Source organism: Diadema setosum, chromosome 9 (genome assembly GCF_964275005.1).
Source record: "Diadema setosum chromosome 9, eeDiaSeto1, whole genome shotgun sequence".
NCBI classification, from domain to species: Eukaryota; Metazoa; Echinodermata; class Echinoidea; order Diadematoida; family Diadematidae; genus Diadema; species Diadema setosum.
In genome coordinates this window covers 27698843-27987200 of record NC_092693.1, presented here as the reverse complement: position 1 = coordinate 27987200, position 288358 = coordinate 27698843, and the positions used below count along the sequence as shown (strand labels likewise).

The following is a 288358-nucleotide window of genomic DNA, read 5'->3' as shown; positions in this document are numbered from 1 at the left end:
ATAAAATCCATTTGCATTTTGACAGACTTTGTTTATATATTTTGTGTACTCCATATAGGACTTGTCATTACACCTGTGCAAACTGATCCGATACACAAATTGACTGAGGGCTGTGGTGAGTATGCATTTTTATCAACCTTTTAAAATTTGAATTTCCTCGTCTGCCTGACTGAACTTGATTATGATTGAAAAGGTCATTGCTTTTCAGGATGAGTTTTGACTTCTTGTCGGATGTTTAGCATGGAAATTTTGACCGCCATTACCTTCCAAAGATACACCAGATGTTATCCGTATGAACATTCTCTCTATGTTTCTATATGTTCTTATGACGTTACACTGCTTCTCTTTGTATTATCTGTCATCTGCCATCCTAATGCACTACACCGCCTGTGCTGCTTACTATTCTGTTACACGGTACTCTGTATTCCTTGTAAGCTGATAAATGTGTAGTGAAGGATAGCGAGTGATATTTGTTGTTGTTGTTGTTGTTTAGTTAAAATAAACTTGTTCAGGTCACCGTGGTTACTGCTTGTTCGTGTCATGTGTAGGGATATGTCATTTTTACAGAGCCTCCTGCAGGCAGCTTAGGCATTATATTTGCCCCTCTTTGTTCCAAAAATATCTCCTGTATAAATTATTGAGTGGCTCTTGACTATCTGCCATCAAACAAACCCAGTGCTCTCTTTCTATAAAGTTCTCTCTCTTCCTCTCTTACTCTCTGTCTCCAGTTTTGCCTTCCCCTTAAAGTTTAGCGAAGTCATTGACATTTTGGCTCTGAAAGAAAACTCCTCGGCGTAGACATTACAGCTCACTTCTAAGGCGTGGAGGGAGTTAAGTGCAAGTGTAGACATTTACAGGTGTTTTGACATATCCTGTTTGGCGTATCTGTGACACGTCGTGTGGTGTTTGGTTTGCACCATCTGCGGTGTGAGGAGCCCGAAGAGGTCCCTGCCTCCGCCTGTGATGAGGTGGCAGTGTTGATATTTTCCCTATTTCTGGTGTGCATGTTGTGATACGGCAACCAGGGAGAGCCTAAAATAAACAAGTGTGCCATCCGTTGTGGAGATATGAGCATCACCGGTGCACTCGGGTGGAAAACCTAGTCAGTTCATATCTCAGGTAGATAGGAAAGAAAAAGAGATCATCAAATATTTTGCTTTTGATTCAAATTTAAGATGTTGCCAATTTTAGAAAAAAAATTCTCCACTTGTCATTACATATGGTGAATGAGAAACTCCCATTTCTAGCCTAGTTTGGGAAAATACTTTTTTTTTTCTCTCTCTCCTGATAAGAAAGATATTCTGCAGCTGCACTTACGTGAATTAAATTTGTGCTTCAAGTATCAGTTTCGACCATGTGTGTGTGACTGAAGTGGTGTTTGCCCAATGTCGACCTGCATGTGACTCCAAGAAGGAAGAAACATTCAGGTGGAATATGATCCATCATGTGTCTGCTGCAATAGAGTTTTGTTTGCTTGTTTGTTTGTTTTATTTAATCACAGGTTTAAAAGCCCTCAATCAGCCAAGAGGCTGTTGTTCAGAGAGGCTTTTTTCAGAGAGGCCGTGAAACAATATTTCAAACATAGAGGTTATACAGATATCAACAAAGAAACAAAACACAACATAACAAAACAAAGAATAAACATACTATAAAAAGAAAAATGCAATGAAATAATAGCAATCATCTGAGGTGTTTATCTTCTTCAGGTTAAACAAACACTTTGATATGTACTCTGAACGCATGTATGAAAAAATAGAGTGCAGCATCATCAACGTGCTTGGTGTTGGGTAGCTGTATTGTTACAAGCAGAACCAGAGGAGAGCAAGACCCCGTTTACAATGCGGGGCTGGGCCGAGCCGCGGCCGAGCCCAGCCTCAATTGTGGGGCTTGGCCCCGCAATTTTGTCCATTTACACTGCCGGGCTCGGCCGCGCTTTTAATTCAAACCTTTCAATATTTTGTCGTAGTGGCGCTCTGCTTGTAAGCAAACGCAATTTGGTATAGCCTGGTTTTCAGACCCTTTGCCAACTGGATTCCGTGGCGACGAAGTTGCCGTTCGGGCAAAGGCCTTTGCCGAAGGAAAAATCCTTTGCAGGACAAAACCACCTTAAGCTATACTAGTTTTCGACATTGAGGGGGTTAATATCGTGAATAGCGAAATAGTACGGGCAGAGGGCCTGGAAGCCAGACTAAAATTGGCCGTGCATTTGGCCCAGTTTGCGTTTACACCAAGAAGAGGCCTGGCTCGGCCGCAGCCAAGACTACCTCCAGAGCATGGCCAAATGCGCGGCCAATTTTGGCCTCGCATTTGGCCTTTTGCGCGTTTACACTGAAATGAAGGAGGGTTCGGCAGCGGCCGAGCCGCGGCCGAGCCTCGCACTGTAAACGGGGTCCAAGACACGCTGGTCCAATCATGATGTTGTCTTCCTCAGTTAATTGCTTTCACTTTTATCTGTAAGTAAAATTGGATTTATGTGCTTGACTTCTGGATGGACATTGTATTCATACAAAGAGTTTTGTTTTTGCAAGTGATTCTTGTCGTCAGATACTGACTGTCAGTGGACTGAAAAATAAATGAACTGGGTTAAATTCCACCAGCAATGCAGCTCAACAGGATATTTTCAGACAGCTTAAAATGTATTATGTCTTTATTGGATATTTACAGACGATTGAGTTTCTGGGGCTCTGTTCAGTCAGCCAGCAGCATAGACATGACTGAATGAAAGGTATCTCGAGGATGCAGAATAGAACCTCACTTCAGAAGAAGGAAAAAAAATAGTATCCAATACTGGAGCGATTCATAGGCATGAGTGCATTAGTAGGAATCATACAGACAGCATTACTCTCAAAACTTTGATGAATTCATACACGAGAGGCTTGTATGGCTTCATGTAATTTAGACAATGCAGTGTTACTCTAGATGCTTTATGCATATGACAGAGTAAAGGCCCACACATTTTTCTCTTGTTTATCAGATTATGACATTTCAAGCTAACGTGTTGGAACTTGCCAGCTTCCATTGTGCTCATATACCACACACACAGTGCAGAAATATGCCAGAGTGCCCAGTATGTGTGAGTGAATCGTTTGCTGCGGAAAGTAAAGTTCCGGCGAAAAGTGTGCATGATGCAAAGCACAAACATGCACATATCATAAACTTCCCATACAGGCGGATTTCTTTAGTTGCCTGTGATGAAATTCAGGTAACACACAAATCCTTAATGCATAAAGAATTAAGATGCAAGTTTTCACAAAATCTAGTCTTGATGTGCAAGACAGGCAGCCAATGGAGAAAATTTCCATTACATGTTCATGACAGGAGTACTGTGGGCCATTTTACAATTTTGAGTTGGAAGCATCCAATTCTGTAGGATTCTGAAAAGCAAAGAGCCAGGTGAGAGATACGTGTATATGCATAGAGCTGGCACTGCAGGGAGAAAACCTACGCAATTACAGAGAGCTTTACGGTTGCCTAGGTTACCTATTTTTATTTTCCAAGAGCAATTGCTAGAAATGAGCTTCATGCAAATTGGAGATAAGCTAGAGGTCATTACCAATGCATTTTTTTTTTCTCCTGGCATGATGGTCCTTGAAAGATGAATTTTCTATGAGTTGACTAGGTGATTTTTGTGTGCCTTTGTATTGTTTTCATGCAATGGTAAATCACTCATTGGGGGGATTTTTAAACAAAAGCAGTGAAAAAAGTAAAAACAGCCAATTTACAGTCTTTGAATGGCATTTGGGCATCTGTACATTACTTGTCAATTAAAGTTGTGCTTGCCCGTAAATTTCAGTCAGATAATGTCTCAACCCATTGTTCATAATCAGAGTTTCAAAGGTGGTATTATTGATTTGCATATTGCGTTGATGGTAACTTATAATGTTATAAGTCTTTCACAGCTTACATATTTTGTCATAAAAATGTATTTACAAAAATGATTGGCTCTTTCATTTGAATTAAAAATATGTAGGCCTTAGAGGGGAAGGCCGCTTTGAAAACATATGTTTATGGGAATAGAAGAAGAAAAATTAGATGTACAGGAAGGTGGAAGTTTGATATAAAACTGTGAAGGTAGCTTGGCAAAAATGAGGGAAATTCCATGACCGTATGTTATCCACTATCTACATTCAAAGGAGGCATGATTTTGATGGTCATTATCTTCAACTCAATCACTCAATTTGCTCCCTAAATTGTAACGTGTATCCAAGCTGTGCTTGGACTTGTGTGGACTAAGTCAATTAATGAACAGAAAATTGGTCAGTAGACAAAACCTGAAAGTGTAATGCCTTCCTGTGTTGGATTTCTGAGAAATACAGGCAATGCTATTCCATGAGAAGGCACCACTGGATTGACCAACCCCCACTGAAAGCAGTCCCAAGCACCCACATTTTAGTTGATAGCATTTTCATTATTAAAAACATAGTCAGTTGATATTCAGATACAGTTTGGACACTGAGTAGTTTTTTATGCTTCATTTATACCCCCGCCAAACGAAGTTTGAAGGGGGTATATAGGAATCAGCGGACGGTCGGGCGGTCGGGCGGTCGGTCGGTCGGTCGGGCGGTCGGTCGGTCGGGCGGGCGGTCGGTCGGGCGGTCGGTCCGTTGCAAATCTTGCGTCGCGAACTACTTCCTCAGTTTTCAACCGATTCCCATAAAACTTGGCACAGATGTGTGCCTTTGTGCCTTGGGTTGTAGATGTGCAAGACGTATTTTTTGGCAGTACCCAAAAGTACGTTGCCATGGTAACGGCATATTATGGGCAAAAATGGGTACAAATCTTGCGTCGCGAACTCCTCCCACAGTTTTTGATCAATTTTTATGAAATTAGGTACAGATGTTCATCTGAATATGTTAATGTGCAAGACACATATTTCTGCAGTGGCAAAAAGTGCGTTGCCATGGTAACGGCATGTTATTGGTAAAATATAGGGCAAAATGCTTCATGGCAAACTGCTTCATCAGTGTTCTTCCAATTCTCATGGAATTCATATTGAATGTTTGTCTTAGGATATAGATCAGCATGACACATTTCTTGACAGTGACAAAAAGTATGTTGCCATGGTAACAGCTCACATATTATGAGCCAAAATGATGGAAAATTTTGTGTTGCAAACTACTTCCTCAGTTTTTGCCCAATTTCCATGAAACTTGGTACAGATGTGTGCCTTTGGTTGTAGATGTGCAAGACGCATTTTTCGACAGTACCGGAAAGTACGTTGCCATGGTAACGGCATATTAATGGCAGAAGATCAAGGAAAGATCTTGCGGATTTAACTACTTCCTCAGTTTTTTGACCAAAGCTTATGAAATGTTGTTTTGACCAAAGCTTATGAAATGTTGTTTGGCGGGGGTATAACCAGTCGCTGTAGCGACATTTCTAGTTTTTTTTTATCAGCAACAAACGCTCAAGTGAATACTGTCCATGATTTATGATATGAAAGGGCTGCAAACTCTTGATGTTTTTCTCAGTGTCAGGTTAAAACTTTAATTTCTCTGTACTGAAAGTTGTTTGTTTTTCACAAGCAACAACCATGCCCAATGTCCTGTTCTGTCCACGCGTATAAGATAGGGAGTGTACACTGCAAATTCAGCTATTAATTTGCCTTTTTTGACCACTGTAGTATGGAATATGCTATCCTAGCTGCTTGGTAACCAATGATTATTCAGTTGATATGAAAAAAAAAATGGTTCAGTTCGGTAGATAATAAATATGGTCTTTCTTTGACTTTCTCTGTAATTTTTTTTTCTTTCTCTCATTGAATACAGATTTAAAGTCATAAGCTTGTAGCAAGCAAAGTTATCAAACACCACAGATTCAGCAGTGAGGTCAAAATATTTTGGGCTTAGATTACTCCTCAACTCCTTTCTTGAGATGAGGTATTTGCACTTTAAGCTGCTAAAGACAAAATAAATGATAAGAAAACATTGTTAATTTTCAATCACCACTTCAAAATATTCTCTTTTACATTACAAGACATGTATCACTGGAAATGTTTTGTTTTGCTCTATCTGATGATGGACATACTTTAAAATATTTTAAAATGGTGCTTAGGAACTGGTGCTTAGCCAAGTTTGCAACCAATCTCTTCATATGTTCACAGTTAGATAATACAAAAGTCTTCTTTCACAAAGTACTGAGCTAATAAATGTAGATAACAGGACTTTTGTGTGAATATTTGTATGTAGTAAAAGAATATAGAACAGGTTTAATTTTCCTTGCAACTGTGCTATAAGACAACTTTTTTTTAACCCCTTATCAATCTGTTCCCTGCAGTTATGCAGCGAAGGGGCTATCTGTCACATTTAAAAAAAGAGGGAGCTGACTTCTGTTGACAAGAGGCGTAGATGCTCGAGGGTTGTCGGCATCATAGATCACCGTCGAGATTAAGACGCATTGCGCACGCCAGCAAAACGCAAAATGTTGTTCCTGTGTTTGCACAATGTGTTGCCTGATGAATGCGTCTTGTCACATGCCCATTAAACATGCCCCATTCCATGTTCATTGCTGATAGCTTCCTCCCCCCTGTTTCACCCCGCTTCTTTCCCCTCTCCACACTACTCCTCCAGATGTCAAGTCTGTCCTGACTCCTAGCAACAGAGATAGGCCTCTTCTAATGTTGCTGTAAAATACAACAGAAACATTATTCTTTAAATGCATGCTGATTAAGTGTGTCACTCAAGCTTAAATAAATAAGCTTTTTATTGTGTAATTGTTCCATCTCTTTTAGTTAGTTAGCTTGTTAAGCTGTTATAACATTGCATGCCTTTGTTTGACGCATGTTGGAATGAAATTATCATCAGTAAAAGAAAGCACCCATAAAACGTTAGCTCTCATTCTTGTTCTAAGTGCTTTGGATTGAAGGACATGGATATTCAGCTGAATGTCTTTAAACATATCTGATAGATATTTCATATATATTGCTGTCTGATGTTGTGCATTCATGAAATCATGTATAGGTATTGTTTGTTTCAGTCAAAGAAGGGAATAAAGAAATCATTCTGTCGGATGCTTGTGTACATACAGTAGTGTTTGTTGAAAGGAACAACAGTTTGGATGATTTTGCCAATAATATCTTTTACGATGTACTCAGGTATACTCATAGTATCATTGTTTTATCATATTATTTATTCTTTCGTATTTCATATTTCATGTAATTTTATATTTCATTTTATTTCAAGAGAGAAACATAACACAAAATAGTCAATTTGAGATGAAAATAGATTAATACATAAGGAAATATGAATAATGTGTAATATGAAGAACCTTCTAAAAAAGAGAAGTGTGTAGAAATGTAGGCTCACATCATGCAGGATCATATCAGGAGCACATCATACACAGAGACGGCTAGATCATCTTTACCTGTCAGTGCAGCTATCCTGTGAATTTGAAAATATCATACATTGAACCTGATGTGACAGCAAAAAAATACCACCCCCCCAAAAAAAAAAAAAAGCTGTAAGTTTTATCTTTCCTCAGAGACCAGTTTGTGACTGTCATGACGCAAAAATTGTAGAATTTTACATTACTCATAATGCATTTAGAATTGCCATAGATATTATTGTAATATATTCATTGTGGTTGACTTGGTTTGTTCCTCTTCTATGCATTCGATTAAAGCCTTTCTGTGCTTTCTTCTCTAATTAGCAGAGGATGACCTAAAACTCACTGACATTCGATAGTCCTCTTAATCCCTGTAGTGTAGAAATTATCTTCCAGTAGGGCATCGGCATTATGTTGCCATAGTGATTTGTCTAGCTCTTGTTTCCAGTAGAGTTTTCATTTCTTTAGTTTTCTGTTATAGAAGGGGGGGGGGGGGAGAGAATTATATAAATGTTATTGAGATCGGCTGGCAGTGTACTGCAAGGTGCATGGGCACATAGGGGTAAAGTCGCTTGGCTGTTGGGCAATAATCTTACAGTATTTGACAGGTAAGATTTCAGTGCGGTGTGTTTGGTCATTATTAATACATCGGATGTGACAGTGAATTTATCATCATGCCCTCCATCCAAGAGTGAAATAGACTCCTTTCCTCAAACCTGGACTGCCCAGAATTACCTTCTCTTTGTCATTCACACCAGGATCTACATGCATATGTCTACACTAATTGGAGAAACCTGAAAGAGTGATTTCATTATCTCAATCCATCAACTGTATAATAAATTAGGATACGTTGTTTGAAAGTTAGGACACCTTCCATTTGTCTTCTGTTTTTATTGGCTCACCTGAGTATGTCTATAGTGATTTGAGAAAGCTGAAAGAGTAATATTATTGTCTTGATCTATCAAATGTATAATAGATCAGAATGCATTGTTTGAAAGTGTAGGATGCCTCAATTCATTTGCCTTCTGTTTTTATTAGCTCACCTGAGCGGAAGGCTCAAGTGAGCTATTGCGATCTATCATCGTCTGGTGCCCAACGTGCATTGTGCTTCATGAGTAAACTATTTACATTTTCATCTTCTTCTTAAAAATTCCACGACAGATTTTCACCAAACTTGGCAGGTAGCATCCATAGGGGGCCCAAACCCCCAGATCAAGGCAAAGTGGAGCCAGTATTTTACATTTTCATCTTCTTCTTGAAAATGTTTGGTCAAATTTTCACAAAACTTGTCAGGTATTAGTGCTAGAGTGATAGAATACATATTTGTACAAATGGGCACCCTTCCGTATGTGGGAAGGGAGACAAACCACCCAAATTAAAGCCCAAACATAGTTCTGGTATGCCTGCAAAAGTTGTCAGATTTCGCTCCCAACTGTTAACGTATGCCTAGGAAATGTGCGGAATAAAGCTGTAATAACAAGATATTCGATGGGTAACGACGAAAATGCAAAATATAAACCAAAAAGGTTCAGTCTCAGAACTTACCCGAACGGGGTCAGGCTAAACTCGGACTCGGGGATAACTCGGCCTCGCTTTGCTTGACGGCGGGATGAGTTGTATTGGTTGTCCCTCTGGATTGTACAGTGTTGTACTATGCATATGGGAGCGGCCTGTATAAACTACATTGTAGCGTTCTGGCTACTTGCAGTAATGGTCCGAGTTGTTACAACGCGTGCATCAAAAACCTCTTTGGCGCGCATGCAAAATTAGTGTGCGCCTCTCCAGCACCTCTAAAAACAATCAAAGACGCTTGATAAACAACAACAAAAACTTCAAAGACCGCGCGTCTCAGCAACTGAGATGATGTGCGTATAAGCTTGAGGACCGCGTGCTCTCCATTTGTTTTGCACAGGATTAGCACGCACTTTCCTGTCTGTTCAGTTAGGCCTCGTTTGGTATTATACAGTAGAATATGGCGATCACGAACTGCGTGTAAATTGTCTGAAATAGGGTCGAGTTTTCCCTGAGACCGAGTTAGTCTGGAGCCTTCTGGAATAAAAGTCGGTCTACCGACTTTTATTATTTTTCTCAAAATACTCAAAAACGACTCATCATTCCGGCAAACCGCGTCAGCTAGGTAAGTTTCTTTGTAGACTCTTTCGATATATTGCAAGCAAATACGAAATGGTGCCAGACGGGTTCTCAAGCCCTTACCAGAACTTTGTTTTCACTTTAAGAAATCATGACAAATCATCTTCTCTAGAACCAAGAGTGATAAGGTAAGTTAGTACAATGAGTCATTTGATTGGTGTCTGTAGTTTCAAGTTTGTTCATGGCAAATTTGGTCTAATTTTCCTGTTTTCACCTTTTTCTTGAAAACATATGATCAAATTTGTCACTAAACTTGACAAGCATTATCACTAGGGTGACAGGATACTTGTGGAGTGTCGGAGTGTGATGCCATAGCCATTCATTGCCATGGAAACTGGTTCTAAACAACCTCACAGTGCCAAAATATCTGTGAGCACAAGGTTGCTTACCATGCTCGAACGAAAGACTGTGACATCATGACTTTGGTACTCTGTTTACACAAATTTGCAGCATGTCCCCTCCTGGGACCCCCAGAATCCCAGCATTAGAAAATCTCAATAAAAGATCAGAAAAAATAAAATAGAAAACTTCTTTAAGACCCAACATGCTCTGAGTAAATATATTAGTGAAAGTACTTTCAGGGTTATTCATGTTTGATCCAGGGATGGCTCCATTTGGGCCAGAAACAATTGCATAGAGGCCAGTTTTTATGTTAGATCTTTTTGAGATTGCGTAGTTAAATATTCTACACGTGGCAGATATTTCTGCCAGAATACTGTAAAACCAGAGATTTTTGCATCCATGAAACTTGTAAATTTCAAGAGGAGCCAAGATTTGCTAAAGTAAGATTCATGCAAAAGTTTTTGTGTAAGCAATGCATTGAATGCCAGTGGAAAATCGCAGCGGTTTCATGCCATGAAAAAGGTCATTGGCTCTAATTGCCAAAAGTTTCATGCTACAAATGTATCTGGTTTTACAATATACAAATGGGCACATGCCCTCGAGACCCTCTAAACTCCCCCCCCCCTCCACATTTTCTATGTTCTTAGGTAAAAGTCTGCAAGAATGCATGGAAGGTGAACTTGCAATGCTCGGGTGAGCGAGAGACCCCAGGGGGGTGTTTCACAAAGCCGTTCTTAAAGTTAAGAAGGACTTACGTGCAACTGGTGATCAGTTCTTGTGTGCTGTACTTATCAGAATCTCAATAATTCGGCAGCACAAGAACTGATCACCAGTCGCACTAAAGTCCTTCTTAAGTTTAAGAACGGCTTTGTGAAACACCCCCCAGGTCTCTTGTTGAGAATAGCAGCATTGCCACTGTCCTAAAGATTAAAAAACAAACAAACAAATTATGATGCACCAAATCTGGGACTCCTTTAGACTTACTCACAGAAATATACCATATAAGACAAGTGCTGCACCTACAAAAAGTGTAATCTTTTAAACAACATTGCTTAACAAAATACAGTGAATTCAACAAACTAAGTACCTGCCATATTTGCTTCCACTCTGCCTTAGCAATCACATAGTGGTGAACCATGAAGACTTTTATTTCAATATGTGCACTGTTAACCCTAGTCTGATTTTGATGAAGATACATCTGAGAATTGTGCGAGGAGAGTTTCCAAATGTCTGAAACAGAATTCTTGAGACGTCATCTTCGGGGATGTGATCGAGTATCGCAGCGAGACTAAAAGTCATCATGGGTGTCGTAGGATTATGAATAATGGCTCCCTCAATCAGACTTTTGTGCTGATGGCATCATTACTCAATATACAAAGGCAGATAGGATCTTTCATCCATGTGTGATGAATAACTGATGAACAAGCCATATATAAGACAAAGAAAATATGTCAATTTAATTACCATTGATTGTCATATGAATCTTTTATGCATCGTACATTGATCCCTCCCTGGATAATTCTAACTTGAAAAGTGGAAATATTTACTTCAGTGTGTGGTGTCTTGAGACAAACAAATATTTGTAAGTGTTTGCATTGCATGCTTTCCATAGTTTCAAAAATGTTGCTAATATACATATTCGTCATAAACAGTGAAGTGGTCCAGTCAGGACCACACTTACTGTTTATCACCAAGGAGTAAGGATTATATCAATGAACCAAAGACTTGATCTCACAGTGGTCAGGGCAGGCATTTGACCACTGATGCAGATGTTTGTTAATTTTGGACCAGAGGTCAGAAACATCTAACATCTGTGAGGCAAGATAGAATGTTCACATTGTTGTGATTCAACAATCAGTGATTAAAATTCTAAAAGTTAGCTACTCTTGCTTTCAAACAATCACACTTTAAAAAAAAAAAAAAAAAGCGGGGGGGGGGGGGGGGAGAAAACTTACATGAATCCAGCCTTTAGTGGTATGAGGATGATTGCTTGTGACAGGCTAGGGCCACCAAGGACAAAAAGATACCAACTTCAAAGCCTAGATAAAAATCTAAATGTGCATAAATTTTCCTTTCGTGCAATGCCATACCATCTCACTCCAGAGTATGACAAGATACAGAGTAAAAATATTGTCACATGCGAGTTACATTTCTCTGGATGCATCGCCAAGATTCTGGAGCGCAGCAGTAACGAGGGTGAAATTAAATCCTGACAAGGAATAATGCTTGCCATGATTCTTGCAGCTTGTGTTAAAGTCAGATCAAATTGTCATCACAATACACCATGAATTGTGCTCCTGTTATGCTGACAATTTTTTTTTAATCCTTGTGAGTGCACCAAATGCAAGCAATGTCGAATCTTGTTTCTTGTTTTTTATGCCTCCGCCACGAAGTGGTGCCGGAGGCATTATGTTTTCGGGTTGTCCGTCCGTCCGTCCGTCCGTCCGTCCTTCCGTCCGTCCGTAATGAATTTTGTGGACAAGGTAACTATCGAAACCTGTTGAGGTATTCTAATGAAACTTGGCATGTATGTGTATTAGGGGGTGAAGTTGTGCCTATCAACTTTTGGGTGCACATGCTCAAGGTCAAAGGTCAAAAGGTCAAGGTCAAATACATAAAATTTCACTATTTCCACCATATCTATTGAATGCCGTAAGATATTTTCTTGAAACTTAGTGTATACATGTATTACCCAATTAAGATTCTCTGGTGAAAGTTTGGGTCATGAGGTCAAAGGTCAAAGGTCAAAAGGTCAGGGTCAAATACATAAAATTTCACTATTTCCACCATATCTATTGAATGCCTGAAGATATTTTCTTGGAACTTAGTGTATACATGTATTACCCAATTAAGATTCTCTGGTGAAAGTTTGGGTCATGAGGTCAAAGGTCAAAGGTCAAGTAGTCAAGTAGAAATATTAAAACTTCTTTTTTTTCTCTGTACCTTGGAAAATTGTTCAAGGTATCTTCATGGAACATAGTATATACATGTACTGACTGGAAGTGATTATCTAGAGAATGTAGGGGTCAAAGGTCAGGGGTCAAAGGTCAAGTGCAAGACTTCAAAATTTTACTATTACCCTCATATTTATGCAATATTTTTTTACACTTGGTGTATGCGTGTGTAACCTAATAGAAATTCTCTGGAAAGTTCTTTTTTTTTTTCTTTTTGCCTCAAAGGTCAAAAGGTCAAAGATCAATTGAAAATGCTGAACTAACTTTTTCCTCCATATCTCGGAAGTGGCTCAAGTTACCTTGAAACTTAGTACATATTATGCATGTTCTACCTGAAAGTAATTATCTCATGAATTTTAGGGTCAAGGGCCAGATGAAAATGGTAACAATTTACTATTCAAGTCAGAAATTGCACTTTTTCTCCACACCTGTACCTTGAAAATTACTCAATGCCTAAATGTATGAATGGTTCAAAGTCAAGTTAAAGTCCTTAAATCCCTAGATACATGCTCTCCTATTCATCCAATTAAACCTACGTCAAGGAAGGTGAACATTCAACACATTTGTGACAAACTTGTCATTCCAATATTTTGCCAATTTTGTGAAAATGTAATCACACAGTGTCCACATGTACTATCTAGACCTATTGGGAAAATCATGCATTATGGCGGAGGCATACCAGTCGCCAAAGCGACATTTCTAGTTTTTTTTAGATTGATACCACAGAGTGTCTTCATGCACTGCAGGAGGTGTTGCTTTGGGATTATGATTACTTTATTATTTGACAGTATAGTTAACATCAAACAATTATTGTAAGGGTTTATTCAAATTGCATACTCATTGTCTGGAAGATGAATATGAAAAATGTCGAACCGAATACATGGGTTTGACCATCACAAGTGGCATATTGAAATATGTATTGGAGGAAATTCATCCAAGTTAACAGTAACTGTGAATGAGTGTTTCGTAACAGAAGCTTTTGATCAGTTCAGTACCGGTAAATCATCTCGCATCATCCAACAAATATGAACTGTATGACAGAGCTGCCCAGTCTTCCTGGCACTAAGAGAGGCTTCCAGAAAGCTTCAAAATCTTCAAATGTCTAGATAAGAGACTATAAAAATATGTCTGATTTTTTGCATTGCTTTGCCCATTTCAGTACATGTGACATGCAAATATCCACATAAATGCTCCTAGCAATCTGCCTGATTTTGATGGGTGAATGTTGGCAGCCTTGGTATGATCATTGAACAATCATCAAGTTACTAATCTGATGTCCGTACAGTTATCAATTGTCCTTTATCCTTTCACTTTGGAGTATAGATTTCACCTTTCATTATTTGCAGCCAATGCTCTTACCATTGTGTCTATCAAACTGATAATGCCTGCTTTTCTCAGAAGTGTCCTTGTGCACTTTAGTTATCATCTACTTCATTGACTTTGATTAATGTCACACTTTTGCCATGACAGCACTTTTAATTGCTGATGAAGGTGACGACTCGGCACAGATTGGTGCATTTGGTAATTGTAAAGAGAAGTCCAGGGTTTCTAGAGCTGGCACAAGAAGTGTCGTCAAGAACCTTGCTAAAAGCATGGAAACTCTCCTACCAAATATTCCCAGTGCAGCTAATGGTCATTAGTAAAGGGCTGTTTTCAGTGAGCACGCAGATAATTTACAAAGGATGTGAATGTCACAAAAGTGGCAAAGTCCAGCATTCAGAATTTTTTTTTTCTTTATTAGTTATGTGTCCCGACAATGGAGCTGCATGTCAACCATTTTTGTTCTGTTTTGCATACAGTGTAGTTCTCACTATGTATGTGTGAATGTTCTGTGTACCATCGCTCAACAACCAGTCCACATAAGTGAAGAACACATGACTTCTGTATTCATGACCCAAAAATCAGACAAGAGAAATGTTTCCCAGAGAGGTGATAGCTGCTGTGAGTTGTAGTCAAATTTGTTATCTTATTTTTCTTCTTTCTCTCTCTTTCATTTATCTGTGTTTGTTACTTTTTTTGTACTCATGTTTGTTTTGTGTGTGTGTGTGTGTGTTTCATGTGAGTATGTTGACTTTTTTTCTGAGAACCTTTACCCAAAAGCATCTGTTTTTTTTGTAGGTTCCCCAACACGTTATCTTAAATTTCAAATATGTGACCTGCTACAACAAAAGGATCCAAAAGTCGGGGGAGGACAATTTTCTGAAAATGGCATGAATTTATTCCCCTACTCTTCTACTTTATTTTCATATATTGCACAACTCATAAAAGTACTCGGTTGCATGCAGAGATATCGATGATTTCATTAGCGCATCATGTCAAGTGATTGAGGAAATCAGAGTTTCGAGAAATGATGCAGTATTTGGTACCCTGGGGTACCAAATGAAAATTCGCCATTTTGTTGAATTAATTATTTTTTTTTTCAGCGCTGTACCCTGGCTTACCAAAAAATGTGTCAAAATATTTTTTAGTATTATTATGCACAAAAATGTTTTCTTATTTGTGATTATGCATCAATTAATGCATGCAAGTGTACTTCGAAAAACACCTATATGGTGCTAGTTCATTGCGACGACTTTGCCGTATCCGAATTCAGAATCGGCGTGTCTGAATTCGGATACGCATTATAAATAATGGGCATGAGATGGCGCTATACAATGCGGTACCCCGGGTTACAACGGTACCCCGGTGTACGGCGTGCCGAATCAAATATACCTTCAAAGTTTTCCTTCCGACGCTATCGTGATCAAGGGGAGGCAAGACAGTTTTCACCGCTTGACAATAGAAGGCATGCTCCTAGCGACCACCGCAATGTTCATTCAAGCTTAGCGCCAGCGCTCTACACACGACCAATCATTAATCAGGATGCCACGCACTGACCAATAAGATCACTCCCTCATTGCTAGGGGCGGAGTCTAGGTGCGGCGCTAAATGCAAATCTTTGGACACGTTTCTGTTACGTTGAAAGTTGAAAAATCATGTCCCAGAAAAAAACACTGATTTCTTGCCTTTCCTTTGATCATTTAGCTTCGAAATTTCGGCAGATGATAGACAAAACATTAGACTACAAAATTATGCCAAAAATAGAAATCCGATTGTTTGGACCAATTTTGATGATGTGATTTCATACTCGATTTTCTCAGCCGTCAGCGACTTTAGGATCCTTTTGTTGTAGCGGGTCACATATATTCTATATGATATACAATTACTCCACACCCATACTTCAGTAACTTAACTCATGTAATAAAGTCCATTGTCTATCAGGTTTTTCATTTTTCTTTGTTACTATTGTATGATGTGAAGATGAATGTTTTGATTGTAATTTGAAGAAAATCTAGTCAAAATGAAATGAAATAAAGTCAGTATAACATCAGACACCTCTGCCATGTATGGGTCAGACATCAAATACTGCAGATTTGTCTCCAGACATGTACCAAATTTTTGTGAGAATGTCTGCACACAGTTTGCAGACTTGCCAAGAAATGAACAGATGAACTTTGCTGCTTTCACAGGACATTTACATGAGTACTTGGAATAATTTACAAAATGGCGGATCTGTTTAGGGTTTCACAACGACTTTACAAACATTGTGCGAATCTTGAATGTGTAGTGTGCATGTGATGAAGCTGTAAATACATTTTTCAGAACATATCACAAGCATATCATAGCCCAGGATGCTTGAAACATTTGCCAGAAATATCACTTCTTTTTTTTTTCTTCTAATTTCTGCCAAACTAGAAACCATGCCCACAAACAGAGGACGATGCTACTGCACCCCTGTGCTGGTTTGATGGTCTTTTGCAGCCTAAAATAGGAATGTGTAAATCATTCTGTGTGCTCCGTGAAACTGCTTATAATCAGCCATGTACTTACTTAAAGTTCCAAATCAGTCAAGGAGGAATAAAGTTGAAAAAAAGCAAATTGGAAAATCTCCAGTTAATCATCATTCATAATTATATTCTTATGGCATGGTTTTCTGCCATGTGTATGTTATGTGTGTATACATATGTTTGTAGTTGTGCTTTGTCCAATGTAGGGGGTCTCTCCTGCACAGCATTAGATCTCTGTGTTTGCAGTTGTGCTTTGGTACAATTTATGAGTGTTCTCAAATCCAATTATTATAGCTCCCTTGCAAATTTAGTAATCTATATTTCGATGCCGCTATCCAGGCAAGCATTTCTGCTGAATGCATCTAGGGTGGTTAATATCCAGATTGGTCCAGCTTCAGATTACTTAAGGCAGATTCATACCTAGTTATTCTTCCTTCTTAACAAGAAAAAGAGAGAGGGGTGGGGTAAGGGGAGAAAGGGAAAGAGATAAAGAAAGAGAGAGTGATATCTGCTCAAATATTTTCCTTGTAAAGCTCAAGTACTGTAAATGCTGTGGACAGTAAAACACAAAACTGATTCATGATTACAACTTCAAATGCCTCCAGACTGGACGCACTACAGCTTTGCAGGTAACTTGACCACATGGGGTCTCTAGACTTTAGAGGAAGAGACAGACAGACAGACAGACAAACAGACAGACAAAGAGACAGAAAGAAAGAGGAAAGGAAATAGAGAATGGGAAAAAGAATGAGAGGGACATAGAAAGGACTCTTTGACAGCAAGCCTGGCACTGCTGATTGAAGATGGGATTGAATGGTGTATCTGTAGGTAAGATTGTAGCCAGATTGAAAATTTATGGTATGGAAGTCAGTGTCTTCTTCTTTTTCAGTCAGTGCTGAAAAGTGCTGATATTTCTAGGACATATTTCTATGACATTTATCAGGTATTCTTTATGCATAAACTTGCCACCAGATATTTGGAGTTGATGCTGAACTTTGCCAAGCAATCGCATTGGTTCTGATTTGGTCCGAGTTACATACACCAATCGAGCAAAGAATCATTCAAGCCACTTGATGACAGTGTACTTTGCAAACATGTCCATATCAGAATAATCTCATGATTTATTCATGTTTCATCAATGTGGGCGTACTGGACTGAAGTAATTGGGCCTGTTTTTTTTTTTTTTTTTTTTTTTTTTTTTTTTTTTTTTGGGGGGGGGGGGGTTTATGTACAGCGACAGGTGCCTATCCACTCCATTTGCACAAAAGTTCATTATACCATGTTTGCTTGTGTGGAAGAGCTTCCATAGAATCCATTGGCAGCAAAAAATGGGAGGATATTAAAATAATTTGTAAATCAGAACCATTTCTTGTTATATCGTCATATCCTGCGTGGCGGGGGCGGGTGGTCTTGTCACGTCATATGAAAAGGGGGCATTGATTTTTGTTGTCCTTGTAAATATGGTTTCTCAATTTTTCTGACTCCTGAAGATATGAAAGCAGCTGTAGAGGGCATTAAATCCCTAATTTCCACCGGCAACTTGTTTTGCATAATGGCAATGATATTTGGTGTTGGCAGGCTTGGAAGGGTTTAGTTAGACTCATGCCATACCCGAAAGTCTTTGGAAAATAAAGATATTTGGTTTGGTTCTCCATGGCAACCAGCTTTCCAGCACTATAGTCTTTGTCATCAATAAACTAAGTAATTGCTCACTTGATATGATTTACTAAACAGTATCATGCATTTCAATAGAAATATTGATATTGTGACCATAAGTTTCATGTCACCTACTGCATGCTGATTCTCCATGTTATGTGAAGAGCAAGAGCCATTCATTTTATCATGTCTCATCCACTTCAATCTTGCATTTGAATGACCAAATTTTTTTCTTCTGCACAGTATGGGTGAAGCTGATTGAATGATAGTAATACAGTGTATGAAACAATATGCTGTTTCATTTAGATTGATTCTATGTTTTGAGTAACCACTTAGCTCTGTGTGTTCAAAATTATCCCGTTGAGGATGGTTTAATTTTGCTACAACACGCATTTCCCATAGACGCATGCCTGAGCATACTCGGGACTTGTCCTCAATGGGTCAATTGAAATTTGTGTTGCTGAAGGCATGCTGAACACAAAATTAAAGTGGTTTGTGTATTCATTACTCACAGAAATGAGAAGGAGCCCTGATTTTGTTTGTTCCTCATACAGATAAGAGTATATCAGCTATCTGGTCAATACTGAACACATCCAGAATAGTCACTAAAAGAGAAGCAAATCTTTTCTTTCTTTTTTTTTGGTCAAAGCACCAAGAAAGTAACAATATTGGGAGAAAGTTGCTCACTTTTAAAACCAAGCCAAAGTTGTTTTTTTAAGTGTGTGTTTTTGTTTACTCTTATTTCTGTTGCTGCAAGTAATGTTGCTGTCATGTGTAATATACATGCCTTGCTATCAAGGTGAAAGCAAAAGTCAGAGGTGTCCATGTTAAGAGCAGAAGCTACAGCTTTCGTTTGGAGTGTAGCTTTTGAAATGATGGGTAATCCATACATTAGTGGCAAGCTGTCAAAGGCTATGTCAGCATGAAGTATGGATATATGATCTCAGTGCAATCATGAGTGAGAAAATCAATTTCACAATGGTGATCATGGAGGAAGCAGAATTAAGAGGATTTATGTAGGTCATCCTTCTATGGGGGAATAATGTTCATGCACATGATTTATGCATTTCAACGCCTGCCTGACAGAAAGGCCCTAGTATGAAGTTTTGACCCCCAAATTGAATTTTGGTTTGTGACATAATTTGACAGTTTTTGAAGCTCTTGCATATGTAACCATTTTTTTTTTTCTTGGGGGGGGGGGGGGGATGGTGGTGATGTTTCATTTGCGCAAGCCTTAACCCGTTGAGGACAAGTCCTGAGAATACTCGGGCAGGTGTCTATGTGAAATGCGTGCTATAGCAAAATCAGTCCGTCCTCAACAGGCTAATGCCCTTCTGCCAGGCAGGTGACGATTTTAACCTGGGAGGTACATAAAAATATGTATCTGAATGTCATACATAACAGGCCCTCCTGCATCAAAGTGTATGGGCACAGTGTCTTATAGTAAGGACCAAACCTATCGTGCACATCCAAAGAGCTATACTGATGGTACCATTGATACTATTGAATAAAGCCACTTTTATTGTCGCTTTTGTTTTGTTTTTGTTTTTTACAAGTTTGACATTAATAACATGGCAGAGATTATGATGATGAAGACCTGGAAGTGAGACATGTATGCAACATGATAAGGCCAAATTCACAAAGGTGGTACAATTGAAACCATGGACAATTTGTATGGAGTGCCAACAAGTATTGCATGGCCTATTTTGTTACAAAATCAGTCATTTCGTCGACAAGATGACCATTTCGTAACATAATAGGCCTTACGACACTTGGCCCTCCATACAAATTGTCCACGGTTTAAAGCATGGTTTCGATTGTACCACCTTCTTGAATTCAGGCCTAAAAATATAGCTCAACACAGTTATGATATGTCAGGAACATTTTCTAACAGTCTAATTGGTTTGACTTGAAAATTGTAACTTCCCTCTTTTTCATTCTTTTCTTGTTTACATTAGCTATTCAATTTAATTAAAGTCTAGATAGATTATTCTCTATGCATGTTATTGTCATTGTGAGGCACATTTCAGCAATGTACTGTAGGTGTATCATTTAGCCTCTTTTCTTCTGAACACAGGATCACTATGCAAGTTCTGCAGTCAAAGGGGATGAAAACCAACATGCAGATTAAAAATGTGGGACTGAGGTACAAATTAAAATGAAAGGAATTATGTAATCAAGGTTGGACATGAAAGGTTTGAAGTTAAAATTTCATAACAGGCCACAGAATGGATAAGTATTCAGATGTTGTTACCAGAATGGAAATCATTCTAAGTGTAAAGGAAATATGTGTTTGTGTTGAATGCCAGAGGGGAGTTAATTTTAATGACAGACTTAAAAGTTTGGTGTTAAATTATTTGTACCCCTTTGAAATATCGTGTGTACACACCAAAAGAGGGTATTACGAACTAACTGGTAATTGTGTCTACACTGCACACACAGTGAAAATGGTGTTACCTACCCTTAATTAATCTGGCAACATGTTAATACAAGCAAATGGGAAGTTTTTGTCATCAGTACGGTGCTAAGTGCTCTGCAGTGTACATAAAATGGCATCTGACAATGTGTGGTAGACACTACGGAGAAAAAGGAAACAATTTTCCATGTATGTACTTTGGTCACTTAAGCACGTACCAAGTCGACTGTGCTTGTAGACAAAGAGGAATAGCCGTTGTCATGGTGATTTCGTATGCTCACCCCCAGAACAGTTTCCATGGATACCATACTGGAATGAGACTTCTCCCTTTAAGTGTTTGTCCACACAGGTGAATGCCCTACTGGCTGGGAGTGTGTCTCACATGACAGAAAGAAACAAAAAGAAAAAAAAGCTCTGCATGCAGCCCCTCAGTATGAGCTGTAGTGTAACTGAGACAATTGGATTGGTGTGAAACTCACACCCTCGCCTGACGTCTTTATTTGTGTCTCTCTAGGTGCACAGTCAGACCCTTCCAGTAAGTTGAATGAATTATGAGACTAGTAAAACTGTCCTTTCCTTGTAACATTTGATATTCCTGGCTTTCCAAACAAAAAATCATAAAAAAAAACCAATAAACAAATTGCCTGGTAGAAATTCTTTAAATCATCAAAACTGTATGATGCATGTGCAGGAGCTGCATTGCCAACTATCATTTTTGACTGCCCCAATCAAAACACACTGAAAGTAATTCAAAAAGATGAATTTTCTGTTATCTACATACTTTTGAAGAATAAGCTCTAAGCTATAAAACGATATATACCAATTAAAATTGGACCATCTCAACCCTAAAAAGACTGGGGGGGGGGCCTAAAAGGCCCCCCCTCGACATTTCACGCGATTACTCTGCAACACGCAATACTCTCGTCGCGATGCTCTATGACTTTTTTCTTTTGAGTTTCCCGCACATTTTGACACCAAATTTGTGACGCCCGGGGGTACAGTTCTGAAGTTACATAACTTTTTGTACATGCACATGAGGCCGAAAATGGCTCAAAAATGTGATTTTGTTTACAAAGTCAATGCAAATTGAGTTTTTTCACATGGTTCATATAAATATGCTTATTTTTAATCTCAATGGCTAAAGTTAATTTGTTTTAGGAGTATTATGCTTCAAAAAGTGTCTGCCACAAATTTTGTTAAAAAAACAACAGAAAACAAAAGGTCAAAAAAACAAGGAAATACATAAGAAATTCATAAAACAATAAAATGAATAAGAAATTAATTTTGATACCAAATTTTTTTCAAGTACATAAAAGAAGACTATTTTGGAACATTTAAATATACGATCTAGTAGATTACAACGCACACTACCATTGTGCAAATTTCTGCTGCGATCGCGCGATCCACGGCCGAGATCTTAAGGGGGGAGGGCCCTTTAGGCCCCCCTCCCCCCCCCCCCCCAGTCTTTCGAGCTACCAAAATAGCCCAGTCTTTTTAGGGTTAACCCCTTCAAAAATTGATTGAAATAGAGAGAGTTTGGAGGTGCAGTTTCATAGAAAAGGGAAAAAAGAGGATTTGAGTATCAAATTCGCTCTGGTGTGCTGTGCAGGAGTATCAATGAAAATATAGTTTATTTCCCACCAAAAGCAGCACCTGCCCAATAAAATATGGTCCAGAAAAAAAAAATGCCCATTTCTTGATTTCAATTCTGTTTTTAGCAGCCAAATTTTGACAGTAGGTAGAGAAAAGTTTACTCTCCCTAGTAAGACAAACTTAAGAGTTGACCAGACCAAATGACATGTTTTGGTCCATTCTACAGGGAATCCTAATCAATGACTTTTTGTGGGTTTTGAGCCGGGAGTCTCATTGGTGATCTGTCACCATGAAGGAAGCCTAAAGAAGTTGTTGACGTCAGTTTCACAATTTTTGGTGTTGACATTTGGAGCTATTAATGATTAGTGCATTTTTTTATATATTTTAGTTTCCTTAAACTGTCACAGAAATGGTTCAAAGGAAAACTGATTAGCAGATGAACTTATAATCATAGTTTCAAGAAAAGGATCTTGTTTAGATGCAATCAAGCAAACTGGAGATAAGCCATTCAAATACAGTAGGTTTATTCAAAACACCATACAAACATGTTTTACAAAAAAAAACCCACCAAACTGTATATTTCTAAACAGTTTTATACTTTTACAATTTAGACAAGATATTAGTAGTCAATCCATCATTTTTTTTTTCATTTTTAAACAAACCCCAATGTTCACATTTTCACCACTGTCAATAAATGTCTTAGCTGTATGGTTTTTGACTTTACTGATATAACATAATGACAGGTTACATTTAGTAATGAAACCATCTATAATCTCCATAAAAGCATGACAAATCAACTGAGGAAGCATATTCAGTCAGTTACTGTACTCTTAAAGATGCTCCATGGGGGGGGGGGGGGGGGGGAGAAGAGGCGGTCACCCAGTTTATGAACCCATCAACCACTGGGTGTGATAATGATGATGAACCAGCAGGGAGGTCATCAACTAATGGAAAACAGGAAACATGGAATGAGGTCTCTCTGTGGTATGACAGGTCAGCCACCAAATGACCACAAATGTCTGGATGATTTTTTTTTTTTTTTTATTGGGGGGGGGGGGTTGCATCAAATTTTGCTATTATATTTCATGTGTAACTTCTTATTAGTTAGGCAGAAAACACAGTCTTGAATGATTATGATGATAATGATTACTATAAAACATGACATATTCGCGGCATGATTTTTTCGCGAATTGGAGCCCACAGCCTTTTTTGCTGCATGAAATTTTCGCGTATTGCCACTGGCATTCAATGCATATACCGTAGTGTAGACAAGAACTTTCACATGTATTTTGATTTCACGAATCTTGGCGCTCACAAAATTTGCGAAATTAAAATGCACGTGAACATTCCTCGTTTTACAGTATAGTGAAGAAGGTTGATGCTGTGTGTGTTACAGCTTTTCAAGAATGTATCTCAGCATCTCTGTTGACATGTAGCATTAAAGAGGTAGGTTTGTGTTTAGATCTATCTTGATGTAGTTGCTAGACCAACCTGTCCCAGTTTTGAAGGTGTATAATAGCATTCCCATTATTCGAAGCAATGATGTAAAAATTGTTTTCCATCAATTGTTTGAAAATGGTCAACCTGAGGATTTGTGTGATTCCTAATGGTCTTACTTTGCACAGATTGGATATGGAGTCCCATGAATTGAAATGCAGTTATTTTTGTATGAATTGCATTGATGATTAATTTCTTACTGTGTGAATGAATCTGAGGTATTGTATAATGCCCTCGCGGAAACCATTGAAATGGACTAAAAGACATGACGGTATAGGTTTACCCGCGATTTCTTTTTTTCTCTCTATCTGTGAAACTTTTTCCTTAAGGGATGTGTAATGCCTGATCATTTTAGTCATGGGAGTCACAATGAAATTAGAGATCGTGCTGTTGACATTTTTGTCAGTTACTTGGGTTGTTTGTGGTGCCCTACATTCCAGTTCTGCAAGCTCGTCTTATTTCATGCATGACGTGATGTGTGTATATTGCTCAATTTTATATCGCCCAGTTTTCTCGGTGATGACATTCTGAATAATGTGATGACATTTATGAATACAATCAGAGAGAAAAATGAAGTACATTTTTACCTGCGTTACCAAACGAACAACAATTAAGACAAGGAAGAAAGATTCAAGAAGTCATTGGCGATGACAAAAACTACTTGTATTAGGTCAATGTACTCAAGTTATTTCATATCTACTTTAGATAAGGTACCAAGCACAAGGTACATTAAAATATCCAACATCTGTACCCAGAAAAAGAGATGCTTAGACTGAGGGGACACAATATGAATTTTGCTGTAATGCTGTAAATTGAATGCTAAGTCTATGTATAATTGTATAGTATACATGTGTTCTGTAGACCTATGGTGCACAGTGTATCACAGCCCTTGGATTCTTTCTCAACAGATAACAGTCTCTCTGTAGGGGACACATGATTGCAATATTTTCACAACAAAGCCTATAAAGCCAATAAGGTTGGGTATTATTTGATTTGAAAGGGGCAAAAATGAGATTCTGTGCATGAGTCAGTGTAGCCCAAGGAGCTGCTTGTAGACCTGCTGGCAGTGATCTTCTCGTCCGCTCGGATACCGGGTCAGAGATACCAATCAGAATTGATGAGTTAGATTTGACATTCTCATCATCCTGATACATCATAGCAACGGGAAATGTTTTCATTTTGGTGGACCTGCCCTCCATTCCTCCAACAAGAAACATAACTGGAGAAAGAGAGAGAGAGAGAGAGAGAGAGGAAAGAAATGCAAAGAGAAAGAAACCCTTGGTAAAATCACACTCATCCCATCATCCCATCTCGGTCCTTACGTGTCTCGTTGTCATGGTGATGGGCTCGTGAGGGATGTTGTGTTAGTTCTGCGGAGGGCAGTTACATACATTTGTGTTGCTGGAGTTCTCTGGAGTGAGACATGCCTGCTGCTGTACGCCGCTGTCCCATCGCTCTTTCTCTTTCCCGCCAAATTGCCTCCTACCTGATTTCATGTGGCTGACTCTGCCGGGGGTGCAGCCGGCTGTGCTGTTGGGTAGCACAGTGTGGTGAGGCTCATAATAAGAGCTGGCAAAGGGGGATTTGAATACCAGTGGCAGATGCATTGTGCTTGTCATCTCGGTGAAAGCAGCATTCATAATAGAGGAAGGACACATTCTTATTTTGTCATCTTATTGTAGCTGTTGTTTGGAGAGAAAAGAAAAACTCCACAGTGGCTGTTTGGTAACAGTGGGCTGAAATAAAGGAAATACCTCCACCTGAAGACCCCACTGTTCGGACGGTTGCTCCATTTTCTGAGATGCCAAGACACTGAACTTCTCTTGCAGCAGCGCAAGTGCTGCCTCTACACTTCAGGAGGTTACTAACCTGCTCTGTGAGTTGCTTTACTGAGATTCTCCCTTCCCTCCTTCTCATGTTTTTGCCATTAGACTATAAAAATTCTCTCATTGATGTATTCTTGTCACGTATGTATTCCACACATCACAGCTATATGTGGAAACATCAGTTTACACATTATTGTGTTCTTGTATGTTACAAACATTAATGATACTTCAGGGAATGAAGCAGGTAATGAACGGGGAAACAGGCAATCAAAGTGTTTTGAGCTTGGGATCCATTCTGTCTTGAATTACTATCTTTAATGTTTGAGATTTATATACAGAATCTGATACAGGTGTGTGCAAATCAAAGCTCCTTGGTTGTTAACAAGATATTCTACTGAGTGTTATCACAGTGAGTATTTGCATAGACACATGGGATATATCTCTCTCATTATTGGTGTTTAGTCAGGGGACTTTACAATTCGGATGTACAATATTTTAGAAGAGGGCTGAAAATGAACAAATGTGCGTTTAATTTACAGTAAAGAGAGCACTGGCCAGTCTCCAAGTATCAAATAATAACAACTACATATCATTGTGACAGATTTGACAAAGCAGCAAAGAGGGAATTTGTCTAGCTATGCAGTAATTCCTTGCAATTAGATAACTAGGGCAGGAGTGATTCAATTCATTTGGGGGATTATGTGTATCAAAAGTAGGACAATGCACCAAAAATGGCACTTCAGGTAAGATTGCTTTGGAATGACAGTCTTCAAATATGTGGACAGCAATATAGTGGGGCAAAATAGTACAACATTTCATCACTCCTGATTGATCTGCGAAGTGATTTTTTTTTTTCCCCTTCAAATGTTTAAAAATCCTTTTTCATGAATTTCCCTTGCAATTTGTAAATCTTGCTTTTTTAGGAATAAGAGGGGATAAGATTGATGCATATTTGGTGTTTGAGCATACATTCACCAAGAAAAGTGTGAGGAAACTGAGAAGAAGAAAAAAAACCAACAACTCACATTTCCAAACCTGACATTAGTTTGGTGTCTAACATGGCAGACATTAGGAAGTCACTCATATCAGACTGGTTAAAAGAGAGATTGCTTGCAAAAAGTAATGTTGCTACAGATGTTTTTTTTTTGTGTGTGTGTTACTTTGAAATCATAGTGTTCTAGGTATCATGGATGAAAAACATATTTTGTATTTTGCTTACTGAAATGTTATTGTCAAGACAGCTCATTTGACTAGTATATCCCCATAACATTTTCAAAATCAAAGGGAAATTCCATCCTGATACCATGTTGCTTTGTATGAAAGCAGAAAAATCAAATAGGTTTAAGTGAAAATTTGGGAAAAATCTCAGACACACAAAGAAAGTTATTAACTGATAAAGTTTATAGAGAGCAAGGTAAGTTGGCAACTCTATTTGAGGCATTATTTGAGCAGTAATCCATTCGGTTTGTACACAGAAATCCACCAATTTTCATTTTTGTCCCAATTAGATTCTACTTTAGACCTGTTCTCGGTACTCTACGAGCTGAAATTTTTGCGTACAGATATTTTCGCTTATTGCTACTTGGAGGACATTTTCGCGTGTTGTTAATTTCGCGGTTGCGAGGGTCTCGCGCATTTTTGTTTTCGGGGCACGTTGTTATTTTCGCGGTTCAAAGGCGATTTGTGAAATTTGCGAAAATAAAACCACCGCGAAAATTTCAGCTCGTACAGTATATGGTAAGAGTAATCTTTGTGTGTCCTCATCAACAAATAAGTAGACTTACTGTCAATGTCAAAATATTTGAGAGAAATGAAATTGAATGAAAGAACTTCTTTGTACAAATCAAATGGAGAGCATTTCAAAAATTGCATCACACAGAGTGGTCAGTTTTTTCTTACTCTCTCAACTTAAACAATTCATAAGTCTGGATTTTCCCCTAGAATTTTTACTGATCTACTTTGATATTTTTATTTTCATGCAATGCAGCGTAGTATTGGGATGGACCTTTTCTTGAAGCATTCTACCCATAGAGAGTGAAAGATATTAAGAGAACATGCTCTTTAATTGCAAGAAGGTGGCTATGCTCATTATCAAATCCTCACAACTTGCCATAAAAATTGTCATGAGAATAGCAATCATAGAGTACATTTATGAGATTCTGAGTCAACACACATTAGCTGTGTTCTTTATTGAAAAGTAGAAAGGAGTCATACAATCCCTAATGGCCTTGTTTATTTTGTAGGTTGGTGAGGTCTAGTCGTTCAAGAGCCAAATGTGCATTTCCTGACATAAATGCGATATTATCACTCCAAAGTATATGCTGTTAGACATATATTTGATGATTTAAATGACAAATGTTTTTCTATAAAGTTCCCCTTTTAATGGGAAACGTGCAAAGATGGAGAATGTCATTAAATCGTTATTCTCTCAAATCTTATGACTCACCAAGCTGGGAGGAAAAAAGCAAACTGTGTCTATGTTTGAAAGAAGACCATAGTAAGAATATCAGAGAAAACTTGCTGCACAGGTTTGTAGACATGCAGATTCATGTTTCAGAATTCTCTGCTTTATCAAAATGGGTCTGAAAAGACTACAGGAAATAAAAAAAAAAGAGCACATTGATGTGTTCAATGAATTCACTGTAAGATTTTGCAAATCACTCTTATATGTGATTTTTTTTTTTTTTTTTTTTTTTTTTTTTTTTTTTTTTTAGTTTGTCAGTCTCTGGCTTATTTGTGCTTTAGGAGACATCCACGTTAACTGACATTCAGATTTTGCAAGGACATGCAAAGTCAATATGGCATATATATGATATTATGAGCAGAGGTAAAAGGGAAAATTTATTCACGAAATGCCATGAATAAATTCATGTTGATCAGGCTGTACAATCCCCCCTAGATGGCAGGAAAGTTTGTCAGTGCCATCGCATCTGGGTGCGTATGCACGGCTTGATGGAAAATAATTGCTGTCGTATTTTTGATGTTGAGGACTGCTGTTCTCCATTCAGAAATGAAAATGAGATATTAGCTCAGAGCACAAAGATATTTCTCCAGGTACAAATTTTCCATCTTCCTTAAGTTTCAGCTCCATTCTGCTTTGTTGTCTTGCCAACAGAGACGTCATAGGAAATCTTAAACAGTTGTACCCGAACTGATCTGCCTTGGACCTAGCACTTGTTTGTGTTCTTTCGTAAGTGAATGCACAGCCCAGGCTATATGGTATTATGTATTGGTAACCAAAATCATATAGCAACTGTAGATGTTGTTAGATATGGCAGCATGACAGATGTGTTTCTTATCTTTACATTTCCAGAGCAACTGTATTGCAGGGTTTGATTTCTTGCACAATGAGTGGAATTATTATTCCTTGTAACTTGATCTGGGACATATCTGCATGTATGCCAAGAAGCAAGTCTGTATAATGTTATAGAGCCATGGAATGCAAAATAACACTGAGATGAATATCACCTGTATGTACCAGTTAACATTATTTTCAGTAGAGCTGAATTGTAATCTGAATGAAAATGCTATACCAGCATACTGTAGTTAGCCTTAAATAGTTAATGTACCGGTATACAAATGACGCACAGGTCTGAGTGCGTCAGTCGGAATTATGTGTATAAGGTAACTATGGAATGCTTAACCCACGAGGCGAAGCCGTGTGGGTTTAGGCTAAATTCCATAGTTACCGCATGCACACTATATTCCGACTGATGCACGAAAAGACATGTGCATCATCTCTTTTATAGAATGGGTAATTTTCTTGCCAAAAACCCATTTTTCTATCGTGTTACCCGATGACAAATTTACTGGATGCATTTCCTTTTGGCTTGCCATAGACGAGAGCCTGAAAACCATGCATCAGGTTTTACTGGATGCATGGTTTCTCTTCAGAACCATGCATCAGTAAACTGATGCATGGTTGTTTTGGCCAATAGGCGTCTCGTACTGAGTGCGCAAACGCTTGCTTAATGCGCGAACCTTTGTTACAAGTGCGCATACTCTTGCTACAAGGGCGCGATAACATGTTTACCACTGTGACTTGGCATGCGGCCAGTATAAATAAACATATAGCTCTAGACCAATGAGATCGCAGGATTCTCGCTACCCATTCTATAATATTATATAAATTGGTTTCATGCATCACACACTAGTTCAAGGCCCATCATGCCAGTCTGATATTAACACAATGTTCTTGGTAGTTAGATCGTTTGCTTGCTTGCTTGTTTGTTGTGTGTGCGCAGGTGTGTGTGTGTGTGTGGGTTTATGTTTATGACTATGCCATATTACACTTTGAATATGGTTTGATAGAGTTATATATGAATTGTAGATATTACTTGTCAAATGAAAGTGTATCTTTCACATATAAGTTGTCAATGCCTTTCCAGGGATGGGTTTAATACGATGGGGATTCTCAACAATATAGCCCATCAATGTTGGGAAAACATTTTAGTCAAAAGTGTTGTATAAGACTGCTTGTTGGTTGCATTTCACATGATCTTTGTGCCATTACAGATAATGAGAGATTCCTGTTGCTACGATACTGGAGGAGCATAGCATCTTTGCAGGCTTATTGGGGTAACTTAGGGATACAGGAATTTCTATCCAGAAGGCATCCCTCCTAACATTTCTTGTGAGGTTTCTTTATGTTCATATTTGGATGATGATGTCAGTAGGATTTGGACATGGTTTTATTGAAGAACAAATATTTTAGTAAAGAGAGAGGGACGAAAAATGAATGAAATGTGTCATTTCTGGAAGTATTCATCCATCCCTTTTCTTCTTTTTCTGTTGTATGGGAAATGCATGTCTCAGTGTTTCATTAAAGGGATTGTTATAGTATTGGTGGAGATGAGAATTGGGCTTTTAACTTTTTGTGAGATACCAAGAAACCACTTATGAAATAATACAGAGCATACCATTTTGAGAGGATTTCAAAGTTTTTCAAATTCATGAAATTCTTCCGTCGAGATGTTTTCATTGCAACTGATTGACAAATTGCCCTACATCGACGTAAATAAGCACTGAATTGATCAGTGTTTTAGTAATAGCCATGATAAAAAATCATGGGCGTACATACTTGAGCAGGATTCGAACCTACGACCTCCTGATCACCGGACAGGCGTCATCTCCACTAGACCACCGGGCTTTCGCCCGACAGCAAGTGTTGGTTCTAATCCTTATAGCATGCAGCGGGTACTGCTTTGTTATTCAAATTCATGAAATTCTTCCGTCAAGATGTTTTCATTGCAACTGATTGACAAATTGCCCTAAAACACTGATCAATTCAGTGCTTATTTACGTCGATGTAGGGCAATTTGTCAATCAGTTGTAATTCAAAGTTTATTAGATGAAAATCGGTTTTGGAATTGCTGAGACATCCAAAAACAAAGTAAAACAAAGTGAGTTTAATAAAACGTGGGTCCTTCTTTTCATTAGGAATGTTCTTTTTTGGATATCTCAGCCATTTTAAAAACCGATTTTCATCAAATAAACGTTGAATCCCTCTTGGAATTACATGCTCTTTCATGTTTCATGAGAGGTTTCTCATTATCTCACCAAAAATATTAGAATCCTGAAGTTAGGTCTCAGCCAAAACTATACGCTCCCTTTAATACCATCTTCTATTATCTCAGCTTACTTGTAGTATTGACTAGGTTTTCAAGATCAGTCTTCATTTATACTTTATTTGTCCCATCCTATATAGGACAGTTTATCACATTGCAGTGGTATTTCTCTAACCTCCTGTGTTTGCAAACTTATACGTTTACCTGGTATTCAGTAACTTATGCCCTTCTAGTGTTGGATGCTCTAGAATTCTTTTTTGTAGAAAAAAAAAATGTAGAAATTATATTTCATTTGGCATCTAAATCCCTCTCTATGGCCTGACTGTAGCAAGATTTAAAAAGACAAATGCAAGCATGTTTTTTTTTTTTCTGTTAATCCTCAGACCTTAAAAGTGGCATGGTATATAACATGTTTTTTTTTTTTTTTTCATGTTACCAAACAGCTTGCAGGTTTGGATAATTGCTTCCTATTAACTGATTAAACTGTGCAGAGCATTTCCATACGATCATAAATACTGGAGTAGAAATTTGATATAATGTGAGATGCAGGCTAAGTGTGTACGTGTGTATAATGACAGAGCTTCAGCCATGCATGTAATACCAATGCAGTCTTAATTCGCTTAGCAGGAGAAAAAAAGCAGAAAGATAATGACATCAGCCGAAGCAGATACGAGATAGCTTCTTCTTCTACTGTGCGTGTGTGTGTGATTGTTTGTGTGGGTGTGTTGTGTGTGTATGGAAAACTACTCACGTATGATTGATGTCATCACAAATGCATGGCGCTGGGGCACCTCTGTACTTTTTTGTTGTTATTTCAATCTTTCTATGCACCTCCTCTCATATCAATGTTGTGTGCACACATCAGATGAATGTAAAAAACCCACAAAAAATAATACATTGTGATGTTAAATGAAAATGCTGCTCATGTTGTACACTTGTGCACACTTGCAGAGAGTCTGTTTGCTTATAAATACAATGAGAAATGAAAAAGGTTTTTTTATGCATTGTTTGTAACATCCCTTTATCATCGTACTCTGCAGTATGATGTCAGGTAGGTGTGTGAAGTTAATGCTTCCTTCAGTCAATACTGCAATGAATTTCTCAAAGCTAAAAGGTTAACGTCACTAGATGATGTCAGCTGATAAGGTGTTTTGTAGAGATGTGTGCAATTATTATTTGCACCAATGACTTGGTGCTGTAAAGCAACTGCTATGGCAACTGCAATTACCATGAATAGCAAAGGTAGTTTGATATTCTAATGAGACTGCACGAATGTAGACAAATATGCTTGATAATGAGATTAGATATACTGTGTGTGGGATATATTTTGCAGGGTTTTTATTTTCACAAATTTGAAAATTGGATGCTATTCACAAATTCTAAAACAAGCAAAAATATTGATTGTGATCCCAACATGAATGTGACATGCATGTGTACATTTCTCCATCCATTGCTGTACCTCACTATCACGAATATAACCACTCGTAATAGTCCCAATTCGCAAAAAAAAAATTGGACTCACTAGATATGTGGCATATACAGTGTAGTTATATGTGCAGACTATTCCATGGAAGACACTCAAACAAGCTTAGACCTACATGTATGATATTTTCATAAAAAGATTAAAACCACAAGGTGTGGTAAGTGTGCTGGAGCTTGCTATCCTTTCATGGTCAAACTCATGACATTTAGCTTGGAATATAAACATGTTTCATTTCTGTCGGACTACAACTTAACAATTCAGTGATGACGTCAACATTTATAAAGTGTTCTCATCATTGCAGAGCATGGCAATGGCAAGACCTAGAGTTTTACAGTAAACTTCTCTCATTATTGACACGGATTCCATGGATCAACATCTCTGCCTGAATTAGAAGTAGGCTGGTTCAATGATTCCACAGCCTGCAGACAGCCAGGCTGTATGATTGTTGTAAAGACCCAGGAGTAAAGGATCCTGCCACCTGCAGTGGTGAGACTTCTCAAATAACACAGTGGGCTTTGAAGCAATTCTACCTATTCCCTATAAATGTAAACATTTTGTCGCTAGCAGTCGAGTCTGTACGCTGGCAGTACGCTACATGCAAATAATGAGGTTATGCCGTGCACTCATGTGCAATACGCAGAGGCTAAGCGAGCTCAGATTTTCTGATTTCACTTTTGCACTTCTGGTAATTTGGAGGTGATACAACTTGTGCAGCAGGCACATGCAGAGCATATGTGCATGCATGATAGTGATTACCTTTTCTCTTATATTCTGTCTCCTACTTTTGTACCAATTTTTATCATGAATTCAATTTTTGTCATTGTAGGTCTAAAGTCTAAAACTTTGTGAGGCGCAAGCAGCTGCAATGTAGGACATGATGAAATAATTGTGCAGCCATACTGAGAACAGAATCACTTCACAATAGCAATATATTTTCAGAGCTCACGGTTGATATTTCTTTTCCCAAATACAACATTTGCTGAGACAATCTATAGAACTATGGTAGCTAGGAAGGCGAGATAGTGCTCGATACTTTTTAATTTGTGACCAAATAGAGTGAATGCTGTGCACCAGCACAGTGTAAAGTCGAAACAATAGTATGGAAATTAGCTAGCGCCACCACTATTGGAGTTTTTACATTTACATGCGATAGCGATAGTTTCTGCTAAACATTACTGTTGGCTACGGTATCAAAGAAAGCTCTGATGCAGACAGTTTTAGGAGAACAGAATTTGACTTTGAATTTGGCTTTGATTTTGAATACACTTGTTTTACATAACTACTAAGGAAGTACTGAATGCTCATAAGCAAGCAAATATGTTACTGATGGCTTGAAGTCTTCTTTCAAGGACTAGGCAATGAGTTTGGAAGTGCCTTGCTTTTACCCCAGTCACATAATTCTCTGCAACTGGTGTTGCATCCAAAAAAGTCATTTTTTTCTGCTGATTCCAACAAATCCCTTCCCAGAGGTGAAAATTTTCCCACATGGTCTGTGTCCAAGCTACAGATAGTTACGTTCACTTACAGATAGTTACATTGAGCTGTGGTTACTTGCGTAAGCCTGCATCTTTAATAGGCAACTCCCAGCAAAATTTTGAAAATTTCAAAATTTTGCAGGCTCGGCACCGTAATTTTGTCTATCACTACGGATCAGTTACAGACAGTTACATCTACTTACAACCCTGCGGATGCCTGTGTCAACGTAAGAGACTCTGTGACTGGAGCTTAAGGGGCACACCGACTGCAGCCAGGGGACTTGAACCAGGGACCTCATGATTGATATCGCTTGATCTTATCCACAGAGCCACTACCATGCCTCTGCCAGAGTCTGTGTGCTTTGTGCACACAATCTGAACATATAGTCCCATTCTTGCATATCTGTGTCTACATACTCTCTCTCTAGCTGAGATGAACAGGGGGATTGCACCAGTTTTCAGAAGGGGAAACAGTGATATGGATTGAGATAGAAAGGAAGAGAGGAAGAAACAGAATTCCTCCAACAACTCTCAATGTAGACAGAATAGTCTAGTACTTTCTGCCCCCAAACTATATTCCAAACTCAATGCAACTAGCTCTTTATGTGCCACGTTCGCACGTCCGGCTCAGTCGACGGCGTGCCAACTTCGCATATTCTGCTCAACAAACAAAGCCGCCAAAACCGATCGATAAATCGCTAATCACTGCTAATCCCGCGGCACAATGAAAGCGTTTTTCGTGCTTTTGTTCCTCTCATATACGGCTTGCATTCTACGTGGTGATTGACTATCAAGCGGTGTTCCCAACTAGATTTGTTCGTACATTCTAAATTTCTGTCACGGTTTTATGTGCAAAAGTCATGTCTTTACAGTAATGTAGCAACTGGTCGTTCAAAAGAGAAATTGGAAATAGAGTCGTCATAAAATCGAAACAAAGTTTGGCATTCCTCTTTAACTTTGCCTATTATTATGCCCATCTTAACAGAAATTTGTAGAGGTTATACAAATTAGAAAAACAGAATTCTTTCTCAAAGCATGACTACCTTCGTGTCTCGGAATAACGTGGCACACAGGGGGTTTTCACCATGGCACATAAAGAGCTAGAGTATCAGTTTACCCAGCTTATATTGTTCAGGTAACTGCATCCTATAATGCAGGGCTTTGCTGTTAGCAATGAAGTGTTTGTGAATAGAGAGAATATGCATGTTATGAAGGTTTTTTTCATAAGGTTTACATTCTGCAACCATCATCCAAGGGAAGATTATTTCACATGCTTTTGTGAAGATTCACTGTTATCATGATAACCTATATGCAGACAAATGTATGTCCGTATGTTTGTTTATTTGTTTGTTTTTCATTTGAACCAACATTTACTTAATGATGCAGACCGATGCAGCTTATGTATTTACTCCAGGGAAATTACTCTCCAAAATGCTTCTGATTTGCAATTACTGGCCAGCTGGCGTATACAGTATGATAGAACACGCTGCCACTCTGCCTGAGATGTTTGCATTTTCAGATTACTGTCATCCACCCATCAGAAATAATGGTCACTTACTATCATTTTTTTCTTCCTTTCTTTTTTTTTCCCCCTTTGGTGGTCACTTCATTCCAAGAATATGGCATGTCTGTAGGCCTGTGTCGAGACAGGAGACAAAATGGAGACACTTCAATGATACAAACAGCTATTGATGCCTTAGTCCCAACTCTTTTTTGCTGTTGTTTCAAGCTACATTATTGTCCAGCTACATTATTGACCAGCTACATTATTGACCAGGTCTGAAAGGCATGACTGTTGCGGACAACTGCAATAGAAAATTGGAATGTGCTAGAAAAACTCATTTTTAACACCACTATTCAATCACAATGCAACGCAAGCTGTCTGCGTGCAGACTGAAGCTTTCATTGTGTTGTGGCATTTGATGATTTGTCAATCGGTTTTGGCAGGATTGTGCGTTTGAGCAAAATTTATGTGAACTTGGCATGCTATTGACTGAGTCTGGAAAGTTGCGAAGGTGGCACATGAAGAGTTAATATCCTAATCAACCAGGACTGTAGCACTCTGGGTTCATGGAATCTTTACATCATATCTGAAAATCATTTCATAGTCATTTTCTTTTTATAATCATCATCATCTCATTATTGTGCCCCAGTATATTCTCAGATAAAGGTGATGTGAAAATATTAATGAGAAAAGATAGCACATGCATACCAAAAAGGAAAGGCTGATTAATGGACAGCCAAAACACAATGTCCGCATGATAGAGGGATGAAGATGAACTGCATTGGAGATGGAAATGGGTGCTTAAGAATTTAGATGACATAGATGAGTTAGAAAGGGAACATTGCTGCAGTAATAGAGTAATTTCAATTCCATTATGAGCTTTACTACATTTCTGTTGCATGGTGAACTAATTACAAATTTGTGAAAAATTAGTAATGAGTTAGGACTAACCTCATTCATGGTATTTCTGTAGAACAATTTTTGTTTTTGTTTTTGTTTTTGTGTTTGTTCCTTTGTTGATAAACGTGGCTCTTGATGATAGATTTGTTTCTCTTTCTGGTGCAGAAGTTTGAGTTCCACAAAGCCTGTGTTATATTTCTGAGATATGAGTATTGGGAAAATGTGATACAGATCTTGACAAAGTGCTTGTATGCACAAAGAAAATTACAATTGCAGGTATTCAGTTTGTTGGAAATGTTTGTCTCATATATCTACTTTTGTTCCAAAGATGTTCCAATACAAAACCCTTTTCTGCAACACTGTATTCCATTTATTTAAACAAAAAAAAAAAATAATCAAACAAAACAAAGTGGTAAAAGCATCATTTCATTCTACATAGACTTAGACCATTATTTTACTGTAGTATTAAATTCTACATCTACGTAGACCATTATATCATAGTGATATCTACGTAGAAGTAGACCATTATGTGATAGTAATATTCATCATGTATTCTTAAAATTATGTCGGTCTCAAATTTCAAAAGAAGATGATTTAAAGGTATGATTTACATTTAAAAATTTCCCATTACTTTGTGAAAAAAAAAGAATGAAAGCACACAACAATCCATTCAACCCTATAAATTGGGTCAAAATCGCAAAGTTGTTGCAAATGCACAATTGTTTCATCTGAAAGACACAGATTAATCTCCTCAGATGTATAGACCATCCCCCCCCCCAAAAAAAAAAGAAGAAAAAAAGAAGAAAATTGAGATTCAGCAGACTTTAGTACAGATCTCCTTAAGACATGAAAGCCATTATGATCTCATCACTTCACCTTAGTTGCCTATGGTCATTATCATTGTTTCTTGAAAACATATAAAACCTTAGAATTCCATACCTCTCATGTCTCTTAATAATGAAACTTCTGCCATCCATTTTAGTTCTGCTTCTATGGTATAATCTCGTATAGCTCACCATGTATTTCCAACTTTGTCTTTTGCTCTCAGTGCTAGTTGTATTCTTTCCAAAGAAGGGACTTGGCTTATTCAAAGGGTTTTGATCACCATATGGAATTTGTACTAAACTAGATCAGGCTCACTTTAGCAATTGCTTAGCAGCACCTTCCGCTGTGGATACGGTTTCATCGTTTCATCAGGAGAGGTTAAGGCTCCGTACCGTAGAGTATTTCTTTTTTCTTCCTGGGTAGAAAGCCGTCTCTCTGAATTTGATACAGGAATGAAACCTGAGTGTGGAGTTTTATTGCGTTTGGCCGTAACTGCCTCTAGGGGCACGACCAAACAGAGTCGCCGATGTCAGCATATCAATACGAGATGACTGAAGCACAAGATATGCTTTGAAGCAAACACACAAACCGTTTGATAGGATTTTACATTGTAAGACTTCATCAACATCTGACTGTCACACGTGAAGTTTGTAAGGAGATCCTTCGAGAAAATGTTGCTGCTTATGAACCTCATTTAATTGAACAAAGTCTACATACAGTATCTTCCAGAAATGTTTATGCTGTAGAATTGATCCAGTTGTTCCTGCTTCGTTATTATGCATGAAACCTTACTGTCAGCATTCATGACCCTAGCTGTATAATAAAATTTTATGCCAGAAAATCTAGAGCTGTTTGATGACTTGATTTTTTTTCTTTGCTAGCTTTTGTTGTTTCTGTTGACTTTTTTGAAGAAAAGATTAAGCAATCCTGCTATGTTTTTATGTAGCATTTAAGTTTGTACTAAATGCAAAGGCCTCTGACAACTCTTGATTAATGAATGCAATTTGTGTGGATTAAGTAAAGACTTGCATGCGGCTGTGATAATGGCCCAGTTTTTACACTTTGCAGTTCATTATCTTGACCTAATTTCAGGGAGTTGATGGATGCACTTAATCAAAGAAGAGTTGAGGTCTGATAGTTTGCAACATTGACTGGCTGATAGTCTCTCTTCAAGTCCTAGCTTTGACACATAGGCCCGAATTCACAAAGGTGGTACAAATGTGACCATGGTTTAAACCATGGACAAAAACCATGGAGCGCCAAGTGTCGCACGGAATATTTTGTTACGAAATTGGTCATTTTGTCGACAAAATTACCGTTTTGTTAACGAAATTATCATTTCATGGACGAAATGTTCATTTAGTCAAAAAATATTGTCATTTCGTAAAAAAAAAATCATTTCATTGACGAAATAACTGATTTCGTAAAGAAAAATTCTATGCTACACTTGGCGCTCCATGGTTTTTGTCCATGGTTTAAACCATGGTTTCATTTGTACCACCTTCGTGAATTCGGGCCGTTGGGTCCATATATTTTAATTACAGAAGACATCATCCCCATTTTTTCAATCAAGCCCGATGGATAACATGGGTAACTTTCATGGATGAGCAAACTGTTCACTAAGTGATCATGATGTAGTCAAGTCTACATTTGGCCAGAATTCACCAAGGAAGTTTAAATAACATCCATGGCTTAAATTTGATAGTCCAAAAACTAAAACAAGCGCAAAGTAGGCATACTCTCGCACATGCATGTGTCATGCATTCATTATCAGGGGTGGATCCAGGAATTCCATGAAGAGGGGGTGCCTTTACAAAATTAAAGGGGGGCGCACGCACCCCCCCCCCCATTTTTTTCTTTTTATTTCTTTTGTTTTTGCAAAAAAATTATGGGGGGGGGGGGCGTGCACCCGGTGTGCTCCCCCCTATATCTGCCACTGCATTATGTAATGTCTGTTTATGTATGTGATATGTCATGCACAGCCATGCAGTCAAAATTTGCATTAAATGGATGGACTAGACTATAACGACCATTGTGATTGACAGCCCATAAGTTAATCTCATTTAGCATATATCAACAACAACAATGATTACTACAAATTGCATTTTGGAAAATGGCAGCATCAGCATTATTTGAAATGTCAAGTTGTCTAAATGTTAAAGTGATAGCCTTTATTCAAGACTTAGTATTATGACATCCTCAAAAGAATAGTATGTTTAATTGTCGCTGTTGTCTAGCTATACAGAATAGGCAGCCCAGGAAACAACACATTTGGCAAAGTAAGCCATAATTGAGATGAAATCTATAACTCAAATAAAGTATTATGATGCATTTTTCAAACAATGTATAACTTGCCAAAGTTGGTATGTGAAAGACTCTCTGTTAGATCATTCAGGTTATATTTGAGTCAGATTTTTTTTTGTTACAGAGCACGCAATAGAAACTGACCCAGACTGTCAAAATTGTCTTTTCTGCAGTCATCTTGATTTGTGGATTTTTTTTTTATCTTGCATGAAAGTGAAATAGTTAAGATTCTTTTATTTGTTTAGTGCTTGAAAAACTTCTAAAGCATTTAATGAAATTGCTGACAAGATTCCCATGAAATAACATTTGTATCTGTTTAGCAGTCAATCTGTGAGGAATAACTGCAATTTCAAAATATGAAACTTAACCCAGCTTGCAGTATAGAATTGTGAGCTTCAGAAAAAAAAAAGAAAAAAAAATCAATATAGAAGAGAAGTCCTTTGTAGGAGGCGATATGTATGGAACTCAAGCCAAATCCATCCAATTTTGGGAGCATATTTGCAGAGATCTTGATAAATGGCAATGCTATTTATCACCAGCATTATCGTGGGAAGCTAACCATTTCATTTGGTTCTTGCAGCGAATTTGGTTATCATCTTTGTAGTTTTAGTTATCGTGCTGCAGATTTTCTTCATTTCGTGCTATCCAGGGGCATTGTAAACGTCAATTCCAGATTGGATTGGATGAATAATAAAGCCATTAGGACTTGTACATGAAGTCTGCATAAGATCGCTTCTTTTGTCATGTAATATGTATTGATTGATTTGCCCAGTGAACAAATTGTTAAAGGCTTTGCTTAATCAGTGATGCAGATAAACTATGTTTAGATCACATTCATGTCAGGCCTTGTGTGTAAGTTTTCAAGGATTATCTTGAGGAATGAGGATAAATGGGACATCTTTAATAGCAAAAGATAACTGTTACTTGTACTATCTAGTAGTGTCTGCATGAAGCACAAGAATTTGGTGCATTTGTTAACCACAATGTGGATTTTTTTTTCCCCATAAAGAATTGAAGCATTTTTATGTGTATTTCCCCTCACATGAATTTGATATTGTCGGTGAGCACTAGCCAGGAGGCGAATATTCTGAAATGGCTTTTGTCATGCAAGGGAACCGCTTGCGCAATTTTCCAAGTAGAATTCAATTTGCCGGTAATGGGGGCAGTGTAGGCAGGCACATGACTTGCCGTGATCCGAAATCTCCCCAAATGAATATTGATGATCACTTGGTGGAAATTACAGTTCAGGGTAAACGCATGTACTTTCTGCTACCTCCAGATGAAACATGACATGATGGTCCAGTGTCAAAACTTGTTGGTAGTCATTCAGTCCTGGTCTCTCCAATCATAGTATGTGTGTGTATCTCTCCAATGAAGCCAAAAGTACAATTTTATTGTTCTTTTCTCCCCCTTTTATCAAGGACACAAATTACCACTCTGAAGTGAGACTCTGAAGTAGTTCAAACTGCACATTAGATTGGTTTGGGTTGTTTTCTTTTTTCAGCCATAATCATTACTTTGACAAGTTTTCACAGTGATTACATTTTTTATTGTTATTAGTGTTATTATTTGTTTTTAGTCTTGATGGTGTCTGGAATCATGTTTTTTTTTTTTTTTTTTTTTACATAACAGATACAGATCAACATTTATAAGAACAATCCATCAATAATCAATGAGGAAATTTTGATGCCACAGCTGAACAAAACACAAACTTATAAGTTGATCAACTCATTTTTTTTTTTTTAACCCTGATGCAAATATAAAAAGAAAATAAAAAAAATATCATACCCATTTTCCAGCTGACTGGATGATGCCTGAACATAATCAGAGAAGGAATTGCATTTTTCTATCAAATTATAGCAACATGTATGCTAGTCGTATTTGGATCTCTGGTGGAAGGCAGAGTAGACTAACTTGAAGCCAGTGATTAACTGCTGTGCAGTATATCTAGCAAGTGGACTGTCACAGAGATAAGTAGCACATTAATGTTAGGCCGAACTCCTTCTATTACAGTCAAATTTGTGTCGTTAGCATCTGACGATATTCCTGTACAAATCTGAAACTCAAGAACTCCATTCAAATGACATTGTACCACACAGTTGTTGTACACATGCATAGAAAAATGGAACATCTCTTGTCTCAGCCATCATTTCTCTCTTTGGGGTAATAAGGCAGATGATTGTTGTCTATCCCAGAAATGCAAAGGTTAAGCACGCCATTGGTCAGTTGTTCTAGGTTCAGTGAAGGGGGCATAATGGGGGGAAATGAGCATGATAGCACGAGGATCTTTGCTGTTTTCCAATTGCTGGTTGGCTGGCGTGTTGACTTAGTGTCACTGTGTATTTGGTGTTCTGATCAAACCATCAAAACACAAAGATACTTGTTAGTGCTCTGTGAAGACATCCACTGAAGACATGTTAAATATGGACAACTGAAGACCTTAACAGCGAGATGCAAAAAAAGGAGTCAAATCATATATAGACAGGCAAGTGTCAAGATGTTTGTTCCATGCAAACTCCTCATACTCATCAACCAAATTAAGTAACCATGTGAATTTCAGTGGGAGTAAAGAAATTGTTCGAGACAAATCCTGTTAATTACGGCGAGGGGTAATTTGTAGGCATTTGATCAGTTGATGCTCTGTACTCAATAAGGAATGTGGTGACATCAGCAAGGAGGCAGCTAGTCTGCTTTGGAATGCATGAGATGTAATTATGTGCTGATTAAAAGCCAATCTTCATTTAGACTACCTCCATGGAAGATTTCTGGGTACTATTTGAATTTTAGCTAGGAGAGAAGTTGTGTAGATGGTGAACCATGCCATACATGTGTGTTTTTATTGAGACTTAAGAGACTGTCCTCTTGCTGAAAGTTCGGCCTTTCCATGGTAAGAAGGTGAGTGGTCAAACTTCTTTGTTCGGGCACTTAACACCTCTTGTTCATCCCACAGGGTATCTCTGTTGCATTAATGACCTTTTGACATCTAGCAGGTAATCAACTCTACAGTGTGCTGCGCATATACGTGGGTGAACGTCAAATGTTTTAGGTAGCATGTATGGGCAATTAGCAGCCTCGTGTGTTTTTCAGGGTGCTGACAGGGAACTGTAATTGCATGCGATACTCGTGGGGGGATTACAAAATTCATGTCGTCGGGGTAAGATCTCTCCTGAAAGTTCCTTGCACTTTGCTACACTTCTGGCAGTCGCCCTTAAGGTGCAATCACACATCGCCGGTTTAGATGGCGGTTCATGGCGGTTCAGCAAATCGCCGTGCTCCGCCAAAGACCGTGTTTACACCATACACAAACCGTGGTCATCCGTCACCCATCCGCCATGAACCCCGAGAACCGCGGGGAACCGCGGGGAACCGCCAGAAAAATTAAACATGTTTAATTTTTCGTGGCGGTCTTGGCGGTTTGAAATGGACCGTGTTCACATCGCGGTTCATCGTGTTAAGAACGGCATCCTCCGTGTTTGCACCGCAGGATCCGTGATAATACCGTGTTAACACCGCCATAATTTTCAAGCGAAAAGAAACAATGAACTTAAAAGAGAATAATGGCTCCGGCGACACTTCGTGGCGGAGCAGTAAAAAATGGAGATAAACGCAAAGATGAACCCATAATGCAAGATCGGGCAAATATATTGAATGCTACAGTTTCCTTACTTCTTTAACACATATACAGTAACAAATAAAGTTTAATGCTCAAAAAGTTGTTAGGTATGTTGAATAGCACATCATTTACATTAAAAGGTAAGTTCATAATTTTATCAAAGCTTAACAGCTTTTAAGATGGCCAGCAACGTGTTACACACAGAAGACTTATAATGTAAATATGTTAGGTTCTGCTTTCGTGATTATGTATGCCATTTTTGTAAGACATGTTGATACAGATATAGTGAAACTTAAAAGAGTAGAGGGAAAAGCAATGTTGAAACTTGAAAAAACACCATTATTATGTTACATGAACCTGTAAGTAAAGAGGAAACTATGCACATAATACTATAATATGCTTCTTTGATAATGTATAATGTACATAATATGTCTTTTTTATTGACTGCTGTTAAAGATATCATTATTATATCATCATCATTACCGTTCTTTGATATAGCGCATAATACCTTTGGCAAGGTCTCTATGCGCTTTAGAGGGGGAACAAAAAGATAAACAGGAAAAGGTAATTTCAGAAACAGTAACATGTTGCATAAATCATCATCTACAATCACTATGTTACTATTTTAACAGTTAAGTATTTAAAAACATTTTGGACTTATTGATGGAATTTGCATGTTCTATCACTTGGGATGCTGTTCCACAGTTCTGGGGCGGCATAAACCATGCACGTTTGCCATCTATAGTAGTTTGTCGTAATGGATCGAGGGTATCACATACAGATTCCCCTTACGATTTAGGAACTCTCCTAGGCTCATATTATTTCACAAGAAGCTCTGAAAGATAAGAAGGAGCAATTTTGTGAAAACATGGATAAACAAGCAACAAGATCTTAAATTCAACACGCCAAATAATTATGTGAAAACTTAATTAAGAAAGAATAAAAAAAGAGAGATGTTAAAACAAGCAAGTAATTGTACATCACTTGATAAATAAACCTACAAATGAACATGAAACTTTGGAAACTATTTTGGATTCTGCTTTGATAGGTATGTCTTTTTAATGACAGTTAATACGGATATTTTAAGAATTAAAAGAGAAAGAGAAAAGTCACATTGAAACTTGAAGGTAATTGGTTGTTGCATCACTTATATCAATCTGTAAAACACAGGTGGTTACAACGTTTCATAATTTCTTTAAAATTGTGTTTACCTAACAAAGCAAAACGCTCATCGTTGAAACCCATTGAGGACAAGTGAAAGGGCTCTGATTGCATCCAACTACATGGGCTTGGTATGGACTCCTCCACCTTCCGGGACGATACGTGTTACTACCGCGTCAATCCGCGTTTGCTCCGTGTTCAAAACGTGTTGAGAACGTAGTCAAAGTGCTTTCCGCCATCATTGGGACACGGTTCACGGCGGTTTGAGAACCGCCATGAACCGCCATCTAAACCGGCGATGTGTGATCGCACCTTTAGAGACAGTTGCCATCTTCTGTAGATGCCCTTGCAGGAGCTTATTTGTCCAGAAATAAGCTCATTGTTACTGTAAACAATGATTCACGCAGTGGATATGCCAGTGCCTTAATTTCATGATGGTGCTGTAAAATTTACAAGATATTTGAACTTGGTTTGGGGGAGATGTGACAGGTATGTGTGTGCTTTTGAGTTGTAATGTTATGGTAGTGTGACAGTGACTGCTTACGCCAAAGCTGAATAAATGCTTAACACCATGTTCTTATTACGCCTAAAGGTATAGAGGAGGCTGCATCATCCAAGAAAATCATTTGTTTTGCTGATGTTCCCTAACAAACTTTCATTTTTAAGCAAAATTATCAGTTTTTTAGTCTGTGACTCTTAAATCAAACAGATGCATCTGCTGAAAATTAAAAGGGTTAGATTGGTACCTATAACTTCTGAGACTCTCGGTTGGACAGATTTATCTATGGGAAATAAAATGCTCATATTGGTAGCCTAGCTTGCAGCACTTGCAGTCATGCTGGTATGTTCTAAGCATTTAAGATATCACTTTGGAATGGCATACTGTAAAACACGATAAAAAACATGATAAAACACGCAGCGTGAAATGTTCGCAAATTGGAGCCGATGACCTTTCTCACGGCATGAGTTTTTCTCTAATTGCCACTGGCATTCAATGCATGTAGTGTAAACATGAACTTCTGTGTGCATTTTGATTTCACAAATCTTGGCTCTCGCAAAATTTGCGAAATTAAAATGCATGCGAACATTCCTCATTTTATGGTACCAAATTTATACTTGCCACCACCACCATGAAACATATCATTTGTATCTTTCTGGTAAGCATTTCACCTTGTCTCTAATCCCCCTTCTTCAGCACTCCTATCATGATATGAAGTGATTCTTTCTTTGGAATGACACCTGCATGTGTAACATCTCCATTTTTAAACCTCTACCCTATAAACATTCCTCCAGCTGTGGTTCAAGTGTTGATTTATGGATTGACCGTAACATCCGAAGACTTTTCTTACCTCATTTTCAAGAGTATATCAGACCCAAGTTCTGCTATTTCATGAGAGGAGAATAAGATATTGCGGGGGGGGGGGGGGGGGGGCAGTTGGATGTGACAGTAATATGAGGAGGAGCAGGAGGGAGGTCTAATTGTGTGTTAGCTGGAACCCAGAGGAATAACTTAGCACTTCAAAGCCATTGCCAAGGGATTGGCAGACATGGGATGTGTGTGTGTTGTATTAACTTTTCATGTATGGCATATATGATCTCACAGGATCTTGTAGTGCACAAAATTCGTGGATGATCAAAGAAGGAAAGGCAGAAGGATTAGAGGTGAGATGTATGTCATGTGTGGTCGAGTGAGGTCGGAGGAATTCTTTGAAGTAGGATCTTTGCCATTTGTCACATGTCGGCAATGGCTCACGGGGACCCAGCAGTCTAGGTAACTACAGATGAATGTGTGTCAGTTCGATATAATATACTCGACGGATGAGTCATAGACATCAATCCTACCACTGTTAACCATGCAGCGCAAAACCTAAAAATAGTCGCATTGTTTCCTGGTAGGCCCAAGGATATGTGTTGGATTGAAGTAAAAACATAGTTCTGGCAAGGGTTAGAAAACCCGTCTGGCACCATTTCATATTTGCTTGCAATATATCGAAAGAGTCTATCAAGACACTTACATGGATGACGCTATTTGCTGGGATGATGAGATGTTTTGGAGTATTTTGAGATAAAAAGATAAAAGTTGGTATATGACCTTTATTCCAGAAGGATCCAGGCCAACTCGGTCTCAGGGACAACTGGGCCCTATTTCAGACAATTCATACGCATTTCATGATCTTCATATTTTATACATAGGCACACATTCATTTTGTGGGCCTGCCAAAGAGGTTCTTTGATGCACGCGTTGTATCAACTCGGCCCATAACTGTGACTAGCCAGAACGCATAGTACAACGCTGTACAATCCAGAGTGACAAATCGGCCCCGCCGTCAAGGAGAGGCTGAGTTGTCCCCGAGTCCGAGTTAGCCTGACCTCAATCAGGTAAGTTCTGAGATGCTAACATTTTTGTTTAGTATTTCACATTTTTGTTGTTACGCTACTAATATCTTGTTGTTATAGCAACATAACAACATAGAAAAAAAACATAGCAACATAGAAAAAAAAAATGAACAGCTGAATCATGTTTTTCCTCTGTCTCATATTGGTTTGTCCCCATATAGGGTATTCAAGAGAAAAGAGTGAGTTTGTATGTGTGCTTGTGTGTGTGTGTGCAGTGGCGGATCCAGAGGGGGGCGCAACCGGCGCACGCCCCCCTTTTTTTTTCGTGAAAAACAAAAGAAATAAATATAAAGAAATGAAATAAAAATAATAAAATGAAACCCGAAAGTGCCACCAGAAATGTTAGTCACGCCCCCCTTTACAGAATTCCTGGATCCGCCCCTGGTGTGTGTGTGTGTGTGTGTGTGTGTGTGTGACAACTGTGTAAAAACTTTAATCAAGTACTGTATACGCTGTTATTTTCACATACAGATGTTTTCGCGAGTGAGGAGGTCACAGACATTTTCGGGAGATGTTGTTTTCGCGAATAGATACAGAGGCCTTCACAAGTGCACTACTACCCTACCGTATGGTGACATTTTCGCGTGTTGTTTAATTTGCAGTCCAACTGTGATGCATGAAATTCGTGAAAATTATACTCTCATGAAAATAACAGCTTATACAGTAGTCATCAGTAGCATTGATACTTGGACAGTTGTTAACAGAATGTGCTTAATTTATATGCTGAGTTTTGAGGTAATCCAATACTCCTCTCATAGTGGTTACTGTAGGGCTTTAAAATCTATTTCATCCCATAATAAATAATGATTGGTCTGCTTCCATAGCTATTGCTTCAAAACCCAGGGACCTTTCTCACAAGTTCAAGTAACATTTTTTTGAGGTTGGATTTCATATCACTTATTTCAGGTGGTTAGAAATATCCAAAATTGTTGTGTTAAATATCATTTCAGAGCTGAGCATCTCCTCTACAAGGATCTGACCTTGCCTCATAAATTGATCTCGTCCTGTGAAAAGTGGCCAAATGTTGCTCAGAAAACAAAGCTTTATTAATCTTTGTCTCTGTAGGATGATTGTTGTAGTTCCTCCTTTTCCCTTCCTTGTGAGATTACTGCCTCTATCCAATTTCTCAAATGAAGATGTCAATATTCACCCAATATGTGTATGTGTAGGCATGATATCCACAGATATATCAAGCATATCAAACTTCAACAGATAATCAGAAATAAACATAGATTGAATCTAGATCTTTCCCCGAATCTCAGTGAGCTATAATGTGCAAGCTGCTTTTGGATCACTTGATAAAAAAAAAAAAAAAAATCCATTTCTCGTCACTATAGATCCCAGCACATAAATTAACTTGTATTTTCATTCTGTGGGGTTACAGGGTGAATTGATGATGTGCATTACAATGCAGCATCATGCAATATCTGTATAGTGCCTCAGAACAATGAGTGTTTGGGGAATTTCCTGACATTTACCTTGATGTATTCATTTGGCAGCATCCTTCAGCAACTGGCATAGTGCAGGTTCTTCCGAAAGATGTATAATGTTTCCCTGTAATCCTGATCCTTTTCAGCGGAAGTGAGCAAGCTGGGGAGGAGATGTTGGCTAACGCCGACGGCTCTTGGGACAATGCTTCAGGATGTGATCATGAAATGATTATTTCTTCCCAATCTGCCTTTCCATCTCCGCCCCACCCCTACCACCACCTGGACATCGGTCACATGATATTTCCGTATCAAAAGCTGCAGTGAGAGAGGACTATTTATTTTTGGTTGAATTGCGAGGGAAAACTCTGAGGGTCACTCAATAGGAATATGACGTACATCAGTTTACAACATCTGATGTTGGTATGTTTTAACCTATTAGGCAACTCATGGACTACTGATGACATGGTGGTGTGACCTCACCACAGTCCCTGTTATTTGCCCCCCCCCCCCCTCCTCCTGTTTATACCGGTAGTCTATGTAGCCCAAACCTCCCCCACTATCTCTGGTCTTTCCCACCCCTATCTCCTCTATAGTCAACTTTGTCCATCCTTCCTCTACTGTCCCCATTCCTTTCTCCCCCTATATCTATTCCCATCAATCCGTCCCTCTACCTAAGTCTCCTATCTGTCTATCTTCCCCCACCCCACCCACCCACCCCACCCCACCCACCCACCCTACCCCCTTATCTATGTCTTAGCTGTGATCCTCCCCCCTCCCCCCCCCCACCCTTCGATCTGTAATGTGTGGGCAGTTAATCCATGGGGAGGTCAAGGTGCTTTCAGTTTCTTCACACCTACCTCACAAATAAGACCGACAAATACCTAGTGAAAAAACATTGCTAGGACAGACCAATGCTTGTGATGTATACTATATACGGCATATATTTAGCGAGTCTAATATTTTTTGCAAATCGTGACTTCAGGAGAATTTTGCGAGTGGTTAAATTTGCGATTGTGGAGCATGGCACTCAGCAGAGAAATGTATGCGTGCACATCACATTCATGTCAGGCTCAGAGTTGATATTTTTGTGTGTTTCTTAATTCACCAGTAGCACCCATCTCCGAAATTTGTGAAAATAAAAACCTCATGAAATATTTGCCGTATACAGTAGTCTTGCCTCTCTCAAGGAACCAACATTCCATATTTGATTCATTGCAATCAGAGTTAGATGTGAACGTAGAGATTATGTTCTCATTCAGACTTTCATACCAAAATCTCCCCTCCACCTTCACCTGAGTGTCTGCAAATGCATAGACCCATATGATGTGATATCTACTGCCTTTTCATTCGTTACGATTGTTTGTTACACTGATAAGAAAATCCGTACTAACGATTTCAAGGTCTTCACGCGACATAAAATGATAACTGTAAACATCACCTCTCTAAATGTCCCTCCTACTTTATTCCTAACCTTTTTTTGCAACTTCCGTGGCAATATTGTCATTATCATTCATTTCTTGTCTAGTCTGCCACTGTCTCTGTCATGTTAAATGTCATTTTGTCTTTATAGAAAAAGGTTATTCATTTCTGTATCACAGCCATTACCCAGATGGTTTTCGGTAAAAAGAAGACATTTTAGTGGAGTTAACAAATAAAAAAAATGAAAGAAACTAGAAAAGCACTCTGAGAGCGCAGACCTCCGCCAAGCATGCAGCTCATTTCCACCACTGATCTTGTTCTTCCATAGAGATATCAGTGATTTCCACCCGTACGTACTTATAGTATTGTGTGCTGAAAGTTGCCCGATTTCCCAATATAGAAGCCTTTGTTACGTCATAAACCGTCAGCTGCACGGGGCGCGCCTTGCCCTAGCAGAAACTAGAGCACACACTTTAGTGCGCACATGCAAACCTCAATACGCGCAGCCTGAACTCCCAAGTTCATTGACCCTACCTGCCAAAATGTCAAAAATCCTTCATAAATTCCCCAAAAATTTTTGGATCACTACCAAAAGTTAATCGTTTGTTACTTGTGTCATTCTCAACCTTTCCTGCAAGTTTCATCCAAATCCGTTAACGTGGCTACTTTTTGAGTTATTTTGCACAGGGACAAACTAACTAACTACTGTACGAGCTGAAATTTTCGCGTACAGATATTTTCGCGAATTGCTACTTGGAGGACATTTTGGCGTGTTGTTAATTTCGCGGTTGCGAGGGTCTAAACTGAACTTAGTTATTCGTGCGTTGTTATTTTCGCGTGTTGTTATTTTCGCGGTTCAAAGGCGTTTCGCGAAATTCGCGAAAATAAAACCACCGCGAAAATTTCAGCTCGTACAGTAACTAACAAACCAATGGTAACGAAAACATAACCTCCTCCCTTGGCGGAGGTAATAAATACAAAGTCTTCTGAGCAATGTTAATATCATCTTCTCGAACATACATATAAGTGCACTAAACTGAAGATATAAAACACTAAAAACAGAGAGAAATATTGTATGAGGGAATAAGAGAGCTCAGAAAAAGATTCAGAGATAGATTAATGTATAAAATGATGTGATAAATCCCAACGTATGCTTGTAATCATTTGAGATTTTAAAAAAATGAAGGGTAAAAGCTTGAAAATAAGCCAGGGGGAGAAGAGAGAAGGAGCTACTTGGATACAAAGAAAGAGAAGGATCAAACTCTAGGATTAAAGATCCTGTTTACCTTTGGCAGAAGTGATTTAAATAATTTTCAAGATATCACATTTGATGCATATATGTAGGTCTGTTGCATCAAAAAAAATTCCTACCATATAAATTTTCGCAATAAAGCCTAAAGTATAAGGAGATATCAGTATTTTTCTCAATAAACCATAACTGTAAATGGTTTAGTCTGGAAACATTTTTATTATAACTTATCTTCACATTCTGTGTATTTAACCATACTTAACGTCGATTATAGAGATTCAAATTTTAACAGTGGTTGTTTCTATCCCTAACTCACATTTAAGAACTATTTTAAAGCACTAATGTTGAGTATTTGTTTCATCTGCAAATAGTACATTATGCCTTTAAGATGAAAAGATATGGAAGAGACAAAGGAGGCAGAACTGAAGCAAAGACAAACACTGAGTGAAAGCATCAGAAGGTTATAAGAAGATGATATAGTAGACATCACAGAGAGAGAGATGGAGAGGAGAAAAGGAGGAGACTGGAAGACAGTGATGGGTTAGAAACGAAGGGAGAAGACTTGTCTAGAAGCATGCCTGGTGTGGTAATGGAAGATGGAATGCTCATTGTTTGTTTTCACAGTGACGGTATACGAGCCCATGTGATTGCGAGGTGGCTTTCATTTCACGCTTGAGGAGCGAGTCGTAGCCACGACCGGCGGCCCATGCGGGCTTTATGAAAAGTCGCCAGCTCCGCCGCTTTTTGGCTGCTGTTAAGGGAATTGTGTGAATCGTGTGATTGGCATTTTTCATGTATCCTGCAATATCACGATGTTGGATTTACACCACTCCTTGCCATATTACTGAGGTATGGAAAATGGTCCATTTGAATATTTGTATGTATGAATGTGTGTGATAGCACATATATGTGTGCGTGTGTTTGTGTGTGTTTGTGAGTGTGTATGATAGTTGAGTGGTAGGTGGGAGATAGGTTGATATCTTTCACTTGTGTGAAGCTTCGGGCTGTTCTTGACAGGTGTTAAAAAAGTCTTTTGATTTGTGGAATCATAAGGGATGTTTTCATAACACGGTCTCAGACGGTGATTCTTGTTTCTTTAGCGTGCATGAGTTTAGGCAAGCCCAGGATATGAAAGAAGAGATAATAGACTTAGCAATAAAGTATGTCTGTCTCACCCCTCTTCTCTCTCTCTCCCTCTGTCCAGTTTCCATGGTTACCCAGATATTCCCTAAGGTAACAAGCAACACCTACACACCCTAATGCTGTCGTTGCTGGGCTAAGCATTAATCATGTTTGGGAAGGAGGTAAGGTTACAATTTTCTCGATTTCACGACTCTCTGGATATTGAATCATACTGATTTACATGTACAAGGACCCATATGATCAAAGTTAATGGTTAAGATGATAGACAGAATAGGCTGCTGGTGATAGCATTAATGGAGTTGAAAATCATAAAGGTGCTGCTGTCAGAGATGATTGCCATGACGATGGAAACAGCCAAAGTAATGAGTGTAATGTTGATGATATCCATAGTGGTAATTGCATGTATGACTAGTGACAAATGATCATGAGTCTGATTGTGGTGAAGGATAAAAAAAAAAAAATGAAGCATTTTGTGATACTGATAGGCCACTGCACTTAATGAGAACTACAGTTTGTGTGTACCCACATGTTGTTACTGGATTAGCACATGTGACCATGCATCACAAAACCAACAAAGAGTCACTCGCCCCGATTTTATGTGAGAACTTAAAATACTGTATGTGAAATGGGTCATTGTGGTCAATCTCTATTTTTTTTAATGATTTCTCAAAGAGACATTCTTCTTCTACATGATTGTAAAAGTTTTGAATCACAAAGTGACTGGGAAACTAAGTTTTGCACTTTTTCTACAACATTTTATTGTAGAGTAGTGTGATTGTACTCCATTACTTATCTTAGAAACCCTGTACACACTCTTCACTTTCAACTCTTAATAACTTTTGAAAGGGTGGCGCTAATGTTTTGAAAATAAGTAGCAGTCATAAACAGAATGTACTTATACTGTGTAAAAAATTTCAGCTTTATTCTGATAATCCCTTCATTGTGGTTAGTGAGGAGTTTTGCATTCTGTTTTTCCCCATTCAGAGAATTAAGTGCTTGAATAAACCCTAAATTTAAAAGGCTCTTTTCTGAGTAAACACTTTTCCAGAGTGTGAACATTCTGTCCATTATTTAGATACATCATATAGGTTAGGAAAGTCCATTTTTGTACTGAGTTACATATGATTTTAAAGCTTAGAGTCTGCTCTTCCAGAATCTGCCCTTGACTAAAAATCCATGAGTGGCAATTTTTGTTGGTTTTTATGATGCAGGATCACAAATGATGTTTGGCTGAAAAATATGAGCAAGTGTTCATAAATGCTCACTACTCACCCTGACGCCTGTAGGCCAGCTGGCCTGGTAGTTGCAGCCTCTTTTATCAGTGTTCTCCATTTTGTTCTATCAATGGCCATGGTCTTGACTTTGTTGAAGCCTCTCTCCACCGTTTTGGGTTATCTCCTTGATTTTGTCCTCCCGTTGTTTTCTGGGGTGGCCAATTGGTCTTTTTTTCTTCTTAGGTTTCAAATTGTATATTCGCGTGGTATGTTCATCATGTAATCGAGAATATTGATTGCTTTATGTATTGCAAGGAATACTCTGTGAGTATTCTGAGCAAGTTGGTGATTTTTCTTTTTTCATGTGAATATCGATGATGCTGAAGTGACCTACATTTGCACACTAGACATGTATCCTGTATGGCAATAGAAGCAATCAGATAACCACATATCTTGAGTAAAGATGCAAAGATCCTTGAGAACCGGAAAGACAGCGAGAGGAATAATCAGTATTTTGAACGTGGGAAAAAACAACAACAACAACATAATGATGAGCAGAGCTGATATGCCAGAATCAATACCCAGGGGAAATGCGGGTCGCTAACTGGATCGGTAACTGTGTCAGCCCTTCAGCTATAAAACAGCCACGGAGGGGCATCGGGCTTTATGTTTTGCCAACAAATGAGTCCACCGATCGGATCTGGGAGGGCTTTGTGCTGAGGTTGCACTGGGTGGCCAGAATCCAAGCCAAGGGAAATGTCTTAGATTTTTAGACCTTTGCTAAGACAAGTGAGGTTGCCTTTGATTTTTTGTTTGCTGACTTCTTCACCGAGCGCGGTACAATGCACTTGATTTGGAACAGAATTCTCACATTGCAACTTGTTTCTACAATAGAGAGGGATCATAGTGAAGGTGCCCTGAACAGTTATTATGAAGAAATTTTTTACAAAATTGTTTTTAGAAAGTGATGCATAAGTTGTGTTGGGGGGGGGGGTTAGGTAACATATTACATCTGTTTAATAAAGATGATAAAGACAGCAACTGCAAAAGCCATCTTCTTTTTGAAATTAAACAAGTGAAATTTACAACCACTATTTGTTTAAATAGCATTGAGTAAAGTGACAGGTATTTTTACTGTTTACTACAATTAATGGATCTTGTGCTTGAATTTAGTCAAATGAAAACATCACCATGATAGTACACGTGGTCATTGGTATAAGTTGAAGCTGATCATGCAGGGATAAACTTGAATAGAGTGAAAGGAAATGATTGAAAACTTGGCTACTTTTCTTATGTTTGTCCATATTCTGTACTTGGTTCAGCTTTATTTTTCGGATATAAATCTCACTGTAAAAACACACACACACAGACAGGATTATGTAATTTTGTCCTTATAAGCTTAAGCTTACATGAGCTTATTCATTGTGAGACTGAGGTTTTCATTGAACTATTAACTATGATAGGTGATTGCAAATGTAAATTTCACATTGACAGATAAATTCTGACAGTTTGATTAAAGTGAAATTTTGTTGGAATCTATGTACCAGCTCCTTCAATAGTTTGTAAAGAAATTCCATAAACATGAAATGTTTGTTTGAGTTGGAAAAGTCTTAAATCAATATTTAGTCAGTGTTTCCTTTTATTCCTATTCTTGCATTAATGTGTATGATCAGAGTTTCTATGCAAGCTTCACAAGTCATGATTATGTGAAGAATTTGGTTTTATGCAGAACAAAGAAGGATGTTCAGTAATGAGAGAGTAGTTATTACTTTTCTGTCTGTTAATACCAAAATTTCCAAACATTTCAGTAGACAAGTGGTCATGATTGAATACCAAGATTTCTAAGATGTTTCAGAGTGTGCCTAATACAGGGAAAAGTCAATCCCCCAATACATGCAGGGAGAGGAAATTGAAAGACATTACCATGGCGGCCCATCAACACTGAAATTGTCTCATAATTGTCCATATTTGTGATCTGTGGACAGTGTGCCATGAGCCAGTTGCAGCTCTTATGTGTTCCATTTTCATTTTAAACAATGAGACAGTCGTGGTAGTTTTACATTATGGGCATGTTTCGTGTGATTTTGAACAAACAGTTTCATAAAAATTGTAGACTAATTACTCATTTTCTTTTGCCACTTTCAAATGTATATTCATATAATTTATTATGTAATGTATGTTGGTTCAAAAAATAATCCTTTACTGATTGGTTGAAAGAGCTTCTAGTGATTTTATGTATTTTCAACTAAATGCAAACAATAGTTATAATAAAAATGCTTGTGGACTAAACTGTATACAGTTATGGTTTAGTGGGGAAAATAGTGATATCTCCTTGTATTTTAGGCTTTATTTTGAAATTCTTATACTTTAGGTTGTTTTGTGATACATCTTACCTGCACATATGCATCAAATGTCATATCTCAAACACTTTTCAAATCACTGCTCCCAGAGGTAAACAGTACCTTTAAAGTTATATGTACATAAACAACAGCCCTAGATCACATTACAGTATGAATATCAACTAACTCGTTTTTGTCAAAACACTATATTTTATTGATGCTCAGAGACTTAAAGAACAAGATGAGGAGTGTTGGAATCAGCCCAGCAGTTCATCGAAATTTAGAGTGTGATGAGATCTCGAATTTGATAAGTAACACACTGATACCATGCCCCCATCAGCTGATGAGGTTTTATTGAAATTGGGTGGATGTGGAGGTGGAAAAAAAATAGAGCCCAATTGCCCCCAAGCTCCAGCAACCAGAGAATTAATTCATCTAGTCAGGTGACTCACGCTTGGCGCTGACCTGCACGTTTTTGGCGATTCTTAGCAAACACTGGACTTGGTGCCAGCATGGAAACATGGTCAGCAAGGCTTGGGTTTAAATCATGGATGAATGGCCCGTGTTTTACCTGTGCCAATTCCTAGAATTGGTGCAAGCTGAGGCAATATCGATAGCCAAGAGGGAGAGAGGGGTCAGTAGGAATAGATGATGCTGTCAAAAATTCATGGTGTGTGTACTTTGACACAAGCGGACACAAGTGATACATGTTTTATTAGAACGCTTTTGGAGTTGCCTTGACATAGCCAGCTCGCTATCCATATTGGAAACATGATTGAATTTCCTCTTCACAAATCTCTCCTTTTTTTGCCTTTCTGTCTCCCGGTCATTGTGGTTCACATTTGTGGCCCTTCACAACCAACGTCTGTCAAGCCAACTCGATATATTTTTCATTATATAGAGCCTAAATTATGTCCAAGGTGTTTTACACAACTACTTTTCTCACTCTTCCCACCAATCTCACGATACCCAAACTGTGAGAGAAATGTTGCAATGATAATTGAAAAAATATTAAATCAGGTTCAAACTCTAAAACCACTTCCAGATGTGTTAGTTTGACAACTTAAACTTCAAGTCAATCTAATCATACAATTTTTGTAATCCCATTTTTTAGGTCAATTTTCCATAAGCATAACAACAAACAAACAAAAAATTTGCAGTTCTTTCCATTATTGGTAATGATGTTTATTTCAAACATGAGGGGTACTCTTGCTTCAACTCAATAAACCTTGGTAAGCAATGGGAGAGACTATGGGTTAGTCTATGCACATGGCTCATCCAGTATACAAATAATGAATGTTTATGAGTGCAATGGACAGAATATTTCATGAGGTGAAAGATGAAATGATCCATTCAACTCGGCTGCGCCTCATTGAATGGATCAAATATTTCATCTTTCGCCGAATGAAATATTCTGTCCATCGCACGAATGAAAAACATTTACTATTTGTTTTATATAACGCCTGAAATAGATCCTTGTCATTTGATGTTTTATTAATAAAAAAACAAGAGAGAATCGGAGATCTGAAGAGCACTCACTGAGCGCTTTACGCTAGCGCCCTGTGTGTTGCATACACACACTGCAAACGCAAGAGTTTTTACATGTGTAGTGTGCCAGGTTTGCAGCGAGCGTGCAGTGGACCAAATCGTATGGATCCAAAATTGCACGGTAAATGGAGCCACAATTGCACAGATGATGACATCATAGTGACATGGGCCGAATGATCAATGTCAAATAACCAATCAAATGACAAGGATCTCTTCAGGCGTTATATAACTTCGGATATTGACACACCCGACAGTCATCAGTTAACCTTTCTTTTGATATATCAAACAAAAGTTGAAATGATGAGTAAAAACTTGATTGCATTTACCTGGTTTCAGCTAAAGTTTAGCAAGGGGGAATGTGTGTGAACTATTTGTTCAGTAAGTGATTATGCAAACTCAAGATTTTTGTATTTTCTTTTTACCCTGGTATATACTCAAGGAGAGTGCATTGTTGATATTTACTTCCAGAACAGTATAGATTAATACCTTTATTTTTCATCGCCAAAAAAAATAAAACATTTAGCTATGGCTTTAGAAGAGGGCATATTCCTTTTATGGGTTAGGTGAAGTATATTTCATTTCCCACATTGACTCTGGCTCTCCTTTGTCACACTGCAAATTACCTTCCAATATCATGTTCCTGCCCCCGACAACCCCCCCCCCCCCCCCCCCCGGTCCATTATTGTATCAACAAATCTCTCCCTCTCCATCTCTCCTGACCAGCATTAGATGAGAGTCTTGGGTTCGATGAAAAGGTTCACCCGTCTTACGCCAGAATGCTTTGCAGCGGAGGCAGTGACCTATCCATTATCATGGTGGTGTTTTCTTTAGTCCTCCAGTGGAGATACAGCATTTAATCTGTGCAAAAATATGTCCTGTATGCTTTACTCCTTATCAAATTGGTTCATGGCCTATAGGCCTGCAAGCAAGGCTGGGTATATTTTCTTTGTCTCCACCAAGATGAGGAGACACGGAAGTTCATTAATAGTCTCTCTTTCTTCATCTCTTTCTCTTCATCTTTCTCGCTCTCTCTCTCTTCCCCCATTTTTCATGGTATGTAGCTGCAGGGCCAGTCTCTAAACATGTCCCCGCAATATGCAAGATATTCATTACCTGTGATTATAGGGGTAGCTCACTGATATTGGTTGCCGAGATTGCTGTAATGGGGGCACAGAGCACAGGTTGCCCTAGTCCTGCCATTTTATCTCGAATTAATCTCCTTGAAAATAAAGGAAATGCACACATGTGAGATCAGTTTCCCAATCTTCATGATTATCATAATTCAATGCATTCCTACAACCACCTCCCCCCCCCCCCCGCAAAAAAAGGGTAACCTACGTTTTCCCATAAGTCCTTGCAGATTAGCTCATATAAAAAGCAACAATTGAAAAATAAATTTGATTAGAAATGTGTTTCATTCTGATGAGTAATTTCTGTAAGTTGAAAAGCAAACAAAAATCACTTTTCTCCCCCAAGTATTTCTCAAATCACATTTGGCCAAGAAGTATGTTTCCAAGGAGTTTTCTAATTGAGTGGTACTCAGTTCTTGGTTTGTGTTTGTAATCCAAGTAGTTTGTATATTATGTTGTATTTTATACATATATTCTTGTTTATACGAATGTAGACACCAATAGTTTTGTTAAATTGAAAGTTCACACAGCAGTTCTGTGCATTTCTTGGTTGCAGTTTATAGTAATCAGCCAGGATACTCCCTTCCATATGTGAATGCTTCATAAGTCTTGTGAATGGTCCGCAAACCTGTAACACTATGGTTGCATTTTAAATCAAACTTCTCTGGCAAGAAGCACAGTTTTAAAACTATGTTTTGGGTTTCACGTTTCATCATAAACAGTAGTCATGATTGCAAACATGGTTTTGAAACATTTTTAATGCACTATATAAAGGAGGTGCAATTCAAAACTATGTTTAACTAGAAACAAGGTTTTGAAAGTAAGCATATTTCACACTTTTTGTCATGGCTTTGGCTGTTATTGATTAGAAGGCATTCTACAGGTCAAGATCCAGGAGGGACACTCAAGGATAAACTCATCTATGATTGCAGCAAACCAAGACAAGACAAAAAGGGGGGGGGGCTATAATTTCTTCAGTTGATTCTGTCTAAAGTGTACTATTTTGTCAGTTGTATACATTAAAAGAATCAAGCTATATCTGTGTCTGTTCCCCCTTTTGCAGGATGAAACTTTATTGTTATCTGGCCGGCCTGGGAGGTAAAAGTACAGAGCACCACTCCATCTGAGAGGAAGATTAGGGGCAACGTCTCCATTCCGTAAGCTGACGACATCCCTGTCATTTCAGCACGAGGAGTTGAGGTAGAAGGGAGCGCAGTGTGGATGAGCAAGAAGTAAGGAGGGGCGAAACCCAACTCTGCCATCTTTCCAGCTAGACCAAATCCTCATCAGCAGCAGGTGTCTTGTCTCATCACTTATGATCGCTGTGTCTCGTGCCCCCTTTTTTTTTTCATCATGCTGACAGTGGAAGGTGGTAAAGACAAGCACAGTGTGGTCTAGAAATTGGAGAGGCACTTGAGCATGTCTTAAATCATTGCGTACATGAGGTATATACAAGCCAAGGAATGGAGGGAGTGCAAAGGTATGTTGGAGTGATGTGATAACGAGCAAAAATGTGAGCAGTGTAGGGCGGATGGAAAAAGGACATCCAACAGGGAGCATTAAAGTTTGATCAAGCCATAACTCAGCCAGGAGCTACAGGCATCCTTTCTCCTTACCAACCCAGCTTTTGTTTGCAACACAGCAAGGGGTAGCAAGTATACTTTATCACTTTCGGCCAGCTAGTGACTTCTTGGTAGCTGGAGAAATGTGAATATCAAGAGGTGCCACCGACTGTGTTAAGTGAGATGCCTGAGTGTGAGCGGAGAGACAGGTAGACACAACCAGTCGACAGTAAATCACTTGACACGCCAGGGCGGAAGCACGGCAAATACATTCCCCTTATTCCTGCTCCCGCTTCTCTGGATTTGTGCGTGTACATGATTCCACGAAAGGCACGTGCGTCGCCCCCCCTGCTGAAATCAGACTTGCACTCCCGATGCGTGGCTCAGTCAGCCGTGCCCATTAAACCTGTGCACTGCCGCTGAGTGAGCCCTCGACTGCTTTTACCCCAACCTAGTGGACTGAGTTGTGCCCTCAGCATGGAGCAGGAGTCTCCGGCCGGAAGATTTGCCTAACGACCAGAGCTTTGATTGATCAATGATGCAGCGGAGCTGGATGGTATCGGTGTCAAGGGGGAGATGGAGGCGGTGGAAGAGGGCTTGGACGATACTCGGTGTTCTCCTCCTCTCCCTCTCCTTATTAGTGGAAGAAGTTATGCCAGCTTTCATCAACACTACAGAACCAGTTGAAGGTAAGGCTTCCTTGGTTTATAACTTTATCCCAAAACACTACACATGGTCTTTACCATTAATTATTCTTGTATTTTTTCTCTCCTTTGAATGCATGTAATCATTTGCATATTCAAATTGTCTAATTAGCAGAAGGATAATGTAAATCTAACATGCTTGTAGAATATGAGAACATTCACAATAAGACATGGGCAAGTCCTACTGTTACAGCATTAAACCTCTTGTAGCTACTTATATGTAGGTGTAAGGATTAATTTTGGTACTGGCAGCCCAAACTCGCATCTTTCTCTTTTTCTGAATTCCCCCTCCTGTATCTTATACTCTCCTGATATGACTGGGATTTGTTTGCAAAGCAAAAAAAAAAAAGAATGTATATAAATTGATAAAATTACAAATCAGTGGGTTGGAATGCAGGTGTTTATTACTTCTGGCTGTTTATTAGGAGAGATAAATTGAAAACAAATTCAATTCAGCTGTTTGATGTGAAAATGGAAGAGAAATAGTTATTTTATACCCACAAAAATCATTGATATTGATGCTTGGATGTCTGACTTGAAAGTCCATTGGATTTTTGTGGATCAATATCATCTGGTATATTGATTAGTTAATAATGCTATGATGTGATTATGCATTTAATCCAATACACTCCTATCTAATAAAAGAGAGGCATAATTCTTTTCTGATGTCACACCTTGCTTTATGGACTCATATGACTCTCTTGCAGGATCAAAGGGACCTTGCCATTTGTATTTTTTTTTTAATATATTTATTCATTAGTATTTATTTTATTTATTTATTTTTTTTTTTTTTTTTTGGGGGGGGGGTGGGTAACTGCAGAAAATATGACCAATACAATGACTGTCATTTTCAGCTTCAAGCAAACTTAATTGTAATGGTGTAGTGGCCCAGGTGAGACATGTGAATTAAATTCTAAAAATGGAGAGGTGCATGGTTATTGATAAGCTTTGACATAAAAACTACATAGAAAGCATAGAATGACAAGAATGGGAAATCTGATGTATCATATTATCTGCACAAAGGCTGGGTGCAATTGTGTTTGGTATGAAGTATGGCATTGATCACTGGGGATATACAAATCTAGTGATGATAATCGATGTCAATGCAGATTGAAAAATTGAATCCTCTGACTACCTTTTAATGGAGATTGAAAACTACGCACTGGTATAAACTATTTCCAAGCAAAACTTGTGTGATGATGTTATGTAACACCAGACAATGCCTGCTAGACTTGTGTCATAAAGGGATGATGATACTTCTGTTTGAGATGGGGATTCAGGTTTTAACTACTTGTGAGATAATCAGAAACCACTTTTATGAAATATTACAGAGCTTATGATTCTAGGAGCAATTCAAAGTTTGCAACTGATTGACAAATTGCCCTACGTCGATGTAGGGCAATTTGTCAATCAGTTGCAATGAAAACATCTCGACGGAAGAATTTCATAAATTTGAATTCAAAGTTTATTCGATAAAAATAAGTTTTGAAATGGCTGAGATATCAAAAAACAGAGTGGTCCTAATAAACGGTGGGTCCCACCTTTTATTAGGACCATTTTGTTTTACTTTGGGGTTGTTTGTTTTTTTCATTGTAATACAAAATGGCAAAAGCTTAAGACCTGAATAATAAAGATTCTGGTAGTTCTTTATGTTTGTCTTCAAACACCATCATTCAGCATGTGTATGAGAGGATAGCAACTTATATGCCATGCACACCCATATACATATGGTGAAACAGTATGTATGATGACCATGAAGAGTTATTTTATTGTCCAAATCTTTATGGAAGAACCACAACTGCTTACAAACAACAGATGCTGATAGAAAAATTAGTCATTTGTTGGTCAGAAGGGTCTAGATCATGTATAGTAAGATTTTTTTTTTCTCAAATGAAATGCTTAAGCTCAATGTGAAAAGTGGTATACCGATTGCAGGTGGATGGGGGTTGTAGTTAGTGTTATAGAAGTTTGTCATGCTGGTATTGGAAAAGGCTTGAGCAATGAAGTAAAAAAAAAAAAACAGTGTACATGGGAAATGACAGCTTGCATCTTAGAAGGCAGTAAGTGAAATTATCAAAGTTTGGACTGTCAGAATATGTTTGTTGCCTCTGTGCTTAAGAATACATGACAACTTCAATATACGACATGACAGTAAAGACCATCACAGATCTTAGCAGAATTCCAATGAAGTTTCAAAACAAAGCAGCATGGTAAGTACTCCTTTAGAAGCTTGCAGGATATATAGTCTCTTTGGTGTGTCTTCTGTCAAGTTCAACATAAAGACAAATTGTAAAACAAACAGGTGGAAATAAGACAGCTGCAATATACAGACTCTTCATCAGAGGATAGAGTGATTGTTTCATGAAGTGGTCCAGCACTTAATACATTACCAAGCGACATTCTAGACGTCACTATTAATGACTTTTATTCCTATCTGAAGGCTCCAAAGAAGTTTGACCTAATGGAAATCATATCTAAATGTAGCAGTCAAATGGACCCCTAGTCATTGTCAATCGATGTGTTCTAACTGGAGCAGATGAAATGGGCAGCATGCATTCAAATATACTCTGTTAAGTGATGGATACATGACGTGCATGGTAAATGGATACATGCAAGCATTGTAATCAGTATATGAAAAAGACAAATGTACTTACTGCAAGGTCTCAGTGAATTAAGCGTGAAAGTACTTAGAGAATTTTTGGAGTACTTCCCTAAAGTTTGCTCTTTCTTTTTTCTTTCAATCTTTTTTTTTTTTTTGCACCATAACAGTGAAGTCAAACCCAATAGAATGGCAAAGGAGTGAGTGATACTGACAAATACCATGATTAGAAAGTTTTAGCCAAGAGAATGTGAACAAGGTCACCATAATGAGCAACTAAAAGCCCCCATCCCTACCCCCCATAAAAAAAAAGATAGATAAAAAGACTTGAAAACAAAGAACACCAACAAAACAAAAACAATAAAACATACTGGCCTTGGTCATGGTGGTCATGTGACCAATATTTCTTAGCAGTACTTCATCATATTTGGCTGTTATCTTTATTGAACCTAGAAATCACACAACACATTGATTCATCTTTAATGATATCTTTAATCTAATCATTCCCAGTCTACTTCTAGAAGGTCCCAGAAGATGTACAATGTGATAATGACCATTTATGAAGGGTCAGCGTGTCCAGTACTATATAGTCACATGACTAGCTAGATATGGATGTTGTGGTCCTGTGTACGTGATATCACCTTTCTTACCTCAAATGTCCTCAAAAGCGTAAACAGTTGTAAGAACCTAGAGGTGAATTCAAGAAGGATCATCTTTCTATACTAGACAATGGAGGAGAACTACACACAACTACCTTTATAGTCACCTGATCAAAATGGCTGTTTGTGTGCAAAAGTATCAATATGAGTGGGCTCTTATAGCATCGGGATTTTTCTTTTACAATTTGACAGTGTCTACTATTTCTTTTGAAGGATTTTCACTGATCTGCTGCTAATTGACAAGACTCCTTTCAGTGAAGGAAAATGAACATTAGATAATGGTTTCCTTCAACCCTTCCCCACCAGATTTTTAAATCTCAGAAGGATTCCATATGGTTTCCATAGACAATGGGTAGTAGGACATAAGTGAATAACACAAGCAGTGTTAAGTGTAGCTTTCATGGTGCAAATCTAGATCTACCTCTCATACATACCTCTTAGATATTTGATATCTAGTTACTTTTCTAGAATGTGTACATGTAGCATTTATGACACCTTTTTTTTTTGGGGGGGGGGATTTCATTGAATATGATAAAGCATAGGATAGTGAGCAAGTAATCTGCTATATGTATCTAAATGATTTCCAAGTATTATAGAGAAAAGAGGGTGTACCCATTCAAAAATTACAGAATTTTTCTCTTCCCACTTTGGCATATGATGCAATATCGTAAAACATATTTCACTCTGCCTCAGTTCATTTGCAGTTCATTTGCCAGTGTCTGATTTGATCCCTGATCAAGAGATTAATAGTATTTCCTTTTTTGCACTTGCTGATTTTACTCTTTCTGGCGGTGCATGCGGTGGACTGCTTCCCTTTGCCAGAGTAAGCGTTGAGTTTGTCACTACAGTCGGGCATCGCTCCAGCTTTCATCACCCCTATGCCTGGTGATCCAACGCTGTAGTCGGGTTATGCAATTCTGTTATCAATTCTGACTTCCTCCTCTTCTTCTGAGGCCGACTGCCAAATCTGATCAAAATTTGCATCCGCCATCAGCCATCGAGCTGATATTGGAGGAGTTGCAGACTTTCATGTTAAAAGCGGCCAAATTGACCGGCAGTCTACCAAAGTTAATCCGTCCTTCCTGGCACGATGAAAACAACTTCTGTCGGTTATTTTTTTTTTTATATTTTTGTCTCCCCAGTACTTTATACTCTTTCACATTTCCTGCACCACACTGGAATGTGGGTTCAAAGACTTGATGGAAATGTCATGGATTATCTAAACATGATACCATGATGTTGCACGCACAGAGTTTTTCATGCAGATAACAAAATATAGATATGACAAGCGATAAATTGGCAACAAGCAGCCAGAATGAAGGAATGAATACCTCAATTTGATAGTTTTTAAAGGAATTCATCATGACATGCCTAGGAATAATGTTCCTTGAAATCTACATTTTCTTCCTCACTCTTTTTGATTAAGAGTTATACTTGGGGCAGTAGATAAGGAAATATGAATAACCCATAGATGCCATATGAAAAGAACATTGTTTGGTCCAAGAAAAGAACCAGACAGATTAGCTGATTAGATCAGTATTAACCTATCAGTTTATCAATTGCTGTTCAGCAGTTCTTGACTTACAATAAAGCTCTTGGTTTTGGATTACTGAAAGCTGGAAGGTACATGTACAATGTATGTAGTGTTCATGGCTTCAGAAGATAAATATAAGAAATCCATTTTGCAGATAGACCAAAAATGGATTTGGACATCTTGATTTATCTGAGGATTATCAGAGCAGATGACGATTGATGTGGAACACTTTTGGGATTGAAAGTGAAGTAGCTGTCTGGATCAAGATACATCTCGGCATTACTCCTAGACGTTTTTCAAAGGGACTACAGTGTAAGGGTATGAAGAATGTTACTGTCTTGACATTTGAAGTAGTAAACTGAACCACCACTGACCAACTTTTGCATTATTTGATAGGCCTTTCCATGCTTGAGAGATGAATGATATTAAATGGGATGGAAGAGAAAAAGATGATTAATGACATCTTTGACAGTTTTAAAGGCAAGCAAGAGAGACACATACATTTACATGTACTCTTGTGTTATACTCATGGATTATATGGTAGTATATAGTGGGGCTAATATATTGATGACGTTTTGATTTGTACAAAATAGAAAAATAACAACCCAACCTCCATGTGACATCGTGCTTTAGTAGTTATGTTTCGTTATTGAGTCAAGTATGTTCATAAGAGAGAAAAAATTGATATTTGTTCTATATTGTATTGATAGTGTAGCTGAATATGGGCTATCCAGCCATCTTCTCGGATAGAAAGTGAACAAACAAACAAACAAATATACAATGTTATATTGAAATCAAATCACAAATCAATACATACATACACATGCGTAGATTTTAGTGTTTTCTTTATGAGCATAAAATGGAGTGCTGTTTTGTATTTTGAAGCCTCAGTGGTAGTTAAGGTCACCCGGCTATCTTCTGAAGGTAGCCAGACAGGTGATAATGGAATGGCTCATCAGTGGACTATGAATATTGCCTACTTAGAAAGCATTAGGTGATTCAGATTCTATGGCGGTATATTGAGGCCCATCATGACATTGGTTTGGGCATAATGTGACGATTGATGATGTGGCCAAGGTCACCATTACATAGAAGCCTTTGACTGCTGCCGCATTGTCGGCATGAAAACAAACTCACATAAGATCATATGTACATATATATGGCACCATGAAGGGCATATAGTGTTTCAGCTTCGTAGAATAGTCTGTTGTTTTTGTTTTCTCTAGGAAGTTTTGAGAACCAAATAATCATCATTATTAGGATGAAGTTATAGCTGTAGTAATCAGAATAATGCTCACATCAAGACTTGTGTAACATGTGAAATATCTGTGCATACACTGGCTGAATTATGAAGGGTGACATTGCATTGCTCACTGACACACACACACACACACACAAATCACAGGTAAATCAAGGGTAAGATGCTGAAAGTGTTGCTGTTTATGTATTAGCAACAGTGCTCACGAGTATTAGGGGAGTTGTAATTGGTAACATGAAGGTGATTTAAACTCTTAAAATCATCTTGTTTGAGTTTGATATTCATGAAAAATGCACTTTCTGAAATGCTTTTTTTTTTTTCAACATCATGAAAAGCCCAGCTATAGTAGTGACTGCATACAGAATTGCTTTGACTTGGCCAGTTATTTCTACTTTTACTAGCTAAGGACAGGTTGGAAGATTATTTTCAAACATCCTTTTAGAGAGGTTACAGTCTTTTAGAACACACACACACAAAAATAAATAAACCAGATTACATGTACTTTGAAGTCCAGATGATGTATGAATCTCCATCAGTGACAAATTTCCTGGAAATTGACATTTAAGTAAATGCATTATTAACATTAGTTTTAAGATGATGATATTTGTGCAAATCTGCAGACTTTCTGGGTTGTGTCATTCATTCCCTCATCTCTCCTTTCCATCTCCAAATCACGAGCCGATAATGTCCGTCTTTCTTCTAGAGTATGGCAGGACGGAAGGACGGAATTGAGGATTGGCAGGCGAGTGGGAGTTTTGCAGCGCTGCCTGTTTTTCCAAGCTCACTGCTCCCCAGAAAAAGTCCTCCGGCTCGTGGGGGTCCAGAGGGAGAGCTGAGGGTGTGGAGAGGTGCTCTGGGTACCCACCTTTTGAGCCAGGCCTGGGGCTTTCTTTAAAAAACTCATAAACAACAAAACAATAACAACAAAACGAGATGTTATTTTATAAAATTGAAAGCAAGAGCAATAGCAAAACATATTTGGCACTTCAGCCTCAAACAGGGAGAAAAAAATATTGTTTTGATGTGGATTCCACATTTAGCAAGGTAACTTTTTAACTTTTTCTTATTTTATTTATTTGTTTCATTATTGTGACACTTGTGATCTTGGGATTGCTGGAAGGGGCAACTCATTGTTCTGACATGTGCTCAACATGATTCCAACTTCACATTCCTGTATCTAAAGTATAACATTCTTTTATTAATCAAGGTAATCTTTTGTTGCATCTGTTCTTAGTTTCTAAAATCATCAGTGTCATGATTATGCAAACACTATAAATGGGGAGGGGGGAGTAGTAGAGGCAGTTGCCTCCCCCCCCCCCCCACATGCAGCTCTGCCAGAGTGTAGCATACATGAACAATCAACTGTCTTCCTCTATGAAGCAAGCAAAAATTACTGTGACACTTATTGCACTCTTTGTACATGATTAGCACTTTGGCAGTGGCAGATCTACAGGGGGGTTTCAGGGGTTTAAACACCCTCTTTGGGCTGCCAAGTAAGTGAAAAAAGAAAGAGCACACAAACAAACAACAAATACTTAATCAATTATTTTAAGACCAAAATGAACATAAAGGCACTTTTCTTGTCAAAAAATTGTCAATTTTTCAAAAATTACAATAGGGCCTACACTAACAATATACATTACTATATCTATACACTAATATTTACTTATGAGTAAATTTAGTGTATATCAAGATGGTAGCCTCGCGTCCTTGAGTGTGCCCCGTGGAACACAACTTGAGTAAACCTTTCATGTTTCCTTTTCTTCTATGCTTTCTAGTAATACAAGAATAATTTTTATTGCTCGAACAATGCGATCATGTTTAAGCCTTTAATGAATATATTTCAGACGAATGGCAAAGTGAGAGTGGCTCGCTCGCTCTGTCCGTACTTATAATAAAATGAATTGTTTGCATAAGTTATGATCATAGTCCTTCGCAATGATTTCAATGTTTAATTCCCTAGAAATTTGATTTGAATGCTCTATAAACTTTTATAAACTTTCATACTCTATTGTTACAACAAAGTCCCTACCGTGGGAAGGGGTATTCCCTTCCCACACCCTCCCCTGCTCGGTCGCTTCACTCCCTCGCCGTGGATCTCACACTGTCACATAAGATAATGTACCCCCGTATGTTATAATCATAGTCCTTCACCAAGATTCTTTCCACTGTTTAATTCCCTAGAAATTTGCTTTTGAATGCTCTATCACTATATAAACGCGACTTTTGTACTCCATTTTTACAAAAAGTCCCTACCGTGGGGTATCCCCCCTCCCACACCCCCCCCCCCCCGAATTATTTGGGCAAAAAAGAGGAAAAATAGAGCATGCAAGTATGCTTAAAATCTCAAGCTGGCAAACCCTTCAAATGAAAAATCTCCCTACTGTGGGAGGGGGATACCCACCTCCCACGACCCCCCCCCCCCCCTCGCTCACTTTGCTCGCTTGGGCTTGGTCGCTACACTCCCTTGCAATACCCAGCTCAGCCCCCTGAAAACCCCTCCTTGGAAAAAAGCTAGATCCGCCCCTGTTTGGGATGTTCCATTTAGTGCCAATACAGAAACGTTTGTTGCAATGTGTGGGAGGGTGCTGACCAATGCAGTAAATGCAAGTATTTTGTGACAAAATTATTGTCAACATGTTCAACTTTTGTTAACCCTTTATAAGCTATGCATGCACAACCTATGCACAAACTGTCGCCATCCCAGCGTGTGAGCAATGCAGGGCAGTACGTGTGGAAGTACACAAGCCAGTTAGAACAAGTCTCGTGACCAAAAAAGAGAGAGAAAAAAGTGATCACTGCAAATTGTCTTGGAAGTGAGTACAAATCTGTAAACATTATGTAAGTATGGCATAAACGTGACGTGCATTGCGTGTCCTGAAGATTAGGCATTTCGTAAACTATTCGTAAATTCAACATGACCAAAAACGTACTACGTGCCACTAAACAGCACGTACTGGCACGGCATAATGCGGGGGCAGTGTGAAAGCCAAATTCATGCAAGTGTCAGGGCAGCTGAAGATGATTAATATTCTCAAATGAGAGAGAGAAATTTCATATGTAGAAATCATTAACCTTTGAAAGCATCCTCATTGTCAGACAGCATACACCAGAAAATATTTTATTCTTAAAGTTCTATGATAAGTGTAATAGTGTATTTTTGCTGTAGACGAAAATGCAATTCCAGACTTGATATTCTTAAAGTTAGGAATAAAGTTGCCTCGGACTTGCATATGATAAGTTGATATGTAGAAGTCTCTTTTCCTCAATTAGTCTGCAGAAAATTTGGATAAGATATCTGCATGATTGATTATAGTTGTAAATATATATGAATCTACAATTCTTAAAGGTACACTTTACCTTTTGGAGCAGTGATTTTAAAGATAGTCAAGATATCACATTTGATGCGTAGGCCTATGTTTGTTGTACCACAAAACATCCTACCATATAAAATTTTCACTATAAAGCCTATAATATAAGGAGATATCAATATTTTTCTCAATAAACCGTAACTGTTGACAATTTAGTCTGGAAATATAACTATTGTTCACATTTTGTATATTTAACAATACTTAACATCAATTTTGCTGATTCAAATTTTTACAGTGGTTGTTTCTATCCCTAACTCATATTTTAGAATTATTTTAAAGCACTAATGCTTGGTTTTTGTTTCATCTGTAAATGGTAAATTATGCCTTTAATCTGCAGTTTGTTGTGTCCAGATTTATGTAAAGCTTTCCTTCCCATTAATTTGTGGAACACAGGTATTTCTTGTGTGTGTTTCTTTGTAAATCTGTTGCTATTGCTTCAGATTATGTTTGTGTTTTTGCCTTCTAGTAGAACACATGATCATGTAGCATATTGATTGTTTCCAGCTGTTTACTTGGAAATGGTCTTTGAACTTTTTTTTTCTTGTGGCTGAGACTAGGTATGAAATGTAAACATGAGATTAGTTTCACACCCATACCTGCTATGTAGGGCATGATCAATGATGGTGAGCTCCATATCCTCCCTCTCTGCTTTTCCTTAAAGGACAGGTTCACCTTCATAGACATGTGGGTTGAGTGAATGCAGCAATATTAGTAGAACACAACAGTGAGAGTTTGAGGAAAATCAGACAGTCCGTTCAAAAGTTATGAATTTTTGAAGTTTCTGCTCAGTCACGGCTTGATGAGAAGACTGCCATAGCTTGTGATGTCACGTGAGTACAACAATATAAAGAAAGTGTAAAGAAAATTCAACATATTTTCACTTTTCTCGCATAACAAAAGAACACTTGACTTCTCTCTTTCAGAAGGCAAGGGGAATAATATTTCCCTTAACATGCGTCAGTAACAAGTCGAAAAATGTGCACTTTATTCAAAAATAAAGTAGTACTACACTGTAGTAGTCTCCTCATTCAGCAGTGATTGCGCAGATACTTTAAAAATTCATAACTTCTGAACGGATTGTCAGGTTTTCCCCAAACTTTCACTGATGTGTTTACTAGTATTGTTGCATTCACTCAATCCACATGTATATGAAGGTGGACTTGTCCTTTAACATCCCACTTTGTGAACATGTGGGGAAAATCAAAGAGAAAAGAAAATCATCTCCTGCATCTGTACCACCATTTGACAAATTTGTGCATTATCTTAAAGGGATGGTATAGTTTTAGTTGAGAAGGAGCTTCAGGTTTTAACTTTTTTTGTCAGATAATGAAAAACCTTTCATGAAGTATGAAAGAGCATGCATTTCTAAGAGGAATTAAAGATGAAAATTGGTTTTGAAATTACTGAGATGTCTCCCCCCCCCCCCAAAAAAAAAAAAAGAAAGAAAAAGTCCTAATGAATGGTGAGACCCACCTTTTATTAGGATCACTTTGTTATACTATATGTTTTGGGATATTTAAGCAGTTTCAAAACCAATTTTTAACAACCTAACTTGGAGTTCCTCTTAGAATTGTGTGCTCTTTAATATTTCATAAGTGGTTCCTAATTATCTGACAAAAAGATAAAAGCTGAACATTCATAAATTGATTATACAGAGCTGCCAACTAGTACTGATTTTCAGTTATTTCTACTGAAATTGGACAAGAATACTGAAGGTTACAAGCAAATTACTGTTGATTTTAGAAATCAATGTCTGTGATAAATTCTATAACACTGTTAAGGATTACTGATTTTCACTCAAAAAAGGTGCAAATTACTGATTTTCAGCCATCATAGTACTGAAAGGCTTTTACAAAAGTTGGCAGCTCTGATTATACCAAGGAGGTTCAAGAGAATGGAGTCACACCTGTCTTATTTCCTTTGCTGAACGTTAGATGCCGCCGCTCAGAGATATTTAAAGCATGTGCCAAACAGGATCTGCCATGCAGATTGGAAGACAATTGACTCGTGTCTCATTGCATAATCACCAGCCACTTTCTAAGGAAGATATGTCTTTGTGATGGTAATTGCTTTTCGCTATCCCTTCTTATAAATGGTAGGTGACACAGACACAAGGATGTGCGAATAGAAATTCAGCAAAAAATGCTGAAATAAAGATGAAAATTACTCGACTGGGCATACCCGGGCACTAATCTGCTATATCTATCAATAAAGAATTATACTTGAAGATTATTCCATGTTAGTTTTATTTGTCGGAATTAAGCGGAAAAGTGATAAAACCAGCTTTCCAGGATGGTACAGTTGTAAACATTTTCACATGATACAGCTCTGATTTACACTTTTGCACAAATTTCTGGACAGGATTCACTTTTGTTTTACTTGCTTTAGCATTAAGTGAAATTTCATTTCATGTAATAAATAAATGAGCAAAATACGGCCAATGTTATTTAAACGTTCAAAATTAATCTTAGGTTGCTCAGCAAGACGGCGGCTTCGAACATCGATCATCAAAGGCACAAATGCACCTGTGAAATTCTTTTGTACATCAATAGAAATCTGACAACTGTTTGAATAATTACAGCCAGTTGGAACTACAACTCTTAAACCTCCTTGATTATACTGGGTACAGAGTTTCAGAATTTCAGTGATTAGGATGAAAAATAAGAATGTTTTCAAAATTCATAACAAATCACAGTGAATGAGGATGATGGCATTGCAGCTTCACATAAGAATGCATGATTGAGTGCTCAAGGAAGCAGAACAGAAGAAAAAAGCATGCGCAAATTCCACACAGGTGAACTTGTTAGGCAAGTGGTATTGTAATGGAATTACATTGCTGCATTACTGGAATATGTGAGCCTCCCTATGTAATCAACCTTGTTCAGTGTATTTTGTGTAGGGGTTTTCAGAGTATTGGTTTATCTGCTCAAGGACCACAATAAATTCCCCAAATATGTACATAGCACTATCGATTTATGTTCTGAATGATGTGAAATTAAGTGAATTGTTTGGAATACCCCTGGAAGTTGGATATCTGCAACCTGCCCTGCTTGTGTGTCACATTTGATATATCACACCAAGTGTAAGGAGATATCATTGCTACTGACATAGATAACTCTCAGCTTACACTGAGTATGCATGCTTTGTGTTCATTCTTTTTTGGCAATTCAGACATATTTCTTAAAAATGATGATGAGTTTTCTCTATAAACTATGCTGATAAACTTTTACTGTTTTTACCATAAAGTCAGATTGGAGTCATTTTCTGAGATCAATAAGCAAGTGTTATTATATTAAAAGTAAATCTTTAGATGGAAGCTTTGAGTATGATAGATTTCTTATTGTCACTGTTGTCATTGTAGCTACCATATTTTTTTTTTTCACATTAGATTACAGCATGTATCAACATTGATCTTCTATTGTGATATCCTCTTCTCTGAAAAGTATTAGAAATGACACATTCACATGGCTCTATTACTGAAATTGTTTGTGATCACAAGATTTACTGAAGCAAAGAGTCGGTTGGTTGGTTGAAGAATGTGAATAATTTATAACAATTTCTCTCTCCAGCTTGATTTTACTTTTCATATGTTTTCTAGCTCCCAACCTGTATAAAAAAGGGGAAAAAAAAACCCAACTGGTCACTGTAGTGAGATGTATCCAAAAATATCATAAATGACTTTTATAATTAGTCTTCACTCATGCAACCATGCAACGTTGAAGTGTGGATCTAAATATAGTAGAGGGGTAATTAATGGATATATGGTGATTGTGGGATTTTCTATTTTGATCTCTTCTGTACTGCTTCACTGCATTGTGATTGAATGGCATGTTCTCTTCAATTTACCTCATTTAAGCCGGAGAACGGTCTTGATAAGAAAAATGTTTGTTAATGATTGATTAAACATTAAATGTGAATGCAGCACACTTTGATATTTGGTGGGCAAACCAAGAATAGTGTCAAAATTCATTAAAAAAAAGAGAGATATTGTTGTACACAAGTTTTTGAAGGGCCATAATGACTTACTTTTACATGTAAAAATACTAATATGTGGACTGGATGGAACTTATTATTTGCAGGACTTTTCAAATATGTTTTGCTGTTAATAAAACATTGGTCTGTACTTCTGTCAAATCCTTTTTTTCTCTGTCTGAGATAGGAAATTTTGACATACCAAACTCAGCTGATATATTTCTGATTCTGCAAAACTCTTTTTGAGGTTTAAAGAAGGGGCAAGTTATTTCCACGGGGCACTTAGGGTTTTGAAACTCTGACTCAAAGAAGAGGACTCAACAACAGACTTTTGCATTGCAAGTAAAGTTTTTGTTACTACATGTACCAAAAGTATGATGTTTCAAAATAGTTGTGGGGTAGAAGGCTAATGAACTAAAGAGGACAATTAAAATGATGTCAACATATACTTAGGATAGCTGTTGCTCATGGTTTGCAGTTTATACAGTTGCCAAAGATACAAGACAGCTACCATGGACTGATTTGGAAAAGAATTCAAAGTGAATATTCACATTCTGCTATCAAGAGGTGTCTTTTGACTGATGGAATTAGAGAAATATAAGGGTAGGGCAGATATAAAAAGATGAGAGAAAGAAAGAGAAAAGGAGACAGAAGCTCTTGTGAATGAGGCAAAATTCCTCTATTTATAGGCTATGGGATGCACACGGACAAAAATGAAACATGAAATGGCCATTAAGTGTGACTACAAATAATGAGGATCAATTCCTGAATGGCTAAAAAGATGAAACTTGAACAAGAGAGAGATAGACAGAGAAAGAAAGAAACTGCAAAAGAGAAATAAAGTGAGTGAGGGAGAGAGAGAGAGAGAGAGAGAGAGAAGGACAGAACTGATGTAGGGATGGTGTCAAAAGGAAATGCAATCTCCGGTGGAATCATTTAACAAGATTCAAAGATTGATCCCAAGTTCCTCTAAGGGGTCAATTTCCACAGGAAATTGAGGGAATCCAGGAGAAACATGACAGAATCCATGTCCGACTCTTCACCAGCCATTTGACTGTCATGGTCCCTCGCATTTTATGGAAAAAATTTCTCTTGCTTCACCCCTTCCCCTCCCCCACCCCCACTCCCACACACACCCATGCATACACACCCCACCCAAGCTCACAGTCACCAACACCATCCCTTCAAATACATGGCAGTCGCAAACATGCAAGCGGGGTGACCAGTAGGGGACTTCTTAAAACTCACCTAGGTACCTTTGTATTCAAACAAGGCACTGATAGGCAGGTTTTAAAAAGTTTTTTTTTTTCATAGTCAGTGTGTGTTTTGTTTGTTTTTACTATCATTTTTTGTTCTCTTTTGTTTTTGTTTTTTTTTTGGGGGGGAGTCTTCTCAATCTGAATAAGGCATTATGTTGAGTGGCATCCTTGCCTTCTCGTCTGTGACAAGGCATCTGGGTGAGTTTCAACAAAGCACCAGTGAGGTAAATTTTGAGTAGCCACCTTCCAGCCTTCTCATTCTAAAGAAGTCATCTTGGCAATTTTGAACAAGTCTTAAAGACAATTTTTGAGAACTCACCTTCTCAATAGCTCCTTGTCTTTGAGCATGGGGCCTTGTTCAGTTTCAGTCAGTTTCTCTAGCTCCTCATTGAAGCCTCTGTACCTTTGCATCAGTGCACTCCTGGACAGGGAAAGGTCATGCCCCAAGAACTTTGCGCTATTATTTGACTAGTTTCAGACAATTATTGTGTTATGGCTATGGCTTCAAGTGGTAGCACTGTGAGCTACAGGTGTAGGATTTGCAGAAACGATGTATTTGTAATCTGTATGATCATATCCTTCTTGTTTTAGGAGAAATGAGAACTGTCTTTGGTCACAAGAGAACATGAAGGCTGAGATTTCCTCCCTCCTAAGATTTTCTAAATGAAGCAAAATCATCAGACTGAAAGTTTCTGGCATTTTAAGGACAGACTCAGTGTAGAGCACTTAAGAATGTGTCATTTCCTAGTCAATACAAAACTCAGTCCATTGATTTTCGATATTTCTTGACATTTTTAACTCAATCAACTGAGAAACCAGCCGCCTCTTTGTCTTCCTTCACAGAGATCTCCAACAACACCTGTGGCAAGTAAAGGAAGGACTATAAACTTGATATAGCGATGGTTGCAATCGCTTCTCAACATTTTCCAATGTTCTCCCTGAGGACCCTCAGAATAAGAAGAAAATGATTGATTTTCTTTTGTGTGTGTTTCCCACTCCTGTCGATGCTGTAAACTTTCAAGCATTGATCAAAGGGATGTGGTGTCGGTTGAATTTCAGCCTGCGTACGGTGTAAAATCCGTCTAGCAGTTGTCGCTATTGATTTTTGTACTGCGTGTCCCATTACTGCCGCAAACCAGGAGCGACAAGGCAGTGTCAGATTCTGACGAGGCCATTACCGGTCAAGTGGATTACCCACAGCGGCACGTGGCGCGCATTCCAATGCGAAACAAAATGTTTGACACTTGTTTTAAATACTCTTCAGTGAGGGGCTGGCACCATGAAATTGCATTCAGGAGGAGCGCAGCAAGAAAGTGGGGGAAAGGGATGGTTACCTTGTGACGTGCGTGAAAGGAGAACGTGGAGCCGACAAATCAAGGGGAGAAAAAAAAGTCAGTTGAGGTGTTTGTGTTGACTTCCAGAGAGAGTGAAATTGAAATATCACAAAAGGACATTGCCACTCACTTTAAACACTACCAGCTTCTTCAAAAGTTGTTTGTTGAGATGCTTCTACTTCATTTTCTCTCGTGAAAGAGTGGGATTAAAGTTTATGAGTGTTGTTATTATCTAGTAGGTGAAATTTATATTTCAAGGCCAAAAATCCATCTGGTGATTGTATTTTATCTCCACAAAGTTTGTCTTATTTTGTTCAAATTAGATTTTCAAGATTCTAAGATTTTATCAAGTAAGGTCCATCTTACTGGTAAAGATCTGAATAGGTTGCAGAATTTTGCTGAGTTATGATGTACAAGGTTTTAGAATGTATGTTATTCTTTCAGGGAAAATCCTGTGAGAGAGTAAAAACAAAAACAAAGCCCAGAGCTATTTTAGAAAAGAATAGACAATAAATAAAGTTACAAAATTGTCAATATGTAAGAGTTTGTAGAAACCAGACAGTTAAAGTGACAGTTTACGTTTGGGAGCAGTGATTCCATAACATGTTCGAATTACCACGTTTGATGGGTATGTATGGTTCAAGACGATGTAAGCACTGACAATACATTGATATTGATATTGATATGAAAAGACCAAATTAAGAATTAGGGCTCCTACATTTGTTGCCTAATTCTGTTAACTGTTGTTCAACTATACCTTCTATCATGATGTACTTGTATCTTCAGTCTGTTTGCTTTGATGTACAATTGTAAAGCGCCTTGAGCATTTAATCAAAGTGGAAAACGGCGCTATAGAAATTGTATGTATTATTATTATTATTATTATTATCATTATTATTATTATTATTATTATTATTATTATTATTATTATTATTATCATAGGCTACTATAACAGTTTAGCAGTTTGCGTGCAAACATTATTTGGAAATATGAGTGTTTACTAGTAAGCACACAATGTTTCATACTCACTCTGTTCTCCATCAAATATGACACGTTTGTTACTGTTAGCAGCAAGGTAATATGCTATCTATAATTTCTTATTGCAACTAAAATTTGGAAATTATGTTACATTTATTATGTGACATGCAATTTTTCATGCCTGACAGTATAAAATGACAATCTCATACAGACCAGGTGATCAGTTGTGATCAATGTCATGTATAGTCAGCCCTGTTAAAACAACGATTTGGCAAGTTTTTCTTCAGAATTGAAAATTCTTTCAATAAATAATTAACTTCTATTGTCCTTTGAAGGGTCTTGAGACATTGATTTAATGATTTATTTTTTTTTTATTATTGAAAGATTGATTTTGTGGGCATATATGTATTGTGTGTGTGTCGGGGGGGGGGGGTGGTGTACTTGATCTGTTGCTCTTAATGAGCAAAGGCATGTCTGGATATGGAGCCTCAATCCCAGTGATTAAGTGCAAAGACACTTGACCACAAGGCTTGACATCGGTCAACCTCATGCCACACTTGATCCACCATCCTCTCAAGGTGTCAAACTGGTTTAGGTTGAGATGGACCCATCTTGGTGTTGACCCCAAAGATTTTGTCAGGCAATCTCTCGAATGCTGGAAACCATGCAATCTGTAGTGACTTGGTGTTAATAAATAAACCACAGCTTTAAACAGAGATTTATTATTGGCAGTCATGGCTTTCTCTCCATCATCTCAAGCATTCTGCACCCTACATCAATATTTCATACTTGTATTTGTACCGCAACTCGTAATAAAAGTGTTGCACTTCCCCAGATGTATAGTGCATTACCAATGTGGGCATGTTAATGCTGATGTAACATATGACTATTTAATGATAATTGCCTCAGTTATGTCAGACCTGATTTTAACAGGAGTAGAATAGCAAATGGAACTCCTTATCTGCATAAACAAGATTAACCTGAATCTATCAAAGGAAGAGGAACTGACAGTTATGAGAGAGAAAGTGAGGGGTGAAGAGAAAAACAGAAGAATTCTAAATGTCATAACAATCTGTCATATTTCATCTTCTCTGTGTGCTTTCTGTTAATGGATAGAGATTGCCTGTTTTATTTAGCAGTATTGGTCATGACAAAGTAGAAGTAAATGGTACAGTCTTGTAGCAGTATTAGACATCTGTCAATGAAGTAAAACACCCATTCCAAGCAATCTTTGTGCTCTTCTTGTGATACAACTGATTATACATTTTACATCCACTCATCATATCCTTTCAGAAAATTCTGGATCCAGATGTTAGAGTGGTTAGTCCACGAAATAAAATAACAACTGATAAAATGAATGCAAATAGCTTAAAATTATGTGCACTATTCTTGTGCTGCTATGATCCAGACCAGAACAGCTCAAGATGAAAGCACAATACTAGAAAGCATTAATACATTCTACAACTTGTCCAGATAAGCCCTGTCAACAGTCACTTGGATTCCTGCATGGGCAGTGTGCCATGTATTTTGTAGTGTTTGTGATATGTGCTGATAGAACCTCACTATAACAAATCTAAAAAAAGAAGAAAATTTTACTTCACAGATCTTGAAAAAAAAAACCTGTTGATACCGCCATGTTAAAAGTCAGTTAAGAGTGTTGTTTCCTTGAAGATGAAGGGACGCTGGATTAGGTATGCTCCAGATCAAAGAATGATCTTGATGTTAGGATGGTAGTGGTGGTGGTGATGATGATGATGATGATGATGATGATGATGATGATGATGATGATGATGATGATGATGATGATGATTGTGGTAGTGGTGGTGATGATGGTATTAATGGTGAGAATGGTGGTAGTAGTAGTGATGATGATAGTGGTAGTGGTTGTGAATGATGGTAGTAGTGGTTATGATGATGGTGGTGATAGTGGCGATTGTGATGACGATGGTGATGATGATGATGATGATGATGATGATGATGATGATGATGGTGATGGTGATGGTGATGGTGATGGTGGAGATGATGCTGGTGGCCGTGGTGATAATAATGATGATAGTGGTGGTAGTGGTTGTGATGATGATGACAGTATTGGTGATGATGGTGGTGGTCATCCAGAGTGATGATGACGGTTTTGGTGGTAATGATGGTGGCAGTGGTAGTGATGAATTCCACTTTCATAGTAGTGAGGATGATGGATATGATGGTGATGGTGATGATGATGATGATGGTGATGGTGGTGATGATGATGATGCTTACTCCTGCCCATACTCCTCAGAGTCAGAAAAAATAGGGATGGGTTGTAAGAGGGTGTCTTCAAGGAGAGAATAGGATATCATCTTTCATTCCTGAAAGTGGAATTCATTTACAAATCCCATAGGTGGTGGAGATAGCTCTCCCACTCTTTGATTGCACGTCAGGGGGCTGGTCACGATTGTTAAAAGCACTGGAGTAGAAATATGAGACATCACAGTCATCCACATATTCCATACAGAATCACATCCTTTCTGGTTCAGTGACTGATGACTGATATCTGCCATAGAATGTAGCATTAAGATTTGCATGCATGGAAGCACATTAAAAGAGCATGAAGAAAATTGGGGGGGGGGGGCAAACTACATCTTCAAGTTTCTTTATTCTTCCATTTGTCATGAGATGATAATGGGAGGGGGACAAAACAAGTTGGCAAAATATATGCTTGGAACATCGCAGGTCATAGGTCATTTCCAAGGATTCTACTAACCATCACACACAAAATTTGTAGATTGATCAGTTGTATCTAACCTTTCAGGAGCAAACAGTCAGGATGTAAAAATGACTAACAGTTCTGGTCTCCATTAAATTACTGGGTATGCCACATGCCCAAGGGTGATTCAGTTCTGAATATCCACACCATATCAGAAACCAAAAATGATGTTTTGAACAAGTTATTCTCAATTAGACATGCAGTTTTTTCAAGACCTTAAAGTCCTACTAACTTTGTTGTGAAGATTTTTCATCAGTAATCTGATCATGTGAAGTGCTCATTCCAGTTTTCATTTATTTCTCACCTTTTCAGACATTTGTACTGTTGTGCTAACTAACTGAGATGTAATTTCCTTCATTTTAGAAAAAATCCATTCTTTCACAAATTTTGTGATCACATATGAACCCAGGGTTGAGATCAAATTTACATGCACAAATGGTTTAATTTCATTCTATGTATTGATATCACCCCCCCCCCCTTCTCTCATCCCTCATTCAGATTTTTCCATCAGGCTTGTGCATGGCAATGTCCCCAATGAGGGTCTGCTGCTAGTCTATGTCCAAGGCACCTGGGGAACAGTTTGCGGCAGCCAGTGGAGCAGGACCAGTGCCAACACTATGTGCCGACAGCTGGGCTACCCCGACGCTGCCAAGAGCCCGGAGCTCTCCCACCCTGACTGGGCAAGAGGCTATCCCATCATTCTTGACATGGTGGAGTGCATGGAGAATGACGTGCACCTTTCCAGTTGCCAGTTCAACGTGTCCCATGGCCGAGACTGCAAGCATGAGAAGGAGGTGTACATTCACTGCAAGCTTCAAGAACCAACAGGTGTGTATGCAAGACGAGGTCAGAGGTCATACAGAAAATGGAAAGAGATGTAATATAGATTGGATGAAGCTTGTTTCACAGAATATGCATCTGTGCTGCAAGTAGGAATAGTTTCATATTCACAGAATAAAGATGAAAAACTAAAAATATGTACTAGTATGAATTTCTGCATGATGGTAGTACTAGTATCTTTGAAGAACTTCACCCACAATCCTGTGTATGTCTTGTATTTGTTTGTTTTTTGTTGTGTTGTTGCTTTTTTTTGAGTGACATGCCATGCTGTGTGTATACAGATGATCAGTACATCAAAAAGATTGGAGAGACATCATGTTTGAGAAGTACCGGGTACTCGTTAGGTCTTCAAACATTTATGGCTTGCAGACATCTGACGCTGTCCCTCGATCCACCAACCCTCAAGTTTATCTGCATCTAAGGAGAGCTAGAACCAGGGTTGGGGGATGGGAACAAATTCATCTTCAATAACGTCAGACTGAAGAGGTTTTTGCACTTTTGCTTTAAAAAAAAAATGAATGGGAGGTTGGTCAGACTGCCACATTAATGAGAGTGAAAGTGATTGCAGACATCTCCCAGATCCCTGACATGCCCTCTTTTGTAATGTGACCTGTTATGGAGAGTTTTCTTGTTACCTCCACCAAGGGAGGAGCTGGTTATGTTTTCGTTACCGTTGGTTTGTGTGTTCGTGTGTTTGTTTGTCCTTGTGCAAGATAACTCAAAAAGTAGTTAACGGATTTGGATGAAACTTGCAGGAAAGGTTTAGAATGATACAAGTAACAGATGATTAAATTTTGTAGTGATCCGAGAATTTTTGGGGAATTTATGAAGGATTTTTGATATTTTGGCATGTAGGGTCAATGAACTTGGGAGTTCAGGCTGCGCGTATTTGAGGTTTGCATGCACGCACTAAAGTGCTGGGGCGAGGCGCGCCACGCATCTGAGGGTTTATGACGTAACAAAGGCTTCTATATTGGGAAATCGGGCTATTTTTCAGTGGGTGGAAATCACTGATCTGAAGAGCAAGATCATCAGTAGAAAGTAGCTGCTTGGTGGAGGTCTGCGCTCTGAGAATGCTTTTCTACTAAGTGAATAATTTTGCATTGTGTGCCAACTTGAGAAGGACTGGAACTGGAACTTGGACCACATGTAAGGATCGATCAAGTTCAAAAATTACTTCCACTTGAATTGCAAGAAAACAAAAAATTACTTCTCTTGCCTTGAAAATCAATGAATTGCCCACAACTACCTTCAAGTATACCATGATTGTTCCTAGTGTGACGCTTAACTTGGATGTAGAAAAATGAATGTCGTTTTTGTTTCATTTTCTCTCCATCTGGTTCATAATCATCCCTAAAACACCCTTAGATGCAAAACTTTCATATCTCCATTAAGAAGTGTCAATTTAAAAGCTTCCTTCAGGGAGAAGCCAGTGACAGCACAGCAAGCCTCCAGGGGCTGAAGGGTTTCAATATGTATGTGAGCAAAGAAAGTGAATGGACAGATGTAAAAGGGATTAATCAAAAAAGAGGCAAATCCCGTTGATTTGTGCAGGTGTGTATTCAGTTTAAGAAGTTGAAGAGTTGCAGGGACACATAACCTACAGGCATGGACACCCAAATTTTCTCCTTCTGTGAGGAGCGAATCTAGAAGGAGTGAGTGATTACATTGTTTGAACAGCTGTCTCTTCTGCAATCACTGCTTATTGTCCCTGGGTGTCGTTACATGAGGGAACTTTTCACAGTTAAGGTGCTACTGTATTCCCAACAATGGGTGAACTGATTAATGTTGATGGTACTGCAAGCACTACTCCCCCCTCACCCATTAACCCATTGAGAATGAGCAGATTTTGCTACAACACACGTTTCCCATGAACACCTGCCAGAGTATACTCTGGACTAGTACTCAACAGGTTAATTCTTTATGTGCCATGGTGTAAACCCTCTCTGTGATGCATCATTCTGAGACAGCAATGCAGTCGTGCTTTGGAAAAATATTCTGCCTTTCAAATCTATGTAACTTTTTGTAGATTTTTGTCATCCTGGATATGTAATGAGCAAAGTTGTAGAGAAAATACCAAGCTTTGGTTTGATGTAAACGGTATGACAAACCTGTGACTGTTTTGCTTTCAAATGACCAGTAGCTACATTATTGTAGAGGTATGACTTTTGCACACAAAACAGTGAGAGAAATGAGAAGTTACTCGCAAATCCAGCAGGGAACACTGCCTGATAGTTGATCACCACATAAAATGCAAGCTACATGTGACAGGAATGAAATCGAGAGAAATGCTTTCATTGTATAGTGACATTTAGCAAGTTATCAAATGGTTTGGGCAGGTTTGTGCGTTTGAGCAGAATATGCAAAGTTGGCACGCCATCGACTGAGTCAGGCATGTGAACGTGGCACATTTAAGAGTTAAGGATTAAAAGTCGGTCATGTTAAGGATTAAAAGTTGGTCATGCTGTCTGACTTCTATTTTGCCTATTATGAAACATTTTCTTTACAGGACACTCTGCTCCTGGTACATTGTTTTCGTATGTATGAATTGTCTGCATATATATATACAGGGCTATAGACATAAGTGGTGTTTGGTGGCTCCGTGGCCCTTGGCCACTAAAACTTGATGTTGGGCCACCAAATTTCCAGAAAGGTTAGATATGGTGGCATGATTGAGTACTTAAGATTCAAAATGGACTGTTTTGTTTCCATCTATTTTGGGCCACTTACCAAAATACCTCATTTCATTATATTGACAGGATTACATTTTGCAAATCAGTCGGAATAATGCAGTGATTGTTGTTAATGGCTTTGTAGACATATTTAAAAAGTACCTAAAAACATTCACACACTATAGCAGACTGAGTGAATCATACCTTTTCTTCTACATGCACATAAGGGGTTGTATGTAATCCAGGTAGTTAGACACAGGAAAGGAATCAAGGAAGAAATTTGCACTCCCTGCAGTATTCAGCAATGTCCATTGTCATGTAACTTCATTTGGGACCTATATGAGGAGAAATTTATACAGAATTGTGAGATGACTGACATTTCCTGAAGAGTACTCTGTCTTGCCTGTTTGAATATACCCAAGGGTGTGTGGCATTTATCCGGAAATGAACACCATATTCACTATTTCTGCATTTCGTTCATTATCCACAGATATCTCGCAATATGTCTTACATGCTTCTTTTACTTCACCACAGTACAATTTCAGACAACATTGATTGATGGAAATATAGCTTCAAATTTAGCACAGTTATATTCCGGGACATGGCTTTCTGTGAACATGTGATCCAGTGTATAAGTATCAAAAGAGTTTTAATGTCAGTAGATGTTATTTCATAGTCATGTCGATAATATTATGATTACATATTTCAATGTGAACAGTTCAAACTCATGAGCAAATTAAGATGCAATTCAGTAGGATCATGTAAAAAGAGACTTCAAACAATTTCCAGAATTTTTCACCCAGACAATTAGGGGATGATTTCATGCAATGACACTGGTCACAGTGACTCATAGGTTACAGGGGTGACGATCTTGTCATAACCTCATAAATCTTTTGACCTTTACTCAAATGATCATCACATTGACACTTTGTGAACAGGCTAATCAACTATCAAATATCATGTTCCGTCAGTGAAGAGGCAAGCCAGTCATTGTGAAAATCAAGGCATCGCACAAATATGTAGCAAGCATTCCTCTTCAGTAACCAAAGGCATGGCAACAATTCATAAGCGCTGGCCTCCTGTTGCCAAAACACCCAGAGAGACATAGAATCACTCACATGTAAGGCACCCCCTAACCTTTCACCAAGTCTCCCAGAATTGTTTAGATACTGACCCTCCATGTAAAAGAAAAGTAAAGAAAGAGAAATGTGAGAAAACTGGGTTGAGAGCTAGAAATGGATCACTTCTCGTGAATCTGAGAGTCTGCCATTGATATATAAAGCCTTAAAAGTGGACGCTGTTTGTCCCAGGTTTGAATCGTGGGAGAGTCACTATCATACACTGAGTAAAGGACTTTGTAACAAGAGGAGACCTGTTTTGGTGATATATATCTTGTCCAAAGTGGAGCGATGAAATGGACAGCAGTGAGCAGGAGACCTAATTCAAACTGACCAACGGAGGCAGAATAGGCTTAAAGTTGTAGTGTAGTAGAAGTGGTATTAATTCATTCTTATTTGAAATCTTATCACCCAGGGTAATGATATAATTCATCAAGTTACAGGATCATATACACCAGACAGATACAGAGGTGTCAAGAGAAGAAATTCTGTAGGACAGTTGGTTTGACTTGTTAAGTGGAAGTTACAAGTGACTTGAATCCGAAGAAGGTGAATGAGTGTAGTGTGCAGGTGGCATAAATGTGCGGAAGGATCAACGAGAAAATGTTGCAAAATGAGCAATAATTTTCTTTGAGTATACATGATGATGTTTGGACAAATTGGTGAATTAAATTTGATTTCATAGTTATTTGTCACGTAAACTACTGTAGAACTTTCAAAAGACAGCTAGATTTTGCAAACACAGAACTGATCATTTCTATGGCTAATTAATGACTGGAAGTTTCTTTGAGCATCATCAACTATACCCAAAGCCAAAACAATGCTCATTTGGCAACACTTTCTTTTCACCCTTCGGCACATTCAACACAGCATATCAAATATGGTCCTGTTGGATAAAAAAAAATTCATTGAAGCTTTAAGATGATACTGAAGATGACAACCATTATTTTAATATTGCAGAAATATAATTGATCATAGTCAAGTTTCCAAAAGCTAGTGAGAGCTTAAAGATGATATCAAAACATGACAACTGTTATTCTTATCATTACAGATAATATAGTTAATCAAAGTTATGTTTCCTTAATTTTTGTGCTGGGTATATGGCAAAAACATGTATCTACTGATATCTATGGGTTATACTGTTTCTTCATGTGAATTCATCTATCTGTTTGATAATATGCTTGTGTTTACTGCACATAGTGGTGCTTGCTTGTATTGCATTAATGAGACACAGTCTACATAAGAAATCTTGTAAAGGCAGTCAGTCAAGTACTCAACGATTGCATGGATGACATTGTTTTGTTGATTTTGCCCCTTATATTGATTCTAGAGCAAATTGTATATTGTACTTTTAGTTGGATAAAGAATTGTTCAAGCTTTTTTAAAAGGATACCAAACATGATGGTTATTATTCTAGTATTACAGAATATGTGGCAATTTTCAATCCAGACTCTCATCTAATGTTGGCATCTATGAATGAAACAGGACAGTAAAATATTACCCCCACCTCAGTCTAGAAAAAGATTAGGACACAAGAAGACATTGGAAGAGGAAGAGGAAGATATTGGGAGGATTTTATTGGGAAGTAATATGGAGCAATTTGGACTGTATGGCAGTGACTTAGCCTGCGGCATTGGGAACATTGCTTAGACATTTGCGATTAATAGGATAATGTGGCAGAGAGGGAAGACTGGGCGTCATATCGCCATTAGCCCATGGAGAACCAGTGAATCTCTGAGGTATTGAGCATTGGGAATTTACCCTTCCATAAAACCATTTATGGTAAATACACTGAGGGTACAGAGTCAAAGATGGGCATATACTCCAAGGGAAAGCAGTAAGGTGTGAGAGAAACATATCAAATATGTAATGAATAAATGATTAAGTAGTCTAAAACTATTTATCAAAAAAGAGCTTCATGGAACTTACAAGTGATGGTAATAATGTACACAATGAGGTTGCTAAAAAAAACCCAAGATATAGCACAAGTGCTAGTACATTTAGGTGTTGGTCCTTTAACATGTTTACATACTGAACATATAAATATGCATCAAAATGCTTTTATAATGTTATTGATTTGTAGTACCTTGTCTATACAGATTTAATGTGTTTCGGCTTGACATTAGTGGTGGCCCAGGGCTACCAGTAATAGATGTTAGGCCACCACTTTTTGAGAAAAGATATGTTTTAGTGACCCATTTGGGCCAACAAAAGAAAAGGTTAGCATCGAGCCTTGGCTTATATATTACAAAATTTTTCTATCTATCTCTTGTGATTTAAATTGTGAACAGCCTTATTCTTGTAGACTATAGTGCAAGCAGTCAGTGTATGTAAAGGCTCTAGGGCAGACTAATATTTGGAATGAAACACTTTTAGGGTTTACTAATGAATTGCAGAGTGGCTGAGCATTTCTTGTTATATCCCAGCACTGGGGCTGCTTTAAAAAGGAACATGGTGCACTCGCAATCCTGAAAGACATCCAAATAATGGTTTCAGAAATGATAATGACAACCATTCCCTCAGCATTGCTGTGTCGCTTGGAGGAACTTCTCTGGAGAGCAGTCCAGGCTTCTTTCAAGTTGCCGCAATTTTTCTGTGACGTTGCGAATGTGTCTTATCTTGAGGAGCCTAACCATTCTCTTGCTGATGTCCTGTGGTGGTATTTTGGCAGGTTAAGATCTTATCTGTATCCATCAACATGCACATCATTCTTATTTGTTTATTAATAGATTTTGACTTGTTTGAATGATGCAGTCATATTGACTATTTGATTATGGCATGCCGTCATTCCCCAGGTTACAATGTTGTATAGCACTATCTTGTGTTCTAAGATGTAAGGTTACAATATTTTATACTGCTGTCATGGCTGTTAAATTACCAATTGGCGATAACAATCCCAATAACAATTCATGCTTGTTGTGATGTGTGTATCAGTACAATAATGATTCTCTATCACTTTAAAAAAAAAGGAATATCATAATTTTGGACAGTAATTGATTTTACACATTTTGTTAACCTGGGGTACAATGCTAACAACAAAATGACAAAAAGTAAATCAGTAAAATGGTGAATTTTTAGTCGGTATCCCAGGGTACCAAATGCTGCATCATTCACCCATTTACCACGACAGTAACAAAAATAAATACAATGGTACCTAACAACTATATACTGTACAATATTCACATTTGCTGGTACTGTGGTTTTCCATTGTGCCAAATTATGGTAATAAAGGCTAATGACAGATTTGAAAATGTTTTGTGTGTTCAAAGTATCTTCATATTCTGCAGTTATCCTGTTTTTTTCCTTCTGTAAAACAGTTTTCCCCACTATGCCAATAGCAAGCATCATTATCCCATATCCAATATATTTGTGATATGAAAGTAGAACATCAGAGGTGTTTTTTTCCCCTTCACAAATACATCTCCCATCTCCTGTTTCTCATGCAGCATTCCACTTCTATCCTGTACTCCATTACGTTTCCATGGTAACATCTCATATTTCTATTAAAAAAAAGAAAAAAAAAGGTCATTCTATGCAATTCTATGCAGTCAATATTCTGTGTGTCTCTAGCTTGTGAATTCCCCTTCCCACATGACCAGGTGTTCTGGTCCTTTCCCATTATCCAATTTTTATCCCCTACCTCTCCCTCTTGTACAAGAGATGGTCTCTGCAGATAACCCCTTTTATGATAACATACCATCAGGTGAGGGGCAAAAGAGCATTAAGTCCGCATGCAGTGAGAGCAGATCAAACCTTTCTACTCTTCAAACTGATGACATGACTTCTGTGCTTCAGTTTAGTCCGCCTGCCTACTAAAATGTATTATTCATACAGGGTTTATTTTGAAGCATTTCTGACGTCTAGATATAAGGGTCGGGCAGCCTGTGGTGGTGTAGTATTGCACCCTGACATTTTGAGGCGAATACACACCCCAAAGAGAACCTGTTTTCCTGTAGACAAAAACATAGGTACCACAAAATAAAAGCTCCAGCAAATAAAATTTTGACCAACAATTTTGAAGAAAACACATTAGTACACTGAATATCAATGGGGTCAATTAGCATGATGTCCCCTGGCTATCCTGAAATAGCTTCCTCGCTCGTTTAACTATGACTCGGCTGACATAGCACCCTTGTGCTCTGCTTTCAGTTTGGTGCTGAAAATGTCAAAACTTCATTTTTCTAAAAAAAAAAAGATTTATGCTTTAAGTGTCCCAATGGAATTACCAAGCTAGCCATTTGAGATGATACGATTATACTGTTGTTGTAAAGGTTGTGACTTCCTTCACATGTGTCTGATTTTTCTCAGCTTTCCATTCATCATCTTCATTGCTGACATCAGCACTTTTGAGTCAAATTAAATTCTAATTTTTTTTTTAATTTTTAATGTGTGTGAGTTCTCCTCTCATCAAAAGTACAAGTCAGACAGTGATGGGTTCTGGTCACGACCATGGGGTATATAGTCATAGAGGAGACACGTTTGGTGCTCCATGAATACGACTCCCTTTTATCATCATGTATTAAGAGGCAGGAGTAGTTTTACATCCGGCCTCGGCAGCGGGGAGGAAAGTTCAGCTCTTTGAACTGCTTGAGGACCGAGTGATAGTTCAATATCTGGAAGGCAGACAAACTAAATAGAGCTGTTTATTCCATGGAAATGACCCTGAGTGAATGATAGGCCGGCGCTCAATCAATCCAATTCTTGAGGTGAATATATTGCCATCTCTTTGACGCATTCCTGTGTGAGGCTAGACTTTGATGAATAACCCCCAGGAGACTTGTTCACAGTTATATATCTTGCAGCTGATTAAAAACTGCCACCCAGTCGTAATTCAAGCAATTCAAACCAATTCCACGTCAGTCGTGCAAGTGTTGAAATGTCTGTATGCCATGGGAGCTAGCTTTCACTGATTGAATTCGCATGGCTTTTCTAAAATGTTGAGGGCCAGGAAACTAATTGCACGAGTGTGCAAGTGAATCATGTCAGCCAAATCAATTTCAGACTCGCATATTTTGTTTTGAAATGTGTTATGTAGCACCCCACTGCATGTGCACACCCAAATTTAAAGTGGAAGTTCTATGAACTGTGTGCATTACCCATATATAGTTGTGACCAAAATATATGAACTCTGCATTTGGAGGGAATACAGTGTCTTTTGTTAGTTGATTAGTAACATGGAAACATATGAGTTATGGTCAAGCTAGGGCAAGGTATATTTCAGTATCTTTTGTAAATCATATTAGTATCTGAACAATGATTGACAGATGATGTCACTGGCAGTATTTTTGTTTGGAAGGGTTTTTTGTGGCCTTATCCATGTCATCTGAAGAAAAGTTGTTGAAAAATTATTGGAGAATATGTGGCACATATTTAGATATCCATTTTACCACGTAAGAGATGTCGAGGGTATCATGAATTAACACACACAAGTTAACATGTATTTGCATTATATATTCCATTTAACTACCATTTCTGTTCTACTATTTTGACAGACATGGTGAATGAAATCATTGTAGTGCATCCACCATTTGATTTGTGCAAACTCAGAGTGCTTCATTTGGTGAATGCGGACTCAATTCTTTTGTTTCTGTGCCGACAGATCCTCCACTCTACTCTCTGCGATTGCAAGGCGGCCGCACACCAAGCGAGGGCAGGCTGGAGATATTCTACCATGGCATATGGGGAACAGTATGCGACGATTACTTCTCAGCAGCCAGCGCCTACGTTGCCTGCCGGGAGCTGGGCTACCACCAGGCCCATTTGCAGTCCAAGACCTTGCCCACATTCACCTTCAGCGCCGGCCACAGCCCCATGATCCTGGATGACGTCCGTTGTCATGGCAACGAGTCCAGGCTGTGGGACTGCGACCACCTCTCACCCTGGATGCATAACTGTGATGAAAAGACAGAGGTTGTTGGCATCCGATGCATTGCCGAGCTTTCTGTTCCTAAAGGTGAGGATCAGGCAGGCAACTGAATGAGCGATGATATATAAGGGGGAAGGAAAGTGTCTTTTTTGTGTTTCCTGATTTTCTTGAAATGATAATCTGTTAGAAGTGCATGACCTTTAACCCATAAAATCCTGGGATAATTTCCGTTTCATAAATTCTTTTGTCAAATTCTGTCTATCAAATTGGCAATTCTGTATTTTTATGGCATCTCCTACATATTGAAAAAAAGATAAGACAGAACTGATCAAGTTCATAAAGTCTGCACAAAATCAGCTAAAAAACGGAAAAGAAAAATCCTTTTTAAGATAGAAACATTCTCTTCTATTTCAAAAATGTTTTGCCAACTTATCATGCAGTTGTAGATCAAGGCTTCATGATGAAAATTGGGCTATGATGAAAGTTCTTATGACTTTCAACAGTTGGATGATAAGAGAATCTAATTTTTAAAAATGCAACACCAAACCACAAAAATATGGATTTGGGGATTTAATGGCTTAAAATGATTGATCATGACATCTTTTGTTCAGTTTTCTTCTGTAATTTGTCTGTAGTTATATAGCCAGTACTTCATTTTTGATGTCAAATATCTTGAATACATCCCAATTTGAACCTGTTACACTATCATGTATTTTCAAATGTGGAAGATGTATTCAGGTGAGCTGAAGTCTGTCATACATATATATCTAAAAATATAATTTTTTTTCCTCATTATCAGAGAAGAATGAAATATTGTGTCCATTAGGATCAGGATATAGATTTGGCTTTTTTAATACCTCTAGTAGACTGTGTGATTAAGGTGAGAACATACTCTTCAATTTTACAGATGATTTTGAGATAGTCTAATAGTGATACTGCTAACTTTTTGGTAATTTTACTTACTCCTAATGTTATGTAGCAAGAGTAATGCTGAGCAAAGGGAATCGGGTGGAGATATTATACGGCGGTGTGTGGTGGAACGTTTGTGCTGATTCTGACTGGGATAGGCAGGATGCCACTGTTGTCTGCAAACGACATGGCTTCTTGTACGGGTTGCCAGGGCAACCAACGGGATGTCTGGGGGGCGTTGAAACCTGCCACGCCAAATTTGGACAGTTCCGCTGCAAGGGAACAGAAAACTTGCTTGAAGAGTGTGATTATACCATGGAGGACACAAGAAATAAGTGGTCCTGTGGACATCGCTATGCTGTGGCAAGGTGCTTGAATTTCACGCTAGCCAACCACCAAAGCAATCTTACGGACCTCCACGTATTCAATTCCACCCTGGTAGCACATGTCAAGAAGGAGAAATACTTGGGTAAACGAAATTTGCTTTTATGTATAACTCCCAGGACATCTCCAAAGTAATGCATCTCCCTACTTCCTTGTGAAAAATAACTTAAATTTCCTTTGCCTGCAGCCATCAACAAACAAGTCTTTAAACAATAACTAGAAAAATGTGTAGCATGGTAAGACAATTAGATTTTCTTGTTTTTCACCATCTCATCAGCATGAAAGTCATGAAAGGTGGGGGGGGGGGGATTTTCTGCCCCTTTCAAGATGAGAGAAGAGCACCAATCTTCTTTTTAACCCACTGAGGACGAGATTTTTTCTGTAACATGCACTTCTCACAGACACCTGCGCAAGTACAAATTTGTATGCTCATTACTAATCTTTTACAGGTTTGAACATCTTCCACAGGGGTGTACTTTTAACCAATGTTTGTATTTTTTCAAGTTGATACCCAGATTATAGCAATAACAACAAGCATAGCATAGTAAGCATCTTACCATTCCTCGCTGAAACATCAGAAATGTACGTTTATTGATGATTACAGTTTGTATGAATGGATTATTATTTTTTTTTATTACTTTACTATTTTGACATCCCCTGACCCACACTGAGCACTCACCCTTCCCAAGTGATCTGATCACCTCACCTATTACGATGGATTCAATTTTGCCTCGGCTCAGCACCACCGTAACCACATTCCCTGTGTAAAATTGCGTGCTTCGCTTTTGTATGAACTTCTGTGTGCCTACCTGTGGCATTATATGTTACTGTTAACAGTATAACAGAAATGAAATGAAAATAATTGTTGTTTGTACAAGTTTGCGATATATGGAGCACGTTTTTCAAAACATACATGTTTGACTATTTCTCATGTGGACTTTGACAGAGGGAGATGTGAAGTTGGCTAATTCGGTGGAAGACCACGAAGGCAGAGTGGAGATTTTCCACAACAACAAATGGTATACGGTCTGTGACGATGGCTGGGACATCAACGATGCCAGGGTAGGTTTACTCCTCCTAGTGAGGAATCTTTTCATTCTCTTTCCAGAAATCCACTCCGTAATAGTCTGATTTCTTCTTCTCCTTCTTCCTAGTCCTGCCCTTTTTTTATCATTATTTTCTTCTTCAAATTCATGAAATTCTTCTGTCGAGATGCTTTCATTGCAACTGATTGACAAATTGCCCTGCATCGACGTAAATAAGCACTGCATTGATCAGTGTTTTAGTAGTAGCCATGATAAAAAATCATGGGCGTACATTCTCAAGCAGGGCAATTTGTCAATCAGTTGCAATGAAAGCATCTCGACAGAAGAATTTCATGAATTTGAATAATTACGCAGTACCCGCTGCATGCTATAAGGATTAGAACCAACACTTGCTGTCGGGCGAAAGCTTGGTGGTCTAGTGGAGATGACGCCTGTCTGGTGATCAGGAGGTCGTGGGTTTGAATCCCACTCGAGTATGTACGCCCATGATTTTTTATCATGGCTACTACTAAAACACTGATCAATTCAGTGCTTATTTATTTTCTTCTTGTTCTTGTTCTTCTTTGTCTTCTTCAACCTCCTCATCCTCCTCTTCTCTTCTTCTTCATTTCCTTCTGTTGAGTCTCTTTTCTTCAGGTCTGATGATGAAGATGACTGAAGATGGGACTGAAGATGTCTTGAGTGTGTATGTGTGTGTTTTTGTGTGAATGTAATACTGTGGAAGTGGCTATTTTTGCCCGAGTAATTTTTCACACCCAGCTGGGTAAGATAAATTTCGCATGTTCTTAATTCTACGGAATCTGGGGGGTGTTTCATCAATTTAGTCAGCGCTGACAAGTTGCGAGTCTCTGACAATTTCAGCAAAGTCTGTGGATTTGATTGGCTGTGAAGCTCTGGTCACTGACTGTTACTGTGGTGATTGTCAGAGACTGACAACTTGTCAGGGCTGACAACTTTCATGAAATGGTCCCCTGGACAAAAATTGATAAAACATATGTCATGCAAAAATATTTGCATGCTTTTATTTTTGCACTAGCTTTTGGTTGTCCACACAGTGAAAAATGTCCACTAGTGGCTGCCTGGTGGCTTGCCATAGCCACGGTAATGTCACTCTGCATCTTTTCTTTTCTGTCCATGGCGTTTACAGTACTGTGTGTGACAGATTGTTACTCCTCTCTCTGTTGGTATTGCCTATTGGAACAGAGCTATCATGCTAATGGGCAGACATTTATTTGTGCCATTCTTTCCATCTAGGTTGTGTGTCGTCAGCTCGGCTTCCAGGACGTCCTCAAGACGTGGTCACAGGGCACCCCGTTCGGTCCCGGCATCGCCGACATCCTCCTGGACAATGTGGACTGCAAGGGTGATGAGTCCAACCTGCTTGAGTGCGACCACAGCGAGCTGGGTGTCCATGACTGCACTCACATGGAGGATGCTGGGGTGATCTGCAAGGCAGAGGGTGTCTCTGCCAACCAATCATCGGGTCCAGGAAACCGTGAGTTCCGTCCCCCTCACCTTTCAGGTTTCGATGTCGTTATTATTAGTTTTGGGAGGAGAATTCTGTTATTCCTTAGTGTATCACAAGGGCGGGTGGCAAGGGCATCCAACAGCTGCGAGGGTTCTTCTACTGGTAGCACTCTGCATCAGATTGACTGTCAAATTTTATGATTCTGGTGGGTTTTCTGGGAGAAGCAGAAATATTTTTGCAGGATTGCCCATTGTGCCAGGTTACTGCTCATTGCATCTCTCTAATACAAGCAGATTATTTTCTTTTCTCTTCATTCAGTTAGTGTTGCATCATGGCTCAAACCAGAAATTTACATGTGTATATTTATTGCGGAATATGCCAATACTTGGGGTATAGATGTGAGATATCATTTTCGTTTTGGTTGGTGCAAGGATGAAAAATATAAATTGGGAAAGATAGAGGAGAGAATACTGTAAAACAAGGAATGTTCGCATGCATTTTAATTTCGCGAATTTCACGAGCGCCAAGATATGCAAGATTAAAGGGATCGTACAGTTTTGGTTGAGACCTAAGTTCAGGTTTCTAACATTTTTTTGGTGAGATAATGAGAAACCTCTTATGAAATATGAAAGAGCATGTAATTCCATGAGGAATTCAATGTTTATTTGATGAAAATTTGTATTGAAATGGCTGAGATATCCAAAAAAGAGCGATTCTAATAAAGTGTGGGACCCACACTTTATTACGATTGCTTTGTTTTACTTTGTTTTTGGATGTTTCAGTCATTCCAAACCCAATTTTCATCAAATAAACTTTGAATTCCACTTAAAATGGTATGCTCTGTACTATATCATAAGCGTTTTCTTGGTATCTCGGCAAAAAGTTAAAGCCCAATTCTCATCTCCACCAATACTGTACCATCCCTTTAAAATGCATGCGGAAGTTCTTGTCTGTACTGTATGCATTGAATGCCGGTGGCAGTTTGCGAAAATTTCAAGCCGCAAGAAGGCCGTCGGCTTCAATTCGCGAAAAATTCATGCAGCGAATATATCATGTTTTACAGTATCTTCTTTGAGAGTACATGTACACTATTGTAGGTGGCAGAGTTCTTGTTTTGTATAATCTATGGCCTAATATTTTCTTGCAATGTCAACATATTAGGCCAAAAAAAAAAAAATTGTTGCATTGGCGTAACATGAGATTTTCAAATAGGGTCGGTCGGGCGGATTTTTTTTTTTTTGCTACCTGCATTTTACGTGTAAAACTCGTGCTCAGCTCGGTAAACAGTTACAACTGCTGCACCGAATGTGCTGTGTTCATCTATTCTACAAATCATTTATGAGGCCGATATTACTGGAATTATACCCCTTCACAGAATTTAAAGATGTTGAAATCCCTATCCTGAATGTTTTCACTTCATATTTTACTATTTTGACTTAGATAAGATAGATGCAAATTGACCCATATGTACGATCTTTTCATCGCACACGGCGATCTCTATTACAGTCCCACATATACAGATTCGTGTAAGTTCTCCACACAAGAAACCTACGGCAAAACTGTGCACAATACATCGCAGTCTGAATGCTACGTATACACTGAATAAATCTTGTTAGAGTACGTGTCCGTGTTGGAAACAGATGACGTACTGATCAAGGAAGGCTTATGCGAGGCGCTAGATCTCTCCCTCGTACATCCGATATTCCCAGAGCCGTTTCCACTTCCGGGTTTGTGCGATCGCGATCGCAATCAACAAGATATTTGATATCGATAGCAAAAAAATAATAAAAAAACATGGGGTTGGCGGAATTTTTAGGGTCGGGCGGGTTACGCCAATGCAACAATTTTTTTTTTTTTGGGCCTTATCCCAGTTTCTCATCCTGGTACAACTAACACTTAACTGTACTCTGATTGCTGATTGGCAAACAGCCAAAGTACATTCATTCAATTGGCACAGATATCTGGAAAGTAACTGTCAGTGAGTGAAGAATTCTTGGCCCCCCTATTAAATCCCTATTGAATCACCATGACACTCGTATTAGAATGAGGCACATTAATACACCTAAGTGGGCTCGCTGAATTTACAACTAGTTCAAGTTTGGAGTGATTACTGAATGCTTATAAATTAAAGCAAGATAAGTAAAGCTATTGTAAGTGCCTGGCACATAAAGGGTGAAGATCGGTTTGATGACATTTAATTCTTGATATATGTATGTATATGGGAGCAACTGTGTTAATATGTAATTTCTCAGCTGTGATCTGAGTTATGACTGCAGATTGAAACAATCTATCTTTTTTTTTTTTGGTGTGTGTGTATGATAATACACACACACCAAAAAAAAAAAAAAAATAAGTAGAAATAAATCAAGGTTCTATATTGATGGCAATGTGATGCTCTTAGACCTCACAAAAAAAAAATGCCAAAATGTTTCTTGCCTCCCCATCCTCAGAGCTACCACCTGGGGCAATAATTGCAATATCCTTGATATCAGCATTCTCCTTCATCATCATTGGGGGCGCCCTGCTCCACTATGCCTGCAAGTCATGTGACAGGCGCTTTGAGGAGACAGCCTCATCCCCGCCGCGCTCCACACCGATGGTGGTCATGATGGTCCATTCATCGCGGGCCAGGCCCACCAGCGGGGGCTTCTCACAAAGCCGGCGCTACGACGCCCTCCCGTTCACCATCTGCTCCAGGACTTCCATAGCCAGCAGCACCACCAGCCCCGTCTCTAGCCCCGTCTCCCAGGACGGGACCATCTGTGAGGAGCTGGAGGCCCTCAGCGGGGGCGGGGGACCACCCTCCTACGAAATCGTGCTGCGACACCCAGATGCCTTTGCCCAAATGCTACAGAGTGAACATTTAGCACCGCCACCATCGTATAACAGCGTCTCGCAGCAATGACGTAAGGTACTCATCTGGTCAGTCATTATCATCTTCCTCGCCTTGGTTACACTCCCATGGATTCCTCTTCTTGGTGCTTGAGCACCAATCAGTTTTTCTAACAATATTCCTGCTTGTTTGTTTCGTTTCTTTTTTCTTTTTTTTTTAATATGAAGTATTTGGTGATACATGTTGTCCTCTCTTATTTTCCTTTCTGTTTTATTTCATTAGCATTGCTTTTTAGAGAGTAAACTGTCTATAAGGAGGTTGCTTTTAAGAGTTCTGTGACTGACATCATATTTTCATTGGTAGATGTAGGGCTTTGGGCAAAATTCCTCTTTTGTCCGTAGGAGCTACTGCCTATTTTGACAGTTTTCTAGTTGTACATCGAGATGAATACTTTTCTATCTTCACATCTTCCTCTCCACTTTCTTATGAAGCGATTCGTTGGTTGTCAATTATGTTGGATTCTTTTTTTTTTTGACTGACCAGATGGGTACAAATGCTGAAAAAAAAAAGTTTCATATCGACAAAAGTTTTATAAATTATCTTGTGGACTTACCGCACCTCACAATAATTGTGTATATAAATGAGCGATTTTTTGTCATGCAACGTCTTGGACGATGTATATAACCTTTTTTTGTAATCCACTCAGTGCTGGAGTTAGAGCAAACTCTGGTACATACATGTACACATCTTTGTGTCATGTACTATTTCTGTTTTTCTTTCAACAGTCATTTAATGAATATGAATGTATACATTGTGACAGAGTATTTTCATGTTTAAAGTGCAGCAACATTAGAAGGTACTAAAAATATTGGTTTCCTGTACTTTGAAGCATATCAAATGAAGTACTTGTGTGATTGTGATGAGTTGTAAATTTGCCACTATTTGTTCATGGTTATAATAATAAATAATTATAAAAATCAAATTTGGCTTGATATCCCTCACAGTTATATACAGGTAAACTATTTGGACAATGAACTGAGATACCACTGTCTGTGGTACTCATCAGTGATGTATCATCAGCAACACTCAAGTGTATATACTGATAACTTAGATGCAAATTTTGACTTCTAGGTTGCCTCTTTGTTCTACTTAAATGAGAGCTCCCCCCGTTTTTTTTTTTTTTTTCACTCGCTTGCCGTCACTCTCTCCTAATCCCCTTCCCACAAAATCCTCCCCTCCATTGCATGCACTAAGTTGATGCCACAGTCAGTACTCATCAGTAAACTTTGTTATAATTCTATTGTGAATGAGTGTTTACAGGAAATGTAGGGTGCAGGCTCTAAAGGCTGAAAAAGAAAGAGAGTAAAATATGGTTAGTAGAAGTAGTGTCAGATATTCCAGATTGCTTTTTTAAGCAGCAAGCAAACCAGTCCTTTCATTCACAATGGCGGGAAAAGGAAAAGAAAAGGAAGAAGTTGATACTGGATTTATGTGAACTAATCCAGAAAGTTTGCCTTGACAAGATATTCTTATTAATACTGGTAGCTAGTTGGATGCTAAAAACATCATTGAGTTCACCTTTCCATCTGGACAACTGTTAGTAATACTCTGCAATAACTAGATACACAATTGTATGATTTAAACAAAACATTAAAAGATGTGAAATATATTCAAAGCTAGCAAAGATTTTATTGATTTGAATATTGATGGTGCTGCAACAGAGATATTGGCAAGACATTTAGTGAGAATATGTTTCCATCATGTCCAGTTTCATTTGGCACTAGTTAGATCCAGTTGGACATAGTGATTTTGTAGATCCACTGGTCAGATTAGGCGTTCGGTTGTATGTTTGTTTGTTTGTTTTTTGATCATTGGTGTTGTAACTTAATTCTCTTTGTTGAAACAACGACCAAGTGAGGAAACTCTCTGTTTGTGAAGAAGAGATTTACTGGTAGGTAAAGCCTGCTGCCAAATTGATGATAGGAGGAGTAGGATATTACCGTTGCTGAGACAGTGATGCCTTGGCTGCGGTCATATTGATGTAAAGTGTTTGCTGGTGTATGTCCTCATCTTGCCAGTCTCTATCTTGATTGGCATTGTTTGGATGTATTAGAGCAAAATCCTCTTTACAGATTGGTCCTGATGGTACTTTTATTATGTATTTTCTACCAAATGATGAAATAATAGTTGTGAAATGTATACTTTGTAATTTGTTATGGTTTTGTAGACAAATTAAAGTAAATGTCAGTTGATCTGGAACTGAAAACTGAACTGAAAGAAGTACATAATTCATATTCAAATCATGTTTGAAGAAATGAAAATATGAAAAAAGGAATGGAAGAAGTGGGTATCACAAGAAAGGTTGGTCCACGTAATGCACTCTCTGGTAGCTCATGATGAATGTTAGAAATTTAAGAAAAAGCCCAAATGAAGATACCCTGGCATCATGTCATTTTGTGATCACAGTGCAGATATACACAGATTGTACAGCTGTACACAATAGATTGGTGCACAGCCTTTAAAAGGATGTTTGTACCTCCTGTTTGATGTTAGAAAACATATCCTAGGGGAGTGCTGTGGTGCATTGGGTGGGGATCGGGGTACTGGGTTCAAACCGTGTATGACCCTCCACATCTTTGCACACACACACACACACACACATACACACACACACACAGTGTTTTGTGGATTTTGTTTTTCTCCATTTAATACATTGTTTTGTATGTGGGTTTGTTTGTTTGTTTAGCTGATCATTTATTTCCTACTGCCACAGCAACCGTTGACAATAATTGCAATCTTTGTGTATATGGAGACTGGTTATAAGCTTGCAATATCTACCTTTTCCCACAGTACAGTTGGTAATTCAACATTTGGCTGCTAGTTCCCAGTGGCACATCTTACTTCTGTGTATTAGTCAGGTTTGATTAGCCTGCTGTATATAGCAATGAATCAATTATTCTTTTCATTTTCAGACTGACACTGAAATTCTTCTGAGTGGGAGAAATTTAAACAAAAAAAAAAGTTACTGAACTTCAAAAATTACTTGGTGCTATGTGAATAAATTTTGTATGTCTGTCTGAAAGATTACTGTTGTTGGTAAGTGAGCAGATGTATGCAGAATGTATCAAGCATTTTGCTTTTTGTGGATCACATGTATTGACCCAAATATCTTTGGCTTTGGCACAGTTTGAAAACCTACAGCTCTTTTGTACAGCATTTGAAGAAATTTCTGTTCCCTTGTTGTTTGCCTGTATCCTCAGTTACAGGTTCATCTCAATCAATGTATTTTGGCAGCTGTATATTATTTGTCATTATCGTTTTAAGAAGGCATCTTAAGAATGAAATATTCAAGCAGTGAGGAGATTTCTGTGTATATGCTGTTTTCATCACTTGTGACAATTAACAGAGTACACTGTTCACACCATAGAATGCAGTTATCAGAACAAGTTGAACTTTTAACTATTGTTCATATTTTGTGTATTTAACAGCAATTAACATCAATTCTACATTTTTTTTTCTTCAAATTTTTACAATGGTTGTTTCTATCCCGAACTCACATTTTAGAACTATTTTAAAGCACTAATGCTGGGTTTTTGTTTCATCTGCAAATGGTAAATTATGCCTTTAATAACATTACCCATCAATGCAATATACTGTGTTTACCAATCATTTTAGCCTGTCATGAAAAAGTTGTGTATGGCATGCAGATGTAGAATGGATGCATGTGGGCTCAGCAAGAATATTTAAAGTTGGCTTTTTTTTATCAGATATTCATATATGTGTTTTGTATATATGGATTCACAACAAGGAAGCAGTATATATCTGCTAACATACACTATGGTGGCACTTCTCCTAGAATTTCCACCAATTTTCACCTCTGTGAAATTTGTTCAGAACACTGCACAAGTTCAAATTAATGAGCTTCATGCTCCTGAAATGAAGATTGTATTTTTTTTTTTCATTTCTTCCTTTTATTTTCCCTTTCTCTTCTTCTGGTGCTTTCCAACCACTTTGAGAGAGGAAGTGTTTTTCTTAACAATTGTTTAGTTGCCTGTCAAAAGTCTTGTAAATTTGTTTGTGTCTGAGAAGTTTGTGAACAAAGCACATTTTTTATTGGACACTCAAATAAAAACACACATGGACAGAAAGACATACACATCAACAAACAAGCTAAATTGTGATCATTAAATAATTTCTATGCGTGAAAATAAGATTTGGGCATGAATAAAAATGAAATAATCCATTTTCATGAAATAAAAAATTGACTCAAAAGTCGGTAGATTTAAAAGCATTGTTCTAAATATAGGGTAAAATAGTGCCCTTGTGGTTTTCCTTTTTAACATTTTACTGAAGAAATGAAAATAACTTCAAATTGACACCATAATGTAGAGGAGATCGAGCTCTACAACTCGACACCAATAACTGTATACCCCCCCCCAAAAAAAAACAAAACAAAACAAAACAAAACAAAACAAAAAAAAAAAAAAAAAAAATGTGATAAACCCTTTCTGATTCTCAGCCAATAAACAAACTTCTGTGTTATTAAGTTAATGTTTATAACAGAAAAGAAATAACCTGAAAGCTTGATTTGAGACTGGTTATCACTAATGTTGCTGGTATTTTAGCATTCGTGTTTTTATTTTGAGGTTTGTGTTTTGGTTGGACCGATTGTTGATTTGTTTTGGGTTTTTTTTTTTTCCATGTTATCTCAAGAAATGAGATTGTTACCTGTATGTGAGATTTTTAGGTAAGTTTCTATATTCCTATCTTATTGGAGAACACTGACACCATGTGGAAAGAAGAGCAATATATGGATTACCCCTTTTGTATATTACAGAGAGAGATGATTTTCCACTACTGTATTTAGTTGGTCTTTTACAGTGCATTTACAACAAGCTACCAGTAAATAACATGGTAAAGTCTGCAGTCCCTGCAATCTAGTTAATGGGGTTTCCCTGTACTGCACATTTTGTTTTCTGCTTAATCTGAAATGTATTGAGACAGATGTCACTCTAGCAATTCATATTGTAGATGATTAATTGATTTTTAATTCAGGGTATCTTGTGGAATATAGAAGCAATTGTTGAAGACTCTGACAAGGCTTTCTCATATAAAGTGTCAAAGGCAACTGGGACAGTCTAATTGATAATGTGACAGTAATTTTGGATTCCTTTGGCTAAGATTCAGATTCATTTGTAGCTGCTTATACAAATGTTTTAACTGTGATTTAAATGTAGTACCTCACAACATGTCAGAAAGTTCACTTCTGGGTTCAATGTTGGGATTATGTCAATCACAGATTGCCCAGTGGCTGGGAGGACAGAAGTTTTAGAGGGAAGATGAACAAACATCAGTCTACCACAACCACCTCTAGTGCAATATGAAAGCAATGTATCCAGTGTTGTGATGTCATAATGAATGCCATGAATGTTGCTATTGCAAGGGACACTTCTCACACTTCCCCACTCAATAGAAAATCAGTGCCAGAACAATTGAAAATAGGAATTTCTCCTAGAAATGGGTTCATCAGTAAATGGTTCCATAGCAACCAGTTCCTTAAAACTCAAGTCAGACATCCAGAGAATTTTCCACTGCGATGACTAGGCTGTGGTCAAAAGCATAGATGTTTGGTTGTGCAATAAATTATAATATGAATTTGTGCAAGTATGATTTTGTGTGAATTTGAAAGACTGCAGTATCATTTTCTTGCCCTTCTCACCAGTGACCTCTCATGAAGGTCTGTTGGAATGCTGGGGAGAAGCAAATATTTTGGCTCCTCCCGGCTCTTTTTGTCGCACAAGTCAGAATTGCAACAGAGCATTAGTAGATTCAGCACTGCAGTAGATATACCTTGCAATTATTTTGTGATGTACGTACATACACTCTGATATGTTTTGCCATTGTAAATGATGTACTTTATAAATATCATGTAAAACTTTTTCCATTTCTTTTTTTTTTCTGTCATTCTGCTCTACCACCATGTATTCTGATGAATAAATCATAATGAAACATAATGATGCATTAGTAGTTTTACTTGTTTTCATAGTTGTCTGAAAATACAACAAATTCAAATGAAATGTACTCTCCCCTTGAGTCATGAAGCATTTTCTAATCCCATAAGGTAACACAAATAAAGCGCAAATCAAGTTGTCATGTATAGATGCATTCTTTGATTTAATTCAATAAAAAAACACACAATTGTCAGTACACATCAACGTTCTCCCCATGTGGAGACTTCACTGGAGAAGAATGTACATGGTCATGGGGTTTGTTCTGATCATCATTGGGGCCAACAAAAATCCATCACATCACATTATGAATACATTTAAGAGTAAGTTCCTTTTGATTTGGGGAAAAAAAAACATCCTCGAAGAAAAATCTACATGGTGGGTGACATATCACCACAGTGTTACACTCAACACTTGACAAATATTAATATTGGTACAAAAAATGGACATTATTTGATTGTGGCATGTCTACTCAAAGTAAGTAGTTGTGGAACAGCTTTGTTCCAGTGAAGAGTACCAACCTCCACACTGCTTTTTCAATATCACAACACTTATTGGAGTCTTGTTGACATAACACAAAATGCACACACCTGCTGATTGTTTCCTATAGTGGCATTCTAAGCCAATGCTTACCAGGAGAGGGAAACAAACTTTTGATTCCTACAAACTTGTCATGGCATGATGATGGTATACGATGACAAAATATTACTAGAGGTAAAAATTAGCTCTGAAAAACACTTTTCAAGCCATGACTAAATATTGCCACAGTTGGAAACTGGCTACAAAGAGGTCCTTTGTATTGTATCAGGTATTTTGTAAGAGCAGTAGGGGAAAGTCAGGTAAGATGAGCCAGTGGGTAAGTTGAGCCACCCCTTGTTGCTAGGAAACCACAACAATTGAAAGTTGTTTGGCACCCTATGGAAAGCATATCATTCTACATCGCTGGAACTGCCTCTGTCACATGGGGGAGAAGGTTAAGAAATTTGTCGTTATTTTCTTAGTTTTCACAGTTTTTTGTTATTTTCTGGTTTTTGTAGACATAGGGTATCTTGGATCTATTAAAATTGCTTCTTATGAACTGATGATATAGATTATCGTGGATTTTTGTATAAAAACCTATCAAGTTTTCAAAATAGCATGCAATGGGTAAGATAAATCTTTTGATTGGGGCATACTGAGCAATGGGTCGACTTAACTCGTTGAAGACGGACTGATTTTGCTACAACACGCATTTCCCATAGACACCTGCCCGAGTATACTCGGGACTCGTCCTCAACGGGTTAACCTATGCCTGCCTCATCGTACCCAAATGTGAACTATTGTACAATTTTTTTAAAGCTTTTAATTCAACAAGGAATAAAAGATAATACAAGAACTAATGCTTAGATGTACATGTTGAGCCATTTTCTTTCTTTTTTTTTTTTCTAAGACACCAAAATGCCATGGAAATACACAAGAAAGAACGGAAGGGATGCCCAAGAAGATGTTCTTAAAAGAGCTAATGTAGAGGAGCAAAGCGGGCCATCGGCAGCTCGGGATCTGAACATAGACTGCATAGCATTCCACTGATATTTAAGGTATCAGTCAGTGGGCACTCATTCATCATTTGGCTATGCAAATCTTCCATCAACAAAATGGATCTTCAGTACCACTATGAAGAATGACTTGACTTGCCACATGAAAAACCAATATTAGCATCTATTTTGAATAAAATGCAATTCTGCTATGCTTTCGCAACCATATTTCAGGGGGTTAGCGATTGACAGTAGAAAATACACGTAGATTATAAAAATGTATTTTTAAAATCGATTAATTTATATCAAATTTCCAAGACAATCCCCACCTCTGTCAATACAGCAGTGCTTCCAAGTAGTTTCTTACATGACAGAGACACTATATACTTACATGTTAGACATCCTGGAAAGGATGTCACCTTTACAATACATTCAAACTTTCAAAGGTTATTTTTCAAATCTGAAAAAAAAAAAAATGATAATAATGCTGTTGTACAAAATTCATAGTTCCACATTGTGGATACCTCTGCGGTTTATCAATTTAAATCATTAAATGCTGAAAGCAATCAAAGCATATTTCAAAGCATCAATTCTGATGGTGGTTGTTTTGTTTAAAATTGTAATTTGATTTTGAGTCAATAGCGCCCTTTATTCTACTCCTGAATATACCCTTTAAACTTAGCATTTTTCATGCATTTTTATTAAGAACTCTCCATGTTGGACAAGAAAAAATGACTTTGCTGTATTCTGTTACAAATTTCAGAGTTATTTTTCATATTTGGTTTCAAAAGATTGCTTCAAAAGGAAAGCTTCTTTGAAATCATGTGAGAGTCATATGAATGGTGAAATGTATGGAAAGTAGTCAGTGTATTTTTTTTTTTCATGTTTGATTTTGTCATATATCAAGATGGCTTGTAGTATCTACCTTATGTTCCTAAATATTTTTTCCTGATCCAAGTGTGATCTAAAAACATTCACATTGGTAAACATGTACAGATAGCAGTATGTTTGAACACAGTTTGTTTTTTCCTCATCATGAATCTTAACTTTAACCCGAGCATTTATCATACACTACGAAATTTCCATGTTGGAGCGAAAAACGACTTTGCTGTATAATTCTGTTACAAATTTCAGAGTTATTTTTCACATGCTTGTTTTCAAGATTGCTTTAAAAAAGAGAGTTTCTGTAAAACTAATTTTAGTTTTGTGATTGATGAAACTATTGAAAGCACAGATTTTTCAGTTTCTCATGTATGATTTTGTCATCCTAATGGCTTCAATACAGTTACAAGTTTATTGTGTCTAAACGATCTTTATAATCCAAATGTGGTCTGAAAACATACATATAGGTAAAATGTACGATACAAACCAACTGGGTAGGTACATTGTCAGTTACCAGCCATCTATTTTGGTCTTATTCAGCACAATGTATTCCAGCATGTATGGGCTATTCAAATATAGGCAATTTATAAGTGTTCAGACTTCCAAAGAGATTTTTTTTTTTTTTAATTCCACATTTTGGAATTGTTCTTTTTATCGAATTTTTGTCATAAAGACTTAGTCATTCATTTTGTGATATGAAGTTTCCTGCATAGTTTCACACTGTTGCATTTACAAACGAATATTGGGGGGGGGGGGGGGGTATTCATTGAGGCCTACACATCATCCTCATACAACACTTTTTTCTTGAAATGCATCCTCATACAAAGAAGGATTGTTGACTCAGTACTAGAGGTGATTTTGATACCCTAAACAAAAACAAAAAACACAATCTACCCTATTAGCAAGGCTTTAATGAGTGCTTCAATGGTATTTTACTCCCTTTGTCGAAGGACATCATAACCTCCGGAATAATGTTGATACCCTTTTACTCAATTTTTTTCCCCCTGATTTAGATACTATTAATGCTAAAACGCATTACACGCATGATACTGAAGGAGGGACCCTTTCCATGCTTTCAGGTACATGGAAGATGTACAGTCCTCAACCCCCCACCCCCCATGACAAAATTACAACTCTGTATGTGAATATTATGATAGTGAATGCTTCGTCTTTTTAAAACTTGAATTGTTGAATCAAAATCTCTGTATTTCAAGATGTCTTTAAGGGTATGATTGATTCTGTGCTTGTCTGAAATATATGCCAAGTACAATGTATATCTCCATAGGTTCACACAGATTACACATTAGAGACTGGTAGAAAAAGTATATATTGTCTTAATTTCACGTCACAAAGGAGGGAATCTAAAATCTTACATTACTTTTCCATTTTAAGCAAAGAGGCCTTGATATTTTGTGAGCTTTCACAGAATAACGAATATTTGTATGTAATGGATTTGGCTGCAATAAAGTGCTAAGCCACATATTTGAAATGTTATTTTAAATATCCTCTTTAATCCACCAAAATATTAATTAGAACATTTTTTAAAGAAATTATTCGATCTTGAGTATGTAAAGGTTCATGTAACGAAAATTGGCCTTCTCGAGTCACTAACCTGATTTATGGATTTTTCAAACTTTCAAAAGTGACCCCCTCAATTAGAAGTGCGTTGAATTTCATCTGTTAAGTGGTTCTCAAAATGGCAGATGTCTAGATTCATTTGACTAATGACATGGTACACCTAAGTATAGGGGAAATGGTGATTAAAAAAATCTTAGATGGCCGGACGAAAAGGAACGCATTTGCTCATGACAAAATCACAAACGGAATGCTTGAGAACTTTCCAGCCGAACTGGGCGATAAAGCATTCAAAAGCGTGAAAGGATCTGTCATCAATAAAATGAAATCGCTGAAAATTAAATATTACAAGGCAGAAAAGAGAAACCGATCAGGGGCTGGAAGAGATACTCTCCTTAGGGCATGCCCCCAGTATTTTGAAATTCATCAATTCCTGGGAGATCGTCATCTCACACAACCGCCATGCTTAGTTGATGCTGCTGCCGATCGACGGGAAGAAATGAAAGTACATGTAGATCTAGTGCATTAACCAGCAAATCAAACCAGCCGCCATGATGGATGTCTATTTACCCACAATGCACTAAGCCAACTTACCAGACGTCTGGTCACAACTGCACACACGTGCAGAATCGGATACTAACTGATTACACGCTTTCTGTGGAAAGAAGCCGGGTCTGCGTTAGCACGGTATTTAATTCCGGGTTTACAAAATTCCGGGTCTATCGGATTCTCTGTGGAAACATGCCAAAAGAGGTGAGGGCGAGCTAGCAAGGGCTTTTCAAGACCCCGCAAACTACAGCGAACTCAGACTGGTTCTGACCATTCCATCGGTTGACTGGTAGTGTTACAACCAGCCCATGCCCTAGAATAAATTCCATACAAAAACAGGTTTATACAAAATATTTCAAAACTTCCTTTTCCAAGTCGGTATGATGTGCTATATTACTAACCAAACAAACATCTATTATTATCCTTGTCTAAATAAAAGCATTAGGAGCTGTACTTAGATTTGTTATGAATATTTTGTGACAGGTTCCATAACAAGATAAGTATGATATTGTCCTATTCACAGTTGAAACTGTGTTGAGATTGCCCGTACTTCTCGTTTATTCGAAAAAAAAAATTCATAAGGTTAGTCCTAATGAACCTGCATGAGGTATCTGATGAAAGAAAAGGCCAATCCAAATAAAATAGGCCTATAATTTTAATGTAATTGAGAGGCATAAATCAGTTTTCCTGTTTAACCCAACGTGATTGATTCCATTCGAAAGATGAGTGTTATTGAGAACCTTATAAAGAACCAGCTTCAGCTACCTGTTGTTTTACAGACATCAACACAACTACCGTATATTACTTCCATTACAATTTTTCTAACACCGCTTGAACCACAGCTAAAGCTAGAACCACAAACTCAACAGTGAAGAGTATGGTCATTGAAAATTTAGAGGAAAGAATTTCCTCCAAGAACAAACAAGCTTTCCAAGTCGGTACAATCATGGAAGAAATGACAGACAAAGAGACCACCTGCTACGTGAACAACATCACAGCAATGCCAGCCCTAGCCAACCATCTCAAGGCATTATCGGTCAACAAGCTTTCCATCATCACTGGGGTGGTAAAGAGAGAAGATTCAGGAACGATGCACGTAACGAACCAATCAAAGGTGTTGACTAAAGTAGTAAACTTTGATATCAACGTGGATGCTGTGGAAATGTTTCTGAGGCCTGATGTAGTAAGTGTTGAGGAGGTTGGGGGAGTCTGAAAAAAGAGAAAGCTGTCAGTACATGGAACAACCTTAGAGGTTGAGGAGTTACTGGAAGTTACTGGATGTTGACCTTGGGAAGCCAAGAAACCAAGGTAGATGTAGTTCTCTGGAAAGAGACTGCAAAGAGACCAATAAATGCATCAGGTGATGTCCCCATCTCTGCACTGGTCATGGAAGATTGTGCAAAACTTTCAAAAGAAGTGGAGTTCACTGAGGAAAGAAATCAAAAGTGGCTGATTGCTATTAGTGATAAAGATAGAAAGTTCACCTCTCGATGCTGTTCTCAAAGATGGCAACATTTTGTTGGTGCCACATGAAATGGCTGCAGGCATTTCTCCCAACCTGGAACTACCCACAGAAGTGGCATTTACGTGTGAAATAGATGGCACTGTCATGTTCTTCCAGTTGAAGTAACACTTATGATTTACAGTGACATCAGGGGTGTAGGTTAGAAGAACAAAGACACTTCTCACACCATGTGTGTGGGCCTATATGTTGATTTTTAGTTTTATGCATGTACATTTTTTTTTAATACTTCACCAAGGTAAATGTCACCAGATGCATTAACTTCTCAGGTTGACCATATATCTATCCATCCATGTGTCCATTCATACATTCATATGGCTTCCTTTCCATTCATAACCAATTTTGGAGTGGTTGTGGGTGAGAAAGGAGAGAGCCAACTATTTGTAACGCAACAAACGATATTCTTGAAGTTGTGATTAAAAGTGTCCAACATTTCCTTATTATTTTCTCTTTTTTTCAGCTAGTTTTATGTCAAATAAATGAAAACAGTTATGGAGTTAAATGCTTCTGTACTCAAACTCTTCAACTATTAACATTTATGTTTGGAAACATGTTGATTAACTGGAAAAATAACTTCACCGAGTGACTGTGCAGCATACACACCAGGCAAAAACTCTGGATTTGAAAAGAAGCTGCATGATGTAGCACCATATATGCTTGACATAGATGGCAATTTGTGCCATCACATCCATAATGCTCTCAAGAAATTCTGTGAACATTTTGATAACACGCATGATGAAAAGCTAGCAGATGATGTTTTTCATGCCTTCCACTACAGTCCTGATTTACAAGAACATTTGTCAGACATTTGTGAATTGCTTGGTATTGCATGTAAACTCCAAGTGGAAAGGGTTGCCCATAGTTGGCCATCAGCTTACTTTTGATGTAACATGCTTAATCATTGAAATGTTAGAGGCCTTGATCATCTTTTACTTTACATGAGTTAATGCTGACAAGCTCTCTGCAGGTGAATGCACTATTAATGACAACATTAGGATAGATGATCCTGCATAGTTCCCAGTAAACTTGATAGCATTTTCATCAAACTCAAATCCAAGCAACTGACAGCTCAAGGACTTAAGGACAAGGACAAGGAAGAAACAGATTGTTGAATGACTCTTCAACCAGCGTCAGCTTGTGCTTGCTTGCATGTTTGCACATGTGCTGTAGTGTCTTGCCTATGTTCAAGAGCTTTGTGTCCAGGTTTGAGCAAAAGGGACCTCTGGTGCATATAGTCCATGATGAACTCATAGAACTCTATAGAAGTTTCCTAGCATGTTTCCTCAAACATGAGACATTTTGTGATTTTTCAGCTAGACAACTAGCAGACTTGATCATCAACGATGGAAATCAATTACGCACTCTCGGTACATGTGGAAATAGCCTTATACATGTGAATGACATGTAACCGATTTTATATGAGCAGAGATCCCGTCTCTCTTTGTGGTGAAAAAATAAGAAAAATCTGTAACCTGAATCCTAAATCGAATTATGCCACATTTTAAAAACAATTCAAGTGTACATGTGAATCATTGGCCACTTTTGAGCAGGTATCTTGCATAATTTCAACTTCTTATCCCTTGGTTCGTACACGTAGGTATATATACACATCATTCAGAGTCAAAGGTGGAATTTAAAAAAAACCCAAAACGAAACAAAACCTTAAGATGAAATGGGTCATCAAAAGCAGGAAGAATGCAAAACGAAAGGCAGAGCTGCCAGAAGTTGCAAGTGTTTAGATGGGTGGGCTGTTAAATAAACAAGAAGTGGAAGCAGCAATAAACTCACTGTAGAATTGCAGATGATAAATCATTTGCAGATGAAGCAAAAAATGAAGTACAGCCTGGGGAAAAACGATCTGAACAGCAATTATCTATTCTTCATGATGTTGCTGGACCCTCTCGTTCTTATGAGGTAACAAGATCTTGTCCAACAGTCGAGAAAACAGCCACTCACACAAAAACCGTCGATGACATTGGGGAATTCATAAATGCCACATCCAACAACGAAGTAATCTTGTCAGGTTCAACTCCCTGAATGATGGTGACAAGATTCATCCCCTGAGAAACCACTTCAGACCAAAAACATAATGATGATCTATTCATTGGACAACTACCCTGCAAGTTCTTTCAAGAGAACAGGGAGATTGTGATGTTGGACAGTTTTATGCAAGCATCAGGTAATTTTACATGGCTGCCTGTGAGTATATGAAGAAAGTCTTCACAATTATTAGGATGAAGTTCTCGTAAATGCAGAGATCATTGATGTAACAAAGTGAGCAAGAATCAAGCTGTCCTAGTGGTTGTTCTATGTAAAGAGATTCCCTTAGTGCCTGTCAGTGCAAGAAAAGGAAGAAATAGAAGGGGAATTCGACAGTTTCAAAAACAGATTGTCAGAGAGACATTCTTCAAACTAATTTGAGAAATGACCAGGTGTGGCATTCTCACCCAAGCTGACATCACCTGCAAATGGCAAGCCCAAGTACCCATCCTTGTGCAAAGCTGCACAATTCTGATTATCATGTATCACAGCAATGCTGACTGTGAGAGAATATCCAGCCTTGTCAATAAAAACAAAAAACTGAATTGTAAGCCTCGTTGTCCACTTGCATGTTAGGTGCAAGTGTCATCTTGATCAGATGCATGGAACTACTTGCTTAAGACACACCCCGCCACCCCGCCACTCTGAATAAGTCAAGTGGATTGTTTAAGAGAGCTAAGAGTGCTACTGCCTGAGATTTGGCTGACTCTAGCGGCCAACTATAGAACTGCTAGCAACTGAGCTCTGTTAGGCTTGATTTAAATGTTCACCTATATGATCGCTTAGTTATTCTTGCTTGTTTATGCGTGACCAAAAATGGAGGAAAAAAATGCAGAAAATGGCCCCTCCTCACCTCTCAAAATAAAGTCCCTATAGTGGGAGGGGTGACATTCTTCTCCCACACCCACCCCTACACGTGTAGGAGGTCACTGTGTGCTCAAATGTAACATCTGTGCAATGGATCCCTAATTTTCTTCATCAAAAGTTGGCAGGTATGACAGTATTTGAAGTAGCCACAAGCAACAACTGCTAGGTTCTGATGCTGCACAATTTGCACTATCATTATGTTGGCCCATATCCAGTAAAAGCTAGACTACAAACTAACAAAATTTCATGAATCTTGAGAGTTATTGTAATCGTAGTAACATCAGTCTATGCTGCTTGAATTGGCAGAAGATGTCTCATTTTAGACAAACTCGTAACTTTCATGTCAATAAATACATGGGACAAACAGCTATACATTTCTACCTGCATGATCTATGTGCATTTGCTGTCACATCTAGGTCCATAACGTGGCAAAAATTTAGGGGAAGAATGTGACAAGGACACTTGCTCTTACAAAGTGTCAGAGCATGTAACTTGAATTACACTACTTTTCTCATTAAGCTGATTGCAGGATTTTAATAATCTTAGATGACCATGATGGCTGGCTGGCACACATCCTATCCTTGGTGGAAATCAACTCAAATAACACACAATGCATCATTCAATTATGAACTGACAAACATGAAACAACAAGAACAAGAAAATAACAACAAGAACAACAACACAACAACAAAGAGAACTTCCTCCAGCTTCTGACCAATAGATTACATAACATATGTACAATTCAAACAAAGCCATAATTTTAAGTCTGTACAAAATCAAGGTGAAATTACTTTTAAGTACATGAATACAATCATTAAGAAATTTGATTGCTTGGCTTGCAGTCACCCTGTGGCCTGGGCTGCACATTTTGCTGTGGCAAGAAGCCTGATTTCACAAGGTAAGGTAGTCTCAAAATACAAAGGATTGCTATTCCAACAGAAATCAGATCAAAAACCTCTCGTCAACAAGAGTCTTCCGCGCCACATTTGATCTTCCTAAGCCATCTCGAATCTTGATAAGCATCTAAGAGAGAGAGAGAGAGAGAGAGAGAGAGAAGGAGAGAAAATAAGACGAAAAGAGACATGACATGATAAAAATACCAAGAAATGGTTCCAGAAAATTGAATTTGTGTGAGCAGAATGAAAAGGGGAGGTTATGCACCCCAATGACATTCTTTTTTCTTTTAAAAAAGAAATCAGTCCTGACAAATTTGTATCTTTACAGAACCAATATTACATGTTTTTACCTTTCACTTATTACCTATGCTCACACACTGATACATGAATTGATTGGTGCACGGGGCGGAAATCCTCAGCTCATGTACAAATTTCATCTCAGCACATTTTACTTATTAGATTTTCCTGGCTGACATGGTCTTCAACTGTTGTTTTACACACAGTGGTACAGAAAGAAGTTCTAGAAAAATCACATTTAAAGAGTAAACCTGTATGAACCAAGCAACGGGCATCCTTTCTCCATTGAAATAGGCATTAAACCTGAGCTCCATTTATCAAAGCTGCTACTTCATAGATATTCTGTATCACTTGACCTCTATTCTTAAACATCAGTTGCAAGAACTGCTTAAAACAAATACTTATGTTATGGTTCAGTAGTGCAAACTGCAAAACACCTAACTCCACGGAGAGTATCTACACTTATGTAGAATGGATCTTCTGATACAGAAGATGAAAATGGAAAGTAATGCTAATTTCTCAAGAACATCCTGTGTGTAGAGAGAAATGAAGCTCAATGTAGGCAAAGAAGACTCAAACTCTGATTACCGTGCTTCCAAGATATGTGATGACCCCCGCCAAAACGTAGTTGGTGAAGATGAGGTCGACGATGCAGAAGAGGAGAAGCTCAAAGATGATGAGGGTGGACTCGTTGCCGTAGAAGATGGCATTCTGGAAGGCGTGACCATCGTCTGCAGTGATGTGAAGGGACGGACAACAATGTGCATTTGAATACCTAATAAAAGATTTCAGAATGGCAAACATTCACACAGCTAGCTTTCACAGATGCTGGGTTACTATTCTTATTCATCAATCCTCTGAAGGGAGTGAGTAACATACTCTTTTAAAGGGGACCTCCGGAAGATTTTCAGACTTTTACATTTGAACAACTATAAATTACTAATACTGGGTACAGAGTTTCAGAATTGATAGTGACTGGGATGAGGAATAATAATGTTTTCAAAATCTATAACAAATTGCAATGAACAAGGATGATGACATGGTAGCCTCACCATAAGAATGCATGAGTTGGGGCTCAAGGAAGCAGAACAAAAGAAGAAGGTATGCATAGATTCTACACAGGTGAACTTGTTAAGCAAGTGGTATTGTAATGGAATTACATTGCTACATTTCTGAAATATGTGAGGCTCATATGTCATCAACACTGTTCAGTGTAATTTGTTTAAGATTTTCAGATTATTGGTTTCTCTGCTCATGGGCCACAATAAATTCCACAAGTCTATACGTGGATCTGTTGATTTATGTACTACATGATGTGAAATTATGAAAATTGTCTGGAATGCCCCTTTAAGTCTTCACGTTCAATAATTTGCATACACAATTCAAGAAGATTATTCATGAGTGAAATACTGCTTCTTGTACACATCACCCTCTCTCCCTCTCTCTCTCTCTCTTGCTCTTTCAGGACAATATCTTACTACAGTCTACTTGTGTGAGAGAAAATTCACATTCAAACAGAAAATATAAGCCCCACAGTGGATGAAAGGATGGATGACTGAATGGCTGGGTGTATGGGTTATAACATATGTGGATGAATAAATCTATCAATGGCAAAATGGATGGATGCATGGACAATTAGCTGTATGCATCACTTATACAAGTGAATGAAACTACCAAGAGATGGATGGCTCAATGGTTAAATCTTTTTGTGTCACATCATTCTATGACTAAAATGCATACATACTTTTGGTAAACATTGTTTTTTTAAAGTCACAAAACTTTTTTTTTTTTTTAATAAAAGTGTTCATTCTAGAAATACAGTACACCATAGTTGTTAAGAAAAATTGTAAGCTTCGCCATGATGTAAATTTCACAACAAAGATATCGCTGTGACATTTTAAATGTACTACAGCATATTATTGCAATTTATCGATCAGTTTGCGCGCAAATGTGCATTTGAGCAAAATATGCTAAGTTGCAGCAAGCTGTAAACTGAGTCAGGTGTGCATGCATGGCATACAAGTATAAAACATGGATGGATGATGGATAGTGAAATGGGTGACTGATTATATTGGTGAATGAATTAATAATGGACGAATAGATAGACGGATGAAATGTCTTGATACAAATGAAGAGAATGCATTTCTCGGTGCGTGTCTAAGCAATAGAATAAGCTGATATGAAAAATCTGGGAAGAAATAAACATACCATTGAAGAAAAAGCCCTTATCAGTGGGATCGTAGAACTCCATGTCCAAGATCTTCTCCAGAAGGAGTTTGTCTTTAACTATGTAGTCAATATCAGCCATCCCCTAACATGGAATAATGGTAAGGTGAAGTCCATGAGAATTTAATACATGCAGTCAAGAGCAATCAAACAATAATTGCTGTATCATAAAAGTATCAATCACTCAAGTCTCTACTGGCATAAAACAGTCTCCAGAGCAACTGCATGTTAGGATAGATAACAATCACAAACTGAAATCTGAATGCCATTTAAAAGATAGTGAAAACACTTATCTTTTAGCCTTCAAAGCTACATTGTAAACATGGGAAACTACAGCAGCAGAAATTTCGTTTAGATTTTGCATTTTGCATTGATGGAAAATATAATTTGAGACAATACTCACATGGTCGATGAAAGTAGAAAGGAATTTATTAAGCGAGACGTAAGCCTCACTAATCTTTTCATCACTGTTGCCAGCCCCTGCACCTGATCAGGGTGAGAGTGACAGAGAGAACAAGGTATACATGGTAGTTGTTTTCTGCCACTAATATTCACATACAGAGATGGCTCTGGTAATGGCAGAGTACAAAGATGAGCTCGTTCATTTCTAAAGCTATTTACCAAAAAGCCTTTCATTCATGTGATGGCATGTGAATGCTGGCTAGACCAACTTCTGAAGTCTCTCCCATTAAGTCCAAGATATGCTCATATCAGACACCCTGATATCTTGCAAAATGCAGTTTGTTCTTTGCCGTGTTTAAGCCTTGTGTGATGCCGACCACAGCAGGGTTGGACCATGCTGAGAGAATTAATTACTTGCATGACAAAAAAAAAAAAAAAAATTAAAAGACCCTAAGTGTGGAATATTGAGTACATAATTATTAGTGTACAGCACCTGAAAAGATAACGCAAGAAAAGAAATCCAAGGTTTAAATCTAGGATATCAAATATTACCTTTCTTTCTTTTTGCCTACATGAACCTATTATGTTATGTCCAAAAGATGGATTACAGCAGGCAAAAAAAAAAACATTCTAGTTATTATCCTGAATTCATTTATAAAAAAATTTCATTACTACAATTTTTTTTAAGCACTATGAGCTTCATGAGAAGAGCGTACAAAACAGAAATTGGATTGTATTGTAATGTATTGTATTTTCAGCTACATTTTTCCCTCCACAAAAAAGAAAAAAAAAAAACATCAATAAAGCAAGATGCAGTCAAATATAGAAAACAGTTGAACTATTGACTGCTGCCCTGTAATTACAGAAATATGGATACAGAAACAGCCCAAATGATTTCTCTACATACCTCTTGCTGCTCCAGGAGTCCTCTGCATTGAGAAAAAAAAACAGAAAGTTGTTTGATATTAGCATTTCATGTGCACATACATTCACAGAAAATTAGAGTGTTTGATGCTGGTGTGTGTGTGTGTGCGTGTGTGTGTGTGTCTGTGTGTGTCTATGTGTGTATGTATGTGTGTTTGTTTGTTTGTTTTTAGTTATTTACAAAGCAAACAAAACAAATGTGGTGTTTAGACTTAGTTCAAGGCACTTTAAATCTCAGAATGGACTCCAATAATATTGACTATGGCAGCAAGGCAGAAAAAAAAAAGAGTTTAAAAAAAAACCCACACACACTGCCACTGATACTGTGAGCCTTAAAAACTACTGTTTGTCATATCCTTTTGTGCCATTATCAAACTGTAAAATGACTAAAATGGTAAATTTTACTTGCATTACCTCCAGCAAGTACTAATCATCATTACCACCATCACACTCATAATCATAATCAGAATGATCACAATGCTACTCACAAGGGGGAGAACAATGGAATTATATCTCTCTCTGAAGGATGATGAGAGGAGAATTTCAAAAGTTTGTTGGTCGCTGTTTGGTTCCAGACCTCTTTGACCAACCAGATTATCCTGTGAGGTAGAACAGGAGAATGTGATGGGTAGTCCACAAACAATGATCATTATGGGGAAATAGGGGAAAAGGTGGAAATATACAGTATGTCCCCAAAAAAATTACAATCAGATTTTCGCATTGATAACACCCAATATGATTAAACTGTCTAAATGCTACTTCAAGGTCTTAAAATATAACATCTTAGCTCTATTCTGCAGAAAACCCCATTTAATTTGGTAGCGGTCCCAGAGAAAAGTGGATTGTTGTAAAGCATGTCATGAGTCTGATTCTTCCAAGCTTAGCACTTTGATGCTCTTGTGTGTATACAATAGACAAAACTTGGAGGGAAGAGATTCCTGACAGCCTCTACAAAATTCCTCATTTCTCTTTGACCACTGAAGCAAATCGAATGGGGTTTTCTGTAGGATGCGGGCAATGAGTTATAGTTTCATACCCTGAATTTGTATTTAGATTGATTCACTATTTTTAAAGATATCAATGCGGAGCTCCCGTTGTAATTTTTTTGGGGACATACGGTATACAAAACAAACACAACATGCAAATTGGTAAAGTGAATGCTTATAATCAATCACATTAGCTTGTCCCCAAATATCCATATTGGCTCACTACATTTTAATTTCACCAAAATTCACATATTTTCACAAAATTTTTTACCTATCAACACTTTGCCTTATCATCAAAATTATGTGTCATGGGAGTCCTTACAGAAGGTGCAGCTTTTACAAACTAGCAACTATTTTTTTTTTTAATGCCCTGATCAAAAAATTTGTCCAAAGTTTGCAAATCCCTCTTCACCATTCCTGAAACATTTGCTAGCAGAGCTTGAGAAATTACTTCAGAGCTCTGTGCAAAGCACTGGTGAAGATATATTGAGATATTTTCTTGATTGGTTTGGTCTAGATGTGTAGTACTTGTAAACAGAGGGCTATTTTGTGGTCTGGCTAATTTTTAAAATCAAACTTTAGTAAGCTTTACCAAAACTTTTGACTTAATAAAGAACTATAACTAGACATGTCAAGTGTTTGTATAACCATAGCACATAGAAATACAGATATTAAAGGTATTAAGGTGGAAACATTCAGTCTCACTCTTAGTGTAGACCTGCCCTTCTCAACCTTTTTCAACCCATGCCCACTTTGGCTCCTTCAAATTTTTTTTAGGCCCATTAAGATTGAATACCCATCTTTTTTATTTCTTTTTTGGCCAACATTGCAATCCTTCCGAGAAAGCTTCACAGCCCACTGGTAGAGAGGTGGGGGTGTAGACAATGGCAAAGCTTTGCACACAGTTTTAATAACTATTGCAAGCAAGTACATTGACAAATACATTTGTATGCCTCAGTTTTGAAGAAGTGGTTCAATGGAATCAACATGAGATCCTTTAGGCATGAATACATTTGAATGAATGTATGATAATTACACAAGATGACGCTCTGACCAGCACTTCCATATCAATATTCACATATTGAGAGTCATCAAAATAAAATAATTACCCCTGTAAAACCTGTGTAATAAATGGAAAAAAAAAAGGACAAAATTGAATGGAAGCTTTGCTGACATGGCATGAATAACAAAGCAATAAGTGAGAATGCGAGAGCAAACTTCAGCCAACATTGTATACACATACACACCTCCTCCCTCTTCAATTGCAGCTTGATTTCCTTCATGCTTGTGTCTGCAAAGCCGTGCACTGAACGACCATGAATGTAGTAGCCATAGTTGCTCTGCATCAGAAGAAATACGCTGATCTATGGAGGGGGGAAAAGAAAATGTGGAAAATTTTGTCCTGAACCTCATACCCTGGGCTGATTTATGGGGCTGCCATATGGTAAACTGCCCTACTCCAAAATTGCCTCACAATTGAAAATATGTATTAAAAAAAAACAAACAAACAAACAAACAAACAAACTCAGTGTCATTTTGTATTTGTTGAGCCTAATAGTCAATATAGTCATTAGTTTGAATATTGTATAACACTGAGAACTTTATTGTATCATGGTTAGTTATGTGGATAGATCAAGAAGCTTTAAAGATCTTAGTACTTGACCACTGGTTTAGATGCTAATTTTTGTTTCATCTCACCTAAAGAAATTCCTAGCATTTACAAACCTGTGTAACAAAACTGAAAATAGTCTATAATTTCATGGATGAGGCATATGACAGAATTGATTCAAGCTATCCCACATTTGGTGTGAGATGTGGCACATTTACACAGGCCACAGATGACAAACTTATATAACAATCCATGCTTCGTCATGCCATTACTTAGCATGGTACAACCTAGGTGACAGTTCTAATTTGCTATCGATACAAAGACCCTACATAATTCACATACCCAACAAGTCATCCTAAAACTTACATTTGCCATGGAGCAGAGATCCACAAAGTTTCTCAGGGCATCCTCCACGAACCGCTCATAGAACAGAATGTAGAAGAGATACTGCCAGGATAGGAGGGAGGTGCAAAAATTATGTGAGAAAGTGGATCACAATTAAAAACAAGTATTCAATGTGATTCACATGCAATGACATCCAAAGCATGAGTGTCCATTTGTGTCTCTTGCATTTAAGATTAACAACACACATTTGAATAACTATATTACCATCATACTATTGTCACAGCTTATTACAACAGAGATCGAGGAATCATCTATGACTACAGTTCTAAACACTAGCATATATACTGACCACAATAACAACATGAAATTGGATCTGTCCTGCTGGACTTACTTGTAAAGTTCAAGAAAAGTACAGTGTTGTGACTTGTGCCAGTCATTTCTTCAGCTCGCCAGCCATTCAGAGGTGAAGAAGTGACTCAAACGAGTCGTGACACTGTACTCTCTGTGAATTTCACACAGAGGTCCAGCTGGACAGATTCAATTGTGCTGTTGTTATTGTACTACCTGGATGAATCAAAATCTACATCGATATAATGAACACAATACATATGCCAAGAGCGACACACTGTACTAGGACAGAATATCTGGGAAGGGGATGGAGCTGTAATTTGCTACTTGTCTCTTTCTTGTTGTTATTGCTGTTGTTTCAGTTTGGTCAATAACATCTTTGCAAGAAATGAAAGCTTAGATTTCCTTCTCCTTACTCAGTTATACTTGTGAATTTCCTTGTCTCAAGAATGTGAATGCACATACTGGCTTGTCCCCAAACTAAAGAAAGATGAATTTTCTTGCTGTTCCTACAAACTATGACTGAATGAATAACCCTCACTACGAAACTAAATGTGTTTGCATCACTTACCAATGTGAGCAAACTGGTCTCACTGTTATCACACTTGCCAATTAATGTAATGATTATTATAAACAAAGAAAGCATTTGTTTCTGAAATGACTTCCAAATAAAATTCACAAATTATCATATATTGCAAGATGGTGAGTGTTCCAACAAACAAGATTAGGTACACTTTTCAGGCTTCCATGATGGGCCTTGAAGCTCATATAAACTGGGTCCTCTCGGTTTTTCAATTTACACATCAAGAAAAGAGAAAGGTCTACAGATTTATAACAATAAATGAACATGCACAGGAGAAAAAATTACTGTATGTCAGTCACTCCCTGTTAGTTTTTACATCCCATTCCATTCCTGCTGCCATGGACTGTTTTGGAGGTGATCTTCACCAAGGTTATAGTTCATGGTGACGGCAGATTTTATCTTGTTCTCTCACCTGTGCAATACCCACTAAGAGATATAGTCCAGCTGCCATACCGAACCGCAGAACAAAGGCATAGTCTCCAATGTACCCATCAGAGGATGGGTTCACTGTACTGTGTGGGTCAGTGGTGGTCAGGTTCTTCAGTCCAACAACCTAAGGATGATGACACATAATCAATGTCAGTACAGATGGATGTTACTGACCTCTAGCTGAGAATAGGAATATACTGCAGGCATCATGGGTCCCATTCACATGTTATCAATCTTTCGTGCTTGAATGTTAAGTTTATGCATCCCAGGGACATCGCTCACTTCATTCTTCAAATGGTGCATAGTTGCTCCCTCTCGTGCTACATTACTCTGTTTCACAATATTTCTACAAAGCATCATCTTTTGCACCATCTTCAAAAACACTCATTACTTATGATCAATGAGGACTACGATTACAGTACAGGTGGATGACAACGATAATGACGGTTATAACCTCTAACAATAGCGAGCATTAGATCTGCAATGTGAATGCCAAGACAATGCTAATTAGGCCAAAAATGGTGTTCTGCACATGCGCGAGACAGCCGTTTGCATTGTTCAACCCGGGAGGCTGCGTCGTCTTAGCATGCACGTCACAGATCTAAAGATTGCTAATGTTGATGAGGACGACTGTGCTGATAAAAGATGCTGGTAATGATCATTATAGTGTTGGTGGTGACGATACTGAAGGATGGTGATAATGGCAATGAGATGATGACAATGATGATGACAATAAATGAGAATAAGTCCCAGTGGAAGCATAATCACACAAGTTGCATACCTCCAAGAAAAAGAGGACCGCCATGATCTGGAACACTGGGTTGGATCTCCTGATTTCCTATGCAAACAAACGAAACAATAGCAGCACATGCAAAAGAACCAAAATTATAATTTTGATATCAATAAAACCATAACATTCAGAGAAAAGGAGGGTCTTCTACAAACTGGTTTGGTAAAAGTGGGAATGCTGAGAACATACATACACAAAGCCATGGCTTAAAGTGAAAACAGAAGGAACACTTGTTACAACTCCTTCTTATTTTCTTTTCTTTTCTTTTTCAGGGTTGTTGTCCTCAAGAAGGGACCTTGACATGACAAGCACACGCACACAAAAATAACCACAAACTTGTATCACTATTAAACAGTACAGATTAATAAAGATAAGAAGAAAATACTGGAGAATATGTGGGGGAGTAGGAATGTTTGAATTGGCAAAACTAGAAAAAAAAAGTGAAGATGGATAAGACAACTTGGAAAAGCGTATTATTCATTCACTCTTAATACCTGGAGTTCATTCCATTCGTTAGCAACAAAAAATGACCTCCAGGCACTGATGGGAGCTACAGACGCCTTGGAGCCTGGGGCAGCGCTGCCCTGCACCAAACGACCCCTTGATCTCTCCCAGTCTATGAGGAAGACGTCTGTCCGACACTGTACAGCTAGCAGGTGGATCACATCGATGAACTGGGGGGGGGGGGGGGATGTAATATACACACATTAGACAAGCCAGAGTGTATATCAATCAATCAATGATTCAACTGTTGCAAGAATGACACTGCTTAAATGGCATGACTGCAATGCACACACACATTCAAACTGTGTTTTGTATTTCAGACAATCTGTACAGTGAAAATACACAATTTAATAACTTTAAGATAAAATCTAATTCCAAATATTATCCCTCATGCCGAGCACACTAATTAGATTTAGTTGGGATCACATACATGCTAAAATATGTTGTGATTAAATGAGTGAGTAAGGAGATTAAGAAATGTCAGTGCTTGCCAGAGTTGGCTTGATAATAATAATAATAATGTCTTATTTACCCAGGGTAGCCTCTTCAGTGTTGCCACTGCTCTACCAGAGGGCCCTCCTATCATTATTACCCTAGCATTGCCAGATACCCATTTATACACCTGGATCGAGAGAGACATAGTGGGTAAACACATCTTGTCCAAGGACGTAAGCCCTAGGCAGGATTCGAACTCGGGTCCTCCGATCGGGAGTCGGGAGTCTTATCCACTGTGCAACACATCCCCCCGCTTGATAGTGACAATGGAACAAACTTTGGTCAAAAATTTTCAGGGAGTGATAGAAATACGGCACTAAACACTGAAACACGCATTTATGTCGCGCTAAAACAACATTAGGTCATTACAAAAGCATCTCACTTGAATATAAATATATCGTCGGTGGGGCGACAAGACCTCGTATCTACAAAATGTCAAATGTTCAGGAGAGCCAAAAAACATGGCGGCTAAAGCACTATACCGAATGGGATAGCCTTTCCTTTGACATGCCGTGGTGGCTTCATTTTTTAAGTAAGACAGTTGGGATTTGAACAGGACATCACTTAACTGATTATTTGACCATTAATCCAAAAAAGTCATTTTCACCAAAATTGCAGATACAAGGTCTTGTCACCCCAGCGACGATATGCTGCATGATGTTAGAACACCAGATATTGGGACTTTACATTAAAAAATCAATCAGGAAATAAACTTTTATCTAAATGTAACTCACTTTCATGACAAAAGCAACAATGACATAAGCTTCAAATGAGCCGGACTGTGCAGGAGTTGGCAGGAGGAGATAGACTTTGTCCTGGCGCTGTAATGTAAGCAAAGAGAGACAGAGATATATATCGGTATACCTCTTAATGTGTTACACTAGTTTGGTGGGGGGGGGGGGGGGGAAGAGAACTGCACCTGAAATATACTGAAAAAATGTTACATTATCTCTACATGATCATAAAGTGTAAAATATAAACTGTTATATGACAAGGATATGGTTTACTGTACATTTTGAAACACAGACCTGTATGACTGTGTTTTCAGAAGTGACAATACTTTGTTCAGCCTCTATACATCTCCCCCCCCCAAAAAAAAAAAAAAAAGATGAATAGATAAAAATGCATGACAAACCACATGACAATTCAAACACTCTTGGAAAATGGTATTGCATCACAGTACAAGTCAATGTAATTGATGCCACATAACAGTGGAAAATGACAAAAGACAAAGTTGTACCTTGAAGAATAGCAGCCAGTAGAGAGAGACTCCAATGGTGACAATCACAAATGCATCGGCAATCAGGCCACAGGCAAAGAATAGGAACTTGAACATGGACTGCAAAAGAGTATAAATATTCAAAAATTGTGATAATGTTGCTCAAAACAATGAAAATAAATATGACAACAATTGTAAAAGTAATACCAGAAATCACCATAAATTTTCATCATTTTCAGTGCCAGCAGAATTATCGTACCTCTACATTTTCCATTCTTTTTTCTTAATTTACTTTTTCTTTCAATATTGCTATCATTTCTAGATTTTAAGGCAAGTTTATGTCAATGTAGCTACAGTAGTCCTATCATTACCAACAGATCTGTTTACATGTATTTCAGTTGTGGACTTCATTGTAGGACAATGGCACAGGGAGTGCCAAAAGGTCCACTTCCTAATCACACACAGTATCAAGCTTCACATACTTTCAAAATCACGTCAATGTGAACTGGACCAGACACTCACCACTACATCAATGATGATGATACCAGCACGCCTCCTCCAGGCATTGGTCTTGAACATGGCGTAGAGCAGGAAGAGGGCACAAAAGACCCCCAGAGCAATGGAGATTGAGCGGAAGGTCCCCGCTTGGTTCATGGTATATGACACTTCAAATGTCACCTGGACATAGGTTTCAATGAAAACAACAACATAGCTACAACCGCATCACATTTTGTAGTTTATAGTGTTTATATCTAACTTCTCTATCTACAAACCATGCAGACTGGTACAACATGAAATTCAACTTTTGTTCCAGATTTTTATCATTGTTGTGTTGGGCATTTTTTTTTTTTTTTTTTGGGGGGGGGGGGGGGGGAGGGATTGAAATCTCCTGTAGCAGCCATTTAGCAATAGACAGAGGCAATATCAGGGTGGTGAGTTGGCTCAGTCAGTAGCGCATCTGCCTCATGATCCTAAGGACCCGGGTTCGAATCCGAGTCTGGACTGGACTGTGTAATCATACCGTCCCCTCTATCAAGAGGCATAACACTCTGTCCCTCGGATAGGACATAAAATGGAGGTCCCGTGTATGAGAGAGTCACAACTAATGCATGTAAAAGATCCCGCTCCTTCATTCATCGCAAAGAGCAGGGTACTTAACCCGGTGAAGTGGTCCCACCTCACATCCAACTGGACCCCATGGAAGACCAGATTAACGTATCTGAATATGGGCTATCCAGCCATCTTCTCACATGGAATTGAACAAACAAACAAACAAACAATATCAATTTTGCGCCAACAAAGGAGGGATCCATGACATTTGCTCCTCCGGATCCAATAATTATTCCCATGAAAAATCTGCATGCTAAGCGAAACATGGGGTAAATTCTACCCACAAATATAACCCTAACCCAAATCCTAATCCTCACATCAAACTAAACCTAACACCATGTTCCAACCCTACCCCTGACCCTCAGTCTTTGGAGAAAATAAGATCTGGGGGGTGTTTCATGAAGGAACTTGTCAGATAAAATATCTGACAAGTCAATTATATCCGACAAGTTTTGAGAAATTCTTTAGTCTGATTGGCTGATTTCTCTGAACTTGTCGGATATAATTGACTTGTCGGACATTTTATCCGACAAGTTCCTTCATGAAACGCCCCCCAGAGCTATTGTCGCAGGAACAAATTTTGCGTCACTACAAAGGAGCTCTCCTATGACAGAGACATAGGTTGAAAGAGACAGAGAGGGAGACAGACAGACATAAAGCTGAACACTGATTTTGACTGGTTAAAGACACAGAGTGAAATAGAGAGGGAGAGAATAGAAGTAAAGAGACGAGAGAGATCAGGACATCAAATATATTCAAAATATAATTTATTCAAAACACACAAAAAAATGAAGAGACAACACTGATCTAAATAACTTAGATGAGTAATGTTAAATTGAAAAGTTATTCAGAGAGGAGATGCAATTTATTGACACATGAAATGTTGTATGGGCAAAGGTTATCTTCATAGCCATCTTCAGTGCTTTCCAATACTATCTTGTAGTTTGCCATATTAGACTGAAAGTTGTTGCATATCAATCATCACAGATGTGGCTGAGAGAAGAATGTATATTATATGTTATTATTACCCTATCAGGCATCTGAGCTGTGGTTCTTCGAAATTGTATTCCCCTCCTCCTACGCGTGGGGTTACGCGCCAGCAGGGAGAAGAGGAGCAAATTTTTCATATTCCCCTCTTTGACAAACACCTGTGGGATTTGCGTGTTAAAAACGAGGGGAATATAGCATCCGGGCACTTGAGCTCCCAGTGACAAAAATTTGCTGTTGATGACAGTACTAGTACCTGTTTCTCGCGGAGTAGTTTCGTGATGATGGGCAAATTCACATAGGTTAACACGTAAAACTAAACGATGATCGCTGTTACTGTGTGAGCCTTGCTGTTTCTACACGCGCCGCATCCCCGAGTTTCGCAACAGAGGGTAAATTCCCATAGGTTAACATGTAAAAATAGGGGATGATCCCTGCACCTGTGTGAGTTAGCTGCTATACGTACGCCGCGTACCTGAGCTGTGTATAGGGATGCAGCACGCAGTGTGGTATAGAGCTCAAGCTGGCGCCAAGTGGAAACTTGTTAAAATTTACATTATAATGATTTATTTTGCTGCTCAAGATGCCTAACATGGGTAATAATAATGATATGGACTGTCTACTTTCGGGGTATACAACATTAATTGCCCTCACTAGAATTGTATTGCCCTCGTCTTCGACTCAGGCAATAAATGTTGTATCCCCCTCAAGGCCAGTTCATGTTATATCAATATTTCCAGCTATCTCATCCATATCCTAAAGACATGGTCATAATCAGAGAAAATCACATTTTCACTGGGATATGAGCACAAGAATCATAAAAAATAGACAAATTCCTCACACATCCACAGAATCTACACAAAACCAATACACTGACACTATAACACATGATGCATCCTCAGGCCAGCATTCCTGGAAGAGCAGCAAGTATAAAGTGCCTTTTTACATGAGCATGGACACTTGTCATACAGTAGAGTATAAGAGTAATCAGAGGAAAACATTGAACATTATCTATCATACTGAGCCAAGTGAAAAACAAAAAGAAAGTAAATCAGACATCAGTCGGACAAGGCACTTACAGTAGCAGAGTTTTCAGCCTCATAGTCTTCGAAGGCCAGCTGAGAGTAAGTGATACGTAGAAGCGGTGGGTAGATCATGCCATCTGTTCCATCTCGAAGTGTAATCCTGACAAATAATGCACATATAAGATAAGCAATCAATGGCACAATGTTGCACATTATTCTATCTTCTGTTTTTATAGTGCATCGAACAGCTTACTAACATGTATGCCAATCTATCTCTAGGGGCAGTGGAATCATAATTCTGCTGATAAACTGTTGAGTATCTGGTAGCCAATTAAGATGAGAATGGACCCTACATCAGTGCAGACCTAAAGTGGTGGAGGTATAATAACAGGAAGTATTACATTTTAGTCATCATGAATAAGGACATTCTTCAGTCTGCCCCCCCCCCCCCCGCCCCCATATATCCACGTATATTTCCCCTCCATCTCTCTCTATTTCTTTCAATCTCTCTCTCTCTCTCTCTCTCTCTGTCTTCATAAATTGCTTGTTTCATGTTAGTTTCATGCCACAAAAAAAAAAGGCCGATAGCTCCAATGAGCAAAAAATGTCATGTCTTGAATGCTTTACTGACTGAAGGAAGCAGTAAACTTTGCAAAAATCTGTTATTTTGGGACAGGTAACCACATCTTATCTACAAAATGTACTGTACGAGCTGAAATTTTCGCGTACAGATATTTTCGCGAATTGCTACTTGGAGGACATTTTCGCGTCTTGTTAATTTCGCGGTTGCGAGGGTCTAACTGAACTTAGTTATTCACGCGTTGTTATTTTTGCGTGTTGTTATTTTCGCGGTTCAAAGGCGATTCGCGAAATTCGCGAAAATAAAACTACCGCGAAAATTTCAGCTCGTACAGTATATGAGGGTGACTCACTCTAGTTTGATACTAGATGCATAGCGAATGGCACTGGCTGGCGTGTTTGCAGCCTCTTTTCCACTCAGGTTTTCCACCAGGAAGAAACGGCGAGTCAGTCTCCACTGAGACCTATCACTTCCTACAGGGAGAAACCAATTTGGCACAGATATAATGCTGCAATCAATTTCAATTGATTTCACTTTCTCTCTTTGCCAACAACAATGCTTATAAATGAGAATCGATGTTGCCTACTAGTCAGCTGCACTCAATTGTTGCAGAACAAATTGTACTCAGTGTTTCTTGGAGAACCATCATACTTTCTGCAGGATTTTACATTTCCCCATCAAGCTATCATACACTTTGTATTGCACAAGGAAAGAAAGCGTTCCCTTTCCCTGGACCTGTGGCAAAAATCCATTTCACATTACTTTCTGGTCTCATTGTCTTTTCATCTCTTTCCTATATCCTGGACTAAAGTGAACTGCATGAAATTTGAAATAATTAGAGCTCATCTCCTGATATGGTTCCCTTAACAATGCCCCCTGTTGCCCCTCCCCCCCCCCAAAAAAAAAAATAATAAATACTACTACTACTATTACTACTACTACTACTACTACTACTACTACTACTACTACTACTACTACTACTACTACTACTACTAATAATAATAATAATGATAATAATAATAATAATAATAATAATAATAGTAATAACAATAATAATAATAATAATAATAATAATAATAATAATAATAATAATAATAATAATAATAATAATAATAATAATAATAATAATAATAATAATAATAATAATAATAATAATAATAATAATAATAATAATAATAATAATAATGATGATAACGGGTGGTGGGAATAATGTAGAAATATAATTATCACAAACAAATAAATGCAATGAAAGACTAAAACAAAAACCAAAATCTAAACAAAACAAGCTAAAATCAAATAAAGGATAAATGAAATTAAATCAAATAGATACAATGAAATTATCTTAAAGTACAATGGTAACAACAATAAAGGTTTCAGTAATACCAATTCAATATTGCTGAAAGAAGAACCATCTTTAATGTGACCTTTGAGCATAAGGGTCTTACCTTCATTTGCAGGGTCAAAGTTGGTGATGAGAACAGGAATGTCAAAGAGCTTATTAATCCCATTGTCATCAAACTGCATGTCTGTTTGTCAGTCAAGAGTCAAGGAATGCAGTAGCTGGCATTATAGTGTAGGTACAACGGCCCACTGTTCTGCATAGATGCATCTACACACGTGTCCATACGAGGACTAAATTTCCCAGTGCCTTCACCACAATAAGTAGATTAGAATACACCAAGTTTCAAAAGAGTGAATTTATCAATCTTCTGAAGTAAATTACAGTCTACAATGTCACTATGGTGAAACCAATTCATAATTCTAAAGAACCCTATCATAAGTGCCATGATTTCACCAGTTTTGCTCATATTGGTACAAGGAACTGTGCAGGGCTGCAAAGCATGCTCTTCAGAAACATAATGATTTTCTTTTCAAAAGCGTATGATTCTTCTTTTAAATGACAAAAAAAAAAAAATAGAACTATGATACAAGCATATCGTTGGCAGCTCTACAAAGGTATTGATACTCTGCAGTTGCAACTCCTAGTGCATGCAATGATAGGAAAATAATGAAGTTGAACTTCGGATTTTTGCATCTTTGCAAAGTGCTGATTCTCTTTAGAAATTCATAAAACATTTTTTGACAACTTGGCTATAATCAGAACCATCCTCTCACCTAGATTTGTAATTCTGAAACTTACCTTGACATGAATCTTTGAGAAAGCTTCCAAGTTACTACTCTTACATGTTCATTCAGTCAATAATTATCAACTTGCTGGTCAAAAGGATACACATGTCAAAGAAGACTGTTTCATAAGAGTCCCAAAACTTTCTCGCTGCGAGGGAACACTAGATAACACAGATGATAAGACGAAAAAAAAAAATCAACAGCACTAAACATATATTTCACAATTAAAGGACAAGTTCACCATCATTAACATAAGGATTGAGAGAATGTAGCAATATAAGTAGAACACATCATTGAAAGTTTGAGGAAAATCGGACAATCCGTTCAAAAGTTATGAATTTTTGAAGTTTTTGTGCAGTCACCGCTGGATGAGAAGACTACTGCAGTGTATGATGTCACATGCGTACAACAATACAAGGAAAATATAAGGAGAATTTCACAAAATTTCATCTTTTGAAAAAAGTACACATTCCCTTGACTCGTTACTGATATATGCCATGGGTAATATTATTCCCATTGCCTTTAGAAAGAGGCAAGTCAAGTACTCTTTTATTATGCGAAAAAAGTGCAAATATGTTGAATTTTCTTTATATTTTCTTTATACTGTTGTACTCATATGACATCACGAGCCTTAGTAGTCTCCTCATCCAGCGGTTCCAACACAAAAATTCAAAAAATTCATAACTTTTGAACGGATTGTCCGATTTTCCTCAAACTTTCAATGATGTGTTTTACTAATATTGCTACATTCTCTCAATCCTTATGTTAATGAAGGTGAACTTGTCCTTTAATTGCATAAGGAGGGTTGGCAAGATATAAGTAAATTGTACATTTGCCACATGGAAGAATGTTAAAAGCAGCTCCGGCAAGTTTCAATATCAGGTAAGTTTTCACTTGCTACAAAGTCAGTGGGCAATAGACCACTTTAAATCAATATAATCACTAATGTACAGAGACATGACGCCTAAATATGTGACTGGCGACAACGGTTTCAGGCAAGAGTCAGGAATTTTGAAAATTCATTTATTCATCAAATCACATTGCCCATTTCCTAAGCTTTGCATTGATATAAAACACTTGTATTCTCCGGCACCATAAGTGGGCATATGATGCATCACACGTTACCCCTGGGTACCGTAGTACCCCGGGTTACCGCGTTGTGTAGCGCCACCTCACGTCCACTCGGGGGCAGCCGCAGAGAAATGCATGCACTGTGTGTGCGTATACATAGTCGCTCCCATGCCACTGCATGTTATACTATGCATGCATGGCACGTGCTAGCAATAGCGTGTGTTTCAGTGCAGTGCAGTGCATTGGCTAGCGCGATAGCTCCAGCACCAAAATAATTTCCACTTTTTGGCAACCCAGGATACAACCTTTTTAAAAAAATTAATAATTCAACAAAATGGCTGATTTTTATTTGGTACCCCGGGATGCCATTTATGTCATCATAATAAGCGAAATACAATGCACTTTTTAATGTGTTAGCCTGACAAAATTGCAAGAAAACAGGCTTTGAAGATTAACCCCTTGCTTAAAGACAAAACCCGAACAGCGATGCGAGGTGAGAATCACCCATCCGTACGATGGTGCCAATCAAGATTAAGCTCCCCCACTAGCAACCACAGCGCCTTCTGATTGGCTCACTGATAGAGTCAAAACTATGTATGTCAGAACTATGTAAATGTGTGAGATGCACCAGCCAATCGCACGCAAGATGCCATGCCGTAGCAACACTGGGCACATTGGTGCGGCATTCAAAAGAAGAAAAAAAAACTGACGAGTGTGATCCAACATAGGGTGTTTAAAATTCCATTTTCAATCAGAAAACCTTAGTCTTATGCCATGAAATTTAGTGTAGACGTAGAAAACACATCAAAGATTCTACTTCTGCAAAAAACTATAATCGACAAAAATATTGGTCAAAATCTTTGTACCTCGCCTAGGAGGGAATTTGCAGGTGCAACTTTTGCCTGAAACCGTTGTCGCAGGTCACATATATGATGATATACCATCATGTGACATGACTTATGACATGATATAATTGCTTGCTATAAAACAATGGAGCAGACCCTACTCAAATAATTGGTTGAGATCATACACATGACCATGCATTAATTTTGTCTTACACATAATTTTGCTTATGACAGACAGTATAACAACTGTTGGTGATCAAATGAGATTTCATCATGTTATCTACTCATGAAAATGGCTGACTCAGAGTTGACATGCCTACATCTGAAATTCTTTTGACTGAAGAAAGTCAAGATGCTGCTAGTACCAAGAAGACCACAGATGTTGGCTTTCTATTCAAGACTCCTTCAAAAAGGTGGACCATGAGGAAATGTTAGAGCTGTTATTATTTCATTTAAAGTGGGACTGATGCTGCTAGGGATTATCAAATAGGCATTTTCAAGCTCAATGTTGGTGTTGGCATTGCTTTGCGTATGATACCCACAATTACCTCCATGGCTGCTCACATGAAGTATGTTGGTCCCTGCATAGCCTATGTTAATGCAATAGTCACCTTTGGAAAGTACAAAATGTCTCATCAACATCTTTAGCCTCATCCAAAGTATTCATGGCTGCATCTTTTCATACATAACTCAAACTAAGCACAATTTTTTGTTGTGGTGTAAAAATAACACGAGTGACGAAGATCAGTAATCATGTTCAGTATCACTTGCGTTAATCTGACCGTTGGGCTTGGAACTCGAACTAGAGCAGTTGTTTGCAGGTAATACCAACACCTGTACTAGCACCAAACTGGAAGTCACCAAAATGTCTCTTGACTTTAGAAAAGGCAGAAGTCAACTCACACTGCTCCTGTAGGTTGTGGCAAATGAGTAAGCTGCATCCATTCGCTCTTCAGTGTCTTTGCAAAACTTTAGGAGAGATATACAGAGAGAGAAAAAATCTACAGCTGATTGATCCACTGTCTGGATACCTGCTCAAGGAATGTACAGGAACGTCAGCAAAATAATGAAATACAAAAAACAAAAACCAAGCAAATCACATAAAAATGAAACTTGAGCAAAATTTTTTGAAGTGAGATCAGGCTTCTCTGTCAGATGAATGACTGATGTCGTTCACTTCAGGAAGGATCCAAATTTGGAAGAAAAAAAAAACAAAAAACCAATGGACATGATCATCGAGCATTTCCTATGTAACCTGACAAAATAAAATATTCTCAAAATTAAATAATGAAAGCATAGAGAATATACCACACTGTGTGTCATATAAAATTGAACATTCACAACAAAAATAGGAAATCCTCTACTCACTTAGATAATCAAATATTTTCTCAACTTTTGCAATCTTCACAAAATAAAATTTTCGGTGAAATGTTGCTATCCAATGTAAATTCTGCATAAAAAAGGGGACTTATTGCTCAACTAGCTATAAAATATGGTTAAGGTTACCAATAAAATTTGGTTAAGGTTACCTATAAAATTGATACACACATTACATACATATTCAGATGCATGTGAGTTACACATCCTAAACCACCCTCCCCCCCCCCCAAAAAAAAAAAAAAAAAAAAAAACTGAATTTGACTGCAGTTTAAAAAAGATAAAAAACAAAACAAAACAAAAATTGAGTTAAACATGTTAATACAATTGCCATTAGTCCTGTTATTTCATTTGAAGTGAAAAGTTTATCATTGTGCAAGGAGAGAAGGTCAATATCTCAAATTTGTGTAGTGCCAAACAAACTGAAAGCAGTAAGATGCCCAGCAACCTCAGCAGATGGATCTCATCTGCCAGAGACTGCTTGGCTTCCTACCTGTAGTCTGCCTCCTGTCACCGAGTCCACGCCAAGAAAAGTGCCATTGGCCGTGTACTGGGCTACTACCAATGTGAGTTCACTGTCCTATAGCAAACAAGAGTACAAAAAATTAATCATTGTGCAGATGGGCAAAACAACCACTGGCTAGAAGACAAAAACATATAAACAAACATATCCATTTGCCACTGACGCAAATGACACAAAATCAAAATTACGCCATTGGCAGGTATCAAATAGGACAGAAACAACAATATGATGAATATTGTTACAAAAGCCCCTCACAGATCTTGATCATATTGCCTTTTTCCATAGCACCTGGAAATGTACTTAAGATTGCATAACACTAACATTTATCCATTACAGTAAGAATTTTTGCATTGAGTTGTTCTTATTGCAACTGATTGACAATTTACCCTTCATCGACATAAATAAGCACCAATAATTCAGTGTTCTTAGGAGTTAAGTAGCCATGATTAAAAAAAAAAAATAATAATAATGATAGGCAAACATACTCGGGCAGAAGCTTGGTAGTCTAGTAGATACAGCACCTGTCTAGTAATGAGATAATTAGTTTGAGTCCAACCCGAGTATATATGTCCATGACTTTTTTTTTTATCATGGCTACTACTAAAACACTAAATAATGGGTGCTTAGTTACGTCGATGAGGGGCAATTTTTCAATCAGTCGCAACATTTATCTTGTTTATCATGCCCTCACTTTCATACCCTAAAGCGGATGACCCTGTCTGAATTTCAGAGGAGGTCCCACCTACAAATACACTAACTTATCTACAGGAGCTCATATATTCAAAACATAGGCATATACATATGTGTGTGTGTGTGTATGTGTGTGTGTGTGTGTGTGTGTGTGTGTGTGTGTGTGCGTGTGTGTGTGTGTGTGTGTGTGTGTACAAGATCCAGGAGAGCAGTATAAAATGTGAGGAAGTCATTGATCGCAAGTTTTGTGTTGCTTCACTTCCGAAAAGTCGACTTACTGTTGAAGAGCTGTTAAAAGAGAAGACTTTGTTCAGGTCTGTCTGATCAAGAACCTCCTCTGTTGTCCCATCTCCATAGTACAACCATGGCATATTAAGTGGCCTAGACAACATAGGAAATAAAAAAAATAGTGAGAGTATGGAAACAAATGACATTTTTTTATTTCTTATTTCTATGTTTTTTCAACTTTATGTTTTTCATTGTTTTTTCGATGAAAATTGTCAGCGACATTGTTTCGAACAAGAAAATATGTTATCAACTGATTTTAATTAATAAAACCCCAAAATAATCATGCTTTTATGAAATTTGCCTGTAAGCACAGTTTGCATTGAAATTGTACACGAATTCACGTTTTTTAGCAATTTTTGGTCTGACATGCACGTACATATTTATGCGCAACTTCAGAACCGCACACCCGGGCATCGCAAATTTGGTGTCAAAAGATGCGGGAGACTCGAAAGACAAAAGTCATGAAACGTTGCGGCGATAGCTTTTCGCGCTGGCGATACATCGCGCGAAACGTCGAGGGGGGGCCTCGGAGCCCCCCCCCCCCCCCCCGGCCTAATTAGGGTTAAAGGGAACGCAAACCCAAAGAGCAATGTGGGTTGAGTGAAAGCAGCAACATTAGTAGAACACATCAGTGAAAGTTTGAGGAAAATCGGACAATCGATGCAAAAGTTATGAATTTTTAAAGTTTTGGTGTTGGAACTGCTGGGTAAGGAGACTACTAGAGGTTATGACGTATGAGTGGACTACAATATAAAGAAAATATAAAGGGAATTCAATAAAAATTCATTGTTCATGAAAATTACACATTCCATCAACTTGATACTGACATATGTTAGGGGTAGCAATTATTCCCCCTGCTTTCTGAAAGCGGTTAGTCAAGTACTCTTTCATTTTGCTACAATAGTAAATTTTTGTGGAATTCCTTTTATATTTTCTTTATATTGTTGTCCACTCATACGTCATAACCTCTAGTAGTCTTCTCATCCAGCGGTTCCAACACCAAAACTTTAAATATTCATAACTTTTGCATTGATTGTCCGATTTTCCTCAAACTTTCACTGATGTGTTCTACTGATGTTAATGCTTTTACTCACATTGCTCTTTGGGTTTAAGTTCCCTTTAAGAGCTGCAAAGAAATTCCACAATAAGAAAATGATACAAATTCTTACTAATCCACTCCTCTGTCCCCTATACCTTATCCTACTCAGATAAAAGGTGAAACATAAGTCAGCATGTATTGGGACCATGACTCAATGGGCGTACCAGTCATCTATGTTGTTGGCCCCAAAGGTCTGAGCATCCCCGACACCGGCAGCAGTCCTGTAGTTCTGACACGCCGTGGAGTCGACCTTGTACAGCTGCATGACGCACATGTTGCCCCAGGCCTGACATGCAGTGAAGTTGTAGTAATCCTGAAATGGCAAAAAACACACATACAAAATTCATCATCGAGGCATTTAAAACCTTTATTATACATATACATTAGACTAGACTGAAACTTGTGGACAGTTTTCAGCATTCATTTTATTCAATAATTTGTTTATCTTTATGAACAATGGGGATCATTTTCACTGTGTCATTACCCTGTATCTATCAAGTAAACAAAGTACACCACTACCACAGCTAGGATGATGGTGTACAAGTGTAGGTGATATTAGGTAAAGCACAACAAGTACAGGCTTTGAAATCATAAAGAGGGACATGCACTATCTGTGGACTCTCATTTCTTGATATTATGACAGGATATTTGGGTAGCACTAGCAAAGCCAAGGTGCAAAGCAGTTTATCCTAATAGCCACATAATTCTCATTTTGCTTCACTTTTGTTTTTCTTTTTGATATTGAGATGGCACATGGTAGAAGTGACAGGCATTTGTGCAGATATTAGTGTATCATGGTTTATTCATCACACACATTACAGGCTTTTTGATGGATTTTTGTTCTTGTAGGTGTAGGCCTAAATATGAATATTACATAATGCATGTCACAAAAAACAAAAAATTGCAGCTGAATGAGAGACACAACTGAATTTAGTAACCTGGCAATGTATGTGAAATAAAGAAGGAAAAAATACATGTGTCATATATTGTTATTTCCATAGAGACCAGATGCTTAGACAGAGCCTTGTAATATCTTACGGTTAACCTCTCCCTCTTACCTTGCATGATTCCTGCACTTCAGCAAGGAATTCTGCTAAGAACCAAGACTGACGCACAGGAGAAGTAAGAATCTGCAATGGGATTTTGAAAAATGTAATATCACAAAGTCACATTACTGGTGTTGGGAGGTACTTCAAACTGAAGTGGCAAATGATCTGTAAGTTAGATCAATGGATAAGTTGCATGCATAAGCTTTCGACTTTTAACGTTTCTCAAGTGTTAAAGATTGTCTTGTGCAAGATCGTCTGCAAGTAAAATCTTACAAAGTTTTAGCACAGTTGAAGAAAAGTCGATCAATTACACAGATGATGTCATTATCTGTTACAAAACTGCACAAAAAAATCATCACACAATTTCATGCATAAACTAGAAATGTCGCTACGGCGACTGGTATGCCTCCGCCATAATGCATGGTTCTCCTAATAGGTCTATAGTACAATGTCTTGACAATGTGTGATGACAGTTTCACACAAATGGCAAAATATTAGAATGACAGGTTTGCCACAAATGTGCTGAATGTTCACTTTCCTAGAACTAAGTTCAATTGGATGAATGATTAAAACGTCAGATTGCAGGTATTTGGGGAACTGATGAGTTTTACTTGACTTTTGACCCTTTTTTATGCATTGAGTAATTTTCAAGGTATTGAGAAAAAGTATAATTTCAGTATCAAATGGTAAAATAGTATTATCTAAACCTGGCCTTTGACCTTTGACCTCACAGTTCCAAAGAGAATCACTGTTAGGTAGAACATGCATAAATATGTAAGTTTCATGATGACACCTTGAGTTACTTTCGAAATATGGAGGAAAAAGTGCAATTTAGCACTTTCACTTGACCTTTGACCTTTTGACCTTTGACCTTTTGCAAGAAACTTCCCATAGAATATATATTGGGTAATACATGCATACATCAAGTTAAAAAAAATCCTTCAGGCATTGCATAAATATAAGGAAAGTAGTGATATTTTGAGGAGTTGACCTTGACCTTTGACCCCCTGACCTTTGACCCATGACCCCCAACTTCCCTAGATAATCACTGCCCATCGGTACATGCATATATACTAAGTTCCATGAAGATACCTTGAACCATTTGCGAGATATGGAGAAAAACATGAAATTTCAACCTTTTTTTTCACAAAATAACCTGTGACCTTTGGCCTTTGACCCCGTGACCCTAAAATCCAAAAAAAGTAGTTTCCCCCCAGGATATACCCTCATACCAAGTTTGATGTAAAACCACCATACGGTTCTTGAGATATCGACAAAAACAAAATGGGTCGGACGTACGGACGGACGTATGGACGTACGGACGGACCTACGTATGTACGGACGACCCGAAAACATAATGCCTCCGGCCACTTCGTAGGCGGAGGCATAAAAAGAACTTAATATATCTTTGCATTATATCATTCTGGAATTGTAATAACTTGGCAATAGTAATGTTGGGAACAATGGCTTTAGCTGCTTAATTACTGTAAAAGTACCATTTTGAAATTGCCTTTCTGCATAACAGGGGAAATTTGTTATGTTATCTCATCATCTTATTTGCATATGTGTTCCATGAACACGTGGGAAATATTTAAAAATTCTATGACTTTATTTATTTTCTTTCTTTTATTTTTGGTGAAATTTGCACTGTTTGCTGCACCCTAATTTATTCAAATTTGAACATGGACACAGACACCAACTCTTCCACTTTCGACAGGAGATCTCCCGCCAAAAGCACATGTTTGCAAAATCTCCCATTCTCCCGCTTGAGATTTAATTTCTCCTGCCCTAGCTGTGTATCTCCCGCTTGAAATGATTTCTTACTTATTGCCATCGTATGATGAAAAATAAGCATTTTATATAGCACGAGAGAGCATCTAAAATCCTAGAGCTTCCACAGCCCTTTCAGCGGGCCCTGGACCCCGGCCGCAAGGAACTTCGCACTTGTGATGTGTGCAAGTTGGAGTCTCCCATTTGCTATGGGTTTCAGGCGGGAGAAACTCCATATCAGAAGGTGCTTGGGGTTGGAGTCTCTGCACGGAGTTGAGCTCCCCTTAAAATAAAATTGTGCTACACCAGTAGGATTGTCATTTCTGGGCCCTGTTTTATGAAGAGTAAAATTTGATTATATAGCTGATTTCAACTGTAAGTCTATGGCAGCCTGTGTGGTAAGGAAATTTAAAATCGATTTTATCTTTTGATAAAATGGGGCCCAGGACATTCCTTGGACAAACCTCTGCAGGCTGTTCTTGTCCTACAATTCTTATGGAATACAATGTCGAACATTATACTAGTCAGTCAACAGACAGAAACTGGTAAACGTGAGAATGTATTTGTAGATATGATATGATAATCATGGTGATGATGTAACATTTTGTATGTTCCCTCCCTTGTCGGTAATCTACAGTACGATGATAAAGGGATAGTACAGTTTTGGTGGAGAAGGGAATTTAGGTTTTAACTTTGTGCAAATAATCAGAAACCATTTATATGATATATTGAAGAGCATACAATTTATTAAGAGGAATATATTTGATGAAAATCGGCTTTGAAATGACTGAGATATCCAAAACCAAAGAGGTCCTAATAAAAGGTGGGACCCTCTTTTATCAGGACCACTTTGTTTTGCTTTATTTTTGGATATCTCAGCCATTCACAGTGGATTTTCATCAAGTAAACTTACAGTTCTTTCTAGAATTGTATGCTCTTTCATATTTCATGTAAGCGGTTCATAATTATTTCCCAAAAAGTTAAATCCTGAATCCCCACCTCAACCAAAACTATGCCATACCATCTCTTTAACGCTGAAGGTGAGTAAGTGTACTTACATCAAACTCCACGTTGAAAGCTCCTTGAGGCAATACCGGCGGAGGATCTGGGAAACATACATTGCCTTCCTGAAAAGAAAAAAACAATTTGAAGCAAAAACAAAAACATGAATTATAAAATCTACTATCAATATCTTTGTGTTGACCAAGAAAAGTTGTTCGAGGACAGAGGATGTAATTCCCATGACAGTTCAATAGAAACTGTTGATGCAACTTTAAATGAATACTGTCTTAGCAGGGCGGATCCAGGAATTCTGTAATGTGGGGGCGCAACTAATATTTCTGGTACCACTTCCAGGTTTCATTTCATTTTTTTTTCTTTTTATTTCTTTTGTTTTTAACAAAAAATAAAGGGGAGCATGCTCCGGTTGCGCCCCCCTCTGGATCTGCCACTGCTTAGTGCTAGGAAATGTTTCTCATTCAGCATATTGCATTCATATCTAAACGATTAAAATACATGTATTTATTCTATACTTCCATCAGAAAAGTCTTGACAGTCTATTGAAGGTAATATTCATTTCAAGCAACTTTTTAGATCAAACATAAACTGCCCCAAGCACACAGTCCATTACTACATCTCCAAACAACCTTGTGACAGAGATAATACCAAATGAATGAGTTGGTATTTCAAAAATTTGGAAAAAAAAATTGTAACAATTTCTTCACAGACCATTTTCAGAGGTCAGTATTAATGTCTAATACTCACAGAAATTCTGTAGAATTTTGTTTCACAATGCACCATGCGCAAACATTTATATCTCTGCCACATCAGGACCGACAGCAAGCAGCTTACCTGTGGGCAAGTACAGGTTCCTGTCACAGCAATAAAACTCTGGTGGCAACGTTCACATCTGGAATCAAACAGAGAGTTTCAGTTTGAGTAACATGCACTACTACATGTTCTTTTTTGAAGGGGTGGATGAAAGTGAAAAAGGAATTTGAGAGCTTGAGGCAGATTTGATATATATTGTGGTGAGATTGATTGGTTCAATCATTTTGTATTTTCACCTTTCTTCCCTCAGGCTGGCGTATATCCTTCTTCTTTTTGTCTTTGAAGCTGGAGAATTCATCATGGTAAATGTTTTAAATGTTTCGTATGATTACATTTATACCATGATATCTTCTACATATAGCCTACAACCATATATTACTATATAATCATTGTACATATGTGTGTGTATATATGTATTTATACATACACATGTAGTATTTATATATTACATAAGATCATCTGTGTAAGCTACAGGATAACCTTAGCATTGAAAAGGTTCAGGGGCATTTGTTAAATGCAGGATCTGTCAACAAAGCTATACCGCATGTCCCCCCAAAAAAATCACAACGGTACCCTCCACAATGATAGCTTTAAGAATAGTGAATCAATCCAAACACAATTTCAGGGTAAAAACCTAACTCGTTGCCAACACCTTACAGAAAACCCCCTTTGATTTGCTTCAATGGTCAAAGAGAAATGAGGAATTTTGTAGAGGATGTCAGGAATCTCTTCCCTCCAAGTTCTGTCTATTGTATTCACACACAAGATCATCGAAGTGCTAAACTTGGATGAATCAGACTCATGACATGCTTTACAACAATCCACATTTCTCTGTGACCGCTTAACCAAATAGGATGGGGTTTTCTGCAAAATAGAGCTAAGATGTTATATTTTAAGACCCTGAAGTAGCATTTAGACAGTTTATCAATGCGAAAATCTGATTGTAATTTTTTTGGGGACATACTGTAGTAAGCTAGTTACACTACTGAAACATGTTGCCCAGCGGTCATTCTGCACAGTTGTACAGTGGAATGGAAATCAGAGGTCGCTGGTCTCTTTAGGCAGGTGGCCACTATACACAGGTTCTTAATTACAAGTTTTCACTGCAGGGGATTCCCATGCAGTCACTATGGGCAGGTTGTCATTATACACATTATACAATTCGCGAAAGTTTAATGCCAAAGAAAATGACCGTCAGCTCCAATTCACAAAAGTTCCATGCCACAAATGTTTCTGGTTTTGCAGTATGTGGTGTCTTCTGGAGTGTTAAAAAGTTTGGTCATATGAAGAAAAAAACTGGACTCACTGCAGGTCCTCACTATCTGGCTGGGTCTTGGCTGCACACAGCACACATGTCTTGTTGGCTTGAAGCTCACCTGTGATGCTGTACTCCACTGCAAAGAAGAGAGGTATGACAAGTAAAATCTGCTGCTTTTGACCAATACTATACTGAACTACTGCATCAAGACAACACATTTCTACGCACTCTTTAAACTTCACAAATTCTTTGCATCCATACAGTCACATTCTAAAACTTGCCGCTATCATACTAGAAACCAATCTATGCTTTGCCTGTGAAGAGTACATCAGTTATTACACATCGTTTTTAAATTTTCAATTCTGTGTAAAGAGAAGAGGTTTCCTGCTTGCTACATGACAAACACTGGTAATAAATGTGAGAAAAAGGCAGTACAAACAGGGCTCAATATTAGGGGTGGCCCAGTGGCCCAGGGTCACTAAAAATAGACGTCTGATCACGAAATTTCCAAGAAACACTTAAATTGCAAAATGGATTGCTATGTTTCCATTTATTTTGGGCCACCAAAATTTCAGATTCAAAGTTTTTAGTAGTCCGAGTGGGCCACCAGAGAAAAAATGTCAGTTTCCAGCCCTGACAAAGGCAAACACATCATCTATTGAAAGCAAGTTAACCACAGGATATGATATCATGCATGGATGCGTCAAATCTAAGAATGTCAATTTCTCTGCCCCTCCCCCCCCCCATTTTTTTCCTTCAAATCATACTGCATCTTTAAACCTTGCACCACATCAGTGTAATTATAGTGTAATTATGGTATGTGACCCCCCCCCCCCCCCCATCACATGATCTTGCATAGCAAGTGAGAAAATCTACACGTGTAGTTACACCTTTTTCAGCATGAATGTTGAATACTCACCACCAATCTCACCGGCTCCACAAGAAGCACACTCCGTGTTGACCGGGTTGATGGTGCATCCAATGCACTCCCACCCATCAGATGTAGCCCTCTGGTGAGATATTTGTCATTAGTACGCATTTCATGATAAAGAAAAGAGCACTCTTAAGTCATTACCTTTACCTTTACCGAAGATACTGAAAGATTGCTGCATAGCAGCAGTAGGGCTTCCAGGTCTATCCTCTTCTGTCTAATCTCTATCATCCCCACTTATTGATGGGTGTTTACTTGTTCAGTTTAAAAGAAAGGCAAGGCAAGGCAGACAGGCTGTTTGTAATTCATACTGCTCATCACAGGTCAGAGTTGACTACATTGTATTATGTTTACTTACATGACCTTCGGTACATTAAGACTGAAAACCAATAAATGACCTGTACTCTTTTAAGATTTGATCAGGAATATTGCAATCCAAACTAGGTAAATTTAGGATAGGAAGAGTAATCCTCTACCTACATAAGTTGCAAGCATGTGAGATAACATTTGAATGTGAAGTTACACAAGTTCTAAAAGCAGCTTTAAAAATTTGACCCCCTGAGTAATTCAGTGAATGTTTGCCCAAAATAAGATACATTCCAGTACCCAAGATTTAAACCTTGCTCCTTTTTGCCTTTTTCATGATGGGCAATGATATGCCTTTACAAGCTGTATGTCTTTGCTCCACAATTATGAACAGCTGTCCAAATTACTAATTGTGAAAAGTTTATCCATATGATCACTGATGTTAACCTTTTCTGTACGAGATACTCAAATCGCCTCACTTTTTTATTGGATCCACAATGTATGTTCCTGTACATCATGGGTTAGGAATATTTGCAAAATGATATTAGCTTGGTCAGTTTACCCGATCAACACAAGGATCATGAACGAAAAAATAAAAGTGAAACATCCTACCTCCCCAGCTGGACAGGGTGTGCACAGCACCTCTGGTCCCCCATTATTTGAAGTCATCTTGAAGTAGGGCGTACACTGACATGAAAACCCTGGAAAATACAAATGTGTACATTGTAAACTTATGTAGCAAAACTGTGTGTCAGCTGTCCTGAAAACAGTAGGCTGGACATGGCTGGCATTGCCCTTTGTATAACTGCGACCAGCCCCAACACGCAGTGTTGGGGCTGCGCATTGTAGCAGATATGATCACGACAGGCGAAGTATAGCGCCTAAATATCAATATGAGATCGCAAAAATTCTGTAATATGAAGACTTACAGGTGAAGTTATAATGTTGAAGACTGACTGCGTTCAACTTTTGGTCCTGCCAATATTCCATTTCTGCTCGAATTGATGAGTTAAATACGACTCGGTTGAAAGGAACTTGGGAGAACGACATCTTATACAGTCAATGGATTTGAAACTTGTGCGCATGCGCTGGCCGTCAAGTCATCTGTACAGCTGTAGCTTTATGACAAGGCCGTATCATACTGTTGTGGCAAACCCTCTCGCTGTATATTGCGTTGCTTTCTGGGTGGGTACACGCGCAGGCCTTGTCAGAAGGCTAAAAGCATTGCGATTCCGCCCAGCACATGAATATTTACGTGCGCAGTGTACTGCATACTGATTTTGAAAATGGTGAATGGGATGGGGAGCTAGGAGATGGACCTGTAAAAAAAACGTTTTTTCAAGATCATTGGACAGGTGTGAACAAGAACAAGGTGAACGTATGGTAGGAATTAGATAAGAATCTTATGTATACAGTGAAACCCCGTTATAACGAGGTCCGTGGGACCGGCGATATTACCTCGTTATAACCGGTACCTCGTTATAACCGTACGCATCAAAAACAAAGAAAAACATAAGCACGAAATCATACCCGTCAATCAAATTTATAAGAACATCCTTTGCGTTGTTATTACACAATTATGGATCGTTATTATTGAGACAATAAAGGGAAATTATTTGTGAATTGATACATAAAAAAGACGGAAAAGTGGGGGTTGAAATGCGTTAATTCTTTATTTTTCTTCCAAAAATCTCTTCTCATAATAGTTCACATAAAGTATTTGAGAAGTAGGCCTAGTCGGCAAGATCATATTATTCGTGATTCTTTCTACACCTATCTCTTCCTCTTGTATCGAACTATTGTATAGAATACGTTTGTTAAGTTTTTCTAAACACCAGCGCAAAATGAGTAACATTATACATGCATTGTTTATCGTAACTTACGAGGTATGTTATACTGTTGGTGCCCAGCGGGAATGCGATGATTTCTGAATCATTTCCGCTGTAATCCTATACAATGTATGATCGTTGCGTCCGAAGGGATTAAAAAAAATTCGTTCTTTATTTTCTTCCAAAAATCTTTTCGCGTTTTGTACACCCGTTCTTGAAAAATACGCGACAAGGTTGAATTTGGAATGTTGTGATCATTTTGCGCAAATCTGTACCTCATAGACCATTCTGAAAGAAAGAAATTCTTCATTGTGAAATGCAGTTTTAAATGATAATGAACAAACGCAGATCTATTCAAACTGTTAAATGCGTTTGTTTCTTTTTCGGAACACCAACTCAATTAAGTAGATGAACATGCGCTATTCAACTATTTTTACGCTACTGTCACTCGGCGGGATTGCGATGATTTCATTAATTATTTCGGTTTTAATCATACACACTCATATCTATGTATCATTTGTTATTCAACTATTTTTACGCTACTGTCACTCGGCGGGATTGCGATGATTTCATTAATTATTTCGGTTTTAATCATACACACTCATATCTATATAATCATTTGTTACATGATAATGAACAATCCCAGATCTATTCAAACTGTTAAATGTGTTTGTTTCTTTTTCCAAACAAGGACTCAAGTAGATTAACATGCGCTGTTCAACTATCAGTACGTGACTATTTTTACGCTACTGTCACTCGACGGGATTGCGATTTCGGCTTTAATCATACACACTCATATTTATATACTCATTTGTTACATGATAATGAACAAACGCAGATCTATTCAAACTGTTAAATGCGTTTGTTTCTTTTTCTGAACACCAACTCAATTAAGTAGATTAACATGCGATATTCAACTATTTTTACGCTACTGTCGCCCGGCGGGATCGCTATGATTTCATTAATTATTTCGGCTTTAATCATTATACATTCATAATAGCTACTTGCCAGCAAAACAACTGGAAGTCGGAACTAAAAATGGAAAGGGTATAATGATGAGTTGCACACGCATTTCAATATTATTGTCCATTTTGGCCACGAGTGTCGCTACATGAAAAGTTTTTGAATGCGTTATATTTTTTTTTTTCTCTCGTTGCGCTGTGGTCTGACCTATCACGCACGCGTATCTCGCGAAAAACAAAATCGAATGATTTTATTCAATAACTTAGTAGGAACATCGGAAGGTATTTCTGTGTCTTATTGCGTGGTTAAGAAGAAAACATGAACTACTCTGCAAAACGGGAAAGAGACATGGACAGCGTGAATTTGGTTTTCAATGTTCCGTTTGTCGCGTGTTTGAAAGCGGCAAGTCAGGAAATGGAACCTCGCAAAAAAAGAAAATGGAATGATTATGATGTGTTATGTGGTTTAACATGGAAAGAACCGTGTAGGACCTACTCGGTTATTCGTCACTGATAATGGATGGTAAAGAAGGATAACGGTGGGACTGAAACATGTTTGTTTCCGAGTCTTCATGCTTCAGATAGTACATGTAGATATCGAGACGGGACGGGCACTTGTGCAGTGCGTTACTGCGTTCTACACATACGTAAAACGGAGATCGTAAAAGTGAAATCGCTTTTCAATGTATCGTTCGTGGCGTGATTGAAAGCGGCAGGTCAAGAAATGGAACCTCGTTATATCCGATCAAATTGCTTATGTTTTTCTTTATCATGATGCACCGAAAATATCCTCGTTATAACCGGAATCTCGTTATAACCGAACTCGTTATAACCGGTTCGTTCTGCCATAGGTTTACACGCAAAGGAAAACGGGACCGACGCGATCACCTCGTTATAAGCGGTTCCTCGTTATAACCGAACTCGTTATAACGGGGTTTCACTGTACTATAAAAGTAAGTTTTTTTCTAGTGAAATTCGAAACTTACGGAGGCGCGAAAATCTGTGACAGACTGTGTATGTTTTTCAAGCTTACCGATATAGCACTCTATTGACTCAGGACGCTCCCACAGTGTGTAACTGTGTACACGGAGCGTCCCGGGGTTACCCTTTGTATTGCATGAAGAACAAGTTGAAGTAATTTAATGCAAATTCTGCCTATAAAGATATTGACGATTTCCCATGGGCCATGGTAAGGAATTCACTCAGCTTTCAAGTTGATCTCACTACCAACGCCAGCCAGTACCAGCAGATGCAGCACTACAAGTGGTAATTTAGTAAATTTTATAGAAACTGCTACATTCTCAACATATAATCACGATAATGTGGATATATAACGTTAGCGTAATAGAGCTCGGCTTTAACATTAGATTTAACGTTACAGGTACTGAGTATACTCAGTAGTGCCCTAGTGGGCCGTAGACGTCTAGTTCTAGAGTGTTACAATTTTTATTTTCCACACCCTAATTTAAAGCCAATAGGTTTGCCTTGTGTCGTTTTGCATATTTCCTGTAAGGCTGTATTATGTACACATCTTATCACTGAAATTTCACGAAATTCTGCTAGCAACAAGGGCAAGGAAAAATGCTCAAGATTCTAAAGGAATCAAATATTCAGTCACAAATACCGAATTTCGAGGCTATCGGCGTAATGAATGAAACGAGAACGATGTCGGGATTTAGTTGTGCGCTAAAAATTCATCCACACCCTGCACAGGTCGCATGATCGCAACATACAGAAAAATAAAGCAATGGGACTAAAAGGTGAAAATCTGAGCAATACTTTACCATCAGTGGCTGGCACTTGATTCTCGCCACATGCATCACAGTTTAGCTCCACAAAGTCGTAATATTCTCCATTATTATTACACTGATCTTTCGTTACATAAGGAAACGAATAAGATGACACAGTCGTTGTTAAAACCGCAATTGCAAGAAAATATTTCACCAGAAATGTCAGCAATGGTGCCATTGTCGCTCCAAATTGTTTAGATCTGTTTGTGTGTAAAATCAACTGCGATATGTTCTCTCCACTAAGTAAGTGAGCCAGAGCATGCACGAGGTAAGGTTGCACCATAATACACCTCCCACTGCTTTGCTCTGTGTAATAAATAAATTAACGAATACATAGATGAGCTAAAACACGAGTATACAGGGAGACACACGTGTAATAAACAAATGAATAGATGAATGAGATAAAATACGAGTAGATTCAAGATTCAAGTAAATGCATTGTAAATTGGTATGCTCTCATGCAAGCATAAAAATCATCTTAACAGTCTCCAAATATACAAACATTATACAAATATACAAAAGGGAATAGAGAGTAGCCTATGCAGAATATTCATTGGAATTCGTTTTTTGTTATTATTTGTCTAGCGTCATAGGCTGTATGACTCGTGGATGGGCTGTACGACTGGTGGGTGTCGAACTTATGATGTGCACCCACGAGTTACTGAATAAAATTCATTTATTTTTAAGAAGGTTTAAAGACAATTTGTTTGACCTTATTCAGTGGAGATGTTCTTTAAGTTATAAATTTAGGGTATCCACAAAAGTGTGAGGATCTCGGATGCAAAACGAAACAAAAACAAAACAAAACAAAAACAATGCTTTAGTTGTCTGAAGAGCTAAAACAATGGTTACAGCTCGTTATTCCGAAGGTTCGTTATTCCGAAGGCTCTTTATTCCTAAGATTCGTTATTCCGAAGGTTCATTGTTCCGAATTTCATTTTCAGATTAACCAATCTTAGGAATAACGAACCTTCGGAATATCGCCACAAATTTTCGGATCAACGAACCCTTTTTCATTTTCGGAGTAACAAACCTCTAGGTATAGGGAATTTGCGTGTTTCGGATTAACGACCCTTCGGAATAACGACCCTTCGGAATAGCGAACCTTCGGAATAACGAACAGCACCCAAAACAATATGGGTATATTTATGTCATTATGTACGTAATGAACAACAGAGACCCCAGTAGACTGCCTTGGGGAACGCCACAATCTTTTAACCTACACAGACTGTTTGCTAGAGTTCTGACCAAATAAAGAAGCATATTGTTTGTGATCTCTTAGGTATAGCTCATATAAACCCATCTATTCGTTTATTATACCAGCTAGTCACAGTATAAAAGAGATGTCCACTTTATCATAAGCAATGAATTGTGTATTGGAGTCTGTATATATACAAGGCGAAATGAAAAATAAAAGATGTCCATTAGGGTTTGGGTTGTTACGGGTCGGGTCATCTCGAGGTCACATTACCCAGCCTTCACAACAAAGGCTGTTTAGAAGGCGTTTCTGTTGTGCTGCTTGAATACAACTAACTAGAAAATGAAAAAAACAAAACAAAACAAAACAAAAACAAAAAACATTAAGGTACGTTTTTGGGGGTGGAGGTTACATGAAAAGTGGACTCTATGATTCCTTCATCGTGTCCGATCATGTCACATTCGTATAGTCCAATCATCTTAATATACTGAAGGTGTGTTGCAAGGATAATCATATTTCTCAAGACAGAAATTTCCGTATAGTACCTCTCCAGTCATATCAAATAGAGTTAATTGAAAAAAAAAAAAAAAGTTGTTGGATATTAAATAGAAATAATATGCTTTGTTGTCATTGCTTGGAGCCATTTGTTTTCAATGCACCCACAAGAAACATGGAAGGATCTCTAGGATGAAAGATTTCTTTCTAAACAGTTGAAAATTTTGACCATTTCGATCCCTACGGACCAAACAGTTATATGGTGTACGTGGCTGATTGACTGTGAAGAAAATCTCACGAAAGTCAGGATTATGATTGCACGCATGAAAACCTGGAACCGAGGTTGTTACCTAGAAGCGGGAAGCGCGTTATTGATCCAAAAGGTCGCGCTGCGCTGTTGAAGCATCTCTATTTCCTCTCGATAACCGCCATCAACTGGTGCAAGCTTGAGTGAAAGATTATGGGTGACATCTATGAGGTGAGATAATTAACAACCATTTCTCTGACATTTGGGTCTCGTGACCAGAATCGACAAGCTGTTCTTAGAGTAAAATTAACTGGCGATGTTTTGTGACATCGGCACTACGATAATGTCGGATATACACTGTTCAGTTGCATAGCATTTAATGTATACGTTGTACCCGCACCGGCGCACAGGCTGCACCTGTTGGTAGATGAAGAGCGAACAGGTGTCTCCCCGCGCCGCGCTCGTGCCCTCGCCTCAGATACGTTACATGTATTTTAACAGACCGACTACCAGTTAGTTGATCTTTGCTTGCTTTAGCACCCAGTATGATATAATACTGTACTACAAATGTATGTTCTGTCGTCGTGGATGATGTGTGTAGATTTTGAAGAATATGGGCTTGGGTTTTTGTTGTAAAAATTAAAGAATCAGGCAATCAAATTTTGTGCCTTATATATGAGTGGCAGTGTACATGGAAGTCTCCATATGGGCTAGGACTCTAGAGAGAGCGAGAGTGATTGTACACAAAAAGGCTTGGTATGGTAAGAGTAAGACTAATTACTTCTTTAGCTGAACTAATCACAGGGCAACCAATCTCTCAATTGCAATATGTTTTCTTGTTTGTGATATGAAGAAAAATGATGGGAATGCCTCACAAAAAAGGATTATAATGTACATTGTCATTGTATACCCCAAACTGAAAAGCCATGGGTTGAACTTGGAGGATGAAAAAGATCAAGCACAAACAATGTGACAAAGAACACGTATGTAGTATATAATGTAGTATCTACCCATTAGTCGACATTTCATACTTTTCAAACATTATTTCCACCTAAGGAATGAGATAGATTTCTGGCAACCGCTAGATTCTTGTACATCACCAGGCATTGCTCTGTTTAGGACCAACATATTTACTGGCCGATCAATGTCACACAACACACCAATAATCAATGTTTTGTCACAGACCAATTCATTCTGTGTGTAGTGAACAGCCAAGGCAACTCTAATCCTAACCATTTACCTAGACTCTGAAGTGTTATAATCATAGTGAGTTTCTCTGTCGTTTACCCTAATTTAATAGATATATCATTCTTGGTCATCTTTATTTTTTTTTTCATTCTCTTATATATTTAAAATGTTGGCAGATATACATAAAGGCAGCCTACAATGTACAGTGTACCAGTACATGTATATAGCCAAATAATGAAAAGCAAAAATACTCACCCAATAAACTAGACCAGTATTCAAAGAAAATTTCCACCTGTGCCTTTCTTGTAACATCATACAATGTACTCCCTCTTAACTTCTCAGAATTAGAAAGATTTATCATACAAAAGTATGGAAAAATAAAATGCAGTGGTGTGTGAAGATGAAAATTAGGGTCTAGGGCAATTACCCCATGGACAATTATCCCAGACCCTTCCCTTGACCCTAACCCTAATCATTATCCTTAACCTAATCCTAACGCTAACCCAGTCTCTAACCCTAAACCTAACCCTTACCCTAATCTTTACTCTAACCTTATCAGTTATCACTAACCAGTATTTAGCCTGAGGTTATTCTATTGTCCTCAAGGATAATTGCCCTGATTGAAATATACTATTGTCCTCAAGGATAATTGCCCTGATTATATTGTAGCAAAATCAAACACTTCTTACCAATTTATACTGTATATGCCATGTATTTCGCGAGTCGAGAAGTCCCGACGATTTCGCGAGTGGTAAAATTTGCGATTGTGGAGTCCTGTACTTAACTGAGAAATGTACACGTGTATATGTCACATCCACATCAGGATCAGAGTCAATATTTTCGCGAAATTTGCGAAAACAAAAACCGTGCAAAATATTTGGCGTATACAGTAATTCACCAATTATGTGTCATGATGTCTTTTTAATTCAATACATCATAATTTGTTGCATACAGGTTCAAGAAATTCTTAGATCAAGGCAGAAGAGGAATGGGCAGACCGAGTATCGAATCCGCTGGAAAGGATTTGGCCCAGAAGAGGATACCTGGGAGCCAGAGGAGAACTTGGTCTCCTGTGCAGACATCCTTGAAGACTTTAAGAAGAGACAATCACACCAGCAATTAGACAGTAAGACTGTTGAAGGAAGCCACAGTGACCAGCTGACCAGTCAAGACAGTAATTCTGAAGCATCAACCACCAGAAATTCCACAATGTTAACAAGAAGTCAAGTTTCCATTGAGACGCCTGGGCTGCTTAGAAGGAGCTTACGTGTACGACAGAGAAGTACACCCAAAGTTCAGAGAGTGCTTGGGCTGAAACACATGCCAACTGTCAGCAATCGTGATACAGTTGATGTTGATGATATCAATGACAAGGCAGAAAAGAGAATGGATTCAGTGAGTAATCATATATGTGTGTGTATATATATATATATATATATATATATATATATATATATATATATATATGTGTATATATATATATATATATATATATATATATATATATATATATATATATATATATAATACTTTTACGATAATGTTTTGAATAAAGATATGCCTTCGGGGTGTGTTCAGTAACCACACCCATGAATTGCAAAGTAAGATTTTTAATGTCATTCTTTTCTGATTGAAAACAATTCAACTTTCTGAATAAGTTGTTCTTCCTCTCTTTAAAACAGTAGTGCAGGGGCAGATGCATTTTGTCATACATTTGTGTGTGTGTGTGCAGGTGTTTATGTTCTTAATTGCATGAAGTTCTGCATCTTTTTTTTTAAATTAAATTATTGTAACTAGAACACTTTCTCATGGTCTAAACACTGTGTAGTTTGTATACTCAGTACTTCACAGTATGCTGTAACATTAGCATTATTTGATTTATTATTTTTATTATATAAAACAGATACAACAATTCATACATGACCCATAGTCACACTTCAGTAGTGATGCACTACTATTTTTACATGAAAAAACAACACATTAGAATGTCAAACAAAATGACATGCAGGATAATTCCCAGTAGACATAAGCTTAAGACTGAACCTCCGATTCATGTTCTTGATACTCTGTAACTAAAAGAAAATAGGGACAACTAAAACAAAACTGGTCCAAAAAATCAAGCAACATTACTTCCTATCATCATGAATCTGCCACTGTACAGGTTGATGATGCCCTGCTGTCCCAGTGTCGTCCTGTCCAGTGCAACAAGTGGGCAGCAATTGCCGGCCTGGTGTGTATCCTGGTAGGAGTGGTTCTCTTGGTGTCCAAGAACTTCATAGACTGAGGAATGTAGCCAGCTTTGATGTCCATGCTTCCATTTACCAAATGTTGGTATTTATGCACCCAAAGTCAAACATTTCAGATCATCCAGTGGTGAAGGTGCCGATGCTTTGTTGGCTACATGACAGTGACTACACTGCTCGAGTTTCCACCGTGATTTTATGAATACATTTTCATCTCAAGTGATAAATGGTTACATAAAAAAGGCATTTCAATGACTCTCATTTCCCAAATAGGGAGGAGGGGAAATCTACAACTGAAGGTATATATTGCGAGGGTAGATGTCTGATGCACAACAAGCATTTTTGATGAGTTTGTACCAGATAATGAACTGCACCTCACCTAGTCTTTATCACAGTTCAGGAGACAGACTGAATAGTGATCAGGATTCACATGTTCATTATCATCAGATCATCACAGAATGTTGTAAAATACAGACTAGAGGATCTTTAAGTAGAGAAAACAGGAGATGCAGCCAGTGCTCAAGAGTGGCTGCTGTAGTAAATGTACCCCATACTCATTACATCCCATTGATCCCAGGGACAGTGTCTCTCAGGCAGATAGTGCTGTTATACTGTCTGATAAAAGAGCTGTATCATCGCTGAACAGAGACAAGTTATCAAGTTGTCAGGGGGTCAATTGAGGACTCCCTTTGCAACCTTTGCAATCAAATCTTATCAATTATAAGCTGTACAACTGAAGAGTTTGTTCGCAAAAACCAATAAAAAAGTCCATATTTGCCAAATGGTGATATTTGCGATTAAAGGTCAAGAAAAATAAGGAGAATAATAAGAAAATTGTTGCTTCTTTTGACCATAACTTCAAAAATGTACCTTAATATGTAGTGACCAATATATCATTTGAAAGGTATTATTTTGTACTTTATGACAGAGACCATACTTCAAAATCTTCAAAAATGGACTTATCAGTTTTTGCGAACAAACTCTTCAACTGTCTTCAAACTTACTTCATGTTATCTACCTCTCGTTATTACATACAGTCGGTAGTTCTTATTTAATTTCTTTGGTTTGTTTGGGTTGATTTGGGTCACTTATGTAGAATTAGTCCTCAGCATATGGAAAAAGCAAATAATGTGATATTTTATCCCATAATGGATTGGGTGCTTTTCTTGTCCTTACCTCCTGGGGTAGAGTTAACACTGCCAAATCTACACACCTGTGTTTTTTAAATGTATTCATTTACAAACGGACAAAGCCTTTACATGTGTGATAATTTATACATGTATGACAGCTTTTGCTCCTCTAAACTGATTGCTGGTATACAGAATAACTTGAACAAGTCAAGCAAGTTCAGTCTTTCTTTTTTTTCCCTCTCTCTCTCTGTCTCTCTCTTCATCAAGCAAATAACCTAGCTATAGTTTAGCTAGTTAAATACGTATATGTACAGTACGTATCTTCCTTTCTCCACTTGGGGCTTGATTTCTGCAGAGTTGACTACAGTATATTTATGAAATCCCTGTGTGTGTTAAGAGTACTTCATATGATTATCTTCTTTGAAGCTAAAACAAAATGTATACAATCAGGTTGTCAAGCTTAGGAGTATCCTGGAAAAGGTAGAAGAAATCAAAATGGATGAAATGGAAGTGATTAAGTGTGAAGTGAACTTTTGTTCAGAGGATTGTGAAAGTTGCAGTGCAGGTATAGCCACAAGAGATTAAGAATATTCTCAAACACTCCTCATTTTACCCACTGACCAAGATTACACTCATTTTATCTCGATTGTTACATCATGTTCAAAATCATTTCTGTACACAGCCATAAAATCAGATGAATTAAATAGCAAACATTTTGTCAGGCGGAGACATCAAATGGGACAGTTTTGAAGTACTTACAACTACATGTAACTCTATATCATGCCAAAATTAAATTTTATGATGATTTGTGACCAGGTTTGTAGGAGACTGTTTTGCAGTGGGTTGCAGCTAATGTCATTGTTTTGTGAAATCTTGTGAAATTTTAAAATACTTTTTCTTACACTAGTTTCTACTTTGATGAAATCTTTACCCTGTTTACATTCATGTGATTTTACTCTATACAGCCAACTTATACATGGTGCAGAAGTATACTTCCTTGCTTTGCCTCTCTCATCAGTTTTTCTGTGTGGACAAACCATAACTGCCTTCATGTTTTATATTTGTAAATATTTAAGAAAATGGCAATATATATCCATGAGTACTTCCTTTTTACATGTAAAGTGTAAATTCATGAACATAGATGTTCTGAATTTTGTTTTGTATTCAGAATGATATATAATAAATGTTAACATGTGCCTTATTCAGCACACAGTCTTCAGGAATTTGTACAATCAGAGGAAGAGAAATGAAATATTTTGTGCTTCTTGTCTTCTTTGTAACTGTCGCTGGACTGATGGAGTATGACTTAATACACACACACACACATACATACATATACATGTATATATACATACATAAAGTTGTTAGATTACATTGTAGTTGAAAAAATATTGCAATATTTTTGGGTAAAAGTGAAGTAATAAAATCATTAAATATATATAATATATATATATACAGTTAAACTCGCCTAAGTCGACGTCGCATATGTCGAATAATCGCGCAAGTCGAAGATTTTAAAAAGTCCCGATTTTTCCCCATTGACTTACGTGTATTAATTCACTCACAAGTCGAAATTTTTAAGTCGAATACTCGCCTAAGTCGATGAAATTCCAAGAACACTTTCACGGAAAAACCATTGAATTCACTGTGCCTAAGTCGAATAAGATTTTATTGTGTAATAAATCACTGTCAAAATCACGAGACGCCAGTTTTTGTTTACATACAGTATATACAAAAAGAAACTTTGCGTTAATAAACATTAACGTTTCATTAACGCAAGCGGTTTCACCTGAATTATTATTAACGCCAACTAACGATCGGGAAAATTAACGTTTGTAGTAACGATGAGTAACGATCCCAAGCGCAAATTAACGATGTTTCGTTGACATTAACGATAGGTAGAACTCACACGAGATTTTGGTTTCCGTTACCCAGACCTGGTAGCCCCTGCCGAGTGTAGCGATCTATGCCTTATATACTTAGCGGAGTGTTTTCGCGAATCGAATCACGATTTCGCGAATGGTTAATATGCGACCAGTGTCACCAAAAACGCACGCCGGGCCACCAAAAAAAACACCAAAAAACAAAAAACAAAAAACCCGGATGTTTGCCTTCAGTTTTGGAAATGAACAGCGGTAACAATCGGCTCCATAAGATGCCTGAATAAATGTAAGATGTTTGCTCTTATTTTTGGAAGTGAATAACGGCAATATTCATTGTGGATAAAGTGTCTTGCTGAGGGGCAAATATCGGGCACACCGCTCCAGCTCTCGGCTCCAGAGTAGACAACATACATGTACATTATACATGTGTACGCGTGGTGTAACTGTAAGTCGATTTTTTTCGACTTACGCACAAGTCGAAACTCGCCTTAGTCAATGTGTTTTGCTCAGTCCCGAGAAGATCGACTTATGCGAGTTTAACTGTATAATGAAAAATCAAGAAATTAACTAGTAATGCATTATTTCGCCAATAAAGAACAAGTTTATTGTACTCAAATTTTTGGTGGCCTCCACCTTCTTCAGGAGTCTCGACGGGGAATGAGGGTACATGTACATGTACCAAACACAAATTGAACATGAAGAGTGCACACTCATATACAGACTTGGTTGCTATGAGAGTGCGCACACTTTACAATGATGTTGCCATGTAGTCAAGGCATGCATAAAAGGGAGAGCATTGCCATGTTTATTACTGTACGTAACAATGGTGTTCAATTACTTTGTATTATCATATGCTGTGATACCGACATCTGTACTCATTAACGTACCATAAGTTACAAAAATAAATTCGGGAATAGGTTAAAGAGTGCTCCAACAATTGAATTGTTTCATGACTTAAAATACAATAATCATCTAGGTAGGATGAAGTCGGTATAATAATTCCTGTTAAGAAACAGATGAAATCATCAATCATCAAGGGTGCGCACTCTCATAGCAACCAAGTCTGTACATGAATGCGCGCTCTTCATGTTCAATTTGTGTTTTCGTACCGTCATTCCCCGTCAAGACTCCCGAAGAAGGTGGAGACCACCGAAAATTTGAGTACAATAAACTCATTCTTTATTGGCGAAATAATGCATTACTAGTTTATTTCTTGATTCTTCATTATATTGGAGCCAATACATGAATTCGCAACATGTTTATATATATGTTTATTTTATATATATATATTTTTTTTTTTCTCATATCTCACATATGCAAAATTATCCAGAAGCCAAAAAGCTGTTGTAGTGGTGACTTCTTTCACAAAAACATTATCCCAATTCACCGCTACGTGAATCTCATTAGAAGATCCAGCTGAGGCGCGCGGCTGGTTGTTATTCATAACTCTGCCCCAAAAAGGAACGTGTGCATAAAGTCAAAGAGTTGAAAGGTTGGTCCGTCGCGTATTTGAGCTTGGGTCTGCCCGAACCGCTATGACGTCTCCGTGGCCGAGCGGTTAAGGCGTTGGCATTCCATGCCAAGGACCTGGGTTCGAGTCCCAGCGGAGACCAATTTTTCAACTCTTGCGCTTTTCCGAAAAGGAGGAACAGTAAGAAGAATAATGATGTCAAAGCTACGCACCGATTTCTCCTTCCTTTCTCATATCTCACATATATATTGTCGACCCTCAGGAAGACAAATGTATTCGTCGAAAATTTGGTCTGAATAAATAGCACTGTTGGACTGTCAAAATGCATTACCACTCTACTTCTTGATCTCTTATATATATATATATATATATATATATATACATATATATATCACAGGAACCAGAGAACAAAACTGATACATGTACAAACGTATTAACTTTGCTCCAGTTGTAACACTGACTTTTATCTATGAACATTACTCATTTACATCATGGCTCTGGATGAAACACCCTCACAAAAACTCCTTTGACTTCCATCCCATCTGATTACATGTATTGACTTGTTTCACTGGGTGGGGGGGGGGGGGGGGGAATAAGATTTGTACACGTGCAGAAAACAAGGAGAGCATATTGGAGTTACCCCATGATGTAGTGTGCCGTAAGTTTGTGTTGTGAAGTTTACGGGAAGACACAGCCACAATGGCCCGAATTCACAAAGGTGGTTTCACTCGAAACCATGGTTTCAAACCTCAGATTTGAAACCATGGTTTCTAGAAACCGTAGTTTCATTTGAAACCACCTTTGCGAATTCGGGCCAATGACTCTTGCAATTAAATTCTCCTGTACACTGCATTTCATGTGAAAAGGACACTACATCTTCAACTCAGCTGAAATCATGTATGTGAATGTATGGAGAAAAATCAAGATTATATATATATATATATATATATATATATATATATATATATATATATATATATTTTTTTTTTTTTTTTTTTTTTTTTTTTTTTAGGGGGTGGTGGTGATGGGGGGTCGAGTTAGGAGATTTTTGGCTCATGCACCTTCAACTCAGGCAGCACATACTTTATCATGGTATATCCATCCATATATGAGTACATTTTACAACCTATGATCATGTACACTTGCTACATGAAATACACATACAGACTCTTGGAAAATTCCTTGAAAGCTCATTTTTTTAAGTGTTACGATTGGAAGAAAAAAAGAAAACATAAAAATACTACATTGTCGCAAAATATTCACATGTTCATTGCAAGAATGAGACATCATATGAGAATACATGATAAAAAAAAAAAACAAGTATATACTTCATAATCCAGTGGACACCTTCTTATGACTAATCACGCAGTGATTGTATTTCCACAAAACACATTCTGACATGCTGATGGAGTTTCATTTTCCTGAACGAGGGGTACACAGCCTTAATAGACTGCAGAACATCAGATGGCAAGAAAGGACTGCTGTCAAAGGAATAGCCTCACAGCCTGCATGCATTGAACACTGAGTGAACCACTGTACATTGTACTGTACATGTATACTCTTCAAAGATGACCAAGAATTTTAAGGCCTGTGTACAGTTTGGGAAATCACTAGATGCTGGGGAAAAGATTGATAAGTTGAAATCTAGAATGAAAAGAAAAAAAAATCTTCAAAAACAAAACAGTGATAATGCTTTTCTGTCATCGATACCATTACTGTTAACCACAAAGTACGGTGTGCACTGTATTCGTAATTTCTGGCCATATATTCACCCATGTTACAAGTATTGCATTGTCTTTCACCACAAACAATCTGCAGCTGCAACATTTTTGTTTCAATTTATACATGTATATGTTACTTCACACAACCAATAGTGTGTGAAAGTTTCAGTTATCAATTAAAATTACACATACATGAGCATCAATATTTTGAGCACTCTACAGGGATACCTTGTTATAACAAGGACCAAAATTCATGACAATTACCTTGGTACATGTATACTGGGTCTCTCACTATATCAGGCTACAAAAACAAAGAAACACAAAGAATTGGGACCTGCAAAATCAACTTGTTATAGGAAGGTTTTGTTATACATTGTATCTGACCTTGTTAAACAAGATTCCATTGTATCTTGATTGTAGGCTGGCATCAACTGGACAGGGGCTTTGGATTGAGTAAAAAGTTTCCAGCTACATGTACATGTATTAACTTGGTGTCTGTTACAGAGATGACTTCCATTATTACCTATTATTATAAGCTGTATCTACCACTTAGGACTGTCACAATCTCGCTATGGTTCTTCCTTAAACCTTCCATGACAAGCACATCAGGGGCCTATTTCATAAAGAGTCATGATTGATGTTATGCTTGAGTAATTGAGCGTAACTCGGCGAATTAATTCCGATCATAAGTCTGTGTGACAAAGATACTTCTGCTTGATTTAAAGCACATATTTCACAGCAGATAGATCAAGCGTAACTTTTTTTAATCACATCTATCATGAGATCAATCTTACAATCATTCCTTATGAAACAGGCCCCTGATATTTCTTATTTTTTTACTTCAACCCAATCTATCCATATTTACATAGTGTTAGAATATGTGTGCTACATAGCCCAAATATAGAACTGAAAGAAAAAAAAAAATGGGTCTATTGTGCACATGCAGGAGTGAAGAAAAGGATGAGAAAGAATGAAACATGATTTAGCACCTGTTTCTGAGACATCTGTACACACAGTTCACATCGCTACTGTACATTTTCCTTAACCGTTTTCTGCTTTGTTTGCCAATTGCCATACACACTAGAGTTCTTTCTCGGTCTACTGGCAAAGGTGTCTAGAAAGTGATTGTCCATGAACGGAGTTAGAGATCAACTTTTCCCCCCTTTCCCACTTCCCCCATCCTTACTGTGTCACCATGGCATTATGTTGGATTGAGGCACAGTGCTGCACCGGCATGGGCTGGCTAACTTTACAGCTAGGTCAAGTTTGGATGGATTTCTGAATGCCAATGGCCAAGCTTGGCAGGTTAAGTACCTTGGCACATGAAAGTCTTTTAATGCTAGTCTCGTCATTGCTGGTCAATCTCGCCTAATACTAGTCAATCTGGTTAATGGCAGGACTCAAAGTGACGTATTGCCTAGTGACCCATGGTTATAAAATAATTGCACTGGGCTTTCAAGTAAACTACATCTTTTACAAATGTGAGACTTGGGTAACCATGAGGCATAGATGTGTGTCGGGGTAAGAGGAATTATTGTATATGTTTGTTTTTGATAACAGCTGGAACGACAACCAAAATTTTGACTTGTAGCATTGTCACTGGAGGCACTCAAATAAATTAGAGATTTGTGTGGAAACTGCCTCATTGCAATAACAGAACCATAGATGCTTCTTTGGTCTACTACTTTGACACATATTCTTAAAGTTGATGCCCCTAAATCCTTGCATTAAGGTTGGTTCCTGTAATATGCCTGTACACACTGGATCTTCATGACTCATTTATACCTGCCCACCCTGAAGCTCATCAAATAACACATTGGGGGCATAACAGTTGCCAAATATCTTCTTTTTTTTTTCAATTTCCCACACTTACTTAAGCACGACTGTTCAAGAAAATTGAAGGAGAACATCTGATACAATCAAAATTATAAAATTAATCTCTCCTATTAAAAAAGATGAGTATTCCTCTGGAATGGGAACGGTAGCAGGTATGCTCATTTGCAAGATAGAGTTATTGCTGCTACGTATTCACATATACACTTTACATCTTTATTCACAGATCATACACTGCGTATTGTTTCTGATGTCAGAAGTAATCTTGTAATGGTATGCAAATGGTTAGGTGGGTTTTTCAGGAGGATAAAAAGTGGCAAAGGAATTGAAGTCACTTGCATTAGGGTCATTCCTTCAACTGCCATCAACATTGTATGCAACATTGTAGCTGTATCAACATTTCACCTTTTACTTTCTACCCTGTACTCACAATGTCATCACTTGGTGCAGCTAAATGGTTTCAAAAGACAAAGGTGACAATATCTTCATAAACCCACCTTTACTCTCATTCACTACAAACCTTTCACTGAGCCATCCAATATCATGTCCGTACCATCTATTGATAGTTTGAATGTGATCATTAGATTGATTGAATCTAATTTGGCATCAGCATGCATTATTTTTTGAAAATGTATACTGTGTGAGCCATTAACCTATATTCCAGGTCCTGTCAGCAACTTTTACAACACATTTGGAATCAGCAAGATGTCTCAAAGACAGCACAAATAGAATTGCATGATTGAATTTATCATCTCCAGTGAACCACAGTTTTTAAGACATCAGGAATGTCCATCGTGTACTTGATACTTCTGACTTTTCCAAGACTCTACAGTCCGGTGGAAAGAGGCCATGATTTACTCCACTTCCGGACAACTTTCTCTGAGGATGCAAGCTTTGAGCAAAGCAGCATCTACCAAATAGCACAGAATTCTGCACTCAGTCGCAAACATATTCTGCCAGCCCCAATGGCATCACCGCAGGGGGGCTTGACATTGAGATGGGGTTGGGGAGGTCACTAGGGCAAGGTGCAGGGGTCACTGATTGTGCTGGTGAGCTGTATGATCAGCCACCCTCGAGTCCAAGTCATTGGGCCATCGTAGCAGAGGCACCCTGTTCTGCGTCGGTCCACTCCGAGGTGGCTTCAATATAAGCTTGCCCGTCTGGATGGCAAGACAAAACAAGAGATTTTACATGATGATCTGTCATGTTTCAAAGGCATCTGTTCAAGCGTTTGAAACATTGCTGCACAATTGATAGCATGCCGCACAGGTGAGTGGATAGTATAGCCAAATGGTTTATCAAATGGTTCGAAATCTAATACCAGTGCATGAAGTCTGAATGGGCAATTCTTCATCTCATCAACAAAAGTACAATGTTTAAATGATCTATTAAAAATAACTAGCAATTATCAGTACACTCACAAGTTAGCGAGCCTTCTAATTTTGTTTAGAAACCGTATATACTTACAAGAGTGTAATGACAGAATTTCATTTTCACTACTTATCTGATTATCAGCATTTTATTGAGCACACAGTATATCATATTCTACCAACACACCTAAATAGTTTATTACATGGATGGCTAATTTGTCTCAATAGAGGCAAAGTTCATCGTGCACAGGGTCAGCCTAAGACAGATTGACATTACAAAGATGAAGTGTACTTACATCATCACAGGACATATTGAAATTGTCTAGAACATTCCTGCACCTTGCTGTTATTCTGAGATGAAAAAAAGAAAAAGAAAGAAAAAGTATCGACTGTCAAGGAAATGCAATGCATTGTGTGTGAGAAGTGATACCATAGCCACAATTGGGTTAGTACCCTCACTGAGACCACAGGTTCGAGGGCAAACTTACCGGTATGCCACTCTGTGTTCACAGTTGGCTGTAGTAACTAGAGCAAAAACCAAATGGTAGAGATTTCATCTACTTGGATATATAATGACAGAAAGTTATGAAGGTTTAAAGTGTAGTTCTTGTTGAATACTGACATCAGTTACAACCACATATGCAAATTAGAAGACAGTATGTCCCCCCTCCTCCCCCCCCCCCCCACTGCTAGCTTATTACACTACGCTAATTTGATGTGATACAAGTGCATGTTTAAATGATATAATAATAATAATTATTATTAATAATAAGGTCTTATTTACCCAGGGTAGCCTCTTCAGAGTTGCCACTGCTCTACCAGAGGGCCCTGCCATTATTATTACCCCAGCGTTGCCAGGTACCCATTTATACACCTGGGTCGAGAGGGACATGGTGGGTAAAACATCTTGTCCAAGGACGTAAGCGCTGGGCGGGCTTTGAACTCGGGTCCTCCGAGCGGGAGTCGAGAGTCTTATTCACTATGCCACAGCGCCCCCACTGTGACTGCACTTCAAAAAAAAGAACATTTTCTGAAGGTCTGAGTGCAGGTCAATGGCAGACTTATTTGGAATTGACAGAGTCGTCTCATGTAAATTGGATAATTGGTTGTGACTAATACCAACCTTTCAGGGAAATATGTAAAACTCTAAATTCCTTTAACTTGCTTGTTTTACGCTTGAAATTGGAGAAACTTCACACCATTCTTCCATTTGCTTTGTCTCTATCATCCAAAGTATAATTTGAATATGGAGCAGAAGTACCATTTAGCTTGCTTACAGAATTCTACGCTTGAGTTTGGAGAAACACCTTACATTCCTTTGTTTGATTTGTCGCTGTCATCCCAAACTAATTTGAATATAAAGTGGAATTACACTTTCGTACTTATTACATTAGAACAAAGCAAGGCGGAGCCGGAGGGGGGGGGGGGGGGGGGGGTCTTGCATAGTGATGTGTCTCACATGCAAGATTCCTATCACTGGAATGGTAGTAATGCTCTTTTAAAGCTATCAATCAGACAGGTCATCCCTGGGACTGCATATTCCAGGCTGACAATCTTTCTTCAAGACATCTTGTTCAGGAAGACAACAATCATTCCTCACCTTGATACCTTGAATATATCATGACTAATGAGTACAACTACAAAATATCATAATCTCCATATATCTCAATGCATAAGTTTCTTCAGGGCATTGCTGCAGAAATATTTACTAAGTATTGGTTGGCATAGTAGTAATTATACAATACTGTATTTCTTGAGCTACTTGAGTTGGAGACTTTTTGTTCCTGTTTTTTTTTTTTTTTTTTTTTTTTTTTTTTTTTTTTTTTTTTTTTTTTTGGGGGGGGGGGGGGGGTAGCTGTCTTCCTTTTTAACATGTACCAATGCTTTTATTGACAAATTGAATAAAGAATTGAATTCAGTGCGTTGCCTTGAATGCTTCACAAAACATACATTTACTGAATATCCTTTGACTGAAATGGTACCAACAGCTGTTGAGAAAAAACAGAGGATAGAAAGTGAAATGTAACAGATTAGATTTTCAAGTGCACAGGTAAAAGGATACACTGCTGGTGAAAAAACTCTTTTGTGAATACCGCCCATACAGAGGAGAATCAGAGCTGAACAACTGGTGGCGAAAAAAGGATGGTTCCATAGTGACTGAAGAAATGAGACCTGTGAAATAGGGCACAACATAAATATTCATCAATACGTGTATGAGCTGTATGAAAAAAAAAAAGAAATACTTCTTGTGAATAGACCTCTAAAGGCATATTTTTTAGCAAAAACTTAATTCACGTTAACTGCACGATAACCCCTGTCATTTTTAAATCTGTTATGTTTTTGGACATCAGTAGAACCAAGGAGGTAAATAGCTCCCTGGCAGAGCACATTTCAAATGTGGGTGGCTTCAGTTCTACCCTTTTTCTTTCACTCTCTCTCCCTCTCTTTCCTAGCTGTAATCGAAACAATACCTGTGATTGTATAGGGTAAATTGTTCAGCCAATTTTTAAAAAGTGATCACATTGGTGATCCGAAAAGGCACATCAAGGGCTGACAAGGGACATTCATTCACATATTCTGGAGAAAGTTCATTCGGTTGCAAGTCTGTTTATCCTATTGAACAACGTTCAATGACACCACCATACTTAAACTCCCAGCCATGACCACTGGTTAAATTCACAAAATATTCATATGATCACCACTGAATTACAAATACTTTTATATGCCACTTCTTACAAACAAAAAAATATCACTGAAGGTGATTAATACCCCCGCCCTGTGACGACAGTCTTACCCAAGGAATGATCTTTCCTTGATCTTCTGCCATTTAAATGCCGTTACCATGGCAACGCAGCTTCGACACGTCCGAAAAATATGTCTTGCACATCTTCCCACCAAGACTATTGTGTGTGCCACATTTCATAAGCTTTTGTCAAAAACTGAGGAAGTAGTTCAATCCACAAGATCTTTCCTTGATCTTCCGCCATTAATATGCCGTTACCATGGCAACGCAGCTTCCGACACGTCCAAAAAATATGTCTTGCACATCTTCCCACCAAGACCAATGTGTGTGCCACATTTCATGAGCTTCAGTCGAATACAGAGGAAGTAGTTCAATCCGCAAGATCTTTCCTTGATCTTCTGCCATTTATATGCCGTTACCATGGCAACGCAGCTTCCGACACGTCCGAAAAATATGTCTTCCACATCTTCCCACCAAGATCAAGGTGTGTGCCACATTTCATAAGCTTTGGTCAAAAAACTGAAGAAGTAGTTAAATCCGCAAGATCTTTCCTTGATCTTCTGCCATTAATATCCCGTTACCATGGCAACGTACTTACGGGTACTGTCAAAAAATGCGTCTTGCACATCTACAACCAAAGGCACACATCTGTAGTGTACCAAGTTTCATGGAAATTGGGCAAAAACTGAGGAAGTAGTTTGCAACACAAAATTTTCCATCATTTTGGCTCATAATATGTGAGCTGTTACCATGGCAACATACTTTTTGTCACTGTCAAGAAATGTGTCATGCTGACCTATATCCTAAGACAAACATTCAATATGAATTCCATGAGAATTGGAAGAACACTGATGAAGCAGTTTTGCCATGAAGCATTTTGCCCTATATTTTACCAATAACATGCCGTTACCATGGCAACGCACTTTTTGCCACTGCGGAAATATGTGTCTTGCACATTAACATATTCAGATGAACATCTGTACCTAATTTCATAAAAATTGATCAAAAACTGTGGGAGGAGTTCGCGACGCAAGATTTGTACCCATTTTTGCCCATAATATGCCGTTACCATGGCAACGTACTTTTGGGTACTGTCAAAAAATACGTCTTGCACATCTACAACCCAAGGCACACATCTGTGCCAAGTTTTATGGGAATCGGTTGAAAACTGAGGAAGTAGTTCGCGACGCAAGATTTGCAACGGACCGACCGCCCGACCGCCCGACCGTCCGCTGATTCCTATTGACCGATTCTGTGACGCGCTATGTGTATTTTTGGCATGGGCAGCGCCATTACTGCGGTGTCTCAGCCGACCCCCCCTTCTCTCTCCCCACCCCTCTCATGCGCGCTTAATGAGAAACTGATGCATGGCTGTTTTAGCCAATGGGCGTCTCGTACTGAGTGCGCGAATGCTTGCTTAGTGCGCGAACCTTTGTTACAAGTGCGCGATAAACATGTTGCCCGTGGGGTGGGGGAGAGCAGGGGGGGTCGGCTGAGACACCGCAATTTGAGCTCATGGCTGCGCCCAGTGCCATAAAATGTCTACTGCCCTCAACGAACCCGAATCGGTCAATATAACCCCTTCAAACTTCGTTTGGCGGGGGTATAAAAAACTTTAAAAAAATTATATATATATATATATATATATATATATATATATATATATATATATACATATTATATATATTTATATTTATATTTATAAATATTTCAGAAACACTGGAGGAACGTTCCTAAAAAGGAAACTCCCCTCACCTTTGAGGTTTCTTCATCCAGGATCCAGTAGCATGCACCATAGATAGTACAGATTGCCACCAGGAACAGAAGAACTAGGGAGACAAAAACACATTTTTTTTTAAAAAGAATACACGACAGTAAATCTGTATCATTTGATGCATCACGCGTTACCCCGGGGTACCGTAGTACCCCGGATTATCGCGTTGTGTAGTACCACCTCACGTCCACTCGAGGACTGCCAGAAAAAAATGCATGCACTGTGTGTGCGTGTACATACATGTAGTCATTCCCATGCCACTGCATGTTATACTATGCGTGCATGGCATGTTGTGCTACCACTAGCGTGTGCTTCAGTGCAGTGCAGTGCAGTGGCTAGCACGCGCTAGCTCCAGCACCAAAATAATTTCCTCTTTTTGGCACCCAGGGTACAACCTTTTTAAAAAAAATAAATAATTCAGCAAAATGGCTGATTTTTATTTGGTACCCCGGGATACCATTTATGTCATCATTTGGCAAGTTCATTATCATGTACAAGTTAACTAATTAAACAAATATTTACATGGGATGACATCTTCTATGTGCATCAAATTTATTCTTATTTAGTAAACTATTGTAAAGCTGCCATCCATCGTGATTGCAACTTCTTGTAATAAGTTTCATGGCAGCCTAGATGTAATGTCAAGAATGTGGAGCAGTTAGGGCTGAAATCGTTCTCTCAGTGGCGAAGTTATCAACATACACACACACACACACATACACAATGTTATACATTGTCCCTTTATAAATTTACATCACTGAAAAAAAAAAATGTACCTTCCACACCATAAAATAGCGTGACCTTCCCAGTAACATAGCAGTAAAGACTCAGGGGCCTGGCTAATTCCAGTGCACGTGTACAAGGTCTTTAATCCTCAGACTTGATCATTACGGTACTACTGTTTATGTGCACATGCACTTTACAGGTCTCTCATGTACTACTGTATTTTGCCAAACTATCAATTGCATTGTTAAAAAGATGATAAACAAACACCAGAAACATCCATAATAAATTTCACAAACTCTGAAAGGAACCCCATGTAAAAGGTAGTTAGACGATAGACATATATTTGTAATGGCATTTTATAAGTACTGCGAGTCAGTTTAAAGACATTCATGCTAATTGGCAATGAAGACATGCCAGCTGATGTGCTAAAATGACAATAATGAGCAATTGTACGGCACCAAATTTCTGTTTTACAAAAAGAACAAAAGTGCAGACTCCTCCTAATGGTTAAAGGGAAAAAGTACATGTAGCTGAGGATTTTTCACTATTCAGTGAAATGATTTGTTTCATGGTGTAAGGTTTTTTGTTTGTTTTGTTCCTTTGTTTGTTTTTTAATGTCTATCATATGTCTGTCAATTTTGCAGAGTTTGTGCTTACCTGTCCATTTCCATGCATATGGGCGCACATATGCCACCACTTCCATCAGTCTCTGCTCGAAAGCTTTCAGGTCTGCAAAATCTTACAAGCAAAATGGACACAAAATGTTAGTTCATACAGGAAAATGCAAAAGTTTATAAATTTCACACTTTGTACTTCTGTTGACATACCGTACATGTCTTTCCCCCTTCACTTTATTCTTCTTCTTTTTTCATGTTTGGTGGAGTTTGTGGACTTCCCCTGGTTTTATGGACATCATGTCATGCCAAACATCTTTCAGATAACCTTCCAGTATGTTACAAAAGTACATGTAGATGGTTCTATTCTTACGACAAAATGTGTGTATTAACTTTATTGTGCCAAGAGCTGTCAAAATCAAGATGCAAAAATATTAAATAAGACCAGGGGAGGATGTGGGTAGGATTCTAGGAAGCCTTTGCCTTGAAACCTTAAAGATATCTTAACAGCTGCTAAACTAGGAATAAGTAGATGTTACGTTGTGTGATGTGGTTGTATGCATGTCAGTGTTGGAAACAGAAAAGTGCGATCCAGTTCTAGTGAAAAAAAAAAAAATCAGCATCATCATCAGCATCATCATCAGTACAAATGCAATTGCATGCACAAACAAAAGAAAAAAATGTGCAAGTAAAATCAAGGACAAGGCCTCAACAAGGGCATCATCATTCATAATGATGTAATTTTATATATAGACTCTAATTTATTTCACATGCACCAATAGACCCATAATTAATAGTTCAATCTAACCCGTTTACCCTATAGGGCCTTGGTACATTATGGCTATGGATGGCCAGTAAAACAGGGGGTTACTTAACTGCGACCAGCCCGAATTCATAGTATAATCTAAGTTTAACGCCGTACTGGCTGCTTTCCTGTAACCGCTATTCATTAGACTTCTTTAATAACGCATCGTAATTTCCCAATTCATTTTGTTAGGCCTGCTTAATTGTAGCCTAGTTTAAGGTAGCAGATGCAGATGCAGTGTTTATACAAACGCGGTCCAAATACATTCACCAGCACATTATCCAACACGTGGGACTATTCATTTAAAGCCCTCGCGCTCTCTCTCGCACGACGTAATACACTACTTAGTATCTCTGCATACCCATCCTATTTCCATGTTAGTGGCAGAATAACTACGGATGGCTTCGAAAAGTAAGCGTAAATTAGCAACTAACCTTCTGTCTGCACCTGCTCAACGGACATGTTGGAATTCATCGGATAAGCTTAACCCGGAAAGATATAACTTTTTTTGCTGTTCGACAGGAGGATGAAGGCATTTACGTTTGCCGTGTAGGCCTACTTGACTACTACTAGGCCATAGGTTTGCCGTGCATGCGTGTTTAGAGTAGGGGTTAATACCGGTTTGTTCCATTCAAAGTCAAGAAGTTCTTACTCCACGACTACCGTGAGCATTCCTGCTGTCATACTAGTACTTAGTATTATACACGTAGCCAGAACTTGGCATTTGGGTGATTAGTCTTTTCACATATACTCGCTATAGTTAGCTAAAATGATCTACGCTGTGATCAACCAAGCTCGCTCTATAGCATGTCTAGGATCTCTGCTTCAGTACTTGTTTAAAGTGATGTGCTTGTTCTGGATGTGTAGTGCACCTAGCAGTGTTATCTTTTTACTCATATCAATGATATAAGTGAGATTTCCCTTCATTTTTCTCCTTATTGTTATTGGGTCTCTCTCCAACTCTCTCCCTCCCTCCCTCCCTCTCTCTCCCTCCCGCGGAGGGATGCGAAAATGGGTTGGGCGCAGGTGGAATATAGTGAGATTGCCATGATAATCAATTGATTACCTGGTATAATGAACTTATCAAATTTACAACGAAAAGAAAAAAAAATGCAAGATTGTTTCACAACGAGATGAAATTAAACTACTGCACCAAAACGTCAGGGTCAGACTATGTAGGTCTACATGCTTACACCATGTCGTCAATATATGGGCCATTCTCAGATTAAGTGTTCAATTCCATGTGAGTAAAACCGAAAAATCAACCACAAAGTAATACATTCAAGATGTGTTTTCGGAAACTTCAAAACCGGTCAAATACGAAACAAAAAGTGGAACATTCTAAATGATGGCCATTCATTAAGTAAAAAAGAATTGAAATAGAGCATCATATATGATTTTTGATCACCAATCAGATACGTTACCGCAAATTTACATGTTGTAATGGACTCCTAACTCTGAATTAAATTTATTGTTTTGATCCAATTTCTGTTCAGGAAAAGACATCTGTCCCCCCTAAAGATATTGCGGTTTTTCAAGAGGTAAAGATGTTGTCATCACTTTGGAATTGGTAGAAATTATTTCTGTGTGGTAGGTTGAAATATGCTTTTTGCTGAAATGAAATATAACCTTAAGATTCACTTTGTATTTTTAGCAAATTTCGCGTACAAATAAAGTTTCGAATCCCACAAATCATGCAAAGGGAACGATCCAATCTGGAATTTCCACAGGAAACAAATATGAATTGCTTTCCTGGGGAAATAACTATTGAAAAACATCGAATCACCTTTGGTAACGTATCTGGTAAAATATAAGTAATAATTTTAGTTGTGTATGAATTAATAAATATCACCTGTTTAATTATTTACCTCATGAATTGATGTAAAAATGAATGATGTAAGCCCAAATTAACAATTTTTAACATTGTACGTAATATTTAAACTATGAAATGTAGTGGAAAAGAGCCCTAAATGTGAAAGCTGAGTTCTTCATTCACAGAATATTCTCATCTTACGTCTGAATGTATTTATCCATCTGACTATAAATATTCATTAAGTTTTGATGGATAATGCAAACAAGGTTTAAAAATATATTTTTGCAGGCACTTAGAAGGAAGTAGGTACAGTCTCTATGAACTCGATATGCGAAACAGTTGTTTGACCTATGGTAACGTATTTGGCTCATCCCTTTTAATGAAAATGAATAAATAATTGTTCAACTTATCAATGAATCTTGAGTAGTTCTTCATATGTTGAAAAACACTAGAATAAATATGCAACAGAACACTGAAACTTTTCTCGGAAGCGTTTCATAAACTACTTTTTACTCTTTCAAAGTTTGGTAACGTATCTGGCGTACCGTAAATGAATCTGTCGGTGAAGTTACAGAGCAATTTCTACTGAATATTCTTCATTTGAACATAACTTTAATTTTTTATGGAAGCGTCATTCTATGCAGAATTGTTTTATGAGCACTTTGTTTTACATAACATTATTTGTCACTGTGGGTGCCTTGAATTATACGTAACGTATCTGCTAAATCTGAAAAGCAAAAAACTGATATGCTGAATCTTACCTTCGTCTTGTAAAATAAACCTTCAAAGTTGTTGCATAGAATATGAAAGTGGTTGGGTTTTATAGAATAGAACTTTTGAGTTTATGAGCACACAACGATTTGTTTGTAAAAACATTTACAATTTCTTTTCAGCATTTTGATTATGTGGTAACGTATCTGTCGGAAAACTTGGCATTAAGTGGTGAGACACTGACGCACAAAGAAAAATCATGTGGAAGTGTTGCTCTTTTTCACCTCTCTGTCCTTTTGGTGTAAGAATATAGTCCTGAGGTCCAACAAAACGAAGCATGTAATGTGTAGGGATGAATTTTGACCAGATTTGATCCCCAGAAAGCACAAGACCAATGAGCAAAATTTGGTCACGTATCTGGGGTAACGTATCTGTGGTAACGTATATGGTCGATCATATTATTATGAGAGCGATATCTACCAAATATTTCTCACTTGTACTAAACTTTAATGTTGAATCGATGTGTCATTCCGAGGAGTAATGTATAATATACAATTTGTCTGACATTGCAATATCTGTCGCAGTGGGTGGCGTGAAAAGTATGTAACGTATCTGTCCAAATAAAAGTGTAGAAAACCGATATTTCAAACATTGGACCGTATTCTCAATAAAGAGCTGTTGCACAAAAAATCTAAGTACTTGCAGTGTATGAAGTATATCCTCAGGGTTTCATATACACAGGGTCATTGCATAGTCTTGTTATTTTCGCAATGCTGTAACACTAAAGAAACTGGTAACGTATCTGGCGGTGAATTTGGCGACAGGTTTCAAAAGGCTATAAAAAAAGAAGTCTATAAAAATTTTGGAACTTTTTGAGTTTTGTGATTAGCACATATGATATGCTCATCGTCCATGAAAATGATATTTGGAAAGTGTGTTTGTGGACGGAGAGGAGCAATTAAACATAATTCTGAAATAGCCGGCGACACTGCGTTTTGGGGGTCTTAACGAAGTTTAACAGCAAAATTTTATACAAAAAGGCAGACAACCGCATTTGATCGTGTTTATTTTTAACAAATAAAGTCCTCGTGATATATTATAAACATTTAAATAGTATCTAATAGGTTTCAGGGAACCGCAAACTGTCATGGAATGTCGGCGACACCAAAATTCCGTATTTGAACGCTTTTACTGAGAATGGGCCATATAGAATATCACAAGACGATTGTCATCACAATATGCATTTCTGTGTTTCTTTTCTTTGACCAACACTTCCGACATTTCAATAATATGAAATCGAAATCTGCATCTGGGGGCGTTTCATGAAGGAACTTGTCGGATAGAATATCTGACAAGTCTCTTTTATCCGACAAGTTTTGAGAAATTCTTTAGTCTGATTGGCTGATTTCTCTGAACTTGTCGGATATAATCTCTTTGGATATAATTGACTTGTCGGACATTTTATCCGACAAGTTTCTTCATGAAATGCCCCCTGATCATTCCACAATGGGAATGCTATACTATGCGAGGTGATTGCATGGCTGTGTTTGAGCACCCTTTGCACACACTGGTAATTCTGTGACAATCGGCACTCAACTTGAAGCTCACAAGGGGTCAGGAGAGAATAAATTATATTTTTCATGCGCTACACTGCGTCATTAAAAACAGCTTGTGAGACAGGTGAACGTTCCTGAATGTTTTGTTTACATGTTTCCCCCTTGAAGCCCTCATATTTTAACCATGTTTTCCTATGTGGGTTTTTTTTCCATTTTAGTTTTTGAAATCAACAACGACACACAATGAGGCCTCTTTATCGATTCCATAAAGTAGAGTGCATAGGAAAAGGGTTACAGTTCGTTATTCCGAAGGTTCGCTGTTCCAAATGTTCTTTTGTCCGAGGATTCGTTATTCCGAAGATTTGTTATTCCGAAGGTTCGTTAATCCGAAAATGTGATAAGGTTTGTTATTCTGAAGGTTCATTAATCCGAAAATGAGATAAGGTTCGTTATTCCGAAGGTTCGTTAATCCGAAAATGACACAAAGCTCGCTATTCCGAAGATTCGTTACGGACCCTATTTCATTGTCGGATCGACGAACCTTCGGAATAACGAACCCTCTTTCATTTTCGGATTAACGAACCATGCGGAATAACGAACCTTCGGAATAACGCCACAAATGTTCGGATTAGCGAACCCTTTTTCATTTTCGGATTAACGAACCTCTAGGTATAGGGATTTTGTGTGTTTCGGGTTAATGAACCTTCGGAATAACGAACCTTCGGAATAGCGGATCTTCGGAATAATGAACAGCACCCAGGAAGAAGCACCGACCAAGTATAAATCTTCTGGAATTACATGATTATTATGCAATTCACACACACACACACACACACACACACACTCTGAAAAGCATTCCACAGCCCCTGCAGAGACATTGATGATGATGATGATAATAATAATAATAATGATATTGATAATGATAATGACAATGACAATGATAACAATAATATGGCAATGACAAAAATGATAAGTATGAAGTATAGTTGCAAACTATATTGGCCCATTCATTATTACGATAATAGTTGCACACAGGCCTATGATTATTGTGATTAATAGTGGCACACAGGTCCTCCTGTCGGTCCTCATGGCGCTTCAAGAGAAAAAAAAAATACATGTGCAAACATAAGAGAGCGGAGAAGAAAATATCAACCAAATGAAACGCAAATAAAAAGGGAGCACAATTCACCTGGACATACTAGCCTATATTAGAAGATTGAAGCTATAATCGATAATGCGAGAGGAACATTGATAGTCCCCACGATTTAGATTTGAATTTGAATGTTTCTTCTTCTTCTTCTTCTTCTTCTTCTTCTTCTTCTTCTTCTTCTTCTCTGATTAAGTTTGTCTCCTTCAGTTACAGAAGCTGAATGGTCCTGTTAATGAAAGTTTTGTTCCTATAACTGCAACCCCCCCCCCCCCATGAATGTTTTATTCGAGAAGTCGTTTGGTGGATGCGATGTTTGTGGAGGGATCAGTACGAAGCAGGGCGCGATGTCACGTACGAAGCAAAGATAGTAGAGATAACTGTCTTTGGTACGAAGCAGCGCGCAATATCGGAATTGCGAATTTGCTTTGAGATGTCACAGTTACTGTAACATTTCGCAATTTCACAGTTACTGTAACATTTCGCAATTTCACAACTGCTTTGTGATGTCACAATTGCTATGTGACATTATTCACAAAATAATAATCATTATGGAGTGTCAAACAAAATTAACTGCGCGAAGCAGGGGGAGCCGTCGTGAGTGCTCCTTGATGTTGCACAATTGCTTTGTGACATGTATCTAATAGTTTTACATTGTGACATGTATCTAATAGTTATCGAACATGCCAACATTCTGAAATGATATACATTACACTTTGCCTTTAGGGTTTCTAGTTAAAACTATGGACAATGAGGTGACTCCGAAATAGTACTATTCACTGAGGGATGCAGTCCCGAAGTAAAAAGTACTTTTAAAAGGCACCTCGGCTCATATTTTAATTAGAGACTCTAAAGTATAGGCAGGGTATATTTTTATTGTTTTATATTTCGGATTTAAAATTTAAACAAAAGAACGAACGAATGCGGCGAGAAGTCGCTTTGGTAGATGCCATCCTGTGGAGGAATCCTACAATATTTAATGTGCAAAGCAAAGCGCAATGTTGTCACAATTACTTTGTGACATTATGACAAAATAGTACTACATGGAGTGTCAAATATGCCAATATTGTGAAATACAGTTAAACTCGCATAAGTCGATCTTCTCCGGACTGAGCAAAACACATCGACTTAGGCGATTTTCGACTTGTGCGTAAGTCGAAAAAAATCGACTTACAGTTTCACCACAGGTACATACATGTATGTTTAATGTACATGTATGTTGTCTACTCTGGAGCCGAGAGCTGGAGCGGTGTGCCGCAGCATGGGTCGCCCAGCAGGGCCGCGGCTAACTTTCCATGGACAGTGCATTAGTATTGGCACAGGTCCGATTACTTTACACCCCTAATTGTTTAACCTTGGGGAAGTGAATATGAACGATATTTGAGCAGTGATTGATTCCAGTTTACCATACCGTGGCTTGAAATGCGTGTAGAGGTGCAATTCTGATTTACCCGTGCCCGTAACTTTCCCCCTACTTTCCGCTTTGAAAACTCGGCAGCTTCATCCATTATACCACTCCACTGCACAGCGCTGCAAATGCCAAGCTACATGTACACTGCGAGCTTAATACTGTACATGTAAATGAACGCATGTGTACTGTACGAACGCTGAGCGTACGTAGCGCGACAGCTGACAGGGCTGTACCAGCGGACCTCCAAATACGAAGAGAGTTAAACGATCCCATGCGATCGCTTTGAATTTTGATTTTAGATCATTTTTTTTTTGTCACCTCCAACTCATCTGACAAACAAAATAATGATGAGTAATAAATAATTAATAATAAATGACAGTGATTTATTACACAATAAAATCTCATTCGACTTAGGCGCAGTGAATTCAATGTTTTTTCCGTGAAAGTGTTTTTGGAATCTCATCGACTTAGGCGAGTATTCGACTTACAAAATTCGACTTGTGAGTGAATTAATACACGTACGTCAATGGGGAAAAATCGGGACTTTTTAAAATCATCGACTTACGCGATTATTCGACATATGCGACGTCGACTTAGGCGAGTTTAACTGTAGTTCAAAATACGTATAGTCACGTGCAGCACTTTCAACCAATCACTTGAAGATTTTATATATATATATATATATATATATATATATATATATTTAAAACACAAAATATAATAATAATAAACCTGGCATACAAACATTATTACATCTGAATATTTTAAATAGTAGGACCTACTCCTATGACAGATACGACCGAAAATTGACTCATGCATTGTGGTTTGAAGGATATGAAACTACCTTGTCTTGATATGGTGGTCATGAAGCATGAAAATTTTTCCCCGTGCAAGGAAATGTGAGGTTTTCAACTGTTCGAGTACAAAGTACAGAATATCCAAAGGAAACAGAAAAAGCAAAAGCAGTTTTAATCTAGTTCCCCGACAGATATTCATGACACACACCCTATTTAGAATATAATGACATAATTAGTATATACCAAAAAGGCTTTTCCTAGAATATCTATTGCGATTACAATTTTCATCGTAAAGTAACTTCCACACTCACACGGTAGGGGAACTTTTATTTTCGTGGATGCTACCATGTCACCTAACGAATTAGCGCCATCTTTTGACCCGTATACGTTACAAGCATCCCCCCACCCCCAGTATCGTCGCCGCCACAGTATGTCTGTGGTCGCCGCAGGCGTGACATGACGTTTCTGTACAGCATTCACTCCTTTGGCCGTCCATGGTCAATATAATGAAATGACGCTGACATTTTGTACAACTACCCTATATATCTATCTAATTATGGCAATCTATTTTCAGACGAATTGTCTGTATATTCGTGACTTTTCATAAACCATTATCTAGAGGGAGAGTGTGTAAACTGCACCCCTTAATTTCTGAGGTTTGGTTCCTGCATACGGACTATGTACGTCTATACAAGTCGTGATCCTCCTGCTTCAAAGTATATTAAAGTTTCTGATACTTTAATATTCCATAATGGTATCATCGACGTGTTAGCAGAATAATGTGAACTGAATACTGCCATACTAGACTACCGACATGTCGAAAGAATAACTTTGTAATTGTCAAATTTACCCCGACGCTTCATACCAGATGGTAAACCTGCTACTATCACCTTCATAGACATGTGGGTTGAATGAGTGCAGCAATATTAGTAGAACACATCAGTGAGAGTTTGAGCAAAATCGGACAATCCGTTAAAAAGTTATGAATTTTTGAAGTTTCTGCTCAGTCACGACTGAATAAAAAGACTAGTATAGCTTAATTGTGATGTCACAATATGAGTACAACCATGGACCCTACTAGGGTCCATGGTACAACGATATAAAGAAAGAATGAAGACAATTCAACATATTTCCATTTTTCTCGCATAACAAAAGAACACTCGACTTCTCTCTTTCAGAAGGCAGGGGGGAATATTATTACCCTTAACATACATCAGTAGCAAGTCGAAGAAATGTTCACTTTATTCAAAAAGTCAAGTTTTGTGAAATTCTCTTTTTATTTTCGTTATAGTTGTACGCATGCGACATCATACGCTGTAGTAGTCTTCTCCTCCAGCAGTGACTGCGCAGATACTTAAAATATTCGTAACTTTTGAACGGATTGTCCCATTTTCCTCAAACTTTCGCTGATGTGTTCTACTAATATTGCTACATTCTCTCAATCCTTATGTATATGAAGGTGGACTTGTCCTTTAAGCGTATAAATTGACGTCCATTTTTGCCTGATACGTTATATTGAATACCCGCAGTTCAGAATCGGTGTCTTCAAGAGCCAGAAGCTCCGGTCAATAATGGAAGCTTTTCGGAAAATTTAATCTAATCAACGTACAATCTAATTGGAGTTAATAGCTCTGATAATTAATTACACAGGATAAGTTTGTTCAGACTTTAAACTCGTAACACTTCGTATAAAAGGTTAATTTACGCTGAGTCTTGTTAAGTAGCCAGGCACAAAGCTTTCTCTTTCGGTAATCACCCTTTCTTGACGTTATCTGCAGCCGGCACCATTTTGCTATCTTTCACACCTGTCATTGTCCCAGCCACAATGCGTTGAAAACAATGTGCACACCCACAGGGGGAGGCCTCTAAGCCCAACCCTCTACTTATGTCTACAATCTTACTTTTAATCAAGATGTTGAAGGTTATTAACCAATAGGACCTATATTGCCGCACTTCCCGTTGGGCCGCAAATCAATCTCTACATAATAACGACCGTTGGCCTATAGAAATATTTGTTTCGACTATACCCATTGTAGTCGGAACTACAACGTGCAATACACGTATATCATTGTATTTCGAAATAGTCCTTCTTCAAGAACTAAAGTCTTTGACCAGAGAAGGCAGTAATTAAACTTTTTGTGTGCTACGTGGCAGAGATGGTGCTTCCAACAGATTAACGTGCGGTCAAGACCATGATCAAGGATTATACGGTTTCATCCCCATTATACAAAATCCCTCATTGTGGTATTTTATGAGAACGAAGACAATAAAAAGTCTCCTTTTGTACATGTCGTTATTTCGATTTACCACTTAGAATCGACGGAGTGCATAAAGATGATACAGGCCTTGGTGTGGGGCATAATGCGTACATAAAAAATATAAACTTTAAAGGAGCTGCTGAAAACAACAACAACAACAACAACAACAACAACAACAACAACAACAACAACAACAACAACAACAACAACAACAACAACAACAACGACAACAACGACTCAGTCACTCAATCTTGAATGCCGAATTGGTGGGAGTCCCATGCTCTGTTGCAGTGGTTGGAACCCGGTTGTGTCTCGAGGCAATACACAGTCATTTTAGCCTCATTGCCTGGGATCCGGTCAGATTATGGCTACAGACCATCATTGATTCCATTGCGGTCATGAAGAACAGATAAAATACAAAATGAGTTCGATGGTATTTTCCCTGAAGGACTTCAGCTCAAGAAAGCTAGTTATATAGGCCTATTCCAATTTCTTTAACATAGTCCTACTGAAATGTATTTGAATGTATAGAACGCACTGCCCATGCATTAGAGCTTTCTGGTTGTCAGGAAAATTTTAGGTATGCATACAATTTGAATAAATTGGCTTGTAAACGTGTCTATTGTGCACACAGTCAATCATAAAATAAACCGTGCCTTTTGCAAGCAACCTTGCTTTTAAAAATTGTACCCACCATGCAAGTCTTGTCTTATACGGTGTTGTGACAGTTCACAGGAAATACATAATTTAAAACAGTCTTGATATAATGTCGGCCATAACTGCATGGGGGTTTAAAATATATATGAAAATATAATGCAATAGGTTATGGAATGTGTTAGGTGCATTGCTATGTCATTGCGTAAATCAGCTGTTGTTTACAGGCATACTGAAGCCCCACAGTTGAAAGAGACAATAACATAAAGAACAACACTTAAACCGAACAGGTCTGTGTCACGGCCTACTCATGTAATGAGTAGGCCGATATTCAGACGTCCGCGAGGCTGCGTTCACATAGAAGTATACTATTCGGGTATTCGGGGCTCGGTTTCGAGGGCATGCGAATAGCTTGAATCGAACGATATGATTTCCTAACACCGGTTCACATAAGAGGGCACTATTCGAAAGTACCGAATAGCTGCGAATAGTATAGCAAAGTGGGAATCGAGCTTGTTCGATTTTCTTGCAGCGTGTATACCGTCACTCGTTTATGAAATAATGACAATTTTGGTCTGGATTTGCCCTATAGCAAAAATGAGCATGTAGACTGACATTCTGATGCAGTTTAGAAATTGTTAATAAGATTTGCTGGGATGTAGGAGGAAGAAATCCTCACTGCATGAGATCGTGAGTTGACGGTGCGGGTGATGGTGTACTGGGTGCCCGAATAGCGAATAGCGAATAGCGAATAGCGAATACCGTATACTTCTATATATGTGAACGCAGCCTGACGAAAACTTGACGGCTTCCAAGGTCTCTCTCTACACATCACGTCATGGAAAATGTTACCATTAAAAGACACGTTTAAACAAATACCGTCAACAACAAAACAAAAGGAAGAGAGATACATGTATAACTAATGTTTTGCACAAATACATGGAAGATTCAACGCTTATGTAGTTGGATTTCTTGCTTCACTTCACTCAGCCTGAATGTGGGAAGGAAATGGATTTTACCCACTCAGATTACGCTCAGTATTCTTTGTAGGAAAATTGCTTTCTTACCAATAACATAGACTGCTCGTAATTTGTCAATCTACGATACGCCCAAAACCAGAGTCTGTAAATGAAATGCATTTTGTCGGAGAATACAATCATTCTCATCAACTGTAAAGGTGATTACATCTTTTCAAGCTTGCCTTGTGTTACAGCGATTTACCCTTTTTACTTGACATTGTAACTATAAAGGAATTTGGCTGTGAATGGTCCATATTTTGTAAGTGTAATAAGGCTCCTTGCTGCGGTGTCCTCTCCTCCCCCTCCCCCACCCCCCCCCCCATGATATACAAATGAGGGCACATAGTTTAATTATGGAGGTAGCTCCATGGTTACAAAATAAACGTTCATTTATCATTTTCAGTTCGATACACCTGTTCTATTCCTAATTTCCATAAAATGTGATTCTCTAATAGTCTGAATAACTTGTCACTATCTTTAAAGTGCGTGCATGTTATCTGTAAGCATAAAATACATGACTAATTCGGCGTTCGTGTTTCAGCAATGTTCGTGAAAATTTATACCGTCATGTAAATCTCCATATTCTTATATTCGAGTGAAATTCACATCAGCCGAATATTGCCCCGGACACGTATACATTTTGAGGATAATGCAAAATTTCCTGTGAATGGGGAATATTGTAAAATACTACGGATAGTTTCGATTTTTGGAAGAAAGATACACGTTCTAAGATGTTAAATTTTTATTTATTACTGCAACAAAATATGATGAGGTATAAAATGAAAACAATACAATGACGACATAACAAGTATACTACCTTTCTTTAAACATGAGATTAAATGAATCGATGAAATTATTGAATGAAAGCAGCATATAAATCTTACATGATATCGAATGCACAATCAAACTGAGGGAAATTTGAAATTTGAAATTATGGTTTATACAGAACACGCTGAGGTGAACAGTGCATGGCCCCTTTACTATACTGGTTCAACCAATCGATCACATTAATGTTACCAATGTACGATACTTTGTATATATTCACACATGCCTGACAGATGGTTCAGTATGTCACAAGTCACCAGTGTAATGTTTGTTGACAGCTCAGGCCCAAAGCGTATCTGTGTAATGGCAGACAATCATGATGATTTCAGGAAGTAAAGTTGTTGTTTTTTGTACATCATACGATTTTTTTGTTGTTATTATTATTGTTGCTGTTGTTGCTGATCGCACACTCATGCTATACGTGCATGCCTTTTGCAGCACTTCCTCTTCCAAACTATGTGACGTTACCATTACCCATGCTTTATAACACGCTGAGAGTTTATTCCTATTCCTGTTATTGTGCTTTAATTTCTTCTTCTACACAGGCAAAACATGATGCTTCCCAGGTGTAAGAAGGAGTTACCTGAAGAGCTGACAACTGTTACTACTGTACAGAACTGGAATGTCACGGGAATCTTTCAGACAATCCACACATAAAAATCTGTAAAATTGTTGTGGAGATTCCAAAAAGGGTGATCATTACAGAGCAAGGACGCATGGAAATTGCAATGTTATCGGGATCCTACCCTGAACAGCCAATACATTGTATGAAGCTAACAATGGCATACTGAAGTATTACACCATTATATTTCTTGTTCCATCTCTCCTTTTCAGTCCGTGCGGCCAATTTACAACGAACAGACACCTCGTGGGGGACTGGTGTCCTCTTTCACAGTTCCCTTTCACAGCGTCTTTGTGCCTAGCAACGGCAGCACGAAGAGGGGATGGATCTGAAACGTACGGAGTTTTCACAATGTCATTATGTATAAAACGAGCATACACTAAACACTGGCGTGGAGTGCTGACACCCAGCAGACTATTGAAGACTGTCAACACACACGCTCGAAAGCAACCTCTCACTCACGAGTGTGTGTGTGCTGTGCACTGATGCTTGCATCACTGCACTCACTAAGAAGGCGCGCTAGAACGAAAGAATAGCGCGGGAAGTGGCAAATGAACTTATTCACTTGTCCACGCTTTTGCAAATACCTGAGCAACTATTCTAAAACGTTCCAGCATTGTCCGTGTCGTATCTACACATACATACAGGCAAATTACTTCTATTTTTCTGCATGCAGTTGGCATTCCGTGGTTGAAGTTGAGTGTGACATACGGATCGACATCGTGTGTTCCTTATAAGGAATATATAAGATTGCTTCCGCACAACTCGTCTGTCAAGCTATGCCGCCGTCGAAGGAGAAGGAGATAGCGGCCGGCGTGCTGAACACTTCGCGAGAGCCGTGTATACCCAATGTGAGTGGTGATATTATGAACGGTAGCTCGTATTTCGGCGGAAAGAGCGACGTCAAAATCAAACAAATGAACGGCGGAAGCCATGAACCAGTTCGTCTGAGGAAAGAAATCGGCTTGGTCAATGGCATCACCATCATCACGGGCTGCATCGTCGGCTCCGGTATTTTCCTCTCGCCTAAAAGCGTCCTGGAAAATGCTGGCTCTGTGGGCATGTCCCTCGTCGTGTGGACTGTGTCCGGCATCTTTTCCCTGATCGGTGCACTGTGCTTTGCCGAGTTGGGAACCACCATCGTGAAATCAGGAGGGGAATATTCCTATATATTTACTGCATTTGGACCTTTACCAGCTTTCATTCTTCTCTGGGTGACACTTCTTATCATCAATCCAACTGGGCAGAGCATCATAGCCTTGACATTCGCAAATTATGTCGTGCAACCATTTTACGCCGACTCGGATTGCGGCCCTCCCGATATATTTGTACGACTATTGGCAGTGATGTGTATAAGTGAGTACATCGGATTCACTTTTCCTGTAACCATTTCTTAGATTGTTTATGGTATTTTTTTTAACCAGTGTTTTGGTGCGTTTCTGATTTGGATGTGAAATTTGGGTCTCGATATGTAAATTTGATGTCTTCGAATCCATTGCCACTTGACTTGTATAGCATGCAAATTCTTTTGCATGATTCTTGAATGAAGTGGAGTATATTCAATTCTTGCTGAAAGTTATGACAATTCCAAAAGGATTTCGGATATATCGATTTGTTCATTTCGGAAAAGTTCGTATACCCATCCATGAATACGTTGTTTATAAATATATACAATAATATATTATATATGTATATATATACATATATATATATATATATATATATATATATATATACTGTATATATATATATCATGGCTCGACACTAACTTTTTGTTTGGTGGCCCGATGGGGCCACCTAAATCCTAAATTTCAAATTTTTGGTGGCCCGAGAGAAAAATTTGGGGTCCCGAAAAAAAGCAATAAAAAACATTAAAAGTCCTTTTTCTTAATAAGTCAAATATTTAAGACTTATGATAGTAAGAATTAGAAGTTGGACATATCTACTCATAGATAAACTTTAACAAACTTGCTTTCGCAACACTCACTCTTAGGCATTCATTCAGTCCTTTTCATCCCTCCTTTGAACAAATTTAACTGCTAATTTCCGGCGCAAAAAGTTACGAATTCATTGACATACTTTTCAAAAAATTTTGGTGGCCCGAGGCGGGCCACCAAATTTGCCCTTTTTTTGAAATTTGGTGGCCTGACTTTCATTTTTGGTGGCCCCGGGCCACCGGGCCACCGTTAGTGTCGAGCCCTGCATGTATATATATATATATATATATATATATATATATATATATAATGCGTATCCTGATATAAATTTAATGATTTTTTGAGGGTACAAAAGGAGCTGTATTATCCTCATTTCAAATCGTTTATGTTTCTCTGAGTTTATTTTGTGCTTAGAGCTTTAGACCTGTTGTCACTTCAACTTAAACAAGTTGTGATAGTTTTCAACATTGTATATTTGTGTTTACTCCCTCTTGTTTGGGTGAGCGTGCAGGAATAAAAAAAGTAAAGTAGCGCCATGGTTGGAATTTAGACTATCACACGTGGTACGTAGGAGTTGTGGACCCCCGCATACAAATCATCCGATAAAATGTCTGACATATATAGCCCTATGTGATATGATGTTTAGAATGTGTTGTTGTATGTAGTCATGTATTTTATGGTGTAAAGTGCATGATTGTCTATTTTATTGTAGGACAACCACTCTCAAATGCCTTTTTCAAAATTCAGCCTGGGATATGTACGCCAAGACATGCTGTGTTGCCTTTGTTCAAACACACGAGGTGTAGCTGCCCAGGGCCAGCTTAGCACGATGACTGCTCCAGTGGACATGAATGGTTTCTGCTTTGCGTTGGACACTGGAAACCCGAGTTAATGTCACAACGGATACTCACTGATGATTTGGCACGTCCTCGACTTTCACTCAATACATCTTTGTCAAAGGCACTGTGTACAAAGAGCAAAACAGTGCGTTCACTGACAGAATGCTTACATAATAGGTGTCCCCTGTCCCATAACAATAAGAAGTTGCAGATAATCATCGTATTGGCATAATAACTTTATTTGAGAGCCGATTTATGTGCTATTTTATTTCAAACGATAGAAGGACTCTTTTAAAGCGCTTATTCTACCTAAAAAGATACACATGGCGCTGTTATAATTCCATTCTCAGCTACAGGTCTCGATAAAAGCGGGAAACTGAACATCATTTTAAAGTTGGTTTTATCTGATAAATGATGATACTGTATGACGCCACAATGTTGTCTCCGGTCTCTCATGGTGCTGGAGATGCAGATTTTTTTTTTTTTTTTTAAATAGATTCTTCCCGATGCCTTTGTACCATTGCATCGAGTGTCCCGTCAAAATTAACCACCTCTCTTTATGTAATCGCTGTTTAATGGCAGTAACTGGCTGCCCCATCGTAGAAAGAACTTTAAATATGATATTTACTCCATCTTTTTGTCACATGGACATATCTGTTGTATGTGAAGTATTATATAACTCGATATTAATATTGGAACATACTCTTGATGCTTATTTGAAGATCCGTAACCTTTGATTATGAATGTCACTTACACAATTTATTTAGGCCTATGTAATAAAGATAAGTTCATAACTTTTGGCATACAATATTTATAGTATGTGCACTCATCATGTTAGTATTGCGCTGCGTATCTCACTATAGTAGTCACAAATCACACGTTTTTATGACGATATGAAGTATGATCTTTATGTTCATTGTATGTACACTGGGTCCAAATATATTATGATAGGCACAATTACTCTCCCGGGCTTCATTCTGTAAGACAAGATGAGATTAATATATACATGTGTAAAATTTCAATCGAAAGCCTCTTTTAATGTCGCCTGAGTATGGCGTTACATTAAAAAATTTCAGCCATATACAAGAGAAGAAGATACAGGAGAATGAAAAATGGTATTTGATTTTCATCACGTCCCGCGAAAATCTCTCAAAGATCGGGGGGGGGGGGGGGGGGAGTACTTTATAAAGAAATAACCCTACTTCCTACTGCAGCGTACGTGCGGTATAACTCACATTAGTCATCTTTTCCCGAATTCATCCTTCCAAGAGTGTTAAACGACCCAGTTTTTCCCATTCTGTGCCATCCAATATCAAATATTACCAACAGGGTTGGATGCTATATTCAATACATTCTCTGTTTTGTTTTTGTATATGTTCTGAAGTGAGAAATAGAAATTCAGAGATGCACCTCATGCCCATATTCGTATATTCGGACCTCAAATCATATAGCTATTCCGACTGTCATTTCGTTGAGTTTGGTGTTTTTGCCAAATTATGTAATACTGTGACACTCGTCGTGACGTTAAATACACTGTCACTTCATGCTGCACACCGGCGACACTCGAAAATATGAAATCCTAATGCGGTAGCAAATACCAGCAGTATTATACACATGTGTACATGACAACAACTAAGAAGCTGTGAATTGTTCATTCAATATAGAGTCTAGAGAGTTGCAACACTCGTGTAGGTTGATATTAGATAACAAATTTATGTTGACGTATACTGAACTCTTCCTCGGGGGCGTTGTTTCGCCCAAACAATTTTATATATGTCCAATCGCATGTCCAATCGCACAGATGCAGAGAACAAAATGAAAGAAAAAAACAAAAGATTTGGGGATTGAAACTTAGTAAAAAAGAAGAAGAAGAAGAAGAAGAAAAGACAACAAACGCAGACCGTTATCTTCTACAGTATATCGCAATGAATCGCATTAATGAACAAGATCGTGTGCACTGACAGAATTGGCATGCAGTGCATCGAAACGAAACTTTAACTTTACGATTGTCGGCACTCATCAACCCTCACGTACCGAGACTGGTACCCGTATGAGGAAGAACTAAACAAAAAAATTTTCCCTCTATACCTACTCATACGTTTTGAGAAGAACGCGGTTGAAGGCATTGTTGTGCCTCAATTTCCGATATTGTCGAACTTTGCTAATTGAACTGTATGAATAATATCCAAAATGCACAAAAAAAAACAAACGTATGTAGCAAACACAAATATTGAGAATTATGCTGTCACAATCGAGTGATTTACGAACCAAGAGCACCAATCTGTCATCAACCATTTACCCTTTGATTTATTCCAACACTACTGCGTATATAAGAAGTGTATCGAGAAAAGTAAAACTGTCATTCGCATGCTTTCGCCTTGTTTTGAAGCACTATAGGCATGTATACATAATGCCAACCCTATAACAAATGCGTTGCTTCATATCTACACAATATCAGACACTTTGGTATATACACCGTATAACATGCAGCAATACATTGTATGTACATGACACATGTTACATAGTTCATACTTTTCAGACTCACCTGTATGAAATTATTCTTCTAAACACTTAACAGTACAAGACACCAGGAGAAGGAACAAGGTGTTATTCCTTTTACAACGTCACTGTAATAAAATTGACAGGACAGGGAGGGATATTTATTCATTTATATTTTATTTCTCTCTTTTTTTTTCTTTCTTTTTTTTAGAGAGAGAGATACACGTATAATCTTTAACTGAAGGGAAATCTTCTACATAATGTTACAGTTGATCAAACTGACGTTGATCTGAAATAAATTATGCAGAACAGGAGGAGTCGACAGGCCATGGAGACTTCTTCCTTTTTTTTTCTTTTCTTTTTTTTTTTTTTACTGAGATCTGTCACCGAAGGGAAACGTTGCAGGAGACTAAAATGATACTGCTTTAGTCAAACGAGCAATATAAAGAGCATGAGATTCCATTGACGTATAAGGTAAGGAAATAAACATGAGATAATTATCAAATTTTGAAGTCTGACATCTTTCCACACAACAGTGATATTGGTCACCATCATGTCATATGGATTTCAGGTGAGGTGTCGTGGCCTGAGAGGTCTTCCGAAACAAGTTCTTTTGACCTTCATTTGAAGTTGGCCAATGGCATCACAAAAAATACCATGTTCAAAATACAAGCATACTGTTGGACAATATCACGTTGCACATGATGAACATGACGTGAAACAGCGTACATGTATGTATTTTCTGTAAGTGTCCCTTAGAAGCAGAATTTTGTCATTATGATGAAAGGCTCTGTGAGAGGCACATTCCTGTGCTTTTGTATTTTCTTCTATACATGCATTATGATATTCATACCATCCATCGTCCGCATTTCATAAGGCAGAATAAAGATCCCCCTCTTTTGTGCCCCTTGTCTATGTGTACCATTTATCGGATAGTAGAATATACAAAATCCTCCGAGTTTTTGAATTAGTAACTGAAAATCTGGCAACATGTTTACCAGATCACAGTTCCTGCCTCTGTCACGTCAAAGGATTAGCAAGAGCCACCTCATATTTTCTCCAATATAAAATTGTCATACAGTGATAACCAGAGGTGCACGGGTCACGACAAGTTAATTCCTGCACCGAAGCTGCCTTGTTCTGAATTCGAATCTTGTTCGGTGCTTCGACATTTCGTGGACAAGAGGTCTTACACATTTCCCTCTTCACTCGGGAGAATAGATGGGTACCGCAGGGCAAGACACTAACTTTTTTTCTCTGATGGCACGAAAGCGGCACTTAAATTTTGAAATCTGAAATTATGGTGGCGCGAAAAAGAGCCTCCCGAAATAGAAGGAAATATAACAATCCATTTTGAATCTAAGTTGCCCGATCAATCTACCAAAAGATAGCCTTTCATTAAAGGTTAGTGGCCCGACATAAATTTTAGTGGCCCCGGACCACCGGGCCACAGCTAATTCAGTTAGGGGTAATGTTGTCTCGCCCGCGTAGCGGAAGCGAAACAGTATAGGCGTCACTTTTCCATTGTCATCGTCGTCGTCGTCGGCGGCGTCGTCAACAATTTGGTGTACTCTCTGTAACTTCCCATAGCTTTGATGTTATATGACCACAAATCTCACACCACTGGTGCTTGATCTGAAAATGGTGGTCAAGTTCGAATATGGGTCAACAAGGTCAAAGGTCAAAAGATCAATGGACTTGTACTGATAAGCATTGAATATGCTTACGAATATTATTGCGGTGTATTTTCAATAACTTTTAACAGCTTTAAGCAATGACCACCAAATTCATACCGCAAGTACCACCGTCATAACCTAAAAGATGTCGGTCAAGTTCGAATATCGGTGAATTCTGACAAAGTTCAAAAGGTCTATGAACTTTATCTCTTGAGCTCATGTATACTTACAGTATCTTAGTACTAAATATACTTTCCATAACTTTGATTTATGACCATGAAATTCACACCACATGTACATCACCAAAGTTTGTCGGTCAAGTACAAATATTAATTTGTGAATTTTAACAAGGTCAGAGGTCAAAATATCAATGAATTTTTTCTCTGATAAGTACCATATTGTGTGCTCTCAATAATTTTCAAAAGCTTTGAGCTATGGTCACACAGGTACATCAAACTACAGGTACATCACCTAAAGATGCCGGTCAAGTACGAATAATAGTGAAACTGGACAAGGTCAAAGGTCAATGAACTTACATTGAAAAACACTATAATCGCAAACTGCGTTATGCGGGCGAGATGGTAGGCCCTTAATAGGATCATAGTGTGTTTTCATGGTCACATTCGTAAGAGATGTCATTGCGAGCCCATGAACATGTATTTTCTATTCAGGACTCCTACAACGGAATACAAATCGCGGCTTCTCACTTTTCAGTGCGTTACACAAAATATAACCACTGTTCTTCTCCAAAGCTTCAAATTTGAAAGGTTCTAACGAAGAGGCATTTGACTAAATTATTCATGTCACGATCTCAACTTCCTGTCACGCGTATGGCGAGAGACTGGTTAAATTTCGTCAGTCTGTTTGTGATGCGCTTACTCTGCACAGTAATAGAGAAATTGCTCTCCATGTTGCTTCTACACTGTAATTATATTCGTTGTTTGTCCTCGTATTTTCAGAACCGGTAAACAATGACTGGTAAGCAGAGTTTCACTTCCCTCCGTGGGAACTAGAGCAAAGTCTGGGCGAAGATCTAGATAATAGGACCTACCCACGAATGGAACTCTCCTCCCCATATCTAGAGACAAACACACGCGTCCTGCTTCTGAAGTCGAGGTTGCGGTCGCAGTCTGCAGTTGCAGTCTGCTAATTACCTCATTATAGGACTCAAACTGAAAGTACAAAAAAAAAAAAAAAACCCGTCAATATCACATCATTAGTTACAAAACGTACATTCACGAGTACACAATATATTGTTAGGTAATACTTAAAAAAACCCCCACAATAACACTTGAAAGGTAGTATGTTCCTCCAAGCCTATCCTGTGATGCAAAGTCGTTGATTTTGTCGCCAAACTGTGTGCTGAAAGCATGCAAATATACAAATATTATGAAGTAAAATATTATGACAGTATAAGATCGTCATCTAATCGAATGTAAAGTTAAGAAGCAGGGACATGTGGATATAGCTATAACCTCAGTGACAGCAAAGCAGTGTAATAGGGAAACGGAGGACAGGAAGAATGGTCGATGATGATGGAAATTTTCCCTATATTATGTAGAAAACAGATGAATCTCAGTTTGGTAAGTTTATTTATCGAAGATAGAATGAAAGACATATTGTACTCTGCAAGTAGACGATGCGTTGCGTACTTACCCACAGAAGTGTGACTGGGGTGTAAAGTGGCATTTATTTGCAATCTCGCCATCCCACTCTCTAACCCTACTCAAAAATATTGTTTCCGTCCACTGAAGAAGGGACATATTTTGTGATGTTTATGAAATCAGTAATGTAGAAATGTAAAGTTTGTTTTTCCTGTTTATGAATTTCCTCTTTTTTTAAATAATATCAGAAGCGAAGCTGAGATTCTTGTTCCTTGGTGACAGAACATTGCCCGTAACCAGGTATATGCATGCTGCCCTTTGTACATCATTACTTCACAGTAGCTGGCAAATCCTCACTGGCCTTAAAACCTCAGTTTTAGAACTAGTAAGGGAAAAAATCCTCTGTGCTTTCCCATCCCTTTAACACTCTTTGTACATACTTAGCCTAATGTTTGCATAAAAAGGTCTACTGATGAGCGCCGAGTATATTTTGCATGACGATGTGCCGGTGATGTCTGTAGGCGACATCACATAGTACGTGCACTAGTGTGTCAGTCATTCGGTTAATGCTTAAGAGTAGGTCTATTTAGAAAACTTAGAAAACTGGAGGAATGGAGACTCCACGTGGGGAAAATAAAACTTGCGTCTAATAAGAGAAAATGATGTGACTCAAAATGATGTGGTACCCCAGCACCGCCAATGCTTGAAGGACTTAAAGAAAGAAATTGAGAGAAAAGCAAACTTAACTGAGTGATGATGGTTGGAAGGGATTTTTTTAGTGAGCCTACATGAATGTATTGAGATACACTTTGGGTTCACTTCTTGTATGTGATGAGTGAAACCGTTCGTTGATTTAATATCACAAAATCTGAGGCAACAAGAATGTACATCATTAGATCAACTATGTTCTGGAAAGGCGACAGAGTTTCCAAGGGACTGAGGGGGTTTTTAGAATGTGAATATGTGTATGTGTGTGTGTGTGTGTGTGTGTTGCGCCAGGCCAAAATGGCGTTCTTGCATTTCTTGGCGGCGCCACTGAAGGTTCCACCTTATGGCGAGGTATAAGACTCGACGTGCTGTAAATATAGGTTGTACGTGAATCTGTACCTTTGCGGTCATAACCCCACGCTTCTGACGATCGGGTGAATGTACAATGTATGCCTCGTCATGCACCCAATCAGGGAAGTGAGAGAAAACCTCCTTGGATATACTCATAACATCGCGCAAAGTATGCATTGTGTGTGTTTGTTATGTGTCTGTGTATGTTCGTGTGTATAGAGGTGATCATTCATGTCTTGAAAAAAAAAAATCTGCGATTATAAAACACCTCTAATGTACACGTAAACAAGTGATATTTTACTATTCTAAGAATCGTATAGCGAAATGTTTGCTTGATGTATGCAGGTTTGCCCAGGGAGATGATCTCAACTGCCCCTCTGGTTTGCCGTAAGTACGGTAACTCCGTGTATACCTAAATGGTAGAGAAATGTGAAAGAGTGAACCCAAATTGTTTTGGATGCTGTACGTACGCCAAATTCCAAGCATTTTCCAGGGCTGCAATCCATTTTTTCTATTGGTCCGACCTGTCTGTCAGACTAGGAAGTACCCAGTTTTTTAATCTTTTACTGGTTCTTTCCTGCAAAAGTTACTGATCCAAAAGTGATTTTTACAAGTCCAGTGCCAGTGTGCAACGTTGCATATTCATTTAATACTCAGAAAAATAAAAATGCATTTGTACTTTGCTTTTGATCTACTGTGTGACGTCTTTGTTATGGCTCAGTAGATTACGTGGTAAACACATTGCTTAACGCATAAACTGATACGCATATATAGGTTTGGTGATTTTTTTTTTCTCAAAATTCACCCAAAATGAGGCGCCGTCAAGCCACTCCTCTCTCGCATCCCCCAAAACAATAGAAAAACGACATCCCCAGATTCAATGGGAATCATGAGGTCACGAACAAAGCTTTGCGGTCTCAGGGTATTTGATAGATCATCAACTGAATAAACATGAACATGGGAAATCTTTCGTTGGCGAAGAGAAAACAACGTACATAAATGAAATATTGCACGGGCCCTTGTGTCTAACAGTATAAGCCTATAGATTGATGTGTTGCATTCGTATTACGTACTAGTAGTATGCACACAAATCTTCATAATTTTTCCGAAAAATAAAGGAATGGGATGATGACTGGTATTGATTTATACTCTCATCACCACGTGGTGGCATGAATAATGTCTAAACTTGTGTACCATATCATTTTATAACAATTTCTGCTATTTTTTGTCGGATTGCTCGTGTATGTTTTCATGCGATGTCTATTGTTCATAGTCTCACCATAGAACATGATGCTCAATCTAGGGTATATCATTATGGTGCATGTATTCCGATGTCTCTTTGAAATATAATTAGTATATGATTAAACAGTTATTAACAGATGATGTCAGCGATAGTATCTTGGTTTGGAAGGCCTTATGGTCGGTTCCAATCAAAGTAATCTGAAGAAAAATAGATAAAGTGTGACAGTCATGGCAGGTATTATAGGGATTCATTTTGGCCACGTTAAAGTACATTGTATGAGGGTATTAATCAGCGTACATCTAGCCTGCGTTTGCAACGCAGGTCATTTAAATAAAAAAAAAAACACTTATTTTAACGTTCATTTGTGGGTTTTGTTCTGTTTAATGAACGTCACATTCTTTCTGTTTTGGATCATCACTTTAAAATCAAATGTATTTGATCATTTTCTTTCCAGTAATATCCTCGATTCGATAGCTGAAAATCGCTTTTATATATGCTGTAATAGATAGCTCATAATCATTATAGCGCGATATAAAAGGAAAAATGGGAATTCTGCCTCTTACGCTTCTCAAAGTGTGAGAATATTTTCACGCCTGAAGTAGCGTTTATCTCCAACCACATTACACTGATGTTTTTCGGATTTCCGCCGTGAGTTAACTAAACTGTCTATGGCCGGGACTATGCGATGATACACGGGTTTCCCCTCAATGATACCCCTCGTTTCATTCGTTTCATTCATTTACTTCACCGACTGTGTGTGTAAAAATGCGATCAGCATGTTACAGATGTTTGTTTCATTTGATCGGTTGATGTGTAATACATGTCTTTGGACCTACGTTATCAGATTACTAGATGGCACAGATGGCTTAATCAGAAACTGCTGATGCTGACGGGTTTCACGCAGCATGTGATTTCTCACACGGTGCATGGAGCTATACAATACAGTTATGTTGTAGTTCCATATTATGCTTGCATGCATGCTAGTGGGAGACGGCTACATTTTCATTCCAGAACCTCGACGAACCTCGAATTCGAAGTCCACATGGTTTTCCGCTTTAACGACTTTTTTTTTTTGTGTTTTTTTTTTAAGGTTACACGTGTACTATGCTATAGTACTAGTCTTCACTCATGCAGGCACGAAGTATTCCTAAGACGTCTAACCAGTTCCTTCTCACCGTCTTCTCGTATTTTACTCGGCTTCTTAAATGACAACAATTAATTACAACAACTGATCCAAAGTTAACTTATCTACCTTTATAGGAAGTTCGTCTGATGCGCTGTTCTAGGATGATGTAATTGAAAAAAAAAATGATATAAATTTTTTTATTTATCTATCTATTTTGTGTCTGAATGGGTGCTAACTTTGTCTATCTAGTCCTGACCTAACATTGAACTTTTGAACCTCATTGGATCTCCTGATGAGTGATATGCCTGAGTCTCAGTCGTTCCATAACTCATGGATATCCACGTAGTTTGCTACAATGTATGTTCAGAAGGAACAATCTTTTTTTTTTTTTTATTGATTTTCAAAAACAAATCATACATAACATTAAAACAATCAAAGCAAAAATAAAAATAAAAATAAAAATAAAACAAAACAAAACAAAACAAAAAAAGCAGCCATACCAAGTATTTCACAAATAGCAGTTGTCACCCATTTTCACAAATCATCTTAAAGCAAAATAATGTAGGACAGAAGGAACAATCTTTGTTAATAGCATCGACATTCTTATTTCTAGTTGTCATTGACTTTGTATACAGCTCTCCAATACCGTGAGGACTATACAGTGTACTGTAAATGTTACGCATACCCATGATGTTTTTTTTTTTTTTTTAATCAAGAAGCTTATTCACAACTTTCTTGACATGACAACAATCATGCAAAATAGATTCCGAATTTTGGGATGTTTATACGTGAGAACAGGTGAATAGACCGTTTCCGTAATTTATTACAATTTATGGATGTTTCTTGTCATACAGCCTTCTAACGAAGTATTTCAGTCACCCACTCCTTCCATAAGTAGAAATTCGCTCAGTTGTTGCTAGGTAGGGCAAGCCTCCTGCACGATTTGTGCTTACTGTACGGGCAACTTTTGTGAACAAAGCATGCATTAAATCTGAATGTATTACAGAACCGGTCTGTTGACTATTGTTATGTAATTAGTGACAAATTCATAAATTCGAATTCGTTAGCAGTAGCAGTATAGTACCCTCGCTATTGACAACGTGCATTCTCCATGAAATTATTCACTGTGCTTGCATTAATATGCCAGAACCAGTGATTGTTCATATTATATAGTTTTCATAATGTTGTTATCACGGCAGCTACTTTTATCTCAAGCAGTATACCCCATCATTTTTAGTCGCCCTGATGAAGAGATGGCGTGTATGCGGGAATAATTATCTGCGATCCGAGCTTTTCATGCAGTGCAGTCCCGGATGCACCACGACCAGCATTCTGCCTTGATGTGCGCAGTCGAAGGCACGTCTGGAATGAGACAGTTGGAGGCAGTAGGCTGCCATTTTTCCAGGGAAATATATGGTATCATGAGCGGACGTTGTTACAATGAAGCTGTACACATATAGCTCCATGGTGTATGGGCCGTATGTAGTGCTTTTGTTTTGTTGCCGTGTTTCCAAAAGCCATATTTAAAGTGCAGTATGTCACATCATACTCGACTTGACTTTGACACAGAAATCAGACGAACAGAAATGTACAGAAGTTACAAATAGACCGAGATTTGTCTTTTCAAATCTTACACAATTTCCAGGTGATAAGTACTGAAACCAATACCGTTCTCTTAAACTGGTATAACATAATATTTTAAGGCCAATTTGAACATGGTGTTATGTGGAATTTCTCTTCAAAATATAACCTTGAATTACTAGGGATGCTGTCAACATATGCCGATATACGTACAGTAATGTGTCGCTTTATTATCAAGTAAAGTATTGATTGTGTGGGTATTATTTTTACTTCATAGGACTTTGTAACCAATCAGTTCACCTGCACGACGTGGTGGTACCTCAAACAAACTTATCTCCTCTGTAAATTATTCCTTGTAGAGAATGAGATTGACAATTTGAACGTACTGGTTAACTAAGCTATTGCATCATGTAGCACGTTAAATAACTTGAATGTTAAATGATAGTGTCGCGCAGTGTAGAAGGGAATAGAGACTAGAATTGAGAGTTGTCAGTCTCCAACAATTACCATGTATAGTGCCAGTTAGTGACCAAAGCTTAAAATCAAAACCAAGGATTTTATTGAAATTGTCAGAGACAACATGACAATTTGTCAGGGCTGACGCTTTCATTAAACGGTGCCCTGTAATATGATGGGAAAAGATCATTTGACTTACTGCCAAATGACGGGTTATCTTTTGCGACCGTGATGAGTAGAGCACTATAAAGTATAGAAAAGAGGTGTGACTATGTGCTGTATAAGTGTGTATGCAGTAATTTATGTCGTCTAGTTGTTTGTTGCTTGATATCTTGGAAGATGAGTAGAAAGAGAGAGAAAGAGGAAAGTAGGAAAAAAATCACGGATCACCTCAAAACAAAAAACAAAAAAAAAAACAACAACAACAACAAAAAAAAAAAACGATTCTAGAGTACAGAGAAGGAAGTTGTGTAGGGACATTCTACAGGGAACCAAAGAGAACTAGCTCACACCAGCGAGGTGGGAGGAGAACTCTTCCCATCTTCCTCCTCACACCGCACGAGACCATCACTGGAATATAAGAACTGGTCTATCACCTCCACAGCGGTCAAGCATTGACCTAATGGGTCAAGAGAAGAGTTGATCCTTCAGTAACTCGTCATCTTGGTGGTGTTGATGGCGTCATTGATTTGGTCAGGTTCCAGGTGAAGTACCCCGGTATCCCAGAAGTCTGTATTGGAGCTGTGCTATCCTCAATGCAGGTACACTACTGGTAAGGTTCGTTTTGTTGTTAGTATTGACCCCCGTCAACGCTATACATATTTTGTAGGACACGTGACCTCATTCTTTGAACTGCATTGGCACATCCTTTTCAGTGGAGAATGGCGTTTAATTCGATCACCTATTGATTTTTAAGAACAGACCCAGTGAGGTACTGCTACTAGTGTTGTTGTTGTATTCAAGGACAGTTGGAGAATGTGGGTACACCCTTATTGTAGATTTCATTGATGGCAGTAGGAACTCTTTTTTTTTTCCTGAAACTTGTATTGTAGGGGACTTAGTCCTTTCAACCAAGGCAGTCACTAAAGACAGTTTTCTATATGCTCACACTGTGAAGGGAAGAATTTTCTCCCAAATGAATTCTTTTGAATGAATTCGCTACTTACATTGTAGATGCGATTCAGCAGAGTAGAGCGAAAGCTTGCGCACAGTATATTCATCGTTGACATTCCTATACTCCTTAATAATTCTGTTGTTGACATTCTAGCTTGGATCCGTATGGTGACCTCCATCACCTGATGATTGTGTGAAGGAATCGCCCTGGAGCACCGATATGATATGATCTATGTCATTGCTGGGAAATTGTAATAGAAATTATCTTTCCAGGGAAGTATATGCCATCTCCCTGGGCTTTCCTTGAAACAAAGAAGAAGAAATAACATTTCACAGTAAGAATCATGTGGGCCTAAAGATGAACGAGGAGTATATAACGATGTCACGTGCGACCACGACATTCGTTTGGTTGTGTATAAATTGAACGCCGTTTCAAAACACTTCACACATTCACATCTATATTCGCAACACTCTAGACATTATTCGCTTTCGCAGCACAGCACTTGGTGGGATAGGGGAGCTTGCGTAATTAATACTGTAAAGACCACGGGCTTCCATACAAGTACAACGAGGGTCGAGTCCCACCCCAGGACTAGTGCACCCGTTGGCAAGGCACTTCATCCTTTATTCTATTTATCTATACATCTATCCATCCATTCTTTGCATCTGTATAAGGGTATCTATGCCTGCAGCCGTCTTTCTGTCTATTCATAATGACGATGTCCGTCTGTCCCTTATTTTGGCTCCAAGCATGTTGCTTCATGTGGGCTTCAAAAAGGCGACTGGCCGTAGGAAGGACCTACAGTTATTGCTGTGTTAATAGATGGTGTGTGAGCATAATGAGAGGACAGGAAGTGTGAGCTTTTGTGATTGACATGTGTTACCACGTGTCATTATGATATAGCTGTATACATGTGTAGCTCTTGTTCTCTTGACATAGTTTTTGTTGAGTTTATTTTTTGTTTTGTTTGTGATCAGTTGCTCGTGATTGTGTGTACTCCACCTCTCGTTGACAGGGAGAAGTCAACAGGCGTTTTGTGGTCCGAAGTAAGTCAAGGTCTGGATTATTGAGTCACCGAGGGGCTCGGCTCATCCCTTCATGGATCGGTTAGCGGTTTCGACAATAAAATCAGTGAAAAGAAGAACAAACACTCCAGGTGCAAATACATTTGATAGATAACATAAAATCAAACAAATGAAGTATGAACGAACTCGGATTCACAAAATGAAAATACCAAAACTCATCGAAGTTTCACAATGCATTCATGATTGTGAATAGTAATAACTAATCGCAATCTTAATGTGTGTATTATTCGAAGAAGTAATGATTCCCATCGCTTCACCAGCTTTCCCATCGATTTGTGCACAGAAAAGATAATGTGGCAATCTGTGGTCGATAATTTGGCTACTGCAACCCTTCACATTAGAAAATATGAATGAAACTTCAAGTCTATAGGCTAACTTGTTCATTTCATTTCTACTCAGAAAACAAAACGAAACGAAAAAAAAAACAACAAACACGCCACCTTCTGTTGTTCTGTGTGTTTGATTATGTTCGTATAGCTTTATAGCGAGAGGATAATTCGTGAGGTCGACGGTGGACGAACAGCTTTCCGCCGACCTTAATCTTAAGTCATTTTCTCTTTTTGCCACTTTTGTTTTTGCCTTTGCCCTTTTAACTTCATTGCTATAACATTAATGGAGAAAAAAAAAGTCCTCTATCAAATTAGTTTTCTTTCTCAATCATGACGCAGTGCGACATAACCGGGATAACGGAATGACAACACAGGGTATAACTGAACATCCTATTATGACATGAATGGCTGGGCTGCAGAGGGTATCATGGGAAAAGTGAAAAAGATGTCATTTCCATTTTTAGGTCAGAGAGATCTGGAGAGAGAAAAAAAACGTCATATGACAATGATACGAGCGCTGGTCACCATAATTCATGACATGCACTTGTTATCTTCTATGCTGCATCATGGAGAAGCAGTATAGCTCCATGACTGCATCAGGCCACCGAGCTACAACCTTGCTACAACCAAGAAGGTATGACACCTCTTTGCTACAACCACACACAGGGGTTGGCGAAAGGTCGCACACAGCGGATGTACCTCGTAGTAACGACGAGTCGCTTCGTCGATTGACATTCTACTTTGGCTCAGTGCCAAGTGGTGACTATGCTTGCCGGGAGGGGAGACGTCTCACCTCCCTGCATGCAATTATAGTCTGCCAGTATTTAGATGTCAAGTTTACAGAAAGAACATGCATTGGTGTCTTCTTATTTTATATCAGTAAGTAGGTATACCCTGACGGCAATAAACCTTCATACATGTAGTTACTATCTTCATAAATGAAAACGACACTAGAGCCTCGCCGAATACTTCAGGACTGAGTTATTAAGCTCATATTTTTCTTTATGATGGACGTGATTCAGCTGTTTAATGATGTTATAAGTTAACATGACGTGTGTGTCTGTTACATGCAAACAATATCTTGCAATTTATTCCCGCCTTTTTCTCTGCCAATATTTACGTTGTTCAAGTGAGGGAAGGCTGTAAAGTCCCACATTTTCAGTGTCGCCTTTTGTTAAGTCCCGCAATGCGGCATTCATGGTCCGCTTGAGGAAAATGGAAATACGACCCCGCAGATACGGACGATTAGTGATGCGATGTATTCTTCATGAGCAGCAGAATTTTGTCCAGATTACCGCCAAAATATCTCGATGCACACGCATAAAAAATGTGTCTTTCATCTAGTTTGCACTTCGCGCATATTGCACGCGATAGTTGTTAACTATTACTGGTATAGTATACAAAATGTGGTTATAGTAGATGAAGAACTCAAGGCACGCATTCAAGCCGCATCATGTGCAATGGGAAGATTGAGGCAAAGAGTATTTCAGTGCCGGGATCTGACTTCTGAAACAAAACTCAAAATGTATAACCAATGTGTGACCCCTTTACTGCTATATGGGAGTGAAACATGGACACTCTTTCGGCGCCATATAAAGCAGCTCAGGACCATTCAACAATGACACCTTAGGTCTATTCTCCACATCAAGTGGGATCACTTTGTCACAAATGATGAAGTATTGGAACAGGCAAAAACACTTGACATTGAAACCACCCTCGTTAAAAATCGACTACGATGGGTTGGTCATGTTGTGCGAATGGAAGCTGCCAGACCTGTCAATGAGCTCTTTTTTTGGAGAGCTTGATGATGGCTCTCGCAGTACAGGACGCCCTCATCTGAGATACAAAGATACAATCAAAGACATTCTGAGGAGAGCCGATGTCCTTCACAACTGGAGAGACCATGTTGATGACAGACATGAATGGCGGAAATTCACTCATGATGTCAGCATGAAAATTGATCATCAGAGGAAGGAGGTTAACAAGTTGAGAAGAGAAAAGCGTCACCAACAACAGTCAAGATGAAAAAATGGACTTTTGTTTTGATGTTTCTTTTGAATTTTTGGTAATCTCATCTTGTAAATTGTATCTTGCCCGTGTCGGGATTTAGGCATATGATGACATAAATGGTACCCTGGGGTACCAGAAAAAAATCAGCCATTTTGTTGAATTATTTATTTTTTTTTAGGGCTGTACCCTGGGTTACCAAAAAGTGGGAAATTAATTTTTTTGTGTGTGATTAATTCTTCAACATTCAATTATGGCCATTGTTCTTGTAAAAAAAAAACCCTCTTCATCCTGTAGTTTTCTCAATTAATCCCTTGTTAACGTTATGAGTAACTATTTTACAGTGTATCATTGATATTGTTTCATGCCTCCGCCTTATCCCCGTCGTCACTGGCCTTCTGAAACACCTCCAGAACATCGGCGGCCCCTTCCTTCCCCAACTTCCGAGTGGCGCGAAGCCTCGCGTTTTCCAGCCTCTCCTCTCAGGAAATTTTCCTTCTTTTCCGGCCCTTTCCTTTCAGTGCGGCATAGCCCCCATCACCTGCTGGCATTTTTGCAGCTTGATCCTAATTGCGAAAGGATATTTTGTTCGGCACAAAGTGCACAAAGCTTATAAGATTACGGGATCGAAACTACGTCTACGAGATCGTAACTTTGGCACAGCTAGCGGGCTATTATAATAGTGCGTGTAGTCAGTGCATGAAGCGCTATACTGAGTATCGCACCGTACCACGGGTCAGTACAGTGCGCATACGTAACGCAGTAACTCTGCGGTTGTACTCGAGTGAACGTGAGATGGCGCTACACAACGTGGGACCCCGGGTTACTACGATACCCCGGGGTAGCGCGTGGTGCATCATATACAAAATGTGGTTATAACTATTGACAGAGGTGACAAAGTAACAGGGGCGCAGCCCCAAAGTAAATCGTACCAAGGATGTATCCTTGATCATACTATTGGAAACATCACCGAAGCCTATATTTTTAACCGGAAACTCGACCTTAGGCAGATCATTGTATTTTGGATCAAACACATATTATAAACATAAGAAATAAGAGAGTTAAAGGGAAAAAATTAGGCGAGAAGATTGTGTGGTGGATATAGTCATGGATAGCTACAAAAGTAGATCCATGATGCGATGATGTGGAGTGATCCTTTTATAGCACGAAGCTTTGTGACATTAAAATTTAAATAGTGTGTTAATTGGAAAACGTCCTCATATGTGACGTCATTTTCCAAATAGTACGCCATGAAGTGTCAAACATGCCAACATTCTGAAATAGTTGAATCGCTTTCAGCCAATCACCAGACGATAAATATTTGATCCAAAATATTGCACATATTGTTATCCGATTTCGAAAGTTCTTGCCATGTTTGAACATCGTCCACGCCATGTTTGAACATCGTCCACTATTCAATGTTTCTAATGTTTCTATAGAGTTAACGCTGTTATTGTCATTCATCTATTGCCTGTATTACACAGCCGTTCATTAGCCAAGATCTTCGGTTCAGTGCATGTATGCGGCTATTCGTGTATGTGTTTGTGTGGGGTATATACTGTGTGTGTTTGAGGGGAGGGATGAGGATCACAAGCCCACAGGTTTCGTGATTAATGAACCTCGGGTTACGAATTACTAATGCCCACGATGTTCTGTGTGTGTTTACTTATTAACGAACAAGCAGACTGGATCTGAGCATGGAGCTATTACTAAGCAGAGCGAGTTTGGAGTCAATGTATTATGTCAGGAGAAAATCTGAGAAGGGAGGCGGAAATGATCTCGTTGGTGTGAGTCCTCCCAATACCACGTCGAGAATTTACGACTCGAAAAATGAATTTCAGTCGTTAAGCGCCCAGTTATACATTGACCTCTTTATGCCAGTATTACTCAGACAATCATAGAGTAAAATTGTTGTGAGTTATACACGAATTGTATGCCGAAACAAATTGTCTAGTCCGTCGTGAAGACATTATTATCACCATCTCTTAAACATCATTCAAAATTGAAACAGCGAAAAGCGCATCAGCCTGGCCTGCGCACGCCAATCGCATGGTTCCATGCGATAAAGTAGCCTGCTGGACTTCCGATAGGCTGCTGCAATTATGACACCACCATGTTTATTTCTATATAGACCGTATTGTCTCTCCGTTATGAAGCTTGTACTGGCAGTGCATAATGTGCCGTTCAGTTTCTAACAGTCTTTTCAGTGAATACGATTGTTGTAATTGCACAGTTGCATCGAGACAGTGTCACCGGCTTTGTAAGGAAAAGATGATTACTCTGGCAATTTCTTTTAATTTGGCCTGCATCACATTAAACCAGCATGAATGACAACCAATATCTGAGGATAGGATGTGGGCGTCTCCAAACAATGTTGTTGCCATGGTGAAAGCAACCATAATGACCAGTAGACTTTAGCCAGTGCGCCGCGAGCTGACTGCAGGTTTCAATATACCTCCTCCATTTCGTCAACCACTGCACGCACGTAGACAAAACTCAAATTTACCACAAGGCAAACATACTTGAAACCATGTGCTCTCCAACTGTATTTCCCGTCAGCTTTGCTTGTTTGATACGGATTGATTTTGCTCTATTTTCAGGAAGGGGGCGCGGAACCGGGGGGGGGGGGGGTGAGGGGTGGAGGATTCTGCTGCACCTCCCCCCCCCCCTCCTTGTTGCGAGCGGCAGCCTGCAACACTATGGCCTGAACTGTACTGAATAGGATAATCATGTGAGACTGACATGCACACGGAGTATAATAAACATACTATAGTGCAGTATGCGTTTTGTTGTATATCTTAAACGAAAATGGCATTGGCAAGCATTTATTTCGGGTAATTTTCTGTTTTCGGCGCTTATGGGGTATGGGGAGGGTTGGGAAAGAGAAGTTACGTTTAGGGGGGGGGGGGAGGTTTAGGGGGAGGGGAGGGTGGGGGAGAGGATTGATAAACACAGACACCTCGGGGCCCGGGTGTGTTAATTCACCCTGAGTAAACCAAATTGGTGTCACTGCATTGTATGCAGAGACACAGATTCCATATTTGAATGACGTATTATGCACGCTTCCTTCAAAATGAAGTATCCAGGGCAACTCATATCTACCATTCCTGCTATTTGAACGAGACACCTTCAACCTATAGCAGCAGCCATTCTGAATGAAATACAAGTCCTTGAGTAGTGTATTTGCAAAATTTGGAGACACGCGGCAAAATAAATGATCATGCTCCTCACAAGACACATGTCACCTATATATAATGTATACAGCAGATATTCAATCATATGTGCTATGTAGGGAAATTCCCCAGCAGAATTGCCATTTTTTCATCGTATAATTTTACTACATATCTTGTCTTGCAAACGATCACCAATTTTGCACAAATTTAGAAGGAATCTTACGCAAAATGCCTATTTGAGAGAGAGAAAAAAAACCCGGATTTCTGCAACCGAAATGAGTTTATAATTATCTTAAACAAAAACAAAAAAAAAACAAAATAAGAAAGTTAAACATCGCAATAATAATGAAACAATAACAATGTATTGTGAAGATTATACAAAAAAGATAAGCACAGAACCTCATATTTCTGTTGCATCTGGGACTTTAGTTTTATAACGGTTTATTTTTAGCCGATGAAGATATTATGCCTACTATAATAACAATTGAATCCAACGAGACAGCTCTTTTCTCGTCACAAACAGTACCTTGTCTTCGTTCCTTGGATATTGAAAGGTAGAGGGCCGCTAGCAGGGCCATAACCTCCTCATCCAGCTCCATTCATGAAGGTCGAATCATGAATGTTTTGCCATTTATCAAAAAATGCAGCGAAATTTACAAATGCAACGCTTACAAGAGGAAAGCCTGAACCAAATCGGAGAATTAATCAGAAACCAACTGCCAGTGCATACATTACAGCTTCTAGAAAGTGCAGTAAATGCACGTTTGTATTTAGAAATAACAGATGTTCCAATGGACAATAATTATGCATATAATGCTTATACTCATTTTTGAATGAATAGAAACGATATGATTTGTGGCGTACACCAAATGCGACAATATGCTTGATTGTGCGTGACCAGAGAATGACCACAGCAATGGAACCAATTTTAACTGCTTATGTGTGTAGAATTTTTGAAAACGAGAGTATAATTAGTCTTGGCCAAAGAGTGTTTTTCGTTGTCACATTCTTATACCAAGGCGTCAATTTGAAGTGTTCTAAGATCATCATGCATTGCCAACACAAATACATATCTGTGTTTGGAGTGTTTTTTTTTTTTCGGAAACAAACAACCTAACATCCAAATAAACAGGAAATTTGATACTTTTTGACGACCGAGATTTTCACATCTACGTTCTGTTGAATACTTATTTACGAGTAGTATACTTTGATGTCATAGATGTACAATCGCATTTTGTATCATGAGAAATGTTTGCCTCTTGACATTTTCACGATGTCATTTTATATTAGAGTCACATCGAACTACCTATCCTATCTTGCCTTCTAACTCGACCTCTTATCAAGTACGTGTGCCGAATGATTTCGATAAATCAAACATGCGATTTGTTTACTATGGAATGGCGGGAAGGGGTATATGGCGGACTTACTCATCACGGTACACACAATCACACAGACTCCGAGAAATATTTGTCGTGACGTAGTATCGTTGACGTCATCGTCCATTGAGGGGGCCATTATGGAGTAGTCTTTTGTCTACAGACTCCAAAATGTAAAACAGTGATACGTGTTAAGTGTACGCGTCACTGCAAAGGGCAAGCCCTACCAATCTCTTACTAGTATCATCATAGTTACTGTTATCAAAATTTCTGATTACTACGGACATTTCCAAGGTTTTCACTGTCTTGAACCTGAATGGCGGATACAGCCATGTGAAATGAATGCTGTGCACATTTCCATATAGCAGGTATTTGAGGGGTTTTGTTTTTGTTACAGAGACTCAATATCTTGTCTAGGCCTTCTGTATTATAGATGAAAGGCGTTTCCAGTGAGCATATGGAACAATGATACCGATGTGATTTGCACAATGAGTCCATTCAAGAGCCTCAGTCTCTCTCCTGACTCCCACCTGTCGTGTAGACCGTCACAAAAAGATGCAATCAAACATGATTAAGTCAGAAAATCAAACAAAAGTCAAGAGTCAGCTCATCAGTATTGAGTATTTAGAGATTAATGTTCAATAATTTTTTTCAACCATGTTTGATCTCAATTTTGTTCAAACGGTGTCGTGGTGTCCCACAGTTTTGATTTGAGACTACTAGTACATCGTAAAAAGAATGGCGTAAATACTCAATTCTGAGTGACACGCGCCATTAAAACCAGAACACAAAAAGTTCACGTATGCCTAAAGAGGGCGTACTCCAAACTGAGAGACGCAAACAGTTGCAGAGTTCATTTCCAATATTGTACACTTCAGAATAAAATCAGTTACATGTATTTCTCCTTCGCTTCGGTTCTGATTGCCCAGATTTGAGGTTATCAGACAATAAGATGGGTATTGATACAAATCTTCATTAACACTCAAATTAGTCAAAATCTACTTCCAAAGTTCTTTCTTTTCCCTAAGAAAAAACAAACAAACAAACAATGTATCTAATCCTGAAACAGGAAAGAAAGGTGGGGTACTGTTTCAATTTTATTTCATGTTTTGTTCTTTTTTTTGGGGGGGGGGTTGCCAATGTTTATTTGAAACGGCTGATGAATACACCATAATCATCAAATTCAGGTGATGTACATTAACACAACAAGGTATACGCCACGTGCAATACGTTTTTTTTTTTTTTTTTTTTTTTTTTTAACGTGCCTTTTACACATGATTATATAGGCTATGTTTCAGGGGGAAAGTCTCTTTTTTTTTTGCGTAGAGTGTGTCGCACTATTGTTTATAGGGGATTATTCATTTCTTTTTTTTTTAATTAGCTTTCATCTCCACTCCTTCTCTGGTCGTGGCTCAAACATCTTGACGATTCTTTATCTGCCATGTCATCATGCCCAGCAGCAGCCGTTGTAAATCAACACCCATGGTTGTCTTACATGGTACCAGCTAGAATCATGTTCACAAGACGGCAGTACATGTACCAGCATTGCATGCACGACGTCATCAGACACAGTAATAAGAGACAAAAAGACAGCCATGTCATCGTCCCTTGATCATAACGTACGGTTATACCCGGTGCCTGCAAATGGACTTCACGTGCTATGGATTAGTGTCTGTAAATTGCCGTAAAGTAGGCCTATAGAATATATCCAGCACCAGTCACCTAACTATTAACAGCAGGCTTACACAAACCATCAGTCTGCCCGTTAGCTATCGAGTTTCTTGTGTCCTTAATTGTTTTTCTTACTCCACAACAATATTTTCGTAAGAGACAATTAAGTTTACACCACAGTGACGACACCTCCTGAATTAGGTTCGAACCGAATAACAGCTATATTCCAATAGTTGCTCACCCATTCAAGTTAGATCCGAAATGTTCTTGCTTTATTTTAACTTGTATTGTTCTTGCATAATGAGTGGGAATCAATAAACAACACAATAATAAATGCACCGCCGGGTATAACATGTAGGCCTACATGACTATTTTATTTTGTGTGTGTCAAAAATTAACAAAACATTTTTGCGAACTTTTATACTGAAGGATTGCAGCTTCCTATTATACCAGGACCCTGTCTTATGAAGAGTTATAATTGATTATATAGTTGATTTCAATAATAAGTCTATGGCAGCCTGTGTGTTAAGGAAATTCAACATCGATTATACCTTTTGATGAAACGGGGCCCAGATTGGCCAATGAAGACAAAGCTATAATACATTATTACCATAGGATATTCAAATTATTGAAGCTACCATCTGTACTGACATTGTCGGAATCAGTTTTTTTTTTTCATTTATTGATTTCCCTTAATTTACAAGGTTAAACAAGGATTTTTATGACTGATTATGTATTATTGTGACAAAATAATGCTTCCGTAATCAGAATGCGCTGTGGTTGAAGGCTGATGCTCTATGAGCCTCGGTGTACGGTCCGAACCAAAAGAGGTTCGTGTCCGAACATTTTGGTCGATGTGAAGCAGTGCCGTGTATGTGAAGAATGAACGCGCGCCCCCTTGTGATGATGACTACACGACGTCGTGTCAATATTCTCGCAATTCCAACAGTACACCGGTCCTGTAGTATAGCTCCTGGAATTTGTGGTCACAATTTCTTTCATCACTGCAATTGGGAAGCAGCACAAATTGGACAATAATTTACGTTATTTTGGATATCATTATTAATTGTCGAGTACATAAATGCCTATAAACGTGTGCAGAAAGAAAAAACTATAGCAACACGTGCATGCTCACGCACAAACACATACACAGACACAGACACACACACACACACACACACACACACAGTTTTTGACAATATGTGTAGGGATCTATATATAGGACAAAATTATTACAGCCCACACTGACAATGGCCATGACAATCCGTCATGATGAATGATGTTCTTTATTTCAAATAACTACACTGCAAAAAGTCCGGTGTTAAATAGTGAACACCGAGCTGGTGTTAAATTTTCGGTGCTCATTTATGGTGTTAAATTAACACCCCCGGGTGTCATTTCCAAATTTTAAACTGTTTTTTGAAGAGTTTCTTAGTAACTGCACTTCTTGTTGATTTTTAATTTAAACAAGACGATCAAGAATTTTACGTTGAAATACTAGATTTTTGAAAAAATGTGAAAATAATTTTACACCAAAGTAACACCAGCTGGTGTGGTCCCTTATTGAAGCTGGACGGGTGTTAAACCATTGATATTAACACCAACAAGTATCAAATCAACACCATGTGGTGTCATTTTTTAATTAACACCAGTACAGTGTCAAAATAACACCTGGTACAGTGTCAAATTAACACCACGAAGTGTCAGGTGAACACTTTTCAACACCATCACAGTGCATTTTTAACACCTGTGGGTGTGGTCCTTTATTGAAGTTTGATCGGTGTTAGATTTAACACCCGTGGTGTTAAATCTAACACCCATGTTTTTACAGTGTACAACAAATAAAATCATGCTTAGTCGTTCTATGCCCTGATTTTTTATTCGGGCTGATCTTTTCAGCTTGCATATATGGGATTTTTTTTTAAGTTAATGAATTATTCATTACAAAGTTTAGCCAGTTGTTTTGCGAAAGTGAATTTCAGAACCTAAGCTCTTATTGGTGTTTCTTTTATGAAGTTTGGCCTTGAATACACGGTAAATTCAGATGTGTGTGTGTGCGTGTGCGTGTGCGTGTGTGTGTGTGTGTGTATGTGTGTGTGTATAAAACTTCTGTACTTTATACTAGTACTAGTTGTATACGCAAACGTTAAAGGACAAGTTCACTTTCATTAACATAAGGATTTTAAAGAGAATGCAGCAATATTAGTAGAACACGTCAGTGAAAGTTTGAGGAAAATTGGACAATCGATGCAAAAAATATGAATTTTTAAAACTTTTTTCTTGGAACCGCTGGATGAGGAGACCACTAAGGCTCGTGATGTCATATGAGTGCAACAGTATAAAGAAAATGTAAAGAAAATTCAACATTATTTTCACTTTTTTTTCGCATAGTAAAAGAGCACTTGACTTGCCTCTTTCTAAAGGCAATGGGAATAATATTACCCATAACATAATAATATGTCAGTAACGAGTCAAGGGAATGTGTACTTTTTTCAAAAGATGACATTTTGTGAAATTCTCTTTATATTTTCCTATATTGTTGTACGCATGTGACATCATACACTGTAGTAGTCTTCTCATCCAGCGATGACTGCACAAAAACTTCAAAAATTTATAACTTTTGAACGGATTGTCCGATTTTCCTCAAACTTTCAATGATGTGTTCTACTGATATTACTACATTCTCTCAATTCTTATGGTTAATAAAGGTGAACTTGTCCTTTAATACAAAGTTGGCAAGTTGTGCGGTGCCTGTGCTTACTTGCACTTTCTGCTCATTCATCAGCGAAATGGCAAGATCGCCAGCCAACGGCAAAACATGTTTTGTAATGTTTGTTTTTAAAAAAAAGTATCCTGTCAGCTTATGAATGAGGTTGTTTCCATGATACATGACGGAGATTTCTAGTCGTTATTAAATACTAATATATTTTAAGACGTAAACCGTGCATCCTCATTCTAGCAACGTCACAAAGTTTTCCTGATCAGCACTCGGAATCATTGCGTTTGTGTTGCCAAACATAATTATGCTAAGGTCGTTTAAGAAAATGACAAAACAGAGTAAAAACGATGCTTCCAATTTACATTCCAAGTTTTGACAAAAAGTAATTTACTATTATCGGATCAATGGAAGAGCTCCCAGTTAAATCGTGACGTCGCAATTTTTCAAAGTAATTCTGACGTTACTCGAGCCTTTTGCAGTCAGTCTATAGGGATTCTTTTCTTTTGATTTTAATCCGTGATCGAACAAAATACTTAAAGGACAAGTTCACCTTCATAGACATGTGGGTTGAGTGAATGCAGTAATATTAGTAGAACACATCAATGAGAGTTTGAGGAAAATCGGACAATCCGTTCAAAAGTTATGAATTTTTTAAGTTTCTGCTCAGTCACGGTTGGATGAGAAGACTACTGTAGCTTGTGATGTCATATGAGTACAACTATATCGAGAAAGTATAAAGAAAATTCAAGATATTCTCACTTTTCTCACATAATAAAAGAACACTCGATTTCTCTCTTTCAGAAGTCAGGGGGAATAATATTACCCCTAACATAAGTCAGTGACAAGTCGAGGAAATGTTCACTTTATTCAAAAAGTCAAGTTTTGTGAAATTCTCTTTTTATATTTCTTATATCGTTGTACGCATGTGACATCATACACTGTAGTAGTCTTCTCCTCCAGCAGTGATTGCACAGCTATTTTAAAAATTCATAACTTTTGAACGGATTGTCGGATTTTCCCTAAACTTTCACTGATATTGTGTTCTACTAACATTGTTGCTTTCACTCAATCCACATGTATATGAAGGTGAACTGTCCTTTAAGTTATAGAAGTGAAAATGATTAAATGAAACTAGCGTGATTAAAGTAGCAGTGGTATATAGATACACGGTAGTTGTGCACGGAATGCTAATGCTGATTACTTTACTAATCTCTAATTCATATTCATACTTGTGATGATATTTGTTTATTACTGTCATTAGGCCTACAATAAAAGGCGTGCTATTATTTTTTTTCTTATCATGGTATAGTCATCAGGATTCACCCCTATTTAGATTGTGACGTCATCTTGATGTTTATCGGGGTACCAGCAAGACACACTTTTACAATGTGATTCTGTACCCCGCTAACAATTTGTGCTTCTTCTTTTTTTTTTCCATTGAACTTATGCATACTGATAATAGTATAAAGTTTACTAAACGGTACGGCTTCAAAAATTCAAATTCGTGATTCTTGAACCAGATCACGGAGGTACTGTATAATCTTATTTTTTTCGTGTTGAGGTGAATACGCGTATAACACGCACCTTATGTCACTATACTTGGTTCATGCTGGCAGGTGTTAGCACATGCGTCACACCGTCCTAAAATTGAGCAAAGATGGACACACGGTAGAAAAAAAAAAGATGTTCAAATTCGTCTCTATAAACATCGGGTCATTATGCACGCCTTGTTTGTGGGCACGTCTCCCAGACAACAGGTATTTGGAAGCCATCGCATTGATGAGGGAGAGGCGTGAGACCTCGCTCCCTGGGTTTGATCGGCGGGGACTGTGCAGTACTGGTTGAGGTGGGGATTCATGTTTTGAACATTCTTAAGTGAGATAATGAGAAACCTCTTATGAAATATGAAAGAGCATGTCATTTTTAGAAGGATTCAACGTTTGTTTGATGAAAATTGGTTGTCAATTAATGGCTGAGATATCCAAAAAAGTGATGATAATAAAAGGCGACAGGCCACGCCTTTTATTAGGATCTTTTTGTTTCAGCTTGTTTTTGGATATCTCAGCCATTTCAAAACCGATTTTCATCAAATAAACCTTTGATACCAGTTGGAATTGCATGCTCTTTGACATCTCAAAGAGTGGTTTCTGAATATCTTGCAAAATATTAAAAGCAAAAGCCTAACCTCGACCTCCCTGCTCGACCAGAATACTGTACACTTCGTGGAGTGGTGGCAAAGTCTCCGTGTATGGGTTTCTTTCGAGTGTTCTTCGGGTTAAAATCTTTACAGGCATCGTTCGTACTTCGGCTGTTGATTGACTTCTTGACCAAATATGGGACAACTTCGCACAAAATTTAGAATTGCATTATCATATTATGGCCACCTTGTGTCATTCGGAACATTGTGACGCCACCGTATATAAAGAAGTGCATGGAATCTCCTCGCAATATATTATGTGCAAATGCATTGGTAGTTCTCATCACATAACATGATGTGCTTAGCATTAGTGGCCTTGATGTTCCATTCTCCAAGCCGCTCTTCATGACGACCAAGGGACTCATTAACCATTTTAAGCCTAGACGTTTCAAAAGAAATTTTAAAATCCTGTATGGAACGTGGTGGTCTACGGTTGTACGGAACAAATCCTTTCATTTCCTTATTATTGACGTCCTAGAACTGCAATATATATGTATATATCTCACAAAAAGTTAACAGTTAAACAGATGGAGAATAATCCTTGACAGTAACTGAAATATTTTGCAAAGCTGATGGAGTCAAGACTACAAAGGTGATTGTGGCGAATTACCACAGAACTCTTACTGTAAGAGTTCTGTGCGAATGACATGGCGTAGACGCGTGATGTGAGGAACAATAATGCGTAACAATAGTCATGATAGTTCATGACTTTCTATCGCAGGCTGTGTTTCAGTTTCATCATGTAATGAATAATCTTCTAATGGTTTTGGAAGATGGTGACATGTGAAGGCTCCCACCCCCGCCCACAATTTTTGGGTTCACAGTACTATCCAGTATAGACGTATCATTTGAATAAAAAGTCATCGCTTTCAGCAAAGCGTTTATCTGGGGTTTCTCGTTGTTAGTAGTGTTGTGTGAAGTGCAGCCCACGTGTTATAGTAATATTCAGCTCATGAATAGACACAAGATTGTGACAGACCTATAGATGCTGCTATATTTAGATATTCATGAACAAGGATCTCCGCCTTGATAAGAAATTGTTATTAGTTATGGTTGACGAGGATGAAATAATGTTTCTGTACCAAATGCACACCTTCCTGACGTTGGACCCACTTTTCCTATAAAAGATCGATGGGGGACTGTGGTGCATCCTCACCAATTTAATGTCCAGCTTTTAGCGATGAAACGGCAGTCAATATCATAGTCGTATATGGCACAAAACTTTTGTGTGAGATAGATATCAATGGAGAAAAAAAAATAACCATATATCAGCTATATATATTCCTATAGGTGATTACACTGTGACATTGATGTTCTCACTCCATGATGTGACATGACATTTACATTTTTTTAGCTCACCTGAGCCAAAGGCTCAAGTGAGCTATTGCGATCGCCCTTCGTCCGGCGTCCGTCGTGCGTCGTGCGTCGTCCGTCGTGCGTCGTCCGTCGTCCGTCGTCCGTCGTGCGTAAACTTTTTACATTTTCATCTTCTTCTTGAAAACCCCAAGACCGATTTTCATCAAACTTGGCAGGTAGCATCCCTAGGGGGTTAGGAACTCAATTTGTTAAAATGGGCACCATGCCCCACCCAGGGGGCCCCCAAGGGGGCCCAACCCCCCCCCCCCATTAAGGAATCTGTAAAAATCTTCTTCTCTAAAACCAGAAGTGATAGAGCTAAGTGAATACTATGAGTTAGTACATTGATGACTGTAGTTTCAAGTTTGTTCATGGCAGAATCAGGGGTGCCCCCCTTGGGACCCAGGGGAGGGGTCCTAATGGGGCCTAAATTATACATTTTCATATTCTTCTTGAGAACCCCATGACCGATTTTCACCAAACTTGGCAGGTAGCATTCCTAGGGGGGTTAGGATCTCAATTTGTTAAAATGGGCACCATGCCCCACCCAGGGGCCCCAGGGGGCCCAAACCCCCCAAAATTAAGGAATCTGTAAAAATCTTCTTCTCTAGAACCAGAAGTGATAGAGCTACGTTAATACTATGAGTTAGTACATTGATGACTGTAGTTTCAAGTTTGTTCATAGCAAATCCAGGGGTGCCCCTCTTGGGGGCAGGGGGGGGGGTGGGAAGGTCCATGTAAATGGGGCCTGAATTGTACATTTTCAGCTTCTTCCTGAAAACCTCATGATGGATTTTCGTCAAACTTGGCAGGTAGCATCCCTAGGGGGTCAGGATCTCAATTTATCAAAATGGGCGCCATGCCCCACCCAGAGGGCCCCAGGGGGCCCCCAATCCCCCAAATTAAGGAATCATTAAAAAAAAAATGGGTCCTTATTGTACATTTTCATCTTCTACTTGAGAATGCCTGGTCAAATTTTAGTAGAGCTGTGAATGATTTAGATTAGTGACTGCGTGAAAGGTGAACTTGCGATACTCAGGTGAGCGCTATAGACCCGCGGGTCTCTTGTTTTGATTCAAATGAAAAATGCTTTAACCCTCGTTGCAATTTGAACCAGACGACACAGCATGGCCTGTGGGTCTATTGGATTCTTGCTCTCACACAGGCTACTAATAGGCCCCTGTATCATTCACTTGTGATTACGCTGTGAACATTGTCAGTCTTTCAAACTTATTTGACTTTTAAAAAGTGATGCATACAGGTGATGTGAATGTTTAGACAGCAGTGGTTGTGAATGTGATTATATAATTACAAATAAGAAGTGTAATGTGTTTATCAGTGTAAATTATGCAGTTGTATGACCATATTGTTATAGCACGGCGTTTGATTGACTCATATAATATGAAATAATATTCTATACTGCAACGTCAAACTTGCATAATTCAACTACGATAGGCCTATTTAGTAGTAGGCTACTAACGTTTGTATCATCTTGCCAAAATATTGTCATATCCTACACATTACGCATGCTTTACTATATTACCAACGTTATGCCTTGACGGATTTCGAAGGCATAAAGACATGCAAGAGTACATACGCAGTACATGACAAGTACTCAAGAGCTTTTCCCCAGTAACTGTGGGGAGGAGAAAAATCTCTTTGCAAGTATGGGTGGGTAGCTATCTTCCAGTCAGGCAGGTTCTACATTATCTAGTAATAACTCTAGTTTTTTATAATTTCAACATCTTGCAGTCTCTTCGAAAGAAGTTTTAAAACTTCACTTCTAGTTGTTCTACTTTTTTCTTATAAACATTTCAATCCATTGTGATGAATTCCTTTGAATCTGCGACGACTGGTTTCAAAGGCTACACCTCCGAAACTACGCGAGATATGCGCGCCATTCATGCTGTTAGACTCCAGATAACGGTACGCTCCGTGTATTGTCTTTGTGTGTGTCTGTGTGTGCATGTGTATAAAGTGTGTGGAGTGTGTGTGTGTGTGTGTTTGTGTGTGTGTCGTGTTTTCATTTTGTTGTTGTTGAGCGTGCTGACTGCCCGAACCCGCGTAATCCTGCGTTGCCGTAGCCGCGCCGACCTACTACTACTCATTCAGCACAATGGAATAATGTTGACATTTATTATTTCGCGCGCAATCCACGTGGCTGGAGAATAGAAGTTTTCTCTGCTTAGCGGTCCGTTATCAGTGCAGTGTCATTTTCTATACTGTCTACGATATTGACGTTGTTATCTCTTGACCAACTCGACATTGTCGTGCTGTGTAAGAAGATTCCGAAGATATTTTATTACTACAGACTTCATTCATTCAGCTGATAGCTTTGTCATCACATCGCCAGTAGATTTTCTGAAGGAGAGGAGATATCAAACGAAATATGGTTTTGAACCAAGGAGAAAATGGCCATGCAGCCGAAACTCCAGAGACTGGCGTGCTCAACCCAAGTCGCGGTGGAAAGGAGGCCGAGGCGACGGGGGACCAAGGTGAAGGGAGGGTCGACACCCATGACGACAGCCGAGTTCAACTCAAACCCCAGATCGGTCTCTTTAGTAGCAGCACTGTCATTATCGGCTGCATTGTCGGCTCTGGAATTTTTCTCTCCCCGACCAGCGTTTTGAAAAATTCTGGCTCCGTGGGTATGTCCCTTGTCGTGTGGATCGTTTCTGGTTTGTTTTCTCTAGTCGGAGCTCTGTGCTTTGCCGAACTCGGGACCACCATCCCGAAGAGTGGGGGAGAGTATGCATACATTATGGCCAGCTTCGGTGGTTTACCGGCATTCCTGCTGCTCTGGGTAACACTCATCATCATAAATCCTACTGGTCAGGCGATAGTAGCCCTCACATTTGCCGATTACGTCATTCAGCCCTTCTTCACGGAAGTCGACTGCCCAGCACCCGATAGCTTTGTCCGGATAGCGGCCATTCTGTGTCTTGGTAAGGCTTCACTCATTGTTGGTGTCATTGCTAAGGTCAAGGAATCTTGCCAGGAATCTTGGCATAAGTGCAACAGTTGAAAGTACAATTTAAGAAATTATATTGTTTCTAACGATTTTATTTATTTATTATTTTTTTTTTAATGATGTTTTGTACAATGTTATCTTCCGGGGAGGGGGTGGGGGATTATTTGATCATGCAGAAACACATCCTTTCATAGTATTTAATAAAATGTGACATTTAGTTTAGGGTCTGTACACTGTATGTGTGTCAGAAATGTAATGCATTGCCAAGTCAAGTGTTTTGCATGGGTGAAATTACGGAGTGAGAGTGAGACCATTCTTGGGAGGTACAGTGTATTCCCTTTTGGCCAAAATAGACAAGTAAATGACTTTCTCAAAATCTGTTTGACTGATGAAAAATCTGGGGGAAAATGGGACTTCTGCATGTATGTAGTGGAAGCTCTTTAATCTTGTATGAAGGTGCAGTAACTCTGATTACATTTGAATGTTGACAAATTGAAATGTCGTACCCCAATCAGCATAGAACATAATGCGGAATATTTAATGCTAAATTGGATGAGGGCATTTACAAATGTGTATGTTGTCAGTCTTATGTAAAAATTCTGATGAAATGTTATAAAGATGACCCCAGGATCAGACGATCAAGTGTTTTAAAATTGAAGAACAGTAATGTGGTTTCCTGTTCCACAAGAGCAACATGTGTTAGAGATAGCACTGCTCTCCCAGATAACTATCTTGCAGTATTGTCACACCATGTACCAACTTGTACCGGTACACTTGGAAGGAGAGTGATGTAGTGGGAAACCCTCAATATGAGCGCTGAGCAAAATTTGAATTCAACTCTGTGAAGATTCCAAGACATTAACCACAGTGCTCACATGTACTTAGTACAAAGTACATACAGTCTAGGACGTATTTGAGAGGTGATGATTATTCATCAAATTAATCATAAATATTATTACATTTCATCAACTTCCATTCAGACCTCAGACTGCAGTTGGGAAGTGTTTTGAACAGGTAATAAACTGGGGAAAGAAAACAGATGAACAGATGAAGTCAAAAAATCCATCAAGTTCACATACAGTCTGGAAACTAGGCTAATAGACTTTGGATGTGCATCAGGGTTAGGTGTCATCGCTTTGTTGCTTGGGAAGTCATGCAGTGATGGAGACTATATTAATTTTTAGAGAAGTGTTGAACACAAATAATTCAAGCCCTCCTCTTGTTGTTTTGCTAACTCTGCCAAACTTTGTGCATGAAAATTGCATCCGTTCTCCTCGCTCCTGTGACCCACAGAGAGTTCTGTATACAGTGAATCACATTAAGTCCATAGGAGAACCTGCATACAGCTGTCAGAGTTTCAAGTATTGTCCTTTCAGGCCAAGAGCTAAGAGAGGGCGTGTCAGAGCAAGGAGGTTCAAGAGAATGGAGTCACAATTGTCGTATTTCCTTTGAAGTTGCGTTCGATGCCGCCACTCGAAAGTATTTGAAGCATGTGGCAAACTGGATCTGCCACGCAGATAGGAAGACAATTAACTCATGTCTCATTGCATAATCATCAGCCACTTTCTAACGAAAATATGTCTTTGTGATGGTAATTACTTTTCGCCATCCCTACTTATAAAAGATAGGTGGTATATAATGGTAAAGACACGGGGATGCGCGAATAGAAATTGTGCAAAAAAGATGAAATGAAAATGAAAATTACTCGACTTGCCGTGCCCGGCCACTAATCTGATATATCTATTAATATAGAATTATACTCGAAGATTATTCCATATCAGTTTTATTTGGAGGAATTAAGTGGAAAAGTGATAAAACCGGCTTTCCGGGAGGGTACAGTTTTAAACACTTTCACATGATACAGCTCAGATTTACACTTTTGCACATATTTCTTGAAGGGATTGACCTTTGTTTAATGAGCTTTATCATTACGTGAGATTTCGTTTCATTTAATAGATAAACAAGCACAATATAGCCAACATTAAGTTAACAATCAAAATGAATCTTCAGATTGCTCAGCAAGACGGCGGCATCAAACCTTGTCACCAAAGGCACAGATGCACCTGTGGAATTCTTTTGTACATTAATAGAAAAGCGACAACTATTTGAATAATTACAACCAGTTGGAACTCCATCTCTTGAACCCCCTTGGTCAGAGTAATGATACCATGATGCCCTGTTGAAGACAAAGTTATCTTGAATCAAAGATGTGAAGCAAAACCTTTTTTTTGTCTGTGAAAATACTAAAGAAGTCAGAAAGTATTTAGAGATACCACTGAGGAATGTCTTCCTTGAGTGTTGTACATTTACAGTCTGTGTTGGGTGAATTTGATGTTGCTTGCCTAGGTGAGCAAGTGGAATGTGTTTGTTGATAAGCAGACCCCATAAGGAGACCCCTTGAAACATGAACAATTGATTGCTTTTGATCGCCAGGAGTAAAGGGAATTGTTTTCAAGATATTATATAGAAATATTTACATATATGTAAATACATGTTTGTTTGTTTAGGGAGAGAGGTGGTAGACAGGTCATTGTAGTCCTAGATAAGTTTTTACATTGGCCTATCAATCTACAGTTGTGATGGGTGTGCAATAGGTAGCCAAGGTTGGGATGTTTGTGTTTCTGATTTTGCCATTTGTGCAGTGAAATGGTCTTGATTAGATGCATCAGGAGATGTATTAGCCAAAATACTTTGTCACTCAGAATTCCATAAGGGAACACATTGCTAAAGCAATAAACATTATCTTTAGGTCCAGGATTTTAATAAAGTAGAAGTGTTACTCTTGAGTTAGGAAACGTTTACACATGAAACATTCCTTACCCTACTATATTAAATCATCTTTTTGTGTGTACTGTATGGCTTTTTGAATCCACATGGTTTGACTGCCTCGGTTGCGTGTGAATTGTATTTCCTCCTTTATGGGGTATACAGTGTATTTTTCACATCCGTGGCTATCTTTTCCCGTCCGTCGTATACTAGTATGGTATCAAGGAGCTATTACACACATAGCTCACATAGCTCCTTGGTCGTATGTTGTATTGCAGGATTCGTGCAGTGCTTGAGTAGCCACACGGATTAATGATTTGGAAGGGAATAACAAAACAAAATGGAAGATCACAGATCTAAAGAAAGATTATATAATTGAGGGACACCGAGTATCGTTTGTCATGTAGCACGTGTTGCCACACTGTGCAGTGTCTAGAGAGGTTTGTTCTTGTGTAGTTATCGGCATATTGGAAAGACCGAGCTCATGTATAAAAGCGGTTTCCACCATCATTTCACGTCACCCTCATTTCTGTGAAGGGAGTGGTCATGTTGATCAACAACGCTTGTGTACGCATAGGCTTTTCCCGCTGGAAGTGCATCACTAGAGTATACTAAGTAGTTCATTGTGTACATTGACTGTATATTAGCATTGGTTTCCGTTTCCAATACACTGTCTACGCACCTGTCTCCTTGCGCTATTAATTGTCACCATGGCGAATCTAGGCATGACGACATCGTCGGAGAACAGACCAGACACAGAGATCATGACCCATTACGGTGCGGGTGGCGAGCTAGCTAGGATAACGGCCATACCCTTGGCAGTGACTCGCATAGCTTGTCCTGTAATTACATGTAGGCCTACAGGAGACGTTCAACACGTGAAACGTCTCCCAGCTACATTGGGGGGGGGGGGGGGGGGGGGGTAAGTAGATGTGTATTGGTGAAGTTGAATCCGTATGATATAGAAATCTAATAAGTAATCATTTGATCCGTGAAGCTATTGAAAAAAAAAAAAAAATCGCATCCGGGAACAGTTACAGCTGCTGCAAAGTACACACGGGAGTGGTATACGCGCTTGTGGGAAGGTTGGTAAATCTCATGGTGTGTGGATTTTTTCTTCTTTTTAATCTTTTCGATGCCTCGAATTACTGTCTTGACGAAAAACAGACATAAGTCTCTCAGTTTATTACGCCCTTATTCATCGGTTTGTTTGTGTGTTTGTGTGGTGTTTTTTGTGTGTGTGTGTGTGTTTTTTAAGATAGGCATTTTTACTTCGTTAGTTATTCTAAGAATCAGGATCAAGGAGTTATGATGCTCACGAACACAGGAAGGGTCATAATCATGCTGTATGACGTAATGCTGAATCAGTGAACATGTACTTCACGCCGGTTGCTAGAAGGCATGGAGGAAATTGAGATTGACTGATTCATTTTCCACTATGCATTGTATGTAAATGGATGTAAGTTACATTGAAGTATTCAGTATTTCAAAGATAAATCTGATCAATGTGAGAAAAACAAAGGAAACAATTCTGGAGGGAAAAAAAAAGAAAAGAAAAAAAAGACACACTTAATCTTCATTATCGCATTGTGACTCCTCCTCCAGCCAGGCTATTTGTCGTAGAATCACACAACCTTTATTACAGCGATATGTAGCCATAAAAAAATTAATTCATTCAATGCTCTTGGTCAGTGAAGGCTTGTGGTTTCGAGATTTTCATGCATGCATCGCAACAAAGCATTTGCGATAACCGGTGTAATACTACGGCACGTGGTATGCGACCCTCCGCGTGCTGGCTTTAATTGCGTACACTTGGCATTAAACCAATCGTATCAGACTGGTATATCCGCCCTTGGGCCTAGTGGGCAGAGCATGGAGCTATTGTTAGTAGCTCCATGGGCAGAGGGAATCATGTACAGCATACTAGTATTGCATCAGACACAGCCGTACAAGTTTGCATTCCCACGCACCCAGCATGTAGCCTTATGTGTCCAGGCGGTAATTGCGTATCATTTCATAGTATAGACCGGTGATTACCCCGCTCTTCGGCGTCATGAAAGCACGACAGAGAAAAATGGGGGACAACGTTGCGTGTATCTCTCATGTCATGTCATGTTGTGATCAGGAGTTTGTTTTTTTTTTTTTTTTTGTTTCGGCAAGAAAAGCGGAAAATTCACGTTTCTGTTAGAGTGTATGTGCAGTTGACCATCTGAAATAAATACATTGTATTTTCGATTGATTGACGCATTCAGACAGAATCATGATGTCGTAAACTGCTGCGGTGTACAAAACCCAATGCTCTCTCTCTCTCCCTCTCTCTCTGTAAATTGTTCGGAGGCGTTATACCTTGTGTATGATTTTACAAGCTGTGTACTGGAAGGAGGTCGAAACATGTTTAAATTATGCGATCTTTCTTTCTCGGCATAACTTACATGTTTCTCTGATATTAATGTGACTAACAAAAGACAGGGAGGGAACATGCAAGTTATCATGAGTCGAGGAGAAGGTGCATTCCAATGTACATTTCAGTACTTTAGCAATGATTGACAGATGAGGTCGTCCGAGGAATATCGGTTTGCAAGGATTTTTTGTGGGCGTTCCCAAGTGATCTGAAGAAAAGTAGAAGAAAAATCGTTAAAAATATATGGAATGTTTCTAGATATTCGTTTCACCGCAAAATTGATGTTGAGGGTATCATAAATCAACACAAATCAACAATGATTTGGATTTCAGGGGCCCTTAAAGGTATAGTCTGCAGGTGGTAGATGAAATTAAGACGCGTCAGTAGATTTTTTTAATACCATTAATGATTAAAAGGTGGAACGCAGAAGCAAAAGCTTTCCTGTATGTAATGTATACCTGCGATGTATGTCCGTAGCATTTTTTATTAGTTCATCTTTCCAACATTCTTGTGCGGTTGATCGAAGGCTGAAGAGACTACTATTTAACTGCTGTTCTGTCACGTGATTATAACCTCTTTTATTCAGCTTTTAGTCGTTTGCGGGTGTGCATTAATTTCTTTTTAAAATCCAATTTTCATTGATTGAACGTTCTTTCTGATTGATTATGCGACACCGTCATTTCTCGTTGAATCACAGTGAACGATTTTGTTCCCAAAAGGGGCCGCACGTTTGTTTGTTTGTTTTTTTTACCCGCCGTTCACTTCTTCATTATATTAAAAAAGAAAAAAAAAAGAGAGCCAAGAATTTTGAATTTTGGGGTTATTTTCGAAATCACTATAGGCCCACAAAGATTTGCGTTCATTTCAGATAGAAAAAAAACAAAACAACACACAACAACGCGATGTCCTAATATTACACATACGATATTTTATATATATATATATATATATATATATATATATATATATATATATATATATATATATATATTGGGGGCGTAGAATGAAGAGCTTTGTAATTGAGGTCAGTGTTTTAAAGTAGTATTTCTTATTACGTCACTGATTTTTTTAATTTGTGGATGTTCTCAGGCCTATATACGCTGTCATGATCACTCGACCGACACGATGCGTCCGCAGACACATGCACCAGCATATCACGCGCTCGTCCTGGTCTCAGACTATCATAGCATAGGGTGATAAGCACAATCAGGGTAATGCAATCATGATTTTCTCACTTTAAAAAATTATAACTTCTAAAAGAATGCACCAACTGACTTCAAAATTCACATGTAGCATGCTGAGACATCAATAATCACATGTGGTAATGCAATAGCTAATTTCTTCTCATTTTTTCGGTAATTATTAAAGATTAATTACCGAAAAAGTCCCCCAAAACCCATGTAATGCATTAAAAAAAAGCGTTTTACAACTTATGTAAAATCAAGATTTGAGGTCCGAATTCTAAGTCTACCCCTATGTGTTTGGTATCAAATTAATGGATTTTTTCCTGGCATTGCTTGCATGCAATAAAAAACAGTGGTCCTTTCTGCTGGAGAAAGTTATGAGGTCTGTCGGAAGTCCCGTCAGGTATTGGAGTGTAATGCTGGCTTATTTTTGTGGCATTGTGACCTTTTAACCAATGCTGTACAGCTATACATGGAGAAACAGCTTATTTTTCTAGAAGTACTGAAGATGTTTGCCAATAAATGTTCAGCCAGTTTTGAGTTTTGAGCCATTTTCAGTGAGGTATATCCTAATTTGACTACTTAAAAAGAATCTTTTCCCCTTATTGAATATCCTTGTTGTTTTTGTTTTGTTTTGTTTTTTAGCCACGAATTGTACATAATCGTAGTAATCTATTGTGTGAAAATCTTATCAAATTTGAACAATAACAACCTATTTTTTTTTCTTTTTACAAATTGCTGAGGAAAAATAAGACTGATCTACGCCCATCTTCTACTGCATGAAGGTCATGATAAGTGTTCAATGTTCTTATTTCAATGCTTTTTCAATTTCTAAAGATATAAGCAAAAGCATAGATTTTGGCTTAATATGTTATTGTTTGAGTGTCACAGCTTGGATATCAACTCGAGTCATAATGGCCCGAATTCACGAAGGTGGTACAAATGAAACCATGGTTTAAACCATGGACAAAAACCATGGAATGCCAAGTGTCGCATGCGATATTTCGCTACGAAATCAGTTATTTCGTCGATGAAATGATTATTTTGTAAAGAAATGACAACATTTTGTAACTAAATGAACATTTCGTCCACGAAATGATAATTTCGTTAACGAAACAGTCATTTTGTCGACGAAATGACCAATTTCGTAACGAAATATTCTGTTTGACACTTGGCGCTCCATGGTTTTTGTCCATGGTTTAGACCATGGTTTTGTTTGTACCACCTTCGTGAATTCGGGCCAATAAGTCTCATATTCATTATTCTATCTGTGTTTACACATAAGAGAATGGATCCAAACGCTATGCGCACATTCAAGGTCAAACTGTACAGATACTTTTTTGATGTAAAATATCATATCTTCCAAAATACCAGCCCAAATTTCATAAAACTTTGTGATGATGGCTAGTATATGTCTGTTACCTATTCCTGAAAGTTTCACCTCTTCACTCTTTGGCAAATTAGTGAAATATTACAAAATATATAAAAGTGGTTTTATATGAATTCAAAGTGATGCCTACGATATTGATCATCCATTTTGAGTAGTGAAAATATGACATTAATTCCTATTTTGTGATATGTCAAGGCTATGTGCTAGTGGTGAATGAAAGGGGTATTTATCAGGAATATCTAAAAGCAATTTCAGATGAAAAAAAAAACATTCTCCTTTTTTTTTAATGAATTTTTCCAATATTAGTCATTTCAATGTAATTTGACACCCCTAATAAAAATACTAATTTATGCGCAGTTTAATGCAAAATTTTGACTCTTTCTTTACATGAAAAGAAAATTTGAACACTCAGCTACAACAAACAGTAAAAAACACATTTCACCAAGTTTTCTCATTTTTCCCCTGTTACGCATTTACATACCCTGATTGTGCTATTAACCATAGCCATCTATACGTCATGTATTTTATGCCGTTCAATTCACCTATTATCGTGACGTAAAAGTTCTACCGCCCTTGAAAGGAGTATATGTAGTGGTAGTGACATAGAAAAGTAGGTCTATATTTTACAGCCATCATCCTTTTTGCTCTGCGAGACAGCGTAAGGCTTGATATCTACCATTTGCATCAATGTTTCGCTCTTCAGGGATCCACTTGCTCGTAGTGTCATTGGTAGTACTGAGATGATAACAGTAATAATGTGTCTCTAGGACGTCATTAATCTCTTCCCTCAGGGTAGTATGGATGGTGATGTCAATGTCCGATGTACACGAAGACTCCCGCCATGCCGTAGGCGACAATACTTTGTCGGCGTGTTATCTTCTCCCTCACACTATTTTTTTTTTTTGATAGGTCAATTAACCTCTCCCTTTTTCGGTGTTAGCAGCTCACAAGCGAGATGTTGATCCGTGATTCTTTCTGCCTATTCGAGGAGGCGCTCTTAATGCATAACGAGGGTGCCGAAAAGTGTAGAAATGCACGCCATGAATAAGATTTTTGCCCAGGATTTCACAACAAAAGATTTGATCCATAGATTTGATGGTCTGGGCTATGTTGGTGAGTGTTTGATATTGAATTGTCGGTGTTAGCACCTTGAGTGATTTGGGAAGTGATACCGTAGCGTCAAAACAAATTACGAATAGCTTAAAACAGCAAAGCGAATGTACAATGTGTATCCACGTGCTGTTTAACTGTCAGGATCTTCACAAGTGTGCATCATTAGGATGCTTACGATACCTTGTACCTACACACATCCTGCCGAAGATCGAAAAACAATGGTCGAATAATCAATGATATTGTGTCGTTCAATTGCGCAAGGAGAGAAGTTTTTATTGAGGAAAGGGGCGGAATGGGCGACTCCATAGCAACATACATTGTAAGAGTGTTGCCTTTCAAGGACACGTATTGCCAGTTTGCTTGATAGGGTACTGAGTAACCTTAACTGTACTGTGACTTTTTTCTGCTTTCGTTTTTTTCTGTTCTCCAGCACTCCTAACTTTCGTGAACTCGTGGAGCGTGCCATGGGCGACGCGGGTCCAGGATGTATTCACGGTGGCCAAGATTATCGCTCTCCTGGTCATCATCGGCACCGGCCTGGTCAGGATCGCAATGGGTAGGCGTTAGGTCGCAGTGGATCGGGACCAACGATGCTGGGGAAAATGCTATCACCATCTGTTTAGTTAGAGATCACTGTCTTTAAGATTTATGTTCTTCTTCTACTTCCTGTCTTCTCCTCCTCCTCCTGCTCCTGCTCCTGCTTCTGCTCCTGCTCCTGCTCCTCTTCTTCCACTTCTTCTTCTTCTTCATCATCTCCTTCAGTGATGCTGTTGGTATCTTCGTTTCATGTTTGACATGCATCATGCATCACCCAAGAAGCTTAGATTAAGTTTAGATAATGAAATAGGGAATTCAATTGGCAGGGATCATTTTGTCATGAATATAATATGTCACCTATTTGTTTTGATAGAAAATGATATTTTGATGAGGACAGCTGTTAAAGTGAGGATTGCAGAGGGAGAGTCGCAGAGGGGAGGGGTCGGTAAGTGGTGTAGTGGTAGGAGATAGCATTGAGACGGGATGACAACAGACGAGAGATGCAGCGGAGAAGGGATCGCGGCGGATGAGGGATCACATCGGAGGAAGCGATGCCATGGCAACCGACGAGAATTCTCAACGTCGTAGCACTCTCACTCAGTGTTTTATAACCATGTTTTGTTCGAAAGTTGTTATAATAAACCGTATGATTATTGCAGTTATTATACTTAACAGTAAAATGAAAAACAAACAGACAAACAAACAAACCACACACACACCTGAATGGTTATGGCTGCACCTGACGTAGACATGCACTGTAATGATTGCATCTTGTAATTGTTGTGAATTAGAGCTTTATCAGAGTGGTGTCCAGTTGACGATGTGGTCGAATTTATCTAGGGTAACCTCTTCAGTGTTGGCACTGTTCTTCCAGAGGGTCCTGCCATGATTATGATCAAAAGTAAATGTATTACAAAGATAATGTTCTTTTTGTTGAACTGTATAATTCTGAATGATCTGCATTGCTGATTTTACGTTCTATCACCATTATCATTATTGCGATGTGATATGTTTGTGATAAAGTGAATATCGCCTTGATACAATACGTAATTGAGAACCAGTTGATGGTGAACTAAAGTGAATTTGGTAGGGCATTATCCTGCGCTGCACTTCTCTAAACTGGTAGAATTTATCACCTGTTAATTGGGTTCACTGCGTGATTGAGTAAAATCTGTCGTTAACTGAACTTGAGTGCAATTTATGGTAAGCGGAGATTTATATGATTAAGGCAGTCACCCATCTGTTTCTCTATGACAGGACTTTATTCGCATCTTTTACTTTCTTTCAATTCCCCTTTCTTTTCTTTTCTTTTTTTTTCCATTTGCATGCGCGATTTCCCTTGTGAATCCATCTTATTTTTAGTAACGACTCCAAACCGGAAAGAATGTCCTATCTGTACGCAGCGTGTGTCCATTAAAGTTGGCAAGACTGTGCTATACGTCCTTCCGTGTGTCTGTATACTCATGCTCAATGACTTTTTGTCCCGTTCAAGAAGTCACGACTAGTTTATTGCAGTGACATTATAGAGCAATAAAGAGATTAACTCATAAATTTAGATCAGCCCACCAGCAGGGTTCACAAAACGGTCACCTAAAATGCTGAAAATCACAGATTTTTAGCTCACCTGAGCCAAAGACTCAATGAAGCTATTGCGATCATTCATTGTCCGTCGTGCGTTGCGTGGTGTGTATAAACTTTGTAACATTTTCAACTCCTTGAAAATCCCGTGAAATGGTTTTATACCAAACTTGGCAGGTGACATCCCTGTAGTGAAAGGATCACAATTTGCTCAAAGGGCCACCACGATTTTTTTTTTTTTTTTTTTTTTTTTGGGGGGGGGGGGAGCAATTATCATTACTGGGGTCATCGAATAGGACAATTTCGCTGTAAGTAACGTTACATTTAAGCAAATTTACTTATTTGCTTTTACAACTGAAAATCTCTTCATTTCAAGTCAAAATCTTGTTACACCATGTTCATCTTTCTGAGGATTATGATATAGAAACGAATGAGTACAATTAAATAGTAGAGTTTCCATGGTAACTTTAATGGTCGGTTATGACCCTTACAAAAAATGACATGAGAAAAAATAAATGTCTTATGAAAAAGGTTTGCAAAAAATAATGTAAGTAACTACAAACACAAAGTTTCACACTAATTTCAATTCAAGCATCATAACAAAATGATGTTCCAGCAAATATTTTTAACATTTCGACAGGTAATTTTTTAGCTCGACTCCCAAAAGCATGGTTTAGTAACGTTACGGTCATCCAGAGTAACTCCGCAGGTCATTTCGCCCTTTTGTAATAGATAAAAATCACATGACCTCTGGAATGTAGAATGTTTTCATCTTTTTCACTTTAGCGATATCAAAGGCACTCGTTGTAATTAAATTTGCATTTAAATGAATTTAATTGTCTCCAGTTCCGCATGTACATTTCAAATGATGGTTTGAAATCTCGCAGAGATCAACGAAAATGAAAAATGAACTCTCCCGAATATGAAAGACCTTTATGATTTTTGAACATCCATGGCATTAGGTGATACTTAATTAAAGATGAACATCAAAAGACATATTTCTTTCAGTGATGTCATGTCCTCCTAATTACGGATTGCCCATTTTCTGTTTGTACAAATAGGCACCATGACTTCCCTTGGGCAGTCCCGCCTCCCAGATTTCTAAAATAGACAATCGCCTTTCTTCTCCACATACCTGGTATCTAACTTGAGTCGAATTGCTCAAAAAAGCTATGTCAACGTTTACCAACGTACCAACATAATTTCAAATTGCAAATACAATTTGTATGACCTATCAGACAATTTGCATTTGTATGGTAGTTGTGCCGACCCAGCAATATTTATAGGGGAAACAAGTGGTAGTAGTAGTAGTAGTAGTAGTAGTAGTAATAGTAATGATAATATTAAAATGATAATATAAATTATCGACCACAGACGCCATTTTCTGATACTTTGATTATAAACCACCGCATACACAGGAGTGATGATCCATGATAATCACCTCATCAGATCTCATAGCAGATGGTTATGACCAAAATCGCTCTTACATAATCATGATGATCATATAATTTTCTAATGCGTCCTATTGACCAGTCTTTTTGAATTTGCCCCGGTTTTCAGGTCAATTCAAACGTGGAACGGAATTGCGCTGCAAGGATTTATCGCAATTTCATTCGCCAGTGGTAATGTGTGTATAGCTGTATTTGCTTGTGGCTTGTTCGAATCTTGCAATGGTGTACCGGTACTCTTCTGATACTCTACACTGTACATGTATTCTTCAGTCTCTGCTTTACTGTATATTTTTTCCATGCTCATCTTCACACAGGTCATACCGAAAATTTCCAAGAACCTTTTAAGGGCAGTGCCAACGGACAGAGTATAGCCCTGGCGTTTTACGGAGGCCTGTTCGCCTATGCAGCTTGGTAAGCCGAAGGGATGCACGCTTGGTAGCTTTGCTATAACTGTTGCTCTTTTTGTTTGATTGTTTCTTTGTTTGTTTGTCCGTGGTCATAATATTTGGAAGTCTGCACAGATTTGTCGTTCATAGAACTGGCTGCTCTGAGAAGCGAGCAAAATATGAATGCGCATCGCCTTCGTGTTTTCTCTACCGAATCCGCACGTGATCTCTTATTAGCATTATTATTCACTGTAAGTAATCAAGAATATGGAACGATATTGATTGACAGAGAGAGCATTACCCTAGGTCCATTTAATTTTTTGTTCGTAGCGGTCAGCTAGTTGATAAAGAAACGAGCGTGATAAGGTCTTATCGAAGAATTTTCCAGGGTATATTTTGTGGAGGTCTTTCTTTCCGGCGATTTTATGCAGGCTGAACCGCAGGTTCGACCTCGTGTTGCGTTGTTATTTACCTCATAATGTACGCTAACGTCGTACCAGCGATATAGTTAAATGTTCAATTCCAAGACCAATATTTTTTGAACCCGCAGTGAAACAGAAAAGTGGATCGTCATAGTGATTTTGCTGAGCGGAATCCTGGTTAAAAACTAATAACATTCAATATCCTCATTTTGTTGATCTTCATACTTTGTCATATCTAAGCAGTGATTCCTGTGAATCATGCCATGACCAACTGGTCTAAGTTCCGATTTCCCACTGTTTGTTATATGATGATGATGATGATAATGATGATAATAATGAAATTGCATTTATATATAATAAGCACCATTTATCTGTAGAAACATTCGAAGTCGCCCGGCTCCCATAATGTGTCACACATCACTCACAAAGTTGCTGGAAAACATAAGTCTTCAGTTCAGATTTGAAGGTATTGAGGTTGTTATAATGGACGTGATTTTTTTTTTCTTCAATGACTTCACAGGAATTACCTGAACTACCTGACTGAAGAAATCAAGGAGCCAACGAAGTAAGACTTTATTGTTCTCTCTCTTTTTTTTTATTTCTTCATGCAAGTTTACCCGGGGTGGGAGAGGAGGGGACACACCTTCAACATTCAAATGACATTGGTCACATGACATTGGTCACATGACATCGGTCACGCAAATTAGATGTGATGATGTCGCCATTTTACAAATTTTCATTTGGTTCACACGTTTCTTACCTTATTTACAATGACATCCTCTGCAGTTATATGGGTGTGGATGTTGATTTGATAGTGTGTCATACTGAAGGAATATTCTTCTCGTATTTAAGTTTATTTTACCTCGTTTAAAACGAAGTCTTCTTCATGGAGATAAACGAGGTTCCCGTGTTAATGAAAGGCATTGAAGTATCGTGTTCGGTTTTTTTGTTTCACCAGTTTCGGTATCTATATCCCAATTTAGTATTCTTGAAAATTGTCAGTCAGGATACAAGAGAATCATCTTGAAGAGGAAAAATTGAACGAACTCGGCAAAACTTCAGCAAAATTTGTGATTATTAACATTCAGCCGCTCTTTATTACCTCCTATGAGAAGGGTCTTCTGAAGTCGGCACCCACATAGCACACCTTCCATTTGCCGGCATTGAAAATAAAATACCCTGTGTTCTCATCGAAGTATTAAAATAGAGATGTTCACAGTGACTGTGGAAATTAATGCTCTCATTTTCTTCCCTTTTGCTGTCTTGCTTAGAAATCTGCCCCGAGGTATCATGATTTCGTTGCCCATGGTAACGATTATCTACGTCCTGGCAAACGTGGCCTATTTCGCGGTACTCTCGCCCGATGAGCTGGCGGCTTCCAACGCCGTCGCTGTGGTGAGTTTCTCCCTCGCCGTTCTCGCTCTTTTTAGCCCGTCGTCTTTTGACCCTCTTTGTATATTGTATGATTTCCGTCAAGAAAAGCGACTTCTTGTATCCCGAGCGCTTATTCAATGAAACGACATGAAAATCTCACTCATTAACACAAAGATCTTGCAAGGCTTTGATGTATCTCATTGATTATTAAAGAAGACGATGCAGGATTTCTTGGTTTATCATCTTTTCAGTCTTGTAAGAAATATGTATGCTTAGTATGCAGTGACGCACTTTGAAGAGCTATGTAATAAGAAAGGTATGCGTGGTGTAGTTTGCTAATCGATTCGTTTCTTCTGCGTTGTTCATTTTGGTAGTCGTTTGGCCGGAAAGTGTTCGGCCCAATGGCGTGGATAATGCCAGTGTCCGTTGCCATGTCAACGTTTGGTGGTGTAAACGGTGGTTTCCTGTCTCTCTCCAGGTGAGTATCATCCTCCTTTTTTTAAACATTCTGCCATCTCTGATACCTCGTTTTACACGGCCGTAATGAAAACAAAAAAGCTCATTATTGTCGGCTTTTATGCATTATCATGATAAAGAATATCTTCTTTCAACTTAGTTGGGCACATGAAAGTTTCTTAGACAGTACCAAAAGGTATTGTTTCTAAACTTGCCAATTTCTCTCCTGACTGTATTATTACCATAAAACTCTACAAGTTCGAGGTGTGTAAGTGAATAGAAAACGTGACCATCACTAAGATTGTTTAAACAACCTGACTTGTTCTGTGATTAAGGAACTCTTCTAGAGAGATAAGCCAGCCAGATGGTGTATAATGAATCGGTTCAAAGCTTGTTCTGTGATTAAGAAACCCTTGAAAAGAGATAAGCCAGCCAGGTGATGTATTATAACTCATTAAACTATCTACCACTCTTTGGTGCCAATCTCACGCTCTTTGCTCCTCCTCCCCCCCCCCCCCCCCCCATCTCTCTCTCTCTCTCTCTCTCTCTCTCCTGTCTCATTCTCGAACCACAGGTTGTTCTTTGTGGGAGCTCGAGAGGGCCAGCTACCGGAATGGCTGGCAATGATTCAAGTCAGCCGCAAGACGCCCATGCCTTCACTAGTCTTCACGGTAATAAATCTATGCACAATTCATTTTTTTGCCGAACGGAATAACGTATCTATATTAATGATCTGTGAAGGTAGACTCCAATCATTCATTGCAAGAAGAACAAAATAGATTGATGATGGTTATGTTGCTTTTATTCTTATTCTCATGATTATTATTATTGGTTTTCTTAATTATATCTATTACTGTTACTGTATTACTGTGATTGTAAAAGTTAGTTTTGATGAGTTGTGCGTGTAGTAGTAGTAATAGTAGTAGTAGGGGGAGGAGTAGGGGGTGTTATTTACCCAGATATCATATTCAGTGTGTTAGTACAATTCATTCATAGGAGATCCTGCATGCCCATGATATCGCCCCAGCATTGCTCTCTATCAATTTATAACTCTGGGTCAGGAGGGGCATATAGTGGCCAAAATATTTCGTTGCAGGGATGCACGCATGGAACACGATTTAAACCTTGTATCTCGTATCAGTATGTCCAGAGCCTTTGCCAGTATACCAAAGCGGCCATAATAAATGAGTCGTGACAGACGAAAAAGGGTGACTTTCTGTCGTAGCACAAGATGGATCTTAGATTAGGAGCAACATCATTCATCCTGATTTGTACCCATCGGATATTTCTGTAACTCTATTACAAGGATATAAATGCATTTTGTGCAACCACTATAAAGCGAATAACAAACCTGTAGAACTGTTCGGATTTTCTCATGTGGAATTGTATTTTACTCGTCTCAGGAATGCAATGTTATTGTGGGGTGGTGCGTGAGCGTGTTCACGTATTTTCATGATGTTTGTGGCCCATTTTTTTTTTTTTTTTTATTTTAGATTGTGTAAGTGTGCACGTATATTTTGGTTTTTGTGATGAAGCATGGCAGACTTGAGATTTCTCTGAAACAGACTTTGATTATTGTCAATTTTGCTCTTTTCTGGGTGCCCACACCCACACAACGGTATAATCTCACAATCAAATTCAGTGGTGTGTGGTAGGACAAACGTTTGGCGATGCCCGGAACGGCATATAGGGGGACAATCAGCTTAACTTTCTCGTCTCCACGCTTAGGGTTCTTAACCTTCTTGTATGTGTGTGTGTGTGTGTGTGTGTGTGTGTGTGTGTGCGTTTGTGTGTATGTTTGTATGTGTGTGCAAACCACACGCATACTTATACGGATTAGTCTCGCATTTGTCAGTTCGAGAGTGAGTCGCCCCAGCGTGAGGCGGGCAGGTAGTCACCTGTCCCCACGTGACAGTGTCTGCTTTTCGTCCAGCGGAACGGGCATCATGCTATATGCCGGTAGCCGACCTTAGTTCTTCATGGACGCACAAGTCTGTCTGGCTGAGCGATGGAAGCTCTCATTCGGAAAAAGGAGGAATTAATTTAGAAGACACGTGGTGTTTTGGACACCTGATATGTCCTCTCGAATTTCAGATAGTGACTAGGCAAGTTTTCACATCGCAACATTCAGTCTGCGAAGGGATTAAATGGACTGGAAAAGTAACCTTCAGTGTTAAGCCGTCTGGAAAATAGTTCAATTACCTTTGAAGAATAAAAATGACATTCGTGAAACACTAATCGTCTCTCATTGTCATAAAAGTTACATTCATTATTGTCTGCATGCAGGAGTGTAGACAGCCTCGTAAAAGAGGGCTGGTACGTGTTTTTTTATTACAGGAAAACGAGATGTTATCGATCAAACACAAAATGTGCAAGATTGTGAAATAACGGTAGACCGACACACTCATGTATGCACAGTGTAGAATAACGTCTCTTAAATTTAGGAAAGATTTCTGTAAGAAGTCTTTGTTAACGACAAAGAAACTGAGTATTGTGTTGCTTGCATGTTTTGGCACACTATAGCCCTCCACATAATATGCGATTCTGCCCAATGAGGTGTGCGCGTCTTCAAGTAACGTGGTAACGCACCTTGATTGTCAAATAATTGATGTAACTTTCGAAACCGATTCTGCGGTTCCATGCCGACGGAACCCTAGTATTTGCTGAACCATTCACAGTTCAGCGGAACCAGTTTACGCTTCGTGATAACACCAGCTACATTATTGGGTGGAAATGGCAAACGATCGCCCCGGAAGTCGTTGCACGTGTTAGCAGCTTGATCAGAGAACTGGGACGATAGGAAACGATGCTTTGTTTTGTCACAGCTGGTCCTTATCACAAAATTCCAACGTGCGAGAAATCGATTGTTCGGTGGCTTTCTGCACGTAGAATATTGGGAACAGCGTGCCAAGCTATGGTTACCTAGTAACCTTCAAACATGGAGTGGATAGATCAATCTTCAATAACATGTTCACTCCTTTGCAACTGATTGACAAATTGCCCTACATCGACGTAAAATAAGCACTGAATTGATCAGTGTTTTAGTAGTAGCCATGATAAAAAATCATGGGCGTACATACTCGAGCAGGATTCGATCAAAATTCACACTGATCAATTCAGTGCTTATTTTACGTCGATGTAGGGCAATTTGTCAATCAGTTGCAATGAAAACATCTCGACGGAAGAATTTCATGAATTTGAATAACAAAGCAGTACCTGCTGCATGCTATAAGGATTAGAACCAACACTTGCTGTCGGGCGAAAGCTCGGTGGTCTAGTGGAGATGACGCCTGTCCGGTGATCAGGAGGTCGTAGGTTCGAATCCTGCTCGAGTATGTACGCCCATGATTTTTTATCATGGCTACTACTAAAACACTGATCAATTCAGTGCTTATTTTACGTCGATGTAGGGCAATTTGTCAATCAGTTGCAATGAAAACATCTCGACGGAAGAATTTCATGAATTTGAATAACAAAGCAGTACCTGCTGCATGCTATAAGGATTAGAACCAACACTTGCTGTCGGGCGAAAGCTCGGTGGTCTAGTGGAGATGACGCCTGTCCGGTGATCAGGAGGTCGTAGGTTCGAATCCTGCTCGAGTATGTACGCCCATGATTTTTTATCATGGCTACTACTAAAACACTGATCAATTCAGTGCTTATTTTACGTCGATGTAGGGCAATTTGTCAATCAGTTGCAATGAAAACATCTCGACGGAAGAATTTCATGAATTTGAATGTTCACTCCTTGTGTAAATTGTCTTTATCAAAAGTGGAAGCGAAATGAGACGGTAGTATAAAATTCATCAAAGTCGAACTTAAGTTTAGATAATTATGTAATCTGAAAGTTCGGAATGCTGTGAAAACCATTTGGGTTAATTCTGTTTATTTTGGAAATATTCGTATACGGGCATTTGGAGGACTTCTTGGGCGATGACCCCATGACCTTATCTAACCGGTCAATGTCATTTTGACCGATTTTACTGTTTCATCGTGAAAATCTGGTACCGATCTGTTTTGGGTATTTTTATACCCCCACCGCGATGTTGGGCGGGCGGGCGGTCGGTCGGTCTGTTGCAAGATCTTGCGTCGCGAACTCCTCCTACAGTTTTGAAGCAATTTAAATGAAACTTAGGGTAAATGATGATATTGAGGTATAGATGTGCGAGACGTGTTTTTTGTGTTTGTCGGACAATGCGTTGCCATGGTAACCATAATTTTACCAAAACCTTGTGGTTGAATAACGTCCATACTATTTCAGCAATCAATTTCAAAATTAGTACCTATGATGATCTATAGGTGTAGTTAAGCAAGACACTCGTTGTGTTTGTACTTGACAAAGCGTTGCCATGGTAACCGCATGTTTTCTTCGAAATCTTGTGGAGTGAACAACTTCCACAGTTTTGAAGCAATTGAAATCAAATTTGGTAGGCATTATGGCCTTGAGGCATAGATGTGGAACACATAATTTTTGTGTTTGTCGGACAAAGCGTTGCCATGGTAACCATAATTTTACCAAAACCTTGTGGATTGAATAACTTCGACATCATTCAAGCAATTAAAGTCAAATTTAGTATGTATGATGATCTAGAAGTGTAGTTATGCAAGACACCAATGTGTTAATATAAGAAAAATGTGTTGCCATGATAACCCACTCATTTTTGTATCAAATTGAACCATTTAATCTATGAAGGTGAAATTTGGTGTGTATGATGCTCTTTAAGTGTAGTTTTGCAAAATGTCCTTTGTATTTGTATCGGACAATGCTTTGCCATGGTAACCGCATTTTTTTTTTTGTAATCCTGTGGAGTGAACTTCTTCCACAGTTTTCAACCAATTGAAACCAAATTTGGTAGGCATTATGGCCCTGAGGTATAGATGTGGAACACATAATTTTTGTGTTTGTCATACAAACCATTGCCATGGTAACCACAATTTTACCAAAACCTTGCAGATCGAATAACTTTTCCATCATTCAAGCAATTAAAGTCAAATTTAGTATGTATCATGATCTAGAAGTGTAGTTTTGCAAGACACCAATGTGTTACTTTAAGGAAAATGTGTTGCCATGGTAACCACTCATTTTTGGATCAAAATAAACCATTCAAGCTATGAAGGTCAAATTTGGTGTGTATGATGGTCTTTAAGTGTAGTGATGCTGGGGGAAAGCATGTTTCCATTTGCTGTAAGTTTTATACTCAGTGTCAACTCTGTAATTGTACAGCAAACTAAAATTATTCTGTTTCCAATTCGACAAGTGCACAAACTTGGTATTAACGTCATTGCCCTCATGACATCACATACTATAAAGCAACACTACGGGCGGGGGTATTGATCACCTTCAGTGATAATTCTAGTTTGTTTGTTTTTAAGCATTTTCGTGTAATTTTGTAGTCTTATTTATTTCAATTTCTTTAAATTGCCAACTAAGTGCAACACGGTCGGGTCATGTACTATTTTCGTCTGTTGTTTGATTTGATGCATCTTCCAATCTTTCTTCCTGTCATCTAAAGCACCGTTTCCGTTCCTCCTGTACTCGGAGGTCAACTGTTTGTTTGTTTGTTTTGTTTGTTTGTTCATTTTCCATCTGAGAAGATGGCTGGATAGCCCATATTCAGCTATGTTAAGCTGGTCTTCCATGGGGTCCAGTTGGATGTGAGGTGGGACCACTTCACCGGGTTAAACACCCTACTCTTTGCGATGAACGAACGAAGCGGGATCTTTTACGTGCATAAGTTGTTACTCTCTCATACACGGGACCTCCATTTTATGTCCTATCCGAGGGACAGAGTGTTTTGCCTCTTGCTAGAGGGGACGGTATGCTTACACACAACATTGCTCAGTCCAGACTCGGGTTCGAACCCGGGCCGCGTGATCGTGAGGCAGACGCGCTACCGACTGAGCCAACTCACCGCCCTACGATGCTCAAAAGTTTTTTGGCAAAATTTTTGTGAGATTGGTGGAGTGATACAAGAGAAAAGATGCAAATTCGGCCTACATGTCAATCCGCCTTAACTTTGCCGAAGAAGTTTTAAGTTCAAAATTTTGAGGAGAAATCGGTCACTTACGCCAATTCGACGACGCGGCAATGGGGGGATGCTCTGCGCATGCGCGAGACGGTTCCCATTGTCCAACCCGGGATGCGATTTTTTTTTTAGACGGCACAGTTTGGGGCATGGCGCGTATTAAACCTATGGGAAACACGTTGGGTTAGGGTTAGGGTTTAGGGTTAGGGTTAGGTTTAGGGTTAGGGTTAGGGTCCCCAATCTGTGCCGTCTAGGGATCGGGAGGAGGCGCGTCAAAGGCGCCGTCAGACTGGCAAAAGATCGAAAAGTTTGGGCCATTGGTACGCGCGCAAGCAAGAGTGTGCCGTCCGATGGCTAGTGATTGTTACGTAACAATGCACATCTGTACATGACAATGGCCTCGCGCTCCCAAGGCACCGCCCGCAAACAGATTGAGAAGTTTCGCGGGAAGTTTACGGTCACACTGGCAAAACTTCAAGATTTTAAAGATCGTGATCTTAAACTTCTCTATTTTTTGCCAGTCTGACCAAGGAGGTTTTATACATGGAGTTCCGACTGGCTGTAATTATTCAAACAGTTGTCAGATTTCTATTGATGTACAAAAGAATTCCACAGGTGCCTTTGATAATCGATGTTCGACGCCGCCGTCTTGCTGAGCAATCTGAAGATTTATTTTGAACGTATCATAATGTTGGCCATATTTTGCCTATTTATACATTAAATGAAATGAAATTTCACTTAATGATAAAGCATGTAAAACAAAGTCAATTCAGTCCAGAAATTTGCACAAAAGTGTAAATCAGAGCTGTATCATGTGAAAATGTTTAAAACTGTACCATCCTGGAAAGCTGGTTTTATCACTTTTCGGCTTAATTTCCCCAATTAAAAGTAATATGGAATAATCTTCAAGTATAATTCTTTATTGATAGATATATCAGATTAGTGCCCACATATGCCAAGTCGAGTAATTTTCAGCTTTATTTCAGCATTTTTTGCTCAATTTCTGTTCGCGCATCCTCGTGCCTGTACCACCTACCTTTTATTAAGAAGGGGTAGCGAAAAGTAATTACCATCACAAAGACATAATTATCTTCCTTTGAAAGTGGTTGGTGATTATGCAATGAGACACTAGTCAATTGTCTTCCTATCTGTGAGGCAGCTCCAGTTTAGCACATACTTAAAATATTTCTTAGTGGCGGCATCAAACATGAGATCAAAGGGAATAAAACTGTTGTTACTAGTACTCCATGTATAAAACCTCCTTGGTCTGACCGCGCCTTTTAAACAATGGAAATAGCTGTCTCGCGCATGTGCAGATTACCATTTTGTTTTTTGCATATTAGCGTTGTCTTAGCGTTTTCGTCGCGGATCTAAAGCTCGCAAGTAATGCCGTTGCAATAGTGTGGTAGGGTTCGACATAACACGTTCGATTTTCCTGGGCATCTTGTACTGTGGCAAAGGAGAGAGATACGGTAGAGGATTGCGGGTGCGTGTATGTGTGTGTGTGTCTGTGTCTGTGTCTGTGTCTGTGTGTGTCTGTATTTTAAGTACAGGATATGAAAGACAAAACATTTCGAGCCGTCTCACCGATTGTTTTGGCCCTACCAGTGTGATTGTATATATATTTTTCATTCGTTCTATTACAGATTTTGCAGGTATCAAACGAAGCAGATAGCCATTTGCTGTGGAAGAGAATTCTATATTTGTGTGTGCCAGTACAGATTATAGTGTAACGTTTTTATCGACATTCTCTTTTGGTCTTTGGGAGGTATACAATAACAGGTTTTGTGACAGTAAGTTGATAACGAGTTTGTCAAAGGGTTAAGTTATCCTACTAAATAAAAGAAAGAAAGAAAAGTTGGGAGCACAGTGACAATTAGTTGACCATTGTCCAGGACAAGGACATGAAAAGGGGGAAGTAGTAGATGGCAAAAGTGGTAGTTATAAGTTAAAGTGGGGATCCTAAAACGGGCGATGTACCCCATTCCCTTGCTAATCACTGGCCTGTTCTTCCCGCGATAACGTGTGTTTTCCGTGTAATTCTGTAAAGGTAAATAATATACGCACATCGCTCGTATAGCTATGTGTCTGTTATGTTGGTTTATGGCCTTTTTTTTTGTATTCTTTTCTTTTTTATTGTGTATTTGTAGTCCCTTTTGGGGTCGTTTTGTTTTTCGGTGTGCGTCATAGTGTTTGTTTTGTTTTATTTCTCGTTTTTTGACGCTCTGTCCCGTCCTGACAAATTAAAATATATTTGTCAGTATTGTCTAAAGACGCACGTGAGAAGACCTCCCTGTACGTGAGGGGTCACATGGTCCTTGGGCGAGTGTACCCGTATGTCTGCGGCTTTTTGTTCCCCTTCCTCTACCCCCTCCCCCCCCCCCCACTTCACCCTTTTCACGGTTTCACATATATGTTGCTCTCCTGTAGACTTAATCAGAATTCAAATTTGGGGAAAAAAGATTGGAAAAACACCATTTAACACCTAAGCGTTTTCCCCGTGTCTATTTTATATAAAGAGTCCAAACTTGCACAAAAGTGATAACATTGTAAGAATGAACATTTTACATTTAGAAGCCAGAAACCAGCACGAAGGACGTTTTGAAATATTTCATGGAGATGGGGCAAAAGAAAAATACAAATCAAATCAAAACATCCCCCGAAAAAAAAAAAAAAAAAAAAAAAAAGGGGTATACCATCTTCGATTGCTGATGGAGCACTGACCTATCTGGTGTTTATGGTATCGATGGGTCTAATAGCTGAGAACTGAATGCCGGAGGCACGTGTTGTGAAAGTCACGTTAATGACATGCATGGTAAACGCCCGTTTCTAAATTTGCTTTCATAACACATCCTCGAGCAGGCGGACGAACGGTGCGTGACTGGGCAAGTGCATATGGACGGCTCTGAAGTGTTGAATTTGATGCCAATATTACACCAAATCAATTCTTTTTCTAAACTCATAGAACATACACACGCCCACACACGCACATGTATTTATATATTATATTTATATAATTATATATTGTAGTCGTGAGAAATAGTTGGCACAATATTTCTTGCATATGTGTATTTCAAACTCTAAATGCCGACAAGTTCTTCTAAAAAGGGAAACCTTGTTGATGCACTTTCAGGGGTGGGGATAGGGGATTACAAAATAAATCAATAGCAAAAATAAACAGCAACAAAACACGCGACTATCACGTGATTCCTGAGCAAAGCTGAAACTTAACCAACCCTCAACCTTTAATCATTGTTTTATACTACCAGTTTCTAGCAAAGCATTTCTCGGAAATCGGATCGTCTAGCCGTAAGATATACGATAGGTGGCTGGCTTTATTTTTCTCCCTTCGAGAACTGAGACGAGTGAACTGTGCATGGAAAATATTAATAACAGTAATTTACCGCATTTAGCTTGGAAAAGGGATGTGCAAGGTGCTTCAAAGCCACTTGCCTGCTTGCCGGCTGTGGCCCGAACCGAATGCTTATAGCAGGGCTCCACACTAACTTTTATTTTTGGTGGCCCAAAGGCAAACATCCGACCTGTTTTGGTGGCCCGATCAGGCCACCAAATTCTTCATTTCTGAAATTTTGGTGGCCCGACGTGCGTTTTTGGTGGCCCGGGCTACCGTTAGTGTCGAGCCCTGCCTATAGAGTACTAGTATTTCTTTTGATATCTGTCGCCGTTCGATACATGTACTAGGTTTAGCGCCCGCAGTTCCCATTTCGATTTAGGTGCTAGATATATAGGAATATTCAATTATCTTGGATGTGAATGTGCTGATGAATAACATAATGAGTAACATAGCAATGTTACTCATATTCAACACACACCCTGAAACGGCATGGTATGAAACTTTATACAGAAAAAGTACCTGAAGCACCGTGTATGAATGAATATTCCATAACCGCGGGAAGAAAGAATCGCCGCAGAGGCTGCGCTTTGAAACCCAAACAATCTGCAATGATTGGAATGACATGTCAAGAAGCAATTTATAGAGCAGTCGTCTGGCTGATGATTTTACTCCCAGCTGTAGCCGTCCGTTTAAGTCTTTCTTATTTTCACACAGTGGACATCCCTTTTTAAATTCGAAGGATAGATTGGACACGACAGGATAGTGCTTAAGAGATAAAACTCTTGTTGTTTAGATGACAGGCACGGTAACCTTTTTTCCAGTATTTTCCGTTGCGCAGTCTAGGAGTGTTAAGTTTTCAGAGATAGTACTTCTGCCATAAGTAGCCGAAGTCCGTGTTAAATAGCGTCCTTTTGTCGGGGTTTTATTCGAAATGATGGGACATCGATTATCTCCGACGGCTCATCGGGTTGAAAAGCGGGTTAATGTAGTCTCGATTGTTTTCGAATGTCAGGGATCAATTGCCTTTCCCAAACACGCATTCCAAACTTTGGTCTTTTGCCCGAATGCCCTTTCACGTCTTCGTGTTGATGTTCGTTATTGACAATATTGATTAAATCTCCGACAACCTGGCAAGGGAAATGGGATGTGATTTACTGTTTAGAATTCCAAATTTAGATTTTAGACATGATTATTTGCCTAACCTTTTGAATCGTGACTGTGCCTTGATTTAGTAGATTTTTTCTATAGACATGATGGTAAAAAAGTGTTGGTCACATATTTAGCTGTGACTAGAGGCCCGCGATAGATTCCTTGTATTTTAACCTCTGTCTTTATGACTGCTTGAATATATTTTAGTCTTGTTAAATCATCTCCCTATGTTTGAATATTTTTTTGCCCCTTTAAACTTGAACTCAATGCCCCTTTCTCTGACCCTGTGTGACCTCAGAAGGAAACTTACTCTTGCTACCCAGTCTTTTTTTCCCTTCAAACCCATGAACATTTTCCTCTTTGCCAAAGAGTAAATGCTTTCTTGTAGCGTAGAATTTGCCAAATCATTATTGTCTTTTAACCCAGCCCTTTCATGTCATTACATTCAATGTACTGGCAGTGAGAAGCTGAAATGCTTTTATCTAAAGACAGGAAAATTATTACTGCTGTCTTTGTTGTTATTTTTCTGTTAGCTTGCACCTCTCTTCATTAAGTCATTTCCTTTGAATGATGCCCATACAGCCAAGGCCTAGATATCATATGTTGTTAGCATCTGGATGTCATTCTTTGCAATCCACTTTGATGTCCCTGTAAGGGAGGGTTCCGTCCATAGTGTGTATAAGAGGGTGTGTGTAGAACACCACCTGGCCGACGTCTCACAAACACTAGATTTAATATTTGTTGTCGTCATTGTAGGATTCACTTCCAATGTTAAAGGTGAGGTTGACATGTAATGAACTGAGTCCCAATTGCAAGATGAATATTTCTGGATAATTTTCTCTCTCTTCGTTGTCTCAAATTTTAGTGTTTGCTGTCGGTGATGTATGTGTTCGTACCTACCATCGACTCCCTCTTAAACTACTTCAGCTTCATGACTTGGTTGTCCATCGGTGCTGCTGTCTGCGGACAAATTTACCTCAGATTCACTCGCCCCGACATGGAGAGACCGATAAAAGTAATCTATTCCATCTCCTTTATTAATGACATTATTACCTCTATACTTCAAATGTTCTGTTAAGATGATTTCTTTTTAGCATTTTCATTTTAAAATATACTTTTTGGTTGGAATTAATGCTATGCTCTCTCAGTAATTAGATCGACCTTCTTCAGCTGAATAGTGTGGTTTGCTTTGCTCTGAGTATTGATTTCACCGATCTTGTTTTACTTCAGTATTTGTGAAGTAATAGAGAGCAGGAACTAATTTGATGTGACATAAACTGTAGAGAAAGTCAGAAACAAAATAATTTCATGTCATTTACAGATAAATTTACACAGGCTTTTTGCAAGTGTTTTTTTTCGGGGGGGGGGGTGGAGGAAATAATGTGAAACATGTTTGTGTTTTGAAACTCACTTAATAGAGGAAAAGAGGAAAAAGCTCAAAAAAATAATGTTTATTATAATCAAACAATATTCTGTTAACCAAAAAAAAAAAAAACAATCAAATGTACTGCATTTCTTTTTGTCAACTCATAAAACACTGACAAAGTAAATAAGATGTTATGATGCCAAGATACAGCACCTAATACAAGTAATGTGTTTTCTTCGACTTGATGAGTTCTGATGCTGATTAGATGATGAAAAGTTCATATTTAAGTCTTGGTTGCTTGCCTGTTTGTTTTCTACCTGCAGTACCCCATCCTGCTTCCAATCACCTTTGTCTTGGCCTGTGTGTTTCTGGTCATCATGGGTACTGTGGCTGCACCCCAAGACACTCTTATTGGTCTGGCTATCACACTGACAGGCTTTCCAGTCTACTTCCTCTGTATCTGGTGGCAGAACAAACCAGCTGCTGTCCTGAAATTTAATCGTAAGTGCAAATATATCATGAATGATGACGATAATAGCTTATATTCATATTGAATTTGAAATCAATAGAACAGTTTATGACTGTGTTCATACCATCTACATATTTTTGTGTGGTTCATTATGGTTACTCCTGATAATGAAACTTGCCCGCACAAGTTGTTATGTTAACCCAGTTAACAGAATTAAGAGAGGCTAAAAGTGGTGTGATATTAAAACATTTGAGTAAATATATTAGCACTGAGGGTATTAACAAAAGGATAAAATTGATCATTACAGCCTTGGTGATGATAGTGGTAATGAATCGTCTCCCCACATATCCAACTCCTTTACTTCTTAAAAAGCTTAACTTAGTCAGTGACTGAGGAAAAATGTAGATCTGTCATGTTTAGTTTATGAAATGAATATGAAATCAAATGATTGAGGAAAGACTTCAGGTTTTTCTAAAGTAGACTTTAATACAAATTTGCTGACGGTGCTTTTGCTGTTTTGGCCACTAAATGACTATGCAAACCCACAAGGTTATATTGAACGAATGATAAGTACACTGTATATGTGTCAGCCATCATGCCCTTCATCTGTTTAAGGACATTTAAACTTCTTGTGAGGAAGTCAGATATTATTATACAGAAGACAGAGACACTTCATGGTTGACTGAATGAGATGAGATAAGCATGCTATTCGTCAGAGCTGTACTAACATGTATAAGTGGAGATGAGAATTGGGCTTTTAACTTTTTGCAAGATACCAAGAAAACACCTACGAAATAGTACAGTGCATACCATTTTAGGAGGAATTCAAAGTTTATTTGATAAAAATTGGGTTTGGAATGACGAAACATCCAAAAACAAAGTAAAACAAAGCGATTGTAATAAAGTGTGGGTCCCACACTACTAGAATCGCTCTGTTTTGGATATCTCAGCCATTTCAAAACCAATTTTCATCAAATAAACGTTGAATTCCTCGTGGAATTACATGCTCTTTCATATTTCACAAGAGGTTTCTCATTATCTCACCAAAAAATGTTAGAAACCTAAAATTAGGTCTCAACCAAAACTGTACGATCCCTTTAAGGCTCCCTAGATTATTTTAATACAGATGTTAAGGTACATGTATTATAGTTGCTGTTTTTTCTGACTTTTTCATTTGGTAGATCTAAATCAATATGATACAAGTTAGAAAAGCAGGCAGAAAACTCAGCCCATTATTTTTGAGAGTACAAGTTACTTACCTCATGTAGGGGCTTGTCATTCCTTAAGGGTCAAGGACTATGAAGGTATCGTGTAAAGGGTTGAGGACCATAAACAGCCAGATATTGACACCTCTACCCCCTCCCCCCCCCCCCCATCCATAACTTCATCAAGCTATTCCAATCTTGTTTTTCTATCTGTAGGAGCAATTACCCGCATTGTTCAGAAGCTGCTGATTGTAGTCGGAGAAGAGAAGGAAGAGTAAGTCATCTTCTTTTGACGGACCCGGCTCAAACATCTCCGTCTCTTCGACTCCTCTGTTTTAGTCTTTGCACAAGGACACCTTTTCACTGAGTGTGGAATTTTCAACCAGCTCCTTCATCTGTGCCACATAGGGGACCTAGAGGCACTTGTTGCCCAATCTTCTGTCCATCGGTCTTTTTTGTAATGACTTCTCGTTACCGAAATTTGTAAACGTCAGACCAGCATGAGCTGTCATGGCCAAACTTGGTCAAAGAGCAAAGAACACTACAAAGGTAAACTGAGATCTTATTAGAACAAAGTTACCAGGAACTAGAGCCTGTTATGTAAGTTTACATTTCTAGTCATTATTCAAGATATTCCCTGAAATTCTGCATTGTACTGTGAAAGACAGTGGTTCAGCAGTTAATGTCCAGTTTCTGTTCAAATTTAGATTGTAACTTCAATTGTAAGAATTTTTGCTATGATTGAAAATCTAGGTCTGGGGGGTGTTTCATCAACGTTTGTCAGCACAAAAAGTTGTCATCGCTGACAATCACCATATTAACAGTAAGTGACCAGAGCATCTCAGCCAATCGAAACCAAGGATTTTGCTGAAATTGGTCAGCACCGACAGTTGTCAGCGCTGACAAGCGTTGATGACACACCCCCAGATCAATTTAAGCTGTGACAGAGCAACTTATTGTTGGTATTCCAGTGTAGGAAATGTATGGAGATGGGCAAGAGCAAACTTTGAAATTTGACAATTTTGGTAATAATTGGAACTTGAATTCTGTCAAAAAAAAAACAACAAAACAACAAAAAAAAGGTGGTACATAAGGATTGACTTTGAGAATGGAGCTTCTGAAGGTGATCCAAGTTTGGAGACATCTCTTGGTTAGTACCAGGATATCTACTAGTGAGATATTTTTTGTTACGCATAGTACTTACCACTCAACAGATACAACTTTAAGGTACAATGCAGATCCAGTATAAGGTGTCTGACCACTTAGAGGTGTGTGAGGGCGAGGTCTTGGAATGTATTTGTGATGTGTGACAATTATTTTGTGACAATCTTTCATGTTGAGAAAGATACACTGTGCTAGGAAACCACCCAAAGAAACCCAGAGTTGAGAAATGGTCTTAGATGAAACCAAGGACTAGTCTGGGGTTATAAGAAACAGCTGATGGAGTTACTGCTAGTTTCAAATGTGTATATGATGGTATCTTGGCTGAAATTTGGTTAACTCTGGTGCACATAATAGCAAGTGTGCTGCATGGCCTGTATATGCCTTCTGACTGTTGTTACAAAGACCTCAGCTTGTGTGGCAGTGTTGAAGATCTCCACTTAGAGACATTAAACCTCTCTCAACTGAGTTTCGTGTGAAATGTCACAGCTTTTTGAAAACTGGTAACCAATTACAGTTCAGCTGTTTGGTTTATTGAGTACATTGACTCGATGCACTGGTTAATAGGAGTATGTAGATAGGTAAATACTGTATACGCCATTATTTTCACGTACAGATATTTTCGCAAATGATGAGGTCATAGACATTTTCGCGAGATGTTGTTTTCGCGAATCGTCGCCAACGCTTACATTAATGCTCTATTAAAAAGGCACATGGAGACAATTTCGCGTGTTGGTAAATTCGCGATCCAACTGCAGTTCGCGAAATTCGCGAAAATTAAACCCGCGCGAAAATAACGGTGTATACAGTAATCTCGAAATTAAAATTTCAAAGTTGCTCTCTCTTTTTTTCTTTTTTTTTTTTTGTCTATTGGGAAACATGATTATTATGGATATATTGGTCTGAAATATTGTAGTGATATTTTGAACTCAAATGTGCCTCATTGTTCATATGGATTGAACTCACCATTTTTTAAAGGGAAGAGTGGGTATTGACTGACAGCAATTTAAAGATGTAAGCTACACTGCATTTTTCAGTCACAGGTCTTCCAAACAGTATGTTTATGATAATGGATGCAGTTCTTTCAAATGATCAATGCAGTCGTTGATATTTGTCACAGAAGTTGAATCACTTTCACCTTGTGTTAACGTGAAGAGGGATTATCAACTTTCATTAAGCATTCCATGTTGATATGTGACTCTTCTTTTTTTATTTTGTATATGTTCTCTTGTTTTTTGGTCAATGCAATATTTGACAGTATGTATCGTGTTGTTCTTTTTTTTTTTTTTTTTTTTTTTAGGAAACTCTAGCTTGGTGCATGATGTGTAGTAGTTATAGATAAGAAGTGGGAAGCAGGGTCGACGATCAAGTGAAGAGTCTTGGTTGACTCATTGATCATTACTGTGCCGCTTTAGTGTCTTGTCGCTTGCTGTGTTTTCATGTCTTTTCCTCCCTGTTTGTCCCTCCCGTCTCGTTATGCCACTCTCTGTGATGGTTCACTCTTGGATCATTCTCTCATGTCCCATTGTATCAAATCTCTCTTGCTTACCCAGAAAAAAAAAAAGAAATAGCAGAGGAAATTGGGATTGCAAGGCTGCAAGTACCCACTGAGACTGAAAGAAGAGTTATTGTGCAATATTTTATCACTCTGTCAACTCTTCTTGTATTAACTAACAGTCTTTATGCTGTAAATAGGACAACTTTTGTTTTTTGATCTTGTCATGGAATTGCCCTTTCATTCCAAGCTGTAATCTAGACGATAAAAGGAACATCAATCTTTTGCATCTGAGGTGGTGGTTATTTGCTGCTGCTTTGTCAGGAGGAAGAATTCTGTTCCAGATGAAAGCTATAAATAAAAGTAAAGAAAAGACAAGTTAAAAGCATTGAGGCATAGTCTTAGTGCAGTTGTACCTCAATATAGCAATATGCTATTGTGCTTACTTATCTAGTCCAAACGTGTAATGCCTTTCAATTTTGGCTTGTGTGTTAGAATATTTTAAGATGGATATAAACACAGAATGCATCCCGTCAACATAATGTATAAAATCTCTTATTATTCAAGTTTCTAAGGCTGTATCCCTATCAACATTTCGTGTTCAGCCTTGGTGCAACAAGAACACAAATTTATCATTGTAAAGATACTGAGGCCACTGTATCATCTCTTGAATAGATAACGTAGGGGTCTGGTTTGCAGATGACTTGAAAAATCTGCCAGTTGTGCCATCATTCATAGACGAAGTACAGGGTTCTCCATTTCTTTGCCCAAATGCTTGCATTGCCATTGTAAATACAAATTTGTGATGTAGTTATCAGGTGATTTTCGTTGGCAGCCTTCCCCCTCCCCTGTAGATGGAGGGGAAAAATAAAACAGATCACAGCCAATGTTAAAAAATTAAAATAGAAAATAAAATAAGCTGTCATCCTCACCTGTGCTAAAGGTTTCGAGGCTGCATCGTTACGGTTTACATTGTTTATATTTTGTTACCTCATTGCTGTGCTTGTGTAGAAATATTAATGTAGAGGATTATTACAACTTCCGTCAACTGAACTTATTTCTTGTGTAAACAGAAATGTAATAAGAACATGATGTAATGTAGGCGATTGTGGGTTTGATGAACGCCAAATGTCTTCATCGATATGAAGAATTGGTCCTGTATGTTGATAGTCATGGGTGCTTCAGGCACACGGAACTCGTTACTTGTTACTCGCCGTGCCTCAATCATTTGGTTCGTTCTTTTTTTTTTCTTTGTGTCAATCATCATTGCTAGCGTACTGACATGTTTCCATTTTCTGCCTCATTTTGTATTTATTTGCGAATGATTATTGTGTTGTTATTGTTATAATTGTTATTGTTATTTGTATATTCGTTAATATGTTATCTTTGTGGTCATCATTCCTTCTTTCAGTGTAATGGTGTGATGGTAGGTAGGCCTAAATTAATGGTGAAGATTATTACACGTTTCTGAGATACAGTGTATTAGAATTTGCTGCAGATGTAGGAATACACCACTTCATTACCACAGCTTCCAAGTAAGCTGCTACACGACTACCTCTTGTCTATTTGAAACACAACCATGGTTTCCCTAGCACATCATTGTCACTCCTTTGATCTTTTCTCCGTCACCAAACAACGTGATAGAAGTGACACAGTGCGGCTGGCTGGGATAGATTTGCTTCTTTAAAAAAAATAAATTAAAGTATTGTCATCGTTTCATATAGTCTTCAATTCCTTTATTACTTAACTTGATTCAAGTTGGAACAGGGCTTGTAAGAATTTTCGGCCGTTCGAACAACAATCATTATATTCTGAGATTTCTATGCATAATTTTCAGGAGCATTGAATTATTCGTAAACCATTTTTTTTTTTGGATGAAAAAAAAGAGCAAATATCATTTGTAGAATTTCAGGTCACAATACTACGCAAAGTGTGAGATGACTAGACATACGTAGGTGTATTATCGAATCATTCGTGATTTAACGGTTGTAGGTCTTACATTTCGTCTCCAACGCTCGATTTCAATCAGTTTAGTCAAACATGGGTTTATTTATTACTGGTCGTTTTCACTGTTAGATTACTTTTGTGGAAGCCTGCAGACTGACAGGAACAACGTTCAAGATATTAATTTGACACTGGTCATTTTGGGATTGTCTGCCACTTCTACAAAGTGTCACGAGATAACACAGTGTGTTGGTAATCTTGCGTTTGCGATTTTTTTTTTTTTTTTTTTTTGGTGTTTTTTCTTTGGTCCATGTGTGTGTGTATGTGTGTGTGTGTTTTGAGGGGGTGGTGTAGCTTTGCTAGACAATGTTACTCGAACGAAGCGAAATGTTTTCAAGAGCAGTACATCTGTTATGTGTCAAAAAGTACGTTGCAGTGTAAAAAGTCAGTTGCCGTGTAAAAAGTCATTACTCTGCTATCTAGGTTGAGAGGTTCGTTCTATGGTGACGTTTCAGTAGGATGATAAAACCACGTTCTTCCATTGTACATTGAAAACGGACTTTCGTTCTATTTTGTTTGATGTACTAGTAGATCTTGTGTGTGTGTGTGTGCGCGCACGCATGTGCGTGTCCATACGCACATTTTATTTTTTCTCTCTCGGCCTGACTTTGCTGTGGACAGGAATGACTCTTTTGGCTTTGTCCACTATTATTTTTTCCTCGTTTCGCACTGTCCCGTAGTGTTGGAGCATGATTCTTCCCGCAGCGTCAGAAAAGTAAAGCTTATCGCACTGTAGGCCTATGGGACTCCATTGCAGTCCGCTCGTTTATTTGGAAGTTAGTCACTGTTTTTGCACGAAAAGTCCGAAAATTAATCTCAGAACGCTGAAGTCAGCAAAGTTATACATGATGTGTATGAGGAAATCGCTATGAAATTCCGTTTTGTGATGACTTGATTGTGTAACTTTATCGTTTTATCGTTTTTTAATCGTTGAAATCATTTAAGGATAGCATTTTCTTTATAAAACAATGAAAGAAGCCGATATTAAGCCCCGCTATATCACAAAGACTGCATGATTGTATTTGCAAAAGGCAATTTATATATGTGAATATTTTTTGTTTGCTTTGTGTGGAGAATATACAACAAGATAATGAATTTGCTTTGAAGAGTGTAAATATTCGATTTAGAGAGTCCGTTTGGGGAGAGAAGTTCGTTGTGTTAACCATTTATATTTTGGAAATGTTAGATGAATTAATAGAAATTTGGAGTGAGTTCTTTCTGCCGTGATAAAGTATGCCTGATCTTCATTGTCTTGCTTTCTTTCATCTGCGCAAAAATAAGACGGCTTGTATTTGGTGGATATCAAAATACTAAACGTTAGTACCTTTTTGCCCGACAACGTGGTTGTTATCGGGGCTATGTATAGGACGTTGCCCCTGTTTTTTTACACATCGAACAATGACCGATTTCTCCAACGATCTTCTCTCCCCAGAGACGTACTGCTAAATTGTTGTAAAGTGTATAGAATATGGAATCGGACAAAAAAAAGTAAACGTACTCCTTTATGAAGAGAGAGATGTTAATTTTACGATTAAATTTTATACACTTCTTTATGCAATAGCAGTGAGCGACATTGCTTCGTGTGCGCTATCCAATTTAGTAATTAGCAGTTTGTGTGACGCCTAGTGAACTGATAGCCAGTATATTCTGGCTAGCCACTCGACAAGGTGTCGAAAGATCTCTTTATTTTTGTGTTGCTTATATCATGTACTATATACTGTGTAATAAAGGATTACGTTTCTTTCACGTGGTTGTTTGAACTTGTTTTACTTCTTGCCTGTCCTGTAGAGATTATACTATTCGTACCTATCCCCTTTTTTTTAATCACATTGAATGAGGAAACGTTGTGAGAGATTGTAATGTGGCATAAAAAATTGTCACCTTTTTATACCCCCTTATACACTTCGTGTATGAGGGGGTATATAGGAATCAGCGTGTGGTCGGTCGGTCGGGCGGTCCGTTGCAAATCTTGCGTCGCGAACTCCTTCTACAGTTTTGAAGCAATATTAATGAAACTTGATGTACATTATGACATTGAGGTGTCGATGTGCAAGACATGTTTTTGTTTTTGATTTTTGTTTTTGATTTTTTTTTTTTTTTCGGAGAAAGCGTTGCCATGGAACCAAAATTTTCCCAAAGCCTTGTGGAGGGTACTACTTCCACAGTATGTAAGCAATTTATTTCAAATTTGGCACGTATAATGATCTCTAGGTGTAGTTATGCAAGACACACGTTGTGTTTGTACCTGACAAGGTGTTGCCATGGTAACGGCATATATTCTTGAAACTCTTGTGGAGTGAACTACTTCCACAATTTTGAAGCTATTGAACTCAAGTTTGGTGTACAATATGACATTGATATGTAGATGTGCAAGATATATATACACACTGTATGTATGTGTGTGTGTGTGTGTGTGTGTGTGTGTGTGTGTATATATATATATATATATATATATATATATATATATAGCGAAGAATCAAGAAATAAACTAGTAATGCATTATTTCGCCAATAAGAATGAGTTTATTGAACAACTCAAATTTTCGGTGGCCTCCACCTTCTTCAGGAGTCTCGACGGGGAATGTCAATACCAAAACATAAATTGAACATAAAAAACATAAATTAAACATAAAAAACATAAATTGTAAATTGCTCTTTTTGTTCAATTTACGTTTTGGTATTGATATTCCCGTCGAGACTCCTGAAGAAGGTGGAGGCCACCGAAAATTTGAGTAGTTCAATAAACCCATTCTTATTGGTGAAATAATGCATTACTAGTTTTATTTCTTGATTCTTCGCTATATTGGAGCCAATACGTGAATTCGCAACATATATATATATATATATATATATATATATATATATATATATATATATATTTCAGATTTTTTTTTTTATTTTTTTTTTTTTTGGTTGGACAAGTATACTAAATCACACCCCTGCATGTACAAGTATACGCAATACGTATACGTATACGTGGAGTTCGAGATTGCAAGGACATCTCATTCAGCGAGGGCAGCCTTCGTAACTTGACCAAATAATGTCCGATTTCCGCACACTTTGCTGGTGTGTTCTTCTAATACACGTATTGCCGCATTTACTCAATCCATAGTACTTGGGTTTCATTCACGTGTATGAGGACATAATAATTCTGCAGCAAATTCCCCTAGGATTGACGGGTTAAGACAGGATTCTCCGTGACTACTGTATCACAAATAAAAGAAACTATGCTATGCAAATGCATGTTGACTTGTGATGATTCATGGATTGGGTTATACCCTCGACATCACAATGTATCTCTGTGTGACCAAGTAACGATCAAAATATTCATGTATAGGTCATGTATTTTATGATCATGATTTTTCTTCTATTTTTCTTCTGATTCCTTGGAACGCGCGCGCACACACACACACACACACACACACACACATAAACAAACAAACAAAACCAAGATTCTGTCAGTTGCATCGTCTGTCAATCATTGCTAAAGATCTAATACTTTACTTTGGAATGCATCTTTCTCTAGACTGAGCATAACTTGCATGTTTCCATATTACTAATATTAGAATTAGGAAAAACACTGCAAATAAATGATTATGCTATGCTCGCTCAAGGGTAAGGTGCGCTCCAATGTCTTTTGCTAATCATATTAGTACTTTAGCAATGATTGACAGATGATGTCACTTATAAAACTTAGAGAACAGGCGAGGAAAGCTTTTAGGAGCGGCAGTGTGTGTCTTTACGGTTAGCAAGCACGTACTTGGGACTTGACCACACTCATAGTCATTTATTCGTTACGTCATTAGAGTTTACGGAAGGCATGGGTAAAGTACTGTCCATGTAGTGCAAAAAGAATTAAGAAATCGGAGTATTATTCCAGAAGAGCAACAGGATTTCCTATATCCAACAATGAATACATATCATATCGCCAATCCTATCCCTGAAACTATAGTGCTTCAGGTATACATCGAGTCTTTCCAAGTTTAGATTTTAGAGGTTTGCGTTTGGGTTTTTTTTTTTTTTTTAAGTGATTTTCAGTCTGTGGTAATCTCAATGCAAATACGACAAATGTTAAAAGAAAAAAAAAATCTGTACTTTGTTGAAATTATGAAATTGTACTATACGGTTCGTAGTTTTTCATTGCGTTATTGTATCATTAGTATATGCGTTTCAAATAATGTAATCATAATATGTGTTGGAAATGAACGAAAACGAAACGAAAAACAGTGACGTTCCGATTTATTAACAAATGTCATTCAGTGTCCTTGTCATGTCCTTGTCATGTCCTTGTACGCAAGGCTGGTGATTACAACAGCTCGGCCTGATGTTTATAATCGTACATCCCAAAACATCTAGCAAGAAAAAGGAATTGCACTACAGATCATTCACGACACCCCTCATAGAAGAGATAATAAAGAGAGTGACACATGGCATCTTATATCTCTGAGATTTGTTCTTGATGGCTAGCATGGCAAAATAACAACAGAGCGAAAATATACATCAGTTAAGATTTCTTTCATGTCTTATGTATATACATACTTGAAATTGCAATAAGATTCTAACAAGAAATGATTGTTTTCTCAGCATATTTCGCTTGGTTGTTACGTATATGCAGAGAAAGGTGAATTCACGGACTTGCTAGTTCAGGAATGATTATTACGATCAGCTAGGAGTGAGTGTTGGTACTACACAACCCATACTGTTCCTTGTCACTGTAATTTGGACTTCTGAAAATTCTCCAATGATCGGGTGCAGGGTATAAGATTGATGAAACAAGAATAAGAATACCAATGCGTCGATAAAAGACGACTAATAATGAAGTCAAAGCACGGACATAATACTCGTTTTCCATGCATTCACGACTAGATTATTTTACGATACAATGTAAGTTCGAAGTGCGTATATAGTAGTTGTACAGCATGTGCGCATCGCCGTGTTTTTGTGTTGTTTTGTTTTAACTCTGCAAACTTTACACACCGATCTTGGGTTCAATAGAGATGGACTTTGATTCGCATAGATGGACGCGTTACAGATGATGGATGTTATATACACATATGCGTTTTTGGCAAAACACAGATGTTGCACACACATCACCCATACTATAGTGCACTCCTCTGACATATTACGAGTTGAGGATGCCCTGGTTTGGCATAAAGGGAAATTCCACCTCGCGTTAATGACAAAATTTAAGTCAAACAACAGAACAGTGAAAGTGTCAAAAGAAAAAAACACAAAGAAAAATAAATAAAAAGTAAAAGTTCACCAAACTTATCTGTCACAACTATTACGGTTCCTTGGAAACTGCATTTGGCGACGATAACAACGCCTGACTAATTTGCAATGGTTAGTGTATAGGGTTACATAAAAGATGTCATTTTCTCTTAAAGTCAGTAATTCAACCCAAACTACCCCTATAAAAGTCATTATTGCGAAGTTCAAATCTTGAATGAAGTCGAAAATTATTGTTTCTTTTTTGGATTTTCTTAATTTTGAAAGAGGATATTAAGCGAAGCTATACTATGTACAAGGAGACATTATAAAGGCAAGCGACACTATCACCTCACTTGATCGGCTCAGAGATTGTAACACTCGTCACTATATTTCAGTGAAAGACGGGACAAACTTTAAAAGTCCGTAGTTTGAATGAGTTGTCTTGTTTGGTTGTGTTTTCTTTTTCTTTTCTTTTTTCTTTTTTTTTTTGAGGGGGGGGGGGGGGTGTTTCATCATACTAAAACCGTCACTTTCCTTTTCTTTAATTTTATTCAAATAAAGTCAACTTCAACATCTGCATGGAGTGAAGTTGGGCTTTCCAGTTGTAGTACCGACTATATAAGATTATATAAAGAGCATTATACTAATATTTGTGACCCTGAAATACAGATTAATGACATTTAGCGTTAATGATGTGTCCATGTTTCAAAGAAAAAGAGCAGCTTACAGTAAAGTTTATGATGACAAATTGTGACTTTACACGAATCGACTTACGGGAACCTTTATCAATACTCTTTTTAAAATGGGCAGTCAGTAATCAATAGTAAATGCATGTTTAAAGGGACCATGAACACAGTTGTTTTCTGCAAGATTCTGTGATCACAAAAGCAATGATGTATAATCCCTCAATAGGATGGTACGACAGTGATTTCAAATCTTTATCTGGTCAGACTTATCCCACAAAGGTCTGCCAGGGGGATGGGGTGGAATATTCTCCTCACTTACATACCCGTAAATTTTGCATACCTCAGACTCATAAACAAAAAATGATTACATTCTTTTGAATGAATAATGTGTAAATACGCCATGTTAATACAGGGAATCTTTTTAGTACGAAGAGTAGGCTACATCATCAACATATTTATGAGCATACCAAGAAGGTATTCAAGAAAAACCATACGACGAATTGTCAGTACTTAGGCATACATGTTTTTTTTTAAAGTATTTCCATAGTCATCCTTTATAGGGATAGGCGATGGAAAGTCGTCGGACAAAGGTAGTAAAATACTATCAAATCTTAGTCACTTTTTCTTTTAGACTAAAGCCAACAAGAAACTCCCCACAACCACCATGATGATATTTTGCAAGGAGACGTGATGATATATACTGTACAGACAAAAGTAAGTTATTCTCACAGAGCCAAATGAGGGGAAAACTTTATAGAGATTGACGCATGCAGCATAATGGGCTGGTATATGTATATACCACTAAAAAGTATGATAAATCTGATTTTTTTTTTTGGGGGGGGGGCATGGGTCAAGTAAAAAGCTCTTCAGTTATCCACAGTCTTCCAATTCTTCTTCGTCTCGCTGTTTGCTTTAAAATTCCTTTTCAAAATTCGGAACTTCGTTTCCAGCTGTATACTTGATAGCAGACTACAGTCTGTTATCGCGTGATGGAGAGATGTCTCTATGTCCATAATATAATGTCTCCGATGTCGATAACCACGTGACTGAGTTTAGTTACTTTTTGTTAATTTAGTTTATTCATTTCTAGACATGTATTTCGTTGCGTTCTTATCTCCTCAATTACAGACAGTGCTGAGAGATCTATCTCTTCTTATTGTCTTTCTCTTATATCGCCTTAGTTCACTATCAACAGCCAAAAGATGTTCCTACAACTTTTTACCTTTGCATTGCCTTCAACATAGAATCGCCATGACCTACGCAAATTTTTCTAGGTCATCACCACACAGTAAACACCGAGCCTGTGGTCACTGAATACAGTGATTACAGGCACCAATTTGAAAGTATTGGAGAACTTAAAAGTAAGGCACTAGGTATGACGTAAAAAAAGAGCTTTGACAGGCTTGAAGAGCGCTATGTAAGATATCTTATGTACATTATGTGCTTTTAAAGGGGATGTCTGAATGCACATGGTGCAGCAGTATGGTTAGCAAAACTTAAGGTTCTTTAGGGATGCAATGATTATGCTCAACCCCTTTCGTTGCGACACACATTAAGATGAATGATGGTTTGTACAGTGGTATTAGAGAAAGAGGATCCTTACACGACACCTAATTTAAAAAAATAACGTTATCTATTAGAAGTCACAGTGTAACATTTGATTTCAAATGGGCGAGTGTCCCTATTGGGGACTTTGGCGTTTGAAACAAAGAAAAAAAATCGAGCTAGAATTCAGGTACTGTTTTATTGCTCACGGCCGGAACTTAGCCGTATTTCGATCAGAAAATGTTCACGTGCCACATAATGATTCCAAATGTGACAGTAACGGGGACAAAAATACTGAAGCGTATGAGAGCTTGGCAAACACGAAGATCATCTCTAGAATTCGTCATTTATTTAAAATTGCCAACTGACACCAAGATTTATCCGCATTCCAGTCCTTCTGAACCAAAGACGAGAAACTGGTCTCAGTAAAATTTGCTCGCCCTCAGTTATAGTTTCATGGATGCGGTATCCTACCACTTCCAAAGTACAATACACTCAATACATCAGCTACTGTTATTGACGTGCATGCCTGATTTACCCTTACGAAGTTTTTATTTAGAATTACTGTATGAGAGGAGCTTCTTGCATTGACACGGCGTCGCTTGCAACATTGTACAGCACATAGGTTTTGATGAACCGTCACTGCCTTCTTCTTGGCCTTGGTGCGAGTGACCAGTCATGTAACTGACCGAGATGGTGACTGAACCTTTTGGAATTCCAAATCCGAGTCCTTTTTTCCCCTTTTCTCGTGGAATCATCCTCTCAGGAGTGTGTTTGCAGTCTACCGGCAGCGTTCGCTCGCACTGTGCAAAACGTGAACATTTTATTTTTCGTCTCGCGAAGTCTCGCGTGCAGATTTCGGTGCACGAGATTATGAGAGAAGGCAACAGGCTTTGCGAGATCAATTGCTGATGTCTTTTAGAAGTACACTGCTCGCATTATTTTTAGACAAATATTGAAATAATACCTTACAGAATATGCACATCTTTTTAACAAAAATATTATCAAAACCAAAGCAATTTATGTGAGGAAGAAAACCGGCTTTCTTTTTTTTCTGCATTTTGTAAGGTGTCAGACTTTGCTGGATCCTGACCCTTCTACAAATTGGACGGCAACACCAATTGCATCGTTAGAAAGCCAAAACTCTAGCGAACATTTTGATAGCAGTCTCGTTTGGGCTCAAAAATAAAACATTTTCGCTATTTGTCTTCAAAGTGACGGAAATTTTGTGAAACGACGCGGACTCCGAAACCGGCTTCCACTGTTTCTCTACGGTACGTGTCCGTATTACGTCACTTTATCGTTATTTTTTAGTTGTGCGACGCAGTGCCTTCTGTGCGACTGTAGTCCCGTACATAAAGAACCATGGGGGATTATTAAATCTAATACAGCTGTAACTAGTCAGTGTAAAATTTTAGATAACACACTGTCAGTTGTCTATTAAAAGTCTAAACACCGTAGAACGGAAGTTCTACACACTTGTAGATTAGCTGTAAGTGTAACTGGTAACAGTAACCTACAATTTGTAGGTTGCACTCGTAATTCGTGCATGTTTGTTTCTGACTTGCATGAAATATCTATAGACTACAGATCTAAGGCTTGTTGAATACAGTCAAAAAAAAAAGTTGTAAATTCAGTAGGTTGTAGCCGATACTCTTGAGTCTTATTAAAAAACCCATCAAGTTTATGTAGGGCTAGGGGGCCTAGTTAAATGTTTAAATTTGTGGAAGTCCGGTAAGATAAAGAATGCAAATGGTAACTTTTAAAAAAGTTTTTGGTCTGTCTGTTTATTTCATACTATTAATCTGCGCATCGCGCATGCCTTTCTTTGAAGTTTGATCTACAGTTGTACAAGATCTACCCACCCACATGTGATATTTCTTACAGTGCTATAATTATCCATGAATCATGATCAAGCAAAATAAAGTAGTAGTACTAGTACCAAGAGTTATTAATCGTGAATTACATGTGGTTCAATCGTAAAAATTGTACGGTCCTTGGCGTAACATTTTCTTAGAGTTAGACCATCGGTATCCGTCTCTTCACTGTGGGATTCTTAATAAATTACTGACATTCATCACTGTCATTGGGACACGTACAGCTGACCATACATGTCCCAATGTAAGATAAGAAGTCTGTCGTGAAGAGACAGATACTGTCGGTCTAACTTTTTTTGGTACCTCACCAAATGATAGTTTCATCCCAATCGCAACAAACAAAAATTGTTTTACGTTAACTTTTACAAAGTGATATATACCACATATAGAAGAAGAAGAAGAAGAAGAAGAAGAACTGAATGTACAACTGTAGTAAAGGCACACGGCTGGGCCTACATGTACAAATGTAGCACATTGATTGACTGTTTTCAGAGTTTATTTTTCATCAAATTAATTTTTGTTTTATTTTCCTGGCTGTACACAGGTTGTGATGTACAAACAGCTGTACACTGTTGTCGCATTGCATCTGTTCAGGCTAATGTGTACATGTAGACCTTGGTTTTCAATTAGGCTAACTACAAGTACGTCCGCGTTAAAAAATTTTAGGGTGTCTACCCGTCAATTCGAAGCTTTAGGCTATCATTGTACATTTATATAACTATTAGAGAATAGATCAGTAACCATGGTAACTGGAATCTATCATACATTGTATTTTGATTGTTTAACATCTTCTTTCTGAATTCCTTGCAGTCAAAATACTGGACATTCAAGGAAAGTTCCTGGCTTCGAACTTCATCATGTAGCACATTCCACTTACTGAGTCGGTTCCCAGAAATGCAGAAACTCCACTGTGGGATAGCTCCTTCAAGCAAAATGACCGAGTAAGTAAATTCATGTTCTGATCTTTCTTTTTTTCCTCCTTTCTTTCTTCTGCAGATTTAAGTCCCTCCTTCAGACTCCAGTTCTGAAGATTCTTGCAGTAGTCTGGGTTGTCATATGAAGATATAATATTTTTAACGCTGTATAGTGTACTACTCCACCTGGGGTTTTCACCCTGATCTTCACAAGTAGTGTTGTTCATCTTTTAATGTCCTATGTACAATTTGTACGCACACTGTATGTAAAAGAAAGTCTATAGTACTGTAAGGAGATGTCCTTAAAAAATGAAATAAAATAATTATACTTTTGTAGGGTTTTGTTTGTTTTTGCATGTCAACATTAATGTCCATAGCTCTTGAAGATGGCTGGTACCATTAGCATAACAGTAGGGAAAGGGGGTGTCAACCCCCCCCCCCCATCATTTTCCTGAATGATACTCACTAAACAAAAGGGTAATAATTCTGACATTTGTTGTGTGTGTGTGTTGGCGGGTATTGAGCAAAATCCTGTGAGAATTTATCTCTCTCTTTCTGTCTTTTCTGTTTTTGCTTTTCTTTTTCTTTTTTTTTTCTTTTTTTTTGGGAGGGGTCCAATCATTTGCACTGGAATTTAAAACTATGAAATTCATTAAAATCTTTTCCTGAAATATAAAATTTGTTCTTTATCTTTGCTTGTATAGCATTTATAGATTCATTGAAACATTTTTTTTTTGGAAAATATTTTTCTTGAGTTTCTTTGATGTTTAACAGTGCAGTCATGATGTTTATTTTCTTTCCTTTTCTGCATTTCTTTTATAGATGGCTGAAGGTTCACATCTATGGTGTTTCAATGGTACAGAATCTGGAACTGGATCGAAATGATGCACAAGTATTTGTTACCCTGGAGCAAAAAATCTCTTATTTAGTGGAAAAGATTGAACTGTGTGACATTGACACTAGTGGAGGTGATGCAGCACTTTTACGCGTATGTAGGTACAAACAGCCTTTCGTCAAGTGTGCGGAATATTGATAGACATTCTTCTCAGAAGTTATATAACTTAGCACATGAAAAGTACCCAACAACAAAAATCCTTTTGAGTGGAATTCTTGCCAGGTTGGGCTGTGATTGTTTGCACGATAGATACCCGGGTTTACCGGTACATATGATAATACGTTGCAACCAAATTGTTCAACTGCTCTTGCATCAACTTGTGTAAAATTTTACTTTGTTCATTACAGCAAATACAAAGGCTGTTCATGAAAAGGCAACCTTTAGGAAGCGTGAAAGAAGAAACTTAAAACAAAATCGCAAACTAACAAACAAACAAAAATGGAAAAAACGTAAGAGTGGCCGGTGAAGAAGGATGGCCCCTCTTCTAAAGCCTCCCGATTTCCAACTCAGCCACCCAACCCCTTCAAGGGGTTTACATCCCGTATGAGTACAACTGTATATTTCATCTGGAGACGGATGCTGACACAGTAACGGAATGTGAGACAGTGAAAGAAAGTATGTGTTTGTTACACTTTTCCTGTTTAAGCCATTGTAAAAATAAACATTCTTGCTTTTAATCATTTGCTATGTTTGAGAAGATTCTATAGGCACCCACAGGTATGCCTGTATAATGTACAAAATATAAGCCAGAAGTCCGTTTCAGTAAAGTTAGATATAATATGTACATGTACAATGCACATTGAGCTTCCTAAAAATGCAATTAACATTATCAAGATTTCATTACAAAAGTTTACCGATTTTGAAAAAATGTTAGTTTTCTAAGTGTTGCATGATTAAGCAAAATGATAAGTGCATACAGTATTTTGGTGCATTGTATTTGCATTTGATTTTTTTTTTTCTGAAAGAGAAGCAGTTATTGGCACAATGTATGTGATTTTGTTTTCACATATATTATTAAACATAAGTTATGTTGGGATTCATGTGTGCTGTCTCTATGTTATTTTGTGATGATTGGAAGGACTTGCTTCTTGTGTTTTGTATGAGCATGTTTCTTTTGGGGAAAAAAGTGTGTTGCATGTCTCCAATGCAGAATGAGAATATCAGTTTGTATGTTGATAAATTCCCTGAAGACTTCGACCACCTCCACCGCCAGCACTACCTGGTATAGGCTTATCCCTTCATAAACTGTACATGTACCATCAAATGTTATTATTCACAAATGTACATTGTATAATGTGTGACAAGGATGTGATTATATTTTGCCCATTTAAAGCTGTGTATATTTACAGTCACACATTTTTATTTAAGTATAATCTCAATGAAATGATCTACATAGATTTTTTTTTTCTAATCAGCGGTTGAAATTTAGAAGCCTATTAATAAATAACAACAATTCAACAAGCAATATAACAAAGAATCACAACTATCAAAAAAAGAAGCTTGTCAAAATTCAAGACAAACAAATAATTATAACCAGAATACAGTTCCTATATACATGTGTAATTTGAAGAAAACTTGTTTAATCAACACATTGAATAGCACAGCTATGCTTGTTCAGTATTTTCTCAACTACGGTAGTCGTCATTAACTCGATTACAGGACAATTAGTTACCCTTGTGTGTGTGTGTGTGTGTGTGTGTGTGTGTGTGTGTGATATGCATGCTTCTACCGAATTTGATATGTTGTTTGTTTCTTGTGCAGATGTGTCGGTAAATTCCCTGAAGATGCTAACCATTCCCCCACCGACTCTGCATACCGGTACCATATAACTCATAACAAACGATTCATTCACAAAAAGTATAAAAGTCTGACAGGGTTTATAACCTGTAAGTTTTATCTTGGCCACTGTTAATTTTTGTGTAGAATCAGAAACCCATTTTAACTAGATATATCAAAACAACAATTACATGGCAACACTTGTATCTTGTCAACAAGTCGTGATGTACACGATCACACGACCAAGGCCGAGCTATACAGTAGGTATGGCCCTCTGGTAGTGCAACTGAACAGCACAATTTTCAATATGTGGGACTGATGTAAGTTTTTGTGGACGTGAGTCATTTTCTCTCATTTACGACAGTGATATAAGAAAAAAAAAGACAGAAAATATCATTCTGATAATTGTTACACAAAAAAGCAACAATGAACAGAATTTGAAGCGATTCTAGCGTTTTTGGAGTGCTTCGAGTTGCCCTCGTTCATTCAGCAGAATCGCCATGCCGATGATGTCACAGCGCGGGGTTGTGATTGGCTAACTAAGGTCGTCTGCGACTTCGCCAAGTTTTGAGCATTTTTGGATGTGTACATGGATGCTATTTTGCTGGATCCTGACCCTTCTACAAGCAATGGTTAAAAAATAGTGGTATTTCTGAAAACCTAGATAAATTTCGCTTCGAATGATGTATGATTTTAGTGGGCTCAGAAGCAAATGATATTGAAATATACAGTCCTTTCTCAATTTTTGATCTTGTGATTTTGATCTCACTTTTATCCTCCATTTACTATATTTTTCTGAGTGAGGAAAATTTTTATTTTTACATGTCTAGTACATTTCGTCCTTAAACATAAAGATGCAAAAGAAATCGTTGAAAAGCATTGATTAGTCATGGAAATATCGCAGTTTGAAAAGGGGATGTTTTCTTCGGTTCGAGACGTCATGTGAAGGTCACCGCGACCGCGCTGAAAATAAAATAAGCGTCTTTTCGGAGGCCTGCCGGTTGACTGTTTGTTAGTCGTCACCTCTTTGAGAAGTCTCCTCTTGCACGCTTTCGTTTTCTGGAGCCTTGTCGAGTTCGGCGAAGTCGAGGACTTGGGTAGGAACCAATTCGAACAATATTTGGCAGTATGCAGTGAAGTATGCTGTGAAGGAAAGACAGGAAGGCAATGAACACAGAGCCATTTAAAGTGCATTAATTAGTGAAATCATGTAGTCAAGAAAAGGCGTCGGTGGAAGTGGGTCCTTCCTCCCTCCCCCTTCCCGCTCTCTCCCTATCTCTCTTTTTCTCTCTTTCTCCCTCTCTATCTACCTATCTATCTATCTATCATTCTCTATATCTCCCTATCTCTCTCTTTCTTTCTCACACACACACACACACACACACACACACACACACACAATTTAACTTCACGATCTCTTTAACAAGACATGATACTTAAACACACAAATTTCGTGAATACAATAGTTTGTTGACAACGCAGTCTAGGGAGTACAAATGAAAGTGCTTCTTATTTCAGTCTGATCATGGTTCTGCGAGAAAAAAAAATCAACCCTGAGGGAATGGTTGATATCAGTTATGTGTTTATATTATTAGTTACTGATGGTTGTTGTTGTTTTCGTTTTTGTTTTTGATTTTGTATTTCCTGAAGGGCTTCGTCCATGAGTGTGTTATATTCGAAGACATCTATGGTCTCTCCAGGAAGTTGAAATTTCAACATGGCAGACATCGTTGTATTCTGTCGAATCGGAAAGGGGGGGGGGGGTGAGGTAATCGAACCTCAGTGATTGCATTGTCGTGATACATTCTTTCCAAACATTCGCTACCTCATGAAATCAATAACTAAGTGTGAACGTTTATTTTCTAGTTGACACTCACGCATGAATTTCGGCTGGTACTGGTAATAGACGAAGGGAAAGTAAAAGATGAGACCGCCAACCATGAATATTGCTGCGAAGAGGAACTCGAGTGCAGGGTCTTCGATGATAGGCGCAATGACGAAGTAGGCCGAAGCGATTAGCATGAGGACAGCTGCCAACCAATGCACCTGACAAGACAAATAAAAAAAAATACAAATCTTAGTATTGTCCTATTACAACGTCCTCACAAACCATAGCGTTCATCAGGGAGGTGAAACATCACCTCCCTGCGTTCATGCATCATTTCGAAATCAAAGTTTCACTTAAAGGACAAGTCCACCTTCATAAATATAAGGATTGAGAGAGTGCAATAATATTAGTAGAACACATCAGTGAAAGTTTTAGGAAAATTTGACAATCCGTTCAAAAGTTATGAACTTTTAAAGTATCTGCGCAGTCACTGCTGGATAAGAAGACTACTACAGTGTATGATGTCACATGCGTACAACGATATAAGGAAAATAAAAAGAGAATTTCACAAAACGTTACATTTTGAATAAAGTGCAAATTTCTTCTACTGACGATTTCTTTTCTCTTACTGACGTATGTTAAGGGCAATTCTATTCCCCCTGCCTTCTGAAAGAGAGAAGTGGAGTGTTCTTTTGTTATGCGAGAAAAATGGAAATATATTGAATTTTCTTTATTCTTTCTTTATAACGTTGTACACATGTGACATCACAAGTTATAGTAGTCTTTTCATCCAGCCGTGACTGAGCAGAAACTTAAAAAAATTCATAACTTTTGAACGGATAGTCCGATTTTCCTCAAACTCTCACTGATGTGTTCTTCTAATATTGCTGCATTTACCCAACCCACATGTCTATGAAGGTGAACTTTTCCTTTAAATAGTGATTACCGTGTGCTTGAACTCATTCTATTCGTCCTATGATATCTGTAATATTGCTCCCTAACTTCGCCTTACACATGTCCTTCATGTTCCTGTTTCTGGAGGGGAAAAAGAAAATAAACAATGGTTATCTCCCTGTACATTAAAAAAAAAAAAAAGATCTGCATCGGAATAGATCCTTCAGCTCATCTGATCATAAATATCGTTCAGCTGCTGTCGTGTAGCAAAATAAAAAGTACACCTTTGCCAAGCCCCTGGGTCAAGAGGGACACCGCGGATACAAGCATGAATTGTCCAGGGAAGTATAAGCACTCTGCAGAACTCGAATTCGGGACCTCCGTTTTAAAGTCAAGAGTTTTATCACACTACGCCACAGATCCATCACATTGGTCTTCCTTTCTCACTGATAACATGCAGCAACTAACACATCCATTTTTATAGAACACCAAACCTAATCTTAATCTCAACACGTTCATATCATATCAGCGATAAGTCGGTCTCACTTCAAGGTTTCTGAATTTTAGTGTACCTGTGAAGTTGCATTTGATTTAATGTCGAAGGTTCACTTTGATTTTTACCAGCATTTGATTAGTAAAGATACATCAAGATACCAGCTCAAGAAAGACGTATGTGTCTTGATCTCTTTCCCCACCCAACTTACCCTGTAGGGTCTGTTCCACTCTGGGTGGGTGTACCTCAGTACCAGGAAGGCTAGAGAGGTAATGCCGTAGAAGAACCAAGAAGCAAAGCTGAAGTAGTTGAGCAAACTGTCCAAATCGGTTGGCAGAGCCAGCAGAATAATAGCTATCACAGACTGCAGACAAAATAATGAAAGATCGTGTGAACCGTCTTATGTCCGATGGTGTATTTACGTTTAGATGAGTGCATAATGTGATGAATGATAGTGACACCTCCACTTTGCATTCTTATTTTGTTCCTTTCTAGCGACATTTCCCAAAGAGAACACTGATGTCTTCTTGACTGCATGTATAGTCATGTTTCTGGGACATTATCAAGAAGCAAAGCCAATGTCTTCATGCGAATTTGTGATACGAGTAAAAATTTTATCAATAATGTGTGTTTGAAAAGTCATTATGTAATAATGATATTGTGCTGTAAATCTTGTCTTAGGGATTATTTACAGTATGGTAACACTTGTTTTCTATAAAGAATAAAGTTATGAATTGTATGTATATATATATGTATATATATATATATATATATATATATATATATATATATATATATATATATATATATATTATATATATTATACATAATATATAATATACGTGAACAGGTCTAGTATAGTTAATACGTTAGCATCCAGAAGAGGATTACGGAGTTGCATGACACATACCACCACTATAAGTGAAACGACAGGAGTGACCCGCTTGTACTGGGCCATAGAGAGTACTTCCGGAAAGTGACCTTCCTGGGCCACGGCGTACGCCAACCTGTACATACGGGTATGGTCCAGATCAAAGGGTGTTAGAAATTTCTGCATTTGAGAACTTTTCAATTGTTTTATCCCTTTAGCTTCTCAATAAAACTTGTATCTCTGCCCCCCCCCCCCCGTCTGTCTGTCTGTGCACCCCCCCCCTCTCTTTCTCTCTCTCTCTCCCTCTTAAACTGTATTGTCTGTTTGGCTCTTTATTTGTTTCACTTGCTGTTATTAATTACTTTTAAACGTTTTATGTTTCAGGAAATCACACCGAATACAGATTCATCTTTGAAAGCACTATCCCATGATCAAGTCACTACTTATTTCAAACATTCAAAGGCCAGTGTGCCAATGATTTAAATCCCAGAGACGATAGACCTGAAGAATAGGTTATTGTTCATATATTCCAAGGTAGGGGTTTGGATGTTTTCTGTACTTAACCTGTAACTTTGTAACTTAGGACCCATTATCTCACTGACTTGTACAGCATCACTGCAAAGCACTTGTTGATGTTTTCCTTCTTTTTAAATCACTTGGAAGGCATCACTGTCCAATACATCATTTGACCAATCAAATAACTATTAAGCTCTTGAAATCAAAGAACCTCTAATAAAGCCAGAGAATATCAGCCTTTGCTGACACCTTGCTTATTCCAGTAATAATTGGAATGCTCATCACAGTAAGCCATCATTCTTTCTGTCACGGCGGCAGGTTGCCTGCTAAGAGCAAATAAATTATGTGTGAAGTCCGCGAGACAAGATCTTCGCCAAATAAGATGTCAGAAGAAAAATTCATCTTAGCTCATTTCTATTTACATTTGTGATAATATATGTTGACAAAACTTGGGCTTAATCAAAACTTAGGAGAGATCAAACACGTCGTCTGAATGAACTTTACACCTGCTGTGTTTGGTGTTCCTATTCGATTATTAATTGTTGTTCTTCTTATGCTTCTGATTAGCCTTGTACGTCCACACATTACCATGAAAGCACTGTATTGTATTTGGTAAATGAAGGCAAGAAATGACAGCAAATAGTGAGAGGAATTAACGAATTTACCTGGATGAGATGTAGGAGACCCCGTTAGCAGCACCGAACGTTGACATGGCAACGGCGATCGGAATTAAGATGTAGGCTCCGCCCATGGTTTGCAGAGCAAACGTCTTCCAGGATAAATGAACATAATATGGTGTGAGTTGATTCTTGTAACGGCAAGGACTTCAAAGCATCCTGGCATGGCGCGTCTTGTTTTTATAATTATTGTCACTATACATTTCAGGGGTTTTATAGCGTACATGAGGTGCTACAACAGCTTAAGAATTGTCTTACATGATGAAATGATGAATACATGAGTTACTAACATCCAAAAAGTCTTCACATTATTGATATTTGCCTCATGTCTGTCAGACGAACTTCTCCTGTACCAGACACTAATACGACGCAAATACGTCATTCTTAGGTATAGCATTCTCTTGACAGTATCCCATCGATACGATGTCATATATCAGCCACAATAAAAATCATGCTAAGCCTTATTCTCATGGCTTTATTTGAAGCAATAGCTATTCAAACTGTATTTAGCTTCCGCAGTTAATACGTCTCTCTGTGCAGAAGGGAATGAGAGTGTTTTAACACACAAATACAATTGTAGTTCAAGACGTCAGGACATTTATCATCTGAGCCTTAATATACGATCGAGGACTGCCTTTATACTTACCACAGCAACAGCGTCTGACTGCATGAGTTGGTCTGGGCTGAGAACGGTGAAGTAGGCAATATTTGTCAGGATGTAGACCACTGTGGTGACTGGAAGACCAAGCAAGATGGCCAAGGGCAAATTTCTGGAAGGAATTTTATAAAAAAGGACAAGTAAATTTCATATTGATAATAATAATGATGAGATAATGACAATAGAGTTATAACAAAATAATGATACTAGTAATACTGTACTACTAATGATGATTATTATGATAATGATAACAGTAATAACAGTAACAAAAGCAATATTGATGATAACATTGATAATAACAATAATTAACAGATAAACATAAATAAGAAGAACAGGAATAGGAAGAGGAAGAAGGAGAAAAAGAAAGCAATAAAAATGCAAGCAGTCATGATTATGGTGATGGTTAAGTGTAATGTAGTGATAATAACGAAGATAACAACAGTAATGAAAAAGGAATCGTCATTATCATCACCATCATCATCATAATCAATATCATTGTGATTTCTTGATATGCTTAACAACTTACAGTCCCCATGCCTGTTGCTCATATATATATAAAAAACTAGACATAATTTAGGACAATAATAATTATTTAGATATTTTACATTCATTCCGTTTGATACTAGAAAGTTTCCCCAACAAGCTGACGATGTCCTGGCTCTGAGTCCTTCAGGGTTCTTTTCGAGAGTTTGGCATACTATAAAATTTTGGTTAAGATCTTAGATGATTCTTCATTCCACGCAGATCTATCAGTTCGCCTATGACCAAAATGATATGAGTGGAATCTGTCTTCAGAGTCCAATATGTAAAATGTGAGAGAATGATTTTGCCTTACATAATATGATCTTCATTTCTTGAAAGAGAGCAGAGATTTCATAAAACTTGATAAACAGTATGCAAACCGTTTGTAACTCACGTCAGAGTGACACATATTTTAAGAACTGGAAAAACAAAGACCGAGTATCAATGATACAAGATAAGGTAGAAAGTTTGTATATATTTAGTTTCTTCTCATTTCAGTTCGCTTTTCTTTTTCTCAAATAAAGGTGCAACGCTGTTAATGAATATGTTTCGTCACTTTGAAGCACATTTCATAGCAATCGAGGAAACGACGAAATGAATGAGCTTCATACACAGATGCAAGCTTAATTCTTTCCGTAAAAACCTGTAAAAATATGACGTCACATACTAGAAAGACTTAAATATATAAGAAGACGGAATCAAGATTGATATACCTTTCTGGGTTTTCCATTTCTTCAACTGCGAAGTTTAATGTATTCCTGTACAGAAAACAAACAGTAAAGAAAAAACAATGTCATAACATTAATCTTGTTTGATTACCCCTACGTATAACGATTCCTACCACTGCCGCCTTTGCCTCTTTCTTTCTCTTTAGTCACACTGCCCCGTTGCTGACACTACAGATGGGGTGCTTTGTGTTGCTGTGTCCTAACCACAGGGCTTCCTAAACTTCACTTTGACTGTTCATTACATATACTTTCTGACCTTTTACACTTGGTCATAAAATGTCGGGGTGTGGGCAAACTTTTTTCATGTTCAGGTACGCATGACAAGGAGAAGCTGCAATAATCTGTTATGGAGTTGATTTGAATTGCATGTCTTTGAACTCTTTGGCACATTACACCGAAGACACAGATAAGTAGATAATAAGAAGATAAGTATGTGTGTATGTGTGTGTGTGTGTGTGTGTGTGTGTGCGTGCGTGAGCGTGTATGTGTGTGTGTGTGTGCGTGTGTGTGTGTGTGTGTGTGTTTGTGTGTGCATCTTCTGCTTGGTTTTGTCTTGTATTTTGTTTTGTTTTTTGTATGGTCCTGATGCATTGTCTTAATCGCCTGTATAGTAGACTGCATTTTTTAGTACAAATGTCCTACTTGGCACAGATGTTCCCTAGGGCAATTGAAAAATTTTCATCTAAAGAGACACTCTGTATCTATGCAAATAAGCCTTAATTTGCATAATTTATGCAAAAATACATATACAAATTATAGGTTTTCCCGGCCAATTTCGCACTTTTGTTAGTCCATTTGATAAAAGGTTCATTCAATTTAGCAAAAATCCTCGTCACTGCACATTCTGTCATTCAAAATTGCAACTTGTTCGTTCAATTTAGCACTTCGATCAATGAAATTCGCACATTTGCCTTTCGAATTCGTAAAACGGGCATTCAAATTGGCACGTGCTCTTCAGTCATTCAAATTCGCCAGCACTGGCGGAAAATGGTATTTCAGTCATTCAATTTCGCGTATGGGCAGTCAAATTCCAAACATGTTCATTCAAATTGGCGTAATGTTATTTCTATTTAGAAAAGGTGAGAACCGTGATTTATGCGTATTTAAATGTGAATTTTTGTTTCATCCACACACTGTCAAGTATATAGTAAAGGTATCTTTGACCCTAAATAACTCAAGTTTGTTGTTCTGTCACGCCCCTCTTCTTTCATACATGTTATCAGAACTATACATGCACCAGTACCATAGATCACTTCACTTTCTTATGTCCAGCCATGGCAGCACGAGTTAGATACAGGCGTATATCTCAAGAAGACAGGGAAAGAATCATAGAAGCATTTGAGGGTAATAACCTTGACAAATTGATGGCTAGAGCTGATCCACGAACTTTATTCCTAATGATGATTAACGCAATATAGCATCCACCAAATGAAAATAATGAAACATACAGATGAAAGAAGTAATCACGATGTAAATTGAAACCGCCTTCTACCAACTAATGTCAAAACAAACTTAAAATTAATGTATCTGTGAATGAAATAATGCTATCGAACATCATAAACAATACACATATTTTGAAAGTACTGTTGCAAAGGTTATATCAGAATAAAGAATGAATACGAAAATATGAAATGTTATGATGCTTGCAAACAATACCTATGATAAATGAAAATGAAAAAAAAAAAAGGGAATGGAAGCCTAAATGTGTCTGCTAAATTGACTGCAGTAAATGCGACATTGGATGCCCAAGAATGAATTCGAATGAACGAGCGCAGCGTGTACGTGATCACGTAACTATATCATGCTAAATTGAATGAACGATTTGCGAAATGGTGCTTGTCTTACGAATTTGAACTGAAAAAGTGCTGATTCGAATGATGTTAAAGGTAATTTGAATGCTCCAAAATGAATTTGAATGAAAAGATTATAAAATTGAAATACCGATCATGCCATCTAGGCTAAATCGTGCTATAAATTGAATGCAGCAATTAGGAATTGGACTGAAAAAAGTGCGAAATTGGCCGGGAAAACCTATATCAAAAAATTTATGTGCATGCAGCAGAAATACCTAATTTGGTAGAAGTATTCTATAGAGTATGTGGAAACAATCCCTGCAAAAATTGATTTCATACCTATGTAAATAAACATAAAATTTGCATAATTATGCAAGTTATTGTGCAAAAATCTGCATTTTTGAAAGAATTTCTAATCTATTAAGCACTGGATCTTGTAGTACAAAGTTTGAACCTGGGATGGATGTCCCTTGGGTCAAAAACAAATGATTCATCTAAAGAGACAAACTGTCTCTATGGAAACAACCTGTTATTTGCATAATATGCGTATCAATACCTATACATAGATAATCAGAACAAACAAAAAGCAATCATGTGACAATGTCTTAAATCGCTTTGAACCTGATATCCAAAAAGCTAATAGAATAAGACAATATTCTCGCAACAACACTCTTCAGTTGCTTAAATTGTTTCCATATTATTTCATTAACTTATGCATTTCATGCATAAATTATGTAAATAAGTATACAAGACGTAAAATTTCGAAACATATTGATCTTCAAAATCATTTTTACTATCAATTTTCCCTCATTGCATAAATGCTTTGCAGAGTGGGAAAAATAGCAATCGATAGTGACACTATAACAGTATAATAGGGCCTACCATGGAGGTACCTCCATGGGCCTACATAGGAACAGCACTGATATATGCAAATCGGAACAATATTTGTTTTTTCCTTGCAAACAGTACACAACTGAGGTCATGGTTAGAAAATCATTACAAAAAAACAAACAAACACTATCATAGTGAAAGTGTGAATTCTGATTTTCATTGTATTTTGTAAGCAACCAAGCGAATAAGAGGCTTTTTACATCAAACTTATTTTAAACTTGTGCAAATTATGTGGATGCAAGGGTATCTGCACCCATTAAGAACTTACAAGCTTGAGTTTAAAAAAAAAAAGTCTGTTTCTGGAAAAAAAAGTTCCTTCAGTATACTACGAGCTGCTATGGCATGGAAACTGTGCTAGGAAATTTATACACAATAACATTGTGATAAGGCAATAATTTATGCACAAATTGTCATGTGAACAATATGGGAGATGTTATACTTTAAGTCAAATAATCATAGTCTCTGACTTAAAATCAGTCAATTTCAACAATAAATCAAAGCAGAAATAGTATGTTCATAGCCATAAAAGAGTATATTAGATGGCCTCTACAATTTATAGGATGGGATTTGTCAACAGATCGTCACATGCTACTGTTTGCGAGGATCGTAAATGTCATATTCTCCCTGGTTGTGATTGTTTTCCCTTGGGATAATGACTAACTCCGTGGCGGTCCAAAGAATTTTATATTCCACCACATACCAGCTAATACCTGTACAGATGATCATGACCTACATGATCTTGAAGCTTTTTCCAAAAATAATTCTGTTAACTGTTTTTGTGTAAAGATGTCAGAGGTTACAATTAAAAAAAAAATACACAGGTAGAAATGTAAAAGATAAGAATGTCAGAGGTTATACATGTGTGCATAAAAATTAATTTTCATGCGACCCATATATTAAATGCATTGACGGTGATGACTATAGTATGTCACTGATTTCCATGTCCTTTCCTACTAATCAAGAGGAAACAAAAACACTTGATAATCAACAATGGAATCACTGTCAGGTAGGACATGCACAAATATTTACTAAGTTTCATGATACCTTGATTCACAAGAAAAAGTGAAAAATTGCACTTTCATTAGAGCTTTGACCTTCTGGCAGGAAATTTCCCAGATAATCTCCATTAAATAATACATGTATATATTAAGTTTCATTGGAAGAATCCTACAAGCATTGCATAAATATGAGGGAAATAGTAAAATGTTGAGGGCCCAATTGACCTTGATCTTTGACCCCTGACCTTTGACAAATGACCCCTGCCAGTACCTTGAACCATTTGCGAGATACGAAAAAAAAGTGAAATCTTTACCTGACCTTTGACCTCTTGACCTGAAACTCTCTGGAGAATCTTATTTTGGTAGTACATGTATGCAGTCACTAAGTTTCAAGAAAATACCTACAGGTATCGCATAAATATAGGGGAAATAATGAATTTTGAGCATTGACCTTGAACTTTTTGACCTTTGACCTCTTGCGGATTTCACTTAAAAACTGCTTAATTATTTGCCCCATCATACGTCATCCTTGGACCAAGTTTGGTGAAATTTCCTTAATCCAGTCTTGAGTTATCGCGTTAACTGATAAAATTTCTTAAATCGACCTTGACCATTGACTTCTGGTACATTCGGATATCAATATGCACAATATGCTAATTAGGTGGTATTTGCATTGAGAAATAGTGTTTTGATATTACAAACCACTTCCTTTTGACTAAAGGATATGCATACTACTTTGGTAGTTTTTATCATAAAATGCAGTTCTTAGACTGTAAGAAAAACTTTAAAGATAATGTTTTTACTTTACTTTCTTTAGTAATTATGTAAATTAGCTGGTAATGATGGTTCAATTGTTCAAATTCTTTTCTCATTTTGTTTCATAGAGTGTTTCTAACGGGTTACATCTATCTTGGATGAGATTTAAGGGGGTTTTCATTGTTTACAAATCAATTTGTATAACTTGCATAATTATGCAAATTCTATGTTAATTTACATAGGTATGACATCAATTTTTGCAGGAATTGTTTCCACATACTCTATAGAATACTTCTACTAAATTAGGTATTTCTGCTGGGTGCACATATATTTTTTGATAATTTTTATATGTATTTTTGCATAAATTATGCAAATTAAGGCTTATTTGCATAGATACAGATTGTCTATTTAGATGAAAAAAATACCGAGGAACATGTGTGCCAAATAGGACATTTGTACTATAAAATGCAGCGATCGCCCCTTTTTTCGCCCTTAGCAAGCCTACTAGTAGATATCAATGCTGCGTTAGACTTTGGACTAGAATGCATATCAGCCACGAAGTCACGGGTTGATTGTGCTGCCTTTTTCAAGTATAAGTCTTTGGTTACAAACTCCTAGATTAGAACGCTGAGATGATAATGCTACCAAAGTATTTTGATATGAAGTACATGAGTTTTGAGGCGTCTCCTAAAATTCACTTAAACCATTCCTTTCAATGGTCCAAGGTGCGAGCACGCCCCTTTCAACAATCTGATGCATCATGGGAAACGCCCATGTGGCTTCATCTGCGTTAGCTATCAATGGAGTTGTTATTGATTTTACTGACAAGCCACCAACAGACAAACATACAAAGCCGACGGATAAGCTGGACTGTAAAAGGAAACACAAATCCCCCATCTAATTCGACGTCCAAGTCTACTTGACTGTTGTTTCTGCTACTTTCTTTTTCCTTTTAACTGCTCTATTCATACAAGTTGGTACAATATAGGTCTACGCATTATGAATGTATTATATCATACAGTGTAACAATTTTAGTAATAAATCTACAATTATTATCATTATCAATTAATAACGTCATCCCTGTCGCCGTTGTCGGCTTCGTTCTCTACTGCTGCTATGGGAAAATATTTTTGTGACAGTGATGAGGATTCTGTGAAAATGATCTCAGAGTGATCTTAGAAGTACGGTGAAAAGCAGTCTCGGTTTAGAAATTGTCACAATAATGATGTAATGATTGTGGTACATGTATGTATCTTCCTCGCCCAAAACCACACATCATTTGAAACGCATTATAGATCTATAATTGATTGGTTGCTCGATAGATATTCATTAATAGTACGTGTATCAATAAATCAAATGATAACATGATATACATAGGATAAAATACTCTGATTGTTTTTGCAGTTGCTTATGAGGTTTATCATTCGTGCACATGCGCACTCAGTCTGTAAGAAAGCGGCTGCTTTCGGACCATTTAACCTTCGACCGGTTAACGCCAAGTCATTATCTCGCATAACTGTAATTACTGGATTGCTCTGAATATCAAAATAAGATAGATAAGAATACTGTGTGTCATGCAAGGTCGTGTATAGATTAACCTTCTTGTGTCAAGCACCATTCATATGATAATATTTCCGAAGGTCCATCGAACACTGCATTATCCACAGTAATGAATTCATTTGCCGGCAGATGGCACGTTTACTGAAATTTGTTTAGAGCGCACACAGAAATATGTTTGGGCGTGTCTACATGTTATATCTCTATTACAGTATAAGGTTAAATCATAATCTCTTATTTACAAGTATTGATAGCGATGTACATTCTACTACGTGAAAGAAATGCATACAACGTGCACTGCTGAAGAGCTCTTCTTTATCATGAGTTGAAGTCTGTTCAGTGGTATTGTTATACACAGGTTCATTTTGTAAAACAAGGTGATGTTTTGTGGCATGTTGTCTACACTTACATCTGGTTCAGAAATCTGCTTTTCCGTCAGTGATTGCTAATTATATTTCCTTTTTTTCTCCCTCTCTCTCTCTTTGACATAATACGTCACTGACTGCTGTTATAGATCATTATATTCAGCTTAGCAAATTGATGAATCGCAGATAAACATGCATGCGGCAATAAAAGAACTTATGTGTGCCATAATTTCTATATCTGTTTCTATATCTGAATAATTCTGTGGGGGGGGGGGGGATGAGGGGGTCATTTTTCCACACGTTCAACATTCTGATAGTCATTGGAGAGTCTTGCGAGCATTGGTGATTGCCACGTGATGCATACTGTGATAAGGCTACGGTCACAACTCAGAGCGGCGACCGACCGATTTGTAGCCTGCTCGGTCGCTGCTGAAATTTTGGCACCGCTCAGCAGTTTTTGGAGATGCTTAGCAGGCTGTAAAATCCTAGCGATGACCGAGCAGCGTCCTGTTGATTTCCCATCGGTCACCGATCGATTTCAGTAAAATTTTGGCGAAATGTGGGGATCTGCAACGAGCAGAATCCGAGCAGTCACCGAGCGATGCCCCATCGGCAACTGGACAATCTCCCACCGGCCACCGGCCGATTTTTACGAAATTGCTCAGCGACCGACGGGTGATCGATAGGTCATCTACCGGTGACCCGTAGGCGTACCGGCGGCCACCCGCCGGTCTCTGCCGGAAATTTCTCACGAGCTACCTGTGTTTATTAATGTTCCTATGTGATTTGTGATGTGTTAATTAATTAATTAATTAAGAGAAAACTTGAGGCAAAACATCTAATAGTTAAATTATCAACTAACAAAACTCCGCCATGTGATACCACAGATAACTAGTAGTTAGGAAATAAAACAAAAGAGAGGAACACCCAAGATGGAACAAAGATTAGAATAGATTAGAATTTTCCAAAATATCTTTTTTGCTTCTATATTTTACAGTATTTTCTATTCCTATTTGATTTCATATTCTAATTTTCACCATCTCTTGTTATTCATTTCTTCTTCGATCAATAGGCATTTAATGAATGATAAGGTAACCAAACCATATTTTACTACGTCAACATATCGACACTAACTTTTAGCTTTCATCTCTTTTGTCCCGAAGTGGTTGCCTCTGACTTCAATGTCCCTCATGTTGGTTGCCGAGATGTTGAGATGCTGATATGTTGGTGGGGTTTCCTTGCCTCTTATCCCTCCCCTTGCTTCTTCCACATTGCGCTAGATTATCTTCTCCATCTAGGCCCTAATTTCCTTCAGTGCCTCTGTCATTTTTATCTTAACATTTTTAGTCCCCAAATCGCTGGACGGCGACCGCTCGATCTATTCTCTTGGTTTTCTTCTGTGCTGTTGTCATTTTTGTCTCTATTATTTTTGTTCCCTAAATCGCTCGGCAGCGACCGCTCGATTAGGTCAGTACCTGGGCGGTTCCTGCTCGGACACCGAGCGTATTTTGGGCAGCGAGTGAAAACTGGTCGGTCGCCGCTGAAATTTTAACTCCGCGTTAAAACTTCAGCCGACCGACCGATGCCCTAAAAATCAGCGGCGCCTGGTCGGTCACTGGTCGGTCACCGGTCATTCTCCGACCGGTTTTAGCTAAAAACTCGCCGACCGGTCGCCGAGCAGGCTGATGAGTGGGGGTTGTGACCATAGCCTAACATGGGTACACCGTTACCAAGATTTCATTATCCTCTTTTAAAGTGTTATTAAAAGCATGCCAATTAGTTTTGTTCTTAGCTTATATCAATGTCGTGAATGACTTACTAATCAAATTAAAGAATTACAAATCGTCTTCATAATGGAAAGACACGCAGGTGATCTTTGTTTTAAGAATAGAGATAAATTGACCGTCCCTATTGCATCTTTTGTTTTGTTATAGTTCGCAAGGAGTTCGTTTTTCTTGCAGAGCCACTGAACCACCATGCCTAGGCTGCATCATTTATCATCTTCCGTTTAAACAGAGTAAAATGCTAGTCACGAAGATTATTAGATTTTTCCTCATTTCGAATATCAGACGCTACTGCATGTATCTACTGATCTAGTCGCTGTGTGATGTCATTTGTGATGTCATTGTTTCAAATCAGTCTGCGGTTTTTGATATCAAGGGCAGATTTGACCTCGCAGAGAGGGTTGTTTTGAATGAAGTTGGTGGAATCAAAGCGATGCATTGCGTGAAAATTTGAGGTTAATAGCTCAAGCGTCATGAAGGTCTCGAAAGTTTGAATGATAGAGAGTTGTCTGATGAGATGTCGTTTGGGGAACCAGAAGCAGCTGTATGTTTTTCTCTTTTTTATTTCATTGCATGGAAATCCTCCTAAGTTGTCCACATGTTATGCAAAAATAGATAAATAAATGAATGAATAAAATGAATAAACGATTCTTCTTGAATCTGTCTGACAGTGCATGGTAACTGAAAAAATCTGGTGTAATCATTATTAACATTGAATAAAATGATATACAGGGGAAATGCGGTATGAAATTGGTGACATTTTATGTACAAGACGAATAGCAATTTCAAGAAAATTATATTATCACTGTCATGAAGGGGTATATAACCGAGACGAATTTTTTGAAGTAGTTCAATGATTTACTGACATTTATGTGGCTATTTAACCCACTGAAGCTTTGTCTGATTTCGCTCAAGAAAAAACGTATTTTTTTCTGTTGTTTCACTATACATAGTGAAGTATAGAAATTGTTCCATTGTGACATACCATCCATCGTACGACCAGAGGCCAGCGTAGAAGGCGAGTCCATACGCCGCGACATTTGTTGCTGAATTGTCAAATGACGTTTTGGGATCCAAATATTCCGTGTTTCCTGCATGGAAATGAAAATCTTAATTTTTAATATTTTTTTTTTCATGTCCATGGCCATAAAGACACACACACACACACACACAAACAAACATTCTCTCTCTTTCTCTCTCTCTTTGACTCTTACTTTTGAAAATATTAACGTAGGAGTTGATATGGGCATAACTGATGGTGACACGACGTTTGTTCCTGTGAAGGCTGCTCCGATCTGATTTTCTCTAAGGACTAAGGGTTAGGTCGCAGGAACAAATGACATGGAACCAAGTCTGATAGATCACAGGTTCTTATCGAAAGCGATAGAGTAAGCTTGTTCTTAATATTCTTCACACCCCGCGATTCAACGATAATAACATTACAAATCAAACATGCATGTTCATGAAACGAAATCTAAAGAGTGCATGGAAAATAACAGCATTTCACTCGATGCAGTATTGCAATAGTGCATCATTCTGTCAGACACTGCTAATCGACTGACCTTGTCCCATCTCGACGAAACCGAGAATGATGATGACGATGAGAGCGAGGAGTTTGGCCACGGTGAAGATGATCTGGACTCTTGCCGCTGCCTCAAGACTGTAGCAGTTGATGACGCAGAGCAAGACTGAAAAGAGACAGACAGACAGACAGACAGACAGACAGGTGGACAGAAAGATAAAGAGATGAATAGGGAGGAGAGAAATGTTATTGTGATGCACACATTTTTCTTACAGAAATATTGCATTTAAAAAAAAAGTTTGATATTTATGATAATCATGTTGATGTCTGCACATCTAACATTCCTGGTCCGGACCATGGCACCCTGGTAGATATGACAAATTACAAACTCAAGAGCAGGAATAGAGATATTTCGAAGGTCGTATCATAAGCAAATTTTGCATCAAATCTTGTTTGTTTACAACATTTTCTTTCGGGTACGTTGTTAGATGTGGAGGTTAAAGAATAAAAGAGGACAGGCGAGTCCAACTCAGACCCACTGCCTGCGTTGAGCTTGTCGATGGGTTAATTTTGAGCGAATTTGAGTTAAAGGCATTATCTACCATTTGCAGATGAAACAAAAACTCGGCTATAGCGTTTCAAAGTAGTTCTAAAATGTGAGTTAGGGATAGAAACAACCAACGTAAAATTGTTATTCAGTATAACCAATCTTAAGTATTTTAAATATGCAAAATGTGAACAATATTTACAATAGAATTTTTGCATTATGGTTTAATGGGGTGGGGGAGTGATATCTCGTTACATTTTAGGCTTTATTGCGATTTTTTTAGCATTGAAGGATGTTTTGTGATACTACTGACCTACACATATGCATCAAATGTGATAACTCGAACATTTTTAAAAATACCGCTGCCAATGTACCTTTAAAATTTATTGTAAAGTACAGTACATTTAAAGTTCATTCTGAAGTTTTATGTCATACTCAACTATTATCAACAACCATGACAACTCAACAACAAATGTTCGGTATGTAATTGTTATTATTATCATTATTTTTTTTCTTTCTCTTTTTCCTCTGAAAACAGTTTTTATTAAGTTGTACAAACACAATGGAAATGAAAATATAATGTCATTCTATCGTCCGAAATTGTATTAAAAAACTTATGATGTCTTATTATTGTTCAAGAGTCTACAGTTCCTTCAATTTTATGTGTTGCAAACATGTCACTTAGTTTTGTTATTGTCCTTGTACTTTGCCTACTTGGTGAAAAAAAAAAAAGATGGACTAATATTAACAAAATGGAATTGATTCTCACTTATGCAACATCCAGCAAGCATCTTATCAATTCCCGCTGGGGCTCCGCACGGATCGCCTTCGTAGATGGGCGCCACGATGTACTGGCCGAAGGTGAGCGAGATGATGGCCAGGCCAGCTGGACGGATGACAGTAATGCTGACCCAAGCGAACACGAAGGCAAGTGAGGAACCAAATGTGGCATTGAGGTAGGTGTGCTCTCCCCCAGACTTGGGCAGCATCAGACCCAGCTCGGCGTAGATCAAGGCACCTGTATATCGAAGAGGTAATTTCAGTGATCCGTGGTTATCATTTTGAAATTGTCTCTTTCCATTTAAAACAACAACAACAACAACAACAACAACAACAACAACAACCCCAAACGAAAGAAGAAATAGAAATGATCACCTTTTATTGAGTTATAGACACACTCTCCTAAAATGTCACAATTGAGGATGACAAAATTCATTCTTTTGTATTTTACTTCTCTAACACTATACAAATTTGTGATGCAACAACGACATCCTCAATCTGTTCATATTTCCTTGACGAGCGGTCCATGACATTCGGTATACTTGGTAATTACAAAATATGTCATTGCAACCAATGTTTCTGTTTTGTGGAAACGTGTAAAAGGTAAAAATACATGTCCTAAACTGATTTTAGTCCAATTTGCATAAACATTCATCAATTAATTGTTTCTTTTGTTTGATTTCACTCAAATGATACTATCTTTGTTTTTCAATTAATCATTACAAACGTATAGAACGATAGATTACAAAAAGAGTAAGGCGGTGACATGACTTATCACACAATTCAGCCAAATGAAAAGTAGTAAGACACACCCAAGGCGAAGGAGAACTTTACGAACACATTTTAAGACAAGGATGATTTCGAAGGGCTAAATGTGCTCAGTGAAAGGTGTGGTCCCGCTGAGAGGAGAAGGAGGGAAGGGACGTCATTGTTACCGAGATAAAGATATTACTGCTATCCTCTCCGACTGATAAAGCATTATCGCACCATGTACTAAAGATTGCAATTGACACTGTAGGTGTCTCGGAATTAGTACTTGATATGACTCATAACACCCTTAACCAAGCCTTAATTTATTCAACAAGTTTACCACTTGCTTTACCGAGCCGGGCGAATTCAACAGACATTCGCGGAAACATCACCTATATACCGAGAAAATCCTTCCTTTATGTTTGTTTTTTTTTTTTTTCTTCGGTGAGACAACTCAGACGCGTTTTTAGCATTTTTTAAATTATCATCCTCACTCGCACATAAGGAATTTGTACTTCTCTTTGTGAAACTCTATCCTGGTTGGGTGGGAAATGTGATCTTGTCAGTGTTTATGGTAACAAAGGTCCATTTTGCAAAAGAGGGCTAACAAACCACAGTGAATGAACCTATCGTTCAGATATTTAATGCAACTTAAATAAACTGCATACAATTTTAAGCCAATGAGACAGCCCCTATAAAAACTGATCGCGGATAATGTCTTAAATAACGATTTGATTTTTACACGTATCCTGAGTACAATGACAAACATCAGACAATGCAAACATAATGTGGGACTTACAGAACTTAAAATGTCCTCATTGATAGTATCCTATACTTCACATCAGTGGAACAGGGAGTTATGCATAATGTGTGTACATTAATGGGGAGAAAAATAAAGACGGCCGCATTAATAAGTAGAACTAACACAAAGTTCAAAGTATTTGATTCATTCCGAATATGCTGCGACATAATATGGCTTTAGCTAAGAATGAAATGTGATCTATTGTTCTTTACTCATTTCGCACAATACAGCTTCGAAATATTAATTCGTTTGATTCACTAGATTTGACATCCCCTCTCAATTTACCGAAGAAAAATCGAGTCCAATGAAAATCATCTCGCACGTCTGAATAACAGGCCGAATAATGATTAATTTAAGATCTCTCAGATTGCAAAATGTTACAGACATTACTTAATAATTGTCAGTCAGTTAGCATACGACAGGCTTATGATTCCACCATGGTTCCCAGTTTTATAGCATTGCAAACATTGTTACTTTTCGTGCCTGAGAAGAAGACGGTCATCATGGTCATTGAGGTTTTCGCCTCTCTCAATAGATTCAGGACAATACAAATCCAGACTGGACACAGTTAGGCCCCACATGACTTCCCATCTTCAAATGTTAACTGATTGATATGAAAGAAATACTGCACTGGACACTGGTTATAAGCGCTGTGTATAGAAATGACCATCTTTCCGGGTCGCGGCCCGTGCAGAGCGTACAAAAAGTACAAAGTGGAGTACGTCTGGTAAGTCCGGTTGGTTTTATTTCGATATTGTTGTGGGTTTTTTTTCTCCAAGTAAAATAACAAACGGATAAAAAGTGAGCAAGAAAAAAATGTACAAATCAATATAGGATTGTCTATTTTGTAATGATACTCCGTGAAAACAGAATATACAGAGAGATAGCAGCATTGTAAATTGCATATTGAAATCATACGTAAACAAGGGAGAAATCGATTCAGGACCGTCATCATATAAGGAGCTTGAGTCGGATTTGGCCCAATCACACACATTTGAATTTGAATTTATTTATTCAGCATAAAAACAACAGAGAAAGACAATGATGAGCAATCATGACAGACACAGAGAAAAAAAAACATAACTTTGGAATACATAAAGCTGAAGGGAAGCAGCCAACGAGGAATTAAGTTTCCTTAAAATCTGGCCGACCCAGACATTTCATGATAAACAGTCACATTTAACACTAGTCGTATATACTTAGGCCCTTATGTCTGCCAACGCACCTAGCAAAGCAACAATACCGCAGACGAACCAAACGACGAGACTCATCCCGACACTCTGTGTCGATGCCAGCACGCCTTTGGGGGACACGAAGATACCCGAACCGATCATCGAGCCGACAACGTAGGCGAAGGCGCCGACCAGGCCTATACCCCTCTTTAGCTGTACCCCTTGCTCCCCATCACCCGTCGCCGCCACATCCTTGTCGGACAGGTCGACTTCGTCGCCTTCGTCGACTTCGAAGGCCTTGTTGACGGAGCCCTGTTTCCGTTCTTTCAATTCCGTCATCGTTTTATAAAGATATCAAAGAAATGAGTGAGCAAACTACCGTGGACTATATCCCAGTAAGACACCTGTATCGAAATAGCTTGGCCGTGGTCAAGTCACAAAATGTTTCCGTTTCGTAACGGTGGGGATGTATTCGCCTGTCTCTCTCAAAGTCAGCGATATGATTGTGAAAATGAGAACCGCCTCCCAGCTGCATCTGAATCCCTTCTACCCACTATAGTCCGAACTTTGTGCGGCAGATTGCCTTGGCGTTTACTCGCTGCATTGTGGTTACACCATCCATCCAAAGTTCAGCTTTCGGAGATGAAAACAAAGGTACACATCCTTCTACACCTATGAACTACTGAAGAGTATTGTTTACGCACGTCATTATCCTACATCGATAACTATGGCATTGTTTGTAGGCGAGCCGGAGCAGAGACTGTGATAAGGTCGACTATCTTAAGTAGAACTTACTCTTCACATGGATATTTGCGAAGAGGCATGATTATTGTACTGATTTTCATGAACAATATAAAACATCGATACAAACGTCAGCACAGTCGTCGAAACCATTCGTTTTTACCTGGTCAAATAATTTTCACGTCTTAATAAAGTCCGACATAGAACTTTATTGCCTGTTGTTGCTTTTTTTTTGCATTCAAACTACAATTTTGCTTTATATATATATATATATATAAATATATATATATATATATATATATATATATATATATATATATATATATATATATATATTCAAACCACAATGGGAGTCGATATATTTATGCTGTAATTTTTGTAATCTATCATGATTCAAGCTATAATGATCACAATCAACTCCTCTTTCTCGTTAAAAAAAAAAAATCTATTCTAATCTAGCTCCCCATACACCTCTCTCTCTCTCTCTCTCTCTCTGTGGAAGGGGATTTCCTATAAAAGAATATAACAACGTTTGAATCTCTCCTATCATCGTGGCATAAAACATGTCAAACTTTTACTAATGCTTCCCTTTGCTTCGCAATATTGTCCGATTTTGAGTGATTTATTACATGTCGAATATTGCAGTTTGCAGAAGTCATGTGTCTTTGTGATGACGTAAAACAACTCCTTTGTGTCAGGAGCGAATTAGTTTCTCTCCGACACATCCCCCATCGTCTTCTGGGAATGTAAGTGTTACTTTAAGTGGATCATATTACTTAAGTACTAAGATTGTGACGTTATCGTTGACCTTCTCCAGTTGTAAGGACGAGAGGAAGAATCCGGTCAGAGTCGAGTGTCATTAACCTCGTGAGGTACAATTAGGCCTATGGGGGGGGGGGGGGGGTGGTCGGTCCCTGCGTCTGACCGCTTTCTCAAGGTCAGTTGGGTATAAGATCGTGGACCTCTACTCAGTATTCCGAGCAAAACCTGAGGAAGCTGTTTGTATAAACTGATGGAATATTGATATCAGAAGAAAAAAAAAGAAAATTAGAGACTAAACAGTTCGACATTATTTTGTCAGCAAAACAATGGCATATGATTCTTGTCTATTCTAAAGAACACAGGTTGTATTACTAAGACCTCCGAGATTGGACGCGTGACAAAGCATGTACAAAACTGATTTGATTAAAGAGTGAAACCCCGCTAATGAGAAAGATAAAGGAAGAGAAAGTAAGGAATAAAGGGAGGAGAAGGGATGGGAGAAGACAGAAAAGATGGAGACAGAAAAGGAGATCGAGTTCGTACCAGGAGGATTGATAATTTGAAACAGAATATCCTTGCAGTAATTTTTTCCTAATTACCTCTGAAACTAATCAGACTACAGTATATGATTGTAATTTCTTTAAAACGTGGGTCCAATGGGTTTCAGAGTTTAGACCCGATGCATGTGAAAATTCTGTTGGCAGACAACATTCTATTGAGAGGCAGTGCAGTGAATCCGTCTGTCTTGTTTGGTAGTCACGAACAGAACTGTCCGACTAAACAATTTTAGTGACATTGTTGGAAGTTCATTGGAATTCAATTTGTGCATGAGTTGCCCGAAATGATTATGTACTTCGTTTTTCTCTTTCATAAATTAATGCAGGATAGGTATAACTTGCTGTTTTGCCCAAGTTCTTGCTCATATTGATTATCGTTTGACAGGACGGTCCTCTTCTACACAATTAGTACCCACACTGCCCATGGCGATCTGTGAAAAGTTCGCACATAGTGGCAGAACAGCCCTCCAACTCCATTTTTGGCCTGAGAGACGGTTACGACTTTTGTAGTAACCTACGATTAACCTGCACTGTTGCAGGCGTCACACCACTCCGAATTAAGCAAAAATGGACACATAAGAAAATACTCAAATTCGGCTCTGATCGTATAAACATTGGGTCATTCGTGAGGGAATCTTGATCGTACGACCGTCGGTAGAATTTTTCAGGCTCCAGCAGCAATATCATCGAGCGGTGCCAAAATCTTCGTGTAGCCATTGTGCTGCTTTCGTGTGTTCTTCGTATTTGTATTTGTATTTATTTATTCACCACTCGTGGGATGGAAAGGCCCTTTCGGCTTATTGCTGTTTTTCGAAGGGTTTCCGTGTTTAAATTTTCTAATAAAGATCTATGTTTTCGTGTGTGGTTCTGGTGTCATCATGTAATCTTCTATAGGCATACGTACTCTCTTCGGCTGTTGATTGGCTTTTGGCAATGTTCGGGTCCAACTTAACACGGCACTGAAAATTCCATATTCGTATTGCCATCTAGTGCAAATATCTGAACAGCGTGACGCCATTCTAGAGGCAATGTTGCTACGATGACAGTACGAGCTGCTACATTCTTGCCACTTTTTCATCCCGGAGTGATGCGACTGCTTCTGCGACCAAAGCAGTCATAATTATCAAAGTTTATTACGCTTATTACGCTTATCAAGACCTGGCTACAATGGTGATACAAGTGGAGTGAATATGATGCGCTTTTGCCAAAATCATGCGATCTCAATAAATCGGGATATAAATTTGATTAGTGCCTATATGAACGTGTACTTTATTGAATTTCTTCAATCAGATGCCATTGTCAAACGAAAGTGGATGTGCATGGTTTCACTAATACATCTTAAAATAAAAAAAAAACAACTCCAGTTACAACCTGGTGGGGAATTGCACTGGTCACGCAGGTCACACGAAATACACGCAAGTAGCAGGTAAGTATATAGCACGTGTCCAGCAGGTAAGACGCAAGTGCGAAACTCGCCAACATCCTTGAATCGTCCGCTAGCAGAAAATTCTCCTGCGTGCTGGAAAATTCCTACTCGCAACAAGCTCGCATATCTAGCTTACCCGGAAAAGTGTGACAGGGCCTTCAGGTTACGTATCATGGATCTTCGCAAGGATACGGAGACGTCGGGGACAAAAGTTATCAATTCAATTAAATGGAATGTATGTATGATAATGTTTGATTTATGTATGATAGAGGATCGGCATGTATGGGCAAATTACAAATCGAATCGTATCGGACAGAGAATCAATTTTATGAAAATGCAATGTATTTGAAATTACTGCAACGTAAACTATTTGTATCGAGTAGCAATGGTAAATGAAAACAAAGAAGTCCAGTGCTTGTGTGTAGATAGAGTAAAGAATATTAGTGCACCAGTTTCTTCTGTTCATGCGTGGTTCCCTTTGGGTGTACCAGAAAAGTGGCATTTTTGTAGAACGATGGGATCTACGAGGCGCTTTCAATGCGCTTGGGTTTTATGGGTATCTCACCGGCCTGAAGACAAGCTTTCGACCTGGTGGCGACTCCTCTGTTTAGAGAGACGTCCCGCGACATCTCCCGGAGACTAGTCTGGGCTCCGTCCCCTTTTCCTTGGTGGGACCAAGAGAGGGCGCAAATTTTCTGATTGCGATAATCGAGAGACTGCGCGCCCAACGAAAAAGGGCTTTTTTCTCGGGTATCGCAGTTCTCGGCGTATCGCAATCCTCGGGTGTCACGCCCTCATACGGCTTGTCGCGTACACTGAATCACCCCTACGAGTAAAAAGAGTCCAGAAGCTAGACTACCCGGAGACTCGCCGGTCTCCGCTGAGTCGCGGGAGAATGTTTGCCTTTTTTCTCAGACTTTTCCTGTCTCCACCTGGACCCGGAGATGTGTCCATCGACGTCTCCATCAGTTGCAGCCATTGTCGCAGAGACTTATTTGTCCCCGACGTCTCCGTAACCTTGCGAAGATCCATGGTACGTAACCTGAAGGCCCTGTCACACTTTTCCGGGTAAGCTAATATGCGGGCTTGTTGCGAGTAGGAATTTTCCAGTACGCAGGAGAATTTTCTGCGGGAGGACAAGGATGTTAGCTAGTTTCACACTTGCGTCTTACCTGCTAGACACGTGCTTCTTACCTGCTACTTGCGTGTATTCCGTGTGACCTGCGTGAGAGCTTCGAAACCGATCTGTTTTCAGTTACGAGCGACGTACGGGGACTGTCAGGTACCTGCGAAGTACCTGCGTGGGAGTTGTCTGCGAGGTACTGCTGCTAAGGGCCTCCTACTGGTATTCTGCGTGTACATCTGCGGACAAACTACGGGCGAGATAAGTGTTTGGTACTGTCATGTGCGGACCATCTACGGGGACCTCCGGGTAGTAAAAAATGTTCTTCGCAAGTCGTACGCAAGGCTTGCCCGGAAAGCTGTGACAGGGCCATAACGGCGATGATGGGAAACGTCGCGAGTACATTCCCGCGACTGCCAGGCGAATAAGTTGCCAACTTGTTTGGAGACGTCTTTGGACTTCTTGGACTTCTTTTGGGAGTCTTGAGAGACTTCGTGGGCACCGTTTTGGTGAGAAGTAAGCCTTGTGGT

The 288358-nt window shown here is 38.3% G+C and overlaps 6 protein-coding genes and 1 long non-coding RNA gene across 9 annotated transcripts; 4 read left to right on the top strand and 3 right to left on the bottom strand.

Moving 5' to 3' along the window:
* The first annotated feature begins 59708 nt into the window (after positions 1-59708).
* LOC140233174 (scavenger receptor cysteine-rich domain-containing group B protein-like) lies at positions 59709-97628 on the top strand. Its single transcript, XM_072313291.1, has 7 exons — positions 59709-60537; positions 80758-81087; positions 90489-90842; positions 91735-92133; positions 92995-93110; positions 94349-94589; positions 97013-97628. Exons 1-7 carry the CDS (start codon positions 60384-60386, stop codon positions 97465-97467), a joined length of 2049 nt encoding a protein of 682 aa, XP_072169392.1. The 5' UTR covers positions 59709-60383; the 3' UTR covers positions 97468-97628.
* A 15666-nt stretch (positions 97629-113294) lies between these two features.
* On the bottom strand, positions 113295-148030 carry LOC140233272 (meckelin-like). Its single transcript, XM_072313383.1, has 29 exons — positions 147847-148030; positions 143884-143972; positions 142954-143044; positions 142083-142170; positions 140798-140855; positions 140005-140073; positions 137186-137257; positions 136292-136440; positions 135019-135121; positions 134021-134107; positions 133054-133119; positions 130338-130395; positions 129553-129633; positions 128460-128580; positions 127582-127687; positions 124928-125083; positions 124427-124525; positions 123921-124007; positions 122682-122861; positions 122179-122235; positions 121381-121521; positions 120059-120139; positions 119331-119447; positions 117586-117696; positions 117081-117102; positions 116175-116257; positions 115754-115856; positions 114134-114276; positions 113295-113375 (listed from the first exon to the last, which is right to left on the bottom strand). The coding sequence occupies exons 1-29, from the start codon at positions 148028-148030 to the stop codon at positions 113295-113297; spliced, it is 2883 nt and encodes a 960-aa protein (XP_072169484.1).
* A 1975-nt stretch (positions 148031-150005) lies between these two features.
* On the top strand, positions 150006-153264 carry LOC140233191 (uncharacterized). The gene is made up of 3 exons (XM_072313304.1): positions 150006-150023; positions 151935-152375; positions 153142-153264. The coding sequence occupies exons 1-3, from the start codon at positions 150006-150008 to the stop codon at positions 153262-153264; spliced, it is 582 nt and encodes a 193-aa protein (XP_072169405.1).
* A 5621-nt stretch (positions 153265-158885) lies between these two features.
* Positions 158886-179339, bottom strand: LOC140232587 (nuclear envelope phosphatase-regulatory subunit 1-like). 2 transcript variants are annotated; one of them, XM_072312683.1, is made up of 6 exons: positions 179232-179339; positions 168532-168612; positions 167130-167203; positions 164694-164803; positions 162928-162982; positions 158886-162421 (listed from the first exon to the last, which is right to left on the bottom strand). In XM_072312683.1, the coding sequence occupies exons 1-6, from the start codon at positions 179263-179265 to the stop codon at positions 162296-162298; spliced, it is 480 nt and encodes a 159-aa protein (XP_072168784.1). In that variant the 5' UTR covers positions 179266-179339; the 3' UTR covers positions 158886-162295. The 2 variants fall into 2 exon arrangements, with proteins under 2 accessions (XP_072168784.1, XP_072168783.1); XM_072312682.1 differs by lacking the exon at positions 179232-179339 and adding an exon at positions 169728-169843.
* Positions 179340-182608: 3269 nt separating this feature from the next.
* Positions 182609-245815, top strand: LOC140233464 (Y+L amino acid transporter 2-like). Of its 2 annotated transcripts, none has more exons than XM_072313583.1 (10): positions 182609-183462; positions 225409-225534; positions 228859-228955; positions 229873-229917; positions 230624-230747; positions 231101-231204; positions 231757-231853; positions 242578-242727; positions 243402-243579; positions 244969-245815. In XM_072313583.1, the coding sequence occupies exons 1-10, from the start codon at positions 182886-182888 to the stop codon at positions 245028-245030; spliced, it is 1560 nt and encodes a 519-aa protein (XP_072169684.1). In that variant the 5' UTR covers positions 182609-182885; the 3' UTR covers positions 245031-245815. The 2 variants fall into 2 exon arrangements, with proteins under 2 accessions (XP_072169684.1, XP_072169685.1); XM_072313584.1 differs by lacking the exon at positions 182609-183462 and adding an exon at positions 215360-216098.
* Positions 245816-257974: 12159 nt separating this feature from the next.
* Positions 257975-261569, top strand: LOC140233002 (uncharacterized). Its single transcript, XR_011901518.1, has 3 exons — positions 257975-258127; positions 259541-259671; positions 260467-261569. It is a non-coding gene; the product is annotated as an uncharacterized lncRNA (long non-coding RNA).
* Positions 261570-263327: 1758 nt separating this feature from the next.
* Positions 263328-283729, bottom strand: LOC140233013 (b(0,+)-type amino acid transporter 1-like). The gene is made up of 11 exons (XM_072313120.1): positions 283273-283729; positions 280485-280733; positions 279209-279334; positions 278632-278737; positions 269488-269532; positions 268241-268364; positions 267583-267686; positions 266441-266537; positions 265742-265894; positions 264193-264361; positions 263328-263458 (listed from the first exon to the last, which is right to left on the bottom strand). Exons 1-11 carry the CDS (start codon positions 283556-283558, stop codon positions 263328-263330), a joined length of 1590 nt encoding a protein of 529 aa, XP_072169221.1. The 5' UTR covers positions 283559-283729.
* Positions 283730-288358: the final 4629 nt, after the last annotated feature.

Bases quoted from the DNA above. Each gene is read 5' to 3' on its own strand.
- LOC140233174 (XM_072313291.1), top strand. From the start codon at position 60,384: ATGATGCAGCGGAGCTGGATGGTATCGGTGTCAAGGGGGAGATGGAGG. The intron at 93,111-94,348 runs GTAGGTTTACTC...CTTTCCATCTAG, and splicing joins GGGACATCAACGATGCCAGG to GTTGTGTGTCGTCAGCTCGG. The intron at 94,590-97,012 runs GTGAGTTCCGTC...CCCCATCCTCAG, and splicing joins ATCATCGGGTCCAGGAAACC to AGCTACCACCTGGGGCAATA.
- LOC140233272 (XM_072313383.1), bottom strand. From the start codon at position 148,030: ATGGCACCATTGCTGACATTTCTGGTGAAATATTTTCTTGCAATTGCG. The intron at 137,258-140,004 runs GTAAGTACACTT...ATCCCATTGCAG, and splicing joins CTTTCAACGTGGAGTTTGAT to ATTCTTACTTCTCCTGTGCG. The intron at 124,526-124,927 runs GTGAGTGTCTGG...ACTCTTTTGCAG, and splicing joins TCATCATCATTGATGTAGTG to TCCATGTTCAAGTTCCTATT.
- LOC140233191 (XM_072313304.1), top strand. The intron at 152,376-153,141 runs GTGAGTAATCAT...GCCACTGTACAG, and splicing joins CAGAAAAGAGAATGGATTCA to GTTGATGATGCCCTGCTGTC.
- LOC140232587 (XM_072312682.1), bottom strand. From the start codon at position 169,767: ATGAATTCCAACATGTCCGTTGAGCAGGTGCAGACAGAAG. The intron at 168,613-169,727 runs GTTAGTTGCTAA...TTTGCTTGTAAG, and splicing joins TGAGCAGGTGCAGACAGAAG to ATTTTGCAGACCTGAAAGCT. The intron at 162,983-164,693 runs GTATCCTTTTAC...TTTTCATCTCAG, and splicing joins AGAGTTTTTTCACCAGCAGT to AATAACAGCAAGGTGCAGGA.
- LOC140233464 (XM_072313583.1), top strand. From the start codon at position 182,886: ATGCCGCCGTCGAAGGAGAAGGAGATAGCGGCCGGCGTGCTGAACACT. The intron at 225,535-228,858 runs GTAGGCGTTAGG...ATCTTCACACAG, and splicing joins CCTGGTCAGGATCGCAATGG to GTCATACCGAAAATTTCCAA. The intron at 243,580-244,968 runs GTAAGTGCAAAT...TTCTATCTGTAG, and splicing joins TGCTGTCCTGAAATTTAATC to GAGCAATTACCCGCATTGTT.
- LOC140233013 (XM_072313120.1), bottom strand. From the start codon at position 283,558: ATGACGGAATTGAAAGAACGGAAACAGGGCTCCGTCAACAAGGCCTTC. The intron at 280,734-283,272 runs GTGCGTTGGCAG...TTCGATATACAG, and splicing joins CGGTATTGTTGCTTTGCTAG to GTGCCTTGATCTACGCCGAG. The intron at 267,687-268,240 runs GTAAGTATAAAG...TTATCCTGGAAG, and splicing joins AGTCAGACGCTGTTGCTGTG to ACGTTTGCTCTGCAAACCAT.